Here is a 244,735-nt window from a genome sequence, read left to right as displayed (position 1 = left end):
TGTATGTATTCTTCTTGAATAAGTTAACCATTAAAGGACATGGCACTGCTATTCCAGGAAGAACAAACGCTCCCAGGATGTTTCAGGTCTTACATCGGAACTCACTGCTGATAATGTTGAATTTTCCAAATTATTGTAAATATTCCAATTTTTTGTGGTGTTGGGGATGGAACCCAGGGTCATTTTACCTCTGAGCTACATCCCCAGTCCTATTTTTTATTCTTTATTTTGAAACAGGGTTTCACTGAGTTGCAAAGGAGCTCACTAAGTAGCTGAGGCTGTCTGTGAACCCAGATCCTCCTATCTCAGCCTCTCAAATGCTGGGATTACAAACCACCATGCCTGGCAATATTTCAGTTATTTATTGAGTCTATTTCCCTCCTCCTCCTCCTCCTCTTCCTCCTCCTCTTCGTCCTCCTTCTGGTATCGGAGATAGAACCTAGGGGAATTCTACCTCTGAGCCACATACCCCAGCCCTATTTTCTTTTTATTTTGAAACAGGATCTCACTAAGTTGCAGAGGGCCTCAGTAAGTTGCTCAGGCTGCATGAACTTGTGGTCCTCCTATCTCAGCCTCCCAAGTACTGAGCTCACAAGTGTGAGCTACCATGCCTGGCTATTGAGACTATTTATAAAGTCCCCCAATAACAACAAAAACATAAAAACAATACCTTTTCTGCCCTTAAAAAATAAAGCCTTAAGTATCAGTTACTGTTTTCGAGCTGGGCGTGGTAACACATGCTTATAATCCTAGTATGTGGGAGACTGAGACAGGATCAAGGTTCATGGGCAGCCTCAGCTACTTAATGAGGCCCTTTGGAACTCAGTGGGACCGTTTCAAAATAAAGAATAAAAAATTAGGGCTGTAGCTCTATAAAAATAGGGGGTGTAGCTTGGAGGTAGAATGCCCCTGGGTTCCATTCCCAGTACTACAAAAAAATTATTGCTTTCTAAGATATGTATTTTAAAAAACCATACACACACACACACACACATGCACATACCTCATTTTCTTCGGTCATCATTCATGGACATGTAGGTTGAATTTTGTATCTTAATTATTGTGAAACCATAATAAATATGGAAATGTAGATAATCTCTTCACATACGGATTTCATGTCTTTTGCATATATAACCAGAAGTGGAATTTCTGGGTCACATGGTAGTTCTATTTTTAATTTTTTAGAGGAACCTGTATATTGTTTCCCATATTAGCTGTACCAATTTATTTATTTTTTTTTAATTTTATTTTATTGGTGCACTGTATTCATACATCATAGTGGGATACAAACTTTTGTAGACATACATGCACACATCGCCCAGTCAGCCCCCACCCATCCCCACCCCATTCTCTCCCCATCCCTCCTTCCCATGCTTGGCTTAGTGGTTGACATCTAGTATTATAGCAATTTATCCAGAATTAAAAATGATAATCTCACATAACAGTTTCATTTGTCTGATACCAAGCGTTTGATGATTTAAAGATAGCATTTCAATATTTCTTTTTGCTTTCTTTCTTACTAGAGCATATTTTTTTCTGTTTTTTTTTAGGTGAAACTATCATATATTTATATATTTATTTTTCAGAAAAAAATCTATCCTAATATGGAATATGAATTCTAGATACCCAAAACGATCTTGAAAAAGAACAAAGCTAGCAGATATATATTTTCTGATTTCAAACCATATACAGCTACAATAATTGAAACAGCGTAGTACTATTCTAAAGGCAGATATATAGACCATTGGAGTTAAATACAAGCCTAGAGCTAAATTCTTCCCTATATTGTCAAGTTATTTTTGACAAGGTTTCCACGAACATTTGGTGGTGGAAATAATAATCTTTTAACTAAATATTGTTGAAAAATAATAATTACATGGAAAAGAATAAAATTGGACCTTTACCTAATCCCATATACAAGTATTAACTCAAAATAGATAAAAGACCTAAATATAAATCTTAAGACTATAAACTTTTGGGAGAAAATCTGGGTCATAAAACCTCACAACATTGAAATTGGCAGTGATTTCTTGGATATGATTTCAATGGCACAGGCAACAGAAGAATATACAAACTCCCTAAAAAATAAAAGAAAATATTGTATATCCAAAGACAATGTAAACAGAGTTAAAAGTTACTAATAGAATTGGATAAAATATTTCCAAATGCTATATCTGAAGGTATATTAATATTCCAACTAGAAATCCTAAAAATTAACAACAATAAAGGCAAACAATACAACTTAGAGATAGGTAAAAGACTAACATAAATAATGAATCTCCACAGATAACCAATCTTAGTTGTCTGTTGGATGGAAACTCTTGTTTCTCTGGTTCTGGTGAGTGTTACCTATTTCTTCTTTGTAGTTAATCTCTTTGAGTATTTTCTCTAGCGCTGGTTTTGAAGACATAAATTCCTTCAGTTTCTGTTTGTCATGGAAGCTTCTTATTTCTCCATCTAATTTGATAGAAAGTTTTGCTGGATAGGAAATTTTTGGCTGGAAGTTGTTTTCTTTCAGAGTTTGGAATATGTTACTCCAAGCCCTTCTGGCTCTCATGACTTGGTTTGGGAAGTCTGGAGTGATTCTAATTGGTTTGCCTCTGAATGTCAGTTGGCCCTTTGTTTTTGTTGCCTTTAAGATTCTCTGCTTGGCTTCCACATTGGTCATTTTGACAATTATATGGCGTGGGGATCCTCTTCTCCGATCCTGTCTAAAGGGAGTTCTATAAGTTTCCTGGATCTGTGTATCAACCTCTTGCTCTATATTTGGAAAATTTTCTGCTATTACTTCCTTGAAGAGATTGTTGATCCCTTTGGTATCACTTTCTTTTCCCTCCTCTATTCCAATTATTCTTAGGTTAGCTCTCTTAAGATGGGCCCATATTTCTTCAATGTCAGATTCCTGCTGTTGGATATTTTTTTCTAGATTAGAAACTATGCATTCATTTTTGGATTGCTCATCTTCTAAGAGCGAGATTCTGTTCCCCATGTGGTCTAATCGGTTGTTTGTGCTTTGAATTGAGGCCTTTACTTCATTAATTGCATCCTTTATCTCTTTTTGGCTCTCTCTGAGTTCTTTTCGAAGCACCTCTATTATTTCTACAGTTATTTTCCTGATTTGATCTTCTAGAAATCTCTGATTTTCTGTTTTATCAGGTTCTGATGTTGTGGGGTTGTGCACATTCATTACTCCAGTGTTATTCCTCTTTCCCATGATTTCGGAGGTTTGTGCCTTCTCTGGGTTCTTCCCTTGGGTCACTATGGCTTCACTTAAGGTGCTCTGGATCTCGAGTCTGTATTATCTCAGACCCCACTGCAACCACTAACCAATCCTTTACTGGGTTGTATCACAGAGTCTCCGACCCAGAGAGTCGATAGAGGCTGCTTTAGACTGTGGGGGGTGCCAGGTTGCACGTTCTCCTATGGTGTGATATCTCTGCCACCACCACTCCCTCACTGGGTCAAGTCCCAGGAGGCCCAATACTGCGATTTCTCCTCTGTGGCCCGCAATTTGACTCACTGTTCTTGAGTACGCAGATGTAGCTGTACTGGACTCGGTGAATTCACTGCTGCTGCCACCGCCGGTGGCAATATGGCGCCTCTGCCACGCCCTCGGCCATGAGGCTGGCGTATTTTTTCTTCTCTGGTTTTGATTTCCACTCTGAATCCCTGCAGCGTGTGCTGAGCTCAGCCACTGGGAGCTTTAAATGCTGTCTGCGCCGAAAGATCCCGCCTGGCTGTTCCGCAGCGGCTCTCCTGGCTTGCTGTAGCCGTCCGTTGAGTTCGCCGCTGCCGCCGGCAGTATGACGCTGCTGCCGCGTCCTCGGGCGCGTGTGTCTCCTCTGTGGCCCTGAGCTCTGTTCTCAGTCCGCTTTCTCTCTGGAGCCTGGTGGTTTTTTTTGTTTTTCTGGTGATGCTGTTTTCTGGCTATGAAAGGCGCTCTTTTTGTGGTAATGGAGATTGGTTGTTAGCGGGACTCTTAAGCCCCGCTTTTCTCGGTCGCCATCTTCCCGGAAGTCCAGCTGTACCAATTTATATTCCTACCAGTAGTATATAAGAATTCCTTCTCTAAATATTCCTTCCAGAACTTATTGTCTTTTATATAATAGCCACCCTAACATTTGAAGTGTTCTCTCTTAGTGGTTTTGATTTACATTTCCGTGGTGATTAATGATGTTAATCACATTTTCATATACTTACTGGCCATTGAGACCCTTTTTCAAAATAAAAGAATAAAATAGGGCTAGGGGGTGTAGCTTGGAGGTAAAATGCCCCTGGGTTCCATCCCCAGTACTGCAAAAAAAAAAAAAAAAAAATTTCAAAAGGTTGTCTAGAAAATGTTATTTTATATATCCATTCCACAGATATTTGTAGGATGTCTTCGTGTGTGTGTGTGTGTGTGTGTGTGTGTGTGTGTGTGTGTGTGTGTTACTGGAGATTGAACGATTGAACCCAGGCGCATTCTACCTCTGAGCTACAACCCCAGCCTGATATTTTTTATTTTTTTTAATTTTTTTGTGATAATGGGGACAGAACCCAGGGGCACTATAGCTCTGAGCTACACCCCCAACCCTATTTTTTAGTCCTTATTTTTGAAACAGGGTCTCACTGAGTTGAGAAGTGCCTTGCTAAGTAGCTCAGGTTGTCTGTGACCCACAGTCCTCCAGTCTCTGCCTTTCAAATGCTGGGATTACAAGTGTGCGCCACCACGCCTGGCATGATTTTTTATTCTTTATTTTGAAACAGGGTTTTACTAAGGTGCAGAGGGCCTCACTAAGTAGCCAAGGCTGTCTGTGAATCCAGATCCTCCTGTCAGAGCTTCCCAAGTACCGGGAAGCATGCACCACCATGCCCGGCTTGTGACAGGATCAAGGTTCACGGACAGCCTCAGCTACTTAATGAGGCCCTTTGGAACTCAGTGGGACCCTGTTTCAAAATAAAGAATAAAAAAATAAGGCTGTAGCTCTATAAAAATAGGGGGTGTAGCTTGGAGGTAGAATGCCCCTGGGTTCCATTCCCAGTACTACAAAAAAATTATTGCTTTCTAAGATATATATTAAAACACACACACACACACACACACACACACACACACACACACACATGCACATAACTCATTAGCTTTTTCATTTGGGTAACTGGACCAGGTTGGTCAGCTTGCCTCCATTTGGCTACAGAGTGAGTTCAGGTCTCTGTGGCCTCTCTTCTACAGCCCAAATTAAGATGAGCCAGAAGAGAGCCTAAGCAATGACAGAGAGGGAAATTATTTTGAATCTAAGGATCAGTTTTCAGAGTGTTTCTGGCATCCAGGGTAGGGATCATCTTTTGAACTGTCCAAAAGCCCAGTCCATGACCACTGATCATAGCTTCACTGCAGTGCAGTTAGAAAACTGGCATCATCGACGTAGGCAGTATGAAGCTTCAAAGGAGGTAAGAAATTTGGATAAATGGCTGAATTTTTGCTGGTGCATATGAGCTGGGCTTGGTGTTGCAGATTTCCTTCTGGAATTGATAAAAATATGGATTCACCTGGAATTTTGATCCATCAAAAGATGAAGTAGTTTCATCTTAGGACAAAACCATGACTGCTTCTCTAGTTCCTTTCCTAGCAAATGAACCTCTACCTCCCAGTTATGCAAAGCAGGATTCTAGCTGCCACTTTTCACTCTCTTTGCCCAGTATCCTGATCCCCAATCAATACCAAGTCCTCCTTTCTATTTAGTATTCATTTCCCCTATGCTCTCTGCCATGACCTTAGTTTAGGCCACCATCCTATCCCATCTAAATGACTGTCAGAGCCAGGCATGGTGGCTCATGCTTGTAATACCCGCGCTTGGGAGGCTGAGACAGAAGGATCACACAGGTGCAAAGCCAGCCTCAGCTACTGAGTGAGGCTCTCAGCAACTTAGTGAGACCCTGTTTCCAAATAAAATATAAAATAGGTCTGGGAGCATAGCCCGGAGGTAGAAAGCCTCTGGGTCCCACCCCCAGTACCACCAAAAAAAAAAAAAAAAAAAAAAAACCTGTCAGAGCCTGCCTGCCCTCTTCCTCCTCCTCCTCCTCCTCCTCCCTCCTCCTTTTCCTTTTTTCCTTTTCTTCCTCCTCCTCTTCCTTCTCCTCCTCTGAACTACACTCCAGCCTTATTTTATTTTTTATTTTAAAAGAGGGTCTTGCTGCCGGGGTGGTGGCGCATGCTTGTAATCCCCGCGCGTGGGAGGCAGAGACAGGAGGATCGCGCAGGTTCGAAGCCAGCCGCGCCCACTGGTTTAGGAGACCCTGTTTCCAAATATAAAATGTAAAAATAGGTCTGGGAGTGTAGCCCGGAGGTAGAAGGGCTTCCAGGTACCCCAGTACTACCAAAAAAAAAAAAAAAAAAAGAGGGTCTTGCTAAGTTGCTGAGGCTGTCCTCAAACCTATGATCCTTCTGTCTCAGCCTCCCAAGTACTAGGATTACAGGCATGTGCACCATGCCTGGCCAGGATTTCTTTTCTAGTCTATTCTGATCTCAAGTCTTGCAATCCATCATCTGTTCTTTACACCATAGCCAGAGAGAGGGGAAAAGAAATATTTTGAAATAATGTAGCTGTTTCTCAGACTCAGAAATGTTTTTATTCAGAACACAGATAGTTCTGTTTGTTTTGTGATGGTATAAGTACTGGGAGGTAGGATCTTTATCACAGAGTGAGAGAGTGAGGTGTCTTGTTTTGTTTTTCAACTGGAGATCACACACATGAATTCTACTGAATCAACTGAACAGTTATTTGTTCAATTTGCTGATACATAAACCAACAATTCTTTCTTTCTTTTCCTTTAGTGCTGGGGATTGAACCCATAGGCATTCTATATCTGAACTGTACTCCTGGTCTTTTTTTCTCTCTTCTTTTATGTTTAGTTTTGAAACAGGGACTTTCAAGGTTTCTGAGCATCTTGCTATGTTGCTGAGGCTGGCCTTGAACCTACCATCCTCTTGTCTCAGCCTCCCATGTACTGGGATTACATGCTTATGCCACCACACCTGGCTGCTAGCAATTCTCTAAGATCATAAACTCTAGCCTTCTCAGCCTAAGTCAGAGCTTTGCAAAAGCATATTTTCAGAAGGTTCACTAAAAGAGAAATTTTAGTGTTTAGCTGTTTGGGGTTATGGATCCAGCTTTCTATTTTAATAGAAACGTGTGCTGAGGAAGGCAATCTAAGTCTTAGGTGAGAACAACAAAGAATACTCTAGTCAGAGAAGTTCTCCTGAATTCTGAAAAGAGGTTATCTCCCTCTTTCTCTCTTTCTTCCTCTTCCTCCTCCTCTTCCTCCTTCACCCTGGGGATTGAACCCAGAGACATTCTACCTCTAAAGTACAAACCCAGCTGGGCGTGGTGGTGCACATTTGTAATCCCAGTGCGTGGGAGGCTGAGATGGGAGGATCGCACAAGTTCGAAGCCAGCCTCAGCTACTGAGTGAGGCCCTCAGCAACTTAGTGAGACTCTGTTTCCAAATAAAGCATAAAATAAAGCTGGGTGTATAGCCTGGAGGTAGAAAAGCCCCTGGGTTTCACCCCCAGTACCAAAAAAATTAAAAAAAAAATAAAGTACAAACCCAGCCCTATTTTATTTTTTATTTGGAAACAGGGTCTTGCTAAGCTGAGGTTACCTCCAACCTGTGATCTTCCTGTTTCAGCCTCCCAAGTACTGGGATTGCAGGTATGCACCATGGTGACTAGTGAGGTTGAGATTACCTTCTCTAGTTTATTCTGATGGTGAGGGGAGAAGGCAGCCAGACAATTACTGACTATTCATTATGTCAAGTGGTACACACTTGATCTCATTAGCTCTGTCACATAGTTACTACCAGGAGCAAATGTTTCAAAGAAGGGTACTTAGATAACTTACTGAAGATTCTAAGTATGGTGAGTGGGGAGTCAGGAACAGAACCCAGGACATGAGAGTTTGCATTAAGTTTGACTTCTCATTGCTTTCACATGGATAGTGCTTTCAATACTAAAAAGAAAAAAGAAAAACAAAAAACAAAAAAAACCTTATCAGATGGGATTTCCTATTTTTAAGTTTCAAAGAGTTTAAAACTTGCCCTATCAGTAAGTGGCAAATGGAGATTGAAAGTCATACTTGGCTGCTTCCTGAGCAAACAGGTTTCCACAATGCCGCTCAAGAGAGAATCTGTTTATTGTCTCACGGATGGAGCTAACTGTTATTCAGTGACTGAATAACTGGTAATAATCATAAAAACACAGTGTCAGAACTCCTCAATGTAACCTATGTGCTTACTAAATATTGTTAAAATGAGGTCCTGGCCAATACAACATCAGGCAAGTCAGTATAAATTGGTCAAAAGTGTGCAGGTAACTTCAAAACTTGATTGGACAGTTTACACCCTACCAGATTCCCATCCAGTTATCAGCAGAATGAAGGGTTCCACTTTTGCCCTATTTCTGTTCTTTACCTTATTTGCCATCTCAGAGACGAGGAACACTGAGACTGTGAAGCTCTGCGGGCTGGACTATGTAAGAACAGTCATTTGCATCTGTGCCACCTCCAGGTGGAGGAGGGTCCTGGAAGGGGTGCCACAAGTCCAGCAAGGTAACTCCCTTGTACCCCTAGTTGGCCAGTCTCCCTCTCTCCCTCTCTCCCTCTTTTCCTCCTCCCTCCTCCCTTCTCCCTCCTCCCTCCCTCACTCTCCTGCCTGTCTGTCTGCCTGCTAGGGATTAAACCCAGGAGCATTCTATCTCTGAGCTACACCTCCATCTCTATTTTATTTTTGATTTGGAAACAAGGTCTAAGTTGCTGAGGCTGGCCTTGAACCTACAATTCTCCTTTCTCAGTGTCCCAAGTACTGAGATTACATTTGTGCACCACTACACCTTGGCTTCCCTGAAATTTTTTGCATGGTGTGTGTGTGTGTGTGTGTGTGTGTGTGTGTGTGTGGTAGTGGGGATTGAACCCAGGAGCATTATACCTTTGAGCATATCCCCAGCCCTTTTTATTTTTTTTATTTTGAAACAGAGTTTTGCTAGGTTTCTGAAAGGCTTACTACATCACGAAGGCTGTCCTTGAATCTGTGATCCTCCTGTCTCAGCCTCTCAAGTATACAGCACCGTGCCCAGTTGCTGTGTGTGTGTGTGTGTGTGTGTGTGTGTGTGTTACTGGGGATTAAACCAGAGTCTGACATCTCTACCACTGATTTGTGTCCCTGGACCCTCTTTTATTTTTTAAATTAGTTTTTAAAACTCATTTTTCTTACCAGGCATGGTGATACACATTTTTTTTTTTTTTTTTTTTTTTTTTTTTTTTTTTTTTTTTTTGGTACTGGGGTTCCTGGAAGCGCTTCTACCTCCGGGCTTCACTCCCAGACCTATTTTTTTTACATTTTTATTTGGAAACAGGGTCTCTTAAGACAGCAAGGCTAGCTCTGAACCAGCACGATCCTCCTCTCTCTGCCTCCCAAGTGCGGGGATTACAAGATCCACCACGCCCAGCGTTATGGTGATACACATCTTAATCCCAGTACTTGGGAGGCTTAGACAGGAGGAGTGTAGCGACTTAGTGAGATCCTATTTCCTTTCCTTATTTTCTTTCTTTCTTTTTTTTTTTTTTTGCGGGTCTGGGGATGAAACCCAGGGGCATTCAACCTCTGAGTTACACCTCCCCTCTTTTTTTGTGTGTGTGGTGGTACTGGAAATGGAACCCTTCTACCTCCAGGCTACACTCCCAGACCTATTTTATATTTTATTTAGAAATAGGGTCTCTTAAGCCAGTGAGATCCTCCTGTCTCCGCCTCCCAAGCACGGGGATTAGAGTGTGTACCACTATGTCCAGCCCCTGCCCTATTTTTTATTCTTTATTTTGAAACAGAGTCTCACTAAGTTGCAGAGGGCCTCACTAAGTAGCTGAGGCTGTCCGCAAACTGGGATCCTCCAGTCTCAGCCTCCCAAATGACGCATGGATTGCAAGCATGTGTCACCATGCCTGGCTTGTGAGATCCTATTTCTATAGAAAAATAATAAAATAGGGCTGGTGGTATAGCACAGTGGTAGATTGCCCCTGGGTTCATTTCCATTGCCACAAAAACAAACAAGCAAACAAAACACTCCTTTCTTAGTAGTTTTCAAGAATACAAATTTTGCTATTGACCATTGTTACCATGTTGTTCAATGGATCTCTGAATCCATTCCTCCTACTTAACCAAAATATTGTACCTTTGAAGCATTATTTCCCCAACCCCCCATCCCACTACCCCGGCCGCAGGTGATCTCATTCTCCACTCTATTTCTGCAGGTTCAACTTTTTCACATTCCATATAAAAGTGAAATCGTACAGTATTTGTCTTTCTGTGCATGGCATAAGATTTCATTTTAAAAATTGGACGTATCTGCTGTTTTATCATGAAAACATTTTTAAAAACTGACCACTAATAAATGCTTCAACTACGTATATGATTGTAAAGGTTTAAATTTGGCTTTATATGGCCTTGGTAAGCAGAATGACCCAGAGTTTATACTTTGGTGGACCAGTATCTTGAAATATCATTAATTTGCCAGGTAATTTATCTTAACATTAAGGTTCATATTACTATATGTTAATGGAAATAAAAAGTGTTTTTAATTTTAAGAGAGTAAGCATAGTTTACCAGAATTGCACTGATCTCTGGAATAGTAAATCAAAATGCACTAGAAAAAATATATTTGGTACTGGGGATTGAACTCAGGGGCTTTCTACCTTTGAGAAAAATCTCCAATCCTACTTTATTTTGAAACAGAATCTCAACCTCATTAACTTGCTGAGGTTCTTGCTAAATTGCCGAGACTGACCTCAAACCTGGGATTTTTCTGTCTCAACTTTCCAAGTATTGGGATCATAGGTATGCATCACCAAAAACATTTTTTTTTGAAATACCTCTAAAATATACGGGGCAGTGGAATGGAGGTCAATATGAATCTGTTTGGCATCACTAAAATCATATTATTATTTATTAAAATTTTCACAGGCTTTCTGAGTGTTTTCATACATTGTTTATTTGATCAATGACTGGTTTATCAACCATTGTTCAACTAATTTTTCTCGATCATGCTAGTGTGCTAAAGCACCCACGAGTGAGTTCTGAAGTAATAAAAAGCATCTTAAGTGTGGACTTTGGGAACAACAACCTGATAAAAAAAAGTGTGATTTACATTTTTTTTTTCAGATTTAGAGGTTTAGGTCTCCTTTTCCTTTCTTACTGATCAGCTGTGCAGAGCACACACAGGGCTTATCTTTGCTTACTGCATGTAACAAATACATTTGGGAAGCTGCTAGCCATGGAGCAGAGGTAGCCAATAGCAAACTTTTTATTATATGTTATTGGTATTAGGGATTGAGCCCAGGGGCATTCTACCTCTGACCTCCACCCTCAGCCCTTTTTATTTTGAAACAAGGTCTCACTAAGTTGCTGAGTCTGGCCTTGAACCTGTGATTCTCCTGTCTCAGCTTCCTGGTACTGAGTACAGGCATGCACCACCATATCGGGCTGGTTAGCAATTGAGCTTTGATTTGTCTCTTGAGTAGCCAAGTGATACTCAGTATGTCACTCTTCCTCTTTGTAGTCAAGTTTCCTCTAAAATGCCATTTCTCTCTAAAACCAGACCAGCATTTAAAAAAATTCCGTATAAGATTCAATTTCATTTCACAATCTAGTTCATTTTCCTGAGTGGCACTAGGCTGCTCCCTTCATTGCCTGGGTTCTCTAAGGCAGCCTGATCTTCTCTTTTCTGCAGCCAAGAGAGGAAACTACATCCAGCTCCCAAATGGACATGAGGCTCTGGAGGAAAACACGGCACAGCATCTTCCCAAGGTGGATTCTTCAGAGGATGGACAGGCATTCTCAGAAGAAGGGCTTTTGGAATCAAAGAAGCATTCTCTGATGTCAAGACAAGATTTGAAAACTCTGTGCTGCACTGATGGCTGTTCCATGACAGATCTGAGCGCGCTGTGTTAATACCCAGTGGGGGCAGAGCTTTAGCGTGTGTGGAAGCCCAGCGTTCTACTGCTTGGCATGGTGCTTGTATTTTATCACTGAAATGATGGCTTGGGGGTAGGTAGTCCTTTTTAATATAAAATGAATCAATGAATGCTTAAAAACAGTGAAATCTATCTTCTTTTGCTGAGGTGAATGTACTTTTCATATTCTAAATAATGCTTTGATATTTCAAATGCTGTACAAAAATTGCAATAAAGCAGCATTAAACCAAGTGCATTGTGAGTCTTTTTATTTCTTTTTCTTTTTCTTTTTGTGGTCCTGGGTATTGGATCTAGGAGTGTTCTACCTCTGAACTACATGCCCAGCCCTATTTTTTGTTTTTAATTTTGAAACAGGATCTTCCTAATGTACTATGCGCTGGCTTTGAACCTGAGCTCCTCCAGTCTTAGCCTCCCAAGTACTGGGATTACAGGTGTGAGACACTGTGCCCAGATGACTTTTTTTATCTTTTTAAAAAAATGCAAATAAGTTTTCAACAGTGAAGAGAAAATATGGATGGTAGGAAAACATGTGTGAGCAAGAGAGAGAGAAGGAGAGAGAGGAGAGAGAGAAGGAGAGAGAGGAGAGAGGCTAGCAAAAATAAAAAGTGTTTGGACATGGTAGTGCTGTGGGGAGCCATTGAGGATTTCCCTTAGATTGGTGTTTCTGGCTCAGCTGACTGTCCTTCACCCAGAGTCAACAAGGTTTGGGGAGAAGATCAGATGGTGATGGCACGAGGGTATTGATTAACCTATCTGTAATATAAGTGCTTTGGATTTGGCCTCTATTGTATTCTGGTGGTGGTAGCACGAGGATATTGATTGACCCGTGACTGTATAAATACCTCTGGAAAAACAAACCCAGCGCAATAGAGAAGACTGACCCAGGTATAGTCGTCGACCAGTAGGAAATATTGACCCAAGAACAGGGGTCGGCCAGTAGAGATAGTAGGCTTGTGGCACCCCCCCACCACGTTAAAATAAATCTTCTAAGAATCAAATTCTTAGAAATAAATTATTCATCCTCACGCCTCTCTTCAGAACCTGTACTTTTGCCGGCTGACTCCGGGAGGTGGTGGCCCGTACGGGGAAATTCTGAAACTGCTGATCCCATGAAGGACACCAATGAATAGAAAAAGAGCATGCTCAAAGATTTGTAATGATGGTGAAATGTGGGAAGTGTAATATATAATAGGTCATTAAACAAGGAGCTTTGTGCAAAAGAAACTAAGAAAATGAAGAAAGAAAACTAAGATAGAAAATGAAGGCGCCTAATGTGTAAATAGTAATATACAATAGGTCAGAAGATTAGTTCCTAACGTGTAAATAGTAATATACAATGGGTCAGAAGATTAGTTTTGTTTTTTGTACATAGGTTAAAAGATATGCTTTGTGTTAAGCTTCCTAAGGAAGAAACTGCTGCTCAGTACCATAGAGATGAGTTGTTTTCTTTAATATCACTGCTTCAAGCAGCTATAAATCAGGCTGCAAAAAACGGAGAAGATACTAGGGGATTCGGAGTTTTCCCGGATGCTGAAGACCCTGATGGTTAAGGAAGTGTTATAAGATTTCTTAAATGCCGACAAAACTGGGTCAAGGAGGTGTTTTTAGAGGACACAGGCCCTTTCCCTACAAACAAAAGAATTAAAAACTTGTGCTCAATATGGGCCATCATCACCTTTTACTCAAGCCATGTTAGAATCTCTCTCTATGGAGGCTTTGTGTCCTGATTGGAGACAGATAGCCTGAGCTTGTTTATCATGGGGTTATTTTTTTTTTTTATTATGGAAGTCTGAATTTGCAGAATAATGCCAATCCACAGCAAATTTTTTAACATATCTCAGGGAATACCCATAAACTTTGATACATTAGCAGGAGAAGGACAACTTAGGGAGACTGCTCAGCAATTAAAATTTAGTCTAGCTTCTTACGCTCAGTCCAATGCTGCTGCACGTCGAGCATGGAACAAGTTGCCTTCTTCAGGAAAACAAACTGAAGATCTTTCAAAAATAAAACAAGGACCAGATGAGCCATATCAGGAGTTTGTAGCCAGGTTATTACAAACTGCTAGTCGATTGATAGGTGACAGTGAAGCAGGGCTGTTGCTCGTAAAGCAATTAGCCTTTGAGAATCCTAATACTGTTTGTCAAGCTGCCTCTTACGCCCTTTAGAGAGGAGACCTGTCTGATTATATTCGGCTATGTTCGATATAGGACCTGCATATACACAGGGATTAGCTATGGCTGCAGCATTACAAGGGAAATCTGTACAAGAAACCTTTTTCCAACAACATAAAAAAATCGGGACCGAAGAATAATATGGTTAAAAGCTATGGGTGTGGACAAAATAATCATTTGGTTAAGAACTGCTCACAGAGGCAGAGTGCTAGTAATAGACGAGAGCCAGGCTTATGCCCTCGATGTAGAAGAGGGAAGCATTGGGCTAAGGAATGTAAATCAAGGACTGATGTGCAAGGGAATCAGTTCCTGTCAGGAAACAGGAGGAGGGGCCCGTCTCAGGCCCCGCAGCAACAATGGTATGGGGCACTTCAGACAGCTGTATCACAACAGGACAACTCTCAACAAAACAAACCATTCAGGACTTATTCAGAGCAACCCCAGGCAGCACAGGATTGGACCTCTGTGCCTCCACCTATACAGTATTAACTCCCGAAATGGGAATGCAGGCCCTTCCTACTGGTGTTTATGGTCCGTTACCTAAAGGGACAGTAGGCTTGTTGTTAGGATGGAGTAGTGTCACCATGAAGGGAATGATAGTAGCCCCTGGCGTAGTTGATTCTGACTATGAAGGAGAAATAAAAATTATGATACATTCTCCTCAAGGGATAGCTGTTATTAATGCAGGTCAACGACTGGCACAATTAGTATTGCTACCTCAGGTACAAACTAATAATAGTGCTGTCCAGAGACCTAAATGAGGTAAAAGGAGATTTGGTTCATCAGATGCTTTTTGGGTCCAAGCGATTGGAACTCAAAGACCAGAATTAAAATTGTTTATTAATGGGAAAGAATTTTCAGGGTTATTAGACATGGGAGCAATGTTTCTGTCATAACAGCTGATCTATGGCCTAACAAATGGCCTATGCATTCTTCTCTCACTCACCTTAAAGGCATAGGACAGACACAAAACCCCGAACAAAGCAGTGATTGGCTTACTTGGAGAGATGAGGAAGGCCATAACGGAGTTTTTCAGCCCTATATTGTTCCAGGACTTCCTGTCAACTTATGGGGCCGAGATGTTATACAAAACATGGGTGTATATCTTTATAGCCCCAGCCCTATAGTGACACAGCAAATGTTAGATCAAGGACTTTTACCGAAGGAAGGTCTAGGGATAAATAATCAGGGTATTATAGATCCTTTAAAGCTTCATTTACAACCCCCTCGAGCAGGTCTTGGGTATTTTTAGAAGGGGCTGTTGATCAGCCTGTACTCCATGCCCACCCTATTACTTGGAAAAACGAGGAACCAGTTTGGATTGATCAGGAGCAGCTTGACTACGGCCATATAGAAAATTCTAACTCCCCTTGGAATTCACCCATATTTGTCATTAAGAAAAAATCTGGATGAAGATAATGCACAGTGGATACCTGAATGACTCGTGTGACATATGGATCAAGCAAAGATAGAAGACTCGGATTAATGCTGAGGACTGAAACATGGGCTCACGTTCCAGATCATCCCATACTTGATTCACCTCTTTGGGAGCAACGGGAGATCACTGTCTCCAGTAACAACTCACGATTTCTGGGACTTCTTGCTTTGAATTTTACACCCATTGTAGAAACTTTTGGTTATACTGGACAAAGAACTGGTAAAAATATCAAGATTATTTTGGATGGAGAATTGATAGTACAAAGACTGATAGTAACTGTATTTTGGACAAAGAATTGGTACTTTTGGTTATTTTGGACAAAGAACTGGTACACTCTTATGTTTTTCTAGGGATGTCAAGAAGATGGGATGTCTGCAGTTGACACCCTTGGTATTACAAGTACTAACTGTTATTGAAGGTTTGGTCTTGTGGGGCCCTGGTTACCCAAGGAAAGGACATAAAAATGTTAGCCCACTAATAACTTGTTTACTCTGTAAAACTGATTCAACATGTAAAAATCATTGTGTTAATTGGAGAAAATGTCTTACTGAAATACCTATGTTACATGATACTCCCAATACCTTGTTTATTTAGAGATTGGGGACAAAGTGTGGTCTCAGGACAAAGTGAGAACTTTTTTTCAGCAGAAGTGCACAATTTACCTTTGAAGGGTACCCCCATTTAAGAGGCTGGTAGTCAATGACAGGTAAGATTTCCTTGGGACAAGGAAACCTAAGACAGGATATACAGCTTAGCTCTGTATTATCCAAAGATGGGTAATCCTTGATACCTGAAGGAAACAACCTAAGACAGGCACAGTCTTCTTTGAATATAGTAAAAAAGGGGGAATTGTGGTGAGCCATTGAGGCTTTTCCCTTGATTGGTGTTTCTGGCTCAGCTGACTGTCCTTCACCCAGAGTCAACAAGGTTTGGGGAGAAGATCAGATGTTTTGGCACGAGGGTATTGATCTGTAATATATGTGCTTTGGATTTGGTCTCTATTGTATTCTGGTGGTGGTAGCACGAGGGTATTGATTGACCTGTGACTGTATAAATACCTCTGGAAAAACAAACCCAGCATTGGCGCAATAGAGAAGACTGACCCAGGCATAGTCGTTGACCAGTAGGAAATATTGACCCAATAACAGGGGTCAGCCAGTAAGGATAGTAGGCTGGCGCCCACCCCCCAACATTAAAATAAATTAAATCTTCTGAGAATCAAATTCTTAGAGATAAATTCCTCATCCCTACGCCTCTCTTCAGAACCCATACTTTTGCCAGCTGGCTCCGGCAGGTGGTGTCCCGTACAGGGATGGCTCCGGCATAGTGCATGCCTGTAATCCTAGTAGTTGGGAGGCTGAAACTGGAGAATTACAGTTTGTTCAAGACCAGCCTAAGCAATTTAACGAGACCCTGTTTCAAAATAACAAATAAAAAGGGGCTGGGAGGGGTGTAGTTCAGGTGGAACGCTACTGTGTTCAATCCCTAAAGGTGTTCCTTGCATGCGTGCGCTCACACACACAGATACACACACACGCATGCACATATGAAACAAGAATATTACAAAAAAATGCTTTTATTTCTTACTCTGATGCCAGCTCCTCCGTGGGTTGTGACAATAGTCAGAATCAGTTCAGCTGAAGTGCTACTCTTACTACCACTATAGTCTGTCTTTGAACACCATCTATTATGCACTGAATACTTGTGTCAATGGGTTGTGCATGGCATCTAAGCATTTCTTCAAACATTGAGAGGAAGTACTTTGAAATCATCATGTAGATGATGAAACCAAGGGACAGTAGAACTAAGAAAACCTGTCCCAAGTCACACAGCCAAGTGGATGTTGTTTTTCAACTTGAGCCATTCAGTTTGATTCAAGGCAAACTGTATTGGTAGTCAAAGTATTTACTACCAGGCATTCATATTTAATAAAAAGCCAGTTTCACAAAGAATGTACTTGATGAAGCTGTAGAAATTAGTTCCATACATCTCAGTGCTTGAGTGCATTCTGGGTGATGTAATAGGAAGAGAGCATGGGGCGCTCTTGGCACGTACTCACTGATGTCTGTCTCAACAAAGAGTTTGGGTGTCTGAGTTGTGAACTTAAAACTAGCTGCTTTGTCCAAGAAGTGACTTATTTTTTTTAAAGGAAGACCAAAAAGGCAGTGTATTTAGATTTGGGTATTTCAAATAAATGAGACAAAATTTGAATATAAATTAAATGAGCCTGTAACTTCAAGGAATACAACTGACAATATTTTTTGCTGATATGATTCAAATTTTCAAAGCAAATTTAAAATCCTTTTATGCACCACCATGAGCATCAGTGCTGATGTCAATAAGGTTTGCTTTCTTATATTGTGCAATAAGATGTGTCAGCCTTTGAAAGATCTGCATAAGTCAGTAAACCAATATTTTACAAATATTAAAAATGACAAAAAGATCCATTTATAATACAAAACATTTTGATTTCACAGTACAAAAATTCATTGATATGGTTTCAGATTCTATATTGCAACTAACTTTTAATAAACTACATGTCAACTCTTGGTATTAGTATTAAAAAAAAGAATACCAAGATTATCTGGAAAGATTGCTAGAATAATCTTCCCTTTTCCAACCTGATGGCTATCTGAGGTGGGATTTCCTTACTGTACACCACCAACACAACGGAGACACAGTGCACACAGACACCAATTGAAGCTGAGTTGCTCTTAAGTCAACAGAGACTTCCAACAATAGAGAAGTGTAGTTTTTATACAGGAAAACTATGATCCAGTCTCAACATAAATTTTTTTAAGGAAGAAATAAAGGTAGCTCAGTGGTAGAGCACTTGCCTCGGATATTCAATCCCCAACACTGGAAAAACCAAACCAAACCCTGCAGCCACTTTTTAGAAATATACAAAACCAAAGAGCTAAACTTTTCTCTATTTGGTAGAGAACATACCTTTATTAAAATTTTCTTGCACATTGGACCTGGTGGCTCATGCCTATAATCCCAGTACTTGGGAGACTGAGACAGGAGGATAATAATTTTGAGGACAACCTCAGCAAGTGGTAAGACTCTTATCAATTTAGCAAGACATTGTTTCCAAATAAGAAACAAAATTAGGCTGGGGGTGTAGCTCGAGGTAGAATACCTCTGGGTTTAATCCCCAGTACCCGCACCCCCAACAAAATTTCTTGTAAGTTCTGACAGAAAAAAAAAATCATGTTTATACTGGATTTATGTAGTATAGGTGAAACTATAGCCCGATAGTTTTCTTTCTGTTCTCACAGAGACTTATAACTCTCCACCAAAATGTCTTTTCCACTAAGGCACGTAGCTAAACTCCATTTCTCAGCAAACTTTGGTTCTGTGTGGCCATGTGACTGGGTTCCAGCCAATTAAATGTGAGTAGGTGTAGTAGGTGCCACTTCTGAGACTTGGCCACAAAAACTCCCACCTTTCCCCTCACCTTGGCAAGCAATAATCCTTGAATTGCTTAACATTTGAGTCTATGTCTCTATAGGTGTTAACCTACTCTAATACAATATCTACTTAAGTCTATCGTTCTATCTTACACAAAAAGCGATCATACACAAATCCTGTACCTCATTGTTTTAGTCAGTATTCCTTGAAGATATGCCAAAAAAAATCTCAGTATATGTATTTTGCATTTAAGCACATATCAAGAAATAATAATCTGAAAAGCTTGATTAATTCACATTCCCATTAGAAATTTGAGACTGCCTTTTCTCTCATCCTCACCTGTCCATGTTGTCCCACTTGCAAGATTTGCAGTTTTTGTAGATGAAATATTGAATGTGTTTTGCTGGCTTCACTTTGACTATTTATAGATATTGTACACTTGTATTACTTTTTTTTTTTGGTACTAGAAATGGGATCCAGGAGCTTTCTACCTCTGAGCTACACCTCCAGACCCATTTTTTTATTCTTTATTTTGAAACTGGTTCTCACTGATTTGGAAAGGACCTAAGTGGCTGAGGCTGTCCACGAACTGTGATCCTCCAGTCTCAGCCTCCCAAATGCTGGCGCCACCATGCCCAGCTCCTCTTCTGTAAACTAGTCTGTTTTATGCTTTGCTCATCTTCTATTTATTTGTAAGTTTTCAGAGCTCTTTCCTATTAAGTTATTAACTTTTTCTTACTAGTCTATGAGTAAAATACCATCCCTTTAACCTTTTATATGTCTTGACTTGATTTAGAATGTCTTTTGACCTACAGTATTTGTCTTTTCTTTTATGGTTTCTGGATTTCCCAGTTTGGTTAGGAAGATGTTCTGTACTAGCAGGTTGTGCAAGAATTCTCCTTTTACTCTAGTAAATTTGTTTATATTTTTCATTTAAACCTAATTAATTTATTTGTATAGTATGAGGTAATTTATAATTTTTATTTTCTTCTAGGTGATCAGCAAATTTAGCCTGTATTATTAAATGAACTATTATTTTCTCCTGGAAATTTCATTTTATGTTATTTCTATTATATTTGGAACTATTATAGGCACTTTATTTGGCTTGTGGGTCTATTTATCCTAGGTTAGTCTCATATTATTTTGATGGTAGTAGCCTTATGGTAAACTTTAATATTGAGAAAAGTTACCCATCACTATTACTTCTTTGGTAGTGTTTATTATTATTATTATGATACCAAATTCTTCCATATGAATTTTATAATTATATTATCCTTTATATTTTTATTTGAAAGGCATTGCATTTTTACAAATATAGGAAACATTCACAGTCTATAATATTTATAATTCATACTCAAATAGGTTACTATATTAACTAATTTGATAATTTATATAAAGTTTGTACCTTTTAAAATAAATTTATGCCTAGGTGTTTTGCTTCTGTGAATGAGAAATTTCATCTAAAGAGTTGTATTCTACTACATATTGTTTAAGGACTTACTTTGTTAGAAATGACTTCTAAATTTAATTTCTTTCTATTTTTTTGCAGGTCTGGGGATGGAACCCAGCGGCATTCGATCTCTGAGCTATACCCCCTGCCCTATTTTTTATTTTTTAATTTGAAACAGGGTCTTATTAAGTTGCGGAGGGCTTCACTAAGTAGCTGAGGCTGTTTGCAAACTGCAATCCTCCGGTTTCAGCCTCCCGAAGGCTGGGATTACAAGCATACGCCACCATGCCCGGCTAAATTAATTTTATCATATAATGTTTACCCCTTTTGTGTTTGAAATTTGTCTACTCAGAATAAATCTATTTGATCATGGCCCAATGTTCTTTAACTACTCAGAAGAAAGTAATTAGTATTTTTGTTGGAATTTTGTAACCATGTCTGTAAGTAAAACTGATCCCTGTATGTTTTAGAAATAACGAATATTCTAGTTTCATAAAGTGAAGGTATTTATTCTTTAAAAATTTGGAGTCGGGCGTGGTGGCGCACGCCTGTAATCCCAGCATTCGGGAGGCTAAGACCTGGAGTATCGCGGTTCACGGATAGCCTCAGCTACTTAGTGAGGTCCTCTGCAAGTCAGTGAGACCCGGTTTCAAAATAAAGAATAAAAAATAGGGCAGGGGATGTAGCTTGGAGGTCAAATGCCCCTGGGTTCCATCCCCAGACCCAAAAAAAAAAAAAAAATTGGAAGGAAATGTGTGCATGTATGTTTGTATCGTTTAGAATCTCACTGAAATGTATAATTACAGTGCACCATTAAGAGTATAAAAATATTTTTAGCCTGATGACTTTTAAAATATTCACTAAAATATACAGTCCAGTGGATAACTTCTAAAAGCAAATTTTTACTTATTTATACACAAATGAATTGCTAGAATATACTTGTTATTTTAACATATCACTGCATTTTATTTGCTAACATTTCTCTTGGGATTTTTGCAAACATTTCTATAGAAAATGTTTATAATTTTATTTCCTTGTAATATCCTTATATGATTTTAATATTAGGCTTAATCTAGCCCCACAAAATGAGTTGGAAGAGTTTCTTCTTTCATCTGAGTGTTTAAGATTGGTATTACTTCAAGTGAGTGGGATCTTACACGACTTTTACTTGTGCTTGTAAAACAGAATGCAAGCAAGCACATTAGTTATGTTAAACATATTTTTGGCGATTCTTTCAAAATATAGTAAGAGAAAATATATTTATATTTGTAGGTTAACCAACAACAGTTTATTTTTCCTCAGTTTAAAAATGAAACAGGCCTCTAAATATAATATCTCATCTGAATTTAAAATTTCTCAGCACCCCCTAAGTGAATCAGACTGACTATCTATCTTTCTGGTAGTTAGATGATCCACCCTCCTAGTTGCCCGTGGGAAGCATTATCTCTCCTTTTTGATCACAAACATAAATGGATGCCTGGTGCTCCCCATACTTGCTGTACTGGTTCCTTGCCTTGTCTAGGTAAGAAAAAGGCCTGGTGGGTGGGTGGATGGGAGGAGAACCACAAATTTCAAGTTATATCTTGCATTAAAAAAAAGAAGTGTGCTCTAGTTAAATTGGCGAAGAAGCAACTGAAAAGAGATTACAGGGCATGCTAATCATATACTTTACATATTCGAGTCTTAATAAAATTTCTAGTTTGTGTCCATGCATATGAAGGAGAGATCATGTGAATTCAAATGAGCATGGGGAAGAAACAGGTAGCAGTGAGTAGAATCACTGTAAGGAACCAAGAAGGAGGTGCAGTGGTGGCCAAGACCTCCGAATGGAAAAGGTATAAAATCAAGTAGATATCAGCAAAAAGAGGCTAAATTTGGGGATGAATAAGACTATAATAAACGTGGACATGAAGAGAAATTATGTGTAATGGAAAGAAGGGAGTAGAAGATGATTAAAGGTTTGGAAAGGAAAAAAAAAAACAAACAAAAACCCCACTAAGTAACCTAGGGTATAGCATTATGCTGGTAAACAGAAATTGCAAAAAATATCTGCTGAATTCTTTAAGAAAAGATTCTGTGGAAAGAAATCAGAGGTCAAGAGGGAGCTTCTACTGTGGGTCAGATACTTAATGTACACTTTACTTTCAGTCTTTATGACATGAACAGAGTCGTGACCATAATTATAATTTTACCTTTGATAAAACAGGTTCAAGGAACTAGCCACCTTCTCGAAGTCACACAGCTAGTAACCGCTGGCAGCAAAAGTTGGTGTTTGTCTTCAACCTATGCTTTAAAAGAAAAAAGTCCCACGTCCTATATGACGCTATTACCAAAAAAAAAAAAAAAAAAAGCCAGGTGTGGTGCATGCTTGTAACCCCCGCGCTTGGGAAGCAGAGATAGGAGGATCACGCAGGTTCGAAGCCAGCCTCTCTGGCTTAAGAGACCCTGTTTCCAAATAAAAAAGTATAAAATAGTAGGTCTGGGAGTATAGCGCCTGGAGGTAGAAGGGTTTCCAGGAACCCCAGAACCACCAAAAAAAAAAAAAAAAAAAAAAAAAGAGCCGGGGTGGGGGCTGTAGCTGGAAAAGTGCTCTGCACATTTTAATGTTTGTGAGAACAACACATAAGTGGGATGAGAAGCTGGGCGTGGTGGCGCAGTGGCGCAGGCTTGTAATCCCAGCATTCGGGAGGTTGAGATCTGAGGATCGTGGTTCGTAGACAGCCTCAGCTACTTAGTGAGGCCCTCCGCAACTTAGTGAACCGTATTTCAAAAATAAAGAATAAAAAATAGGGCAGAGGGTGAAGCTCAGAGGTCGAATGCCCCTGGGTTCCATCCCCAAACTCCCCCCACCAAAAAAAAAGTGGGATGAGAATCAGATTAGATTGCAGAAGGTGAAAGTCAAGAAGAAATAAACCAGCAGAGATGGTGGATGCAGGCCACTCCTTTATAAAAATGATGGTGATAATAGGTGTAAAAAATGAACAAAAACTATATAACATTGCATTTTCTTAATGCATTTTGGGGGCAAGGTCTAGAAAGATGGGTTAAATGATGGTTCAATAAGCCAAGTGTTCATTCTCTATGATGGTTAGATTTAAAGACTAATTTTTCTACTGTTCTTTTTAAAATCATGCCCATGTATTATATAATTCTCAAGAGTTTAAAACAATGCAGGAATAGAATTAAGGCTTTATTTCAGAACACATAAATCTGTTAGGCTTTATTGTAAGAACTTTCCATTACATGTTTTCTTTAAAGTCATTCTGCTACCAGGGTGTGGTGGTGTATAAGCTATAATCTTAGTACTGGGAAGGTTGAGACTGGAGGATCACAGATTTGGGGTCATCTTCAGCAACTTCGGGAGGTCCTCGATAACTTAGTGAGACCCTGTTTCAGAGCAAAAAATAGAAAAAAAATAGGTCTGGGGGTAGAGATCAGAGGTAGAATGTTCTTGGGGTCAATCCCAGTACCACAATAAATGACAACACTGATACTTCCATTCAAATGCTAACATATTTTTTAAAAACAAAATACTATTTCTTATGATGTCTCATGATGTCTGACACAAAAAGGTTCATATAGGAAAAAATTTATTTAAAAAATTTAATGCTAAAACAAAAGAAGGCACCATTTAATTTTCATTTGGGGGAATTTTTTTTTTCTATTGGTTTTGGGAAAGTGTTTCTAGCTGATATTCTCAGAGCTAACTGAATTTTCAGTAATTTGCTATTAGTACTGACTATACTTCCTGGAGAGTCGGCTGATGAATATTTTATAAAGCAGGCAGACGATGTTAGGTCTCAATTTGGATAGCTGCCAAGTCTAAATCTCTTACCTTGATATTGTGGGTAGCTTAGCTCCAGTCTCACTTTTTCAGCTGCCTGAATGGTCTCTCCGCTCACACCCTATTATTAACTCAAGTATAAACTTGAGTTATTTAAAATAAATAGGTAAACTTGAGTAAAGCATAAACAACTCAAACTCTGCCTGCGGACATCCTTATTTTTGCTAACAGGGCCACTCTTCTGGTCACCCACATCTTAAATTTCAATCACAGGAGCTTCTATTAATTGAGGGCTCCCTATCAGGGATTATGCTGAGAGTTTAGCAAACATGTATTTAATCCTCTCAAGTCCTGTGCAGTGGGCATCAGCATGATCCTTCCTTTACCACTGGGAACTTGCGGCTTAGGGAGATTAATAATTTATTTAAGACCATTTAACTAGTGCCGGTGACAGCAGGATTCAGTTCTAAGTCTGCAAACAACCAGAGCTTGAAACTTCAGGCCGCCTTGCTGTATTGCTTGTTTCCCTCCGGACTCCTCCTTTCTGTATCATGTCCCATCCCACTGCTGCCATCTTCCCACTTTCAGTGCCGTGGCCCAGCTCAGCCTCTCAGTGCCTCTCACTTTCCTAAGTTGTCTTTCTGCTCATCGTCCTCTTACAGTCACTTTACATACTCTGTTCACCTAGTGTAAAACCTTTGATTCCCTATGGTCTTGAGTATAGTTTTCTCACCCAGATGTTAACGCGTACCCTTCCAGTCTTTCTTCTAGCCAATTTATCTTCCTGAGCACTGTTTTTTTTTTTCTCCACTGTAGATTTCCCTATACCTCGGTCTATTGAAATTTTATGTGTCTATTGAAATTTTACGTGTCTATTGAAGTTTTATGTGTCTCCTATATAGTCTAGATTAAGTTATTTCCCTTCACAAAGCCTTTTTCATAATTTTCTTATTCTAGACTTTTCATTTTTTCCCCTCCCTCTCTTTCCCTCCTTCCTTCCTTTGTTATTATTTTGGAACTGGGATTGGATGCAGGGCATTCTACCTCCAAGCTACAACCCCAGACCATTAAAAAAATTTTTTTTTTGAAACAGGGTCTTTCTAGGTTGTTGAATCTCTTTAAGTTGTTGCAGCTGGTCTGGAACCAGTAATCTTCTTGTCTCAGCCTCCCACGTTCTGAGATCACAGGCGTGTACCACCATGCCTGGCCTGTTCTATCTAGGCTTTTCCTATTCTGGCCTCAACTGTGGTCAGGTGCATACTTCTATTGCATTGCCTATGGGATCCTAGCTCCTCAAGGGCTGTATTTTCTGCAGAGCTTGGTGATAGTATCACGGAGCCATGTTAAGATTCTTGCTTTAAAATAAAGATGAATTAGCTTTTGGGTGTTAGGTGTTTCCAGAATATGCGTCCATGTGCTCAATGTTTTCAACCTTGTAAGGAAAACAAAATGAATATCCAAAAATTAGCTAGAGAGCAATGATGAGCTCAACTCTGAGAGTGATCAGAGAAGCAGTAGGGAAGCAGAAGATGCGATGGGGTGTGCTAAGGTGGGGAAGAGCATAGGCGAATGCTCGGAGGGAGAGGAGGGCTGGTCTGGGGAGAAAGATGGAATGTTAGGAGACTTACAGAAGGGACATGCTGGAGATGTTCAGGGTATTTCAAAGTAAAACAGCTCCCTTCTAATTTACATTGTGATCTCTTTAAAATGTTCTTTTTCCAAGGCTTTGTGTGATAGCTAACACTCTCCTAAATTCGTTGCAACAAGGCTAATTTTTACTGTGTATTCCTATACTGCTATATAATTGCTAGAATTCATTTGAGTTAAAGCACATGGCAATATGTTGACAAACTGCTTTTTCTTTTTTTAAACTGCCATCATGTTTTAGAGTTTTGATTCCCAACACAACCTAGGATAGATGGTAAGAAATTATTTCATAGATTAGAACTTAGAACTCCTTTAAAAAGGGCATTTTTACAATAGAGTTTCTACATACTAAACAAATTTCTTCATTCTGACTCATTCAAGCAAATTGCTATATGATTGTCTTTGCTATTGTTTCAAGAAGGAGATGGTTACAAATATGTAATGATCATATGAAGCTTATTTACTTACTACATTTGTAATCTAATCCAGATTTCAAATGGGCCTATGAAGACTGTCAAATACTGGTTGTGATGAATTATGATGCAATCATATTCCACTAAAGAACCAGCAGAAAAAAAACTCAGTTGACTGACTCACTTTGAAAAGCCACTTTATAAGCCAGAAAAAGGAGGAGGAAAGAGACTTAGAAAGTATGCATTTTTTTTTTTTTACTGCATCTTAGGGGAAAGTAAAATTACAAAGCACTGACTGGTTTTTCCATTTGTTATTTTTTTTTGATATGAGTTCCATATTACATTTTTCTTGAAGACTATAACATTGCTAATTTTCTCCATATGTGAACAATTTGTCTTTGACCTTTAACAAATGTCCTCTAGGCAGTCGACTTACCATCTGAGAATGATGCCACAGCAACGTTTTACACACACACACACACACACACACACACACACACACACACACACACAGGTTTGAAAGCTCCATAAAAATAAATGGTCCATGGTACAAGATACATTAACCAGCAGAATAATAAGCTCTTTCAGCCCTTTAAATTTTAATGTCCATCCATTGTAAACTGCACTAGGTCACTTTAGTATTAAATTCATAGGAACAAAATAGTAAGTACACGTTTTATTTGTAAAGCTGCCAGCTATATATTTTGAATAACATTTCATTAGCCTAGAAAAACCTATTCAATGGCATGCCAGGCAGAGCATCTTTAAAAGTGGTGTCTCTTTCCAATAGCTGATTTTACATGTTACAGATACATTTACTATTAAGCATTATGTATATTTAATCTTTAATGTCCTAGAGAGCCTTTGTTCACTATATAGTTTCCATTATTAAAGAGCCAATGTTCAGTTCTCCCCAGTTTTGTACGGTACAGGCAACCCACAAGAGCTTCGAGTTTTAGTGTGTGGCCCCGTGGGACCACGATAATTGTTATGAAATCATTAATTCTACCTTGGCAGTTTCAACTGTCAGATACGTGTAACAATAATTGCAGTTAATGAATGCTGCTCAATTTATTAAGTACAAAATGAAAACCAGTATTATGTGCAGCACTGAGGCATATTAACATTTATCATTTATGCCTAACCATGTTGAATATTATACTATCATTTATTGGTCAGGGTATATTGCTATATATTTCTAGAACTTCTCTTTATCAAAAAGCATTGCAAAATATTCTAACTCTATAACTAAAAGAGTAATTAAAGAATCAGTACCAAAGATGATATTTCATAAGAACCCATGTTTATGAAAAGCAATCTCATAGAACCAAGACTTAGATTTTTTTTTGTCTACCCTCCACTCCCTCAATTCTTACAAAAATGTGAAAAAGTCCAAAAGCTTCCAGTTGTTTCAAATGTTAGTCTTGCTTCTTCCTTAAAGTTTTTGGCAGTCAAATTTTGGTGTGCATAGATATAGCCTCGTTCATGATTTAAAAAAGGAAGAATTACATTTTTCATTTTCAGTCACTCAAGGTAAACTGCATAGACATTTGCAAGAGCAAAGAGAGAAGAATTTCTAAAAGCATATGATGAGGCAGAATCAGTTTTAGGATCCCAGAGGCATCTGCTTCCAATTAGTATGCTCTGACCATTTAATTGTCCAATGTGAACAATCACAACTAGTTTATACCGTGGAATCATCAATTCCTTGACCTGGGCTTTAATAACCTAGAAATTAAAAAAAAGTCCTCAATTAGCTACAACTGACATTAAAAAATATTAGTCTTTATCACAAATATAGTAGATTTCAGAAAATAGCATGATGTATTGTAAACACTATTGTAATTATTGCAGCACAGAACTATGATTTCCTTCAAGTTCTGACCTCATGAGATAGGATATTTGGGGGACTAAATAAAAACAGCAGTAATAATTCTACCTGTTCTAAGGCAGGTGGAAGAACTATAATCTGGAGCACAGAGTTTAATAGATTAAGGTATTCTTTAAAAATCTACGATGGCTTCTCTTCAAAGAATGTTGGCAGCCAAACATGATGGCTCACGCTTGTATTTCCAGTATTTTGGGAGGCTGACACAAGAGGATCACAGGTTCAAGACCAGCCTCAGCAATGTAGTGAGATTTTCAGCAACCTAGTGAGACCTTCTTTTATAACATAACATAACCTAAACATAATATAACGTAACATTAGGGCTGATGGTGTCGCTTGGAAGTAGAACATCCCTGGGTTCAATCCCCAGTATTAATAATAATAATAATAATAATAATAATAATGATGAATGTTGGCATTAGAGGTCTACTGTCTGGTTTATGTCTAATAATCTGGAGTCTTCTGTAATATGATCAGACATGAATGTTTACTGAAAGGTTTATTATCAAAACAAAAATAGAGGAAATAACAATGATAAAACTGGAAATGTATTTAATGATCAAAATGTCTGCAATTTTGGCATGCAAAGTTGCTATGGTAAATAGAAAATGATCACTAATATATCACATCTTTTACCATAAAACTTTTATAAGTGGGACAGTTTTACATATTTTTGTCACAAAATACTTGTAAATGATGCTTATAATGATTAAGACAAATATTTGTTTTTTGCACACATACATACATGGCATATAACCTAACAAATATTTTCATAAACTACAAATGTGCCGTTTAACTATTACTAAAAATGAGTTCCTTTAATAAAAAAAGTATAAAGTAGGTTGTGCTTTCATCAAATATTGTAGTGATAGCTAACACTGGAAAAAATCACACCCATACCTCAGAAATTGTTTTAGTCATTTGTCTGCAGAGATCCAGGTCATATTTTTCTTCTTGTAGATAGTTTGTTAACACATCTTTTAAGATATGATTAACAGTGATCACAGGAAAATGTTTGGTAGGACCTGAAAGTACACATGATATATTTTTTGTAAGTAAATTAAAATCAACATCTTTCTAATTGGCTCCTGCTCTTACAGCTCCCCCACAATTTATTTACCACAATGAAAACAGAGCAGTTGCTTGACATTCCAGATCTTGCAGTGACATGCCCCTTAACAAGGTATGGGGCGAGGCTCCTACCCAACCTATGGTCTCCTCTCCTGTCACTGTGCTGCTTCCATCTCCTGGACCCCTCAGGTGTCTGTTATTGCTCTTTCAAGTGGCACACTATCCCCCATGTACTCATCTGAGATACATCCACTCATATTTCAAGTCCAGCTCAAATGTCTTCGTCTCCTCCAGTATAAACTAGCACTCTGTCCTCTCTACTCCCATGCACTTGGCCCCACTACTATTTTACCTCCTTTTTCACTTATAATAACTAAGGCAGCCTTATGTGTCTCTCCAGTGCCATGACAAGCAAGATTGAATTTTACCCTCCTTAGAGTTTAATTCAATGCTAACTGCTTAAGGAAGGCTTTGTGCGTGGTTGCTGAATTTAACATTAAATGTTTTATAGATAATACTCATTGCACAAATAATGGCTACTTTTTACTACTTGCCAGGCACTGTGAGTGCTTTGCATTGAATTCAATAGATATCTGAGGTGAAACTTACTGTCATCTCCATTTTACAGATGGAAACTGAAGTTTAAATGCATTGAAGAATCAGCCCAGAACCCACAGTAGCAGAGCTGAGATGGACCCCCAGGCTTATCAGGCCCTGGAGTTTATATTATCGAAGACATTTGGTCCACTCAGATGAAAATGGTCCATCCTGCATCCCTAAAATATTATTGGTCTGCCTGCTTATGTCCTTGTATGACATGCAATTGGTATTTATAGGTTCAATCATTGTTGAATCAATAAAGATGAAGGAAGAGATGGAGAATTATCCCAGTTCTCTTTTAACAGTTACCAGTATCTATAAATAAGTGCTTATTTTTAATGACTGGATAGGGCAGGGTCAAAAGAAACACATGGCACACTAAAGTTAGGAAAATTCCAGAAAGATTTAATCAAGGGTCTGAATGGGATGGAGGAAATCCCAAGGGTAGAGCAGTCTCCCTCAGCCCATGGAAGTGAAGATGTTACCCTCACCATAACTCAGGCTCTAGGAATCCAGGAAAGGAGGACTTACTAAATCCCAAGAGAAAGTAGCTGGGCGTGGTGGTGCACGCTTGTAATCCCCGTGCTTGGGAGGTGGAGACAGGAGGATTGTGCTGGTTCGAAGCCAGCCTCAGCTGGTTTAAGAGACCCTGTTTCCAAATAGAACATAAAATAGGTCTGGGAGTGTAGCCCAGAGGTAGAAGGCCCCTGGGTTCCATCCCCAGTAACACACACACACACACACACACACACACACACACACACACACACACAGTAAATCCCAAGAGAGTCCTGTGGAGAGGGGTCCCTGTAGAGCAGCTCAGGTCCCTGGGCTAAGGTCTGTAACCAGTCTGAGAAGAACCCCTGGGCAGTGAGGCAGGAGGTAAGTAGCAGGCTGCGTGCTCCTCTCCTTCTTCCAGCCTTCCTGCTGAAGTTTCTTTGGCTGAAGGTTATTGCTGTGACTGTAGTACAGTTAGATCAGCCTCCTGAGGCTCAATAAGTATCTTTTACTTTGATGAGAATATGGAAATTGTTCCATTCAATTGAAATTGGGGTGGGGAGTGAGTCTAAGCCTGTAAAGAAGACTTGTGATAACTAACCACAGTATTTATTTAGCAGAAATTGATTTTCTATGTAATAGAGGCAAACTTATCAACCGTTGGTCCTGCCCATTCTTGCTCCTTGGGATCAGAGATAGAGCCACAGATGCAAGTACCCCTGCAAGCAAACTCCTGGGTACTTATTGATCACTGTGTCACCTCCCTGTAGATCCTTTAGAAGATTTCCACTTGCATACTCTTGTGAAATGAAGTCAAATTTGAAGGGGATTTTTCTCCTTTCTGTCGAAGAATACCACTACCCTGAACTAAAGGAAATAGGTGACATTCTTTAAATCAATACCTTTTCTTTTTTCTCTACTCCTTCTTACCAGGTACTCATATCACACATACCTTACCTGGTCATCACCACTCACATGGAACTTAGTTCTGCCTGGTATTATAATCCATTTGTATGAATCATTCCCTGTAGAACATTGCAAATTCCTTTAGCAGATATTTTGTCTCCCTAGACCTTGCTTCCATTTGGAAACAGTGTCTCTCTTCGGGAACCAGTTACCTGGTTCTCTTCCTCTACTCACATGGCTCTTTAGGACCTACCACTAGCTACCTTCTGTGAACCCAAGTCCGGTGCATGACTGATTCATTCACAGGTGACACTGTCCCTAGCCACGCCAGCTAGACACCTTTTTTGGGGAACTTTGACTTTAAACATGAACTAAGGGGGAAAAGTCAGCCTCTTTCTTGTAGTAGAAGTTAGGATCTGTGACCCTGAGCCACTGCAGGTGGCCATATTTTTTCCTGGTGGGAAGGAAGTGTGGCCACAGTGAGAGAAGACAGCCACACACAGCTTAGTGCTGCAAAGATAATGCTGCTAGCACCTGAGTCCCGGCTTCCAGGACTTTCCACTTTCTAGCTCTATCAGTGTTCTTTCCACACTTCGGATAGATTTAAAAAAAAATCTTATCAACCTCATACTATTTCGAAATACAGTAATACAAAATATTTTTTCTCATTTATGGCCTTCCTTTATATCCAGAACCATCTGTTGCCTTGCCCAGGTTGGGATGTTGAGGTTCAAAGATAAAGAATCCATGTTCTGCTTTTGGCCTCCAATATCAGTTCCCAGAGCTACCTTCAGAGTCAACTAATATGAATAGAAAATTTTTTTTCTTTTAGATCTATTTTTCTTATGGGGAAAATGTTTTAGAAATAAAAAAAGCAAAGACCTAAAGAATCAGGAAAAAATAATTTAAAAAATATATACTTAAGCTGTGTGTGGAGGCTCACGCTTGTAATTCTAGTACTTGGGAGGCTGAGACAGGAGAATCGAAGGTTTGAGACAAGCCTCAGCACTTAGTGAGACTCTCAACAACCTAGAGAGACTCTGTTTCAAAATAATAATTAAAAAGGGCTGGGGGTATAGCTTGGAGATAGAGTGTCCCTGGGTTCAATCTCTAGTCACACACACACACACACACACACACACACACACACACACACACTACCTTTCACATGCAAAATAAACCTAGAAACAAGCAGAAGTGGAAATAGTTTTGATTGCTTATTAATCGGATGGCTAGATAGATACTTTAAAAAGTAGATTGTCAAGCATAAGATGTTAATCATAAAGGAACAATTCACACAGACTTTTATAAGAAAATACAGAAACATTTTATCTATTTTAAACTATTTCTAAAATTACTTTTTAAGCTGGGTGTGGTGGCTCATGCTTGTAATCCCAGTACTTGGTAGTGAGATAGGAGGATTGCAGGTTTACAGCCAGCCTCAGCTACTTAGTGAGACCTAAGGAAACTTAGTGAGACCCTGTTTCAAATAAAGGATAAAAAATAGGGATGGGGTTGTAGGTTGTAGGTAGATGCCCCTGTGTTCAATACCCAGTACTGCAAAGAAAAATTATGTTTTTTGTTCAATACTCAGTACTGCTAAGAAAAATTATGTTTTTTGTCCAATATCCAGTTGTTCTAAAGTTGATAAGACTAACTGGTTTATTTGAGGAAACATGTTGTGAAGATATAGCCTTATAAAGAAGACATACAGGGATTCATATTTCAGTTGCTTTTTTATGTTAAAATTTGATTCAAAGCCTTTCAGCACCCATGGGACCCCAGTGTTTGAGACCTTTTGGCCACATGTGGGAGAACGCCCAACTAACCCTTAGCTTGCCTGACTAAAAAGTCCAGAACAGCCAGCTGGATTCAGGATTCAAACTCTGGCATCAAAGCTCAGTTTTTATCTTAGTTTTAGGTCTCATATGGGGGGAAGATGAGGAAAGCTGTCACAGGCCTTACATTACTTTGGATTCTGTGGCCATATCTGTTTCTCCAACAAGCCAAACAACATTTTCTGAATTTAATCTCAGAGGTTCTGACTGGATTGCCAGAGTTGGATTAACCTGCCGAGATCAGTCCCTACTCCGTCTACGAAGCCAACTTCAGCGGAATTGTATGGACCTAGGGCGGTGATGATGGTGTTGGTGGAACCTTTCTAAGGAACTTGAGTAAGGTTACAGAAAGACTATAAAAGGATACTGATGACAGAAATATTAGCTGTTCACCACCAACACTGCAAATTCTAGTAGATTAATTATGGAGTCTTATAATCCATGCAGTATTGGGGATTCCTGTAGAAAATTGGCTACAATTTCAGTATGATAGGCTGATGGCTTCTAATTTTTGGGAGGTTAACTGGCCACAGATGGAATAACCCTGTCCCAAAGGGTCTTCTTTTGCCCCTTGGTAAGTCTCTGTGGAATTTCTATGAGCAGTAATTATATATAAATTTAGATAATAGTGGGCAGGTATGCATTTAAAGAAAACAAGCAGGTCTTTGAAGAAACATGAATGGAGAAAGATATTCGCTGTGGGCTCCACCTGGGAGTACAGGGGCAGGTGCAAAGATCTTTGTTTTCAAAGACCCAAAACCTCAGTGGTAATAGATAAACTTCTCTGTCAACAGGGGACCATGAATCAGTTGCCTCTGCCTTGAGGGTTTTTTCCTTTTACTTATCAAAAACACTGGTGGATCTTGTTGGATGAAACATCAATACATATCTCTTTCACTCAATTCATATGTATAAATTAGGTTATGTATTTATATGTTTAATAGTACTGAAGACTGAACCCAGGGGCGATACACCTCTTAGCTACACACCTAGACTTCTTAATTTTTGAAACATGGTCTTGCTACGTTTGTGAGTTTCACTAAGTTTCTGAGGCTGTCTTGGAATTGCGATCCTCCAGTCGTAGTCGTCTAAGTACTGGGATTGCAACTGTGTACATCAAGCCCAGCTTTGAAATTTAGATATAATAACTCTACCAAGAAATACCAAAAGACCTCCTTAATCTAATATATATTGCACACATCTGTGCCTCCAATTGAATTGCTTAGTATGCAGGAAACATTGGAAAAAAGTATGCAATGGATGTTGCTTCCACTCTGCAGAGGAAAAAACTAAAACAGCCTCATATCACTTGATTAATTAAGGTCCCTTATGCTAGGATTGAATACAATGACAGGTTATTAGATATCATTTTAAGTAAACACCAGTCGCCAAATTATAAGTTTAACATAGGGGTTAGTGATTAAGTTACACACCCAACTGATAAGTGTTTTCCATCTGTACCATAAGGCGAGAGACCTCATCACGCTGGGTTGGCTCATCCATGTAAGACACAGTACTCATAGAGCTAAAAGCAAGGGAGAAAACACATTTTAATTGTTATAGCAATCAGAGCAAAGCACAGTATTTCTTTACGCTAATATATTTACAAAGATTAAATTTTTTCACTAAGAAAATCTGAAGTAATCCAGTGACATATTTTGAATCTAAAATGCTTTAGAGATGGAGCTCTTGAGATGCAGAGAAGTTGCTTAGAGCAGGTGTCTCTATGTACTGGTTGAAGCCTTGTGCGGAGCCCAGGTCATCCGATTATCTGCAAAGCTTTCCTGGGTAGCAAGGTGCATGTTTCAAAAGCCATTGCCAATTGTGTCTCTAGCACAGAGGAAAAAAATGTTCCTCAAAGAAGACAAAGCCCACAAATGGGACTGTGATATCAAAGGAAGCTTAAAATGTTGGGAAACAAATCTATGTATACATGGGGTATTATAAAAAGCTTACTATTATATGTTCCCACCAAATCCCTTTAGTATAACAAAGAAAAATGAGAAACTCATCTACAGGGTGAAGAAACCACAATTCATCTAAACCATCCTAAGTCAGTAAGCATCAATCACCCTTTTCAACATTGAGAACTTGGGCTTGGTTACCAAGGCAATCTGAGCTTATCCAGGTGCTAAGCAGGGTACCCAAGAAAAGAAGAGCCCCTTAATGTCCCTCCAGCACTACTTAATTCAACTTAGTTCAGATGAAATTCAACCATGCAACTAATGAGTCTCAGAACTCTTGCCCCCAATTTTCTCCACCTGTGAAAATGGAAGTTAAGACAGATGTCATTTCAAAGGAGATGACATAATTGTGTGTGTGTGTGTTTTCAGAGTGACCGCTTTTTAAAGTAGGCTATGTTTTTGCTTTAACTAAATGAGAAAGAGATATTTGTTCCTAATCTTTTGGCATTTTTCTCTACTAGCTTAAATATACTTAGTTCTTTTAGCTCTTTGAAATTAAAGAACTTTTTGCAAATTGATGTTTTAAAAAAGCCCAGATAGTCTATTATTTAAAAACTCTAATAGAATACAACTTACAGGATAAATTAAGGTTTACCCACCTGCCCAAGAAAGCAATGCAGGAAATTCTGGCTGCTTTTTTCAAGATGGATTTCTCATTAGTGATTTAGTCTGCTTTTTGAAAAACACCTGCTTCTCTGTTTTCTGCTGCCCTTTGAAGTAGCAAGCAACCTGTTTGGTTATAGTGACTGCAGGTGTTGTGGGCAGTATCAAAGACAATAACTTCTGCTTAAAAAACCCAATATTGCATAACCCCATGATTCTGAGATAAGCCAGTGTGCCCCAGTATTGTATGTGCTACTTTTAGCTTTGCAAAACATCTCTCTATAATCATCTCATTTTTCCTTTGAGCAAAGAAGTTATTATTCTGGCCCATTTCAGAGACAAAGAAAATGAGGCAAAGGACTTTAACATCAGATGTGTTGGAAGGGGAGACTCAGACTTCAAATATTCCATTTACCTTCCAGAGATAGACTCACGTATAGTTCTGACAAAATGAAAATAGGGCAATGGCTGTCTGCAATAATTACTGTAGTTAAAACCTATGTGCATGAACATACAGAAGATATTGATAAAAATATTCTTCCCTTTTATTAAACATAGCACTAAAATTCACAGAAAGAGAAACTGAGTTGTCATAAAACTCAAGTAAATTAGGGTTAAAAGTCTAAGAAAAAGCAAATGGAAACTTTTGTAAACACTCCTCACTATTGCTTTGCTCAGTGCTTCTGAAAATTGTTAATGTGTACTTCATAATGTTATTGTGTGAACTGATGTCAGAGAGGTGGCTTAAAAGCTCCATTGAGCCAGGCGTGCGAGGTGGAGACGGGAGGATTGCGCATGTTCGAAGCCAGTCTCGCTTTCTTAAGAGACCCTGTTTCCAAATAAAAAAAATATAAAAATAGGTCTGGGAGCGTAGCCTGAAGGTAGAAGGGCTTCCAGGAACCCCCAGTACCACCAAAAAAAAAAAAAAAAAAAGCTCCATTGAGATCGGTGTGCAGATAAAAAATTTTATGTACTGAATGTTTTTCAAATATTGAAGATGATTTTCATAGTAGTTAAGTAATGTGTGATCGTCATAAAAATTCAAAACACACAAAAAAGAGTAAAAAAAAGTAGTATTACAAAAAATGATTAATCCCAGTGGTTATGGGCCACTATTAACCTTAAAAATTCTTACTTATACAATTTTGCATATGAGATTGTAGCTTAGATGTTGTTGTTTTACTAGAAACTATATTCTGAATAACTTGTCAATAAAGAGTAGTCTACATAGCAGGGCATAGTGGTGCACACCTGTAACCCCAGCATTTCAGAAGCTGAGACAGGAGGATTGAAGGTTGGAAGCCAGCCTCAGTAACTTAGTGCACAGGCACACACACGCGTACACACACACACACACAGTAGTTTACATAGCTGGGCTAGGTATACAAACCTGTAGTCCCAGCAACTCAACAGGTTGAGACAGCAGGATCACAGGTTTGAGGTGAGGCCAGCCTGGACAACCTGGTGAGACTCTGCTTCAAAATAAAAAAACAAAAAAGGACTGAGGACTGTAGCTCAGTGGTAGAGCACCCCTGGGTTTAAGTCCTAGTACTCTACATTAATATTTTAAATATCAAGACAATGATTAATGTATGAACATTCTGCATTTTACTTAACTACTTTTTTTTGCTAGGCCATTTAGATTATTATTCCACTATTATAAATAAAATTATAATAAACCCAGTGGCAGGGACTACCATTTGCTTTCCAGTGCTCTTCTCTCCTTTCTCAGTAACAAAGCCCTCAACTCATGGGACTCCTGTTTAGATTGAAGGTGAATTGAGTCTCTCTGAGTTACTGTAGTTGGGTAGTTTGTGAACCAATGAGACATAAACTGTTCATTGGAAATTTTGAGAAAACTCTCTAAAGAAATAGAACAAAACAAATGAAGAAGCTCCTTTAACCAATAAAAACTTCTTTTATGTAATTCTTGTTTTGTTTAGACCTCTGAGTCTTGTCTTTTCTCTTTCTTCTTTTCTTTCTTTTTTTTTTTTTTTGTGGTACTGGGGATGGAACCCAGGGGCCTTCTACTCCAGGCTATACCTCCAGACCTATTTTAAAAAATATTTTATTTGGAAACAGGGTCTTACTAATTTGCAGAAGGCCTCAGTGAGTTTCTGAGGTTGGCTTCGAACTTGTGATACTCCTGTCTCAGCCTCCCAAGGACTGAGATTAAAGCATGCACCACCATGCCCAGCTTGGGCCTCTGGTTGTTTTCTAAAAAAAAAAAAACACAAAACAACAAACAAACAAACAAACAAACAAAAAACTCATAAAAAGCATTATCTAATGCTTAATTAGAATTTATTTATTTCATTTATCGAAAATGGAACATATTCTAATAGAGGCAGTTTGCCATTTGAAAATGGAATGCTACAAGCAATAGAATATGAAACTGAAAGTTTTATGGAGATGAGGCTTTGAGGAGTGAGGTTGCAGATATTTTGCTCAGAACCTGGCGACCCTTATGCAGAAGAAAAATATTTGGCCTTATCTATTGCTTTCTGTACCTTGGAAGGTTGGCCATGTGTCAAAATGTAAAAATAGGTCTGGGAGTATAGCCCGGAGGTAGGGCTTCCAGGAGCCCCAGTACCACCAAAAAAAAAAAAAAAAAAAAAAGTACCATCTATCTCATTCTGCACTTATTTCTTTGTGGTGAAAGCACTCAATTTATTTTCCTCTAGCTTTTTAAAAAAATACATTATTTATCTAGTTGTTTGTAAACTACAATAAGAGGTAATATATGGATGCATAATTGGACTTGGAAGCATTGAAGCAACAGAGTCAATGCCTCAGAAATAACAGCTCTTTCTTGAAGTACCTTATCTCTCTACTGCTATCTTTGAAGGGTGCCTTTTTTGGGCTGGGTGGCTGGTGTGTGTGTGCGGGTGGGGGTTGTGTGGTGGTGGTGGTGGTGGTGGAGGTATTACTAAGGTCATGTGCTGCCCCCCTGTGGAGAGATTTCAAAGTGCACAGAGAAAAAGGTTTCAGATTAGAAATTTGTACATTTAAAAAAAAAAAAAAATCTTTCTAAAGGTGGTTTATTGCCCAGGAAGTATCGGGCAAAGTGGAAAGTACTAGTAAGACAAGGAGAAAATCCCCTGTACTTGGGAAACATGATGCAGAATATAAGGTAAACTATGAATAGAAATTCTCACTTGGGGTTTCCATCTAAGAACTACTCTGACTCTTTTTTTCATGTTAAAAAAATTAATGAAGACTCTCTCCCTCTTGAGATGCTCTGTTATTCTTTGAATATGCATTGCCTACTTCACTAAATCAACCTCGGTTTTTTGTCTTTGAAAAAAATTAATGAAGCTATGATTTTTTTCTATGGAATTTTAAAAAATATGCTAAAGAGTAAAAACATACCAACTTATTTAACCAGTAAATTGGAATAATTGTCTGGCAAGGTACTTTAATTTTGTGTCCGTTTATTTCAGAGTAAGTTGCTAGATTTTAATATAGTTTTGAAGTATTTTGCTCTAAATATTGACCCCCATCTTACTAGTAAAAGGAAATGATAAGTTAAAATAACTTTCAAAAGTGAAAGAAATGTTCTGGCATGGAGGCACATGCCTGAAATCATAGTACTTGGGAGGCTTAGACAGGAGGATTTCAGGCTGAAGGCCAGCCTCAGCAACTTAGTGAGAACATGTTTCAGAAAAAAAAATAAAATAGGGCTGACGTGTAGCTCCAAGCTAGAATGCTCCTGGGCTCACTTCCAAGTGATAGAAAAAAAGAAGAAAAAAGAGGTTAAAAGCTGACAAGTGCTATGGTCTTGTAGGGTATATTTTTGAATAGTAGAAGTGATTCTGAAAGACACAGAATAAACCACACATCATGTGGAAAGCCCAGCTCTGGCGTGACTGGAGGTGATCCAGGAATGGTGAATGACAGGATATAATAATGAGTGCAGGTGAAAGATCAGAACTAGCATCTGAAGTGTGCTGAGCCAAAGCTCGTCCAGAGAAGGTGAGGTGATGGCCCAGGTGTGGGGAGCCATTAAGGCTTTCCCCTAGATTAATGTTTCTGACTCAGCTGACTGTCCTTCACCCAGAGTCAACAAGGTTTGGGGTTATGGAAAGTTCAAAAAGTTCTGGGAGAAGATCAGTTGGTGATGGCACGAGGGTACTGATTGATCTATCTGTAATGTATGTGCTTTGGATTGGTCTGTATTGTATTCCGGTGGTGATGGCAAGAGAATGTTGATTAACCTGTGGCTGTGAATAAATACCTCTGGAAAAACAAACCCGGCGTTGGCGCAATAAAGATGAGATTGACCCAGAAGTAGGCGTCAGCCAGGAGCGTCGGTGCAATAGAGAATACTGACCCAGGCATAGTTGTCGACAAGTAGGAAATATTGACCCAGGACCAGGGGCTGGCCAGTAGAGATAGTAGGTTGGTGGCTCCCCCACGTTAGAATTAAAAATTCTTCATCCTCACGCCTCTCTTCAGAACCCGTACTTTTGCTGGCTGGCTCCGGCACCCAGGGCAGATAAGAAAGCTGCGCAGCTCAAACCTGGGAAGAGTGCCTAGGTTCAAAGGCACTCTGTCCTCAGCAATTTTGGGGGAGTGGTGCTGGGAGTGTGGGTGTCATGGTTACCTCTACATCAAGTGGGGATATGGCCTATCATAATAGATTTTCAACACAAATGAAACTGTTCTTTTTTTTTTTTTTGCGGGTCTGGGGATAGAACCCAGGGGCATTCAACCTCAGAGCTACACCCCTGCCCTATTTTTTATATTCTTTATTTTGAAACAGGGTCTCACTAAGTTGTGGAGGCCCTCACTAAGTAGCTGAGACTGTCCGCGAACCGTGATCCTCAGGTCTCAGCCTCCCAAATGCTGGGATTATATGCGTGCACCACCACGCCCAGCTGTCCTTCTTTTTAAATAAATTCATGATGGAATATTTCAGCAAGAAGGCAAAAGTGTATCTTTTATTACCCCTTTGAACATGCACTTTTTTGTTTACTTTATATACATCTTTTGCCCTAGATGAAAGCTTGTAGTCACCCTGGACTTAAGGCCCACACAGACCAAGGAATCTCACTTTTTGTGAGCAAAAGAACTGGCTTGTTCAGTAATTAATATAATGCAAAACTTACTCATTCAGTGATCAGAAGTATTTATTGAGGGACCATGAGGTACCAGGCAACGGACTAGGACTTTGAGATTACTGTCTCTACTCTCATGGAGCTTATATTTTGGTGAGGAAAGAAAGATGGTAAACAACAAAATACTAAACAAGTAATATTGTACAAAGAGATAACTACTGTGGAGAAAAGGAAAAGTAGAACAAGTTAAGGGAGTTTGTAAGTGAGGGAGGGGGAGGGTTCTGGTGCAATTTTAAGTACACTGGTCCAGATAAGCCTCTGTGGGCAAAGAATTGAAAGAGGTGAGGAAATGAGCCATGGGGAAGGACAAGCACACCCCAGACAGAGGACAGCGCTTGCAGAGACATGGAGACAGGAGGCCTCCTGGGGTGTCGGAGGCCAGGAGAGCTACAGATGAGTTACAGAGGTATCAGGCAGCCAGGTCACGGTGGGTTTTCTGTGCCATGGTGAAAACAGACTTTTACTCTAAGAAAGTAGAGTCAAGAGAATGCTACAGATACCTATATGTCCTAGATACTGCTAGATTTCTTTGCTGAATAGTTACCTCATTTTTATTCTCACTTGCCTTGCAAATATTTGGTACGACTCTCTTCTTATGGCTTGCTACTTGGATGGGTGCAAAATGGTGTCTTGTTCTAATTTACACTCTTCTGTTTCAAGTATGCTTGAGCAGCTCTTCACATTTTGATTAGTCCTTCGGGCTTTGTTTCTGAAAACTGCTATCTCTTGTGACTGTATTTACAATTGGTTAATTGAGGGGCTAAATGGGCGATGTGTACATGTATGTCCATACAGATTTCTTTTACCCCATTATGATGTATGAATACAATGTACCAATAAAAAATTTTAAAAAATTGGTTAATTGGTTTCCCTCTTTAATGTTAACATGCAAGATTTAAAAGATATGCATGTATGTAGGCATGTATATTACCTAATAATGGCACCTACTGCATCCTTGATAAACCTAAATGCTAAGTTTTATTATAGTTATATTTACCAGACTTTTTCTTTTGCTTTATGGTTTGGTTTTTCATGTTGGGATTTTGTTTAAGACAGCTTTCCTCATTCCTAGAATGCAAACATTCTCTCACGCCTCCCTCCAATGCCTCCCTTCGTCTCCCATCCTGCAGGATTTCATCTAACAATACAAATGACATATGGTAAGAGGCCAGCTTCATTCTCCTCTGTATAGTGAGCTAGTTTTCCCCAGTACAGTCCATGAAAAGATCTGTCATTTCTCCATTTATAAAAACAAATAAGGAAGAATATAAATATCTTCTCTAACCCACAGTTTCTATAGGAAGTACATTTATATTGTGTATGAAGTAAATGGTTTAAAAACCTGTAAAAAACAATGCTAGCTATTACTGTGGTTTGATTTGGAGGCATGACCCCCGCATTTTGCCCAGGCTTCTCTCTGCCGGGGAAGCTGCATCTCCAGATGGTCTCATTGGGGCTTTTGTTTAATATAAAACAAAATAAAACATGTCCCTTCACTCTGATCTTCTAACCTTTAGCCTTGACCTTCAGGCATCAAAAAGAGGGAACAGGCCTGCCAATATTTTTAATCACCCGAAGACAGCTTTCTGTAGTACAGTTGGACTCATAGAACAAATCCATCACATTTAAAATTATTTGTTCACTGTTTTTCCCACCAGATTGTACACTCTATCAGAGCAGGAATTGTTTCTGCAGAGTTCTTATGAAGTAATGAACACAAATCATTTTTACTGTTAAGACAGCCTACTGTGAAAAGTTACCAGGTAATTCTCAGTGTACTAGAAAAGAGTTTCTCTTGGATAGAACTCTGCAGTTATTCACCTGCACGCTTAACATGTGGCACAATAATCAGTACATAGAAACTCACGAAGTCCTGAGTAAAAGTGAAAACACACACATAGTGCGGCCAAGCTAGTGTTTTTACACACTATCAGAACGTTCAAGAGGAGACTGGTGGGTTCTGTACAGAAAGGTTGCATGGTATCACTGTAACCTTCGTTCCATGCAAATGACAGACTCTGGTCTCCAACTTTTGCCCTAATCAACTAGTGAAACTATTAGCGTCAGAGATAATAGGCCTGGGTATCTTGTCACATTATCCCAGGAAAGTAACATGACCTCAGAGTTTCTGTTTCCACTTGGAGAACATGAGAGAGACACATCTGTCCAAACACTGTTCAGTCAGCTAAGGCTGAGCCTCCAGCAAGAAAGACATTACTATAAACATTTGTTCTGTCCCAGGGATGGAAAACAGCAGATTCTGGCAAATCAGTAGAGCAATTTCATTAATGCAAATGACACTCAGATTGTCACATTTTCAGGGAGTGAAAATACTCGACTAATAAAGTTTTGCTACTTGCTAATTTCGTAGCTCTGCAGCCTCAAACTTTCTAAGCTTCTGCCTCTTTTGTAAAATGGGAGTGTTCATAGCACCTATCCTTATAGATTAGGAGTTGGCAAACATTTCTCTAAGAAGCCAGATACTGGGTACTGTTGGTTCTTTAGGCCTTGTGGGGTTTATTGAAACTTCCCCATGCAGCGTGAAAGCACCTGGAGACAGAGCCTAAGGAAGCAGGCAGAGCCGTGTCCTGGTACATTTTATTTATGGACACTGAAAGTCAAGTGTATTATATTGTCATACAACACAAAATGTGATTCTCCTTTCAACTTGTTTTTCAAATATATAAAGACTATATCTAGCTGGGACAGCGTACCAGAACAGGTGGCAGACTGCGCTTGGCCCTAGGCCATAGTTTACCAGCCCGTTACAGATCTTCTGTGAGGCACACAGGAGATCCACAGTAAGGGCTCAACACATGTCAGCTGCTGCCATTATAAATGACTTATCTATGAGTGAAAAGCAAATAGAATTCAGATTAATGGAGGAAAGCCAGGCATAGTGGCGCACACCTGTAATCCCAGTACTGGGGAGAGTGAAACTGGAGGAGCATAGGTTTGAGGCCAGCCTCAGCAAATAGCAAGATTTAACAAGTTGGCTAGGGTCAACTAGCCAACTAGTGATACCCTATTTCAAAACAAAATAAACAACAACAAAAAATAAAAGGGCTGAGGGTGTAGCTTGGAGGTATAATGCCCTTGGGTTCAGTCCCCAGTAACACACACACCCCACAAGCAATATACTTTAGAATATACTTTATACTATTGATATTTATCCATTTAAATACTTTTCAAATAAAAGGAGTATGCTTTTCCATACCCATTATATACTACAACAATTTCAGATAATGCCTGCATTTGATGGCCACCAAACTTTCAGAATTTTTCTACAGGTTGAAAACTATCCTGAAGGAGAATCGCCTGCACCAGGCGGCGTGAAGCAGTGGAGGGAGTGCTGGGCGGCTACCTCCTGAGCTGTCTCTGCCTTGGAAGGGGACCCGGAAGCTCTTCATTTGTGTTTAAAAGCGTAAATGGGAGCGCTGTTCTGAATGTTTTGTTCAATCACCACTGAAATGGAGTGGCTAGTGAAAAATCTAATGTGTTGAGAAAAATGATTTTTGTATGTTATTTAAAATCTTTTATTTATACAAGATCAATAATAGGTTAAAAGTGATTAATTTTTCAAGTTTCACCAAGCCCCTGACTGTATAAACTTTTGATTTGTTTTGAAAATGAAGAGGTAGATAAAGTCAATGAAGTGTGTGTAAACAGATGTCAGGTTTGTCTTTGAATGAGGACTTTTTGGGGTGTTTTTGTTTTAGTTAGGAAGATGTTGTTTGTGTCAGGTTATTGTTTGAATAGTTTCTTGGAAAAGGTAAGTTGAATTTTTTTTGTGTGTGCGTGGGTCTGGGGATGGAACCCAGGGACATTCACCTCCGAGCTACACCCCCACCCCTATTTTTTATTATTTATTTTGAAACAGGGTCTCACTGAGTTGCAGAGGGCCTCACTAAGTAGCTGAGGCTGTCTACGAACTGCGATCCTCCAGTCTCAGCCTCCTGAATGCTGGGATTACAAGTATGCGCCACCATGCCCAGCTCTTAAAATGATTTTAAAGGGATCTTGTATACTTAAATATTAGAGATAGCAGCCAGAATGGCTTAGGGTCAAAGCAAAAGAGAGAGTCAGAATAAAAAGTCAGAGTTAATTATTCTTGACCTTCTCCTCCTCCTCCTCCTCCTTCGTCTCCACCTCTGCCTCCTCCTCTCCTCCCACCCCCACTCCTCCTTTTCTTGTGGTACTGGGGATTGAACCCAGGGACATTCTACCTCCGAGCTACACCCCTAGCCCTATTTTATTTTATTTTTTATTTGAAAATAGAGCCTCACTAAATTGCAGAGGCTGGCCTCAAACCTGTGATCCTCTAGTCTCAGCCCCCTCTTTACTGAGATTACTAGTCTGTGCCACCACGCCCAGCTCTTGACCTTTACTTAAGACATATGCTGGGATTGCTACTCCTTTATATCCATTTTTCTATCTGTGAAAAAGGGAGATTGCACTCAAAATACACAAACTTCCAGGTCTGGAAAGTGAAGTTTTAAGTGCATTAATAGACTTTGAGAATAGAAAGGTTCTGGTTTCAGAATTCTAATGATCCCAATTTTTCTGGTGTCCGTTTGACAAAGCATGATACTCCTGCTTCCCACCATGGAGATTAATATACCATATCCTTTAACCTTGTGGAGACTATTAAGAAGGAAACTTTATTATATGAGTTAATTGGCTGCTACTAAATCAGATAATTTGTTTTCTGACTAATAACTATGAAAAAAGTATTAAAAAGGGATTCATCTCTTTAGAAGAACAAATGCAATATATAGCAAGGGGAAAAAAGTTCTTACTCTTTGATGGACTAATTATACTGCAAAGAAATAACCAAGCAGAGAGTTATTATAAAGTGAAGAAGCTGGGTTCACTTTATAATAACTTCACACATGCTTGTAATCACAGCATTTGGGAGGCTGAGACAGGAGGATCCAGGTTTGTGGCCAGCCTCAGCAACTGTTTCAAAATAATAAAAAATAAGATTGGGGGTGTAGCTCGAAGGTAGAATGCCCCTGGTTTCCATCCCCAACACTTAAAAAAAAATGAAGAAAGAATGCTTGATAGTTCAAGGAGAGTAAACTAGTCCAGAATTATAAATTAATAAATATTATACAGCTATTAGGATATGAAGACTGAAAATATAGTACAAAACTTGTATTAATGTTAGCACACTACATATATATATTATAAAAATGTACAATCTATGTAATTATGTAACATCAAGAGGAAGAATTCAAAGGACCTTTAAGAGTAGATGATTACATGTGGCATTTATCTTGAGTACAAGTTTTTTTTTTCTCCCTGGGAAATCTTTAAAACAATAAAAATCCCACTAGGATTAACGTATCACTTAAGCTTTCTCCTTTTTCTCAGTATAGCCTCCAAGAGCAACTGACCTTGGAACTTGCCAGTTTTCTCTTCTCTTCTATCCATCCCCAAGGAAATGTTTCTCCAGATAATAAACCTGTTTGTCCGATAGGTAAATTTAAGTCATTAGACAACAATTACTCACTCCTTAGAGCGCCTCTGCATTTCCTTCCTTCGGGACTCGAGACCACTGGGGGACAGCGTGCTCCCTCTTGTCTTCAGTGAATGAGCGGCTCTGCCTTTAGCCATGTCCGTCATCATAACTATGGGAGAGTTTTGTAGAGTAAAACAAACAAAAAACCTGAAAATCTTTTAGTTTAATGGAGACACCCAACATACAGTGCACAGATACTATCTTTACCCTTGTGGGATGGGGAAGTAGGGTTTCCCCTTGAGCTATACCTAGAATATGTTATTATTCTGTTCAGTCGAATCAGAACTATAACTGAAAGCTTTTTATGTATGCAACAGTATAATTCACACAAGCAGATATTAAACTGTACCAAACCGAGTAACTGTTGGTTCAAAAGGGAGAGAGCGACTAAACAAAGACAAGACACATGCGGCCCCAAACCAGAAACCAGGACTTTTATTGCCTTCCCATATTTAATCGTGTGTGTGATACTGGGTACTGAATGGGGGGGCTACCTCTGAGCTACACCCTCAGCCCTTTTTATTTTTTATTTTGCTTTGAAATGGGGTCTCTATAAGTCATTAAGAGTCTTGATAAGTTGCTGAAACTATCCTCGAAGCTCTGATCCTCCTGTATTAGCCTCCCAAGTTCTGGGATTATAGGTTTGCATTATCAAGCCCAGCTTGCTGTTACTTTAAAAATTAACTATTTTCTTCTAAGTTTTCTCCCATCCCCAAGCAACAGTGATTTACTTTGTAAAGGGCAGTCAGAACTTAACTCTTAATGGAGTAACTTTTTATAATTGGTGCATTGAGGTCATACATCTCAATGGGATAAAAGATGGTGGAGACATACATGCGCACCTCACCATTGGGTGCGCTTTTTAGCTCTTACCCGGTCCCCACCCCATTCCCTCCTCACCCCTCCTTCCCATGCTTGGCTCAGTGATTGACTTTGATATGTTTAAGTATATCATGTGCTTTAGAGAATTTATTGGGAAACCTAATTCCTTTTCACAAATGCTTGTTAAAAAGCTAGAAGCACCTCTGAATGTTTCATTTTGAAGCTCATTATAATGGAGAATTACAATGCCCCACTAAAGTTATATATACCTATATAATTTTATATGTATATAAATATTTTATAAAATTTATATGTATGAAACATGTATATATTTTTTTTTCTACAAAAGCTGGAAGCAATGAGCTTCCCAGTGCTTGGACTATCTCTCTAACACCCTCACCACCTATTAATACATTTAGGTATTCAACTACATTATCCCATCACCTGTACATGAGAGCCCTCACAAGGAGACTCTGTGCTAGACATTAAAAGAGAACTAAAATCCGGAGAGCCTGCCTTCAAGGAGTTAGAGGGCGGGTGTGAAGAGTTGAGGAGAGCACACCCCAAAATCCTGTGTCTCCAGTGTCAGGCCCTAGGCAGGCGAAGCGCAGGGAAGGGGCGGCCCTGCTCTGGGGAGGGAGCCGTGGTGTGTGGTTGTGTGTGTGTACTTGTGCAAGCGTGTGCCTCGGCATGCCCCTGGGTGTGTGCCTGCGAGATGTCCCGTGTGGGAACGAGGTCGAATGGGTCTATTGAACACAGCCTGATGATGCGAGTCATTGGGGTTCTGCTCCACAGTCCCCAGTCAGACCTCCGGGTCCCCGCGATTCCCGAGCTGCCCTGGGGTTCCCAACCTAGGAAGGCGGTCACTGGGACCTGGAGGCCCCCAGGGTGCGGAGGCTGCAGGCAGACTGCCTGGGATGCGCGCTGCTCGGCTCCAAAAGGGGGCCTCCGCCAGCTCCTCGAAAAGCAGCGCAGGGGGCTGGGGCCTGAGACCCCGACTCACTCCCAGTCCCCAAATCTGGGGCCACCTTTTCGTATTTGTAAGTGGGGGGAGAGATCTGGGTCAAGAAGGGCCATTTCTCAACACAGGATGACCCGCTTCTCCACCCGGTTTCCTCCCCGGTGGACAATACGCACAGTCAGGGGAGCGAACTTACCTATCTGTAGCCTGGAAGGAATGGCGAGGGCAGTTTCGCTGGGGGCCACCTGGATCTCCTGCGCCTTCACCGCAGACACAGAGTGGCCTGGCTCGCTGTCCCGCCTCCCTCTGCCTTCCGCGCACTCCCAGGACTCCGAGGCTGTCTCCAGGGCGACCTCCTCAAACATCACCCTCTGCCCTCCAGGCACAATCAGTCGCTCTGTGGCCATTGGAGCCCCTCAGAGGGTGTAAGGGATCCCAGACCTACTGCTCCCAGGGGGCCTTCCTGCTCTCTTTCCAGCTTCAGGGATAGGAGTGGGAAATGCTGCGGTTTCCAAACCGTCCAGGCCATCTTTTAAGACACGCATGGTTGACTACAGGCAGAACTGAGAGTTTACCTTTGCCAGAAACTGTTAGTTTGGTTTTTTTTTTTTTTCCAGTTGTCTCAAAAGCTCTGTCCAGAAAGGACTGTTCTAATTTCAAAGATTTAGGAAACTGAGATTCTTTGATGTCAAATAGCATGCCTAGGGCCCAGGAACACAAGGTCTTAACCTCTGTTCACTGCAAACAGGGCTGGGCTCCTTCACTTTTAAAAATAAGTCTGTCTGTCTGTCTGTCTGTCTGTCTGTCTCTCTCTCTCTCTCCCCCTCTCCCTCTCCCTCTCCCTCCCCCTCCCCCCTCATCTGCTAGGGGTGGGCATGGCTGCCATTGCTAACAGGTCCTTTCTAAGCTTTAGTAACCATCTCTTCCCTAAGCCCATTGGCCCTCTCGAAGCAGCAAGCAAGCAAACAAACTCTGTAGGCCTGCAGTAGAGGGTAGTTTGTGGCGGAAGAGCACCTAGTCTACTACACATTTTTTTTTTTTTTTTGCTTTAATTGGTGCATTATGGTCTGTCATAATGTAAATCATGTTGGCAATGGCATACGTGCACACAGTACTTGATGTCCCCCCACTGCCTCCCCATCTTCCTCCCTCCCAATACCAAGTGCCCAGATTGACAATGGTATATTCACATGTATACATATACTTGATGGAAGTATTTTCATTAATGAACTTCAGTCTTTCTCCACCCCTGCCCTCCCTCCCTGGCTCCACTAAGGTTCTCCTCCATTTGAAATCCCTCTGATATCCCATGTACTCCCTAGCTTATGCATATTAGAGAAAACATATGCCCCTTCTCTTTCTGTGCTCTACTAATCTCACTTAACATAATGTTTTCCAAGTCCTTCCATCTTCTTGCAAATGAAAAATAACAAATAATCAGAACAAATAATCCAATCAAAAATAAACCCCAAAACAAATAACCCAATCAAGAAATGGGCAACTGAATTGAATAGACACTTCTCAAAAGAAGAGATACAAATGGCCAATAGATGCACGAAAACATGTTCAATATCATTAACAATCAGGGAGATGCAAATCAAGACTACACTGAGATTCCATCTAACTCCAATCAGAATGTCAAGCATAAAGAAGCCAAATAACAGTAAATGTTGGTGAGGATGTGAGGAAATAGAAACTCTTTTACACTGTTGGTGGGGTTGCAAACTAGTCCATCTGCTATTGAGATCAGTGTGGAGATTCCTTAGAAAACTGGGAATGAATCCACTATATGGTCTGGCTATATCACTCCTGGATATCTTACCCATGTTCATAGCCACATAATTCACAATAGCCAAACTGTGGAACCAACCTAGGTGTCCATCAACGGATGAATGGATTGTAAAATTATGGGAAATACACACAATGGAATTCTACTTAGCAATAAGTAAGAATAAAATTACGTGCAGACTTTTTTTTTGGGGGGGGGGTGATACTGGAGATGGAACCCAGGGGCATTCTACCTCTGAGCTATACCCTCAGCTCTATTTTTTAGTCTTTATTTTTAAACATAGTCTCACTGAGTTGCAAAGGGCCTCACTAAGTAGCTGAGGCTGTCCGCAAACCGGGATCCTCCTGTCTCAGCCTCCCAAGTACTGGGATTACAAGCATGTGCCACCACACCCGACACGTGCAGACTTTTGATGAGCGTCCACTGCCTTAGTGTTAGCTGATCATAGTAATTTTCATTGAGATCAAGTAGAGAACAGAGTTAAGATTGTTTTGGAAGAAAATCATGGAAGTTTTCTGGGTCATCCCAAACCCTATTTACAGAAAGATAACACCAGGAAAGGTCTGTTTATTGAAAAACCACCCTGAACTAGCCAGGAACTGACATGTGACTGATTAGTAGTATCTCAGTTGATCTGGGCATCATATTATTCTATTTTTAAGATAGGAAATGGAGAATTATTGAGTGACATGTTTCACCATACAGTTAAATTATGGCTAGCTGGGCATGGTGGCACATGCTTGTAATCCCAGTGCTTGGAGGCTGAGACAGGAGGATTGCAGGTTGGAGGACAGCCTCAGCAACATAGTGAGACTCTTAGCACCTGGTAAGACCCTGTTTCCAAACAAAACAGAAGAAACAGGGCTGGGAGTGTAGTTCAGAGGTAGGATGGTCCTGGGTTCAATCATTAGCAACACACACACACACACACACACACACACACACACACACACACACACGGAACTGGGATTTGTCTAACTCTATGGCCCCGACTTTTGCTAAGCCTTCCTTCAGTCTACCATCCCCAACCCAAACATGCAATGAAGTTTCCCCAGAAATTCAAGTAAAGTGTTTAAGAGGCTGGCAATGAAAGAGGTTCACAACTCAATTTATTGTCATATTTTCACGAAAAAAATCACATTTCGAGAACAACTTACACGTAGGATTAAACTTCATTCTGAAATGGGAACCTTATTTGCAGTAATGTGTCATGATAAATAATTGCATATTCAAGATTTTTTGAAATGGGTGATTGAAGAAATCATGAAGAAAAAAATTTGTAAAAATCACTATTTACAAAAAAAGTGATATCCACACTTTTCCTAAAATATAAGGCAAGTAACGCTAAGATGGTCTCACTATTATCTTCATCAAGTCAATGCTCCACATTTGTATCCCATTTCTTTAGCAGAGAGTTTTGCCCAGCTCTGCAAGGGAATGGCCTCTGCAGCTTTGTTGGTTTCCTTTGAGCGCCACAGAGCCCTGGCGAGCTTATACCAGGATCGAGTACTCCAGAGTTGGGCAGGTGGTGAGAAAGGTGAGGCATCAATATTTTGGCCAAATTCAAAATGTGTCTTGTGTATTTTAATCCACAACTCCTTTCAAGTATATTTTATACTCAAGATATTTTTTGTGAAATTTTATACCCAGTACAAGGTTATTGAGAAATTCAGTGTCCTGCTGCTACCTAGATCATAAAGAACTCTAAGGAAAATCTACCATCAAATCAAAGCACAGACTGTCAACATTATTCATAATCGACTGAATTGCATTACCTTTAGACTGCAACAAAATTTCTTTGAAATTTCCTGCCTAGTTTCAAATTGTACAAGTTAAAAAAAGGAACGCCTTACATTGTGCCACTCGGTAGGAATATAAATTAAAAATTAAGCACTGCATTCATGCAGATATTTTTCTATACAAAATATCTATTTTTTATTTGTTTTTGGAAAAACAAATAAAAATCTTTCTTAACTGAACAAAAACAGTGTTCAGAGAACCAGCTCTGTAAATTGCTTTTGGTCTGCAATGAAGCTCTGCTCATAGGTCAGATCAACACATTGTTATACTAACTCTTGGCTTTTCTAGAAAAATTATTTAGCAGCAATTTCTCATTTCCTTTAGAGAAAGAGGGTGAAGGAATGAAATGAAAGGAGGAAGACAAAAAGCATGACTGAGAATCAGTAGTCAGTCTTTTATATCTCTCCTCTGGGTTCATTTAGCAAAGCAAGAACTAAATACTGATCTGCAAAACCAGCACTCTAAGCATCGTCATACTAGCAACTCATTCAGAAAAGAAAACAAATTAGCTTTGGATCTTGGGACAGTAATCCCTGTGACAATCATTTGGTGCATTATTTATAACACTGTAAGGTGATAATGTATGAGTAACATTACACATTTTTTTTGCGAGAAAATGTTAGTAAAGTATATGAAACTTAATAAGGAGCAATGAACATTTTCATGATATACTCATTCAGTGGACCATTTTGGAATTTATAGATGGCTTATGGTCTATCAGCTGATTCACAAACTGAAGTTTAAAAATGGAGCTTTAGAGATAAAGTGAATCAGCTTTACTTTTTTGTATTTGATGACATACAATGTACTAAGATTTTTTGAAGGAATCTTGTTGATTTTATTTATATACATATCTATGTGTATATACATATACATATAGATACATTCTAGAAAAATAAGCAAAGCAAAAAAGAACTGGGAAATTCTCATTATAAGAATGTAAGGTCCAACAAAATCTATGCTAAACATTGTACTGCTTTTAAAATGCTTTTCATATAATTTCCAACAACCCATATAAAAATCCCATCAATCTTGATCTAGTATAATTCAGTTCTTTTGTGTGTGTGTGTGTGTGTGTGTGTGTGGCATTGGGGATTGAATCCAGAGGCATTTTACCTCTGACAGAGTCTCACTAAGTTGTTGAGGCTGGCTTCAAACCTATGGTCCTCCTTTTTTAGCTGCCCAAGTACTAGGATTACAAGTGTGCACCACCATGCCTGGCCTGGCCTGGTATGATTCAGTTTTATAAAGCTGTTTGGTAAAACATTACTGAGGGTTATTCATTAGCATTAATTCCATACCACCAAGAATTTGGAAGATATTCAACAGGGGGGGCCTAGGTGCCACTTATAGGTGTAGTTTTTGAAGATAATGCTTAAAAAGTCAAAAAAGTTTCATTGTTTTGTTTTGAATACTTTAGATAATTAATTCACTAGAGTTCCTAGTGAAAACACCTAATAATTCGAAATGGCAGGAATTACCTTACAGTTAAAAAAAAATTGAAAGCATGTTTTCAAAGCATTCCTGGTTATATTAGTTGCTGCTATGGAAAGATATATAAGTTAGTATTAAAAAGAAACTTTCCCAGAGCCTTTTCAAGATATGTTTAGTAATAAAAAGTTTTCTCCTCATCCAGTTCTTTCTGGAATTCATGAAAACACTAACATTTATTGTCAACGTTTACAGAATGAACATTTTCCAAGCAAGAAAACCTGAATACAAACTGGAATATTGATAGAGTTTAAATATACTTCAAATATACTTCATGTCTCTTCTCTAAAGCATAGAGACATTCAAAACTATATTTGCATTTCATCAAAACATTTTATTACAAGAAAGATGTAAGATCTTTCCTTCTAAAGATGTATTTAGGACAGGCAATGCACTCTAGGGACAGAAAGAGGAAACCAGAAGTATTATAATAGTCTAAAATCAGCCTATGGAAAATGACTGAATGTCAAAGCAATGGCCCAAGATGCAGGGGCTTTTTCATTTGCTTTTAATATTTAGAGACTTAAGCAATATACTTATATTTCATTTCCCCTCATTTTCCATGGACAAAAAGAATGTAAAAATAGCCATGTTGAATTAATGGGCGAGAGAGTGGCATTTAGATACCTATTTGCCAAATAAAATGAAATGAAAGGAGCAGGGAAAATGCAATGAAGAAGAAGAAAAGAAGGAGGAGGAAGAGGAGGAGGAGGAGGAGAAGAAAAGAAGATGGTCAGGGTGGAGGAAGAGGAGGAGGAGGAGGAGGAGAAGAAAAGAAGATGGTCGGGGTGGAGGAGGAGGAGGAGGAGGAGGAAGAAGAGGAGGAGGAAGAGGAGGAGGAGGAGGAGGAGGAGGAGGAGGAGAGAGAGAGACTGAAATTGAGATTGAACAGTCAAGGGTGAGTGGTGGGATAGGTTAGCTGAAATCTCTTTCATTTGGGTTTATTTGTTCTTATTGACAATTTTATTTAACTCATTGTTTTGACTTGTTTATTTAATGGAAACATATTTATACTAACTTCTAAAGAGATATTCAGCGTAAACCCCCATCTTGATATTATTAAAAATTCTTGTTTCATTTTTGTCATAAGTTGATCAGAAAAATCACATTGCAAAACGAGTACATCCAGACAGAAGGGGGTATTGTTCAAAGGCACACTTTTTTTTGGGGGAAGAGAAAACCCAACAACCATAGATACTCTCATCTCCTTAGTAGATATCTGCACATGTTGCCGCACCACTCAACTTTAATACACAACTTGTGATTCGTTTTAAAAACTGCCTGTGAAGTCAAAAGCCTACAAAATAAATAAATCCAGCCCACAACTTGGAGTCTGGGTGTCCCTTACAAGGGAGGAGACATTTATTAGAACTTTGTCTTGGGAATGAGTGATGCTTACATTTTTTCTACGACCTCAAGCCTTATAGGACACTAAAGACAGAGACAGACTTATTAAAACAAGACAATACATTTCAGGCTGCCTTTGAGGCTGTGATAGCATAATGGGAAAACCCTAAAAAATATAGGGATTTTCCTAGAAAAAAATTTAAAAACTATTTTCTTCCCTATGCTTAGAGAAAGTAGACTGAATCAAAAACAAATTCAATAGAAAAATGGTATTCAGTTTAGAATTTAATGCTTAAAATCTGGTATAATGTCAGAATTGAAAAGGACTTTAGAGATGTGTAAAGGTAATGATTCTCAAACTGGGTGCTTATCAAAATATATATTCCAAAGTCCCATTCCTAGAAATTTATCAACTCAATAAAAATATACTGATGCCTGGTAGATTCCAGGATCTGGGGTTATAGTGAAGACAGTCTAAATCATTGTCCTCTTATGAAAATATGTAAGTGGTCTACATATCTACTTTGAGAAACCCTGATTCTTTCAGCAATTTTGTTGTTGGAATTATCCTTATTTCAATGCCAGCTCCTCATAGTGCCTCTTCGGTTGGCACTAAAATGGAGTGGATATAGTGAAATAGAAGAGTTTTCCTCTCTACAATGGAAAAAGCAGAATGGCTCAAGGAGAGCCACCTTTGCAGTTAAGGTAACTGAAAACTCTAGCTATGGTGTCATTTTGAGCAAATCAATTAATCCAATCTTCAGAGTCATCATTGGCAAGACACAAATTGAAAAAAAATGCTTAGAAATTTTGGATTTTTATAAGGATTAAATGAGGTAATATATATGGATATTGGTACATAAACACTCAAGTATATATCCATTTTTACTGTGAATCAGCAGATCACTGTCATTGTGCAGGTTTCCTTATAAACCCTTAAAAGGTGGTTGACTTGAATAAAGTAGAATTGTAGAATTTAGGAGTAGAAAGATGCTTTATACTTCATTTATGTATTGTGAGGGTGTTTAAATCAAACTGCTAAAGAAATGCCTTCATTGTTTTGAGATGTTTTGCCTAATAGAATTCCATGTACAATTCATTTTATTTGTGTGCGTGTGCTACTGGAGATTGAAGCCAGGGGCATTCTACCTCTGAGGTATACTCCCAGCCCCATTTTTTATTCTTTATATTGAACCAGGGTCTCAGTAAGTTGCAGAGGGCCTCACTAAGTAGCTGAGGCTGGCCTGGAACCTGGATTCTCCTGTCTCAGCCTCCCAAGTACTGGGATTACAAGCTTGTGCCACCATGCCTGGCTTCCATGTACAGTTTTATTAGAAAAAAGTTCTACTAAGAAAAGCTTGAAATCCACCAGCAGTTCTAACCCCTCAGTCTAAAGATGAGAAACTCGAAAGGGAAGTGACTTATCCAGGGTCACACAGCAGGAGTTAGTGAGAGAGCTGATGTATTATCTTCTTTGAAAAGAAACTTTTAAAATGGAAATGTGTATAATTATGGCTCAAACACTTTGAAGGTTGAAATTGGGTTAAAATATAAAAACAACAACAACAACAACAAAAAGAGCATCTATCTTTTTGATTTCTGAGAGATTCCTCAGAATTCAAGACCATCTGAACTGTGGGCATTCTTTCTTTACAGGTAAAATATATTCCCAAATCCTACAGAGTCAATTTTCATTTTGGCTCTAGATGTAGAGAACAGAGCTTTATCAATTTACAATTTAACTCTTAGTAATTATACATTTCAACTATGATAAAGTTCAAACTAATAATAAGAATTAATTTTGAAGAATTTCATGAAAATATGGGATTTATTTGAAGTCAACAGTATACTTTCCATGTTGCCAAAATAAAGCAGTATCATTTATACTTTCCATCTTGCCAGAGCAGAACCTTTATAGATCCTAATGTTCAGGAAATAGCGTTCTGGCTAACTAAAACTTTTTCTTTTAACCCCTTGTACTGAAGATGATCACAATATGAACTATCTTGCTTTGCTCTGACATAGGAACTGATATGAATCTGACATAATATGTCTTGATAACAGAGACTTCTGCATTGTCTAGGATCACTTTTCAGAACATGAATTTTTATTCTACAGTACTGTGGATACAGGTTCAACAGGAGATTATAACCTACAATATTAAAAAACAAAACACCAAACTCTAAATCCCTGATACGAGCTTATCGTGTACTTATTTGATCTACTTTCTGAGAGTGGAAGAAATATATTCTCTATTGAGGTTCTGGTTACTCAAGGTTTAATAATTTTGAAATCACTGACTCCCATTAAGTTTTATAAAGACTAATTTAGGGGTCATAGGATTTCTCCACAGTTTCGGATTTAGTTCATGGAAACATTTGAATAATGTTAGAGACTATTGAAATCTATGTTTTTAATTACATTTTTACAATATTAACAAAATTATTCTTTGGGAAAAAAACCTTGTGTTTAATTACTAATTCATTCTAAATCTATATAAAATGAAATATAAAGATAAAGACATGAGAACTTGTGATATTTATACATTTTTAATATACTTTGCGTTAATATTCAATGTTTTTTCATGAACTGATTATTTAAAATCACATTTTTATACTCATATGATGGGTAATTTTCAAATTTCTGCTGCTTGCTGTCTATTGGGTTTAGTGTTCTAAATTTCCCTATGTTTCATGGGATTTAGTAGTTTGCATTTTTTACTTTGGTTTCAATACCAGATTGAATATCTTTACTAAAACAATAGTATTAATTAGCTTGTCAAAGAAAAAAAAAACTTTAACATCACAGTGATTTGGGAAATTGAGAGTTTGTTCAAATAGTAAGAATTCTTCCATGTGAACACAGATCATTTTGAACATTCTCTTGGAAGCAAGCATTGATTGACAAGTACAAATGTTAATTAAAAAAGTTCCACTATAAATAACTGCCAGTGACAAGCTCATTTTAAAAGTAAGATTTAAAAATTTTAATTTCATTCTAGAATTTAAAGGGGCTGAAGATTCTTTGTCAAATTGGAGTGAATATAAAATGAAATTTAGCAACTAATGATAACTATTAAAACTTAATTTTAGTTATTTAACCTAGTAGAGAAGTTGGTTTCTGTTTAAGTTCTATGACTTAAAGGAAGACCAGTGTTTGCACATCTTAAGGGGAAAGTTTTACAGCAGGGACTGCTGAGGACACTCTCTCCGAATCCTCAGTCGGGGAACCCAGACCTGGGAATTACAGTTCTTATTATATCTTGTAACAGTGAGATAACTTGGGGGCCTCTGCTCTTGATTCTCCAAGAATGGCGATGATTATCAGTTTTACACATATTAGTCATCCTAAAGGAAATTTATTGCATAATGATGTGAACAGAATTTCATTTGTAAGGCTTAGTTGTTCCTTCCCAAACAATATAAATGATGGCAATTAAAATTCTCCTGCTGGATCTAAACAGTGAACTAAATTTTTTGTTTCAAGACATTTTATTCTCAATGTTTTGATTCCTAGAGCTAAAGAGGAAGACACCAAGTATCATTCCCCCGTGCTGCTTGAGAGAGATCATCTGCTCAGAGTAATTGTGAAAAAGCTTGTTAACCAACTATGGAAAGTCTTGAAATCTTGAAATCACAATTTTGGTTTTTAGTCTGACTGGTTTTCAGCAATCTCCACATTTGCTAAACTGCAGAGAAAGAGGGGGGAAGTAGTTAAGATTTCAACATCTTCTTTACTCTTGATTATAATTTAATATGCTTAAACTTTAAATATGAATTGCTTTCCCTTTTTACACAAGTTATAAAAATAAGAGGCCCTGTTTACACAGTTTGCATTTTTATGAAATTTGCAGTTTGAAAAAAAAGCTTTTTAAAAAGTGGTAATTAATGCTTTTTCTTTGAATATGCTGTAACCCTAGAATTTTTTTCTGAAATAGTTTCTGAATTTAACCCATTAAACATCTGAAGTTAGAATTTTTATTTAGCACTAGAATAAACCATACTAAGGATTGAAGAAAAGTAAGTTCATTTTTTTTTCTTCTGGTTCCATTGAAGCTTCTTTAAATGTGGCACCCCCTTTATGACAGCTATCAATATTATATTTAAAATTTATATATTGACAAAATGCAATCTACCTCTGTAAGCATTGTGCCATTCAACAGTACTACTATTAAATTTACATACCACAGTTTAAATTACATCCGTTTCAAGAATGGTAAAATGCTAAAACTCAAGTGTCTAACTGCCTTACTGGAATGAGAGTACAATTTACAAATACAATAATTACATTTTAAAACCATTAACAATATTACACCTAGAAGTAAATACTGTAGGACTGGTCATCATGGTCCTGTGTGAGGGACATCGCTGTGGAAAGCCACGGACTTCCCAGCCGATATATCCCAAGTGCAGATACTGGGACCAGAATGAAAACCTGTTTCTCATACAATAGTTCTCCACTATATGAATTCTCCAAATGCTTGCATAAGATTTTTATTAGTTATCCGCCAGGTATTTTCCTGTAAAACAAAACAACATATTAATGGGTTATCTGCTATTTTGATGTAATTACTTTCTATTTTTGGATAGAACTAAGGGACATTCTACTACTGAGCTCCACCTGCAGCCCTCTTTTTTATTTTATTTTTTATTTTTAGCATCTCACTAAGTTGCTTAAGTTATTGATGCGACTTGACCTTGCAATCCTCTGGTCCCAGCCTCCCAGGTACTGGGGTTTCAGGTGTGTGTCACTCTGCCTGGATAAGAGTAACATTTCTATTCCTTCTGCCCTTCCCTTGGAGCCAATGGCCACATACTAAAACAAAACATGTCAAGGTTCCTAAGCTTTCAATTCCACATCACCTAATTGGCTTTTCACACTTCCAAAGATCAACAATGTTCAAAGGTTTGGGTTTTGCTAAGAATATGTTCGGGAACTTTTTTTCCTGCATGTGAGAATCCAACTTTAATTAGGGTGCTCATATAATTTATTTCCAACTTGGGTCATTTTTGAGAATGAAAGAGATAACATTTAACAACAATGTCAACATAACGGTACAGCAGGCAGGAAAGACAAGACATAGAGCCTAGGAGTAAAGCTGAGTGTTAGAGTGCTTTTTTTAAGCATGTACAAGGCCCTGGTTTCGATTCCTAACACTGAAGAAGAAGAAAAAAAGAAAAAAAGACAAGATTTAGCCTAGCAAATTACCGACAAGTATATTGGGGAACTCTTCACCTCTAAATTTCACTTGTGCCAAATAAAACCTGTCTCTTGGCCATGTTCAGTTCATGGGTAAATAGTTGTGATTTGTAGCCTAGATTCTTTAACATTGTTATTAAAGTGAAAAAAAAAATGGATCCTCCTAGGCCTCAGTTCTGTTGGAGAAAAAAGGGTTTTCAAAGAATCTAATACTCTCATGTCTTAGGAATGTAATACATTTTTTTGTTTCTTTTTTCTATTTTTATTTTTATTTTTTGGTGGTACTGGGGTTCCTGGAAGCCCTTCTAGCTCTGGGATACACTCCCACGGGCTCCACTCCCAGACCTATTTTTTAACTTTTTTTTTTTTTTTTTATGTGGAAACAGGGTCTCTTAAGCCAGTGAGGCTGGCTCCGAACCAGCGTGATCCTCCTGTCTCCACCTCCCAAGTGTGGGGATTACAAAGCGTGCGCCACCACACCCGGCCTTCTTTTTTCTATTTAAAAAAGTGTCTGCCGGGTGTGGTGGTCCACGTTTGTAATCCCAGCATTTGGGATTACAGGAGGATCCGGGATTGCAGACAGCCTCAGCTACTACTTAGTGAGGCCCTTTGCAACTCAGTGAGACTCTGTTTCAAAATAATGAAATAAAAATAGGGCTGGGTGTGTAGCTCTGAAGTAGAATGCCCCTGGGTTCCATCCCCAATACTGAAAAAAAAAGTCTAGGTGAGGGGAAATTCAAAAGTATGCAGCATTTATCCTCTTCACCAACTTAATGAAAGGAGGATTTACTCCACTGGCCTCCATGTACACATCTGTATTATGGGAACAGGCTGATCAGTCCGACATTAGAAACAGAGCCGGGATAAGTAGCCAGAGTCATCCTGATAGCCAGGATGTAGCCAGAGCCTTCCTGATCGCCAGGCCTTTGTAGTTCATCTAACAGTTGGTTTGCTTTTGAATTGGGATGGGGTTGGGAGTGAGGAAGAAGGAGAGGAAAGTGACAAGAAAATCAGAACCTATTCTTTCTTCAGAGAGAGTAGCTAAAACCTTATTTTTGCAAGTAGAACTCATGATGGCCACGTGATTACCTGCAGCAAACCTTTTCTTGATGAGTGAAAATCGGTACCCTGCTCCAACGAGTTCAATGTCACAGCCTGAAAGAGTGCTTCCTTCACTTGTGAACTGCACCACCAGCGGGGAGGGCTTGCTCGGGCCTTCAGATAACTGAAATCTTGCCAACAAGGAACCCACCCCTAAGGGAAAAAAAAAAGTATTGCAAGATAACAGTCAACACAACATTTTGAATATAATTTTGGAAGTTGTATTAGGAAGTTAACCTACAAAACTGGACTTACTAGGAAACTGCATATGCTTCAGTGACAAACTTAAAATGAATACAATATACCACTGAATATTATAAAGGATTTGACCTCAAGTTGTGGAAGTGTATTCAGCAAAACAGTGCTTCAAAATGTGAGGGCATGATGCATGGTAAGCCACCCATTTTCCAAACTCTGATTAATATCAAAGGAAAATAAAAATATCTACTCCGGGAGGGTGGGATCTAGTAGAGGACAGGGACCTGCCTCCGTAAGAGTCGCTGTCTGCTGACGGGAAGGTCTGCGAGGTGGAGTCTTGGTGGGGAAGGGGAAGAAGAGGTTCACTGAAGAATTATTTGTTCTTATTGACTGAAATAGGTAGATGCAAAAATGACATTAAATATTCCACTTATTTTTAATGTTTCATGTATTTCGGTTCAGAGTTGGCCAATATCTACAAGTGATGTGATTTTAGCTGTACATACTAAATAGAGTGAGCTCGTGATTTTATTACCTCCATTTTCTGACTTCTGAGAGATATCAGGAATCTTCCACAATATTCTTTGTTGTTCAGAATTCCTAAAAAGAAAAAAAAAGAGGCTTTTCCATATGCAAGGGTTTTTGTTTAATGGATATCATTTTTTTCAGATAGTATTAATTTTTAAAAATAAATGTTGAAAAAGTTTAGCTACAATTTAAAAACCGTATTTGATTTTACTTCTATTTAAATTTATTTTAATTAATAAAATTACATTTACTATATTTTTGTACCCACACACATCTGATTTCTCTCTTTTCCAGATTCTAACTTGCCATCACACTGTGAGGTAAACATTTTAGAGGACAACACAAAGTTCAGAGAAAAGTTTGTGAACACATGTACTGTAAGAATAAATGAAAACGATTAATTCAGGGATGTAAATGGGAGCTGTCACCTGGCTGACTTCCATTTTTTAAAACCGGTTGTACTTTTTTGCTTCTGGCAGTCATATGGAAAACTGGAGAGTTCTTTTTAGAACCGATCCGTTATCACAGATGTTTGTGGCATTCAGTATATATTCAGTGTGTAGTCCCACACCTTCACACCTTCACTGCTGTGCTTTTTTATAGTTTAGAGGATAGAAAATGGGACACTACATTTTCCAGACTCCCCTGGAGTTGGGGTCTTAGATGGAAATCAGGTCCCACCAATCACAGGCCGGGTGTGAGATGTGGACCGAGGGAAGGAGGCCGAGGCTCTTCTCCAGCTGTCGTCCATCCTTCTCTTCTGGCCAGCGATCTCAGGGAGAGGTGGGATCTCTCGATGCAGGGGTGCAGTGTAATTTCCAGTTCTGTGCAGGGGGAGCTGTTAAGGCGCCATCAGTGCTCTCTGATCCTTGGACCAGTGACAGTCATGGGTTTTTGAAACTGGTGATTGCACGGGAAACTTTCCACTTTCTCTCCTTCCCAGGCTGGGGTAGAAGCAGGGCGTCCCCTGATGGGCTAGTTCTTTGGTGTTCTGGGAAGCTATCTTGGAGGTCCAGCCTAAAGCCTTTTCTTCTAGCATTTCTACCATTGTGTAAGGATTGAAATCCCAGTGTTATATCATTTTCTACTTAAAATAGTCACATCATCTTTTGCTTAAAATAGCTACAGTGGTTTTCAGTTTCCAGCTCTGTACTCTCTCCTCCAAGCCTGCTGTGACCTGTCACAGGAAACACAAATGCTACAAAGTCTGTGGCCTCTTCCCCAGGAGCCCTGTGGTGAGGAGGGAGGGGAGGAAGGGTTTCTTACCAGACTGCAGGTGGGAGCACGGCCTGGAGCTTGGTGACTCCTCCGTCTATGGGCACTAGGAACTGCACATTGTTGAGGGCCACCGCGGTGGCCATGGCGTCCGTGTTGTATTTGTAGTCTATGCGCAGGTCAGTGCTCGTGGGCTCACACCGCCAGTTCACTGCCAGGTTCAAAGGTGTGGACTGAATGCCCTGGGCAGACACCTTGCCAAAGACAGGAAAGAGAATGTTTTAAGACTCGACCCACCGTTAACCTGAGACAAAACCAGGAGCTGTGATCACCTCTCCAGAGAATGGTTTCAGATACCAAAATGTCAACCTGATGGTGCTGCTCACAAATGAGCACTCAGTGAACAGCACCATAAAAGGTGCTGAGTGAGAGGGAGCTGAGTGCTTCAGGTAGAGTGTTACAGATTAAAAAGCATGATGTCAACTACTAAAATTCCTGTAGCATAATATTCTCTAGTTCTATTTTCTTGCAAATGACAAATTTTTATTGTTATCACCAAGCAGAATTCAATTGTGTGCATATCCCATAATTTTATAATTTATTCACCTAAATCACACATACACATACACATGTGCACACACACACACACACACGAAAGGTCAGATGCTTTCCCTCATATAGGAAAGCTAAGAGGAAATTGAGATACAAGGAACTCTAAACAAAGGAAGAGAAACCCTCCTGGAGAGGTGGAGAGGGGCTAGGGATGGGATGTGGGTGTGGGGGAGATTAGATAAAGGAAACCCTTAAATGGTCACCATGTTTATGCACAAAATTATCAGTGCCAATCTCGGTGTTGTGCATTGCAGGAGGAGGAAGAGGGAGCGGGGGAGGGGCGGGGGAGGGCTCACTGAGCGCTGGGTGCACATATGTCTCTATCACTCTGAACTTCATCATGATGTGTGATTACAATGCACCAATTAAAAAAATTTCTATAGAACTTTTGAGTTGTGTTTTCTGCCAGTTAGGGGGTAGGGTAGCACAGTGACTCAGAGCTCAGGTCACAAAGCTAGGCAGCTCTGGGTGTGAGCTCTGATTCTTACTAGCTGAGTGATCTTGCACAAGTCACTAAACCTTAAAGAGCCTCTGTTGTTTCCTCATCTGCCAAATGGAAATGATAACTGCAATATTTACTCTTAGGGTTGTCTAGAAGACTGAAGGAATTGAATCAGCATAGAGTCTAGCACATGGCAAAGTGGTCACTGTTAATAAGTGTTACCTATTTATATTCTCACCACATTTAATTTGCACAATGAACCACTGAGGTAGACAAGGTAGGCTATCATTACCTCCTTGTGATTGCCAAAGTAAGAACTTAACCCAAGTCCTCTAACTGAAAGCACTACACTGCAGTTTGAACCAACCATGCATTAGACCAAGCAGAATCCAAGTTTGAAGAATTGACGGAATTTTGTCTTATCTAAAGACAATAATATAATTTTGAATTCTGGGTCCACAATGAAAAAAATCAGTGTTATAATTTTTGATTGTTCATGGTGATGGTGAGTATATGTTAGGAGATTGCCCTCTGGTGATTTCTTCTACACTGCAGGGACCATGTGGGTGGTGTTCTGCCATGGATTTTTATCCATGGAGTAGGAGCGCTGGTGTTTTTTACAGAATACACACAACTCTTTAGGAAATGCCTGCACTGAGGGTGGCCCTCACAAGGCAAAAGTGGCTGTTGCAGAAACAAAATGGGTTCTTAAACTGTTTTTATTAGTGCGTTTTAATCATACCAAATAATGGGTTTCATTGTGGCATATTTGTGCATGCAAATAATATACTTTGACCGTATCCACCTCCCATTATTCTACACTACCCTCACCCATCTCCTTTTATAAGATGACAGATTGATGACAATTTTAGCCAGCTATCCATTATAATAGTTTCAAACCTTACTGTTAGTAATGGAATCTTTTCTAAAATGAATTTTATTAAAAATCTATTCTCTAAAGTAGATCAAAAACATAAACAGAGCCGCCTCTTCCTCCTCCATCCACTTTCTGCCCACTGTTCTTCATAATTCTTTTCAACTCCATGACAGTTTCTCTACCTGGGAGGTGCTTGCTGCATATGTGAAAGTGTGTTTTTGATTGTCCCAGTTTCTAGGAGATACTATTGGTGACCGGAAACTCAGCATGCCACAATTTGAGGGCAACCCCATAAATGTTAGCTGCACCCCCACCCCCAGTTCCTTGCACTGTTGAAAAACAATAAAAACTGAGGTTCTGGAAGATGAAATGCCCAAGGCCAGAGGTATTCAGAAGTCTATTTAATTCCAGAATCCAATCTCTTGCCTACACTTTGTACTTTACACAAAGCCCTTATTGAAATGTGAATTCTTTCAGTTCACTTAATAACAAATATGGAGACTAAAAATATTCTATAGGAATTATTTTTGTTTTTGTGGTAATGAGGATTGAACCCAGGAACATTATATCTCAGAGCTACAGCCCCAGCCCCCTTTTTTTTAAACTTTGAAATGGGATCTTGCTAGGTTGCTGAGAGTCTTGTTATATTGCTGAGGCTGTCCTTGAATCTGTGATCCTCCACCATGCCTGGCCTCCCACAGAATTTAAGTGTTAAATTTTTTTTTATCTGAAATGAAACTGTAGATGAAGTGTTTGTTAGTAGATTCATAAAGGGAAATAACTACAAGTTTATTTTTGTACTTGGGCATGAGAATATGTGATCTTCCACCAAGCCTGGCATCCCACAGAATTTAAGTGTTTTAAATTTTTTTTATCTGAAATGAAATCGTGGATGAAGTGTTTGTTAGTAGATTCATAAAGGGAAATAACTACAAGTTTATTTTTACACTTGAGCATGAGAATCACATATATCTTCGCCAAAGATAGTATCTCATTTAGGGGAAATTTCACATCTGTAATTTCCATTTCTTACCCCTTTTCACAAGCTTGTTGCAGCACAAGCATATATTTTCAACATAATGTCCAAAGCTTAGACGATACTATTCTCATAGGAAAAGCATTACATTTGTTTGTATTTATGCAAAATGTACAATGGTTTCTTTGCAACACTTTAGTTTTTCAAATTATAAGGTACATGAGGATCACCTGAAGCCTTATCCAAAGTATAGATACTTGAGTTGTATCCTGAGACAGCTCAGGTGTCAGGGGGTATCATAACCACATCTAAGATACATTATCTATCTCTAATTTCCATGTACATTTTTCCTTTCATCATTAGTTCTCTGGTGATTGAACGATGCAGTCAGTGTTGAAGATGTACTGATTTTCATTAAAATACAATTTTTTTCATCTGAAGAAAAAGAATTTTTATATATTTAATACAAATTTTAATTATTAAAAACATTATTGGAGGGGCTGGTACGGTGGTAGAGTGCTTGCTTATTATGCTCAAGTTTCTGGGTCAGATCCCATCCCTGAGCGGAAAATCTAGGAGACTGAGGGGCTGGGGAACCAAGTGGATACCACAGAATATCCATTATGTTAGAATATAGTTTGAATGCAGTGTTGCTTGAGATAGATTATTTACTAGATCAGTAATAATTTTAGTTAAGGGCAATCCTATGCACAAAAAGAAAGTTCTCATATACAATACTGTGTTGTATCAAATATTCTTTTGCTATTGAATTATTAAAGTAAATTTTATTAGTGCTGTTTCATAGACTGTGGCACTAACAAAAACTTGGATTGTTTACATTTAGTCATTTAAAGTAAGAAGTTTTAGAATAGTAATGCTCTTAAGATTACAGTGATCTAATTTATCAATATTTTCAATCTCAACTGGTATGATTTTTTGCAACTTCATGTTTATGGCATATTTTTGTAATCTTTAAATAAAATATTTTGCTTGTAAGTTTAAACTCAGGATATATAAGAATATTCTTGTCACTAGTCACCAATATTGGAGGATTCCATTTCTTACAATTATAGCTTTTTATGATATTCAAAGAAATATCACTTTACTGAATTTTTAAAAATATTAGATATTTTAGAATATAAATTTGTAATATAAATGAGACATTCTGACCTTATAAATAGGCTTACCTGATATTTGAGCATGTCGACATTGTAATATGTAGCCTGGGGTTTTTGTTCAGACACTTTCTTTAGATGAGTCATCAAATTTGGCATGTTTACCCAGAATTCCTTGGTATTGGCATCATTTTGTGTATTATCACTATTTAATTGAGGAAAAAAATATTAAGTAGAAGCTTCTGACAAATATCATCCACACGAGATGCGTATTAGCAAATTGTCATCTGGTTTCTATATTAGTCTTTGATGACTGGTAGAGATTATATTATTTGCAGTAGTGCAGTTTTTTTTTTTAGTACAAATACAGTTCTGAGTGATATAATCTAAACAGATTAATACCAATAGGGAGGAGCTACTGTATTGCTATAAATTGCAGGGTCTATCCAGTAACTTTAACTAATCATGATGATAACTGGTCACCTTAAAGATTGGATTATTTATTAACTCAAACTTAATAACTCTTTCCCGTTCTGTCTAAATTAGTTCATGCTATTAGGGGCCTGAGTAGACTGAATTGACTCAACCATTAGTTTTTGGAGATTATCCAGTTTAAGATTTGGTCAAGTGCAAATATGGTCTTTACTACCAATGGAAGAGAATTGGGTGAGTTTAAATGATAGTTGTCATGGTAGTTACAGTAAAGAAGCTGAGAGTTGTTTGGAGGACATTAGGGGTTTGGCATCCCTGGGAGAATCCGTAGCTTTGCTCAGAGGCCTGGCCTAAGACCACTCACCCGATCTATCTTGAAGATGCTTTCCCAGTAAGAAGGAATGAGCAAAGGTGTACAAAGCCTTTGTTCACTTCCCACGTACTGAGGAATCTGAGGCCAAATGAGTCAGTCCCTTGACACACAACTCATCTACTGGCACTTCACTTTCAGAATATTCTCTATAACTCAATAATTGTTGCTATAATTTCTTAAGCACCCATTATGCGCTAGGCACTCCTCTAGATCCATTTAAGACTATTTTCACTGACTCTATCTTGCAAAGGAAGAATTATTATCCTCATCTTTAAAGATGAGTAAACTTAGGAAAAAAAGAGAAAATTAGTGGTTAAAAAGAAAGAAGGGTGATAATGTGAAAAAGTGATGAAGGGAGGTAGAGAGTGAGTTGCCGTGAGTCAGCCCCAGAAGGTAAACAAACCAAGAAAGTGAGTTACAAAAACCACTGGACTGTAGGATGTATAGTGGCATCTAGGAGGGGAAAGGCCAAGTCTCAGTGTGACCCAGTGGTTCTGCCATTTGAAGCCATGTGGGACAAAGGAAAGCTCTTTGACTCTGGGAACAGATAAGGAGGATGGGCGAGAGTCCTGGCCCTTGAAACTGTGCCCTGGCCAAGCTGGTGAGGGATGCTCATCAGGCAGTCCATGCTTCTTTGACTATAAGGCATCTTAGTCACTCCAAGCTTTCGGAGCCACCTGTGTACAAAAGGAGGCAGGAAAGAAGAACAATAGAGGGCCAGTGGGACTAAGTCATCTGCTTAAGGTCACACAGCTAATAAGGAGCAAGATCTGAATTCTAACCCTGGTCAGTCTCGCAGGTCAGAATTTCCCACTGGACCATAACAGAGGTTTGGAATGAATATCTAGCAACATGCCATGCATTTATAGTAAGTAGATCTGAAAGAATTGGGAAGATATTAATTATATATTTTTTGAAGAAATGCTTTTGCTCAGTTTAACGACAAAATAAGCTAAGTCATATGTCTATGACAATTTCTCAGAGGACCCGCTTTAATAAATATTCCAGAAAACTTTGCCCATCAAATGCCCACACAGAGACAGAATTCTTCAATGCTCAACAAGTTCCAGGAGTTTTTCAGTCTTATCTTTGGGCTGACGATTTTTCTTGAATATCCCAAGAGGAAAAGAGAAGTAAACTTCAATTTGGTCCCTGTCATTCTAAACCTAAATGTCTCCAGGGGCCATGTTGCAAACTTGAATGAAATCTTAAAAGAAAGAGAAATGAGAGAATTGGCAGAGTGGAAGAAGACAGATGTCAAGAGACTTTTACTGCAATGTGGAAAAACATGAATCACCACTGTCTCAAAAACTAGGGGTGGTATTGGTGGTGAAGGAGCAAGGCATAACAAAACCAACCACTGCCACTGTTTGCAAGGTAACCCATGCCCTGTCACGATAGTCAAGTATTAATGGGGATTCTTAAAAGATTATTGTTTAGCAAATAATAATATAAGGATCTCTATAATGTTTTGTCTAGCAAAAACATTTTGAGTGACATGTAATTCAATTCCTAAGATTGATGTATTAATATAACTATACAACTTTTGCACACATGACCAAGAGCTTGGCAATATAACTGCCTAAAAATACAATGAAAGCTCCAACTATCATATCAAGCACGTTTACCAACTGATTATGGTATGCAACTCCTAATTTTATATGGAGAAACCTAAAAAAATCAATTGGCTCAACATGCATATAAAAACATAGAGGGAGCTCGGTGTGGTGGTGCATGCCTATAATCATAGTACTTCAGATGCGGAGACAGTAGGATCACAGGTTCAAGGCAAGTTTCAGCAATTTAGTGAGATTCTCAGCAGTTTAGCAAGATCTTGTTTCAAAATAAAAAATAAAATAGGGCTGGGATTTAGCTCGGAAGCAGAATGCTTCTGGGTTCAATCTGCAGTCTCAAAAAATAAAACAAAAATAAAATCCACAAAGGGTAACTGAAGATTTGCTGATTTCCAATCTTGGTCATTGTGATTTCTTTTACACTTTTATTTATTTTATTTTTTCTGTAGTACTGAGAATTGAACCCAGGGGCATTCTACCTCTGGGGCATTCTACACAGCCAGGCCTATTTTTTATTCTTGTTTTGAAACACGTTCTCATTAAGTTGCAAACGGCCTAAGTAGCTGAGGTAGGCTTCGAACCTGAGATCCTCCTGTTTCAGCCTCCCAAGTCTTGGGATTACAAGCATGCATCACTACCACCACGCCCAGCCTCTTTTGCGCTTTTTCTTATCTGCTTGGTCAATAAGTTTATTGTCTTTAAAAAGAAAATCTTCATAGAAAATTTTTGTTTGGTTTACTCTAAAAAATATGGAACACTTCACAAATTTGTGTGTCATCCAAGCACAGGGGCTATGCTAATCTTTTCTGTATCATTCCAGTTTTAGTAAAATGTGCTGCCAAAGTGAGCACTCTTAACACTTTTAAACCTAGAGCCAAGTTTGCCAATAATGCCCTTGCTAGTCATCACCCAAAAAACCTGTGACTGTGACTGCTTTATTACCACTAGAATTAAAAGTCTCATTCAGTCAAAAACTGAATATATTGGTCCCCAAATTCCAGATACCAACATCTGTGAGCTATTTCTATGAAAACATCTGATTTGACTAAATTCTTTTTTAAAAAATTGTGCTAAGGATTGAAGCCGTGGGGGGGGGGGTCTACCTTTGAGCTACACCTATTTTATTTTTATTTGGAAACAGGGCCCCGATTGGTTCCTGAGGATCTCACTAAGTTGTCGAACCTGCGATTCTCCTGTCTCAGCCTCCCAAGTACCGAGATTACAGACACGCACCACTGGGCCCGGCTGACTAAATTCTTTAAATTATGGCTGAGTTTTTCACTTATGTAATCAACATTACTCAGGCTCTTATTAGATGCCAGGCACAGGGGAAGGTACTGAGGAGACAGTGGTGAAGGGCGGTGTTCCATTCTCTTCTGGACTGTACTGTGTTGGGGGAGATGAGTGAATGAGGAAGCACAAGTAGGTTTGGAATTATTAATGGTAGTGAGAGCAACATGAGAAGGGAAGGAAGTACCTTCAGACACAATACTGATGGTATACCAAACTAATGTCATTTAGTTTGGACTCTGGGCGGTGGAGGAGAGAGTTAGAGGATGATCGGGGAAGGCCGAGTGGTTCTGAGACCAGTAGGAGTCAGGCAAAGAAGGGAAGACTAGTTTTCCAGGCAGAGGAACAAGCACAGGAAAGCCACATGTGGGGAAGGAGTCAGCCCGTGTGTGATTGGCAGGTCTGGTTGGGCGAGAGGACCTGGGAGGCAGGACTGTGAGCAGTGAGGATGGAGAGGCAGCAAGGGTGGACGATGGGAGACTCAGAGGCAAGGGCGATGTGGTTAGATTCTGGAACAGGTGCAACTTGACGCCATCGAAGGGCTATAAGCAAAGATGTCCTGGGTGATCTCATAAACCATCATTTGGCTTTTATTTTCACTTATTTAGGTCCTGGGAATTGAACCCAGAGGAATTCTACCTCTGAGCTATACCCTCAGCACTTTTATTATTATTACTATTGATGTTATTATTATTATTATTATTATAATTATTATTATTATTATTATAAATAGGACCTTGCTAAGTTGCAAAGGCTGGCATCTAACCTGTGATCCTCCTGTCTCAGCCTCCCAAATATGAGGATTAAATGTATTGTAGTAGAACAGGATTGGATTCAGGAAGGGAAGCAATTGCTGTGGTCCAGGGAAAGGACAGTGATTACTTGCTTAGGGAAGTTGCAGTTAAAAAAAAAAAGTAGCCACTTCAGAGGGAGGTATTTTGATGGAACATCAGGATTTAGTGATGGAGAGGAAGCTGTCAAGAATGATTCCTTTTCTCTTATACATTGCAAATAAGTAACTTGATACAGCTGATCATTTTGATAGCATGTATATTTATGTGTTTGTGTGGCTATACATGTGTATATGCATAATAAAGGCATTTCAGATTTAACAGAAAATGGAAATATATTAATTAGTTAACTTATTTATTCCGTGGCACTGCGGACTGAACCCAAGGGCATTCTAACTCCAAGCTACAGCTACAGCCCTTTTATTTTTTTTGTTTGTTTTGAAACAGGGTCTTGGCAAGTTGCTGAGTCTGGCACCAAACCTGTCTTCCTCCTGTCTCAGCTTTTCAAGTACTGGTATTACAGTCATTTGCCACTATGCTCTGCTAGAAAATTTTATATAAACAATTTTGTGTACAGTTATTTGATGGCACATATGTAAAGTTACATCAAAACACTTTCCATTATAATGAAACTATGTTTCACACAAAAAATTTTTTAAGTTCATGTGAAGGGTGGCTCACTGTTCAAATATTATTTAATTTGAAAATATGTTAGTATAATAAAATAATTTTCCTATTACTGGGTTTATTGACCATTATCCTCATCCATTGTCTACTGATAATAAGTAAAGCAGACAATGAATAAATTGTAAGACAGATTTTATTACTCCAAGTGTCTCTTTAACCACTTTAGAGAGTTGACCATTAAAATATTCAGCTGAATATTCAGCTGCATACGCGGGGAGTGAGCCACAGCAAACTTGAATGGCTCGTCTGAATCTATAAGCAGATCTGAATAGTGCTAACCTAGCTAAAGTGCTCTTCTCTTGCTACACCACACACATCTCTAAAAAATTATGCAAAATCATATTTACCAGCAGAGAAGTTGGGGATTTGGCAGGACGTGTTCTAACCTGCTGAAATTTATCACCCGAAAAGTCAGAGCAGCTGGTGATGGGTTGTTGGCAAAGTGTCTGGTGATGCCAGCAGGAAAGGACAACACCATTTCTCCGGTAATCTTCACGATACATCTGGATATCAAAACACACGAGAGGAAAGAGAGGAAACCCGGGTCAACGTGCTGTGAACCAAAACAGCTGCGCAGAAGCAAAGATTTGTGTAGCAACGCAAAACAGCAAAGGAGGTGAAAGGCATGCTTTTCTAATTCCACTCCCAACTACTAAGCCATTTCTATCGTATGTGATCCTTGATGCTCAAAACTCATTTTAACCAGTGGAGGTTTTGTTGAATATGTTTGGAACTGTGAGAAGAAAAGTGTAGTCTATAGGTGGGCCTCACAAATAGAATAATCTTTTCTTGAGATGCTCTTGCACTCTGAATTTTTGTCACCATAGTTGAAGATAAGGAATTGCATAATACTATCACACTTACTGGGATTTTAGTTCTTTGAGTGATAGGGTTAATGCCTTGAGTAGAGTCCTTTATGTACTCATGAAGTAAAGTCCTTGCTTCCTACTTAATTTGTTCTTTATTCGATTCACTTACCTATTTGGTCACGATTTTAAAATCAGCCATTGAAATTAACACAATAAAATGATAACTTGGAAGGAGGAATAATTCTTTGTTTAAAAGGCTTTGTGGAGATACAATTAACATAAAACAAACTATGCTTACAGTGTGAAATCCCGTGTATTTGTACAATGTGAAATCATTACATGATGAAAATGACCATTTCTATCATCTCTAAAACTTACTCCTGCCTCTTTGTATTCCCTTTATGTAGTCTCTCTCTCAAATTTCCACTCCCCCGCTAGACAATTGCCAATATCTTTTCTGTCGCCCTACATTAGTTTGCACTTTCTAGGGTTTTATATAACAGAATTATACAACATGAGCCTTTAGAGGGAACCACGATTCTTTTCCTCAGAATAATTATTTTGAGATTTGTCCATGTAGAGGTGCTCATCAGTTGCGGTGTGTTGTATGGCTGTACCACAACTTTAAAATATTTATTCACCTTCAAGTACATCTGGGTTCTTTCCGGTTTTTATCTATTGCAAAGGTGTGAAGAATCTGTGCATACAGGTCTTTGCATGGAAGTATGTTTTCTTTTCTTTTTTGGTAATACTAGGAGTGGAACCTAGGGGCGTCTTCCTCCAAGCTATACCCCCAGACCTCTTATTCTTTTATCTGGAAACAGGGTTTTAGTTGCAGATGGCCTCACTAAGTTGCTGAGGCTGGCCACAAACTTGCCATCCTCCTGTCTCAGCCTCTCAAGTACTGGGATTAGAACCATGTGCCATTAAGCCAGGCTGTATGTTCTCTTTTCTCTTTTTAAGTATATGAGTGGAATCACTGGGCTGCCTGGTAGCTGTCCCTCTCACTTTTAAAGAAATTGCCCAACTGTTTCCCAAAGTGGACAATACAGCTGAATGTGAAAGTTTCTTCACATCATCACACAATACTTGGTAGAATTTGTCGTTTTGGTTTTAGCCATTCTAATTGGTGAGTAATGTTAAACTTCATAACTTTGTTAACGATCTTAAGCATTTTTTTAGGGGCTTGTCATCAGTTACCTACTATAGATTTATTTTTTTATTTTTTATTTTTATTTATTTATTTTTTGGTGGTACTGGGGGTGGAACCCAGAGGCTTTCTACCTCTGGGCTATACTCCCAGACCCATTTTATATTTTATTTGGAAACAGGGTCTCACTAAATTGCTGAGAGCCTCACTCAGTAGCTGAGGCTGGCTTCGAACCTGCGCGATCCTCCTGTCTCAGCCTCCCAAGTGCTGGGATTACATGCGTGCACCACCACGCCCAGCCCTACTATAGATTTAAATTTTTTTTTGGTGTGTGTATGAATATCCAATATCCAATTGTATCAGCATCATTTATTGAGAAAACACTATCATTTCTCCACTGTACTACCTTGGCAGTTTTGTTGAAATTCATTTGCCTTCATATGTGCGGGTCTATTGCTGAATTACTGTTCTGTTCCATTAATCTACTTTTTCTACCTTTAAAACAACACCATCTTGACTACTGTAGCTTTTTAACAATTCTGAAATGAAGTAATATGAGGCATCCAACTTTGTTATCTTTCCATGTTGTTTTGGCTGTTGGAAGTTCTTTGCATTTATAAACTAAATTTAGAACCACTGTGTTAATTTCAACATAAATTCATGTAATTGCCTCTCAGTTCCAATTCACCCTTTACTGTCTACCCCGAGAAGATTAATAACGGCCCTTTTCTCTCTATTTTGCCAGTAAGCACCGCATTAGGTTTTGTCAGTAGAGGGCGCTGGACAGACAACGCAAGAAGAAGAAATTTTCCCTTTGGGTTTGAATGAGGTTCCTGCAATGTGCACAGCTTTTCTAGAGCCACGATCCTGCAGTGCCTGTGGCATCCCCAGAGGGTGGGTTTTGCATCCATGTGGCTTTGCCAGTGCCCAATAACAGGAAGCTTCCCATCACCTGGCTCCTGTACTCCAAGTGGATGGGCTGCCCCAGTGCCCCAATCTTGTAAAGCAGGTGGGATTTCGGGCTCCAGGCTCCTGCTACGTGTGCACCGTCTTCTGGGCTGGCTTCTGCAGTGGCACCTCTCTCAGCCAGATTTGTAGTGGAGTGCCTCAGTGAGACACTCCCCCCAAAACTGCGAGGAGTCTGCAGGGTCTGCCTGTGCCACGCTCAGACACTTGAAAATGGAAGGCGGAGCAGTTGCCTGGAACACCTCCCCCACCTCTCAGGCAGTACTGTCCTTCACCTGGGGACCAGGGTCTTGCAAATCATTGTTTCATTTCGCCTGTTTTTTTTTTTTAATTTATTTTTTTGATGGGAGGGTAAATTGGTTTTGCTACTCCACCTTGGACAGAAGTGGACATCTCAAAAGACTGAAAATAGTAAATACAGCCAGTTCTCGGCATCTGCGGATTCAAAATATAACTACAGATGGAAAATATTCAGAAAAAATATGTCCGTGCTGAATTTGTACAGATTTCTTTTTCTTGTCATTTTTCTCTAAGCGATGGACTATAACAACTATTTACACAGCATGTACATTAGGTGTTCTATGTAATCTAGAGATGACTTACAGCATATGGGAGGATGTATGTATGTTATGGGCAAATATGTCATTTTATACAAATGTCTTGAACATCTGCAGATTTTGGTATCCATGGGAGGTCCTCAACCCTATCCCCCATACTGAGAGATGACTGTGTTTAAAATGAGTGAGCTTGCTGGGCGTGGTGGTGCACAGTTGTAATCCCTGCTTTGGAGGCAGAGACAGGAGGATCGCGCAGGGCAGGTTCGAAGCCAGCCTTGCTGGCTTAAGAGACTCTGTTTCCAAATAAAAAGTACAAAATAGGTCTGGGAGTGTAGCCCGGAGGTATAAGGGCTTCCAGGAACCCCAGTACCACCACCCAAAAAAAATACACACACACACACACACACACACACACACACACACACACACACACTATATATATATATATATATATATATATTAAAAATAAAATGAGTGAGCTTCTCTGAGACTTCCCATACATGTGGATAACTGGCTCATGTACCACTTCAGCTACACACTCAGGAATTTAATTTCTAGAGAAATCAAGGTTAATAAAAAATTTGCTCACATTTGAGCACAGGTGATTCAATTTTTCCCCAAAGTTACTTAGAGTACTAAATAACTTGGCGATTGATGGGACACACGTAGCTCAGGTGAGGTGGTTGCTGGTACATATTCAAAAAAGCCTTTGGGAAGAACTGCTATAACTTTAGATGCATACGGTTTGGGATTTAGTAGGGAGAAGGCAAACTTCCTAAAATTGCCATGAATTTCTCCCTTGCTTGGATGTTATCCATAATTTTGTGCTGTTCTGAATGAGAATTTCTTGGTTTCTAGAAGTCTGTGTTTCCATCTCTCTTAGAGAATATTGCTATTTCCCAATATGGGTGTGGATTGCTGTCTGCCTCCTCTACTTTTTAGATCCATTAACCTTCTTTGATTGCTGGTGCTTAATTGGTGCTGAGCCTAGGCTCACTCAAGCTGAGTCTGCTTGATGTTTTTCAGTATATGAACATGCAGAATATTGTTTGGCAGTTCTGGAAGATAACAACAATTAGTCGGAGCACCTGCTAACTTAGAAATCAGCACCTAACATCACTCAGTATATTGTTGTTAATGGTGACCCAAGTGTTTTGAAGTGGTAGAGGGTCTTCTCAGTTTCCTTTTCAGGTTGGTCAAAGGAGATCTAAGAGCTGATGTGACAGGTAATAAAGGTACTCGTTTGAAGGCAAGCCAGAGAAGGGAGGATGTGATATTTATTGAATTAATAAACATCATTCCCTCCATTACTATACAAATTATTATTATTTTGAGCAGAAGGCAGTTAAAACAGAGCAAATCAGCTTCTTCCCTCAAAAGGCTTATAGTATTGGGTAACAGAGATAGTCCATATATTCCAGCATAAGAAATACTGATGCCCCTTAATCCTATTTCTGCATCCCCAATCTCAGAATCAGACCTTTGCTGGCTCATCATTCACCCAGTATCTAAGAGGATCTGAAAATTTTTATATAAAAATTTAATATTTGCTGGGTGTGGTAGCATACTACACCTGTGATCCCAGTAGTTGGGAGGCTGACACAGGAGGATCACAAGTTTGAAGCTAGCCTCAATACTATTTTTTTTTTGTGTGTGCGTTTTTGGGATGAAACCAGGGGCATATACCTCTTGCCCTATTTTTTCTTATTTTGAAACTGGGTCTCAGTAAGTTGTAGAGGGCCTCACTAAGTAGCTGAGGCTGTCCGTGAACCGTGATCGTCTGTCCTCCCAAAATGCTTGGGTTACAAGCATGTGCCACCACGCCTGGCTAGCTTCAACAATTTAGTGAAACTGTTTCCAAATAAAAAATAAAATAGGGCTTGGGGTTATAGCTTAGATGTAGAAGTCCCCTGAGTTCAACCCCTAGCATCACAGATACACAAAATATTAAAGTTTTATATTTTTCATATTCACTAAAAGAAAGTCACTTTTGACTTTGATTATTATTCCTATCGGTAGGCAGTATGGCGATACTTCGTATGAGTTTGAATTATGGAACTTAATGGAAATATAAATAAATTCTTGCCTTATGAATAAAATCTGAAGTCAGGTGAATCCTCACAAATGAAAACATCTATCAATAATGGCTGCCCGACACACGCTTCTGGCTCCCTGCCTGTTGGTCCTGCCCTCAACAAAATCAAGAATGGCAAGCTTTCAAAATCCAGTTGCAAGTGATGGATACCTTGATTTCTTTCTATTGCCACAGGTGAACCACGTTCACAAGTGGGGATGCAGAAATGCGGGCCAGTTTTGGTGGGAGAATGCGAAATTAGAATTATGTGAGGCCACCAGAAATTCTTCTCTTCCGTAAAATATAACTTTCATGTACTGTGTTGAATAAGCCCGCAGATCTCTTTCTAAGAGCACAGCCGCACACGTGCAGCTTGCCTTTTTTTTTTTTAAATCTATAATCCCCTTTCTTTTAATTTATTTTGTGGTACTGGGGATAGAAGCCAGGGGTATTTATTCTACCTCTGAACTACACCCTCAGCCCTATTTTATTTTTATTTGGAAATAGGGTCTTGCTTAGTTGTCCAGAGCCTTGCCCAGTTGCTCAGGCTGGCTTTGAACCTTCAATCCTCCTGACTTAGTCTTCCAAGTACTATGATTACAGGCATGTGTCACCATGCCCGGCCTTATAATCAATCCCCTTTCACTGATTTCTGTAATAAGAAAAATCCATTTCACATTAAAGAACTCAAACTAAGAAAGCCCTCTCTGAAGCCTTCCTTACTACCTTCTGCATTGAGCCCTCCTTCATTTTCCTTTCTCTAGCATCCCTTGAATACATGTGCAGGCCACTTTTAAGAAACTCTTGTATTTTCCTGCACTTCTTATCTCTTATTGTGAAGGCAACGATTGTGTCTTAGGTTCTGGGAAGGCAAAGGTATACAATGTAGAATATATAATGAGGTAGGAGTGAAATAAAATTTTATAAAAATAAATTCATACATCAAATAATTATACATTTGGTACCTGTATACAATATACCAGGCCCCATGTAATACACTAGAATTGGTAGCAACAAATAGAACAGAGCACTGTGAAGGCTTCCAGCTGAAACAGGAGACAGATGCAGAATAAATAATTAAAATTTGATGATAAGAGAAGGGTAGGATAGAGTTGAAAAAATTTTTCTAAGGGATTAGAGAATTAATCTTTGGTCCTTATCTTTTAGCACCAAATCTGTTCAAACAGGAGCTAGAAAGGGAAGATGTATTTCCCCAGCCGGTAGTCAAAGATCAAAAAATTCCCTGCCTGTGAAATATTGAGAAAGTCAGAGTACCTGTTTCAGGTGCTATCAATATTCAGGGAATGAATGTAACTATATTTTAATGGATTATATATCATATCATTGCATATAATAATTAAAGCAGTAGATTTCTGTTTCTAGTGCATGGTCTGAAATAAATGACTTTGATACAGGATGGTGGTTGACTTTATTTCTACCTGAATATAGAATTCGAGGTATTTCCTTGAAAGTAAATAACAAAGGAAGAATGAATAAGATGATTCACTGACTGGATATGGAATTAAATGTAGAAAGATGTCACTTCATGATCTGTTCATAAATTTCAGATCTCAAGAGATACATGGAATTTCCCATCAACCAGCATATAGGATGTACTGCAATGATTTGTGGCAATATCATTGAAAACAGATTGAATACATATTCACAAGTTAAAGGTTATGTTAATTTTTGAAAGATGTAGGAAGAGCATTAGTATTAATTGAGTTGAGCCAGGCATGGTGGCACATGCTTGCAGTCCTAGTATTCTCATTTATTCTCATTCTCTCTCTCTCTCTCTCTCTCTCTCTCTCTCTCTCTCTCTCTCTCTCTCTCTCTCTCTCTCTCTCTCACCACTGTACCCCAAAACCCTCAAGTGCTACATTATTGGAATGCTCAGGTGATGAACAATTGGCTCACAAATGCAGGACTCCCCACATGCTTGTCATAGTGTGCTGGGGAAACTGAACTAGGATGCAAAACCTGGCTAGTATTGTAACAGGCCCATAGGACTACTTCTTGGGATTAAAAAATATATATATTATTAAGGGGTTCTTGTCTCTGATCGCAGCATATCTATACCAATTCCATGATGGATTTGTATTATACTTGCGCACAGTCTTATTTCCATTCCGGTTGTCTTCATAACCTAACTACTTTCTGTCTAGCACAATGGCAGACACACAGCAGCCATTCTGTAAGTGTTAGGTGAGAAATTCAGCTAAACTTGTTTAGTAAATATATAGGTACTCCATGCCAGCCCTTTTAGGTGGTAAGGGTTCAGTGTTGGATAAAAGAGGCAAAATCCAGCTCTTTTGGAACTTAGATTCCAGTGGAGGAAGATATTTAACAGGCCATAGGAAAAGACATGCACAGAGTTAGGAGAATTGTGCTATGACAAAGAGAAAGTGGGGTGCAGAGGAAGACAGTATTGGGTCAGGAGGGAGTGTTGTTATCTTATATGGGGTGGACTGAAGTTCTTTTTGATAAATTTGCTGAAGATTCATAAAGAAAGTGAGAACACCAATCACTCAGACATGTAGGAGAAAACTTCACTAAAGCAGAAAGACCCCAAGGTGCTGATGGCTTTGGGGTGATGAGAAGCAGCCACGAGGCCTGTGTGGCTTCTGTGGAGTGATAAGGAGGAAAGGGAAGGACAAAAGGTCAGAGATGAGGAAGGGAGCAGAGAAGGAAGATCACAGCCAGCAGGGTCTATAAGGACAGAGCACTCTAGAGATTTACAAACCATTAGGAAGCATTGTGCATTCACTTTGAGCAGGATAGGAGGGGTTTGAGCAGAGCAATGACATGAAATAAATTTAGAAAGCCAAAAGTGTATGTGGAGAGACCAGTTAGAGTTCTCTGAATGAATTAGTGAATGACTGAAAGCCAGTTAGGAAGCAGACAGAAAAGAATTCATTCTTGTATGATTCCCAGCTGTTTTTACTCCAGTGTATATGTTTTCTCCATACTTTCATTTCTCTCTGTCTTTTTTTTTTGTGGGTACAGAAATTGAATCCAAGGGCGTTCTACCTCTGACCTACCCCATATCCCTTTTTTCGTTTTGTTTTGAAACAGTGTCTTGCTAGGTTGCTGAGAGGCTTGCTAAGCTGCAGAGGCTGGTCTCTAACCGGCAATCTTTCTCAGCCTCCCAAGTACTGTGATTACAGGCACGTACCACCATGCCTTGGCCCATTTCTCATTTTTTAAATGTGTGTTTTTGTCTTTAATTTTTTCAGTTTGGGCCAACCTGAATTTTTAAGGTATAGGTTGGTCAGTGATAAATGATTTTTAGAAATGGTATGATAGAATTGTTTCATTTTTCTGTACAAACAATATTTTATGGAACCAGCATATATATATATATGTATATATATACATACATATATATACATATATATATAATCATACAAGATGGTATGTGTATATGTATGTGTGTGCATGTGAATAAATGGTGTTTACATGTCCTATATGAGGTAGATTTTAATTTCTATTGATACTGTTGAAGTGGCAAATGGCCTTCATGCTCTGAAGATGAAGGAAGAACAGGAGAGAGATCAGAGTCAACAGAGTTTGTTTCTCTGTAATATTCTGTGCTATTAAGGTCTGGATATGATATGTCCCCCAAAGGTCATGAGTTGAAGGCTCAGTCCCCCATGTGGCAAAAGTCCAGAGGTGGGGCTTTTGGGAAGCGGTTGGACCCTGAAGGCTCTGACCTCATTGGTGGGTGAAACCACTTAATGGATTCACAATCTGAATGGACTACTGGAAGGAGGTGGAAACTGTAGGCAGGTGGGGCATGGTTGGAGGCAATAGGTCACTCAGAGTGTGTCCCTGGAGACTGTATCTTGTACCTTGCCCCTTCCTCTCTCTCTGCTTCTAGTTGCCATGAGCTGATCATTAGGGCCTTCCACAGTATGGGGCCAGCTGTCCATGGACTGAAACTGTGAGCCAGGATGTCTTCTACCTCCAAGTCATCAGTGTCAGGTATTCTGGTCACAGTGATGAAGAGCTGACTAATATACATGGGCCCAGAATAAAACCTAGATGTTGTTGAAAGAGACATGACATTTGGGGAGACTGATAGTTCCCAGTGTCTGGGCATGACACTTAAAGGTGAGATTATTAATTATATATTAGTTTTTCCACTATAATATTGTTAGGGTTAGACTTAAAAAAAAAACAACAGTGTTTCTGGACTGTAAAGAGGATTCACACTTAGTCATAGAAATTACCACTTGAAATATATGTGGTGATCCAACTTCTAATTATAGTCAATTATCACTGTTTTAAAAATTGTATAATGTAGTCTCTATGCACATTTAATTTTTTTATTTTATCCTTTTTGTCATTGATAGTAAAGTATTCCCAGGCCTGGTCTTTATATGTAGAAAAACCAAGAGCAATCTTTCCATTCCCATGCCTCCCCTTTGTCACTCAAATTCAGATATGGAATTATACTAATGACACATTTAAAAGTAAGTTTGACTTAGGTATTTAGTTTTCAGTCACTCTTAATGCTATTTTGGGGTCATGAATCATTTTTTATAAGTGATGAGTGCTACAGTCTCTTGAAATAAAAATGCGGAGATAAGATATACAATATAATTTCTGAAAATACATAAACTTTTTGAATTCTATTCATTGAACTCCTTATTAATAGGTAAAATGTTTATTCATATCACACATGCATTCAGGCCAAGTCTGTTGTCAATATGTAGTAATATAAATCAAACCAGGCTTATATAAATAAAGGGTTGTATATTTTTTCCTAGAATTCTTACTTTACTGTGATTTAATTTTTTATTTTCTTTTCATTTTGGACAGGTCTTTCTTCCTAGCAAGGTGCTAGTCTAGGTGTTTGAGGAAAGGTTTTTTTCCCTTCCATGTTATCATTCTAATCCATTGTTTCAAGTTATATGTGGATGGGATGATTCTTGTCTAAGAAAGACTAAAATGATAAAAGACACAATCTAGATATTACTTTTGTGAGACAATAAATTTTCTCATTGTGGATAGAATTTGATATGGATTTTTGTTACTTACAATCAAAACTGAATCAGAAATTTCTAGACAGTAAGATATTATAATATTAGATCTCTTGCTACCTTTTAAAAAAGCAATGACTTAATATTGCTAATTAAAATTTATCCTCTAGTCTAGGTATGCTACCTATTATTAACTAAATTATTTTTGGTTTTAAGATAAGGAAGGAAAAGTTACATTTAGGGTGTCCCCCATTAGATAGGCTAGAGCTCAGAGAATGAGTGGACCGCGTGCTAGGCTTACTTGCTTGGATCTGCTCCTTTGAAGTAGGCATTGACTGTTTCCGTGAATGCTGCTGCAACAGGGAGGGTGTCCTGGGCTCCCATGGTTAGGGGGCTGGGTCCCCTGGAAGAACCTGCATGAAATGAAAAGCTTTCATTTATTATGGGCATGAGACATCGAGCATATGTGGAACAAAAAGCCCATTAAAAGACTAAGGGATAAGATCTATTACTAACAAAAAAATGTTCTACTAACCAAAACTATGTATGTATATTCAACACAGAGCTCAAGTATTTGAAAGGAAATATTTGGCTGGTTTACAGACAAACATACTTGAAATTAATTCAATTATGTATTTCACTACAGAAAAGAAAATCCAAGCAGAAAAACAAAGTCACAGGGGTTTTCAAATGTTTTGCAAGAAGAATGAGGCAGTATTTGCATGACAGTTTGTGCAGCAGGTGGTAAGTAAATAAAATTATGACTTTCCTATTTGAGCATTCAACCCAATAAACTGCTCATACTCAAAGCCTTTTGCATTTCTTTATTTGGAAGAGACAGCCAAGCAGTATCATGCCACTCAATATCCTTTCCTGGATCAGTATCATTTTAAAAAGTACAATTACTCATATCAAGTAAGCTCAAATTTACATGTTTAAAAACATATACAACCAAAATGCATATATTGACTTAGCAAAAGCACATAAATATATCCATTCACACTATTAAAAAATCAGCAACTCTCATGTTTATTGAACACCTACTGAATATCAGGCATGGCACTGGGCACCACATATGAATTATTTCCTTCAATCTCCACCTTCACCCTGCGGGATAGGCATGGTAACTCCCATTTTATGGAAGAGAGAACTGAGGTTCAGAAGGTAAGTAACTTGCCCAAGATACTATCCTAAGTTCAGTAGTAAGACAAAATTTCAAACCTAAATTTGCCTTCCTGGGATGCTAATGTTTCCAGCATAATGCCACAGTTTGTCTATATAAAACACCACTGCGTCATTTTTGCTATGACACGTAGTTTCCCAAAGGATCAAATCTCTAGATTTGGTGCTAAACAGTAATGTAAAATGTATTTATGTCACAAGCTCACTACTTCCCTTTCCTAACAAATAGAAAAGCTGGCCACTCCCCACATAGACTATATACTCTGATGTTATGACTGTTTTCTTTTGCCTTCAGTAATTTCTGTCTTCTTTTCCAGCTATAAAAAAACTACCCCTTGTATGCTTCCTTCTTCAATAAAGCTTTTCCTTAAGCATTCTAGTTTATACGTATCCCTTACTTTTCTGTCCTCTCTTGGCTCTCAATGCATTAGACTTGCTAATTCATCATCTATTTAACAAACATTTAATATCTACTATGTATCAGGCACTATTGTAGGTTCTAAGAATTCCAAGATATATTAAACATGGTCTTTGTCTTCAAGGAATTAGTTAGATGTGCCGTCCTCCTCCTCCTCCTCCTCCTCCTCCTCCTCCTCCTCCTCCTCCTCCTCCTCCTCCTCCTCCTCAGCAGCTGCAAACTCGTTGCCATCATCATTAGCAACAACCTTCACTACCAGCATTACCCCCACCACAGTTATTTGTTGCCTTTACTCTGTGTTTTCTGAAGGAAGTAAGCATTATCTTCCGTTGGAAGCTGCTATAGTTTAGATCTTCAGTCTTCTCCAAAGGCCCATGTGTTCAGGGTTTGGTCTCCAGCCTGTGACACTATTAGGAGGTAGTAGAGCCTTTAGGATGTGAGGGTCTAGTGGAAGAAAGTAAGTCATTGGGGCCATGCCCTTGAAAAGGATGTTGGGATATCAGCTCTTCTCTTTGTTTCCTGCCACTATGAAGTGAACAAACCTTTTCCTCCACTTGCTCCCTCCATGATGTACTTTGCTGTCACAGGCCAAAAGCAATAGCTACAAATATGAGCCAAAATAAACCTTTCCTTTTTAAAGATTTTTTTAATAATCTAAGGTATTTTGGCACAGTGATGGAAAACAGACTAATACAGAAACCCAGGCTCAAAGAGTTTGTACAATTGGCTCAGTCTTGCACAGCTGGCATACAAAAAATTTAAAATTCCACTGAGAAGATGGTGTTGCAGCTGGTACTTGAAGATGAATAAGATTTCATGATGAGAAGGATTAAAGCCCAGCTTGCATGTATATGTGGAGTTGATAGACACATGTACTGATGAGAAATCTCAGGAAGCCTGTTGTTGGGTAGGTGAGTATGATGGATACCAAAACATGAGACATGGAAGAAGATGAGGCTTGGGTGGTTAGGAATTAGGTCATGAAGAGTTTTGTATAACTATTTTGGGGAATTTATCTTTATTTCATAAGAAATTTATAGATATTAAAATCATAGTTCCTTTTTAAAATTTTTATAAAAATTAATGAATACTTCTCTGAATAAACTGCATGCATGTCCAATATTTATATAATTTTAAGTACAATTATAAATTTCTTGAATTCCTTGGGAATCCTGAAACTGAGATTAGAATGCCTCCTATAGAAAATAAGAGGCTGCTGAAGTAGCTGGGCGTGGTGGCGCACACTTGTAATCCCAGCATTTGAGAGGCTGAGAACGGAGGTTTGTGGTTTGTGGACCGCCTCAGCTACTTAGTGAGATCCTGTTTCAAAATAAAGAATAAAAAATAGGGCACAGGATCTAGCTTGGAGGTCAAATGCCCCTGGGTTCCATCCCTAGACCCACAAATAAAAGAAAATAAGAGGCTGCTGAAGAATTTGAAATACGTGAGGGGGCAGTTCTCAGTAAGCTTTAATATAGATCACATCAGCGATAGTGTGGTGAATAATTCAGTGAGGGAGACAATAATGTAGATGAAGAGATTTCTTAGGAAGAAAAAGATAAAATGGGTGAGAAAGATGTTTGTAGAAAAAAAATGCCATGGGGATTTTATTTTTCAAGTCTACAAAGTATTTAATAGTCTTTCCAATATTTTTGTGAATAAAATAGTGAAAGTAATATGAATAATAGTCAGGAAACTGACAATTAGATGGATCATAATATTCAATGAACATGAATCAGTGGTTCTATGTTTACTGAGGAGCTCTGTGGTGAATTATCTGAGATTGGTCCTCAGTCTGGGCTCTTTAATGCCTTAGATAAGACTAAAAAATATGCTCAGAAGTATAACAATGTAGTGGCTTAGAGTGTGGGATTTGTCATCAGACATCTGTGATTGATTCTCTTACCCTTGTTATATAAATAATCTTTTGTGGAAATGATGTAATTATGTTCGCTTTGTAGGCCTGTTCTAGGACTAATATAAGGCAAATCATTTAGTGCAGCATTTGGTTCTCAGTAAGCACTCTATGAAGACTATTTTTATGATGATTATCATAATCTAAAATAATATAGTAGTTATCTTAAATAGTGACAGACTCATCAAGACTGCTCAAAATTTTCTCAAAATTTTTAGGGACAGTTATCTGGTATTGATACAAAAATGAGCAAAATAAATGTTAAATTCATATATATCAAGATTAAAAATTAGGTAATAGTGTTTTGAGGAAAACTGACTTGGTGGAAGAATATGTAGGGGAAAACATCTGGAGGTTTTAGTTGATCAGCTTTCTATTTTTGGGCTCCAAACACCTATGCTACTTGGGCTGTATCAATAGATAAGCAATAAGTTACTAGAAAGGGATGATTTTTCTGCTCTTTGTTTTGTTGAAAAACTCACTAGCTGGATGTTGGAAAACTTTATCTACCACATAAAGACCAAACTCTTGAATGGAATGATGTGCAAGGCTATCAGTTAGACATCTGAGATCTACCTTTCAAGACCTTTGTCCTCCCAGAGTCCTATAACCTGGTTATGCCTTCCTCTAGGTCTGTGGTCCTCACTGTGGACTTAATTACAATGCCAGAAAAGCAGAAACACACAGAATAATAAACACAAAGAACCTTTTACCTTAAAAGAGCCACAGTTTATAACTCTAATTTCTTCATATTGCAATAGTAAGCCATTTATATTTTACCTTTTCCTACTTATTACATAGTTTTCCTCACTGCTATCTGGTCTCTATTAATCATTTCCCACAACTGTTTATTACTCTGCAAATATTTTCCAAATCTTGGGCCATTTTTAGGTAGTAATCTAAATGTATCTTTGTGCGAATAAATCTTTTTTCCTTTTTAATTATTTCCTTGGTAATTTCTTTATTCTAACGAAGTGGAGTGACCAATCAGCAGACCGTTTTCAGAATGCTAGGGTATTTTACATGATTATACTTAATGAAAATGCTATTAGTAATAAATGAATGCTTATATTTCCCCATAGAATCTCAGGATCTTTGTTTAATAGGATAATTAGAAAACTGGGCTAAAACTGGGAAAATGTCCAAGATGGTGAGAAATCCAAGCCTATGGCCCAAGAGGACCAAATGAGGGTCCTGGAGAATGTTTTCTCATATCTGAAATAATATTACCAGGCAGTGACTCAGGAGACCAGAGGCCAGTGCCATGCACCTGCAAGTTAATAGCCTTGTGACCTGAGGGAAGTCAATTAACCTTAGGTTCTCTCAACCGTGAAATGAAGGCAAAAGATTGCAGACTTTCTGATCTAAAATCCTCTGATTTTAAGTTGTTTATAGGCACTTAACATTTTTATAGTAAAGACGGCTTTCTCACAAAGAAATAAACTTCCTGAAAAGAGTGTCCCTTCACTGGAGGTTTGAGGGGATCTGTCCTATGTACTTAGTTTCTACCACATACAAGATAGTGGTGGGGACACACATACATAGACTTTTAGGAATAAGACACAAATGAAAAACTTCATGGAGATAAGTCCCTTTCACAGATATTATAAGGATTAAATATAATATAGGATGTCCTTGTTATCTGAGAGTAGCCAATACCAGAGAAGCCACTTACAATTAATGTATTTAAAATGGGTACCAAGTCAGGCATGGTGGTGCACGCTTGTAATCCCAGCAGTTGGGAGGCTGAGACAGGAGGATCTGGGTTCGCAGATAGCCTCAGCTACTTAGTGAGGCCCTCTGCAACTCAGTGAGACTCTGTTTCAAAAAATAAAGAATTAAAAATGGGGCTGTGTATGTAGCTCAGAGGTCGACTGCCCCTGGGTTCCAGCCCCAGTACAAAAAAAGAAATTAAGAAAAATAAAATGGGTACTAAAATTTTATGGTATATACAGATGGAAAGGTTGTTTGGATTCTTGTCATAATCCAAACTTGTTGGAAGATTTTTATTAACAAAATCAAGATTAAAATGCTAACCAATGAGTCCATAGAATGAACAAAGATGATTTTTGCTTCTATTTAAAGAAAGGGCATAGGTTTCTAATAAAATTGTATTATTGTTCTCCACACCATTCGAGTTGAGGTTTGGCTTTGATTCATGATCATAAATAAAGACATCATTACTGAATTATTAGTTTTATAAATTCTCTTACGAGTCTCAATTTCTTAATTTTCTTTTAAGGTAGCTATGATATAAAAAATAAGCAGAAATAGTTAAATTTCTGTCAAACTCTCAATGGACAATGACTTTGGGTGTGATTAAAGCAGATTTACATAGTCACTTTTACTGACTTCATAGAACCCTGCATCCATCCTAAGATTAGCAATTTTGCTTAGTAATACATATGCACCACACTTTCATAATATAGCTATTGTTTGTAAGATCTGACTTTTATGGAAAAACTACTGGCTCTGCATTTGAAGTAGTGGACAGAAATACACAGCAGTGTTAATTTGTGAAAATGGATACTGGAATGAAGACAAATGTTAGAAGCAAATATTTTCATGGCATCATGGTCTTTGCTTGCCTTTAGTAACCTTAGGGTCACCAATTCTAAACCCTTGGGTAAGGAGAGTTACCAGTGTGTGTAAACTTCTGTAGTTGGCACACAGTACTCAATACTTTGTTTGCCATTACCTCTAGCAGTGAGGAAGAAGAATTCACCAGAAGTCATGACATGAGATGCATTGTTTCAGGCCACCCTCACTGCCATGTGGATTTACCATATGAGAGAAGTACAAAGAGAAGCTTAGAGGTTCTTCCTAGGTCAGTAAAAAGAGCTTAAACTGAAAAAGTGAGTACATTCATGCAACCTTATGAGGCGAAGTGATGATTAATAATGCAACTTAAGCCAGGCGTGGTGGCGCACACTTGTAATCCCAGCATTCGGGAGGCTGAGACCAGAGGATCGCGGTTCTTGGGTAGCCTCAGCTACTTAGTGAGGCCCTGCGCAACTTAGTGAGACCCTGTTTCAAATAAAGAATAAAAAATAGGGCTGGGGGTGTAGCTCAGAGGTTGAATGTCCCTGGGTTCCATCCTCCAGACCTGCAAAAAAAAGAAAAAAAGAAAAAAGAAAAAAAGAAAAGAGTAAAGCAACATAAAGGAAATCATAGCAGTTTCATTAAAAAAAAAATAGGATGGATTTGGGAGAAAAGAAGTCAAAGAAAATTTTTTTGGTGTGTGTGGTATTGGGGATAAAACCCAGGGGGAATACTATCTTTAAGCTATACCTCCAGCCCTTTTTATTTTTTATTTGGAAACAAGGTCTTGCTAAATTGCTGAGATCCTCACGAAGTTGTTGAGGCTGGTTTTGAACCTGAGATCCACTGGTCTCAGCCTCCAAGTACTGGGACTATAGGCCATGTGCCATGATGCTTGGATAAAGAAAATTTATTACATATAAATTTTAATTTTCCTTACATCTTGGAATTTTGTGATTGTAATTGGTTTAAATTGTAGAAAACATGTCTCATATACATGTAAGTGTATGTGTGTGTTGCATATAAAAATCTATACATATAATATATTCTTGGGAGATTTACTAGTCTATTATTTATTGTTATTGCTATTATTTATTATTATTGCTATTATTTAACCTAATAATAAGGCTGTGATGGGAGATAAAGTGAGAATAGACTCTCTAAAATTCAGGGACTACACTAAATGTTTCATATGCATTACCTTATTAAAGCCTCATGCTTTTACATGTAGGAAATTAAAGCTAAGCAAAATCAAAAGATTTGCTCTAGTTAACTTTTTTTTTTTTTTTACAGTAAGTAGCTGCGCTGAGACTAAAGGCCAGATGTAACTTCAATTGTATTCTTGAACTGGGCCCTGTATTGTGAAGGTTGGCACTCAAGTGCTAGTGAGCTTTGCTGAACGCACTAGCTGTAGAACCTCTGCATGACGGCATGCGTTCTCAATGGGGGCGGTGTCACCACAAAGGAGGTGAAAATTACTTCTCAAAGGAAGGTGAAAGCAATCTTACTTTTGAACTATACAAAGCACACAGAGATACATCCAGTACATAATGGGACATACAGTACATTTGTGGTACTAAAATTCTACTGGGGAATGATTAGAAGTAAACAAAGTTCTATAAAAGGCTCCCTGGGTAAAGGAAGTAGGATTCAACACACACACACACACACACACACACACACACCAAAATGAATCGATTTGAGAAGCACTCATCCATAGGCTTAAAAGGGCCAAGGATGGGAATGTTTTTGTAAAATTTCATAACTTACTTAGAGAAAAACTGAGTCTTTTTTTAAGGACAATAATTTTTCCCTTTCTTCAGATTTAGCACTGAATGAATGACATTGATATTGCCATGGTTATCTGTGGTCTAGTCAAGATCCTTAGGGGGAAAATCTAGTAAAGACTTTACAAAGGAATGAAGCACAGGAAAGGGAGGCTCGAGGGCCTGGTCAAGCCAGGAGAGGTGTTTTCCCATGGGCAATGGAGTAAGTTTCTTAACTTCATTGGGAAGGAGTAGAGCCAGGGGATTGAGGAGTGAGAAACCAGAGAGAGCGTGGGCCGGGCTTCATGCACATGGGAACAAGGTCAGAATACAGGTAGGGAGACAACGACACAGGTCCAGGAGCTCTGAGGGAAAAAAACAAGGATCCAGTTAAAGATAGGGAATATTAGAGGTTTTAGAAAAAGGAGGGCGTGGTGGCGCACGCTTGTAATCCCGGCATTTGGGAGGCTGAAACAGGAGGATCATGGTTTGCAGACAGCCTCAGCTACTTAGTGAGGCCCTTTGCAACTCAGTGAGACCCTGTTTCAAAATAAAGAATAAAAAATAGGGCTGGGGCTGTAGCTTAGAGGTAGACTGCCCCTGGGTTCCATCCCCAGTGTATATATATATATATATATATATATATATATATATATATATATATATAAAGATAAAGAAAAAGAAAAAGGAAAGAAAAGAAGAAAGAAAAGAAGGAAGGAAATATCCAAGAATGTTAAACAGGTAGAGCATTTCTCTGTAAAATGTCTGGTAGGCGTTTTCAGAGAAGTGGTGGCTTCTTGAAGGCTCTATCTTGGACTGACACCCTAGCTCATTATCAGTCTGTTAAAGTCTTTCTTAAATAGAATTGAGAAACATTAGGACATACAAAAAGAACATTCACTGAAGGACACTAAATGGCTAAAAAGTATTAAAATGTCTTCAGCTTCACTTATAATAAAAAAATAAAGCAGGAAGAAACAATTTTTAGGTCAGAAAGGATCTGAAAAATGAATAATGTGCACTTCTGAGAATGTATTGAAATAGGCACTTCTGTAGTATGCTGGTGAAAGTAAAATTTTGCATAATTTTTCTAAAAATCTATTTGGCAATGTGTATCATAAAATTTTAGAAGTTTTATAGTTTTAAACCATAAATTAAAATTTCAAAATCTATTCTAGGAAAATATCTTAAGGTCAAAGAATCAAGTGCAAAGATATGCATTGCATATGGAAAAACTTGAAACAATTTAAATATCTAATAATGGAGGTGGGTAAAACAAATCATGACTAGTGACTTTATGGGGTATGATGTAGAAATTAAAAATTTTTTAGTATGTCTGTGTTACATATTACATATTGCTTTTTTCCCTAAAGGCCAGTAGGGTATGGTAGCCTCAGTACTTGGGCAGCTGGACAGGAGGATTGCAGGTTCAAGACCAGCATGCAGTAACTTATTGAGATCTGCTTCAAATAAAATAAAAAGGGTTGGGGGTGTTGTTCAGTAGTAGAATGTCCCTGGGTGGTTCAAGCCCTAGAACTAACACACATACACACACATATACAAAAGGCAATACTAATAGAACTGTGCTGATGAAGACATAAAAAAACTTGTTATTCATAATGTCATGATGGACATTTTAGAGGGATATTTGCCAGTGTATAGTAATATAAATGTGCATATCCTTTCACACAGCAATCTCAGTTTTAGTGATCTATCTTTAGGGTGCATTCAGATGAGTACATAAAGCCACAGGTTAAAGGCTTCCCGTTATGCCACTTCACATGTTAGAAAAGAAAGGTACAAAACCTAAATATCCATTAAGAAAAGATAGGTATATTTATATAACATAATGCTATGGACTGATTAAAGTGATTACATGCATTAAGGAGTTGGAGAAAGACGAAGGAGACAATGTTCAAACCTGTCAGTTTAGATTATTCCATGGTTTCTCCCAATAGAGGAAAGAGATTGAAAAAAAAAGACAACCAAGAGAGTCAAGAAGGTAGACATCTGGAATTACTATACAATATGTGATGGCCAATGTCATTTTAAACTAAATTTCAAGAAGAAAGTGTGGTATCTAATTTGCGCAGGTTTGCAAATGCAGTGTGAAATAAGCCCAGGGAGGACGGATGTATTTGCAAGTGGTTTTCCAAAGGGTCCTTTTTATTTAATTAATTAATTAATTTATTTATTTTTGGTGGCACTGGGGTTCCTGGAAGCCCTTCTACCTCCGGGCTACACTCCCAGACCTATTTTTACATTTTTTTTAAAACTTGGAAACAGGGTCTCCTAAGCCAGCACGCGCAGCTGGCTTCGAACCTGCGCCATCCTCCTGTCTCTGCCTCCCAAGCGCGGGGATTACAAGCGTGCGCCACCACGCCCGGCATAAGGGTCCTTTTTAATATAAAACAAATATTCAGACTCTAAGCTTTGACTCCAACTATGCCATCAAGTGGAACATGGAGACCTTTACCAGTATTCAGTGCCACTTCTCGGTTTTTTATTCTGCAATTGCTTGAAATGGGCACAGTGAGCTCGGAAAGCAAACCTGAGACCTTCGTGTGGGATGGAGCTGCGTTTGTGTCTTGGATAGAATCACTGCTGCAGAGAATTGCACTGTCTCCCGAAGATAACATGCTTGTAGGTTTTGCCTCTTTATTTTGCATTTACCTTTTAAGTTGCACCTGTTTATCTACCATTCTTTATAAAATCCTGTTATTTCAGGTTGCTTTTTCTATAAATTATAATATCAATTGTGAGAATAATTAGATTTGTATATATATGTACACTCGCTTATACACATTCACTCTATGGTGTAAATTTAAATGCCTACTGTGGACTGAAGGTCACCGATCTGGTTATAGATTTTATTTCCATTAATATCTATATTTCCTTTATTATAAAACATATGCTTGAAAGCATTTTAACATTTTTAATTGGGCTGCATCTTGCTGTATACAATGTCAAAAGAAACCTGGCAGCTGCTAACAGTGGATGTGCTTATAACCCGCAGTGGCTATTTATAGACTATAGCTTGTGGCTATAGTCCCACACACATAAGCAGAGACCATGCTGTTATGGTCTCTGCACTATAGCCACAAGTAGAAGCTACTAGCTTATTTCATGTTCTCCTCAGTGAGTTTGAGCTACTTCATTCATGTGAACTCTTACATTTGGAGAAAAGAAGAAAAGATTCTACTCTGATTCAGTAAGAAAATGAAGAGTTACTTGTCCATAGGATATTAACTCCCATACACCTGGCTGTGTAACTATGGGTAGGAGAAACTGCCATGTTTGTTGGCATCTGAACTGCAGAATTTTGCAAGATGGGACAAGCAGGTTATGACTGACTTACGTATGATGGCAGAATACTCAGGTGCTAAAACTGTCAGAAACTTCTAGTCGACTTTCAGAAAAACGGTTTACTTAGCAGAAATTTATAAATAAAGTCTGGAAATGAATGCAGACACACATTCTGGAATTTTTGCTGTGTTGCAAAAATAAACTATCAATCAAAAGAGAATAAAGAGGTCAAGTTTATAAACATGTGGTATAGAAGCCGGGTGTGGTGGCACATGCTTGTAATCCCAGTACTTGGGCGGCTGAAACAGGAGGATCGCACAGGTTCAAAGCCAGCCTCAGCTACTTAGTGAGGCTCTCAGCAACTTAGTGAGATCCTGTTTCAAAATAAAATATAAAATAGGTCAGGGGTATAGCCCAAAGGTAGAGGCCCCTGGGTTCTATCCCCAGGACCACAATAAAATAAAATAAAATAAAATAATAAAATAAAATAAAATAAACATGTGGTATTAAAATGTCAAGCCACTTAGCTACTGCTTAGTGAGGACCTTTGCAACTCAGTGAGACCCTGTTTCAAAATAAAGAATTAAAAATAGGGCTGAGAGTGTAGCTCAGAGGTAGCATGCCCCTGGGTTCCATCCCCAGTACCACAAAAAAAAAAAGGAAAGGAAAAAAAAAGTCAAGCCACTGAGATATGATATATAACTGTTAATAGCTAGATGTGATTCATAGATTCTGAGTATGAAATGGGTTTAGATTCTATTTTTGGTAATTATATGGAAGATAGTGGTTTATACTTTGTCATTGGTTAGAAAAAGAATGCTTTTCTGTACTTAACAAAGTTTACTTTGAACCTGAAAAAGTTTTAAGCCATTGGATCATCCATTTCCTCGGATGGATTATTGGGAGTAAGTAAGTATAGCACATCGTGTGTGTGTGTGTGTGTGTGTGTGTGTGTGTGTGTGTACAGAGAGGCTTTTCAAGAATTTTCACCCAAAGATTAAGAATGTTATTTATACTAATCTCTAGATAGTGTGATTTTGGGGTGATATTTACTTTTTATTTATACTCTTCATATTTGAAAAATTTAAAGTAATGGGCTTAAATCAATATCATAATTAGAATAAAGCAAACTATGAGGTATTTTCAAATACCTTATGATGGTAAAAAAGATACTATCGTATATTAAAAGAAAAGGATGCATCATTATATAATGTTTGATAACATAAACTACACACACACACACACACACACACACATACACACACACACAAACACACACAGCCATTCACATGAAAAACCTTAGAATTAAAATATACCAAAATGAGCCGGGCATGGTGGCACACACTTGTAATCACAGCATTCGAGAGGCTGAGACCTGAGGATCGTGGTTCACGGACAGCCTCAGCTACTTAGTGAGGCCCTTTGCAAATTAGTGAGACCCTGTTTACAAATAAAGAATAAAAAATAGGGCAGAGAGTATAGCTTGGAGGTCAAATGCCCGAGTTCCATCCCCAGACCCGCAAATAAAATAAAACAAAATAAAATACTAAAATGATAATGGTGCTTATCTATGTTTATTAGCTTATAGATTATTCAATTTGTGCTTTTCTGTTTTCTAACTTTTGAAAAATAATATACATGCATTATTTTAGTATCATGTTAAAATATTTATATCAGACAGAATTATTTTGTAATTTTAAATAACATCAAGGTTTTTATATTTCTCCTTAATTTCTTGAATGGTGCCTTCTATTTAAAAATGGATCCTGGCTGGGCGTGGTGGCACATGCTTGTAATCCCAGCACTTAGGAGGCTGAGACAGGAGGATCGCACAGGTTCGAAGCCAGCCTCAGCTACTTAGTGAGGCTCTCAGCAACTTAGTGAGACCGTTTCCAAATAAAAATATAAAATAGGTCTGGGAGTATAGCCTGGAGGTAGAAAGCCCCTGGGTTCCACCCCTAGTACCACACACACAAAAAATAAATAAAATAAAAATGGATGCTGGTAATTTTGAAAATTACTGAAAGTTGTTCTTCTAAAGGGGCAAATATCTATATATGAAGAAACAGGAAGAATGCTGCCTGCCATGGTGGGCATGCCAAAAGCCTGCTATGTGAGCTGATAGTTTCATGGTGAGTGGGATGTGGGTCCAATCTGAAAAGGGCAAAATCTAAGGAAAGGAGTAACTAATATTAAATGTCTCATTCTTCCTCTTCCTGCACCCACTATTCACAATGATGATTGTAACTCTATTTGAACATTTTGAAAGATTAGCATTGCCCCTGCTCCCTTGCGACCAGCTCCCAGGATAGCCTTTGTGTTTGCTTGGAGGCATGTTTTGAGTCCCTGTGTCAGCTAAGGGAGGCCATGTTATCATTACACTGTATAGAAATTCTGAATGGCACATCCTACCTGTGTAGCTGTGTGCCAGCAGGAAAAGAAGCCTCAAGACCATATTTTCTTGATTTTTGGTGACTAAGTCCAGCAGGGCCCACAGAAAAGAGGAGCAAGTCTCTGAAATCTCCTGTCAGCTGACAGTCTGTGCTCTGGCAGAAAGGATGGTCTCACATGGCGCAAAAGAGCTGGAGACACAAGAGTCAAGGTCCTACTAGCAATGATTTATCTTCATGCCTCATTTTAGTGACCTTAAATCAATCTTTGATTTAACAAATGAAGAGGTTTATGTAAAATTCCTAGCACAGGCCCTAGCTCATATTAGGTATTTACTAATGTTAATAATTATTTTAGAAAATGATTATATTTTTGTGGTATATTATAATTTGAAAAGGCCATTAATATGCAACTATCCAAGATCTGTTTGGGTTTATATGTGATGTCAACCAAATATATCTATTCCAGACTCTGTTTTATATGGGCTTAGCAACAAGAGATTCTCCTGAGTCTTGATATCATCTTGGAATCACAAGAATATCTTCTTGGTTCATTTATATCAGCTATCTTTCTTGGGATAGCCAGAAGTTCATAAAAAGCATGTGGTGTGTGTGTGTGTGTGTGTGTGTGTGTGTGTGTGTGTGTATGTGTGTGTGTGTGTATTGCTGGGGAGCCAACCCAGAGCCTCATGCATACTAAGCACATAGGCTCTACTACTGAGCGATACCTCAGCCTATAACAAGAGAATTTTGCAATGGAGTATGCAGTCTAAGTCTGTGGATAGCTCTTCTAAAAAGACTCATAATAAAAACAAAAGTTACCGAGCTCATCAGCCAGCTACTATATAACAAAGGCTCGGAATCATCCAAAGGTGTAGTTACCTTTGGGATTCTCAGCTTTTCCATTCTTTTCTTGGAAAGTTTGAAATTACTTGTCAAATCTGCCGAAATGCCATGCTTTACAATCCCTTTAATGAAAGAAATGGTAACAGATTTTCTTGTATGTCTCCCACCAGCATTTACCCAGAACCCTGAGGAGTGTCCCACCAGGCCGATCATTAGTCTCAACAAGTCAGCTTGAATAAAGGGCTCTCGTGGCGGTGAGACGTGCAGCAGGGAGGTGGTGCTGTGCTCCCAAATCATTCTCACTTCATAAGCAGCAAAGAAAAGATTGCTTGTTGTTAACAAGGAGGGAGGCCACGTAGCTATTCACAGAAGACCGTGTTGTCGACTGTTCTATGTGGAAGAAAACTAGAATACTACAATTCAAACTTCTCCAAAGCAGGCGAGAATTACACTGGACACAGCTATCTTATAAGCAAGGCATGTGTGAAATTGGATCATAGGCGTAAAAGCTAAGATTGGTTGAGTGCTTTTATGTACTGAACTCGGGGCTTGACTTTAATCTTAACCCTATAAAACAGATGCCATTGTTATTCCAATTCCAGAGGAAGAAAGTAAAATGTAGAGTCCCGAAGTAACTTGCCTAAAGTTAAGCACAGTGCTGAGGCTCAGATCCAGAAGGCGCACACACACACACACACACACACACACACACACACACACACACACACCTCTTTCTGATATAAATATATGCTCCACATATTTTTCATTTTATTCACATATACGTGTGTGTGTGTGTGTGTGTGTGTGTGTGTGTGTGTGTATGTATAGAGAGTAAATCAATATTAACTAATTGGGGACTCTAGCTCTAATATCTAAGACAAAACTCCATATGCCTTTAGGGTCACATTTACATGTCATGTAAGATTTTATATTAGTATTCTAACCCAGCAACATTTCACATGGTTTCAAAGAAGACTTTACCTAAACTTAAATGTCACTCTAATTTCTCTCATCACTCTAACTTCTAGGCCAGTTTAGGACTCCTTCTTGTATGCCACCAAAGCACACTATCTTTTTTTTTTTTTTGGTACTGAGAGTTAGACCCAGGGACATTCTACCTCCAAGCTACATCCCCCATCCCTTTAAAAACTTTTTTTTTTTTTTGGGTGGTACTGGGGGTGGAACCCAGAGGCTTTCTACCTCCGGGTATACTCCCAGACCCATTTTATATTTTATTTGGAAAAAGGGTCTCACTAAGTTGCTGAGAGCCTCACTAAGTAGCTGAGGCTGGCTTCGAACCTGTGCAATCCTCCTGTCTCAGCCTCCCAGGCGCAGGGATTACAAGCGTGTGCCACCACGCCTGGCTCTAAAAACATTTTTTAACCCAGGTGTGGTGGTGCATGCTTGTAATCCGGTACTTTGGAGGCGGAAACAGGAGGATTACAGGTTTGAGGCCAGCCTCGGCTATTTAGTGAGTCTCTCTGCAATTTAGTGAGACCCCGTTTCAAAATAAAGAATAAAAAATAGGGTTTGGGGTGTAGCTTGGAGGTAGATGCTCCTGGATTCAATCCCCAGTACCAAAACAAATATTTTTTTAACAGGCTCTTGCTAAGTTGCTGAGACTGGCCTTGAACCTGTGATTTTCCTGTTTTGACCTCCCAAGTGCTATAATTGAATACCTTCACACCTTGCACCCTATCTCCTTAATTATAATATATATATATATATATATATATATATATATATATATATTTATGTATACAATATTGTAACTGTTTGCTTAATGTCAGATTTCTATGCCCCTAAAGGCAGGAACATGTCTTTGTTTTTGTACACTGCTATACCCTAATACCTTTCATAGTACTATGCACATAGCAAACAATAACCACTCATTGACTGAATAAATGCAGTCATAAATGATCAGTCCTGGTAGCAATATTTTCAAGGCCTCATTCGACATATTTGCTCATTGTTTTCCCTACCAGATATCCATGTATTGCTGAGTTAGTATGGGCAATCTTAGCATTTTGCTGTGCATCCATCATAATTGATTTTGCACACATACATATAAAAAAATAAAGACGATTTGCCTCCTTCTAAAGAATATTAGCAATATAATCATGTCTAGGCATACGTATACTGTACCTACAGTGAGTATTTTAAGTGAAGCTTTATAGTAATCATAATGAGACAATTAATATCTTATTTTGAATTTGACTTATATCTAAGATTACTGTGGGGATAGGCAGTAAATTTAAAGAATTTCTCAAGTGCTCCTACTATGTGGAAAAAGGAAAATAAAATATTTTATAAAATAAATTTCTAATCATAAGCAAAGGAATGCCAAATTTGTTATCCAATTTTGTTTTTTTGGTGGTACTGGGGTTCCTGGAAACCCTTCTACCTCTGGGCTACACTCCCAGACCTATTTTATATTTTATTTGAAAACAAAGTCTCTTAAGCCAGCGAGGCTGGCTTCGAACCTGTGCGATCCTCCTGTCTCTGCCTCCCAAGCGCGGGGATTACAAGCGTGCACCACCACACCCGGCTTACCAATTATTTTTAAAGCTTATATATGAGTTAATTTTTATTTGTTGTGTTTTAAAAAATAAAACTTTCTTCAGCCTCATACTCGGTTTTATGTGTTCATATCTGAGTGTTAGGAAGAAGAAAAAGAAGAAAGAAAAAAAGAATACAAAATAGTTGAGAAAGGTATCAACCCAAGAAAGGACAAAAGACTTTGATGACCAGCAGGCAGGAAAAAGAAGCAGAGCATTATCTCTATGTTAACCAGTTTTGCAATAATAGCTTTGGAGCAGCTGGTATTTTCTTCTAGCCATGACATCTGCAATTTTCCTACTAAGGTAGGAGATACTCAGAGTGCCACTGGGTTAGCCCATCCGTTAGGCATTATATCAGACATGAACAACTAAGACACAACAGGTTATAAAGGCATCTAGGACATTAATATATGCCAAAAACATAACCATTGATTATCACATTCAAAATAATCCCTAATATTTGTGTGGCTATTTAAAGAAAAAAAAAAACAAGTTCTAAGTTGCAATGTGTTCTTTTTTCTTTTTCTAAAACAGTTTCTGAGCCAGGCGTGGTGGGGCATGCTTGTAATCCCCGCGCTTGGGAGGCAGAGACAGGAGGATCGCGCAGGTTCGAAGCCAGCTGCGAGAGACCCTGTTTTCAAATAAAAAGTGTAAAATAGGTCTGGGAGTGTAGCCTGAAGGTAGAAGGGTTTCCAGGAACCCTAGTACCACCAAAAATAAATAAATAAATAAATAAATAAATAAATACATAAAATAAAACAGTTGCTAAATACATGCATGCCCCAATGTTAAACTCTATGGAACATCTATGGATTCAGGTGTGTGTGTGTGTGTGTGTGTGTGTGTGTGTGTATGATTGAACCCAGGAGCATTCTACTTCTGAGCCACATCTCTAACCCTATTTCATTTATTTTGAAACAGGTTCTCACTAAGTTACAGAGGGTCTTGCTAAGTTGCTGAGGATGGCCATAAACCTTACCACAAACCTCCTCCTCTCTCAGCCTCCCAAGTACTGGGATTACAAGCGTGTGCTACCATGACTGGCTTGGATCCAGCCCTTAACTCCAAGTGGATGACTCCAAATTTCCACAGTCCGTTTACTCTTGGACTCATACTATGTGATCGGTGTGCAGGAACCTCAAACCTGAGAGGTCTCCAGTGCAAATCCTTCTTCCTGACCAAATTGTCGACTCCTGGAAATTTATTTCTCCTGATTCACAATAGCACCTTTCACCCTCTATTTCAGGATGGAAGCTTCAGAGTCAGCCTCTCTTCTACCCACATTCTGTTAGATGTTCCTCCTGACAATGGTATTTGGCCATTCCCTTTATACTTCTCCTGGACTGCTTCAGTAAGTCCTCAAATTTCTTCTGCAGGGAGCCATTAAGGCTTTCCCCTAAAAGAATATTTCTGACTCAGCTGACTGTCCTTTGCCCAGAGTCAACAAGGTTCGGGGTTATGGAAAGTTCAGAGTAAAAGGTTTGAGAAAAGATCAGGTGGTGATGGTCAAAGTAAAAGTTCTGAGAGAAGATCAGGTGGTGATGGCACAAGGGTACTGATTAACCTATCTGTAAGATATGTGCTTTGGATTGGTCTTTATTGTATTCTGGTGGTGGTAGCACGAGGATATTGATTGGCCCGTAACTGTATAAATACCTCTAGAAAAACAAACCTCGTGCCGTCGCAATAGGGAAGACTGACCCGGGAGTAGTCATCGACCAGTAGAGATATTGACCCAGAAGCAGGGGTGGGCCAGTAAAGAGAGTAGGCTGGCGGCGCCCCCCCACCCCATGTTAGAATTAAAAAATTCTAAGAATCAAGTTCTAGGAGTTGAATTCTTCTTCCTCACGCCTCTCTTCAGAACTCGTGCTTTTGCTGACTGTCTCCGGCTTTCTTCCTCCCTCTAATCTTAGAAATCAAAGATGGTCATAGCACTTTCTATCTCAAAATTCTCAAAATTCAGCGTTGTGTGGGAATTTCTACTCAAATCCCTTCTCTTAGAATTTGAAGTCCTTTAGATATGAGCTCTACTTACCTTTTGAGGTCTTTAAACATTTGTTGCCTTGTCAGCTTTATTATCCCTGAGTACAACCTAGACATCCTTTCCCCTAGAGGCTGAATCTAAGCCTTCATTCAAGCTGTTTCTTTAAACAGAGGCACTTTCAGCTTTCCTTTAATGTCTCTGTCCTTTAATGTCAGACAGTTCATATCCCTCTTTTTCCAGGAAGCTAGCCAGAGACTCTTCTCCATTAAAAACCTTTTATCCTTCTCTACAATATTCTTGAAATTCTACCATGGCATTTGCTACAGAACGTTTGTCATAGGAAGTGCTAAATGCTGTTATTTCCTATAAATTCCTAGAATGCAGAAGCCACTTTTACCTCCACTTGTAGCTAAGAAGAACTCATGGCATAGTTCTGAGCCACCGAATGAAAGAATAAGAAAATCTAATCTTCAACTTTACTGCTCTTTTCCTGTTCTAGAGAAGTATTTAACTTCAGTTTTCAAACTCCTCTACACATAGCAACCCTGTCTTTTGGAGCTGAAATATTTTCCTCCCCCCCCCCCCCCGGTACTGAGGATGGAACCTCCAGGGGTATTCTATCTCCTCCACTTTTACTTTGTATTTTGAAACAGGGCCTCACTAAGTAGCTGAGGCTGGCTGCAAACCCCAGTTCTCCTGTTTCAGCCTCCCGAATGCTGGGACAAGTGTGTGCCTCCAGACCTTGGAGCTGAAATCTTTGTGCTGTTCTTGTTTTCCCCATTTGGTAACCCAGGCAGATGAGAAATTCTGTTCTATAATCTACTTCCGCAGGTGTGACACATCCGAGGTTCATTTCTTAGTGGTATTGAAGAATCTTAAAGCAAAAGCTGTTTCAAATAGTGAAAAAGGCCGGGCGTGGTGGCGCACGCTTGTAATCCCCGCGCTTAGGCAGAGACAGGAGGATCGCGCAGGTTCGAAGCCAGCCGTGCGCTGGCTTAGGAGACCGTTTCCAAATAAAAAATGTAAAAATAGGTCTGGGAGTGTAGCCCAGACGTAGAAGGGCTTCCAGGAACCCCAGTACCACCAAAACAAAACAAAAACAACAAAAAAAAACTAATGATTCTCCCACTGTAGCATTTGCTAAACAAGGCAATGAAAAAGTCCTTTATCTTTAACATCACCATTTCAAGCAGCTATAAATAGGCTGCAGAGAACAGAAGATACTAGGATTCAGTTTTTCTGGTTACTGAAGATTCTAATGGTCAAGGAGGTGTTAAGAGGATATAGGCCCTTTCCTTCCAAGTGATTAAAAGAATTAAAAACAGCTTGTGCTCAATATGGGCCAACAGCACCTTTTATTCAAGCCATGTTAGAATCTCTCTGTGGAAGCTTTGTCCTTCTGATTGGAAACAGCCTGAGCTTGTTTATCAGGGGTGATTTTTTTTTTATTGTGGAAGTCTGAATTCGTAGAACAATGCCAATCCACAGCAGATTTAAACATAGCTCAGGGAATACCCATAAACTTTGATGTTAGCAGGAGAAGAAAAATATAGGGAGACTGCTCAAATTAAAATTTAGTCTAGTTTCTTATGCTCAGACCAATGATGCTGCACGTCAAGAAAGGAACAAGTTGTTTACTCTAGGAAAACAAACTGAAGATCTTTCAAAAATAAGACAAGGACCAGATGAGCCATATCAGGAGTTTGTAGCCAGGTTATTACAAACTGCTAGTCAATTGATAAGCGACAGTGAAGCAGGGCTGTTGCTCGTAAAGTAATTAGCCTTTGAGAATGCTAATAGTGTTAAACTGCCTTACGCCCTTTTAGAAAGAAGAGACTTGCCTGATTACATTCAGTGATGTTCCAATATAGGACCTGCATATACACAGGGATTAGCTATGGCTGCAGCATTATAATGGAAAACTGTACAAGAAATCCACTTCCAACCACAAAAAATCGGGACCTGATAGTACAAAGACTGATAGTAACTGTATTTTGGACAAAGAACTGGTACACTCTTACGTTTTCCTAGGGATGTCAAGATGGGATGTCTGCAGTTGACACCCGTGGTTTTAGACAAGTAGTAACTGCTATTGAAGGCTTGGTCTTGTGGGGCCCTGGTTACCCAGGGAAAGGAGATAAAAATGTTAGCCCACTAATAATTTGTTTACTCAAAACTGATTCAACATGTAAAAATCAGTGTTAACTGGAGAAAATGTCTTACTGAAATACCTTTTACATGATACTCCCAATACCTTGTTAGAGACTCGGGACAAAGTGTGATGTCAGGACAAGTGAGAACATTTTTTCAGCAGAAGTGCACAATTTGCCTTTGAAAGGCACCCCCATTTAAGAGGCTGGTAGCCAATGTCGGGTAAGATTTCCTTGGGACAAGGAAACCTAAGACAGGATATACAGCTTAGCTCTGTATTATCCAAAGACGGGTAATCCTTGATACCTGAAGGAAACAACCTAAGGCAGGCACAGTCTTCTTTGAATATAAGTAGAAAGGGGGAATTGTCAAGAGCCATTAAGGCTTTCTTCTAGATGTTTCTGACTCGGCTGACTGTCCTTCACACAGAGTCAACAAGGCTTGGGGTCATGGAAAGTTTAGAATAAAGGGTCCGAGAGGATCAGATGGTGATGGCACAAGGGTACTAACTGACCTATCTGTAATGTTTTGTATTGGTCTTTATTGTATTTTGGTGTTGGTAGCACGAGGATGTTGACTGACCTGTGACTGTATAAATACCTCTGGAAAAACAAACCCAGCGTCAGCGCAATAGAGAAGACTGACAGAGGAGTAGTCATCGACCAGTAGGAAATATTGACCCAGGCTCAGGGATTGGCCAGTAGAAATAGTAGGCTGGCGCCCCCCACCATTAGAGTTAAAAAAAATAATTCTGAGAATCAAATTCTTAAAATCTTCATCCTCGCACCTCTCTTCAGAACTCGTACTTCTGCTGGCTGGCTCCAGCAAATTAGTATCGTTGTGGTGTGAATAACTTGACCTGTACACATCTTAAAGGATTTTCACTGTCAGTGTAGAGAAAGTTTTCTGTGATTGTAACTAATAACTAAGTACCCTGCTTGAAGCTTACAAATAACTTGCTTAAGGAGGTCAGATGTTTAAAATGCTCTTCAGAGAGACAACATAATTTCAGAGAAAACAATGCAGCTCATATTAAGGCTCTTCCAGAAACTTATCTTTCCACTCAGGTCTAATCTGAATAGAGAAAAGAACTTGGTGTGGGCCTGGCGGAGTGAGAATGGAAAGGACATGAGAACAGGTGTCCCAGCAGAGTCAAAGGCAAGTGGCAGGAAGTGAGAGCTGGAAGGCTAGGAGACGAGGGAACGCCACTGCTATTGCAAAGGCTGAATGAGATCATGGAGGCACAGTTGCTCAGGGAGAGCAGAGTGCTCACCAGCCAGGGGCCTGAGTTTACGCCTCACTCTGCCTCTGCCTGGCTGTGTGACCCTGTGACGGTTACTTTGGTTACCAGAATCTGTTTTCATCAATGAGCTGAGCTGATGAAGTGAGATCACAGATGTGAAGTACTCAGATGTTAGTGACCATTACTTATTGTGATTTCTCCAGGTCTCTTAAGATGCCCCGTTCTTTATTGTTTGCATACTACATCTCATTTATCTTCATTTACTGTGTCATAGATTTCTCCTGTTCACTATTGGAGAGTGCTCAGGACAGGGCTGGTGTACAAGAAATACTCAGTAACTACCTGGTGAATGAAAGATGCACTGCTTAATATAGTCCCTGGTATAAAAGGGTGACACATTGCTCACCATGAAACAGCAGAAGTGACATTGCCAATGGGAACCACTTCCAAGATGTGGCTAGAGGTGTAGGACACCCAGTGAATATTGGTTGGAGGTAAAGAAGTCGAGGCCTCGGAGCCCATGGACTGGATAGGGCATCCACACAGAACCTGTGTTGTGGATAATACTCGGCAGGGAGGCAGCGCAGAAGAGAGGAAGCTGCCAGCCTATAGTTAAATGTGGAGGAATGTGCCAAGGTCTAACAGTCACATACTCTATTTGTCATGGAAATATCTTTTCCTCCCACTTAGAATACTTGATAGCTTCAATAAGATATACCCTTGTGTGTTTAAAATGCCATTGCCATTTGTACCAAGGTCTTCTGAGATAGTTTTCATTTCATTGCCTAGCCTGGCCTCTAGTCTGCAATCCTTCTGCCTCAGCCTCTGGAATTGCTGGGTTTATGGGTATACACCACAGTGTCTGGTACTATAACCCATTAAGTTTGGAAGCTTAAAGTATCATGTTAGATGGAAATAAACTCACAAGCCAATGTTCACTAGTGGATTGGTTGGTTGGTGGCTCATATATTGAATGACTATAATGTCTAAATCACGGTAGGAACAAAAAGAACAAGGCAGGCTAAAGATATTTTTGTGTGCTTGTATGTGCGCTACTGGGAATTCAGGGGTCATTCTACCTCCAAGCTACACTCCCAGTCATATATTTATTTGAAAACGGTCTCAAGCCGGGCGTGGTGGTGCACAGGTGTAATCCCAGCATTCGGGAGGCTGAGACCGGAGGACCGCGATTTATGGACAGCCTCAGCTTAGTGAGGCCCTCGGCAACTTAGTGGGACCCTGTTTCAAAATAAAAAATAGGAAAATAGGGTAGGGGGCGTAGCTCGGAAGTTGAATGCCTCTGGGTTCCATCCTCAGACCCGCAAAAACAAAACAAAACACACAAAGATTCCACTAAGTTTTAGCTGAGCGGCTTGCTAAGTTGAACCTGAGATTCTCCTGCCTCAGCCATCATGCCTGACCCACGCTAAAATTTTGAACACTATAAGAATGCATTTAGAAATTAATAGTAATTGAAAAGTTATTTAGAATAAGTGAATATTTTCATCTTTTACATTCCCTGAATGAAGCACTAGAAATAATGATCAATGCTACTAATAACAAATGTGGGTAAAAACCACAGCGTCCCAGGAAAAGTCAGAAATGCTACTTAATAAAACATGTGGAATGAGTTGTTGGAGGTAGAGATGGGGCATCATTCTCAAGTATTTTTAAAGGTGGCCATCTTATGCCATTTTTCATTACTGTATAAAATTAAAACAAATTCCAGCTTGCACTGGCTAAAATATCAGACTATATAAATGATGAAAACAAACCTCCATTCTTAAAGCAGACGTTCTTGCTCGGGGCAATGTGTCATGTTTAGTTATTCCTAAAGCTTTTCTTGGTGTAAGGTTTAACATCTATCTTGGGCATTTCTCAGTGAGGTAAACAGAGATGCACACATTGATGCTATGGTGTTCATGTGGCCCCAGGAAGCCTCACCCATACTTTTTCCAAACTATATTCAGATGCCAATAACATAGTGCTAGATGTTCCAATTAATTTCCTTTGAAATTCTTTCTTGCATGACTTCTCTTGGCCCATATTGAGATGCTGAAGGAACTGGACTTTGCTTATGAGAACAGCGACACTAGGATTTTAGATCTCCACAGATATACTGACAGACATTACACACTTAAATGATGTAATGTTGTTCGGCATAGCTCTGGGATGCTTATAGTTGACTGATAAATGTCTCTATTGGTATCTTCAAAAAAGGTCCGTCAGCCGAGCGTGGTGGCACACCCTTGCAAACCAGCATTCGGGAGGCTGAGATCTGGAGGATCACGTTTTGCGGACAGCCTCAGCTATTTAGTGAGGCCCTCTGAAACTCAGTGAGGCCTGGTTTCAAAATAAAGAATAAAAAATAGGGCAGGGGGTGTAGCTCGGTGGTCAAATGCCCCTGGGTTCCAACCCCAGACCTGCAAATAAAAGTCTCTGTCCAAAAAGAGACATAAGAAAACTGAAGCAAAACAGAAAACATGCTCTAAGGCCAAAATAAACAAAAACCACAGAAAGAAAATCACCAAACCCAAGTGATCAGAGTTGCTTTGTAGGAGCCCAGAGTTACTTGAAGGTTGTCTTAGTGTAATACTTAATTGCCTCATTAAAACAGGATAAATGGGCTGGGCGTGGTGGCGCACGCTTGTAATCCCGGTGCTTGGGAGGCAGAGACAGGAGGATCGCGCAGGTTCGAAGCCAGCCGCAGCTGCGCACTGGCTTAGGAGATCCTGTTTCCAAATAAAAAGTATAAAAAGTAGGTCTGGGAGTGTAGTCCGGAGGTAGAAGGGCTTCCAGGAACCCCAGTACCACCAAAAAAAAAATAATAATAATAAATAAATAAAATAAATAAATGCCATGACCATACTGAACCAGAGAAAGGTCTTTTGCAGTTTTAGGTGCTTGGAGTATTTCAGGATTACCAGTTTATCCAGTTGTAGCTTCTTCCTTGAGATGTGCTGATTCATAAAAAGATGGCCAGGCATATTTTAATTTCTATCTGACTCAAAGGAAAAGTTCAGCAGGCCACAAGTTTGTGGACTCTGCATTTTGTTTATTATAAAATTAATGGCTTAAGGCAATAAAGCCCTTGATTTCATGTGGAAAATATGCATCCTTCCACGAAGACTCCATAGTCATCTGTCCTATCTAAACCAAGAAAAGGCTTCAAGGTATTTAGAAATTGAAATCAACCCATCTTTCAAGCAGCTATCCATACTCTGAGCTAAGGGCTTTCATATCCAGGGTCATTTTGCAAACAAAATTCACTGGAGAGAAACAGCCACAAGCATACAACTACATATCAGCTATTCTAGTTAAATCATACATCCAAGTTAGGAAAGTTATTGTTACTGTCATTCCACACAAGTTTAATTAAAGATTCATTTCTAAAGTAGAATACTTCTGGGCCAACTTTTAACCCTAGGATAAACTTAAACATTTAAAATCTTAGAAAACTAGGGGCTTCTGCAGTAAATTTACATGTAAGATGGTCCTCTAATTAGCTAAATTATTTTCCCCCACAACTAGTTTAAGGGGGCCATTTTGTCAAATAGCTGGTCAGTTAAGATGATTTAGAACTTAAATGTGAAACAGAAGAATGATCCTTAATGCAGCATATAGGAAATAACCAAACACTGAGCTCAGTAAGTTCACATTATGTTTATGCATATTTTCATTAATTTTCTGTAATGGTAAGTTCAATGATAGTTGCCCATTTTACTGAAGTCGTTCCATTGCAATTTCAGGAAATAAAGATCAAACCTATTGAAATACTCTTCCAAGTTTTTCTGATCTCTTGTTCAGTATACCTAGTCATAATATATTTACATACATATTTACAATTCTCAGTAATGGATGCTGTAACTGGAATGTTAATTATTGAATACAAGTTAAACAATACCAACCAAAATATCCTTATGTTTGTTGCATTGCATTTGCAAAAAAAAAAAAAAAAAAGTTAGGAAAGAGCCCTGGTTGACAGAGTTAAGTTCCTTGGCTGAGAAAAGTGCTGTTTCAGTTTTTAGCTGCAAATTCGCTTTAATTTGTTCATCATGAAAAATTGAAGATCACATACAAACCAAATTCATGTAATAGTCTCTTTAGTAGTCTATATTTTCTAAGTAGCCATAGCATTTTTTTTTTTTTTTTTATGTAGAAAGCAAGGCCAGAACAATTGGAGAGAACAGATTTTGAAATGCCGATGGGGGAGAAAGGACGAGGAGAGTATAAATTAGAATCTGGTATGCTATGTACTACTTACCTTCAAAAGTCAAATAAAACTTTCCTCTGTCAAACCAAACGAGGGAAGGCTGTTCATTCTCTGTATGGCCAGGAGTTGAAGCGGGATGGGGAAGGTTAAGGAGAGGGAGAGAGAAGGACACAATATGAGTTACAGAGCAGGTCATTAATCTCACTATGGGGAAGGGCGGAGGCACAGCATGCCATTAGCGTGCGGGCCGGGTGGGGGGAGGATGGGGAGGCTGGCAATCTGTTTTTTTTTTTATTTTTATTTTTAGTTGAGGAGACAGGAAGCAAAGCAAAGCTATGGAGGCCTAAGGGATGGTAAGGTTGTTGGTAGCTCGAGACCTGGTGCTTGTATGCATGGAGCAGAAGTCTTCCTGGCCATGCAGGGCTGTCAGCATATTTTAACTGCACTAATTTGGGCAAACTGTCATTGCTCTATCTGTCTTGTCTTTAATGTCATTCCCTTCTGCATTTCCAAAAAGATAAACTCGGAGTTATGAGTTGTATGAAACACAAGCTTGGCTTTCCAAAGACAACAGCAGTGCGTATCAACTTAAAGTTCATGGGAGATGTCACAGATCTTCCATCCCCTCTGCTGGAATGACCTTGGGCATCCAGATACAAACCACCTTTTGCCTCTGTACCCAAAAGACACAAGATTATGAAATGTTGCTCTGTTGTGTTGTAAATTAAAAGCGGTTCTTGGCTGTGTAATTCTGGGCAGTTAAATTATTCCTTCCTTTGAAAAGTCACAAAGCAATGGCATCTCACCTTTTTTGAACCTTTTCACTGAGAAACTGTCATGCAACCTGCTGCTTTTAAATACGTCCACTTAAATACGTTTTGGTGGCATGAGTTCCAAGATGAACAGTAAACGTACAGGGTGCATCTGAGAGGCACTGGACACTCATGAGGTGAGGAGCATGTCCATGGAGTTTCTAGCATTCGGATGGATAATGGCTTGGATTTTTAAAATCTAAGCATCTAGAGGTCACTCAGCTAGCACCATACCTGCAGGCGTGTCACAGCGCCTTTCAAACGAGGGCAGTTTGTCATAAAAAACATCATCTTCTGACACTACGAACCAAAGAAACATAAACGAATGGAAAACAAAAACACGAATACAAGTCCCAAATGAAGTCAAACAGCACACTTAAACTGATTGAAACTCAGGAATGATTTTCATGGAAAAAGGAAACAACTTAAGACACTGGGGTTGTGATTAAGCTCCAGAAAGTGATGTGCGTATTTGAGTCTATGAAGAGAAATTAAAAATTTAAAAAATGTCAGGTTTTAATTTCTGACTTTGGCAGAAGTCAATGCAAGGGAAGAAGTCATGCCCCACCTTCTCAGAGTTGTGAAAGGCACCATCATTTATAATTGACGTAGGCAAGCGTATTTCACTTCAATGCAATTCTCAAGTGGCCAGACATATGTCCATCAACAGGAGCCTCCTGACAGAGCCCTGACATGCTCACTCTTCTCAGAAAGAAACTAGTTTTTAGCATGACCATAAAAAGCAACAGTTTAAATCCAAGGTCTCTGCACGAACTATCCCATTTCAGCCTCATCAGAATCCAAATTCAATTTGCCTTGCACCTGCTTTTGATAGTTAAGGACTGTTAATTTTGAATTCCATCTTTGGCTATGGTACCCAGCTGTGGCTAAATGTCTTTGTAAATTGGTAACAACATTCAGAATGGATGCTCTGGGCCTCAACTGTTTCATACCCTTACAGTCTCTCCTCACCATCTAACAAATGCAGGTAATGGGCTTCTTACCATATGTGCAAGGCTTATCCTTTATTTTTTGTGCAGAATAATTAGCATTCATACAGGTCTTTTTTTTTTTTTTAGAAAGCTTATGATTTAGACTTGGTACCCACCTTGGAGGGGGGTATTTTAGACTTTTAAGTGATATGTTTTCATTACCAAATAAAATTTCTTTGGCTCAAAGTTCTGGACCAAGATAAGCATCAAAATCCATCTGATGCTTCCTTTGGTGCCCAGGGTTGGTTACTTTTCACTCATTACAGATTTCTGGGATATTAGAGATGCAAATGCAATTTAAAATATGTAATATATGATTAACAGTAATATTAACAGGATCTATCTTGTGGCTTTTTTTTTTTTTTTGCAGTGGTATCCTAGGGTAGATTTTGCAAATTAAAAAACTCCCCAAACACCTACAGAAATAAGAAACAATAAAAATGGGATATTTACTATTAGAGATAACTCTCCATTTTCTCTATGGTTCTTTCATTCTGTCTAGGTATTTGTTTCTTAGAATAACTTTAAACACCCTATCCTCTGAAAAATCATAGTACAGGTCCTATAATCTTTCTAGTACAAATAATTTACTGTATTCCATTGATTCTAAGAGCATTTTTCACATTCTGCTTAAAAGTGGAATGTGTTTTATAATATGGTAAGAAAGCACCTTAGCTGACAGCTTTCTTTTCTTTCAAGGTCACATAAAATGGTGCATTTTAAAATTGAGAATGTCTTAAATGCGTTAACATACAGCTGTGTAGAAGTCCTTTATAATTTGAATTTCTGTGACAACACACAGAAAGTTCTATTTTTTCATGTTATCAGATTTACTACTTTAAAACCACAGCTCTTATGAAAACATTTCATACTCAAAGCTGTGGTAATGGCTTAATGTCTCTGTAAACTGGTCACAGCATCCAGAAAGGAGGCCCGTTAGATGTATTCTATTATATAAATTGTGTAGAAAGTTTAGACTTGGCTCTGGTTCTTGAACAACTCTAAGCTTGGCTCACTGGAGGGAAATGTTGAGCCACCAATGTCAGGAAATTTGCAGCTGAAATGTTCACCTCCCCCAACTCCCAGCCATGTGACTATACTAAGTCGACATTCCAGGTCAGCCAGGGCTAGGCCCCTTGGTGCTGAACAGCCAAAGCACATCCTGCCCAGAAAGAGAAACAGCGACACACAAGAAGCTGCTGGTCAGTAGTCTAATGTATTTACTTCAGAGAAGTGGCTGTCAGGTGACCCGCAGCAGGAAGAAATAAAGAACAGGAGGGTGAGGAATTCAGTGGGCAGATGAAACCAAATAAAAATAACAACCCCCAACAGATGAAATCAGTGTGCTCTTCAGCCCTGAAGAAACGTGACCATTCTCTTATGTGACAATTTGTTTTAACCCCTCTGTGGTTCATCTTGAAAGAATTCATACTAGATATGTTAAGAACCAAAGTTGCTGTCCAGGACTGGAGATTTCTGCAGGGGAGGAGTATTGAAACACATTATCCAAAACAGGAACACAGTTCAAATTCCCCGGGTGGAGGTTTCTCTATGATTCACAGTTAGCTGAAAGAACATGGTAGGTGGTTCATCTGAGGCCACTGGGGGGCTGCTTTCGAGTGACAGTTTGCTTTTACTTTCCTCTAACCAACAAGGCAAGTCACGTGGAGCGGGTTGAACAAATGATCTTCAGAAACAAAACAGTATGGCAGGAGCTGGCGTGGGGGTGGGGTGGCTGCAGCAGTCAGGAGAGCAGAGATAGTTAAAAAACAAAACCAATGAGAAAATAGGAATTGAAAGGCAGGAAGCACCAAATTGCCCTAATTCATACAGACGAGGAACAGATGTGGCTATATACATAAAGGGAAATGTCTTTTAACCAATCTCATGAAATTGAATAACTGGCTACATTCTCACCAAGTTTAAAGGTTTTTTTTGGGGGATTGTCTGATTTAAAATATTTGCATGTGATAGTTAAAATTCCTTTAGAGGGCCTTCAGGGGCATACCTTAACCTATTTCTCTGGGAAAATAGGTCTTAAAAGCCCCAGGCTTTGATCAAGCTACGCCTTACATGGGCAAATCTGCAGTGTGCCTGTCCTTCAGCAGCAGGAGGGATTTATTTAGCTTTGGTTAGTGATACTCCTGAGCCGTGCGGGATGGGCCAGCTGATTTATATATGGAAGAACTTAAGTTCAGAGAGCAAAGGAGGACACAAAGAAGGGAGGCTGACCATGGGAAAAGAGGAAAGGGAGCGCCCCGGTCAGGGCACCATGCAATACAGGAGAGAGGCAGCAGGAGCTTTGGGAAGGTGGGAAGAGAGACCAGCCTTGGGAAGAGGGAAGATGCTAGAGGAAGCATTTCCACCCTGGGAACCATCGGCTGAGCAGCCATTCTCAAGTTTTTTTCATCATCGGGTAAGGAAAGAGACAAAGGCGTTCACTGAAAATGCCAGTAATGACTTATTTTTCTGGGAAAAAATGACCACACTGAAAAGCACTAGGAGAAAAATGTCAAATTTTGAGTCTCCCGATGCCAATGTTTCTACCATTTGTCAACCTCAGGACAAACAAAAATGACAAATGAAAGCTTCGAGAAAACAAAGTTCTCAACTTTGATTTCTAACATGGCACAGTTAGAATGGAAACATTTTCCCCCTCAAAGGAGATGATTTTTATTAGAAGAAATATCTAAGTTACAGGGCCTTCCCTGTTGGTTTCTCTTTACTTTTTGTGAATAGCTCTGTCTGGAGGAGCATAAGCCAGTCCCTGGAAAACACAGGTGTTGGCGGGTGTTTGTATTCATTTGTGGAGGTAAAATGCTTTACCTCCTTTGTTGAGAAAGTGCTTGTAAAAGGAGTCAGGTGATAGTAGCAAGACATACAGCAAAACAACTTGACCAGAAACATGGGGCTACGGGGGGAAATTCAGATCATAAAATTTAGCCAGTCAAAACCCACAAACAGATGAAAAGAGGATATAATTTTCTTTTTACCAACTGTGGGTGTGGTGGCTGCGCTCAGGGAATTGGTTGACGATATTGAAGAAGTGCTTTCAGCCCGGGCTAAGGGTGCTATCGGAGGAGGGCTAGAAGAATGTATGGGTGGGCTAAAGGGTCTGGACTGTAGGGAGAAGAAAAGAGATGAAAAAGTTAGTCACACAGCTTGTACTTTGTTTTCATATTTGTAATGTCTCCCAGCCCCTGATACAACTTAGGTTCCTAAAGGCATGCAAAGGGCCTCATTTTTACATAGAAGTGGATTCTAGCTATGGAGTGGAGTTGGAGGGACCGTATCAACCATAGCACACTGAACTCAATGGTCACCTTCGAGTTAAAGAAGCTGGGGTTTGGGATGAGGTTTCAAAAGTCCACAGGGACTGAGCACGAAATACTGTTTAAGAGCCCATACCCATCTGAAGATGTTTAAATCAAAATACTGGACTGCGCTAGCCAAGTATTATGGATATCATCGGTCTGTGACTTCCGTGTACAGACGCCAACAGAATTGACCTCTGCCACATTCTCTTGTTTGTACAGAATGCTTTCCACCTGTCAGCCTTAAACTATGATGTGAGAAATTTCTGCAACAAGTTCACTGGGCCACCACTTCCAATTATCTACCCATATTCTAGGGTCAGAAACCAGTCCTTGTATTGCTTGGAGTTGTCCACATATCAGATAAAATATTGCAAAGGGAAACACCTTTCTAAAGGGTTTAGCACGGCTGAAAGTTTGTTTGCATCCCATCCCCATAGAGGGGGCAAGGGCCCAAACATCCTGTTCCTATCATGTTAGACCTTGGTTTGAATGATGGTGGAGGTCTGAGGAGGGTTGACATGTATGCCCATACTGCAGTGATTGTCTTTCAGATGCCACTCAGAAGGGTCATTTGTACAAGAGTTCTAATGCTTACACCCGAAGAAGCTGAGATGTCCTGTATTAAAAGCATTTTGAGGTCATTTGCTGTTCTCACCATCATTCCTAAGCAAACCTGGGCAGAGGCAACATACCACATCTCCAACTCCAGGCTTTCCTGGGGGCAGCTTTGGCCGAGATGGAGGCCGGGGAGGAGGTGGAGGTGGAGTGGTACTGCTGCAGGGAACCAAGGGCGTGGCAGGTCGAGCAGGAGATGATGCACCTAGAAAACAGGCCAGTGTTAGAGCTGGAATCACAGGTGACAGAGCGCTGTCATCACAGTACAGGGCCAGTCTTGAGCACGTTGTTTCTAGCAGTTACTAAACACTGCAACACGCATTTTTTTTAACAGAAAAAAATTATTCAGTTGAATTATGGTTGATGGCAGAAGCTGAAGCTTATTACCTTCTTTTGTCATGTGACACCCAGGGAAAGGTAAATCCTCTCATTCCTCTGATAAGGTGATTTCTTATGACTCTTGGCTTGGTGGTACATACTCACATATACACTAAATTTATGGTAAGATTCTCTCCATTTTTGATTACTAACTTTATTTTTCAAGATAAAAAAGTTTAGAGCTTGAAGATTTTTTTTACACACTAGATTTTTCTATTTTTAATCAGGATGAGAGAATTATGCTTTTGACTCTAAGTTAAAATACAAGACCTATATCAGGACAAAGGACAAAATTTAAAAAGTAAATTAAATGTTGCATGGGTACTTTGTGCTTTGAACCTTAACAGAAACATACCAAATTTAGAGGTTTTATTTTGTGAAGGGGCCTGCTTGATAATCCATGTAGAATTTGCCTGTAATGATTTTTGAGCAATCCTGTTGGATTTACTTTTCTGGCTGTCCATGACAAGCGTATGGAACACAAGATGACACACGGAAGCTGGCATGCACACCAATCAGCACACCAGTGGGGTCTCACGCTCAGGGTCTGTCTTCAGTCATAAGTCTGGGATGCACGGGGAAGCTACTTGGCTAAAAACTTTAGGAAAGTTAAATCAAAATTCAAGCAGTTCTTGTGCAAAAGCTTTGTTCCTCTGGTTAAAAACACAGGCTAACAAATTATCCTAAGAAAATTAGAAGAAATCCTACCTCAAGACAATATCCACCCTTTTCTCCCTGTATCTTCCACTCCACTTGCTGTCTTCCTCCCAAACACCATGACACTGTGGTCGCTGCAGTCCTAGACTATTGCCTTTCTCTACATGTTTGGATTCTCAAAGACCTTTGAAGTTGAGCAACAATTTCCCCTCATCTCAGAGTCAGTCCTAATCTTAGGAAAGTCCCTGGGGTCAACCTTGCTTCTCTTGTTCAGACAATACGGAGTGTGTTTCTCTGCACTGTTTATTCTGAGCATAATTGCATTAATGTAACACCCTACTGATTATTACTGCCACTTCCTCTGTTCTTACTTGTCTTCCCTATAACCACCTACTGTATTCTTTCTTTTACCATACTCTAGCTTTTTATTTTGTTGGGCCAGGATCTATGCTGGGTGCTTTAGGTGAAGTTCCTGATCCCCAGAGTAAGTGTTGAGGGTAGGTATTAGTATCTTAATGGAAACTGAAGCTCAGGAAGAGTAATTTGTCCAAGATCATAGTACTCAAATGGTGTTAACTTCAAAGCCCAAGCTTTTAAGTCTCCTGTCACGTTGACAGATCATGGAGTCTCACATTGTGTATAAAATCTGTTTTCACATGGTCATCTTGCACACATCTTTCTCACTAAAGGGCTTTGGATAACGTTCTTTGTTAAAAAGTGGGGTATAGCTGGGCATGGTGGCATATGCCTGCAATCCCAGTACTTGGGAGGCTGATACAGGAGAATTGTAGGTTTGAAGCCAGTCTCAGTAACTTAGAGAAGCCCTCAGCAACTTACTGAGATCCTATTTCAAAATAAAAGTAAAAAGATCTGGGGGTATAGATTAAAAGTAGAATGCCTGTGGGTTTAATCTCCAGTACCAAAATAGTATGTTTTGATGTCCCACTACAAAGTTTTGAGTATTGTTAGTTGATTTACACCTAGGATGTTTTCAGAAGATTGAAGTAACAGCATAGGGATGAAAAACAAGCCTTCATGAGGTCTTGTCAGGAAGCTTCATGGGACTTTCTTTGGTGGTGGGAGAGGGTGTTCTATTCAGTTTTGCCAAAACCTTGCAATTGGGTTGGCACCAAAGAAGTATCCATAGGTCTACTTTTAAGAACTAGTCTTGTAAATGAATCTTAGGAAAAGGTCAGCTGTTTATCCTTTACCTACAGGATTCAGAAGAGACAATCACCCCTTTCAGTAATGCTAGGAAATTTTGAAGGCCTGTCATCAAGGTAGTGTGAAATATTGGAAAGTGCTGGATGGAAAGTCTAGTGGTCTGTTTTTTTAGGTGTAGGATCTGCACCGGTCTGAGCCTGAACTTCCTCATTAAAAAAAAAAAATTGTTATATCATACAGTCAAAACTGAAATTCTTATAAATGTGTTTGCTCAGCTATAACATGCTACACAAATAGAAGGCAATTCATATTGATTAATGAAGAATTGTCTCTTAGCTAGGTGTGGTGGCATAGGCCTGTAATTTCAGTACTTGGGAGGCTGAGACAGGAGGACCACAGGTTCCAGGACGGCCTCAGCAGTGGAGTGAGACTCTCAGAAACCTACATAGATTGTTTTTTTTTTTAAAAAAAAAAGGCTGGGGGTGTAGGTTGGAGTTAGAATGGGGCAACAATTAAAATTGTAGGATAACATTCCTACAACCCTTTTCTCACTCTTTGGTTTTAAATTATACTTTTCATTTCCCCCTCAAATAATTATTTCCAAGAACACTGTAAAATAAGTTGGCCAATACTCCTGATGAAGGTTTAACTTAAAAGCCCACACAACCACTGATTTTGTGAACCAAGAAAGCTGGCAACCATTGACATAGTTCCTCTGGTAACCTGTGCAAACCTCACATCTACAGCTGTCTTATGTGTCTGTGTGGTGGGGGGAAGTGGAGGCAGCTTGGGGTGGGTGAGTGGCAGAGCCACAAAATCCAACAGCTGCTGTGGGGCCAGATCCTGGCTCTGCTATTCACGAGCTTTGTGATGGTGGCCACGTCACCTCTGAGCTTCCGTTTCCTTATTAGCAAACTGAGGCTAATACACCAATGTTATTGGAGGAATCAAGTGAATCAAAACACATGCACTTTGAAATATGCAAAAGACCACCTTTTCCAAACTGTTTCTTAAAATACGATTATACCATATCCTTGACAAAAGTATTGTGTATGGAAATAATAAACTATGATCTTTTTTGGTAACAAGAACATTAAACTCTAAAAGAGTACTCCTCATTAAATCTTTCTATGATGTAAACGTTCATACCAGCACTGTCTAGTAAGATGGCCACTAGCCACATGTGGCTGTTGAGCACCTGAACCATGGTTCTGTGTCTAAAGTACTGACTCTTTGCATTCCTTTTAGCTTATTACAATTACAATTAAAATTGACTCCTGTATTGGACATTATTGCTCAAAGACTTGCCCTTAGGAAATATTTTTTCAACCTTAGGTAACTCAAACTGTGTGTGTGTGAATAAGATGGACATCTTTTAAAATTAGTCTCCTGAGTTGGAAAATGTTGCTCTGAACAGTCTCATTTGACTAACTGATCTCTATCCTAGTACCCCAATCTACTGAAGGCCAGCAAAACTTTCCTCCTGTCCCCTGGTATATAAATCCACATGGGAGAAGAAATAGTCTCTGCCAAGAACCAGCCTCTGCATTGCGATGAAGCGGTGTTCTGGCCAAACTAGATATTCATAACTTTCTGCCATAAGGAAATTAAAGTTCTTGGAGCAAATTCATTTCTAACAGCTTTTCAACAGCAGGTAACTTTTCTGCTTCTCAAGGCTTTCCCAAGGTGCTGTCTATTCCTGGTCAGGGACAGCCACCTGCACTGTGAGCATAAGGATATCCACTTACATACAGTTTGAGCAACACAGGAAAATTTAGTCTCATCAGTCTAAATGCTATAAAAAGAAGGTAATGAGAAGCATTGTTTATCTTTGAAATATGAGGCTTTATTCTGTTGTAACTCAAAAGTTACGTGTGTGTAGGGGGTCTTGGGATTGAAACCATGGCTGTTCTGAGTGACATCTCCAGCCACATTTATTTTGAAACAGGGTCTCAGTAAGTTGTGGAGGGCCTAAGTTGCTGAGACTGGCTACGAACTTGCAATCCTCCTATCTTGGTCTCCTAAGTCCTGGTATTACAAGTATGCATCTCTATGCCTGGCTCAGAATTTACATTTCTGACAGTTTGCATATCAATAAAAGATTAGGCAGCAAATAAACTGGGACTTAAGGAGATAATCATGCAAAGTTTTATTTATGGGCTTTGCTGGACAAGTTCAATCTTCCTCTTAGAAATCCAATTCTTTAATGCCAGCAAAGTATAGCTTTTTTCATTTGAACTAAATCAATAGTCTTTACTGATAATGATGTAAGATAATTTCAAATAAGGGCATAAGAGCTAACCATTAAATAACAACCAAACTCTCAAAGATCCCAGAAAGAAAACAAAAGCTGCTCGCTTCTTTAGCTGAGTGTTCAATTCAAGAACACAGTGATCTCCCAGAGCTTTGTGAAAGGTGATGGAGCCAAAGTTGAGAAAGTTGCCCTGTCCTCATCCCAACTAAAGATGTGTGGGCATCATGGCCCACCACTGGAGAGGAGTAGGCATTCCCAAAACATCCTTTCAGGATACCGGGAAGCTGGCCTAGGAAAGTCCTGTAGAAAACAACAGAGGCACAACCTTCACTTAAGTGTGCATCTAATTTCTTTGGGTTTGTCCTCTGAAGGCTGAACACAGCAACCTTTTGTTTTATAGATAACTACTGAAATTTGTATCTCAGAAAAGAATTATTAAAAAAAAAAACAGAAGCACAGAGGTAGTTGTCTAGAACTAGAAGAGCACAGTACCCTTTGAAAACAGATTTTAATGATCTTGTGAATACACTGAGCAATATAGGTGGGTGTTGGTGGTCAAATAAGATTGGGGTATTTTGTGACTCAACTTTTACAAAAGTGCTGGGAAGGTGTAGCAGTAAGAGCCAGATTCAGGATCAGACAGGCATCTAGCTGTGTAAACCTGGGTCACTAGGATGCAATAATGTATTTTAAAGCACGTGGCATGGTGCTTAGCAGGACATGAAACTTAATTCTTATTGCAGACAAAATAAAGGGATCTGGAAGCTCTGACAACAAAACTTGCTCATTTTATTTAATGCTATATTTGTCAAACTTATTTGAGTATTGAGTATCTTTCCTTTTGGAGGGGACAACACCCAGGGGACACACTTGATGATATAAAGCATCAGTTTTTAGTATGGTTTAGGTGGATCCCCTTGGGTGCACTTGCTTTAGAAACCAGAGGCATTTGTAAATGCAGAGCAAGCATGGAAGACATTCCAGGAAAAGAGGGAGAGAGAAAGCAGAGACAAGTGAACCCTAGGCTAGAGACAAGCGCCTTCCCTTCCTGTTTCTCCCTAGCTCTAAATATTCCATACACAGTTGCCTCACTTATGAAACCTTCTAGAAGGTGCCTAAACTGAATCTACCCCCATACATAGGGGAGGCACTGAGGGTCTCCCTACATAAAACTGAGCAGCAGTGAAATGAATGATAGGAAAAAGACACATGTAAAATCTTGATTTCTTCATTATGCATGGCTAGGGCTCCCATCCTTACATAGTTAAGGAAACACAAAACGCAGCTTTGAATAAGGAAAACAAAAGAAGGATCAAAGTCAATGTGAGAATTTGCATCCAGGGTCTCAAAGTACATATCTGACAGATGTTCCCATATTTGTCGCCCTCTTTAGAGTCACCCTGTGGCCTATGAGGATGTCCGAGGGTGAGATCAGAACAGGTTTGTCTCTGGTGGTAGATCAATTAGGTCGTGTGTGTGTGTGTGTGTGTGTGTGTGTGTGTGTGTGTGTGTTCTCTAAAAATTTCTTTCAAATCTTACATATCTTTTCTAAAGAAATTAGAGTTAAGATAGTTCTCTCACCTAGTAAAAAGAGGAAAAAACAAAATTCTCCTTTCCCCACATTGACCTACAAAACTTAGGGCCCCTTTTGAGGTATCTGACAAGAAAATCAGACTTCTGACCTATAAACCACTCTGTGATAGCTGTCTTTTTAGGACCTTCCTGAATTTCAAACAATGATACCACAGTTTCATTTTAAAAACTCTGCCTCCTGACTGCAGGGTGGAGGGCTGGGAGTGCCAGGCAGAACACATCCACAGACTTCACTATGACTGCGAGCATTTGATGGACGCGAGGACATGCCATGGGGCCACAGGACGCCCAGACCAAGGGAGGAATGGCTGAAGCTCTAAAGCCAACTGCCAGGCAGAAGGAGGGTGTCGCTCACACTGAAGCAGCCACGGCCATTCCCCGGCACAACGAAGCACACTCAGACAGGAAGACGTACCACTGGCGGTCCCCGTACCACTGCCTGAGCCAGGTCCGGGGGATGAAACCACAGTCCTGTAGGTGGGTGGTGGTGGGGGAGGTGGAGTTGCTCTCTGTCCCAACCCAAAATCTTTAGGAGATGAGATTGTTTCTAAGTAATCATCTTTAATGAAGGTCTGCTCGGCAACTTTCTTCTGGACTTCTTCTAAATTGAGCGGAGATGGTACATTGCGCTGAGGCCCGGGAGGACCTGTGGGGCCTGGGGGGCCGGAAGGGCCTGGAGTTGGGGAGTCGGCTGGGTTGTCTGATGCCGCCGGTGGGGATGCCACCTTTTCTCTTGGAGTTAACTCTGGAGTAACATGTTCCGGGGATGTATCAGAAAAATGGACCCACTTTTCTTCAGTGTTAACGGCCACGGACTTGGGGGACAGCACTGGGCCAAAAATGCTGTCCAAGTCATTGATGGATGGTAGTTTTTCAATTTTGGCCTCTGTGGCTGACTGGTCACTTCCTGTGGTCAAAGTAGTTGATTTTAAGCTTTAATTGGCTTTGATAGTATTCCTATGGGGGTATAGGGGTGAGGCAAAGCCTGGTAAGCACATTGCCTCTTGAGGTGCCTCAGTGGGCTCATTTCAGTGTGAAAATATCTTGAGTGGATGAGGAAGGGAGGGCAACAGAGCCCCCCACTTCCATAATGTGAGCACTGTCACTTTATGCTATTCGCTCTCTTGCAGTGACTACCATTGGCCACTTGACTACTACTTAAAGCATGAGGCATGACATTGCTCTGAGGCTGCTCACAATAAACCATGGTCATAGTTTTGAGATGGTGTTGGGCTTACCAAGAAGTATGGGCTCTGGAAGTGCAAATTCCAAGAGGGGTTTCATATCTGAAAACATGGCCTACTGAAATACACACAACACAACTGACAAAGGATTGAGCACTAGAATTTACCCTCATAAAGCTGGTATACTCTACAGTGTTAAATAGAAATGTTTGGAAAAACATATGATAAAATGTGAGCTTAAAGGGCATCATATTTAGCTATAGATCCTCTACGTTAAATACAACAGAAACAGTACAAAAATCATTTAAAGAGATATCCCTACACAAATGTTTACAAACACACACATACCCCACACACAACACATACATAGGTTACTGAGAAGTCATTTGCTAATTAGAACTATTACATATATTACTAAACAAATCATAAAAGCATTATTGTGATTCATCTTATTGAGTCTAACCTGTTAACATCAGATAGAACTATGATATATCTCTACCTGAAGTCACAATACACAAGTCTTTTTTGTTTAAACTTTAGCACCAGCTATGTTTTTAATTCATATAAATAATAGAAAAAATAAAAATGGTCTTCTACAGATTGGCATGGAATACTTGATAACAACAATCTAAGGCTATTCAAATGATAAATCATTAAATAATTGGAAGCCATGACCAGAAGCTACTTTACTTTTAAATAACTCTCGGATTATATGAACTGGCTTGGTATTTTCATATTTATAGTTCGAAAAGAATTAAGCCTTGGGGCTACAGATAAATGAAGTAGCATTTTGCATGGTACATGATATTTACAATTTCATTGCTGGTAGGTTTATTTATATCTAATATAACTTATGGAAATACAGAGGTCCAAATAGCTTGAACTTGCAAACATCTGTACTTATGAGACTCTGGATGATTCTCTTGGGTTTGAGTCAACATAAATTTCATAAATGACTGTGTCTTGCTTTCTCCTTTGTTGATAAATACCCTGCTCTGTACCTATCAAACGCACCAGGCTGCATCAATAACTAAGGATGAAACAGCTACAGAATTCCAAAGACGATGAAGAACCACATTCTAGGGCCCAGATAAATAAAATAACCATTTCTATTACTTTTGACTTGCTAGTCCAATAAGATCTGGCAGATTAAAAATGATATAATACATAGTATTGATTCTAATAGAAGGCAAAGATGTGCCTTAGAAATTATCTAAAAGGATGCAGAAATTCCTTGCCATCTTATTTTTGTTATCTCTTTGCCACAAGGTAGTAAATGAATGGCTACTGGGGAAAAATTCCCACCAACAGTAGACTGCTCATTCTGAGAACCATTTCGTGTCTTTTATAGAGTAGGCAGTTTTAGATTTAGCAAAAGTTTCATTGGTTCTCGAAAAAGAATCCAAATTATGCCTTGAGACTATTAATTTTTCAATCATTAAAATGAGATCCAATGAAGTGAGCAGTCAGATAACTTTTCATATTGAGATTTTTTTCTTTTATATTATAAGTAAATGTGGTACTTATCTATATGAAAAATTAAAGTTGTTTTTGGTGAAACCTAGAAGTGGCACTTTAAAATACGGTTGCACAATAAATTGTAATAGAAGTAAAATGAAATGCCAACATTGTACCATTTTACTGTAGACTACAATTCCCAAAACATCAGGGCATGTTGAAGTCCAGGGCCATGTTTCTGCCAATCATCTCAGATGAGAAAAAAGAAAAACACCCTAAAGTTTACCTGGTCCAACTGTTAAGGGGGAGCCTGTTCGAGGTGGGGTGGCTGGTACATTTTTTGGAGGCAGTGGTGGAGGGGCTGCAGAGAGAACAGAAGCCAAGCATTATTGATCATGTTCTTCCTAAACTACAGACAGTAGATAAGCAGGATTAGAGCTTTCACTTCTATATTTTATATTGGAAAGAGAATAGCCACTAATAGTTTAAAAATTTTAAAAGTTTGAAATCAAGAAACCAAAGCAAGACCCATTCAGATGTCTCTATGAGACAAGAGTTTGTCAAAGGAATGTCAGACAATAACAGTAACATCAATGTTTTATTAATTTAAATATCATTTAGCAAACCTCAAGCCATAATCAAGACTCACCTCCCACTAGGAATTAGGGACATTGGGTTATATGAAAATCCTCAGTACTCAGGGAATTTATGACTGATAATAAATATGTTAACAGTTAAAGTAGAAAAGGTATCAGGTCTAGTTGGGGCTTATGTGAGGGTTTTTTAAATCCAGTCTGGATTTTATTGTCTAGAATGAAACTAGGAAGGTTTCTAAAAGTTATATATCTTAATTTAGTATATATCTGAAGGTAGGAAGCAAAGTGATGTGGATCAAAGAAGAAAGAATAGATTCCACTGGTAAAATTTACAGACAAAAGAAAAATCCTGAGATAGAAAAAGCACATTATGGCTGGGACTAGGAGAGTCACTCTTCTGAACTGGGCTTGACACTTTGTGGACAAGGTTAGGTTAATTACTGTTTCAACAAGTACATTTTTTTTTCTGTAAATGTATGTTTTCTTTCTGGTCATATCTAATAGGTTCAAATTTGGCAATTTTATAAACCTTCCCAAGGCTCAGGTGTGAAGCTGAATGTGGTCCCATATTTCATATCCTAACATGACTGTCTCCAACTGTACTCATTCAGAAGAGCCTCCTTCATTTCTCCTATTTCCTCAATCCCCATCCCACACATATTTTATGTATTTGTTTTTAAATAGCACCTTGTCTTTTTGTACAATAACCATGACTAACAGCCATTCTCCAAAAGCCTAAGAGCGTGTGGTTCTTAAACTGAGTTATGAGCTGCTGAAGACGAGGTCTCAAGTGTATCATATTTTTTCACAGAAGGTAAGAGCCAATCAGAATCTCTGCTCCTTAGTAACAATCTCTATCAAAAGTTAATCAAGAACTGGGCATGGTAGTGCATGCTTGTAATCCCAGTACTTGGGAGGCTGAGACAGAAGGATCTGGGTTCGTGGGCCAGCCTTAGCTCTTAGGCCCTCCACAACTTAGACTCTGTTTCAAAATAAAAAAATAGGGTTGGGATATAACTTGGACATAGAATGCCCCTGGGTTCCATACCCAGTACTGCAAAAAAAAAAGTAAGATTATAATCAACAAAGCATATAAAGCAAGAAAACTACAGTGTGGCTGAATATAAGAAACTCAACAACCTAAAACAGTCAACCTATGCCGCTACAAAACTAGCAGAATTTTGCAGAACAAAATGAGCAGTTACACAATACCCATCAATTAGACAACAGCTTCTGCTGTGCTAAGCACAACCACAGCACATAAAACTCACAATTCTGTAATATTGATCGTACTCTTTCAACCAATACCTCATCTACACAACCATTTACTCTTGATGTTTAGGAAGGGATTTCTAGGAATCATTCATATTACTCAGGTCTGTAAAGAAAGCTTTTCAAGGAAGTTGTTAGGGCTCTTTCACTGGATTTGTTTCTCAATAAACTTGGAGAAACATCTGAAACCAGGCTATTATGTTTCAAGTCCTTTCAGATACATCTTTCAAAGTTCAGAAGTTTAAAAGAGTTTATGATGCTCTTTTTCCTATCCTGTTCTTGAGAGAAATATTCTTGGAAAGGCTGGATCATGTGGTTTTATAGCAATAACATCTCCAACAAATAACCTCTGGCCTTTGAATATGAATCCTCTTGGCTTATCCCTCTGATCATTTTTAGGCACCAAAGAGCAAAGCCCTGGGCACGTTGAACTGGAAAAGTATTAGTTGGTCTGTATGTGAGCCTCAGAGTAAAATTACCCTCATCCCCCCAAAACCTTTTTCTCAAGAGCCAGTCCTCTTAGTTTATGCATGCTTGCCGTGTGCAAATCTACTGAAGAGAATTTACTAAGTCCATCAAATAGATGCGCTTTGACCAAGTGAGCAAACACAGTTCAAATTGTCCAACCCACCACAGGTGAAGGGTTAAAAATATCTTCAGGAGCTGGGCGTGGTTGTGCATGCTTGTAATCCCAGTACTTGGGAGGCTGAGACAGGAGGATAGAATGTTCATGACCAGCCTCAGCTACTTAGTGAAGCCTAAGCCTACACAACTTTGTGAGACCCTGTTTGAAAATAAGAAATTGGATGCTCTGTAATACGCGGAAGCTAGGGAGAAAACGGGTCATAGGAGGAACTCGAAGGAGATACTATAGATGAGCAAATAAGGCCACCTAACTGAGGAGATGAGGGAGGGAAAAGGGAAATTCTCTAATCATGATGTATTTTAACATATCAATGTCAGTTATTAAGCCAAACATGAGAAGGAGGGAGGGGAAGGAAATGGGGCAAGAATTGGGTAAGGCCTAATTGGGTTATGTGTACATGTATGTCTCCACCATTTTGTACCCATTAAGATGTGTGACTATGATGTACCAATAAAAAATTTAAAGGATAAAAATAGGGCTGGGGGTGTAGCTCAGAGCTAGAATGCCCATGGGTTCAATCCCCAGTACCACAAAAGAAAAAACAAGATCTTCCTTTTCTAGCTGCCTGAGTATGCTGGAATAGCAAGCTGATGGCTGTTTTGACATAGATTTACCATACAGCCTTCCTGACCTGTGCTGCCTTGGTCGTTCTGTATGCAGACCTAGCAGAGCCCATGTATTGATAGCCCAGTGCTTAGAACACAGTCGGTTCTTCATCTCACTTGCTTCTCAATGTCTTACTTGCTTCTCACGCTTACATTTGAAATTAAGGAATAAGTGAATGAAGATGTGGGATGTCAGAGTTTTGATTCAGTTAATTTTGTTTCATTTTATTATTCCTGCTTAGATAAGCTGCCTAGGACTTTTTAATTCTAAAGCTGGTTAGAAGCCAGGCATATGGTATACACTTGCAATCCCAATACTTGGCAAACTGAGATAAGAAGATCATAGGGGTGAGGTCAGCCTCAGCAACTTTAAGAGACCCTCAGAAACTAATCCAAGCAATGTTTTGAAATAAAAAAAATATATAAAATAGGGCTGGGGGTGTAACTTTGGAGGTAGAATACCTCTGGGTTAAATCTCCAGGACCAAAATAAAACAGTTTGAATAACAATGTCTTTTCTTAATATTGTATATTTCAAACATTGCTTATGTACTTTCTAGGAGTTACCTAATTTCACGATGCAGACAGTAAAATGAGTCATCTTTTTCCAGACAGAGTAGACACATAACTTACTTCCAGTGGGAAAAGGCCTTGTCAACTTTGGCGACTCCGTGCTTGGATTCATTGGCTGGCCTGAACCCCAAATCTCAGGCTGATCTAAAGGAGCTGGAAACAAAAAGAATTTTTCAGGGTAAGTTAAGAGCCCCCCCGCCCCCGATTTTAGAACTTAAAATTTTAATTTATAGTTGAGTTTTACAAAATTATCTCCACCTTGCCTTATACTGGAGAATGAATTTAGCAATGTGCTGCTCCTCATTCTTTTCCAGAAGAGACCAGAAATAGAAGTGTGGTGTGTGGGGGTAGGAGGGGTGTCTGTGTGTGTACATATAGCTAAATAAGAACTTCCAAAATAGAACCTGCATTTTTCTTTCTGATCGGTCACTTCAGGACATTCAGACTATCGACACACACACTGGCTCTGCTTCTCATGACCTTTTGAAAATCCAGGCATTATTTCCATAGACATCAGTTTTCATGTAAGTAGGTATATTTACATCATTGTGGATAGCCTTCAAAACTGAATGCCTGTTTTCTGTGTAGTGGTTTCTATCTTTAAACTGTCTTCTAGGGTTTTTTAATAAACCCTTTACAGCATCATAAAGACAAATATTAAGCCAGGCGTGATGGCTTATGCTTATAATCCCAGTACTTGGAAGCTGAGATAGGAGGATCACAGGTTCGAAGCCAGTCTCAGCAGCTTAGTGAGGCTCTCTCCCAGCAACTAGGGGTTCTTAGTTATAGACATCTAAGTCCCTGAAGGAATATTTAGGGATGTTCTTTGTTTTCCTAATAATCATTGAAAATACTCTGTGGCTGACTCTTATTTCCTAGATCTAGTCTCTTTCTCTATAGTTAGAGTTTCAGTTGACCACATGGCACTAAATTTCTTTGGTAGTGATGTGGTTCTCTTTTGGATGACAATTAGCAGTGAATTCTGTTCTCCCCCCACCCCTTTGTTCTGATCGGGAGAAGAGAACTGCAGAAGCTTTCTTGGACTCAGAAATAAAGGTAACTTAAGAATGTCAGAATGACCCTATCCATCCTGGATTGCTCACTTCTGGACTGCTCATGCGAAGAAAATAGAATTCTATCTTGTTTAATTTATTGTATTAAGTCTGTCACTGTGGCTGAGACTACTTAGTATGTTTTTTAGTCTTATTCTTTATACTTAAGGACATTTCACCATGGGTCCATTGAGTCCTATACTATTATTTTGTATATACCATAATTTTAAAGTCAAACAATTTTTATAAAGACATTGTATATTATCAAACACACCTGCTGGAGATACAGCATTTGATATAAGCACATTTCAAGAAGAGATTAGATCCCTTGTACACAGGAGTTTTTATCCCAGCAAGGTGTATATAATTTTTAGCTATCCAGGAAAAGCATGATTAACTTTCAAACTTCAGGAATCAATATTTAACTGGGAAAACCAATAATAATGGCAGAAATGAAGGTATAACACCTCCATTGGGGTGGAAAGAGGGTAAGTGAGAGGCCAGGTCACAAGTGAGAATGGCTGTGGTGAATGAGAAGGCCTGGCTTCATTCACACAACAGCTGTTTGGTCACAGAGCATTACTCCTGGATATGAATTCGGGTAGATTTGCATTAATTTCTACTGACCTCTTTTCAGGAGTGAACTTGTTAGCTATCTCTGGATGTAAAATTTCAAATCCTAAAATAAGAGGTTTGCAAACTAAACTGTCTTTGCCAGCATACCTAGATTGAAACTTTTCTGATGATACCTTAAAAATATGCTTCAAGACACATTTTCTCTAATATGTTAAACTTTAATGATTAACCCCCCCCCAAATGTATAGACACATAGTGTTTTTCCTACCTTCCGTCTTCTGTTCATCAAAAGCTGATTCTAATGGTGGGCCAAAGAGGGGAGCAAGGGCCGAAGTGTCATCCGGAGGCTTTTTGCTACACCACATTGAGGCAAAATATGGAGAGAGGGCCCAAAAATTAATGCTCAAAACAATGCATAAGCTTTCAACAATTTTCTTAGTAAAACATGTATATATATATATTGCTATATATACATGCATATATATAGTATATGTATAGTATATACATATATAACATGAATATATAGTATATGTATAATATATACATATATATAATAGTGTGTATACTTGTATTTAGGCACCCATGTATGTCTATAAAAAGCTTCTGTACAGCTAGACAGTTTATCTAAGATATCATCTGTATTATGGGATGAGAGTATCATAGGAGACAAGATCCCTAGTTCTCCATGGAGGAACAGGGCACTGATCAAACAGAAATAAGTTGAAGCAGAAAAAGTTTTTGAAAGCATCATGACTTTCTATACCTAGGAGAAATATTAGTGATCAGAGTTTATTGTAAAGTACCCTTTTGCCTTGAGATCTCAAAAAACCATTTGTACTTGTCTTCACAATGTTTCTGTGTTGTAGTTAATGTAGCTTGTGACTAGTGCAAGTCGAGCCTAGGGATATCACATGACAAGCCACTCAGGAAGTTTGTGTTTTAATAAGAAACTGGGTTGCCTAGCTTCTAATTTCATCCTTTCCCCTCCTACCCAACAGGCTCATAATATCCTTGTAATACTCCAACACAGTATTTCTCAGAAAGACAGATATCAGGGGAATAGAACAATAAGTTAAACTCTCATCCTTTCTCCTAAAATCTGTATAGCCTTCTCCAGACCTGATTCACCTCACAGATCTTGAGGGTGCTTTGTGTGTGATGAGAGGGATGAAGAGGAAAGAAGGGAGGCTGGAGAAGGAGGGAAAAGACTTAAAAGGATTCAGATATTAAAGAGAAATAGCAGTCCTTTGGGAAAACAATGCCCATTTATACAATCCTTCACCCAAAGAATACACTGAAAAATAACAATGCTTTGCTCAAAACAAATTTTTTTTTGGTGTGTGGCAGATGGAATATATCACTAAATTATATCCAACTGAACAGGCTTTCTTCATAAGGCAATATAATTACACTTAATAGCATCATTCCAGACACAAAGATTTCTCTATATATGGACCTTAGTTTGTTCATTAATGAGGGGACCACACATTCTGACAGGCAGTTACTTCAGATAACTGTAGAATGTCTCTAAAGGTCCCCCTTGGACTGCACTTATGAGAAATGGTAACACACTTGGACCATACTAGGGAAACATGAACTTATACATATACGGAAGTCCTTTGTTAATAGGATCTGAGAGTATGGCCTGAAGGATAGTTACTTCATTGGTTAAAGTTCATGATGTCTCATGAAACACAGCTTGCACCTTTCATGCTCACCTTATAAGTTCCGGGGTTGGTGTGGAACGCCGTGGTCTCGCCACTTCTTCACCTGATGCACAGGACAAAAGACCTTTTCAGGCACATTCTTACCATTTCCTTCTAATATGTTTTAGGAACTATGTTGGGAAACACTTAGAGATTGAAGTCCTATCAATAAACCGCTCAGTATGAAAGCTTTGCAAGTGAAGCCCTCTCCCCTGGCTCTGCAGAAGCCATGGAGCTGGCACGTGTAGTGGCATTTTCTCTGGCATTTGTAAAACTTCACTAGCCAAGGAGCTACCATAAACAAGCCATCAAATAGAAGATGTGCACACCAGAGCTCAGAGCGAAGCAAACCAGTCTTCCAGTGTCTGCTGCCTTCATCAGTTCTGCTTCCCAATTACCATATGAGAACAACAAGCCAGCCATATGTACATAGTACACAGATCCAGCATTTTCTATCTGTTCTTTTCTTGAAATGCCAAGAAAATGTTATATATTTAAGTATGAAGCATGAATTTAGAATTCCTTAGGATGTGTTACATGCAGCAGAGGAAAATCATACCCTATGTGTATGATAACATGTATTATACCACTTTGGTTGGCTATAATTTTCATATCAATACAAGTAGGTAAGTTGCATTGACCTTGTTCCTTCTGCCCTCCTCCTCTCTCCACTCCCACCAACAAATGCACACTTGATTAAGTTCATTTTTAAACTTAAATTGTACAAGAGTTGACAAATACAGAAAGCAAATAGCAAAATTCTGTCACAGACATTCGTTTTCAGAATTTAAATATTAATCATTTCAGAACCCCAGAGTCACTTTATCATAATGAGAATTCTTTGCTGTAAAAGTTAAAAACAAAAATAAGAGAAAATCGTAAGCCTTCAAAATCAAGCCCAAGGGAGTATAATTCAAATGTATATAGGCTCCAAGAGCCAAGGAACTATTCCTTTTTTAAAATTGTACTCTATTTCTGGTAGCTAAGATATACTTACTGGATAAGTTCCTTTTAATTGCACCCTAGAATTAGAAATAGACACTATAAGGCTTAAGACCACATTTATGTTATGTACAATATGTATTATTTCTGTCATTGCAGTTAAACTGAACTCAAAAGAAATGTAGAAAGGGAAAATGAAAATTTCTCAGAACTGCATTCAAGTTGGAACTTACAGACACACACAAATCAATTTTTCATCTTACTTGGATTGTAGAGCAGAAGAGAAGGCAAATCACAAATGTCTTCCAAATGAGAAAAAAATCCCTTACCTGAGTAGATTTGGAAAATTAAAAAGTATCAAATGGTCCATTAAAAACAAAAACCCTCTTGAACTTTAGTAGATAAGAAAGTAAATCCAAGTTTAACATATGTTAGATGTTTGAAAATTTTAGACTGTATTTAGAAGTACAGGCTGCTCTTAGGTGGTATCCCCAAGTTGTTAGTAGAAACAGTCACCAGTTACTCATTTGATAATTTTTTTTTTAAAAAGTGGAAAATGTTTAAGGGAAGGGAAACTTGGGGGCATATGCCACTGAATGGCCCATTTTAATCAGGGATCTCAGGCATTCTGTTCTGCCCACCTGTCCTCTTTAATTTCTTCCGCTTGCCTTCTACCAGACCCACCAATCCAACAATTAGGAGTTATTTCTTTAGCTTGGGGCATTGTAATACTATTAGAATAAAAATAGCCCTGGCAGAAGTAATAGGAGCAGGTTCTCTCTAGCTTTTATAATGCATTGGCATGAAATTATGCAGATAATGCAAGAATTGAGTAGGTAAAAAGTTTTGACTTAAAACTAGAAGCAGTGAAAGGTTATTAGCATGAGATGCTAGCAGAAAACTGGACCAGGAGGGTTGTACCATGGGGTAGGACATGGCTTGACTAACCTGCCTTAGAAAAATGGCAAGGGCACAGTTGAGGGCAGGGAAAGTAGAAATAGAAGTGTTCCAAGGGGGTAAGACCATGAGCAAACTTGGTGATCTGATACCAAATACACACTTCCCTTGCTTTCCAACTATGGTGAAAGCTTAACCTGGCAGACAAAAATAGGTTTTCTTCTTTCAGATTATAGCATTAATAATATAGGACAAGATCTAGTTATCTCTAATTTGAGAAGCCCCTTTTCCTGTTTCCTAGGAATATATCAATTTTCTGTCCCAGTATGATAGAGGAGCAGTTTCAATAAGAAGAGATCCATTACATATTTTCTGGTGGGAGGCTCTGTCCTTATATTTTTGATTTGTTTTGCCTAATGTAATCTGTCTCTCCCTACTATGTATGACAGAATTATTGCATTATTAATAAAACTCTTTTAATATGGTCATTTAAATCTGCTAAGGTCATTAGGGGAGTTTGGATACAGGTTTGTTTTGGAATAAGGCTCTGTAGACAGAAATAATGAGTACAAATTGTTTAAATGAAGTTAAAATGTTCTTATGGGTAACAGGCCCTCTTATAGTGAGAATTATATTGGTAAGGTCTAAAGAGATACAAGATTTTAGTTTCAAATAGTCAATCACAAGATCAATAAGCTGGCATGGGGCAAGAGGCCCCACCTGGTACTGTAAGATGGAAATCCAATGGTAAGAGATCACAAGGGCTGAAATGAAAACCTTTTGGTCTCTCTATCCTACTCCTTCTATTAAAAATGCAATATCCAAGAAACCAAGCAAGGTAGAAAGCCTCTTGTACTCATCAGCTCCCAATGTGGCAATTCATTTCACAGACATTCATTATTCAAAGGTACTGAAGAAGTCTCTGTAATATTAATCCTTCTCATAAATGATCATGAGTTAAGGGTAAGCTAGGCACTGAAGAAATCTACAAGAATATTTGCCATGGAGTAATTAGAAATAATAAACTAAAATCAAACTAGAAGGGAACAGATACTCAAATGTCTAGCAGCAAGGCAGCAGCTGTATCCCATCATCAGCTGGATCAGGCACACAGACCTTGGATACCCTGATGTTGCAGCCTGACAAATCTAGAATAAGGCTAAGGTGAGGTGGGCCACACAAACCACACTCCGGAAAGAAGTCCACTGAATTAAAAACCTTCTCCCTGCCCAGTGATTGTATTTTCTTCCTTTCAGCAATTGTGGCTGTTTGTGTATTGTGAATCAATATTCATTTTGAGTTGATGAAATTCACTCTTCTAGAATCTTGAGATATCGCTTCACATTTGGTTGGATTATCACACCTGAGTAGCAGCCGCGCAGGCACCATCTTTGAATGAATCTCAGCTCTAGTTTGAACAGAGAACCACCGGGTTTGTCTCAGACAGTACTTGACTAATTGGGTTGACACAGTCCGAGGGATGTTTCAGGGGGCATTGCTTTCAAACTCATTTTCTTAAAAGACTGGTTAGTAAGATGAGGGGGGTCATTTCAAACACAGCAAAGACTTTGTTTCTCTAAATTATTTTTTACATGAGGACAATGACAGATTTCACTTTGAACAATGAATATTATCTTTTTTTTTTTGCAGTAATGGGGATTGAACCTAGGAACATTCTAGGTTTGAGCTATACTCCTAGCCCTATATTATATTTTTCGTTTTGAAACAGGGTCTAAGTTGCGGAGAGACTCACTAAGTAGCTGAGGCTGGCTGAGAACCTGCAATCCTCTTGTCTCGGCCTCCTAAGTACTGGGATTATAAGCGTGAGCCACCACACTCAACCAATGTGACTACTATCACTATATATTGCCAAAGTTCTCTTCAAATGACAAACTTTAAAATCATGTGATAATTTAGGAGTATTGACTTGACATTAAGTGTCTTATCCCCAATATGGAAATTATATGTATAGGTGTATACTGATCAATGTAAGTAATAACCAAGTACATAGTTTGAATTTAGGCTTAAAAACAAAGTTGCTTAAAAGTTAATTCCTTACTTCATAGTTTCATTATTTTTGTCACTTTGTTATCAGCTTCTATGGTACTTTATGGCCAATATAGTCCTTGGTCACATGCACACACACACACCACATGCATATAAAAATCTTCAAATTTAGCGCCAAGAGTTAAGATTCCCATGTACTAACTTAATGTTATAGAAAAGTGCTGATTCTAAACTATGCCCTTGGCACTTAGAGAGCCAGAGGATTCCAACCAATAAGCCTAACTCATCTGCCTCATTCATAGTGGTTTTCATTCATTTAATGGGAAACCAGCCTGGCTACCTGAACTTGGCAGCAATTTTCTCTATACATGTTTAAGGTAAAATGTTGAGAGTTCTTACCGGGCTGCGCCTCTGTGATCAGCAAAAAGGGAGAGAGAACAGACACCTAGTCAGAGAATGATGGATCAGTCAACAGGTGTGGGTCATCAAAGGCTTCAGCCACCATATACTCCAAATAATCAGGCCAAAGGATGACAGGCAGGCATCGTTTGTGTTTAGGGCTTAAGTAAGTTGTAGAAGGCTCCTGAGAATCTTGGACTACTGTGTAACAGTTTTGATAATGCAGATGTCTAAGTTTTAGTTATGTGTACTTAAGAACAAGGCAGAAATGTGAAATCTTTACTGATGGTTTTAAATGACCTGTTTTAAGAAATTTTACTTCTAGGTTATTTTGGGAGGGAGGATTTAGAAAACAGTGCAGGGAAAACTGTTTCCCATGCAAGTATCATGCAGCTAGGACTGGATTCAGGCAGGATGCAGAAATCCCTCTGGCTTTTCTCTCTAGAGTGTTTTAGAATGTGTTCTTTGGAGGACTTCTTGTTTTTGGTAAATATCTGTCCTTGGCCTGGCAATTTGGGCATCCTACACTAATGGTAGGCATGTGGTGGGGAATATGAGAAACCTCTGACAAACACAGGAGGGAATAATTAGAACTGCCCAGCAACAGTGGAACTTGGGTGGACCAGATGATGCCTGGAGAACACAAACAAGCAGGCACGTGATTTCTCTCACTCCTTCAACATTGATTATGGCTGTTGTCAATGTACCCAACCATCTCTAACTGTTGTCCCTCTTGGGATTTTCCTGACATAGGAGTACTAGGATGTGGGAAGGGAGAAAAGTGTGCAGTTTCCCCTTCAGGATGTAGGCTAATCCAGGACTGACCAGAGGTCCTTTCCCTCAACAGAGGCCAGGAGCATAAACACACAAAGAGTAGGAGGTTGATCAAATGAAAAGATGGGTTCCTCTCTAGAACATAGGTTAGAAACCAAAACTTGTAGCCTTCTACACCTGGGAGGCCTCCACAGGTATCCAACTGCCTTCTTGATGTAGAGAGGAAAGGGAGGTTCTGAGACAAACAGCCAGTGAATCAGCAGAACCAGAGGGCTCTTCTACATTCTTCTGTTCCTTTTATGATACCAAGTGTGATACGATTGGAAGACTTCTAAGGCAGGAAGCCATTGTAACTCACGTCCAGAAACAGTCATTTCTCTGACCCATTTTAGTAGCTAGGACTTTAGGCATACTTAATTTCGTCAATTTTAGGTATTATAATAGTTGAGACCTTACTATTTGCCTTATCTTCTAGGTACTGCTTATATTGATCTACCTTTTTTTTTATAAATCTGTCTGTGCATGGATTAAATTTAAATTAGGAAAAAAGGATACATATCAATTATGTATTCATGGGCTTTAATTCTCTTACAGACTAACTTATATTTCAAGTAAAATTCACTTCATATAAAGATTGTCTTTAGATGATTCTTTAGCGACCAAAGCTCTTGTCGAAAGAAAATGTGGCAATTTCATAACACTTTCAAAATATAGCAAATAGGGGACTAAAAGTGACACAATTCCCACAATATATAAGATCATGAGAAGTAAAAATCAAATGCAGATTATAACCATAGAATGTAAACCTTAAATATAAGAAACTATCAATTAAAGACAATACAAAATGTTTTTCAAAATAGTTTTGAATATATTAATGTACTCAAATTGTTAAATCTTTCCCATGAGTTAAAAACCTGTATTTTTTTTTTTTTCAGTACTGGGGATTGAACCCAGGGCACCTCTGAGCTACACCCTCAGCCCTATTTTTGTTATTTTGAAACATGGCCTCACTAAGTTGTAAAGGGTCTCACTAAGTAGCTGAGGCTGGCTGTGAACCTGTGAGCCTCCTGTCTCAGCCTCCCAAGTCCTGGGATTATAAGCATGTGCCACCACACCCGGCAAAAAAACCTTGTATTTTAAACCAACAGTTCAAGTTCACATTTTTTTCTAGTGAAAGATCACCTTCAAGATAAAATTTGGGAGATTCCATTTGCAAAATTCTTTTACTACGGACTAGCTGCTCTGAGTCATGTGGTCACAGCTGATTAACAAAAATCCAAAAGACACCGCTGCAAGCTGTGCAAAGAGCAGACGCAAGGCCTCAAGTTCAGCCAAGAGATACCTGAATTCTTTAAAAGAAAATGACTTCCAGAAGTCAAAAGGAAGGGCCTCATATGCATTATCACCATTAAAATGCTTTGCCAGACAAAAAGCTCAGCAAAATTATCACCCAGGAGGGAAGGATCTGTCTGCTAATTTTATTTTATCTTCTCTCATTTCCAACTTCAAAGCATTTAGAATTCTGTTTTTTTGTTCTAACATACAGAATTTGCATTAAAGGTAGAAGAAAACAAATTCATTATTTAACAAATTCATTATTTGGTCTTGATGTATTCTAAAAGCTGAGATATCTACATGGAGATTTGCAAACTCAAATGCGTGCAGGGAGAGGATGTCCTGTGGCCTCAGCGCAGGTGCATCACGATGCTCTGGTGAGCTGGCCACTGCTCAGTACACCCTGCATCTGTTCGGAAATGGGGCTTAGTGTAGTTAGTTCTTTGTTTTCTTTTGTTTTATACTGGAGATTGAATCCAGGGCCACATGGTTGCTAGGCAAGCACTCCATCACTGAGCTGTATCCTCAGATCTTTTTTATTTTTTATTTTGGTCTTGCTAAGTTATCCAGGCTGGCCTTGAACTTGTGATCCTCTTGCCTCAGCCTCTCAAGTCACAGGCATGTGCTCTTGCTCCCAGCTGCTCTTAGATTTTTTCTTCTTTGTGGTATTGGGGAATGAACCCAGGGTCATTAGATCTCCAAGATATACTCTGGCCCTTTTACTTTTTTTCCTTTAACTTTGAAATGGTCTCACCAAGTTACTGAGTCTTACAAAATTGCTGAGACAGGCCTCGAACCTGCTATCCTCCTAAACACTTGGATTATAAGCATGCATCGCCACACCTGCTTTGCTCCTAGATTTTTAGAAAAGATGAGCATCCAGAATATCACTTTTTAAATTTGAAATGCTCTACTTTTTAAATGTGGACTAAAATTTTGTTTAACTGCATAACAAATATAACACCTATTCAAGTGAATCCGCAGGGGACCAATTGGTCTCTGATTGCAGGCATTTGTATCACACATAAGTTCTCATATCTGCTCTTGTTATTTAGTCTAGACATCTGATTACTCAAGCAGAGAAATTGCAGTTGGTCTGTGTTTTGTACAAATTTTCTACATAATTAAACATTAGTTCAGTTCTCTGGGTTTTCTGATGCATTATTTGGGTTTTCTGATATTCTGGAGAAGGTTCTGGAATTCATTTTATCATTCCCTCTACTTTTATTTTGGTGTCCAAAAGAACTCTTACTTTATATTTTTAGTATTTCCAAAGTGGGTAAACACAGCTAATTTATGATTTCACTGCCAGAATGAAGATCTTTGGTTAGAACGTGTTGATTTAGAAATTTATATATTTTTCAGTATGACTATACCTTCCTAAAAGAAAATACTGTGGACTATGCCCTTGTAGTTTCCAATGTGTCCTTGCATCGCACCATAATCTTGTAACTTTTGGCACAACAGGACTAAGTTTAGCTAACTAGGGTATCTTAGCCTTTTCCTCCAACCCTGCCTTTTATTTGCAATGCTAGAGATCAAACCCAGGGCCTCACACACACTAGGCAAGTGCTTTACCACTGAGATACATTCCCAGCTCTTAGCCATCTATACCTGGGAGGCTTCCATGGTATCTAGTCCAGAGTCCAGCTGCCTATGATAACTCAGTCTTAGCCAATAGGGTGTTATGAAATCTTTATAAAAAGTAAACATAATCTGTCTCGCTTCTTGTTAACATCATTAAGTAACTGGCATCAGTATCTGGGTTTAAACTTGAAAAAAACTTTATTTGCTCAATTTAGTGCTGTGGAAACAGAAAAATGGGTGACAAACTACAAAGTACCAAACAAGCATTTTTATATAATCTAGCCATAGACAAAATAGTGATTAGTGTTACAAAACTTTCTAGAAAAGAACAAGAATTTGATCATGAAGCTTATGATCCCAGACAACATTACTATTTATTTTTAAATACGTTAGGATGAGAACAAACTATATGGCAAGCATCTACTTGTCCAGCGATGGTAGGTGTTTGTCTATATTTAAACGTGTTCCTGTGTATTACAAATCCAATTACAGAGAATACCTATTATACCCATCCAGACATACTTAAATGATCTTCTGAAACTCCATTTCGGAAAGGAAACAAAGAACCTGCTACTAACCAACATATCATTCAGAGGCAACCATCCCAGGCACTAATGAGATGGGCCTTTCTAAAGGAAAAAAATGCCAGGCTGGGATAGAGGGAAGATTTGTTCTTGAAGACAAGACACACAATTGACACAATCGATACTTGTGAATGCTGCTGTAAGGACAACAGGAGTAAAAACAGTGAGGAATGGAGAATTCTGAATGTACTAAGGGCCAATTTCAGTGTGTGAAGTGGCCAAATTTGTTTAATAAGTAGAACTAGGTAGAACTATTCATTTTCAAGAATACATGAAACTGCCAGCAGATGAGAAGCGAAGGTCACTAAAGAGAACCAACAATGTTGTACTGTCACACCATGTGTGTTGAACAGTTGATTCTTGTTTACAAGCAGCTGCTCATTCTAGTAATAAAACCATAATCATAACAGGTGCTTATTTTCATATTGGAAGCCAAAAAACCTGGGCTTATGTTTTGATAAAGTCGAATATTTGATCCCAATTTTTATTCTGTGTCTCCCATTCCCCTTCCCTCTGACCACATGGATTTTAAGTGCAGCATCTCACATGTGGTGCAGAGACCTCTGGGATTGAGTCAATGGGCAGGATAAGAGGTGAGAGCGCTTGTTACAGCGTCCACTTAGAGTCGGGCAGAACCAAACGACCAGCCAGTTCTTGGTGTTCATGGACACAAACATTTTCATATCTTATGGTAGTGGCTGCCTGCATCAGCTATGGATCAGCATTTTGGGAACATGATCCCAATAAACCAGGCAAATAAAAAGAATATTATTCATTCTCTTTCATTCTCTCTCCTCTCCTGTGTTGTGATAAAATAAAACAGTATAAACACCTAATATCAGATTTATATTGTTACTAAAAACCAGCCACTGGTACTAAATATTAACATCCAGAGGAAGATTTACATTTTATAAAGATCCTCTTGTCCAGTTTCTGGCAATTCCAGGAGGAGATATTTTGATTTACCAAGAAAAAACTAACAGAAAACCTTCTAGAAACCCCCTAAAAGCCCCTTCCCAGGCCAGTTCCATAATCATTTAGGATGTTGCCATGTTGTACATTAAACAAAAAATTAACATTTGATCTGTATGTGTAGCCAAATTCAAGTGGGAGCTACAATAAATAGAACTTAGAACCTAAAATATTGGAGCCTATCTCTCTGAGGCAGAGGTGAATCTTTACAAAATTGCCCTGTGGCCCTTAATAACAGGGTTGCAAAATCACTTAGCAACCGACTTCCTTTTTTCCCCATGCGGCATAATTAGACCTGGTTCTGATTCACAAGGTTTGTTTTCCAAATTCAAAACCTTGTTGAGGTATTAAACACAGTCAGTCATTAGATATGCAGATGGTGAAAATGAACAGAACAAGTAGTTTGGCCAAAACACAGAAAAAAACTTGTGATTTCTTACCGGACTTTTCCTCTAAAAGCGAAAGCATGGGGGAGAAAAATCAAGAGAAAATGAGAGATGTGACATGCATCTTCCCGAAGAAACGCTCAAGGCTCAGAATGACCTCCCTAACGGCAGCTCCCAAAGGCACCGCTTCTGTAAATGCTTCCTATGCACGCCTGATAGGGTCGTTTCTAGGCTGCTGTTTTTAGTTCAAGCTTCAGAGGGCACAGTACAGCCTCCACTGGGGCGCATGCTAAGCTTTCTTTGAAATGGTTGTCTTTTATGAGACAGGCTTCTGCCTTGAAAAGAGATGTAGGCTGTGTGATACTAAAAGTTGGAAAATGCCCTTAACACATGGCAGTCAGGCGTGGTCATGAAACTACAACAGGAGATTCTCCCAGAAACCCCAGTCTCACTAGGCAACCTGGTACTTAGCATCTTTTCCTAAGACACCTTGGCTAGGGCCATCCGTTCTCCTTTGAGCCCATCCTCATTTCCCCACTCTCCACGGACAGTTATACATTCTGATCCTGGGAGGTCTTTCCTGGCCCTTCAGAACGCTCTCACTTGGCGACTGCCTTTGCCAGGCCGTTATCAGCTCTTGGTGGTGACATGAGTGCTCTAAGCCTCCTATGTACACTTCTCGCCCATGATGCTCCTGCTTTCAGTTTTACCTCCTAATCCATCCTTCTCACTATCCCCAGAACCATTTTCCAACAACAGTGAGGTGGATATATTACTCTATTCTTCATAAACGTCTTTACTATCCAGAGAATAGAACAGACTCCATACTGTGGCACCAAATGCCTTCCTGGTCCATTCCAGCTGATCTTCATGCCGTTGTCTTCCACTATTGTCTTCCTACAACGACTGCGCTTAGCTGCAGACTCTCCACACCTCCCTGGTCTGCCCTGCACCCACAGGCTCCCCAGCCCTTTGTCCACACTGCTTCTGCCTTTCATAGCTTGTCTCTCTCCCCCCACCCCCATCAAAATTACTCTCATTCTTCAATGCCAGTGACATTTCTTTCATGAGACCTTTTCCAAGCTTCCCTGTCAGAATAAATTGTAACCTTCTCTCATTTGATTGTGGCACATCTTTTTATTAGGAATAATAAGTAAATATTGGAAGTCTTTGTTTGCTTGGCATTATTAGCTTCAGCAAAAACAAAGGAGCTCATTGCTAAGATATTTTTGCAGTTCTTTGTTGTTTATGTCTGTACTTGATTATTAATTCATGGTAAGGGTTATAAACGAACTCTGTATCCCCAAACAGTACTAGGTACATAGTAGGCACTCAAAATGTGTTGATGAATTCTCTTTGGGGGACCGTTAAAACATTATACAGATGTCTGAAGTAGGGTGTCTTTTGAAATAGGACAAGATGAATTGCTCTATGGAACAAGGCTGAATCGTAAACGGCCTAAGGCATGAGGCCCCATTCGTAATGGTTCTTTTATCAGCTCCTATAAATATTTCACTTAGCTCCTACTTAATTGTTAATTTCTCTGCCCATTAGTGACCTCAGGTGCCAATGCATGTTACAAAGGCCCCAAGGAAGCGACACAGCATTACACAGACGTTAGTCTGAAAGTATGTGATCAGATCTCCAGGGTGGAATTTTCTCCTGTCACAAACACGCTTCAGAATAGCTGAGGGCTGAGAGAGGCCCAGATCCCTGGCGCCACCTTCAGATGTGGACACTTGGTGAGACGCAGGGAGAAATTAAAGTTAGTAACAAGGTTTGGGCTCTCCATCTCCAGACACAGGTTATTTGGGGGTTAAAATCAAATAGCCTTACATTGGTTGTCACAGTGGAAGGAGAAGCTTGAGCTTTTATGTCCTCAAATTAGCTCAACTTCTAATATTCTGGATGCTTTGGGCAAGCCACAGTAGGCCTCATTTCTGTAATTTATAAAACAGGGATAATTGCTACCTGGTAGGACTACTGTGAGAACTTAAAGACAAGGATGATATTGACAGCTAACATTCAATGAGAACTCACTATTGCTTTACCTTACCTGGTTGGTGCCATTATTCTCTCTAATTTACCCATGAGGAGGAGGCTCAGTGGAATTCCAAATTCACATGGTTACAAAGCACAGCTAGAGCTAGATCCCAGATTTCCTTCCTCCATAGAGCCTGGACCAGGGTAGATCCAAGTTCCCTCCACAGATTGAACCCACTTTCAAAGGTCTGTTAGCTTTATAGTCCAGAAACAACGGAGTTAAATTCACAGATCCTAGAGACCCAGTAAGAGGCTGGGTTCTGGGCAGGGGTCGCGCGCGGCGCACAAAAGCCGGGCCCGGGTCGCGGGACCCTGGGCCCCGGGCCGAACTGCGCTTAGCACGCCAGACCCCTGGAGAAACCAGGCCCAGTAAGACGCTGGGTTCTGGGCGGGGGTCGCGGGCTGGGCACGCTGGATGGGGCCCGGGTCGTGGGACTCTGGGCCCCAGGCAGAACTGCGAGTAGCACGCCAGACCCCTGGAGAAACCAGACCCAGTAAGACTCTGGGTTCTGGGCAGGGGTCGCGCGCAGCGCACAAAAGCCGGGGCCCGGGTCGAACTGCGCGTAGCACGCCAGATCCCTGGAGAAACCAGGCCCAGTAAGACGCTGGGTTCTGGGCGGGGGTCGCGGGCGGGGCATGCTGATGGGGCCGGGTCGCGGGACTCTGGGCCCCGGGGCCGAACTGCGAGTAGCGCGCCAGACCCCTGGAGAAACCGGGCCCAGAACAGAAAAAGATAAAGAAATATCGGAGAGGTGGTAAGAAAGCCATTATGGATGCCAGGACACTGGAGATGCAGACAAAACTTATCTAAATGCACTGGAACTTATGGAAAAATTCGCCGTGAAAGAGGACTGTTATTTCCCTATATTATTAAGAATCTCAGACATCACATATAAGGAGAGAGTTTAGCGGAGACCAAGGAGAAATGCGGTGTTAAGAGTTCTCCGCGATGGTGGTGGAGACTTGTATTCAGGAGAAGCAGAAACCGGATCTTACCAACTTTATTTTTTTGGAGAAATTACACCAAATGTCGAATGCTACCATCACGCATGCTTAGGAACACTGGACATCATTCAGAGTGGAAAAAGAGCCTGGGAAGGATTTGAAATGGTGGAGGCAGTGGCAATGCCAGTGGCCAATATTCAGGGGAGGCAGAGATCTGATACATTACAACTGGAACCTTTGAAATAATAACCACAGAGGCAGTGATCGGAACCTGCTGAGGGGTTAGGCGGGCGCCGGGGCCAGTGGCCGATATCGGAGCTTGCTGTGAGGCAAGGCCACTACTGAGGCCTCCGTGGCCGGGATTGGAACCTGCAGAGGGGTTAGACCGATGCTGGGGCCAGCGAGGCCGGCATTGGAGCCTGCCATGATGCAAGGCTTGTGCTAGGGCCTCCGAGGTCGGGTCCGGAACTTGCTGAGGGGTTAGGCCGGTGCTGGGGTCAGCGAGGCCAGCATCGGAGCCTGCCGTGAGGCAAGGCCAGTGTTGGGGCCCCCGAAGACGGGACCGGAGCCTGCTGAGGGGTTAGGCCGGTGCTGGGGCCAGCAAGGCTGGCATCAGAGCCTGCCATGAGGCAAGGCTGGTACTTGGGCCTCCGAGGCCAGGATAAGAGCCTGCCGAGGGGTTAGGCCGGTGCTGGGGCCGGTGAGGCTGGAATCGGAGCCTGCCTTGAGTCATGACCAGTGCTGGGGCCTCCGAGGCCGGGATCGAGCCTGCCGAGGGCTTAGGCCGGTGCTGGGGCCAGTGAGGCCAGCATCGGAGCCTGCCTTGAGGCAAGGCCGGTACTGGGGCCTCCGAGGCCAGGATAAGAGCCTGTCGAGGGGTTAGGCCAGTGCTGGGGCCAGCGAGGCCGGCATCGGAGCCTGCCGTGAGGCATGACCAGTGCTGGGGCCTCCGAGGCCGGGATCGGAGACTGCCGAGGGGTTAGGCTGGTGCTGGGGCCAGTGAGGCCGACATCGGAGCCTGCCTTGAGTCATGACCAGTGCTGGGGCCTCCGAGGCTGGGATCGAGCCTGCCGAGGGCTTAGGCCGGTGCTGGGGCCAGTGAGGCCAGCATCGGAGCCTGCCTTGAGGCAAGGCCGGTACTGGGGCCTCTGAGGCCGGGATCGAGCCTGCCAAGGGCTTAGGCCGGTGCTGGGGCCAGTGAGGCCGGCATCGGAGCCTGCCTTGAGGCAAGGCCGGTACTGGGGCCTCTGAGACCGGGATTGGAGCCTGCCGAAGGGTTAGGCCGCTGCTGGGGCCAGTGAGGCCGGCATCGGAGCCTGCCGTGAGGCAGGGCCGGTACTGGGGCCTCTGAGGCCAGGATAAGAGCCTGCCGAGGGGGTAGGCCGGTGCTGGGGCCAGTGAGGCCGGCATCGGAGCCTGCCTTGAGGCAAGGCCAGTACTGGGGCCTCGAGGCCAGGATAAGAGCCTGCTGAGGGGTTAGGCCGGTGCTGGGGCCAGCGAGGCCGGCATCGGAGCCTGCCTTGAGGCAAGGCCGGTACTGGGGCCTCCGAGGCCAGGATAAGAGCCTGCCGAGGGGTTAGGCCGGTGGTGGGGCCAGTGAGGCTGGCATCGGAACCTGCCGTGAGGCAAGGCCGGTACTGGGGCCTCCGGGGCCAGGATAAGAGCCTGCTGAGGGGTTAGGGCGGTGCTGGGGCCAACGAGGCCAGCAGCGGAGCCTGCCGTGAGGCATGACCAGTGCTGGGGCCTCCGAGGCCGGAATCGGAGCCTGCCGAGGGGTTAGGCCGGTGCTGGGGCCAGCGAGGCCGGCATCGGAGCTTGCCGTGAGGCAAGGCCGGTACTGGGGCCTCTGAGGCCAGGATAAGAGCCTGTCAAGGGGTTAGGCCGGTGCTGGGGCCAGTGAGGCCGGCATCGGAGCCTGCCGTGAGGCATTACCAGTGTTGGGTCCTCCGAGGCCATGATCGGAGCCTGCCGAGGGCTTAGGCTGGTGCTGGGGCCAGTGAGGCCGGCATCAGAGACTGCCTTGAGGCAAGGCCGGTACTGGGGCCTCCAAATCCGTGATCGGAGCCTGCCAAGGGGTTAGGCCGGTGCTGGGGCCAGCGAGGCCGGCATCGGAGCCTGCCTTGAGGCATGACCAGTGCTGGGGCCTCCGAGGCCGGGATCGGAGCCTGCCGAAGGGTTAGGCTGGTGTTGGGGCCAACGAGGCCGGCATTGGAGCCTGCCATGAGGCTAGGCCGGTGCTGGGGCCTCCGAGGCCGGGACTGGAATCCTGCCAAGGGGTTAGACCGGTGTAGGGGCCAATGGCCAGCATCGGAGCCTGGCGTGAGGCAAGTTCACTCCTGCGGCCTCCAAGGTCGGGACCAAAGCCAGCTTAGGGGTTAGACCGGTTCAGGGGCCAGCGAGACCAGAACTGGGGCCTCCCATGAGGCAAGGCCGCTGCTTGAGCCAGCGAGGTCTGGATCAGTCCACTGAGTAGCCAGGCCACTACTGGGACCATCAAGATTGGGATTGGTACTTGCAACGCAGCATGCACAGAGAAATATCGCAGAAAATATAAATCAGACGCTTCTCTTAATCAGCAATAACTAGGAGGAAAAGGGCAACAGGAAGAGGTTGAGCTATAGAAAGGGCCCTATAGAGAAGCAACTAATGTGACCAATCAGAGGGTATGTAATACTGGAGGACGGAGCCTCTTTAAAACGCAGGAGGTACATAAACAAATGTATCAAAGTAAATCACCAAAGAAGTGTGGGATGGAGGGAATGGGATGGGGGCTGGAGGAGGGCTAATTGGATGATGTGTGCTTGTATATCCTCTCAAGTCTTGTACTCCAATGTGATTGATATATGACTACAATGCACCAATTTAAAAAATAAATTAATTAAAAAAAATTCACAGATCCTAGAAAATAATCTTCAGTCCTTCCAGTGGAAAGGATTAAATAGATTACTCTCTTTGGCCTGGTGTGGTGGTGCACGCTTATAATCCCAGCATTTGGGAGGCTGAGATAGGAGGATCCCTGGTTCCCAGACAGCCTCGGCTAGTGAGCCTCTATGCAACTCAGTGAGATCCCATTTCAAAATAAAGAATAAAAAATAGCTTGGAGGTAGAATGCCCCTGGGTTCCATCCCCAGTACTGCAAAAATAAATCAATAAATTGATCACACCCATCTATAGTAGCAGATTTCAAAAAACAATCTTCTCAAGAAGGTAAGCTTGTGTTTCTAGGCATGCTTTCAGTCCTTGGGATTAAACTACTATTAACATGTAAGTTCCGCAGTCTTTAGAATTAAATGTCTCATTTAATCAAGACTTAAAGAATAAACATGAGCACACAAATGATCAGAGTTACCCAGCCCTTCTCCCTTAGCTTTCCACCCCAAGATACATAAAGTCTTAAACAATCTTCACTGTTTTTTGTTTTTTTCTTTATTAGCAGCTACCAACACTTAGGTGATGGCCTCTTAATTTAAGGGCTTCTTCAGAATCTTAAGAAACAAAAACAAAGCACGACAATTCTTTTTAGGAAAAAACACAAATATTTCTTGATTTAAAATAAGCTAATTTGAGAAAAAACATGTATATGATATTTCTTTCTTAGCCTGATTTATTTTGTTCAAAATTTTGGTCTTCAGTTCCACTAATTTTCCTGCAGATGACATAACTTTGTTCTTTACGGCTGAATAAAACTCATTGTGCATGAAGACCACATTTTCTTCACCCACTGTCTATTGGTGGACACCTAGGTTGATTTCATAACTTGGCTATTGTGCTGCAAAACACCAGAGTATGCATATATCTTTAAAGTATGCTGCCTTTAATTCCTCTGGAGAGATACCAAGGATTGGTATAGCAGGATCACATGGCGGTTCTATTTTTAGCTCCTTGAACCCCCATACTGATGTTCAGAACAGCTATACGAATTTACATTCCCACCAAGAGTATATCTGAGTTCCTTTTTCCACACATCCTCACCAGCCCCGAAGGGATGCGTGAGAGTAGAAGGAAAGGGAGACTATTAAGGTAGAGAAAAGGGGGCGGGAGGGAGGCTGGGAGAATGGGGGGAGTGAAATGATTAAAGAAAGTCACATTTTTATGTATATTTAAATATGCCACAAGGAAACCCATCTAATATGCACCCATAAATATTAAAAAATTAAAGACAAAACTCAGTTAAGTTTCAATTATGGAAAAAATAAGAGGATTGAGAAAGATGTGTACCTTTGAGCTCACTTGCAAATAAAGAGAGCAAATTTAGTAATGAAGGAAAGAACCAACCTATATTAACACAAAGCTAATTCTTCTGCAGACATTCCATGGTTTATTAAAATATTGGGAAGAGAATAATTTAAAAAAGAAAGCTCCCGCCCATTTTCCCATCTATCCTCTATAAAGCCTGAAAAAAAAAAAAAACCAAAAAAACCTTTTCTCTCGGGTGCTGTTTCTAGCTGATTTTGGTCAGGATGCTTGCAACTAGAGGGGGATTCTCAAAGTACCCCTGGGATCTTGTTGCAATGTCTGCTGGGGGTCTGGAGGATGGAGTGGCAGATTATATGCCCCACCTCTGACATTCAACCCAGATCATGTTTGTCCTATAATGCTTTCTTGATGAGTAGAGCCCACAGTGTGTCCTGCCTTTTAGCTCCCTGCACTGTTTCTGCCAGGAGAGGATGCTGGCCTGTAGGAGCTTGGAGCTCTCCTCCCCCATTGATGACTCCTTGTTTTTACTGAACTCAACAGGGTGCTGAACCTTCTGCCAAAGCAAGGACAAAAAAGGGGGTGGTGTTACCAAGCAGCAGCAAATTCATAGATTTTGCTCTCTGGCAGGCTAATTTGGGGGAGGGAGGGTGGGTGGGCCACCTGGAATAGACAAACAGCACCAGACTGTCTCCAGTTCAAAACTATCTCCCCCTCCTCGTATATTTTTTTTAATAACTCCCATTATGGATGGCAAATCTCCAGGAACAAGATTAAACTAATTGCTCCTTCATAACTCAAAAATCAAGTTCCTCAATTCCTTGTATCATTGAATTTCACAGGGGAAGAGGAGGAGGCACCACCTTCCATGCTGGGCTAGGGCGCCTCCTACTCACTTGTCTTTTCTTTACCAGCCCTCTTCTTGACTTTGCACGAGTCCTCCCTCGGTATTTTTTTTTCTTCTGCCTCCCACGGGTCTCTCAGCTGAAGGGAAGAAACGTGCAGCTGAAAGGGAACTAGGAGTTCATGGAGCCTCCCCTAGTGACAGGGCAACAGAGCCGGCACACGTCACATCTCCTACTGTCATGCTGATCAACCCTAAGAAGGTTGCTACCCTTGTTCCCATTCTACAGACTTAGATCTGAGTAAAGGATCTTGCCCAAGACACATGGATAATATAGGGACTCGAAAGCCTGTGTGCTTCTGACTTGCCCTTGAGCTTCAAAGGAAACGCTTTCTGGTTGTCTATCAGACAGAGCTTTCCATGGAGAATGGCAGCCCAGCATACACAGCAGAGGGTTAAAGCTGAGCGTTCTTAAAAATAACTGAATCATAGGCCCTAACTTTGCAGATGGGAAAAAAAAAATATTGTTTTGCCGAGGTAGAGAGACAGATTTGGGAGTTGGAGTTCTGGCCCTCGAGCGTGCAGCAGCTGCTTGAACTTTCTGGGTTGGTTACTCTGTAAAATGGGTTTCATCATACCTCTGCCTGATTAATAGGGCTGCTGGTCATTTCTTCCTTTTGATCATGCCTGGACTTATAAAACAGAAGGTATTATTACAATGTACCATTGACTTAAGAAGTGCCTGTTGATTGCTTTAGGGAACTGAAATATGAGTCATATAAAAATGAAGTGTCATTCTTTAACATTGGAAACAAAGGTGCATGAAGTTTGAATATAAAATGAGAGAATTTTAGCCAGGCGTGGTGGCGCATGCTTGTAATCCCCGTGCTTGGGAGGCAGAGACAGGAGGATCGTGCCCATTCAAAGCCAGCCGTGCTGGCTTAAGATACCCTGTTTCCAAATAAAAATATAAAAATAGGTCTGGGAGTGTAGCCTGGAGGTAGAAGGGCTTCCAGGAACCCCAGTACCACCAAAAAAAAAAAAAAAAAACCAAAAACAAAAAATGAATTTTAACAAATTAAGAATTACATGACATAGCGGCACTTAAGCTGGACATGGCAGCCTGTAGGCTCAGCCCTGCTCTCGTCACTAGCGATGACCCATGACATGCCATAGACAGGAGCATTGAGCTATAAAGCCAAGGAGCTGGGCTTTGGAGCTGGGTCTGTGGACCTTTGGGCATCCATCATTAGCATTCATGGGGCTTGTGACTCCTCATGCAAAATGTTTTGGATGAGCTAATGAGCTTTTTCTAAAAAGAGAGCCAATCACATTCACTCAAAGGAAACGGACCAAATAGTGTTGCATGCATATATGCAAATATGAATGTATCACTGAGTCTCATGATGATCAATTGCAATGCACCAATTAAAAAGTAGTATGAAGTAAGTAGTGGTCAACAATTCTGAATTAGAAACCATACTTTGAGTTTAAATCTCAGCAAGTTTACTTCCTAGCCATGACACTTCAAGTGAGTCACTTAATCCCTCAATCCTTCAATTTCCTCAACTGCAAAGTGGGCATAATAACATTACCTATTGTGAAGCATCTGACACAGTCAGCACGCAAGTTTTCCTAGCTGCCACCTCCAACGCCATCACCACAGCAAGTTCTCACAGTGGTCCCTACCTTGATGGAGGATTTAGAGCCGTCTCCAGGAGACACTGCATTGTTCTGTAATGACTAATGACTATCACTTACTAAGGGCTTCCTTTGGGTCTTATTTACATAAATTTCCTTGAAAGTACTAGGCACTTTATATCTTTAATCCTCATAAGGATTCTATAAAGTGGGTAGTTTTATTGACCTCATTTTACTCTTGATTAAGCTGTGACTAGGACTTAACTTGTCCAAGGTCATGTGGGTAATGAGTGCTGAGTCAGCATGCAGACTCAGTTCTCATGTACTCCAGAGCAAAATTTCTGAATCAATATAGAACTAAACACTGACAGGTAAACTACAACTTCTCGAGGTAAGCCTGCAGTGATTTTTGGTTCCTGAAGAACAAAGGTAAAGAATGGGTAGCAGTATGTGAGAAAAGAAAATGGTTGCAACAGGAATGAAGCCCTAGCATTGGTCTTCTTACATCCATGAAATTTCATATACAGTGACCATGGCACACGGCTATGATGTGTCAGACAGTGTTCCATGCGGGTTCCAGGAGTAATGGAGGGTCCACAGCTGAAACCCTGGGAGGGGCGAAGAGGCCAAGAGGCCAGAGGGGAACCTGACTACAGCAGACCAGATCATCAATCAAAAAACTGAAGTGAAGTCAGGAAGGGGTCTGGCCACAAGGGGAATTTCAGCTTCTATGTGCTGCCAGCAACTTTGGGTATATGTTGATTTTTTTTTTTTTTTTTTGTGGTGGTACTGGGGTTCCTGGAAGCCCTTCTACCTCCGGGCTACACTCCCAGACCTATTTTATATTTCTGAAAAAGGGTCTCTTACGCCAGCGCGGCTGGCTTCGAACCTGCGCGATCCTCCTGTCTCCGCCTCCCAAGCGCGGGGATTACAAGCGTGCGCCACCACGCCCGGCCTATATGTTGATTTTTGATAATTCTTTAGGCAAGGTGTTGGCAAGAAGGTGAGACAGACTGTTTAGTATCTCTGACATTAGCTCTCAGTGGGTGTTGCATGGAAGGTGGTCAACAATTTTTTTTTTTTTTGTGGTACTGGGGTTCCTGGAGGCCCTTCTACCTCCGGGCTACACTCCCAGACCTATTTTATATTTTTGAAACAGGGTCTCTTATGCCAGCGCGGCTGGCGTGATCCTCCTGTCTCCGCCTCCCAAGCGCGGGGATTACAAGCGTGCGCCACCACGCCCGGCAGAAGGTGGTCAACAAATATTTGGTGAAATGACTTGAAGGGGGACTAAGAAAGTGCATTCTTCATGAAACGACTTTAGTGGGTCATGCATAATATAGGTGTTTTTTGCAAATGTCAGCCTTTAATACAATCTCCTGATGAAACACCACGTATATTCAGGTGATATTGATGTTACTCAAAACAATGTGGAAATGCTTCTGGGACTACTCTTAAAACCAGTTCATAGGAATCACAAACTAAGTTATTAACATTTTTCCCAGTTTTATGCTTAGGATAATTACTGATCTTGGATCTAAATGACTTTTGACTATTTTGGGTCACCTGATGCATTATTGTTGGTGTTAGAGCCCTTAGGGGCTCTGTAGACAATTCTAACAATGAGATATTCACTGAATATACTACCTAATGTGAGTGTGTGTGTGTGAGATACATTTTATATATATATATATATATATATATATATATATATATATATATATATATTCATTTAACCCTCAAAGTAATCCTATGAAGTAGGTATGAGAGTTACCTCATTTATGGGTAAGAAACCATGGTACAGATTTTATAATATGCCCACTGTCACCAGCCAAGAGGTAAAGCTCACTTGTTTGTGACATCTCTGGGATGAGACTATTTCTATTTTTCTTGAATTACCTTAAAAATTCAATTTGATTTTATGTTGAATTCTGATTTTGCTGTCTTTTTTTGTGAAAGCATATTTCCATAGAGTTCAATCTTGCACCCATTATTTTATTGCCCCTTTCAGAAAACAATTTACTCTTTAAGAACAAAGCTGCTATTATGCTAAGTGAGATAAGCCAGTTTCAGCAAGTGAAGGGTCATGCATTTTCTCTCATATGTGGAAGCTAGAAAAAAACTAGGAAACAAAGACAGCAAATAAATGAAGCGAGATACCAGAAGAACAGTGGAAGTCGACTTGGGGAGGGAGGTGGATGGGAGGGAGAAGACTTCATGAAGGAATCAGTTCAAATAATCCCATGTACATTCATGAACTTGCCAATAATAACAATATTATGGTTGGGGAGGAGGAGGAAGAGCAGTGGTATGTGGAACAAAATGCTCTGGTGCTAAATGCTTGTTTCTATCACACTAAACCTTTATATGATGTAGGGTTACAAAGCACCAATCAAAGTATATTAAAAAAACAGCTAGTTATTGGATGATAGATGCTTGCATCAAACCTGAATGTAGAGTATAAAAGGGAGCAAAAAGCATCATCTCACATCTTTGCTTTTACCTGCTCCACTCAGGGCATTAGTCCTCACATCGTACCAGCAGAAAGAGAAAGACTTCGCAATAACCATCATAGTAGGTGCTTGTTATTACTATTTTAGAGCTAGAGAAGCCAGGACTCAAATGGGTATGAATACCTTGCCTAAACAGCACAACTAGCAAAATGTTGAATCCAGGTTTTTTTTTTTTTCTTGTCCTTTCCCACTATATTACAGTTTCTTCAGGGGTAAATACACTTTTTGTGTTCAAAGAAAAATCCATCACAAATAACCAGAATGGAGAAAATTGATTTAAAGTGGTTTCTCTAAAAGATGGATCAGATTTAGTTAAGAATGAAAGTCCAAGGTGGGCAAGAGATCCCCAAGCTCTTCTATCTGGATTCAAGTCTGGAGGTATAGGTGCCCTATATTCTAGTACATAAAGACATATAGCATGCTCTTAGGGTGGGAAACTGGACATGAGGAAGGAAAGCATGACTTTCAGAAATGGAGAAAATGATTTTCTAGGATATAGATCAGTAATAAATACAAACAATGGCAGGATCCCAATTATGTATCAGCGAGTGTTACCAGGATCTTCTATGTACTTCTATGAGTCATTGGTTTACTATCAGAGCGCCTAATGTGTGTTAAGCACAGCACTAAGCATGGGGGATGATCAAACAAGATTTTACTCTGCTACAGACCTATGATCATCAGCACAAAAATTCTCCCAGGACCATTATCACCCTTGCTTTACAGGCGAAGAAATAAAGGTTCCAGGACAGTCAAGGGGCCTGTCCAAGGTGACAGTCAGAATGCTGATAGGCCTGTCTGCCTCCAGGTGCTCTTTCTGTCACCATGCTGTTTCCTAGTAACCCAAACTGGAAAAAATCTTTTAGGCAGATGATCAGAAAACACTCGAAATGGAGCTGGTCACCCTAGGTGCCAGCATGAACAAAGGATCAGGGCAAAGTAAACCCATACCTCTCTTAAGTAGGGCTTTTGGTCTGGTAGATCCGGGCAATGTTGAAGACCCTCATGTCTCTCAAATTCAGCATTGAATTTAAGAATGTTTTTACCAGTGGTTTGTGTAGGGTAGAAATAGGCAGCCAGGATGGGAGCACAGTTAGGTGAATTGCTGTGGTGAACAAAGAAAGCTCAAGTGTGCAGGCAAAACCAGATTGTGATAACACATCTCAGTGCTCTCTCCTTGGCCTGGTCCCATTCACCCATTGTTCATTCACTCACTCACAAGCATTTATTGAATGCAATGGTAACAAGACCCTATGTCAGGTACAGGGATTTGTAATGGATACTAAATGTGTCTTGCAGATTCCTCTCAGAAGGTGTTTTGCACCAGCTGCTAGGAATGCAATGGCAGACAGCTCCAAATGTCAACACATCAGTTGCAGAGAGCCACCTTGTTCACAAAACGGTGTCCCTCCTAGGGTGGCCCATATAGGTGTACTGTCTGATACAGCAGTATAAAGTTTTTCATCTTAGCCAAACTGAAGGATTGCTCTAGCCCAATCTAGTTCTCTGGATCAGCTCAAGCTGTTACTGGACATGTAAAACAGGTGGTAAGCCCAAGGTCACTCCTTCATGAACATCCTGCACACTGAAATTTGAGTTGGAGTCAGTCTGCTCAATGGAAAAACAGCTGGAAAAGGAGGGGCCTGCTCCTTTGTTCATGCCTTAAAAACACAACCACAGGCAAAGACAAAATTACACACTTAGTGTATCAGATGGAAGACATTTATTCAACAATGAAATAGTCTGCCTCTAAAAATAGTGAATTTGTAAGATAGAGGTGCTGTTATTGTTAGATGGGCATATATCAATGAAGCTGAAATTTGTTTTGGTTCTGCTCTTTTATCTTGTCATTGGCTAACATGCAGCACAGCATCACTACTATTTAGAAATTAGTGATTAAAAATTCTGTGGGTTTTTTGGTGGTACTGGGGATGGAGCTCTTCTACCTCCAGGCTACACTCCTAAACCTATTTTATATTCTTATTTGGAAACAGGGTCTCTTAAGCCAGGGAGGCTGGCTTTGAACCTGCACGATCCTCCCAAGCACAGGGATTACAAACGTGGGCCACCATGCCCGGCATGATTACAAATTTTTGAAAAGGAACATCTGGATTGGTGGAATAATTTTGAAGATGAATCAGAAACTCACTTCCTAATGAACTCCTCTAAATAATCTGACTATTTAAGACAGTGGCAGAAACTGCTGATGTCCTCTGAGAGCCAGCTGATTGTCTTTTTGTAACAGAACTGGAAGTTTAGCTGCTAAAGATCATTCAGCATAAGATTACATTTCCCAGACTCCCCTGCAGGTATTGTGTTTAAAGGAGTGAATCATCAGAGGGGATTTGATCAGCAGTGATGTATGCAATTTCTAAGTTAAACTCTTAAAATCACTTGCTTTTTATTTTCTCTTTCCTCCCTCTGAAGGCTTAATAAACTTGGAGTGCTTGCTTTTGGTAAGGCAGAGACATTGTAGGGAAGAAGCAATGTTGCAGAAAGTTTTTGGATTATTGAGTGACCCCTGGAATAGGACTCTGTCACCGTCTAGACTGCCTACCAGCTTTAAGTTTTATGTGGGAGAGAAACTGACCATTTTGATTAATCATTATTACTTTGATCTCTGTTAAGGTAGCTCAGTTCAACCAACATTCTACCTTATACAGATGCCAAATTAACAACTAAAATCTAGATGATGTTCATTGTTTGCCTGTGAGCATGTCAGTGTATTATCTATCAGGAAACTACAACAATATAAGAATAGGAGTCAACATCCTTTAACTGGGAGCTAACTTCTGCATTGTTCATTCTCTGGCTTATTTTAGTCTACATTCCATCTTTTATTTCTATATAAAAATCAAGGGGCAAGGGCCAAGGTGAGATCTGTACTGAAATTATATTTATTGGGTTTAACTACAGTAGGATTTTTGCTGAAAAACTTCAATTTTCTATGTTACTGAAGCTCTATCTTAGGGATAGGTAATTTTCATATAGGTTGATATACTATATACACATAATATATAGATTCATTCATTCATTTTCTGAGTAATTTTATCTACTACATACAAGGAAACTAAGTAAAATAAAACCAACTCATGGTAAAAGATCAAATGAGTTGCAACTCATTTGATTATACATATTCACAGATGAGTAAAAACCAAAAAAAAGAAGCCCAACTTAATCTTAAAAAATTTCAAATACACACACATAAAAAAGAAAAAAGCCACTCTGCAATTTCCTCACTTGTAAGTTAGGGATAATGTACCTCATAAGAGTAAAGATGAAATGCAGTGTAAGATAATAAAAATAAAAAATGTGTGCCTTAAAAACATAAATCAGAAGTTGAACACAAGTCGTTGTTACAAACCATTTGGAATTATTTCTACTTTTATAAGTGATAGATGCTTTGTAACATGAGAGCCATACCCTCCATAAAATATTCTGACATAGCAATAATGGATATAAGGATCTATTTATTAAGTATCTGAAGAAAATATAGATGGATGACTGATTGGGAATACTGAAAGTGCTACAAACCATTTACCATTTTTTTAATCATGGCATCAACTGAATTTCAGAAGGTGAGTTCTTATCAGGTTCTGGAGGTACAGTACAATACCTCATATATGGAATATTTGTACATGTAAGTTGTCTATAAGAGGGCAAGGATTCCACAGCTAGAAATATGTTCTCAGTCACAACCTTTTGCACATCCAGAAACATGCTCACCTGTTCCTAAATTAGTAATAATAGCTCAGTCTCTCCCACTAAATATCAACATTTATAAATATTTGGAAATCATAGTAATAGAAGAAACAATTTTTCTTATTAGGAACAAACTGGGTGTATGGGGTATGGAGGGAAACCCTGGTTTGGGGTGTTGCTGGCACATAGAAACAGCGTAATCCTGGGGTTACTTTCTCTGCGTGTCTTCATCAGTTCCTACTCGGCTTGCCCTTTTTCACTGAAGTCTCAACCAGATCATGCCCATGTATTACCTTAAAAATAGATTTGAGAAGAGCTCAAAATAAGCAACTAGTTTTCTTACTGTACTCTTAATAACGTATCAGGTGGGAGGAGCATCTGCCAGATGGCCTAGGCACATGTACTTTCTTATATGGGGGATCTCTTCTTTCCTCATTCAGCTAGCTTTCAGAAAACATCTATGTTTTGGGGGCTGTTCTCATAAATTCACGCACACATGCACATGTTAATTTAATCTTGTGAACGTGGCCCTTTCACTTACTCCAAGAAGCTTCCAGATGCCCACTAAATTTGTCACACCCTATGAAGTGGGTATGAATGAGTGTCTGGCACTGAAGTAGATTTTTACAATTAAAAGGATTAAATGATTGAAAGATGATTTGAAAGGCATCAGCTGAAATGTGTATATTTAAAATGCTCCCGTGACTAGAAATCACAAGTCAATGTATGAGTTTAAAATCTGCATCTTCCATTACAGAAAAGAAAGAAAACTAACATCTTATGCTTCTCAGGATGATATATTAAGGTAGCAGGTGAGCATATGATTAAACATTACCTGAAATATCATTTGCTATGCTTGGTTACTACTTGTAATCATTTTAATTATCACCAACAGTAGTGGAAAGGTCATTGTTAGCTCTAAAGAACGCATCCTAATCCACTTTCTTCATTCCAGGTAGGCAAGCTTATCCTCACAGGATGAATGATTATAAATCCTTTAGATAGACTCAGATATTTCTAGAAGCCCTTAAAAATGACTCGGCATTTATCAATTCCTCTGCTGGGGGTGCGGGGAGAATGCTGCATTTCCCTAAAGAAGATGCCCAGAACATATTAGCTGCTAATTTGAAAGCCTTCATCTGCTCTTCATAGCTATTTTTAGAAAACAATAGTGGCATTTATCAAACACCACAGAGAGAATACTGTAAATGTTGGAACTCAAAACCCAGCAATCAAAGACATCTAGTAGGAATTGGTGAAAGAAAGCAGATTGTGGAAACATACTGATTTAAACAATATAAGTAGGGCAATACGTGTATTCGAGGTACCTTAAAATGAAGAGTACTTAAGTCAATTTGATAATAAAATATAAGAATATGAGCTTTAATATCTATCTAGGCTGTGATTTTTGTTTCTTTTTGGAGCATAATAAGGGAAGAATTTTTAAAAATCAGTTTTATTAATGTTTTCCATATATTTTTGTGAGGGAAAAAACCTAAGATGTGTTTTAAAAAATCACTTGGTAAATCTGCTTCAGAAATAAGTCTAGAAATCTGTGTTGCTTTTTTTTCCTTTCTATTTATGATGCTTACAAGAAAAGAGAATGTGATTCTATACTTTTTTCTTATTTTGAAAACTGTAAGAACTTCAGTATAAAATGAGTAAAACCCTCTTGGCCTGGATGAGCCATAAAGGCTTATAAAGGTCATAACATGATGCCTGCAAACAGCCTTCCCTGCAGGGAGTTCTGTTGGGCTTGGCGCATAGGGGTAGGGACACAGCTCTCCCTCCAACCCCAAGCTTGAGAGAGAAGCACTCACCACCGGCGATGGGGAAAGAGCAATGTTGCCTATTGACGCCTTCAGTTCATCCACTGTGGCTGCATTCTTAAGGATGTCTTTAGATTGCAATGGCTTAATCTTGATGTTAAATTTCTTGTGTGATTCTTCTTCCTCTTCCGATTCACTCGAAGAATAAAAGTGCTTTCCTTTGGTAGGTAGAACACAGTTAAAGATACTTAGCTCTTTCTTCTACTGGGAGGTATTGAGTATAAAACATGTGATTACACATTGACACAGCAAAAGTACCATCAGATGGCAAAAAACCAAAGTAAGAAAAGAGTAAATAAACCAAAAGTAAAAATACCAAAGTAAAAATAAAAGATCTGAGCAACAGGGGGATGGCAAACTCCAGGCCAGCCTTAGCAATTTAGTGAGACTGTTTCCAAGTTAAAAGAAAAAAAAAAAAAGGATATAGAATACATCTGGCTTCAATTCCCAGAACCAATAAGTAAAATAATAAAATAAAATAGATGTCTTCACCTTTGCTTAGAACATGATCAAGGATGGTGTATTTCAAGGAGTATTGATTACCATCCTACATTTTTGCTGTGTTGGGACACATGTCACACCTGGCATACACACAAGTATAGGGAGCTTGCTAGCTTGCTCATCCTCAAAGAGGAAGGCTACTTTATGGATGATCTGTGAAGAGTCTTAAGAGTTTCAGAGTGTGACATACTTTTCCCAGAGATGAATTGGAGGGAAAGGACAGTAACAGGTATTTTCCAGTCACTGTAAACGACGTTGCCAGATCAGGTTTTAACTGATAGCCAGGACCCACCATTGGCACAATTGTTTCTCAGCACATCTTTTTCTTCTCTCTCTCACTTTCTATAAATCAAAACAAAATGCCTGCTTGTTAGCCATCAGGCTACTCTCTGTGCTATTCATTTCTTATAGGAGGAATAGTAGCTTAGTTTATTTCATCACCTTTGTAAAGTCTGAACTTAGCTTACTGTTTTCTGAGAGCAAAAAATTAAATATAAATTAAAAAAAGGATATAGCCGGGTTCCTCTGGTCGGATGCTATAGCCTTCTTCATCCAGTTCAGGTGAGTTCTATAAAACACAAGTGTATATTAGGCAATTATTATTCTAAAATGATGAAAGAGATAGCTGTTGTTCTACAGTCCTATGTAACGATATAGATGAGTCCTCTATTTTAGGTGACTAAGGTTTTTAAATTTGGAAGGGAATGCTTAGCAGTATGTTTTTTTACTCCAGATATTTGAAGAGTCCTCCTACTGGGAAAATAAAGGAGAAATCACCTATCAATAAAAGAAAGCATTCAAAGATAATTTATCAGGCATTTCCTATAAGCCAGGGGCTGTTGTAAGTAACATGGGGAAATCAAAACAGAAATTATTTGTCCTCAGGGAAATGGAGATGTGTTTTGGTTGGTGAAAATTGAAAAGAACACACAAAACTCTAATGTTAGGAGTTAAAAGGAATAAGAAAGAATCCAGGAGGTGTGTCTGAGTTTTTGGGCATGGTTAGAAAAGGGCAGAGTAGGAGTCCCTCCTTGGAGGTGGGGAAGAGCCAGCCCTGAGATGCCAGGATGGGCTGGGCTCCTTATGACTCAGAAGGGGAAGGAAGAGGCAGCAAAGGCAACAGGCCTGGAAAAGATGCTGCTGAGTGGACTCTGGGCAATAAGGCCATGGGAGTTTGAGCTTGAAAGAGATGATCCCTGTAGCTTCTCAGATGGGGAGACACATGCTCAAGGAATTCCTGAAGGGAGCAGAAGATGTCAGAGAAAGGATAACTAACACATGTGCTTCAATTTAGGCAAGATGTGCTGAGAATGTGGCTCAAGTTTTGGTGGTGGGATTGGACATATCTAGAGCACTGATTATTAGTTCTTGGTAATCCAGCACATGACAAAAAGGAGAGGCAAGTTTCTAAAGAACCCAAGTTTCCTACCCTCCAGGCTCAGAGTGCTGGTATGCCAGCTGAACTACTGCTCATAGCAGGTAACAAATACTTCTAGGGAAAAGGCAGGAAAGATAAGGGACAGTTTGCGATGCTGGAATCAATATTTCAGATGTGAGTTCCTATCGTACGGTAAGGATTGTGACTCACGCTTTATCCCATTGAATGACATCATATGCAAGAAAGAATTATCCCAATAACCAAGGAGGAAACTAAGTAAAATCAGGTGCCATTTCCCAGGAACACACCAGCAAAAATGGGTGTGTTCTTTGGCTTTGACTTCAGGTGTTTGAGACGATACCTGTGCCTGAGAGGGAGGCAGATGAAGAGTGCGGGGCTGCCCTGTAGAAGCTGAGGTTACAGGCCTGGCAGTGAGATAGGACAGAGTTGGGAGAGACAGTTTGGGAGGTGCTGAAACAATTAAAATGTCATGACCATGGAGAGAGAACAGGACCATATTTCCATGAAAAAATTCACCATTTAAAAAAAATGTATCTTTGTCATTTTTAAGGTATACTACATAATGTTTTCATACACATACACAGAATAAATACTATACATAAACTTTTATTTCCATCACTTTCAATTTTTACCCCTTTGTATGTGTGTGGGGGAGGTAACAGAATCCACAATTACTCTTACAATACAATGTTATTAACTGTAGTCCACATGGTGTATATTAGAGCTCAAGACTTTATTCTGCCTCACTGAAAATTTGTACTATCCTTCTTTGTTTCTATTTATTTGGCTTTTAAAGCCTTTGTATATAAGAGAAATCATATTGAATTTTTCCAAGTTTAAAAATCCTCCATATTTTGAGCATTTATTGTGGTCTCCTTGCTGTTGTTCTATTTTTTTAATGCAAAACTATTGAGGTCATTTCCCTGCTAACAACCTGTCTCTGGTTTCTTGCTGTACTTAAAATAAAAACCCAGCATCTTTGTGTAGCTAACAAGGTCCTGTATCATTTGGCTTCCGCTCTTCTCTTTAAAGTCAAAGGTGTGATTCTTTTCCTCGAATTCCCTCTAGCCAAAAGTTCTTTCCATTTAAAAATTTTAGGATTTGAATGCCACAGCACTTTCTTATTTTAGAGTCCTCGGGAATATAATTTCCTCTGCCTGTAATTCTCCCTTCGAATTTACCACTATTTAACCTCTATTTTAGGCCTTGGCTTAAAACTCTTATCCTTTCTGAAGTTTTCCTTAACAAAATTAGGAGCATATACCTTATTAAGAATAAAATTCTTAGCTAGGCATGGTGATGCATATCTGTCATCCTAGTACATGGGAGGCTAAGACATGAAGATTACAGGTTCAAGTCATCCTCAGCAACTTATCAAGGCCCTCAGCAACCTAGAGAGACCCTGTTTCAAAATAAAATAGGGCTAGCTGGGCGTGGTGGCACATGCTTATAATTCCCGTGCTTGGGAGGTTGAGACAGGAGGATCACACAAGTTCAAAGCTAGTCTCAGCTACTTAGTGAGGCTCTCAGCAACTTAGTGAGCCCTGTTTCCAATAAAATATAAAATAGGTCTGGAAGTATAGCCTGGAGTTAGAAAGCCTCTGGGCTCTATCCCCAGTACCACCAAAAAAAACAAAAACAAAAAAACCCACCAAAAATAAAATAGGGATAGGGTGGGGAAACTCAGAGGCAGAATGCCCCTGGGTTCAATCTCTTAACACCACAAATAAATAAATAAAGTACAAACAACAAAAGAGCTGTGGGTGTAGCTCATAAGTAGAATGCCTCTAGGTTTAATCCTCAATACCAAATAAATACATAAATAAATATAACTTTTATTATTATTTGGGGAAGTTGGTGTTTAATGCATAATTACAATGGCAAGTTCTATGTTATCCCATCAGTTTTTAGGTCTAAACAGATTTGGAGGATGTTATACTTCAAGTATTTACATGCTAAACAGAGATGGCACTAGAGTTTAGAGTTTGTGTGCTAGTTGGGAGGTACAATGTAATATTTGAGTAAATTGATGTTTTAATCATTTTTCCCATTTACTTAGTTTGACATTCTTATATTAAACAATCCTAAAAACAGTAACATTTTTCTAGGTAAATGATTTTTAAAGAAGGACTCATTCTTAATATCTAGTAGTTTCCCTTGTAACATTATTTGTGCATTATTTGGTCTGGATTTGGAATGTCCCACTGTACCTCACTGAAACAAGGCAGCCATGCTGAAGGCAGAACTTGGTTGGCCCCCCAGGACTGTGATCTGTGATCTCGGGGATGATATGTGGCCTCTTTTCCCTTGCTTCCAGCCTACCTGATGTGAGTGCAGAGTCCTTGAGTTCTCTTTCTCTCTGCCTCCTGCCACTGTGGCCTGGGGTCTGCTGATGTAACCCAGCCTGACATGGACTGAATCTCTGAAATCTCCAAAACTGGGAGCAAATAAGTCTTCCTAAATCTCAGCTGCGGTGGTCAGGTGTTTTGGATTACAGCAGTGAGAATGCTGACAGAAATAGAGGCTATTAGACATTCTGGGGAATTGAAATACTCAGAATGTCAAAATAATCTCAATCTTGGGAAATATAAGAAAAGACAGCTAGTATGCTGGCAGAGTGACATGTTTAGACTGCAAAAGTGGCAAGCATGAAGAGTTTTACCTTTTGAGCCTCAGTTTTATCCAAAGGGCAGATAATATAGTTGCCTTTTATAGTGATGAGAATTTAATAACTTACATAACTGACAGTGAGTATTCAATAATTAGTATAATTATAAATACAAAAGTCTTACAAACAAATATGCAAAGTCTTTAACATAAATATAACTCTTATGGAATGGAAGATTGGGCCCGGACAATCATCTAAAGGATAAAAGTAAAACAATTTTGTGGGGATTGTTAATTTGGGTACTTAAATGCAATAGAAATGATCTTGGATATGAAAATTATTTACATGTTCTGTATAAGTAGAAATCTTGAGAGTGATCCTGGCTAGATCCAACTGGTTATACTGCTGTGGTTAAAGTATATGATGATAATGTTAATTGGTTTGTTTTTGGGGGGAGAAAATCTGGGGAAAGCTTATGTCTCAGGATTTACCCTCACTCCCTAAGAGGCAACAAGTGACTGTCACTTAAATAATTTGTTCCATGAGACCGCAGTAATTGTTATGAAACCCAGGTTCAGTGGCTAATTGCTTTACCACAATTCTCAAATCTGCTTAAAAATAGAACCAGGGCTGAAATACCTGAAGTTAATATTAGAAAAGGCATTTTCCCCTAATACATGCTATGGGCTAGGTGGATTCTTGAATGTTTGGAATATAATTAACTCACTGACTCCTTGCCATTATGACATAGAGTAATTATGTACTGAACTCATTTTGCTTGTCAGCAAATAACTATTCTGTGTCCACATACAGCTGATATGTGGAGGTGCCAGGCTTGACAGGCTCCAGAGCTCTTAACCTCCCTATTGTCCTAAATGTGCCAGGAATCTAATGACATGGGGAGTCTTTTCATTTATTACTATGTCCTATTATAAATATTGGAGTACCTCAGCTAATTTTAAGTTGAAAAACACTTAATAAATAAAGCAAAACATTTTGATACTCACATATCTTTCCCAATCAATTTCTGCATAAAATCCATTTGGTGCCCCATTGCTTTTTTTCTGCAATAAATTTGAAAATAAATTCAGAAGGGAACATTTAAATGAAAACAAACATACAATGATACAAAAACCACTTAACTCTTATTGGTATTTAGCAAGACCTATCAAAATCCAGCTCTGGAAAGACAAATTAGAGCGGCATATTATGGAACCACATTGGTATAACTGAATGGTAAATTTAGGTACCATGACACTGCATAAAAGATCCTACACACTTATTTCACAAAAGATTTTAGGATACCTAGGCACAGGGTATTAACTAGTTCCAATTTCATTCAGTTATGGAAGCTCTAGCAGCCCCTACATTATAATTTACTCCTCTGTACCTTCAGCAGATAGAACCAAATGCTTACATATTTTAAGTGAAAACATTTTGACTTCCATGCTGCTCTCAGATACAATTAGTTCCAACATTTCCACAGAGTATTCACCCCAGTCATTAAATAATCTTTTAGCATTTCCAACACTGCCTCAATTTTTATCTAACTACCTCTTTGATAAAATAAAAAGGAAGTCATCTCCAAATTAGTTGAGCTCCAAGTTATTAAAATGATATTGATATTCTTTAAAAATGGTTTTTCTTATCAAATTGTTACAATAGAATTTGAGGATTAATGGTAGATTTCCCTTATCCATGCATTCTATGACTCCATGAGCACGTATCATTGCCAAGTGTACTGATCATCGGCATTACTCTGTCTCTTAATTATATCATTTTGACCCAAGGACAATCGTGACATGGGACCACAAGCATTTTAGCAAGAATGTGGCATTACCCAAAAGGGAATTGCTAACATTTTCTACTTTTCTGAGCAAAGGACAAAAACATGAATCAGGTTGGTAATGGAGGATCTACCCAAGAGCATTCTTGTATTTAGCACACAGAGCAATGGTAGGTCACTGAGCAGTAGCAGACCTCAGAATGACACATATCAAATGGCGATGCATGAGGCTCGAAGATGGGATCTCTGACTCTGCAATCACAAAGCCCACTTGAACTACAGTGCAAGTGGCTAATGCTCAAATGGACAAGGAGATGGGGAGGTAAGCTTTCCTCTATGCACAGAGGGTCACTAGACAACCCAGAAAAACCACTGTCATTGACTAACACTTATTTAGTGCTGACTGGGCAGTCTAAGACTAGCAGGGTATAAATGTAAACAGGGCATGAGGATAATGTGTGGATGCCTCTCTCTTCCTATATACTACATTTTGCAGCAGGATTTACAAATAATAAACTGTCAAGCCTCCACAGACCAGTATCCTGGAACACAGGGCCTAGGTCTGTCTACCTCTTTGTCCTGCTCCTGACAAAGATGAATTATTCTCAGACTACATTATTTCAGTCTACCTATAGAATTGCCTTCATTGAATTGATGTTTTAATGATATTCTACTTTGGCTAAGGTCTCTTTAAAAATCTACCACATTAACTCTACACCTACATACTTTATGAAGATAATGGTGAGTATCACACCTTATCCACTTAATTGTGTCACTTAGTAATAAAAATTATTCTCTCCCTGGGAAATAAGCATAGCTCCTGTCTTCTTTTTGTCATGTTTCTCTTTAAACTCTTACTTTACCAATCTGTTTATACAGGCTTTCATTGCAAAATGTTACAACTCCTTTTTAGAAAGCATATATAATAACCAGTCAATACAAATTTATAAGCTGGGTGTGGTGGCGCATGCCTGTAATCTCAGTACTTGGGAAACAGATAGGAAAATTTCAGGTTGGAGGCAAGCCTCAGAAATTTAGTGACACCCTCAACAATTTAGAAAGACCCTGTTCAAAAAATAAAAATTTAATTTAGAGTTATAGAGTATCAAATAAATTAAGCTGATTCCAGAGGAATAAACTCATGATTTTTGTGACCAGTATCATACTGCCTTTAATATATCTCTCAGTTTTAAACAATTCCTAATAAAAAAGATTGCTATCTAAAAATCAAAAAGTAAATAATTGAATTAAATTTCAAAGGTGCATAGTTTTCTTTCATGATAGCATCAGCTCCATAATTAAAGCCTTTCAAAACCAAAATTATATGTTCAATTAAACAAGTTGTGTGTGTGTGTGTCTTATAACATACATCCAACAGTGTCTATAAAGAAATCCCTGAATTCCTAGATTTAGGCTGAATGAAAATTTCCAAGTTTCCTCAGAGGCCAATGGAAGATTGAGATAAAGGAAAACAAAACCTATAAAATTTTTATTTTAAAACACATTTTAAAAACAAATACTAAACACAAACAATAAGTCATAACAATACATTCTTTTTGGCTCACACACACACAGGCACACGCACATATATACTTGGTTTTATTAGCGGAATTGGCAGTTTGGCCTCATGTCAGTGTACTACAAATATATTTTAGGGTCCACAAGTGAAAATTACAAAGTTAAAAATAGATCAGAGGTTGGTTGGAATTTTTCTGGTTAGACTCCAAGGGGGGTGGGAGAAAATTCTTGTTTAAACATTGAGCAAGATGCAGCTCACAAAGCTGATATTAGTGAAGGTAATGAATCTATTAATTTTCAAATAAAAAACTTTGAAGAAGCAGGAAAGAGCACGGTAGGTAGAACACATCATATAACAGCGAGGCCTAATCCTGAAAGCAGTATCAGTTACTCACCGGCATTTAAGCAGTGGCTTTTTTTTTTTCTCTTGAAGATGGAGTAATATATTCTTTTACTTTTTCTAAAATTCTACACCTAATAATACATTTTTATAACTTGAATATATGACTGCTATTTAAAGATAATTGAGGCTTACGGCGATGTTAATCATTTTTAATAGGTATCTTATTTTGATCTGGTTTATTCTCAGATAATAATGATGAGCAAAATCAGTAAATAGAACATTCATCAAGTTCTCAATTTCCACGGTTCTCAATTTCCTTTTTTTCTGAGGTCAGCTCATGGCTACATTGATTCTTGGATAAGAAGTATTGAAGATACATGAGATACTACCTAAATATACTATTTTCTACATCAAAGTAGACTTGAATCACTTTGTAAATTATCCTCTAAGACAGCACTGTCCAACAGAACTCTCTGTGACGATGAAAATGTCCTACCTATATGCTGTCCAGTGTGCTAGTCACTAGACATGTGTAGCTCTGGAGTACTTAAAATATGGCAAGTGTGATTGAAGGGCTGGCTTTTAAATAGCCACATGTGGCTATCAAATGAGATAAGATAGTTATTGCATGATCTGGTCTAGGATCAGCATCCCTGATTCTATTCTTGGGCCAAGAATGCCGGTTCCTACAGGGCAAGATCCTGACAAATTCCTGATTTGAGATAGTGCTTATCCTAACAAATGATTCTACTTGATTTGCAAGATGATGTTTCTATTATAGACAAAGCCTTCTTTATAGATAGATTCTTTTTTTTTTTTAAGGGGGGGTGGTACTGGGGATGGAACCCAGGGGGCTTCTACCTCCGGGCTACACTCCCAAACCTATTTTATATTTTATTTGGAAACAGGGTTTCTTAAACTAGCCAAGGCTAGCTTCGAACCTGTGCGATCCTCCTGTCTCTGCCTCCCAAGTGCAGGGATTACAAGCGTGCGCTACCACGCCCAGCTAGATACAGATTCTTTTAAAAATTTGGTTACCTGTCCTTTCTCTAAGACAACCCCCACAAATCTTTTATGCTTGATCATTCTTTAAAAGAATATTCATATGTTGACAGATAAAATCTATATAGATTATTTAAAAATTGCCCCCAGGTATTCAAGATGTAATCTGAAAATATCAGAGTCTTATGTGGAGTAAATAAAAGCTACTGTATTTTCCAGATTTCAGGTTGGGATTTTACTCACTGCTTCTATAACCCCTTGGAAATTTTAAACTAAAATCTGTTTCCTTACCGAAACTTTTTTTCCTCCTTCACGCGCACACTCTGCTTTGCTATTGTAGGGTGGTTCATGTGGGCTGGGCTGCTGGAATTGATTGTTTTCATGTAGAAAAAGTTGTTAAAGGATCTGTTTGTTCTTCAAGACACATATAAAGAATCACATGGCGTCAACAAACATACCATAGGAGAAACCATTTCTAGGCCAAATCGTACGGCCTACCAATCTTGGCAGGGTTCCTTAAGCAAGGTGTGGACTTTGGGGCCCATAATGAGGCTCTATTCAGCAGGCCAACTTGGCTAGGCCAGGAAAGGAGGAGGAAGATGTGTCCCAGGCATAGGGACCAATAGATCTATTCTCCATTCGGCTTTTGTTTACAAGTAGAAAACAGACATCAAGACACACAAGAAAGAGACTGAATCAAAACAGCTGTATTTTTAACCTCAGTATGAAAAGTTTAGCTCTACCATGTTTTGCCCAGATCGAAGCCTTCCTGAGAGTCACCAATACATACAGCACACACAGCTGATGGTTCCTAATCTCTGCTCTTTCCTCCATGTCTGCTCAAGATGAACAGAAAAGATCTCCTAATAGCAAGAGTTGTGACCTTCGTTCCTTTGCTTATTTGTGGAGAGAAATTGCAACTGCTGGAAAAAGTTAGTCTACCCATGTGCAAATTAGAGTTTGCCTCTGGGTTGGAACGCTTTGTCACAGGCAGCTGCCTGAAGTCTTGACACTGACAGACAGCTCTGCCAGCGATGGATATGTTCAGTCGGTGATAGCAGCAAGGCCATCTTCATACCCACAGCCTTGTCATGAAGCCTCTGTACAGTTGGGGCATTGTCATCAGTGATGGGATTCAGCAGATTTTGAGAAACTGAAATTAGGTGAGCATCCTACATTAAAGCTTTTGTGTAGACCTTGGTATACCAAGTAGTTTGTAAAGTGCTAGCTGGGTATACCACTGCCTGTAGTATATGGGAGTCCATTAGTAGAACTATTAACTCCAACCTCAAACATTCAAAAGGCAATAATTTGGAAGCTGTCTCAGCCAGGCAGAAGTTGACCCAAGTTCATAGATACAAATTCTTAAAGCATTCAACCTAAGTTTGAAAGAAAATCAGGTTGAGATTCCCAAGGACTAAATCCAAGCAGAAACTAGACAGCCAGGGCTGATTTTCAAAATTTGGTGGCCAAATTTTGAGAAAGACTTGAGCATTTTTCAAATGGTAAAACCAGCTTCTGGCTAATAATTTCCAATTACCTATGAAAGCTGTGTACCCTGTTTCTGAGAAAATGCACCTCTTTTGAATGTAGTCTTTTTCAGCATAGGTCTGTGTTATGTTCTGAGAAGTTGTAAATAATTCCTCTTTCTTACCTAGTAAGAGGAACCGCTAACCTGTGATATTTATGGAATTTTAATTGAGTAATAAAGAGGGCACAATTGCTAATAACTTTATAGGAGTTGGAATGGTGTAGGTGCTAATAAATAACTTTATAGGAGTTGGAATGGTGTAGGTGAGGTGGGCTCAGGCAACCGGGCATGGAGCACCAACCTGGGAGGATTAGTCCCCAGGATGATGGCTGAGTTCGTTAATCCCACTCGTGTTCCTGGTCTCCTGCTCTGAGCCAAATGCTGCACCCAGCACCATGCTGCATATTTTCCCAGAGATCTAAACTGCTGCTCCTCAAAGGAACAGAATAGTAAGGTAGTGAAGGGACCTCAGAGACAATGAGCAGGGTTTTGGAGAAAGGAAAATAAAAAATATATATAACAAAAGAAAGGACAAGACTGAGAACAGAGTGAGAAGAGCAAGAAAGAGCATCAAGCCTGGGAGTGAAAGCAGAGTAGCTACAGAGCCTTGCAGAGGTGGGAATGGAGGGGACAGGAGGACCCAGGGAGGGGACCAAGCCAGAAGCAAAGAGAAGACACAGATGCAGAGAGTACCTGAGACAGAGTTAAGGAGAGGGCTCTGAGCCAGAAGCAAGAGGTGAGAAGAAGCTGGGTCTTCTGGGTCTTTTTTTTCCCCTGCTGAATAGAGCCTTGATTATAGTGCTACCCAATGTCTGATCAATTTCAATCTATTTTCTTAACATTTCATAGCGAGATCCACATGAACGCAAAAGGCACCCAAAAGAACCTTAGTCAAGTGCAAGGGAAAAATTCCTGCTATGGCTGCAATCAGCACCCCATTTTAGGTATACTAAAGGGTGATTTAAAAATATATATACATATATGTTTTAGCCACCAGGTTTATTTTAGTTCTCACTTCAGCCCAGTTGAGCCTAATGTGAGTCCATTTTTTTTCCCAGTAACAGCTGTTCTTTTGAACCTTTTGAATAGGCATCTGATTTAGATTTGAAGAAAGTCATTTTCAGAAGCTGGGCAGAATCCCATAAGCACAACTCTGATAAACCCAAGCCTGTGCCCCGCAGACTTCCTTAAAAAGCAAGAAATCTGGTGGCCAGCAAGGAGTCAGAGTTACTGTTAAATCTAAACCTAGTGAACACATTTGCCTCCTTCAGGCTGTAAATTCAGGCATAAGTGGTTTTAAGACCATTCTCTATTTTTGAATTTAATATAGAAAATGTATCATCAGCCCAGAGAAACTCCAGGGGAAAGCTTCTTTCAGTCTTATTGGATCCCAGCTCCGTTATGACTCCGTGACCTTTGATGAAGGAAAACATTCTCACATAATGAGTTTTTACATCATTAAATGAGAAATGAAATAACAATCGATGGTAGCAGCCCCTGCATGAACTGTCTGGCTCTTGACCCACCATCTCCATGACTAGTTGGCTTGCCTGCTCCAGGACAGAGTTTTAAGTGAATACAATAAATAAGTCTAACTTGACCAAGACTACATTTATGTCCCATGCAATTACTAGTGAAAATTACAACAGTGAGAGGTCTGAAAAGTCATCCAAGCTATTTTCCCTTTTAGGAAAAAAAAAACAAAACAAAACTGGGCTTTAAGAAATTTAAACATAGCATATATTAAAGTGCAAACCCGCTGAAAATGGTCGTTTAAATACTTACAATTCCATCTCGATCCGGCGAACCTCTATAACAAAAAGAAATGGACAGGTATTATGAACATGAAGCAGTCTTGCTTCAGAGTACAGTGCCACAGTAAGAATCATTAACCAACACCTTCATCTTCCTCTATGTTCATACCCCAGCATACCTCCATAAGCAAAGAGAAATCAAAACAAATTGGTGGAATGATATTTGAGTATGGGGCATGTGTCTGTTCATGTGTGTAGAGATTCTCATCAAAACTTGAAGTCCATAGGGCACCAGTTGGTGGTACAGTGCCTTAGCCTACTCTTGAGAGGAGGTTTTATTAGTTTGGCCCAGTCTAGCTGCCTTAGTTTAAAACTACAACAAGGCAAGTAAACCTACTTGTTCTTTCATCTTTCCCTCTGTGAGTAGTCCTGAATTGCCTCTTATAAGGTCAAACTTCTATAGTATTTTTCAAATTAGTTTGAGAATTTGTACCTTCTGCTATATTTGTTTTTATATCTCCTTTGATTACAGGGTAACCAGCAATGGAGGGCAATAGGTCCTCTGACAAAGTCAGGCAGCCCTTCTGTGGCACCCTTGCACTATGGTGTGCAGGGCCAAAGGATTTGCAGTGAGATGCAGCTCAAGCCTTAGATGTCACCATTTCTTAGTTCTGTAACCTTGAACATGTGTTTTAACTTCTCTAAGCTAGGTTAAGTAGAATAGCATATAACACACTTAAAGTAGTTATAGTTATGAGCATACACCAAGTATGCAAAAATAAAATGATTATTTTTTAGTCTGTGATGTCTGTTATACTAAGATATGAAATGTCCCCTAAAGAGCTCATTTATTAATGTTTGGAGCTGATGTAATTGAGTCATGAAGGTTGTAATTCCAGCAGTGGTTAAGTCCATTGTAATAGACTAATTTGGGGTGTGGGCCAATACTATTTCCTAGCAGAATCTCAAACCCTGCTAAATGAGCTGGGTGAGAAGTGAGTAAATCAACTTTTGGGTAGGACATGTTCAGACATGTTCAGGTACCGATCCTGTGGGAATGTCTTTGGGGACAGTAATATAAGTGGCAAAGAAAAGGCTCTAGATATTAACCTGGTTGCGGTGTTGCTCATTGTTGGTCCAGGCACAAGGGTCTATCAATAGGGAATCTTAAATGGGGTCTACTTCATCTCATAACTATTGCAGCTAGGGGGATGGTATTTCAATCAGAAAATTGTATCTAGCAGCATTGTAGTCCTTTTTCAGTCCTTTGTCTTATCAATTGGTGGAAATAGGGCTGGCATTTTTTCTCATGGAGGCAGTAAACACGATGGCTAAGTATACTGTAGAACCATTAGAACGTGCCAGACGTAAAACCAGGGTAGATTTTACAGCTGTAGAAGCTTAGGCAAGTTAATGCATCCTTTTGTGTCTTGTTTTCCCTATCTAAAATAGCCATGGCAATAGCATGTAACGTACAGGGCTATCAGAGGAGCCAATGAGTTAGAGTGAAGAGCCGAGACAGTGCCTAGAACACAGTGAATACTTAGTAAATGTTATCTTGGGTAACTAAACTGACCTAGGGTGAAGAGTGGAGAGATTTTAGTAGCCTTAGACACTTGAATGAGTATTCCACATTCATTTCCTAACCACCTTCTATGAAATTTCTATTTTAATGTAATATCTTTCTTTTTTAATGACAGACCCATTATATTTATTGACTTCTATTTTAAAACTAATCATCTGCTTGGCTTTAGAATTTTCAGTTACTTTTTGTAACTCTTGTTGTCTCTTTAACCCTCCTATTATCTGGGTTATAATCTTGCCCAACCATGCCTTTTTTTTTTTTTCTGGGTGATAAACACATTTCCAAGTCTTATTTTCTACATGGCCTTCAGCAAGTTACTTAACCCCTTTTGGCACATCTCTAGAACTGAGATATTACTATTGATCTTATTGAATTATGTGAGAATTAAAAAGGCCATCAGTGTAGCAAAAATATCCTTGCCCAGGGCCGGCCACTTAGCACAGGCTATCTCCCTTCCTCTCTCAGCCACTGTAATGATGATCAAATCAGGAAGCTCTGGTCCTTGCTCCACTCTCCATCTACCGAGGTTCAATCAGTTGAAATTGGTGCTGGCGGCTACGCTCACAGGTTGCTTAGCAACCCTGAGAGTTTTACTGGCCCTGAAAACAGTTTGCATCAACAAGGGCTCGGTGATTGCAGACCAACATAAGCATGAACGAAAGCTCTTCAAGGGACAAAAAATGGCTAGAGCATTTTATCAACCCCTTTGCATTGATGATTTCTCTTCCAAGAATATGTGATCCAATTAGAGAACCGGGGCTCATGACAAAGGCTTATACAAAACAGCTTGTCCTTTGACCAATCACTGATGGGTGAACCAGTTTACAAGCAATTTGCTAGCACATAAGTCATTTGGACACTCACATGATAAGGACTTGAGAGATTCTTGGGATTCTACAGGCAAATGTCTCATTAGAGGTTCACAGAGATAGTGGGCATCTATCCAAAGCCAAGAGAAGTAACTTATTTCATAGCTTTGAAAATGGTGACTGGAGAACAGTGCTTTGGCCACATATAAAAGTAGCTCATTCTGCCCTGAGGAAGCTGTTTAACCTCTTTTTTTTCCTTTCAAAAGTCTTATTTTTTAAATTTATTTTTTGCAGTACTGGGTATGAAACCCAGGGCCATTCTACCTTTGAGTTACAGCCCCAGCCCTATTTATTATTTTGAAAGAGGTTCTCGCTGAGTTGCAAAGGGCCTCACTAAATAGCTGAAGCTGTCTGTGAACCTTGATCCGCCTGTCTCAGCCTCCCGAATGCTGGGATTACAAGCGTGGACCACCACGCCCAGCTCAAGATAGTCTTTTCTCTTTAACTTCTATCACACATAAGAATTCTCTAGTGCAGTTACAGATGCTGTCTTCTTAGCAAAATGGACTTGGCTTCTGCTAGGTGCTCTGCTGAGATACATGCAGTAGCATCCCACATAAGGAGTGGCACATCATAGGTACCAACAGATGTTGCTGACAGGCTACTCGAATGTCTGGCTTTTTTGCAGAAACTAGATTTCATCTGGTGCAAAATTTGATTTTTACATGTGAGAACACAAGGCCCAACAAATAAGTGTCATTTCCAAGGTCGGGGGGAGGGAGGGGAAGTGGTTATTATTAGAGCTGGGGCCAGTGCCCAGGTGTTCCAACACCAGAAAAGGGACCATCACTTTTTCTGTATAGTTAGTGTTTAAACAATGAGAAACTGAGAATATAAATGATATCCTAAAAGAAATATATTTTTTTGGTACTGGGGATGGAACACAGGGACATTCTACCTCCGAGTGACACCCCCAGCCCTATTTTTTATTTATTTTTTGAAAGAGGGCCTCACTGAGTAGCTGAGGCTGGATTCAAACCTGCACAATCCTCCTGTCTCAGCCTCCCAAATGCTGAGATTACAAGCGTGCACCAACATGCCTGGCTAAAAGAAATATTTCTAACTTAATCATTAAAAAAAAATCTTTAGTCATTTCTATAAAACTTTTACCAAAAGAAAAAAAATAAGAACAAGAGACTTAACATTTGGCATCTAGACAAAAGTCTCAATATCGTCCTCTCTGATCCTTCATATTCTCTGATTTAAAAGCTTTTCAGTGTTTTCGGGTGACTCATTTACTAGGGAGAAAGCCCTGACCTTAAGTACCATTTTAGTACTTACGGCCCTTCCTATATGACTCTCATTGTTTTACCTGAGGCCAAAGGTGGACATCTACCTTTCCCTGAATGCCTACTGGACTTCCCCACCTCTCTGCCTTTGCTTTTGTGGCTCCCTTTGCATGATATTCATGTCTTCAGTGAAGGCAAACTCAGAGCTCCTCCTGCCCTGAGGTGCCACAGGTCATCTGTCCAAATGGGAGCTTTCTCACCCTCAAATTCCCATGAAATTTCACTTTATTGTCCATGAGGAACTTACTGCTACTAACCTGTATCAGCAATAATAATAGTAGCAACTGCCATTTACTGAGGATTTACTAAATACTAAGTACCACAGTAGGCATTTTGAATTTCTCATTTCAGTGAGTTGTATGAAAGACATTTCAATTTGTAGAGTAAACATGTTATCCATAAAATGCAAGCTCATGGAGGACAAAGTCACAGGAAACGCTGAGCATCCTATGATAAAATTTCTCTGTGATTAAAATGCACAGAATAAATGGCTGAAGATAAGAATAAATGTGTCTGATTTCATTCTCACCGGCACCCACACAACTTTGGTTTTCTCACTTTCTAACTTTCTTTGGGGGGATTTCAGCCAACTGTGTGGGGGTGGATTTATTGATGTGCAGCAGGTGAGCCAGGTCTGCACATGCACCTGGTCACGGCCCGCTGCAGCTCAGTGGTGTGATCCTTAGGCTGCTCTTCGGCTGAGCTCTCAAGTTGCTGGCAGTTGACTTGATGTACTGGGGACCCTGCCTGAGTCAAAAAGGCACCTGAGATTTTGTGTCTGAACCAAATACTTTTAAAAAAGAATTCAAGACGTTCAAGTCAGTAGAAGTATAATCAAACTGTTATGCTGTGGACATTTACAAAGGTCTATCAGTGTCGATGGGCAATTAGATCTTTTGGATCTGATCATTTAAACACATAAAAGCATTTCCATAGTTGTTTCTGGCATTGATTTCTTGTTTGCAGTCAAATATCATTTCTGTGAATTTTGTTGGCTTATTTACAATTCTGCTTGTATATTAGAGCTGTAGGGTGTTGCCTAATCTGAACAAGTGTTTTGTTTCTTATATTCAGATATTAAGAGCAACCCCAGAAGTGGAAAATAAATGCTTTTCAACCTTTCCTCCCTAGAAAAAAATATCAGTCATACTTTTTGCCTCCCGGGGCATTGGGGGAAGTGTGGACATCAGGTAGTAATCAGTTTTCTACCAGTTCTGTGGTAGAAAAACTGAACGTGTTGAAAAACTGAACATATGAAAAAAGCACCACCTTTGTAGCACAAATCTAAGAATTATTCATGCTGAGCAATGAGTTCTCAGAAGTAGGGAGAACAAAGATAAGTACATCTTATTAAAGGAAGCTGCAGGAATCTTTAAGTGACAGTGACATTGATAACTGCATTTTATAGCTTGTTTGGAGGCAAACTCTTAAAGTACATACGTAGAATCAGTGTCCTTTTCTTTCTTCCGTATTCCAAAGGCTTTCCTTGTACGTTTTTTCAATCCTGTGGGAAAACAGTCAAGGGTCAAGAGAAGTCTTTCAGCAGCATAGCAAACATACTTTGAAAGTTGATGCACAGCTGTTAAAGTTTCACATCCAAAAGCAAGGAAGTTTTTTCATTGTATGCCTATGCAAATTATTACACTTTTCAACAGATGTTTCTCAAGAACTTGGCCTGTAGGTTCTTAGCCCTACAAGTAACATAAGCATATACGGGTATGGAGAAGATTGCAAGCTTTTCTTAGACGACTGTTATTCATCATCCAGGTTGAGGCTCTGCCAAGAAACTGAATCACAAATTTAGAATAGCCATTTCCAGGTTGGGCATATTCTTGAGACTGGGGTAATACTGAGAAACTGATCATGTGAATTACACCAAGAGAGCTACGCTGACCTGACCCATCTTTATGTCCTATGTTCCCATCCCTGTCTTCTTTAGATTTGTAGCTCATGGCTGGACTGGATTATTAACCAGTTTCTGAACATACCCCAACACTGGTATGCCAGTATCTCTTCCTTGCGTGGTCCTTACCTCTGGTGGAAATGTTTGCTTGTTTTGTCAACATTGAGAATTTCAACTCATACTTTTAAGCCCTGGTTACATGCCACATTCTCAGTGAAGGCTTCTCAATCCTAGTGGTATAAGGCACTGACTATTCTAGTCTCCTCCTCACCAGAGTGTTGCTCTTGTGTGCGTTAAATGTCAAATGGTACCTACATCAGTTATCAGTTTCCATGATAGATTGTGAACCTTTCTAGGACAGTGGCCAACACGTTCCTATTTGCATGTCCCCTGCTTTTGATACAGGTACCAGATAATATTTGTTGATTGAAAATAGTTCCGTGGTAGAGGCCATGCCTAATATGTGTGAGATGCTTGCTTAAATTCTTAGCCTCTCTCTCTCTCTCTCTCTCTCTCTCTCTCTCTCTCTCTCAACAGTAAGGTAAGAAGACCCCTTTTTTTAATCCTGAAAAATCCAAACCCAATCTTAGAACTTCATTCTTAGCCAGCCTGGACTTCCCATCTCCTACAACCGCAGACACTGTGTGGCTTGAGTTACTCATGTTAGTGTTTTTTAGGTTACTGTTATGGAATGTCCCCCCAGAAAAGCTCATGTGTTAGCAATGCAGCAACATTCAGATGTGATACAATAGAATCCGGGTTCTAACCTCATCAGCGGATAAATCCATTGATGGGTTAATAATTTAGATTTACTGGTCTACTGGTGGTAAAGTAGAAAGCAGGATGTGGCAGGAGAAGTAGTTCACTGGGGGCGTGGCCTTGGGGACTGCATCTAATCCTGCCTCCCCCAGTCCTTTTCTGCTTCCAGGCTGCCAGGAGCAGGTTTCCTCTGCCACATGCTGCTACCATAATATTTATTTCGTGCGACCAGACAACCATGGACCGAACTGTGAAAACCATGAGCCAAACAAACCTTTTCTCCTCTATGTTGTTCTTGTCAGGTATCTTGGTTATAGTGATAGGGAAGCTGACTAATACATATACTAAATGGCTATGTATTCCAAACAGACTGTTACTGGTTGATGTGAAAAGTTGTCTTAAGAAATTGGAGCTAGAAAGCCCAGTGCTATTCCAGGATTTGTTTGGCACTATCAGGGGGAACAAAGGGATAAACACCGACAGACCAGCGATGTGATGACACCATCTTCCAAAACATGTGAGTCAGCCCAAACCGCTTAGATGATCTGAGTCATTCATTATCTGCCTCTTAGGATACTACTCAAATATAATCTTCAAAATGTCTCTGTGCAGCCTAATTTTGCATTTTAATAGTCATACCATTTGAGACATTTAGGTTTTTAAAATGTCAGTGTTTGATTAAAAAGAACTCCCACATAAAACTATTCTATTACTCTTCACATGATGAGTTTATAGGAAAACTTACTGACATTTAAAACTCTCTGTCCGTAATATTTAGGAACACCTTCTACCCTTTCATTTTTAAATTTGTTTGTGAAAATCTTTTATCCTTCTCACCTCTAATGGTCTAGTTGCCATATAAGGACAAATATCTTAGTTATATAAGCATCATATTCTTCATACAGTTTTCCTGGGATTTCAGTTCTCCTAAATGATTTTTCTGTGCTTCCAATTTAGCTTTGGGTTCACAATAAATGCTATGTTCATGAATCACTACTGGTGATTTTAGAGCCACAAAACTTCATGCTATTATCTTTTCAAGTTTTTTATTTCCTGTAATTTGACCTATAAGAGACACCCTGCTCTATCAAATAGATCAGAAAATGCACACAAATACCAGTAATTCTTATATTAAATTAGTAACAGAACAGCAATAGTAGTTTTCCATAAACCCGGTCCTGTTTTTGGCTACCATATTTGGACAACAGCCAATTTGAAGTAGGTCATAAACATCACAAGTTGTCCATTTTCCAGCAAAAAGTGCACTGGGTCATAAGTCAAGAGATATAAAGATTCCCAGCATCATTTCTAATCACATAGCTGAATTAATTTACATTTTGTGTTTCAATTTCTGTCTATAACAAAGCAACTAATAAGAGATGAACAATTTGTTTATTCATAAAATGCTACACTAAGCTACAGGTTAAGTTTCACTGAAAGACATGTTTCCAATACATGGAAAAGCATTTACATATGAAATATAGAAAAAACACCAAAGATGTGAAATTCCAGTAAAAATTAAGTTGTTGAATAAAAACAAGCATTGAAAACATGATCTCCCATGAAAAGTGCAAAGATTTGAGAAATTGGAGAAAGTATGAAGAAAAGTCTAAAAGATTTCAGTAAACAAAGTCATACAAGTCTGTTATTCATGTCTTAATAGATCTTTTAGATCATACAAAAAGAAACATCCACACGGTGTTAAACATAAATGAAAAGTTATTTGAGAGTCTATCAAGAAAAGGATTAGAAAGCTTTTGCGTGGTAATGGGGATTGAACCCAGGGCATTCTACCTTGGATCTATAACCTCAGCCCTATTTTATTCCTTATTCTGAAACAGGGTCTCACACACTAGGTTGCAGAGAGCCTCACAAATTGCCAAGGCTGGACACGAACTTTTGATCCTCCTTTCTCAGGCTCCCAAGTACTAAGATTACAAAAGCTTGTACCACCATGCCTAGCTAGAAAGTGTATTTCAATTGACAGTTTTTGTTATGCTATAAAATAATAAACAGATGTGGAAACCAATGGTAAATCAGCACAGTAGGGCACAGGAAGAAGTTTCTTCATTGAAACACTTCCACCACCATTACTGAGGGCCTGCCTATGGTCCGGTGCTACTTGCACATGTTATCTCCTTTAGGGCTCTTGCGAACCTGTAAGAAAGTAGGCGGGGTTTCCTATTCAGTAATGAGCCCGAGTGTTTGACTAAGTTGTTTTTCATCATCATTGGTATCTCTAGTGAGAAAGGCATTTCCTAAATCTGAGATTCTGCAAGGTTCTGTCCTTGGTTCTTCTATATTCTTCCCTGGGGGCAGTTTTGTTATTAGCATTGTTTCATTCTCTCCATATACATGCAGAGAAATCCTGAATCGATAGGTGAGGGCTGGCATTATTTCACAAGTTTCTCATTATATAATACTTACATTCCCAGGCTTTTACAGAGATATTTTGGATTTCTTTTAAGGCTATTAGGTTCTATTTATATACGTTAACCAGACTGTGAAGGTATTTTTACTCATTTAGTTTAATATTATTTTGTAAATAAAATTCTCCTTGAAGTAGTTCTGTCAATGAACGAAATGTGGTATAGCCATACAACAGAATATTTAGCCATAAAAGGAATAAAGTATTGCTACATGCTACAGCAAAATGAACCTTAAGTTGGACATGATGGTACATGACTGTAATCCTAGTACTTGGGGTGCTGAGACATGAGGATCACAGGTTTGAGGCCAGCCTCCATAAACTTAATGAGATCCTGATTCAAAATAAGAAATAGAATTGGGATGGGAATATAGTTTAGAAGTAGAATGTTTCTGAGTTAAATACCCAGTACTAAACGAAACAAAACAAAACCAAATAAAAACCTGAAACAAACAACAACAAAAACTTAAAAACATTATGCTAAGTGAAAAGAGCCAGGTTTACAAAGCCACATATTATGTGATTTTGTTTACAGGAAATATTTGGAGAAGAAAAATTCAATGATACAGTAAATCAGACATTGGTAGGGCTAGGTAGTGGAGAATTGAGGGTTGACTGCTTATTAGGTCTAGGGCTATTTGTGATAAAAAAAAATTCTGGACCTAAATAATACTGATGCTTCTATGACACTGAACACATACTAAATGCCACTGAATTTTACACTCTAAAATGGGCAAAATGGAAAAGTGCATATTACATGTGTTTTGTCACAACAACAAAATTAAAATAGCTTGAGCCAGACTATTCTAAGTGGATAAAATGATGGGAGGGAGTGGGAAAGAAACAAGGCAGATTGGTTTAAAAGATTGTGATCCAAGTTTCTGGTTTTGTTTTGTTTTGCTGATGTTGCCAAATACTTAGGAAAGAAATCAGGATCTAGACAGCCATAAGTCTGTGTTTATAGTGACCTCCACAAATGAGAACATCATATTTCCATGAGAATTTACAAAAGAACATTCAGCTTTTCCCTTTTGGGTACCAGATGTTTATAAAAAGCTTTTCATATAAAACACATATTTTTAAGGATGCTGCTTGTTCCTTTGATCTTTACCATCAGATCACACTGTCACAATAATTTCTACTCAATGGCAAACTCCATGAAGTCAGCAGCTCCATCCACATGGGATGGTGTGTATAGAACATTCTTAAAATCATTGGCTCAATTATATTAAAAGAGAAGCATTTTCCCCCTCAATTGTCTTCTCAAACTGCAACCAGGCCCTTCAAGCTTATGAAATCAATTCTGATAGGGTGAAAATTCCACTTATAAGATAAAATGGAAGAGAAAAGAGTAAGCATGCATTATCTACAAATACTGTTTCGTAAAAGTCTCTGCACTTCATTGTATATTGGTATTTGCAACCTTGGTGGTAATGTAAAATACATTTCTATAGGTTATAGGTAAAAAGATTTTTAAAACTTAAAAAAAATTGAGAACTGGGCGTGGTGGCACACACTTGTAATCCCCGTGCTTGGGAGGCAGAGATAGGAGGACTGAGCTGGTTCAAAGCCAGCCTCGCTGGTTTAAGAGACCCTGTTTCCAAATTTAAAAAAATATAAAAATAGGTCTGGGAGTGTAACCCAGAGGTAGAAGGGTTTCTAGGAACCCCAGTCCCACAAAAAATTTGAATTTTGATTGTTTACTGGTGTGTTTTCTAAAACTTCCATAAACTAGTATAATTATAACATACTATTAAAAGTATATTAAAATAATAAACATAAAACAAAAATTAAAAAACCCAACAACACAAAATACTCTAGAACTTCCTGGTTTTAAGAGTATATTAACCTGTGGGTTAAGAACAATTGAGCAGAAGAAAAACATCACTTCTACTCATTTTCTTTTCTCCTGAGTACACTGAGTGGTGATTCATTAAGTAAATACTAAAATCTGAAGTTGAGTGAACTTAAAGTACTACACTGAGAATTGTTTAGAGGAAACTTTCAAAAGAGAAAATTTGGACTTTATTCTACATACTAATTTTAGGTAAAACATCAATCTGGTATTCATAAGAATCTTGGAAATTTTTGCTTGTGTGTGTATGTGTTTCACTTACATCTGAAATGTTTTTCTCCCTAATATGAAGGATGGTAATGTAGATGGATAGGTTGAGCCCTCCCGTGGCTGAGCCCTAAACAGAAGATAATGAGGTAGTAGCGACCAGCAGCCACAGGGAAGATGCTGCTGGCCTAACCAGAGATGCTCTCCTGACACCTACAAGTAAAAGGAAAGGGTCCTGCAAATAAGCCCTCCTTTCTCTCCTTGGTCTGAACTCCCGATATTCTATTGCTAACTGGTAAGACAAGGAGAAGCCATTATGTAGCATCTGCACCTCCCTTTGCATCTTGATGGAAATTGGTTTATCGCCTGAGCTATCTTAAAGAAGTTGGTCTAGAAAGAGGTGTGGGGGCAGGTTCCACTGAAAGGAGAAGAGCCTAGAGAAAGCCAGGTTCTAGGCCTGGAGTGGGTGGAGTTAGGCATGAGGGAGTGTAGGCTTTAGTGTGATGATAAATCCAACTAGAAAAAGCACTGCATTGGGGGATAATATTCCTGGAGCACTTACTCCTTCTTTTGACAAAACTTGAGAAAAAGCAAGCCAAGGGTGGTGGTGCATGCTTGCAATCCCAGCATTTGGGAGGCGGAAATAGGAGGATCTCGGTTTGCAAACAGCCGCAACTACTTAGTGAAGCCCTTTGCAACTCAGTGAAACCCTGTTTCAAGATAAAGAATAAAAAATAGACCTGGGGGTATAGCTCCCAGGTAGAATCTTCCTGGGTTCCATCCCCAGTACTGAAAAAAAAAAAAAAAAAGACTTGAAAAAGCAAGGGCTAGGAACAAAGCCAGCTCCTCAAAAGGACTCAGTACTCTGGAAGGGGAAGAAGATCTTTGGGAAGAGCAGGCCAGGTGGATGTGGCAGCTATTTAGGGTCAGTGCAAGAAAACAGTTAATAAAGGAATCCAATCCATTCCCTTGTATGTCTTCCCCAGAAGCATGCAAATCCTCCTTCCAAAACGAGCAGTACAGCCAGAGGGGAGCAGAATGCATGGCCTTCTTTGAAATTCGAAGATCTGGGTTTAAATCCCAATTTGTCTATGTGTGGGCTGCCCTCTGCAGCAACACTGATGGAGAATCCAAAAAGTACTGTGCTACTTTCCGTCGAGGATCCATCTCCTTGCTGGACTTGAGGCTCAGAGGGACAACCTGTTGTGTTCTTTCTCTGTAATCATTAAGAGTGAGGAGAAGGTAGCTGGTGCTTATTGAGTGTGTCAGACACTGCGTCCGGCATCCAGCACTATGCACAATAATCCTTTCAACAACTGCAGAAAGTAGTGCTAACCTCCTAATTTATGGATTATGAAACAGACTCTAAGTTCCTCTTCCAAAGTTACTAAAGAAACAAAAAAGACCAAGATTTTGAGCCAATGTCTGTTTGGCTCTAAAGCCAAGCAACTCCTATGGAGGGTCACGGTGATTGCCGCAGTGCCAAGAGAACTGCCTAGCACACAGTGGCCAGGCACATAGTCAGTGCTCTGTTTGTCTAGCAATTTTTTAGAAAGCTGCTGATTATTTATATAATATTTCAAAAGAACGAATGCCTTGTCCTGATCTTTGCAATTTGCGCTCCATTTCATGTTCAAATTTTTTTTTTTATATTCATTTGTGTATCTGGAAGTATTAGGGAAGGAAAAGGAACCCAAATCTAAATGGACAGGTCAGCAAGCAGCGACTCAGGGAAAGGGGTGAGCTCCAACCTCATGACATTATTACATGATGTCATGATGTTTTACCTAATGTGCAGAATGTGTATATGGTACTTTGAAAAGCTCAACTCACCCAAAACACATCCTAAAACCAAGCAGGGATAATTGAATGAGTATTACAATGTTCCTGGGGATTTGCCAGGAACTTTTTTTCCTTTATCCTGGCCCAACACAATGTTGTGAGGTGGGAGCTACTATCATAATGATTATTATACCCTGGGGAGTAAGAAATATTGGTGCTAGGTCACATAGTAAGTGGCAGGCCACATTCGAAACACCCTCTGCCTGACGCCAGAGTCCAGGCTTCTCATGACTTTGCAATATCTTTTTGTTAATGGTTACAATTCATTTTGCCTTATTACTAGAAACAAAACCACCTTCCCTCCCAAAAGTTATTTTTTAAAAAAAACTGAGTAGACATCTTTTCAGACCACTTAAGGCTGCACATTTAGTCCTAACAAAAAGACTACATTTTGCATGTTAATCTTTTGTATGCCTCCCAACGAACATAAGGTCACCTAATGTTTGCTAAATGGATTATTTCTGTAATAAATGTAAAGTTTCAGCTTGAGTCTTCATCAACTTAGAGAGTTTATTAAAGGTGAGCCACGTGTAATGGAATTACTTATTTTCTACATGAATCCAGGCCAAACATTTGTTCTTAGTAATAAAAAACAGGCTGAGCTAATTGCCCTGGGCATAGTGCCGTATATTGACAGCAATGCCAGGCTGGCAATATCTATTCATGATGATCATCACCATCTTTCTGTCAGGAAAGATTAAGGGGCATTGAAAATCAGCTTTTCCTCTAAGTTTTAAATATGGGTTCTGTAATTTAATTCATAAGAGACTTTAGATCAGTTAGGAAGGAGGCCAGACCTTACCATGGTATTTCATGATACTTAGGCAATTCCAGTGCCTACACTATTAACCAGAATACATGAGATGCTTAACAAACGTGATTGCCAAAAAGCATGAAAGATCGAGATCAATGTCTTAGCAGTACCCAGTTTATGTAGTTATTCTACAAACGTTTACTGGCTGCTCTGTATACTTACAACTCTAACCAAAATGAATTGTTCCAAGCTGGTGGATATGTGTACTCTGGTCTGGATGTTTCACCTTAATGCTTAGGTGACTCAGGAAATCCAGGTGATGTTTGTACTTAGTAAGAACAGAGCCTTTTTATAAGATGCACCCCATTATTCTGAGCTGAGCCTATTAGGGGAAATCTTAATGGCACTCCAAAGGTGCTGGTTTACAAAGGAGTCTGATATGGATGGCACCTTGCAGCTCAAATTTGATATATTGGAACTGATTTTGAGATGCTAAAATACAGATTTCAAAAATAAGAACTTCAAGGGGATAAAATGGCCTTTTTAAAAAAATGTTTGACTTTTTGGTAACATAAAAGAAAATGTTAGAGGCTAGTCATAGAATACATTTAATACAAAAGGACCAGATATTCACTGCCAATATTCATGTAATGATGGAGTTAGTGGCATCATTAAGAATTTTAAGCAGGCAAACAACTTCTATCAAGATGTAGGTACAGTAGCAGATCCACGGGAAGTATATTTAGCTATGAAGGGAGTGTGAGCTTTGAGCTTTGAGACTTAGGTTCAAATTTCATGTTCACTACCTCCTGAGGCAACCTGCTTAACCACTCCTGAGTTTCAGTTTTCTCATCTAAAAATCATGAAAGTTTTTTTTAAAGTTTTAAATGAGTGTCTGAACCCTGTATAACACCTGAAATATATCAGGCACCACTTTATTCATGTTTCTTTTGCTTTTCTTGGAGTGGTGATAGTTATAAAACAGGTAGAAATAAAAAATTTTAACTTGTTACATAAGAGTAACTAACTACCCAGTTTCAGCACTTATGGCATCTCTATAGGCCTATTACTTTAGAAATAAAAATATAACATCAGAATTTGGAAAGTATCAGATTTTTAGTACCTCCAGCTTTCCTTAGTTATAGAAATAACCAAACAAAACTGTTTCAGGAAATGCAATGAATATTTTTCATAAAAGATAAAGGGACATTAAAAGACTCTTAGGAAGGAATATAACCTTCTGAAGCAGTAGGAAAATCTAGCATTGGTGAAGTCTGCTATATTGTGCAAGTCTGATATAAACTTTAATCATTGGATCTTTCTTGTATGGTCTGAAGGTAAGTTATTGCTACTCTACCTGAGATGGAGGTATAGTATAGAGAATTTGGGGGTTTCTGCTTTTGGCCTAGTGGGAAGAAACATAGGCTATCCCACTTTAGATACTTGTTAAATTAATATGATTTATTTCATTAGAACCTTGAGCTATAGTTTCCCCCTTCTTCTCTTTTCTTCATTCTCTCCACATTCATTGATTCTCATTGTCCCTCTTTATCTCCAGTTCCTTCTCAGACTGATATGGACATGTAGTCAGCACTAAATTAATGGTCCTGCTCAGACAGACCCCATTTTTCAGGTATAGATAGAAAAATTGAAATTGTAATTTATTAAACTTCATATTTCTTAAAAAGCTTTATTTTCAACAACAAATCCAAAAGAAATAAAAGCAGATAATAACAAATATTTTTCATATGACCTTGCCTTTATATATTTCATCAAGGAAGGAAGGAGAGGAAGGAAGAAGGAAAGAGCAAGTTCTTTGGTGGTAAAATCTACAGAGTGTTATTATATGAACTCTTCAGAGGTCAAAAGAGAAAGTGAAAAAGCTGGAGGTAACCTCCATGTATTTTAGTTTAATTCTAACCTACTACAGGATAGAAGCAGAGAGCTGTGCAAGGGAAAAGGAAATTTACAAGCCATAATCTTGTTCAACACACTTTAGAAAATTAACCAAGCATAGTTAGTAAAGATCCATGAAGTCCACTTCCAAAAAGAATGAGAATGGCCTAACAGGTTGAAGACATAGAAATATGGAGTTATTTTTTCAGAAAATCAGCTATCAGACAAATATACATAGAAATTAAGTTCATTTAAGAGGTCTTAATTCTGTGGGTTTATCCCACTTGCAAAATTTATAATAACAATCATTTATTGCCATCCATCCATCCATTGTCCTATGGATATAATTCTCAATAGGCAATATAGTCACTGTCATAAAATTTTTGCTGCTGTAATAACATAAATCTATCAAGTTTCAATGAAAACTTGCTCTCCTTTGGTCTTTTCTCAAGTCAGTTCTCTTGGAAAATGAATCTTTCATGTGGGCATGATTATCTAATAAGTGCTCATTCCCAACATCTTAGGAGAGATGGTTGTATTATTATTATTATTATTATTATTATTATTATTGACTTAAAAGTCTTATGTTTTAAACATTAAAGTTTATGCTCGTTATACAAATGAGTCTCTAATTCCAGGTCCTAATATTTACTTGGCAAGCTCAGAATGGCAATGTTTCCATCACTGGTCAGTACTCTCTTCACCAGACCCCTGGGACTGGGTGGAGATATAACTCCAGAATTTTGCTCAATGTTTAGAGTCGTGCAAGTTTTGAATTGGGGATCACTATTGGATCACTCTTCATCCTCTCATTTGACAGTTGATAGAAAAGGGACCCGTTGAGCACCTAGAATGTGCCAGAGACTCTTCTAGGCTACTTTTATTGGTGCATTGTAGTCTCACATCACAGTATAGTTTGGAAAGACAGTGGCATATATGCACACAGCACCTGGTGAGCTCCCCCGACTCCCTCCCTACTCGTTCCCCTTCCCCATACATGATATTGATAGCTCTATTCATTTTTAATGTATTTTTATTGGCACATTGTAATTATATCTCATAGTGAGGGTCAAATATACATGCTCATAGCACTTGATGTGAATCCTTCTGGATCCAACCCTGCTCCCTATCCCCTGTACATGTTGTCATTGACAGCGCTGTCTTCATATATTATATGAACATGGAATTATTTGAATTGTTTTATCAAGCATAACATTCTTTAGTTCCATCCATTTTCCTGCAAATGACATAATTTTGCTATTCTTTGCATCTGATTAAAATATCACATTTTCTTTATCCAGCTACATCACTTCTTATCCTTCCAAAAATTAAAGTTGGAATACTATGATACATGTACATCCATGTTTATAGCAGCACACAAGTCACAACAGGCAGATTATGATCAATCTACGTGTTGGTCAATAAATGAATGGCTAAAGCTAAAGACTTTGGATATTAAATGGAATGGATTGTTATTGAAAGCACTGAGGTGGGAGAGTAACATCATCTAAATCCCCTGCTAGTATTAACCTTATCCCCTTCACCCCTCATCAATGTCTATTACTAAATACCAAAGGCAAAAATTGGTATCATTTATTTATATAATTATTATTACCATTTTAATTGAAGGTTAAAAAATAGCAAACTGTAATTGTATATATCAGATAAAAGTATCCAACCCAGTTCCAATCTATTTTCCTTCATAAACCTATAAACTATTTGAGTGTTTTTCCAATTCCTTCTGATGTGTAGCATTACAAAACTATCAAGATGATCATAAGTGTTCACATGGGACATATGTAATTGAAAGCCATCCTCATCCCCTTCCTCTGAAGCAGCTCCTTTGCCAGTGTTCCCTCTACAAACAAAATCTATAAAGTGGATCTCATCTCATAGGTTGGCAGTGAAAACCAAATTAGTCCTACGTGCAGCAAATTTAGAGACATAAATGGCTCATCGCAATCAATAGTTTCTATATATAGAGTCTGAATAGAAAAGAAATCTTATGATAACTCATTAAGTTGTTGGAATTAAGAAAATACACATCTATACTCGCTTTATTCCCCCCCCCTAAAAGTGATAGTTGAAGAAGACTTTAAAATTTTGTGTCTTTCTTTTTTCCCCTCCTGAAATCACAACATAAGCCAGAAGTTCTTATTCTTGGAAAAAGACTTTTAATCAACTTCCAAGAAAGGATTATAAAAAGGAAATAACATGGTACAACGTACAGGTAGTCGAATTACAGAACATAAGGATAGAGAAAGATGTCTGGCTTCGTAATAGATGAGCAAAACCCAAGTCTGGGGAGATTACAGCCTCAGGCTCACAACAAGGCAGAAAATTATGCAGAATATTGAACTCAAACAAGCACCCCTTACATTGATCCAGTCCATTACTTTCTTGTACCATCAAATATGAGCAAATGTGTTTGTTTTTATGTGATAAACAAGTACACATAATCATATGGAAAATGTATCTACATCAAGGAGGATAGAAAATAAAAAGGACATATCGGTCTTCTGTAGTACTCTAGCATGCTGACTAGTTTTGTTTTTTGATTCCATTTTTTATTTCTTGGCTAAATATCATTACTTTCTAAATGTCTACAACTGTGTGGCAAACCCATTTTTGGCCAAAAGACATTACCCTGACAATCGAAATCACATTTCCAGTGACGTTAATACATTTTGAGTTGAAATTTGGCTCAGCATTTTGATTAAATTTTCTGTTAAGCATTCTAAATAGACTTTTAAATTTAAGAGACTATAATCTCAAAGACAGAAGTAAAGTCAAAGGTCACTAAAATAATGATAAAAACATAACAAAAAGAATAAAATGTCATTAGAAATGAGATCTGCAGAGACGCCAAGATCCAAACTCCGAATCTGACTTGAACTAATTATGTTATTCTTCCAAAAACATCTTTTGTTCTTCCTGTAACAGCCACATTTACGAGAGAAACTGTAAGCTTAATATAAAAGTTTGTTAGCATCCAGCCAGGCTGCCCCAGATATTTCTCCTCTGCAACTCTTAAAACCTAAAGCTTTAGTTTTCTCCTCCTCCTGCTACCCCTCCTCGACCTCCTCCTCCTCTTCTTTTTCCTCTTATTTTTTCAGTGCCAGTGGTTGAACCCAAGACCTCATACATGCTAGAAAAATGTTCTACCCTTGAGCTACAACCCTAGTGCTCTAGTCTTTTTCCTGACTATATAGCCTTCTAAATAGGGGCCACATGTTGTTTTGGTTATACCAAAACCACTATACACCATAGTGATCTCATAGGATCATACAAGAGATGAAAATTTTCTGTCGCTTAGTGAAATCACAACTGTCCTAACATCCTAGCAAACTCATTGCTGCCATGTTTGTGGTGACACTGGTTTAAAGAAGCCTACGTTGCTGGCAGTTGTGTAAGTGTATAGCACATACAGTTATGTGCATAGCACTTAACAGTGCTAATAAGACTGTTATTGGTTTATATATTTACTATACTTCTTATAGTTATTTCAGAGTGTACTCCTATTTATAAAGAAAGAACTTCTATAAACAGTGTATTGTGTGACACCAACAGCGTCTTCTACATATTGTGGTTATCATGTTTCTTGATTTCATACAGATACCATGTTGGCTGGTTGACTTGTATCATCTAAGTCTGAATTCAATATATCTCTGTTCTATCAAAGATTAAATGACTTCCTGCTTTAACTTGTTTTCCTTAGTAGTTAAATTAGAAGAGACTTTCTCTATTGGTAATTATTTTCCCCCAGTACAAGTATTTCCTATATTAATTCTCCCTCCCTACCCCACCAGCCTCCCTAGACCACATCCCTCTCTCTGCTGAAGTTTCTCTTCCAATCTCTACAGTTCCTTTAGTATCCCAATTACTCCCTAGCTTCTGCATGCAAGAGAAAACATATGACCTTTAACTTTCTGTGACTGGCTAATCTCACTTAACATAATGTTCTCCAGGTCCATCTATTTTCCTGCAAATGCCATAATTTTTTATTGCTGGGTATCTAATATCTACCATCCTTAAAAACGTAAGATTTTTCATATTTCTTTTTAAATTTTAAATTCTTCCCTCCAAAATATATAAAACCTGTTATCTTCCAGAAAAAAGAGATGATTATGTAATAACAAAATTGCCTAATAAAATTTTTCCCATGACATACCCTTATACTTTGGCGTGCTGTGCTCACTTTTGCCATTTGGTGTAAGTGGAGCTCACTTGGGCAATTCAGAATTGAATCTTCTGCAAAGTAACCAGGACACAGAACAACTTGCTGACAGTGGCACTCGATGACCTGGTCTACTGGATTTCTCCAGTTATGTCTGTTACTATAATTCTGTAAATATTCCACACTGCAAACAAATGGAAATTCTCTTCATCTCTCAATTCATCTGTACCTTTGTGCTATGTGTATTTGCTTTTGTTTGGACAAATCTTTTTGGATGACCTTCTTTCCAGTCAATGACAAGGAAAACCTGCACATTCTCTAGCCAACCCAGAAACATCCCACCACACCCTCAGGAACGTGATCTCCAGAAAAAAACCTTTTTCCCCTTGGAGTTTTCCAGTGTCACTTAAGACTTCATTATGGAACTCATCTAGTGTCGCCTCACATTTCACTTCACATGGTCTTTGTTCTCTTAGACTTTAAGCTGCTTGAAGACAGGATCCATTAATTCATCTTGTGCTTATGGGTGAATCTAATTCACGGTCCTGCACATGACAGATTCGGCATTCATTGAACTGAGAAGAGGGTTCCCAGCCACCAAAGAGTGTACGGTCAAAAATGAGACTCCATTCCTGCAGGTATATGTGACTATATCAGGAACTTGTATGTCACTGGACAATAAGCTCTACTAAATATTTACTTGCTAATCTTTACTTATAAAAGAATATGCATTATAAATAGATCAAACACCCTAAAAATACAGCAAATAAAATGAAGTAGCAGGGAAGAAAAAATAAGGTTTGCCCTGTCCATATATAACAGGGACATCCTACTGCTCAGCTGCACCCCCAGATTTTTTTTATTTTTATTTTTTTCTTTGAAACAGGGTTGCACTAGGTTTCTCTGAGCCTTGCTAAGTTACTGAGGCTGGTCTTGAACTCTGTCTCCCAAGTACTGAGATGACTGTGTTACCTTGACTGGCTCCCTCTTATTTTAAGAACAGAGATAATCTGCCCTTGTTAGGATCCTTTTCCAGACTAGAAGAACAGTACCAAATTAGAAATTAGGTCAAAAAGGCAAAGTTAAACATCAGTAGAAATAGAAGCTGTCAGAGAGAAAATGACAAGTACATACTCAAACTCAGGGAGCTTTCATCTTCAGGCTACCAGTTGAAAGTATAACAAGTGTCTCATAGTTCTGTGCCTTACAGCACAGGGCATCCATTGATATGCTAAATAATGACAAGTACAAAAAACATTTTAAAAATTAACTTCAATAGCCATAAAATGTTACTTTTCATTATCAAAATAGGTTAAATTATGTTTGGTGACCTTTACTTAATAAATATAAGTATGTATATAAGTATACATATATGTATATATGTATATACATTAAAATATAGTTATATACGTATATATGCATATACATTTACATATACAGTTGTTCCTTGGTATCATTGAGGGACTGGTTTCAGAACTCCTCTGTTTGCCAAAATTTATGGATGTTCAATTCCTTTATATAAAATGGTGTAGTATTCTCATATAACATATCCTTCCATATATTTTAAATCATCATCTCTAGGTTACTTACAATACCTAATGCAAAGTAAATTCTATGTAAATAGTTGTCATACCAGATTATTTTCATTATATTATTTTTGTGATTTAATTGTTATTAATATTTTTCATCTTTGGTCAGATGAACACACAAAGATATAGAATCCCTTAATAGGAAGGGCCAAATGTCTATGTATTGCATTTTAGAAACATTATTTACAATGTGGTTTTATTTATTTATTTGGTGGTACTGGGGATGAAACCCTTCTACCTCTGGGCTACACTCCCAGACATATTTTATATTTTATTTGGAAACAGGGTCTATTAAGCCAGCGAGGCTGGCTTAGAACCTGAGCGATCCTCCTGTCTCTGCCTCCCAAGCATGGGGATTACAAGCGTGTGCCACCACGCCCGGCTATAATGTGGTTTTTAAAAAAATATCCCTCACCTTCCTAGAAAATTTTATGGTGAAATAAAAATAGCTAGCCTCAAGCCAGCATGTATTGGATGCCACTGTATACTTTGCATGCATTATCGCATTAAAGCTCACCACACCGGCTACACGGTGTGGTGGGTGTAATCATCTCTACTTCCTTGGTTAGGAAGACCTCTAAGAGAGGTTCTACATTTTGCCAACATAGCACTGACACCAAGTGATAGTCCAGGGGTCACATTTGGGCATGTGGAAACCCAAGGCCTGTGCTCTTGACCATTTGCACTCTGTCTGATGGGTGGCTAGGAAGAGAGCACGGGGTTCTTACCGCATCCCGACCTCTCACTTGCTGACCTTCCTGAGCTTCCTCATGAGCCCCCTCTAGTCTCCCTAATTTCTCTCAGTACCTCTAAGGAGATGTGGACAGATCCTCTGCCTGGTCTGCTCTCTCCGGTCAGCTCTATTTTCTTGCCAGCATTACTAAAGAGAAGTTTAAATTAAGGCCAAAAAAGGCAACAAGAACTGTCAGTGGTTGGAATGTTTGAACCAAATGGTCCCATCTCTACCAAGTGCTGCCTCACCTCAAAAGAAAATGAAGAGATCAGAAAGGCATTTTTCTGCTTGTGGAGGAACTGCTTTAGGTCTTTTGGGACTTCCCTAATTAAAGATTTAGCCACAGCATCAGAGGGTCAGGAGAAAAGAATGTCTGTTTCTATCTCTGAATTGTCTATTTTTATTTTAGAGATCAAGGTGGTGACTTCAGATTCTTCATTTCAAATACTTGAGGCCATCAACTCCCAGCAAAATCCACCTCCTCACTGTGGTTTGCCCCGTATCGTCAGCTAAGGCCCGATCGTGGGGTGGGTCATGTGTCAAATAGTCAGCTGGCTGTTTCACATCTGCTTGAAGGCACTCTGGTATTTAGCAGGTTTCATTTATAAGTAAAATACATGGGCTAATGGATGCTGGATGGTTAAACTCCAAGCCCTGTTCCCTTGTCCCCAAGGAACTTGTTATTTAAGAAAACAAGTGAGTATTTGTTTTTGAAATATGAGATAATGATAAGGAACATGTTTCTGGCTTGAAGAATATTATAAACTCAGGCATGTTTTACCAACTTTTAGGAAGGAACTTGGAATGTCTATGTGAATTGTGTTAAGAAACAAATGTAGTAAAAGTTCTATTTTGACATAGTACAGTACACAGAAATAATGCATGGCTACAGTCCTGTCTTTTTTTAAATCAGGGTATGTTTTGAGACCTCAGGAAAAACACACTCATGAAAACTGTCTCCCAAAGTTTTAACAAATAAGGTTTTATACTATGTAGCAATGGCTCTTAACATCTTTTTGGTCACAGACTCTGAGAATCTAATAAAATCTTTGAATCCTCTTTTTTAAATATTGACGAGCACATATATCTACCAACCTGTGAGCACTATCCTAGGGAGTGTATAGGCTACCTGAATGTATCCACAAAGGGCACAGTAAGTCCCTTTACTCTGTAGGAGTATAATTTGGGGCATTAATATATAAGAAGAGTATAAAATATCTTGGCAGAGACAACCTAGCCATGCCAAACATCGTGGTGAATCTTCATCAGATATTAAACGAATTACTTAACAGGTTGGAAGAAATCAGAGCTCAGGTCAGGCTTAGACTACAGTGTCTGTCCCTGGGCCAGTGGTGATGGATGCTCTAAATTACAGCCCATCAGCCAAGCTCTCTGTCATGTCTCTCTCATGGAGCTTTCCTATTTTTCCTCTGGCTGGTCTAGTCATCCATCTGTTTCTATTAAAAAGAAACATGGTGATTTTTCTAGATCCGCAGCTTTCAAATCTGAGTAGAAGAGAAAAAAATCAAACCCAAGCCTAGTTATTTCAGAAACAAAAGTAAAGCGGTTGGCCATTAGCAATGACGATGACAGAAAAAACACAGTTCCTACTATGTGCCAATTGCAACACTAGACCCTCTTCCATCCTTGTCCACTTATATCTTCAAATCAGTCCTGCTGGATGGGTACTGCTATGGTTAGGGTGTGGAATTCTAACGACATGGTCCTGAGGCAGTGAGGTTCAGAGGTGGGGCATGGCTGGAGGTGGGTCATTGGAGCTGTGGCCTTGGAAACTATGTATGTCCCTGGTCCCTTCTCCCTCTCTCTGCTTTCTGGCCACCATGAGGTGAGCATGGCTTTCTTCCCACCATCATGCCCCGAAGCACTGTCACCAGGGTTTCTGCCATCCAGCCATAGGCTGTGGCCCCCGAAACCTTTGAAATCCTAAGTTTCAACAAACCTTTCCTTCTCTGAGTTGTTAGTCACATAATTTGGTCACAGTGAAGAGAAAGGTGACTAAAACAGGTATCATCCATCTACTTTTGACATATGGGCAGGCAGAGGCTCTGAGACAATGTGTGACTCATGTAAAAAGCTGTAGTTAATAAATGGCACTAAGATGGAATATGTGTCTGATTCTAGGCCTAGTAATTTTTCCTGCTTACTATATAATGATTTTAAAAGTACTTATTTTGGTGCTGGAAATTGAATCCAGGGGCATTCTATCTCTGAGCCACACTCCCATCCCTTATTTTGAAACAGGGTCTTGCTAAGTTGCTGAGGGTCTCGAACCTATAATCTTCCTGTCTGAGACTTCCAAGTACTGGGATTATAGGCCTGCACCACCTTACCTAGCTAAAAGTAGTTATTTTTTAAAATCTAAGCTCTAATTCCTTGCTTCCTGTGTCTTGTATTTATGTCTGAGGGTTCTCAAAGCCTTCCCAGAAGAAAAGATTTGCACTGGGGGAGGAAAAAGGTAACCTGCACCTTCTAGAATATGCAGGTAATCCCAACAGTTCACATAGTCTAGGATGAGCCACAAATTCAGACTCATGTTGCCCTTCATCTAAGTAAACCACAGAGACAATCAGCAGTGTCAGGTAGTAATGATGAAACTTCACATCCTCTTTCTACTCACCCTCAGTCACCAAATAAGCCTTCACCTGTATTTCCTTCTGGAGGCGAAGTAATAAACTTTACGAACTGTTCTGACAAGATTATCAGCTTGTTTCAGGATATTACGGGGCCACGAGTCATTGTGCGGTGGTAAGTGCTTGGGGATACAGCAGACAACACAGTAGTCTACTGACATCTAGACTGATTGCTTCTCCATCACATCCCTTTAGACACAGCCTGGTATGATTGTGATCAGTCTCCTTAAATTCAAGTATCCAGGTAGAAAGCAAGCCACATTACAAATCTTTACAGAGGTGCCTTGGAAGCATCACATTTCTTTGACAGCTCCCCATTTGTACATCTACTATTTCTCTTCCTGTTGGGGAAGGTAACTGAAGTGAGATAAGCAGCAAGTCTGGGAGTCTTGTGTTTAGAGAACCCTGCCCCTGGGCTGGAGCTGGGATGCTACTGTTATAGAGCATTGCCTGTCAAATGAGACAGACAGCCTTTCAAGCCTATGCAGATGGTATCTTCCTGAGTCATGTAGAGAAGAATGAACTAGACAAGGTGCAAAGAACACAAAAGACAATTTTCTCTTTGTTATGAAACCTAATAAGGAGGAGTTTATAACACGAAGCAAGGCAGAAAAATTTGGTAAGGACTTGGACTTCATTCTATAGGTTATTGGGAAGGTAATATAGGTAATTCGTGAAGCATATACATGGTTAGATTTGTACCTAGAGAGAAAAGTGGGGACAAGAACAAAGATTAAATTCAAGGAGGCCAGTTTTGAGACCATTACAAAACCATCTACCCAAGAGATATCATGGGAATCTTAAAGTAGGGCAGTGCTATAAAAATGGAGAGAAAAGAGTAAATTAAATGATCATTTAGCATGTGAAGTAGGAAACATATAGTGAATGATGGGATACTAGATTGAGGGATTAGAGGGAACTCAAAATGACTCAGTCAGAAGTAAGGGACTACACCTGCTTCCAATTGCACAAACCACCAGCTCACCCTGCCGCTGACGTGTGAGGCAGTGCCCGGCTTTCCATAGTGGCAGCAGTTTATGAACTGGATGTTAATCACATTGTATGTTTTATCCTCCCAACTGTCCTATGAGAGAAACATTGTTCTGTCCATTTTCTGGATGAGGATAAGAACTCAGGGAAGGCTACATGGCCCTTCGGGGCCACATAACAAAGCAGTGGTGGGAGGGAAGGCTCAGACTCAGACTTACACAGCTAACTCTAGAAAATGATTGTCTTTGAAGTTAAACCACTTGAAGTAGTCCATTTTGACTATTTTGGTGGTTTCATATGCTTTGACCTCACACTCTGCCATGCTGTTCCTCAATGAGGAGTCTTGTCTGAGACATCCATCATGGAAATGTAGGCTGCTTCTTCACTCATTATTTCAGAACATTTCTGCATCTAAATGGTGGTTTCTTGAGTCAGAGGTTCTGCTGCATTATGAGATAAAACTCAGAATCCTAGGAGCAAATCCAAGAGCCCAGTAACTCAGATCAGTAGAAGTGTCCTCCTTTCCCCAGAACATTACCTTCTTAAACATTTTATCATATTTAATTCACCTCAGAGATTTTTTCCAGAGACAGATACTGCCTATTTTTACCAGGGTACAGTGAAGGTCAAATAAGATAATACGTATGCTGGGCGTGGTGGTGCATGCTTGTAATCCCAGCATTTGGGAGGCTGAGACTGGAGGATCGCGGTTCATAGACAGCCTCAGCTACTTAGTGAGGCCCTCTTCAACTTAGACCCTGTTTCAAAATAAAGAATAAAATAAATAGGGCAGGGGGTGTAGCTTGGAGGTTGAATGCCCCTGGGTTCCATCCCCAGACCCGCAAAAACAAAAAAAAAAGACGTGAGAAGAGAAATCATAAGTGTTGCCCACTACATATTGCTGTGTTGTTATTCTCATCAGTGATAAGATGGAAGGGAGGAACACAGGAAACTGTAGTCAATGTTCTTTAGATTCCTTTGGATGCTTTGTCTATTCACCACATCAGCACATTCCAAAGTTCATCTGAGGCTGACACAGTAGTTGGGTGTTGATTAAGTCTAGCTATGAAAAATAATAAAATGCTCCACAGCAACTTTTATTAAAACATTGAGGGAAAGTTGAAAAACAATTGCTTAGACCTACACCTGCCAAGGTTCATAGTCTTAGCCATAGTATTATTTTCTTTTTTCTATTAATTTTTTTGCATTCTAGACTTTTCCTTAAATATTGTACCTAAAAAAGATTGGGATTTTCTACCCTGAAAATCTATATCAAGTGTTAATGAAGGGTCTTAGTGTTTATCATGGCTTGAGTACAATGTGATCTGAGCGACTAGTTCTTATTTTATATATGAATTTACACTTAGATGGTCTAGTAAAAATGATACAAGTGAATACTATAATTCTAGTCCTTTAATTTCAGTTTTAAAAATCTCATAATATTTATACCATTGAGAATTATTTGCTTATTTTTAAATGGAAATTTAACTTTTGTGCATCATGAACCATAGATAGTGTCCAAATTTACTTTCATGGAAAGAATGGAATTCTATTTGCAACTCCCACATAGGATGTGATTTCATATAGAAATCTTATTATATATTATTACACAAAAATATTTTCCAGATAAACACCACAAAAGAACTAAGGATTTTTTTCCATGCACAGTCTGAAAAACCTATGATATCCACTCTATAAAATCCAGTCACTTGCATGGCCTACAAGATCATTCATCATCATACCCTGATCCATGACTGGCTGCCATTCCTCTGAGTCAATCCATAGTCCAGGAATATTTAAATATCAGCTTCCTCCCTCATAACATGCAATTTCAGCCCATTTTTTTTTTAGCATATACTTCTTTCAGTGTTTAATTCCCTTTCTCAACATATGTACCCAGCAACATCCCTACTTGAAATTCAGAATAAAATGTAATCCTCACCTCTTCTTAAAGTTTGCCTTGGGAGCATCATCTAGGTAGAGCTGGTTACGCTCTCCTCCCTGAAGCCATCAGAACTCACAAATGCCTGAACTGCAACCACTACATGACTTCCACTTATAGGCAGAGCCTCTGTGCTTACTCCCCTTTGAACCTCCAGTTTCTAGCAGAAAGATTGGCAAATCATCTACAGTCAATAAATATTTGAGCAACTCAAAGTGATTCAAGTCAAAGATTCAATCCTAGGGATTCATTTGTGTCTAGAAGTGAGTCATAACAACACAGTTTTGTAATAAAACAGTTTTGTAATAAATTTGTAATAAATAAATGTAATAAATTTTATAATAAATTGAAATGAGCCTAAAGGCACAAAGACTGCTTATCGTGCTGTTCATAAGTCTGCATGTTAAGTGCTACCAAACAAAAGCAAGGAAAAACACCTCACTGAACCTGGGGAAGGCTGGGTTTTAAAATACCGCTAGGACAGGCTGACACATTGAATTTTGTAAAGGTTTTATCAGCATTCATTGGACTTTGGGTTCTAATGTCACCTGTCCCTCTAGGTTAAAAAGATGGTATCAGGGATTATTTCTGTGGGAGCCAAAGGGAAAATCCACATTCTCTTCAGTGTTAAATTGGAGCTCACCAGGTTGAAAATGGATCCCAAGTATCCAATTCCCTGAAAGGCAGGCTCAGCCATTTAGCCACAGGAAACCTGAGTCGAGGTTCTCTGTAGGACTCAGGGTCGCCTTGGTTACAGGAGCCAAAAGTTGTTTTAATATTGTTTTAGCATTTATTCAGACTGAACACCAACTGTAAGAGCACGTGCATTTTCCTCTCATACTTAGAATCAAGAGGGGCAGCTACTAAGTAAGCACAAGTATTTCTATGGTAAAATAAGATGTAAAGCCGGCCGTGGTGGCGCACGCTTGTAATCCCCGCGCTTGGGAGGCAGAGACAGGAGGATCGCGCAGGTTTGAAGCCAGCCGTGTGCGCTGGTTTATGAGACCCTGTTTCCAAATAAAAAAGTATAAAAAAAAAATAGGTCTGGAAGTGTAGCCCGGAGGTAGAAGGGCTTCCAGGAACCCCAGTACCACCAAAAAAAAAAAAAAAAAAAAAAAAAAAGTAAAGAATGGAAGTCCATCTTTTCATATTGTAAATGCAGACTTGGAAGGAAGAAGACAAATGAGGATTTGGAGATTAAGTGTGGCTTCACCAAAGGAGTCCTGGGAGGAGAATCAGGATACCAGGATTAGTTCTGCCTCTGATTCGTTGGGAAAGTTTAGGCAACTCACAGCCCCTTCAGCCTCAGTCACTTACCAGTGGTGTAAACTTAGACAGGTCCCTAAAACTCTGCTAAATCTTGGTGTGTGTGTGTGTGTGTGTGTAAAATTAAGCTGATAATACCTATCTTATGAGCTTTCATAAGGAATAAAAGAGCTAATATGGATGAAATATATTCCTCAGCACCCTAGCACAGAGGTTTCCAAATTTACGTGAGGTCAAAATATTTTCACAAAATAGAAATACCAATTAGTATTATAACTATCAGTATTGTGGTGATAATGATGATTATTAATATCAGCAGGTTCAATCCCCAGGGGCATTCTACCTCCGAGCTACACCCGCAGCCCTAATTTTTATTCTTTTTTTTTTTTTTTTTACACTTTATTTGGAAACAGGGTCTCACTAAGTTGCTGAGAGCCTCACTAAGTAGCTGAGGCTGGCTTTGAACCTGTGCGATCCTCCTGTCTCAGCCTCCCAAGCGCTGGGATTACAAGTGAGCACCACCACGCCGGGCTATTCTTTATTTTGAAACAAGGTCTCACTAAGTTGCAGAGGACCTCGCTAAGTAGCTGAGGCTGGCCTCCCAAGTACTGGGATTACAAGCGTGTGACACCATACCCAGTGCTATCAGCATTATTAATATTAAATTAATTATTAGCATTAGAACTCTTAGTTCCTTCATTAAGTATAAAAGTTCCAAGTATTTTGATAAGCATTTAGTTCCTTAACAACTTAGTCATAGTGTGGGGGAACAAAACTGATATACATAAACTAAAAGAAAAAGAAAAATAACAATTTCATTGCATTTTTAAGTATCCATCATTACTTGCTAATGGCATGTGTGTGCTTCTTGAGCCTGTCCAGAGTACCACCACCTTCATTCCTTCTTCTACACTGTTTTTTGTTGTTGTTGTGGTGGTGGTGGTTCTTTTTTGCAGGTCTGGGGATGGAACCCAGGGGCATTATACCTCTGAGCTACACCCCCTGCCCTATTTTTCTTTTTTTTGAAACTAAGGGTCTTACTAAGTTGCAGAGGGTCTCACTAAGTAGCTGAGGCTGTCCGCAAACTGCGATCCTCATGGCTCAGTCTCCCGAATGCTGGGATTACAAAGCCACCATGCCTGGCTCACACTGGTTGTTTGTTTGTTTGTTTGTTTGTTTTTTTTTTTTTGCATTACTGGGGGTTCCTGGAAGCCCTTCTACCTCTGGGCTACACTCCCTGACCTATTTTATATTTTTTATTTGGAAAAAGGGTCTCTTAAGCCAGCGAGGCTGGCTCTGAACCAGTGCGATCCTCCTGTCTCTGCCTCCCAAGCGTGGGGATTACAAGCGTGCGCCACCACGCCCGGCTCCTCACATTGTTTTTTATGGTCGGTCGTCACAGTGACAATTTAAAACCCAGCTTTGCAAAACTCTGGGAAATACACACAATGGAATTCTACTCAGCCATAAAGAACAACAAAATACCATTTGCAAGAAGATGGAAAGTCCTGGAGAGCATTATGTTAAGTGAGATCAGCCAAGCACAGAAGAAGGGACATATGTTCCCTCTAATATGCCCAAACTAGGGAACGTAGAGGATACCAGTGGTACTCCAGGTAATGGAGGGGAAATACCAGCAAAGCTTGAATGGATAGATAGGGGAGGAGGAAGGCTGAACTTGGTTAATGAGGGTCTACATCCGAATCTGTGTAAAATTATGAATATGGCATGGTTACCCTGGACAATAATTGGTGAGAGAAGGGAAGGGAAAACAGGGGCGGGGGGGGGTGGGCACCAAGTATAGTTTAAATGTATACCATTTATGTTAAAAAAAAAGTTAAAAGTAGCTTAAAATAAAACCCAGCTTTGTAAAGATATGAAAATCACTCAAAGGAGCGTGAAGTACCTTAAGCTCATTCGGGTGAACTTGGAACACAGTTTGGAAACCATGGCCCTAGATCACAGCACATATTCAGGGAAGGAGGAGAACTAGACCCCTTACCTCTCACAGGTATGTCATTCTATGATTTGTTAGTTTTAATTGCTTTTCTTATACAAGTCTGAATGTTCATGTAAAGAACATCAATTAAAATCATCCATTTTTCTTTCTTCTAGATTAAAATTTACTTTATTGAGAGTCGCTGATGTTGACATCCAGATAATGACAAGATTTGACACTTAAGACTGTCCGTGTATATTGATTATTGCAGAGAGACAAATAGCTTTAAAAATATTCCCTTGCCTGAGAGCACTTACTTTCCTCCAGGCTGGCCAGTTGTGTGCTTTTTCTGCTTGATCTATAAAGAAATTTAAAATCTGTTCACAGTTTACCAACCACATATGGCACTGCTTTCTTTTTTTTTAAGAAAATGTTAAATGCAAAAGCACTCACATTACAGAATATTTATTTATAAAAGATAAAAGCATTTCAGAAAGCATGTGATTCATGCTCACATGAGGTAAAGCTGGGGGAGGAAATGAAATGTGAATGCATAAAATTCTTTTTATTTGGCATGAACAGGGGATAGAGTACACTACAAAATTACACACTCTGTGAAGGAGAATTAGAACATAAATGCACACTCCGGGCCTCCAGCTTGTGTCAATGGCAACTTATTGTCAATGGATACCTGCAGTGTCTGTTAAGGATTCTGGGAAACACCCAGGCTCCTCAGAAAATCAAGTACCATGGTCGACAAATGACCAGGGTACCAGCCATAGACTGAGGATGCAATGATTGGCAGCACTAGCCTCACCTTTGCATCTCTGGATGAACCATACAGAATTCCAGGATATTCTCCTATTTATAGTTTTTATGGTGAAAAAAAAACAGATCCTACTTTTTACTGTTTCATATTAAAATACATAATAAAATAAAAACTATAAACTAATATTCATTCAAGTTTTAAATAAGATCGGCAGGCTGATAAAATGTTGGTTAAGCAGTTTTGTGCTATGATGTAGATACCTCAGGCCCATAAGGGAACAGATATATATTTGGGTGCAGTCTCCAAAATAGATATATTGGGAAATTTTAAGAACATAGTCATTTAAATTGAAAAACACCTGAGCAGTGTTTTCTCCCACAATTCTGAAGAAATGATCCTCTTTATTCAATACTTAATTGCTGTAAGATAGAGCTGCAATTCTCAAATTGCTCAGTGTAGATCATTCTAAAATTTTTTGAGATGATTGGAGATTCATGTGCAGTTGTAAGAAATACTACAGACCCCATATACCCTTCATGAGTTTCCATTCTAAAGGTATAATATCTTGCACAACTATAGTACAGTATCACAACCAGAAATTGACATCAGTAAAATCCACCAATCTATTTGGATGTAATGATTCACAGGCAGGAGTGTGTTTGCCTTTTACAATGCAGCTTTATAACATACGTAGATTCCTGTGAATACCAATGCAGGTGCACTATGGGATGGTTCCGTGGTAAAGATCTCTTGTGCCACTCTTAATAGCCACAGCCGCCTCCCCTCCTTTCTCCTTTCCCAACCCCTGGGAGCCACTAATCTCTATCCGTCCCTGTATTTTTGTTGTTTCAAGAATATTATATAAATGGAACCATGCAGTGCATAACCTTCTGAGACTGGCCTTTTCCACACAGCTTGATTCCCTCGAGGCCCACCCGGCAGGCTGTGTATCTCAGCCGCTCACTCTTTTTATCACGGAGTACTAATCCATGCCAGGGGTTCCAAATGATGGCTTGTTTAACACATCCCTCTTATAGTCAATCATATGGAGAAGTTAGAGAAGCCGGTGAAAAGTACTGCCAGAAGCACGAAATCCTTTAGTCACAAAACCCAACAGTGGAACTGAGGAGATCCCACAGTGTGTCACTTTCATCTTCATCTCCTTGTGTTTTGTGAGGTTGTGGAAAGTTGGTAAGTTGTCCTAAAATATCTTAGCATGGTACATTGAAGCAGCGGACAGTGGTGAGAAGCTCAGTGAAGATTCTCACTGGAGCCCATTCCCGAAATGGTGCATATATTTAATTTCCAGGAAAAATTGTGAGCCATTGGCAGAGGCCCTGTGAGGGCAATGGTGATGAGGATTCAGAGGGCAATTCCCCATTGCAGCAGGAAAAGTATTAGAGTCTAGTGGATTCTGCCGGGCGTGGTGGCGCACACTTGTAATCTCCGTGCTTGGGAGGCGGAAACAGGATCGCGCAGGTTCGAAGCCAGCCGCGCTGGCGTAAGAGACCCTGTTTCAAAAATATAAAATAGGTCTGGGAGTGTAGCCCGGAGGTAGAAGAGCTTCCAGGAACCCCAGTACCCCCAAAATAATCTAGTGGATTCCTGCTGTCTACCTCAAGCACCGGGAGAAACATCACTGCATCTGTTCTAGATGTTTGTCACCAGTGTTGACAGGGCTGCAGAAAGGCCACATCAACTGAAAGGTCAATGACTGGCGCGAAGTGTATAAAAACAATGTTTAGAAAAACAAACCTGATCAGTGCATCGTTAGCAAGAAGCTAAATCATTCAGGCAAGAAGCTCCTCATGAACTCAGATGCCATTGGCAGATTCTTCATCATTGAAACCTCCTGAATCCTTTTTATTTCTAATTTATACACATCAATAAAATATTGCATCCTGAGAGAGGAAGCACTGAATGAAGGAACTAACAGTTTTCCTTTCCTCAGATACTCAAGCCTTAGTGAGTGACAAGCAGGGAGTTAATGCCTTTTTTTTTTTTTTTTTTTTTTTTTTTTGCAGTACGGGGGATGGAACCCAGGGACATTCTACCTCTGAGCGACATCCCCAGCCCTATTTTTATTTATTTTGAAACAGGGTCTCACTGAGTTACAAAGGGCCTCGCTAAGAAGTAGCTGAGGCTATTTGCAAACCACAATCCTCCAGTCTCAGCCTCCCAAATGCTGGGATTACAAGCGTGTGCCACCATGCCCGGCTTAATGCATTTAGTGTACATTCTTTCATCATTTATTTAATCATTCTCACACAACTTTGTGAGGTTGCTTCCTATTATTGATCCCATTTATAGATGAGGACAGAGGCTTAGAGACATTCAGGAACCTACCCAAACTAGGAAAAAGCCTACAGCATATGATCTGCAGCACAATGGTCCTATAGCCCATTATTTCTTGGTTCGGACATCATCAAATGTCTGAGGTTCCAAGGTTAAAAACTAGATCAGGGAAGTGTAGACTCGGGTGAGTTTTCTGAAGCCCCTTTGATGAGTCATGAATCAGTCCTCCTAAGCTGTGCCTTCCTAGTCATATTTACAAACCAGGACACAGGTCTAATCACAAATCACACAACTGCTGAGAAAGAAGCTGATTTTTATTTTAGCACCTACATAATGAGAAACAGTGTTCATGATAATAACAGGTCTGGTAAATTGGAACATGTTTTCCAAGGAGGCCTGTGAAGGACTTGAAAAAAATAGTTTTGAGGACTAAGCATTGGGAGCTTTAGATTGAAGGAAAAAATAGCCCTCTGCATAGCTTTTTATTTCCATTAGATCACCCTATAAATAATCTTTGTTCTCACATTTAGGTTTGGTAGGTATAAAAATATTTTAAAATTTATTCTAACATTGCACTTTATAACTTCAAGTTGTGAAGAAAGAAAATCATGCCCTTATTGGGCAGCAATGGATATAATTCTTTTCCTTCTCTTAATCCATTTACTTCTCCTAATTTGCTCATAATGATATTCATTAAGAATCTTTATGGGCTTATCAAAATATTTATTCTATTTTTTATTTTTTATTTTTTTGTGGTACTGGGAATGGAATGCAGGGGCATTCCTACCTCCAAGCTATGTGGTCTATCTCTATTTTTTAGTCTCTCTCTCTTTCTCTCTCTCTCTCTCTCCCTCTCTCCCTCTCTCCTACTGGGGGTGGAACCCAGGGGCTTTTCTACCTCCGGGTTACACTCCCAGACCTATTTTATACTTTATTTGGAAACAGGGTCTCACTAAGTTGCTGAGAGCCTCACTAAGTAGCTGAGGCTGGCTTTGAACCTGTGCGATCCTCCTGTCTCAGCCTCCCAAATGCTGGCATTACAAGTGTGTGCCACCACGCCCGGCTTAGTCTTTTTTTTTGAAGGAGGGTCTCACAGAGTTGCAAAGGACCTCACTAAGTAGCTGAAGCTGTCCACAAACTGCAATCCTCCTGTCTCAGCCTCCCAAATGCTGGGATTATAAGCGTGCACCACCATGCCTGACTGTTCTATTCTTTAATGAAATAGTATTATTAGATAAATATTCTTTAAAATGTGTTGATAGCTCTTAACCTTAAATATAAGAGGAAACCAAAACACCTAAGAGATTTTTTTTTAAAAAAGAAAGCTTGTCAAGTTGTAAAGCAAATGGGGACCAGAAATGGGTCTCAGTTGGGTCTGTTTTTGACTTATCAAGTGAAATTCATTATATCTCTCATAGTGTTTCATTTTCCTAAACAACTAGAAGTAGCCCTTACAAATACCCTATGTGTGTAATCAGTGAGATGTAGTAGTAAATACGATGAGCTAGTTGACACCATCAACACATGTGAAGAGTGAGCAGGATTGTGGAGCAACAGGAACTCTCATGTGCAGGTGGAGGAAATGTAAAATGGTGCAGGCACTTTGGAAGACTGCCAGTTTCTTACAAAGCTCAACACACTCTTATCATACTATACGACAATCAGTGCTCCTTGGTATTTATTCACATGAGTTGATAACTATGTCCATATACAGCCTGCACATGGCTGTTTACAGCAGCTTTATTTATAATTGCCCAAACTTGGAAGCAACAACAATGTCCTTCAGTAGGTGATTGAATAAACAAATCATGGGACTTTCAGACAATGGAATATTTTCCAGTGCTAAAAAGAAATGAGCTATCAAGCCATGAAGAAACATGAAACAAGTGCATGTTACTAAGTGAAAGAACTCAATCCCCAAAGCTGCATACTTCATGATTATAGTAGTACGACATTTTAGGAAAGGAACAACAATAAAGACAATATGAAGATGAATGGTTGCCGGGGGTGAAGGAGTAAAAAAGCACGAACAGGCAGAACACAATTTTTTAGGGTAGTAAAACTATTCTGTATTTTCTCTATAATAGGGGATAAATGTCACTTATACATTTGTCAAAAACTATAGAATGACACCAAGGTGAGCCTAATAGACTATAGACTATAGGCTGTAAAACTGGACACTGGGGGTAATGATGTGTCAGTGTATGTTCATCAATAGTAATGAATGTACCATTCTGGTTCAGGATTTCGATAATGGGAAAGTTTACATGTATCGGGTGAGGCAGGGGGTATATGGGAAACCTCTCTCCTTTCTGTCCAATTTTATTATGAACTAAAAACTGCTCTAAAGAATTCTATCACTGAGGAAAAACACAAACAGAACTAGCAAAAGAAGGGACTTTATTAAAATGGGGATCAGGGAAAACTCATGCCCATTATGAACCTAAGAATCATATTCTTAGCCTGAATGAAGTATAAGTACCTGAGAAACTTTTATTAACAATTGGATAAAGATGAAGGGTCAGGGACTGGGACTTCTCCCTCTTGAAATAGTGCTTGACATTAGAGAAAATAATTCAACCATAAGGTCAAATTTTACTATGGGTACATGATATAAAAATACCTCCATTGCTCCTTAAAACATATAGCAAATTTTACATCTACTACTAATACAGAAGCAGTGGTTAAAAAAAATGGAGTTTTTGCTGGGACAGCTTAAATAGAAAGATAAGTGGATCACTGTCATCAGGGTTCCAGGAATAGAATGTCACCCATTTTAAGAAATTCTGGTATATAGAACACTACACTAAGTCAATAGTTCAGATGAAAATTATTCCCTAGTATGTTCTCAAATTCTATGTGTATTTACTAGAGAATCCAGCTAATCCAACAAACAGATATGGGCAGATCCCAATTATTCCTAAAAATATGCAGGAGCCTATTTCTTTCTTTAAACATGGGATTATGAAGTAGGTATTTTACTGGGGGCATCGAAAGTTAGAAAAAAGTTTAAAGGATGACATTTTTCCAAAATAAGTATGGATTTTTTTCAAATTTTGCCACACTTGCTTATCTTTATTTGACTGGGTAGCATTTTTATTTTGAATCAGATATGGCAGTGGTAGGAAGATACCAACATCTTTGCAGTGCTTGGGCTCCCTTAAGATCTTAATCTAACCTGTCCCCCGGGAATTTCAGATCCTGAGGAGGCAACAGGTATGCTCAAGAAAGAATACACAGCAGCCTATCCTCATGTGGTGCTATATGCCACTGTCTATAAATGCAATGGAAATTTTACACAACCTTAGACAATAGCTTTATAAAAGAGGCAAGACTCAATCAGTCCCAAAAGTATTGAGTTGAATCTTGATACTCAGTAGGAGTTATGGACATTTTATAGCCAATGAGGATTTAAGAAGACATTTCCATGACATCTGAAGAGGATTCATTAAAAGAGTCTACTTACAGATAATGATGTCAAATATCCCTATTTGTTGAGCCTCGGGCTGTGGTGGCAAGACAGAAAGGACAGCATCAGGACGGTGTTTGCCATGGGCTTTCAGGTTTCACCACAGGCATCCATTGGAAAACCAGATGTTAAGGAGATATAAAGTCCCATCAGAAAAACAAGAGCCGCTGGGGAAATCAATCTTTATAAAACTTATGTCCCCAAAGGGCCAATAGTCGAGTTTACTTTAAGGACTTTTGCCCTTCTAGTCCAATGTTTAGGAAATTGTTTGTTTGGTTTTTTTTGAAATAGAAATTGGAGTTAAGAACAGGAAATTTTTGTGCCCAAATGATTAAGAAAACAAAGCCTAAAATAGGCAGGTCTTAGCCTCTTCAGCAAACATTAAATTAATTCATTCTGTTTCTTTTCATGGGAAAGCTCTGAACCCTTTGCATTCTCTTTACCCAAAACCTTGTTTTTTGTTTTTGTTTTTTTAAGTTACCGTGTAGGTATAAGAAATCTTAGTGAAGAAAATTAGTGATGACATATGTAGCTGCTAAATAGAACATAATATATAATTTAATATTAAAGCAGCAGGCCTGTGTATTCCGCTGGAGAAAAATTGAGAAAAAATACAAAGGTAAGATTTTCTTGTGTGTGGTACTGAGGATTAAACCCAGAGGCATTCTACCTGAGAGCTACACCCAGCCCTATTTCTTATTCTTAATTTGGAAACAGGGCCTCACTAAGTTGCTAAGTAGCTGAGGCTGGCCAAAAACCTGCAATCCTCCTACCTCAGTGTCCCAAGTACTGGGATTACAAGCGTGCGCCACCACACCTAGCTAAGAATTCTTTTGATTCTTGTATTTGGCCCTTCCTTCCTTCTTCCCTCCCTCCCTCCCTTCCAAAGTTACATTTCTCTCAAATTTTACCCTTAAATTTCTGCAACCAAGGAGGCAGCATGTTCTCCTTACTTAAAAACTTAAGACTGATAGCCAGGCGTGGTGGCGCACGCTTGTAATCCCTGCGCTTGTTGAGGTGGAGACAAGAGGATCTCACAGGTTCAAAGCCAGCTGCGCTGGCTTAAGAGACCCTGTTTCCAAATAAAAATATAAAAAGTAGGTCTGGGAGTGTAGCCCGGAGGTAGAAGGGCTTCCAGGAACCCCAGTACCACCAAAACAAAAACAAAAAACAAAAAACAAACCCCCAAAAAACAGCAAAAAACCCCCCAAAACTTAAGACTGATAATAAAGTTGTGGTTCCACCTAAGAAAATACTCAACTAAGAATCTGTTGCTAATAGTTTTCAAAGAATCAGACATAAACTAAATGTGAAATCAAAAGAACAATAAATTGAAGAAAAATGGCATGTTGTGAAGATTAATGGTGCTGTTAATTGCACTTGGCTCTTTCTAGATCACAAACCTAGCATAACATGGAAAATACAGAAAGACTAATGAGAGTGAGTAAAAAATTAACTCTGTTCAGCTAACTCTTATTTCTTTATTGTAAAATCAAATTGCCATATATTATTAGACTAATACATCTCTTCCTTTCAGAATCTGGACTCAAATATTAACAAGTCTTGTATATTAACAAATTTGTCTTTCATAGAATGTTGAAACACCATTGTTCCACTTGTCTTCAACAGTTCATTGAAGTAGGAGATGTTCTGATGTGTTCACACTGTACACGTAGAGATGCTGAAGGAGAATGAGGGCAAATACCTTGCTGGAGATTTTACAGTGAGTCAGGGGCAACTTGGAGTATTAACCATCAGTACTTGCACATTATTTTACAACTCTGCTCTAATGCTTAAAAAAGTAAATGTGCAGTAATTCCGTTTTTTTTTTTTTTTTTTAGTGGTAGTAATAGCTGATCATTTAGCAACATTCCTCATCCAAGAATAAAACACAGCCCTTTGGGCAGTTTAATAATTAAAATTAATACAAAGAGGATCTAAATAACTAATAGGCAACGAGAATGATAATACATCAATGAAGACTTTAATGGATTTTATTTTGGGGCTCAAGGCTAGTAGTATATAGTTCATATAAAATCACAAAAAGTTATTGTCTTTATTAATAAAAAAGATAAAAATTATAAAACATACATAATAGGACATGAAAGAAAAAGATAAGTAAAGTAGATGCTTTTATTAGGTGAAGACTTAGTGATAATAGCTAGAGCAACCACTAGATAGTTGTACAAAAAGATACACTAAGGAATAGAATTTTTTAAAATGTTCATGTAATAACTCTTAGGGGGACAGAAAAAACAGAAATAAAAAACAGAAGACAACTAAAAATGGCATGCATAAGCTCTAACACATCAATAATTACATTAAATATAAATGGCCTAAGTATATCAACTAAAAGGTAGAAGTTGGTCAAGTAGATTAAAAATGTGACCATTTATATACAATATGTGTCTAAGCAACTCACTTCAAGTATAATGACATAGGTCAAAAGTATGATGATGGAAAGAGATATATTATGCAAACATTAGTCAAAGGAAAGCATGAGTGATTATATAACAGAGTAGCCATCAGAACACAAATTGATTAGGTATAGAACAAAACTATACATTGGTAAAAGGGACATTAGCAATCTTAACTGTATATACAAGACAGCAAAGCTACAAAATATGAGAAGCAAAAATTGATAGAACTGAAAGGAAAAAATGACAAACTCCTAATTATATTTGAAAGCATTAATGCCCCTTTCTCAACAATTGATAGGACAATCAAAAAATCTGCAAGATCTTTTAGCAGAGTCCTTGGAGACAATATTAAACCTGGAATTTCTCTGACATACCTTCTTGGGTAGGCATGATATTTGGTATTTACCGGATACTTAGAGAAAACTCCAAAGCTCTTTTTGATTTTTCTTTAAATATCCCTGCCTATAGGGGGAGTGTTTCAGGAGTCAACTGCTTTCTCGAGGTCATTTTAAAGCTGCACTTCCAAGTAAACTTATATAACCTAAAAACATTCTACATACAGGAAATGTTCGTCAGAACATGATATCAAGTCTCAGCTTGGGCTCTATGTGGGAAAGCCTAAAAGATGTTATAGTGAAGGCAAATATAAAGATGGTGGATCAAAGTCTCAGGGATGCAATGTTCTGCCCAAAATAAACTAGACTGCCATCGTCAGTCAAAGGCAATGAAACAAAACAATAATAGCAAACAAGACCATGGACAAGAATGCAAGACACAGTATGGGAAAGGATGTGCGTGAAGTAATTGATAAAGAAAGGCCTCTGGGCAAGATATAAACTCATCTATGGCCAGCAGTAAAGGCAAAGAGCAGGAATTAGAGCTCAGAGGGCACAAAAGATTATGAGGAGGGAAGAAAACACAGGTGTGATTGGAACATGGTGCAGGAAGGCTTGCAGGCACGGATGTTGCCCAAACTCACTGCAAAGGTAAAGGTCAAAAATTTATAATGCTTGTTCTTCTTACTTTGGGAGGCTGAGGGATAACCTTGGCTATCAGTCTGTACTGATTGAGACCTTCAAGAAACACATGAAGAAAGGCAAACTCAGGGCAGCACAGTGTTGGTGTCAGGAAAGCATTAGAGATCAAGGAAGGACACTCCATACAGTCAGCTACCATACTTGCTCAAAAATATTTATCAGCACAGAAATTTGGCTGCAGGAAAGCAGCTTCTGCCCAGTTCATTTACTACCAATTCTCAGTGCTGTTTTCTGCTAAATATGTTTATTATCATACTTTGTTAAAGGTTACTATCACATTTCAGATATTCCCAAGTATATACCCATATGAAAATCCTTGAAATAATAGCCAGGGAGAAAGTTCAAACAGTAATGCATCGACTCCAGTGATCTGGCTCATGGGAAAAACCTTGTTGAACACCTAAAGTAGTTTAAATGTGCTTGTTTTTCTTCAGTGTTTTTTAGCTTCCTGGAAATGGAGGAATTTTAATAGGGGCTACAGAAGAGATATTTGCACTCTTAGGATGGATGACTTCTCAACTTAAATATTCAGAGATTTTTTTTCTCTTTCAGGAACTTAAATTGATTTGTATAGGCACCGGGCAACCCAAATACCATCTGCGAGGCATTTGTTAGCTCAAAGGGCTATGCCTGATGCTAAGTTGTACACAGCTCAACTCACTTTTTCTTTTTTGCATCTCTACTAAGTTCTAGCTATTGGAGATTTTTGAAATACAATTCATAAATTCAAGAACTTTGGAGTTTAATTTGAAACAGTAGTTTCATTTAATCTGACAGGTCTCCATTACCATATGAAAGAAAGAGAAAAAAAACCACAACAATAAAACAAGACTCCAAACTTTCTACTCACTCATTTATCTCAAATAAATTTCTTGGATCACTTGGTCTCCTCACCATACATCTTAAGGTCCTTTAGGCATATCAGTCTCATCTTATTCTTGATAAATAATTTTATGCTTTTATTGGAACATTGTAATTATACATCATAGTGAAGTTCTAAGTGATACAGGCAGACATTCACACACTTGTGCTGTATTTCTGTCCACGTCCCACCTTGCTCCAACCATACTTACCAGTGAGACTGGTAGTGAGACTTTTACATATGATCATAGCATCATTTGAACTGTTTCCTTAAAGACTTCTTTTTTTCCCTCTGCACCTTCTTCCTCCATTCCCCTTTCACTTTCCACTATTATACTGGTCTTTCAATTCATTTATGTGAAGTCCCTTTTGTTTCCTGTTTTCTCTCCAGTTTACACATAGGAGAGAAAATATGTCTCTTGACTTTCTGTAACTGGCTGATCTCACTTAGCATAACATTCTCTTGTTTCATCCATTTTCCTACAAATGACATATTTTTGTTCTTTATGGCTGAAAAAATTCATTGTGTGTATATATCCCATTTTTCTTTGTCCATTCATCTGTTGATGGCCCTTTATATTAGTTTCACAATTTGGCTATTGTAAATTGTGCTGCTAGAAACATGGCTATGCATGTATCATTATGGTATTCTGACTTTAATTCTTTTGGAAAGATATCAAGAAATGGTGTAACTGGGTTATATGGTGACTCCATTCCTAGTCTTTTGAAGAACCTCCATATTGATCTCCACAGTGGTTGTACGAATTTGCAATCCCACCAATAGATATAAGCGTATTATCTCCCCACATCTTTGCCAGCATTTAATATTACTTGTACTCATAATTTATATTTTTGGACAAATATGAATTTAATTGGGTTTCATTTAAAGCAAAATATATCTGTAGATTATATTTTTTCTCATATAGTACAACTGGTTGGCATTCTGTTAGTTAGCAAAGATCTAAGAATTTCAGAATGGGATTTTGTGGCTAATGTATATTAACCTGTTCTTTCATTATTCAAAGTGGATCAACTTTTCAGTTTAATTCAGGCACTGATGACTAACTTCTTCCTACATCTTTGACTGGAAGGATTTAATTGCTTTTCCACAGACATAAGTTGGCAAAACCCTTTGGACAAAAAACAAACAAACAAACAAAAAACATCTTCAGCCTGTGAAGTATGTTTTGTCCTCACTTAATAAAAAAAGGTGGTGCTCAGTGCTTTTCCTGAGATCATCCAGAGAGAACAATGACTCTCCATTCATATTTGTAGCCTGAGACCTGACCTGCGTTCACACAGAATCTCCCTAGAAGGGATGTTGAACAGAGCAGTCCTTCTATCTTCATTCACCAGTTCATCTGGCCACTTTCCCAAGAAAGAACTCAGCGAAGTCACTCATTTTCAAAGGCAACATTACACAATAAGCAATGTTTTATATTACCCGCCACTAGTCTAGTCTACTTATTCTCATTCAGAATTTATGAATCCTCTTAAAATTATGATGACCTTTCCCTGGATTTCCAGATAATGCACAACCTAATTTACCAGCTCTAAGAGCTAGCGGAATGGAAAGAGCATTGAATACACTCTGCGATACCTGAATTCTGACTCTGATGCCACCACGAACCAGGCAGTTGCTTCTCATTCTCTTTCCTATGAAGTGAGAAATTTAGAATTTATCATCTTTCCCAGTGCCAAAGTAATTGGCTACCAAACTTTGTTTCTTCTAAGATACCTCTGGTGGGGGCCATGCTGCTACATTTCAGGCATATGCTGTTCACCTGGTCCTGATTCACCTGCTACAAGCTCCCACATATAGAACAAGAAAGGCTATCTCCTGTGAGCGCCTGAGTACAGTCAGAAGTTGTGCAGTCGACTGACACTTTATGAAGCAAATTCTAATTAGTGTCTTGTATCTTTTTTTTAATTTGGTGAAGAAAAACTTGATAAAATTCTCCAGTACTTTTTTTTTTTTGGTCTGACACTAGCATTTGAATCCAGGGGCATTCTACCTCTGAACTACATTACTATATATTTTGATTTTTTAATTTTAAAATAGGGTCTAAGTTGCTGAGGCTGGCATTGAACCTGCAACCCTCCTGTCTCAGCCCCTAGTACTGAGATTAATGGCATAAGACCATGTCTGGTATCTCTGGCACTTTTTGATGGTGAAGTAGTAAATAAGTTAATAGCAACCTTGCATTTGATGCCAGGCATTATGAAGACAATGAGTCTTCAGTCTTCAGATAAGAACACAAAATAAAACACCATTAATTTGGAGTTTTCTAATGAAAAATGAACTAGATTCTAATGAACTTGTCTTGAACTGAGTTGAGAATGTTCCAGGCAAAATATTTTAAACCTACAAGAATGTATGGATCTCAGTACATGAATTACTTTTATCAAAATGGAGGTTGATCATAAATAGTTTTTATTACTTTTGAGTCAAGACTGGCAGAACCTATTAGGAAATATCTTGTTGACAGTTGTCCTGTACAGTAAAAAATAATAAAAACTATATTTTTCAATATGTTAATAATAGCTAAGATTGAGCTCTTACTATTTATAATTTTTTCATGTTAATGAAAAAGATTTAAAGTCAAGAATATTATTTATATGCCAGAAAAAAGAGGTAAAGAACTTGCCTAGTAACTATTCAAGCTGGAATTTAAAAATATGCACTCTGGGTGCTGAGTGTCTACTCTTCAATTATCATACTATGCTGCCTTAATTGAATGAATTGGTAATTTAAGGAGACAGAGCTTCATTGATATAAAATAGGCTTAATTCTACCTCACTGTGTTTCAGTACAATGAGAATGTCTTTGGTCTGACAGCTAATAAAACGACTAATTTTATTAAGAAAAAAATTATATAATAAAAGTTTGAGTGTCTTCCAAACATTTTCTTAAGCGTTTGGTGTATATGATGGCTTCTTTACAGAGCAGAGCAAACAGATCCTAATTAATGACAATATAACTACATTTTGACATAAAGCTTGGAGACAGATGATTATTACAACAGCTCATTTTTTATAGATGCATGTTTGCTGTTGTGACTTTATGCTGTTTGTATGAGCATATATACTACTAATGAAACTAGCAGTCAAGTATTTCAGTATCTCATAGTGCTTCATATAGAGTACTATGTGGCCATTTATATCCAAATATTGATTGAGAACCCATTATGTGTGAGGCACTGAAGATAAAAATGGTTAAGAAGTGATTACTGTCTAATTAAGAAAAAATAAATATATAAAGAATAATTACAGTAAATCACAAGATTAGATTTTTTAATTCAGTCAGTCATTACATAGGGCATTATTGTAAGCATTAAAGGCATAGTAAAATTCTTTCTATATGTAAGAAGATAGATATGAACAAATAAATTTATATGTTGTGTCAGGTAGCAAAAAGTACTGTGGACAGGAAAAAGCAGATCCAGGTGGATTGGTGCTTCAAAGTAGTGATTGCTACGTTGTGCTTATGCTTGCAAAAGATCTCTTGATGATATTTGAGCAGAAAACCTAAAAAAGTAAGATGCTATATACAACATGGTATCAATGGAAGAGGGCTTCATGCAAATGTGCTTTATAAAAGAGGAGTGTGCTTTATTAAAGCAAGAATCTTCTTATAGTTGGAGAAAGGCTTAAGAAGTTAGAGAGACAGTGGGGCTTTAGCTGGGCGTGGTGGTGCACGCTTGTAATCCCTGCGCTTGGGAGGCTGAGACAGGAGGATCGCACAGGTTCGAAGCCAGCCTCAGCTACTTAGTGAGGCTCTCAGCAATTTAGTGAGACCCTGTTTCCAAATAAAATATAAAAAAAAGGTTTGGGAGTATAGCCTGGAGGTAGAAAGCCCCTGGGTTCTACCCCCAGTACCACCAAAAAAAAAAAAAAAAGATTACATATTGACCTTTAGGGGATTGTTAGAAGTCTGAGTCTTTTACTTCCTCTGAGCTGCATCAGCAGTTTAATTTAATTTAATTTTTATTTTATTTTGTGGTGCTGGGGATCTAACTCAGAGGCATTCTACCTCCAAGCTAACCCCCAGCCCTATTTTATTTTTATTTTGAAACAGGTCTCACTAAGTTGCAGAGGGCCTTGCTACGTTGTGAGGCTGGCTTCAAAGATGTGATCCTGCTGTCTCAGCCTCCCAAGTACTGTGATTACAGGCATACACCACCATGCCCATCTGGGTCTTTTTCTAAGTGAGATGTAAACCCATCAAGAGTTGTGACATGGTTTGCCCTATATTTTAAAAGGTTCACCCTGCCTATTACAGAGATAATCCATACAAATGGGGCTAAGATGGTATCATGGTTTGGATTCAGAAAGTCCTCCTAGATCTCATGGAGATGAGGCAGCCATGTTGGAGGCAGGACTTAGTTGCTGAGGAAGGGTCCCTGGGGGTGTGGTATTGGGGATTATATGTGGTTCTTCCTCCCCTTTCTCCTCTCTCTTGCTTCAGGCCACTGTAACTGAAAGCAGAGCACTTGAAATTCTTTCTCTCTCTCTCTCCTTCCCTCCCTCCCTCGCTCCCTCTCTCTCTCCCATCTCTCTCCTATCTCTATCTGCATCATTCCCTGAGATCCACAGACTTCACCCGGCCTAATATGGACTGCACCCCTGCAGTGTCCAGAATTTTACTGTAAGTAAATAAATCTCCTTTCTTTTAAGTTGTGGTCAGGTGGTTTGTATTACAGCAGTGGAAATATTAACTGAAACAGATGGGAACAAAAAAGATAATTAGGAAGCTATTAAAATAAACTAGCTGAGAGTAGATTGTAGCTTTAAAAGGGTAAGAACATTGGAGGGAGATGGTGAAGAGTGACTATTTGGGGATATATTCTGACACTAGAGATAATGGGATAGTCGGTTGATTGGCTGTGTTATAGGAAAAATGGAGAGAAGTCTGGGATGACTAGTACATTTTTGGCTATACCAACTGGACAATCAGCATTTACTAAGATGGAGAAGAAAAGAAAATGGTCAGTTGTATTTGGGAGGAGTATTGCCAAAAAAGGCCTTGTAGGAGTAAATAACACTTGAACAACGTCTTGAGTAGGTAGTATAAAGTTAGGGAAGGTCTCCCAGGGAGCATGAACAAGGATGGCTATTTCCATCACAGTGGGTACCAAGAACCAGGCCAAGGACAGAGAGAAAAGAATGTTGTGAGAACTACAGTAGTCTGTTAGAACTAGACTGGAAGACTGGGAGGTCAACTGGGCTATAGTAACGAATTCTGTCCTTTGCTATAATCCTATTTCTTTTTCTACCTGGGAAAATGTCTATGTGGATCACCTTATAAAACCTTACAAAAACTTCTCATTTCCACCATCTCATCCCTGTCATCTCTTACCTTAATGGTCTCCTTATAGACATGTACATAAAGGTCTGGGTTAGTGAAAAATGGGTGAGACCCAGCACATGTAACTATGTCCATGAACATGTTGGGTACAGATATGGTGAAAGCACAGGACAGTTAACTTCTCTTCACCTTAGCTTCTTAAAAAAATAAAAATAAGCAACAACAACACTTAGCTAATCCTGTAAGTAAATATATATACAATTTTAAGAATAACCAAATAAACAGAAGTGAAAACACAATCCCTGGCATATTATAGAGAAAGAGAAAAAAGTCCTTCTTGTTTGCATTTATTAGTTTTTCATCCAGATAATCTGGACAACAACTGGTCACAGATGTGTCTCGCCATTGTCAGTTTCATTTTCTTTGTAGATACAGCTTCCAGTTCTCTCTGATTGCTGTTTTACAAAGATTGTCATTTCACTGTCAACAAACACCTTGGACCACTGAGTCAGTCTGTACAGTTAAGGGCATACAGCCTGCTGTGTTTGTCGCTGGGTTCAGTTGGGACTTTGAGTTTCTGAGGGAGTCAGCTCATGTCTTTGCATCAGTACTCATTTAAGAAAAAATAGAATAATCCAATTGTATTGCCTGCAGAGGGGTGGGGTTTGTGAGAGTACTTTATGAAATGATTCAAAAATGGCAAAGTAATTTAAATATGTAAGGTATCTTATTAAGCTTGTGAGTTATTTATCCTCATGACTGATCTTCCTTAGCGGGTCCTAATGAGAAGAACCTAATCTTTGTATCTCAGTGGTTCCTACATCCATTGCTCATTAGCTTTATTTAAGAAGCCTTTCATCTAAATTCCTTTTCGTTTCCCATTTTCTGTCTAGTTTCCACCTCTGAGAGAAAACATATGATGTTTGACTTTCTGAGACTGGCTGACCTCACTTAGCATAAAATTCTGTAGTTCCATCTATCTTCCCGCAAATGATACAGTTTTATTCTTGATGGCTGAGTAAGACCCATTGTGTGCACACAACACATTCTCTATCTGTTTGTTGATAGACACCTGGGGTGGTTCCATACTTTGACTATTGTGAATCAGGCTGCTATAAACATGCACGTATCACTATAGTATTCTTTCTTTTGGAAAGAGTGGTATAGCTGGATCAAATAGTGGTTCTATTCCTAGTGTTTTGAGGAACTTCCATAGTGATCTCCACAGTGGTTATAATAATTTATAATCCTGCCAACTCTAGAAGCATTCCTTTTCTTCCACATCCTCATTCCCTTATTATTGTTTATATCCTTCATGATTGCCATTCTAACTGGGGTTAAATGGAATCTCGATGTAGTTTTGATTTGCATTTCACTGATTGCTAAGGATGTTGAACATTTTTTCATTTATTTGTTTGCCAGTGGTATTTTCTTTGAGAAGTTTTTATTCAGTTCAATTGTTAGTAGATTAGTGGAAAGGGACTGAGAGAGGGAGGTGAGGAGAAGAAAAAAGGCTTAAAGAAGGAAACAGAATAATGTTACGATCATATGAGAAGGTATGAGTACCAGTCTCACATGTATGGGTAAGGAAGAAGGAAGGAGTGGGGTGGGATGTGGAGGAAACACACTGAGAGATGTAGTGTACATATATGAATGTAACATTGTTATGTGCACCAATAAAATTCTAAAACTGGAAAGCTTTTTAAAGAACCACATTCTTAGTGCCTAAGCCATCCCAAATATCCTGACTCAGAATCTCCAGGGATGCGCTCAAGAATAGGAGCTCCCATGTGACTCGGGCAATTTTCTAGGTTGGGACCCATTGTTATAAAGTAATTCATATTCCTACTTCTCAATAAAGGCCAGGACCAGTAAGACAATAGTAATTTATATCTGATAACAGAGGTAGCACCCATAGATAATAGTAATTTATATCTGATAGTGGAGAAAGAGTAACATAGAAATGCTGCTGCGGGAGGTAACATTTTGAGAAATGCAGACTGATTTATAGATGACAACATGGCATTTTGGTTAGAATAGTCTTAATAGAGGGATGATTCACAGAAACCAACTTTGAAGCTAAAAACTGATCATCCCCCAGTCTTGAAGGTGACTCTTGAAGAGAAAGTGCAAAAGAAGTAAATGGAGGAAAATTTAAAAATGTAACCTAGGAATGAACCTGCTGTCATTGTATCTTCCCTATTCCTTCTTTTCTCTCTTGTCAGGCAACACACACACACACACACACACACACACACACACACACACACACACACCTACATTAGAATCTCTTTTCCACATAATAATCTAATGATTATTAATCATTAGAGTACCTGCTATGTTCAAAGCCTCATTTGACATAGAAAAACAAGTCTATGGACTCTTGCTTAGGGAACAGAAGTAGGATAAGTACACTAGTCACTGTAATTCAAATGAATGAAGATAACACCCTTCAGTTAAAATAGCTCCATGACCTCTCTCCTGTATGCATTCCATTTATAAGTGACCAGCTCCCTATGTGGTCAAAATCAGAAGCCAGTATAACTAATTAAAAGGATAGAAGTAATTAGTTATTTTAAGCATCAAGGTTAGATTGGATTAAAATCAGAGAGTGGTTATCAAGCCAAGAAACAAATAGATTAGAAGAAATTGTTCAGGGTCAGTCTATGTATAACAACCTTTTTTTCCTTTTTCCTTTGAATATTGAGTATTGAACCCAGGGGCTAACATTATTAAGGGATACTTTTGCAAAAGGAGGCTTATCTACTTCACTGAAGTAGTCAAAGAGACAAAGACACCTGTCTCTGTATGCTATTATCTGAGAGGGGAGGGGCATTCAGGAGACATTAAGAGAGGCTTTGAGAGGTCCCAAGAAATGAACACTGAACAGCAAAACTTCTAATGAGCAGATAGGAGGAGGATGATCTCAGTAGCAACTTGAGCTTATTCTGGGAAAAGAACCCATAACAGGCAGTCAAGACACTACAGCATGTCCCAACCCACTGGCAGTTTCTCTTCTCAATCAATAACAAACCAGAGCAGCACCAGCTCTGATTTCTGCAGCTGCACTCAGGCAGGAGACAGCGGACACTGCAGCCCTGAGCAGGCAACAGCTCTGCCAGGAAGAGGTGGGAGGGAAAACAAGGCAGTAATTCTCCATGGCTAGCTCGCAACCTCTGAAGGATGGTTCCTAGATCCAAAACCTCAGATGGTAAATGGTTAATCTGAAGGAATATTCCTTGCAGAACAGTTTGGCATATGGCTACTAATCATTCTTATATACTAGGGGAAGAGAGAAAGAAAAGGAAAGCAAAGAAAAGAAGAAGAAAAAATAAAACTGCAAATAGTTTCAGGGAACAGGTAGATGTTTTTAGAGCAACAATGGGATGATAGATTGTTTCAGGAGGCCTCAGAATATGTACCCTAGTTTGGCATAGTATTAGAAATGGCTATCAATTCCTTGGATGCCTGCCACGTACCTTGGGTTGACTACCTTTTAAGTCCTTATCATGACCCTATAATATTATTTCAGTTGAATAGATGCAGATACTGCGGCTTGCAAAGTACATGTTTTAATCAGTTTCATAAGGATTTTGAGTGGTTGAGCCAGACTTTGACTCCAGGTTGCTGACTACAGAAGCCTGAGCTCCTAATCCTGCATCGTAACGATATTAATTACTTGGGTGCAGTAATGGGAAGCTTCCTGGTTACAATGATTTCAGTTCACCCAACCGAAAAAGGTTTTTCCATTCTTCCTCAGCTTCAGTGATTTCAAAATAATACTAATATCCAAAATGATATTAATATCTCCTTTTCAAGAAGAAAAATGTTAATATTGACATGGTAGCTCTTTCCTATTGACATTCTTATCTTTATGACTCCCAAAGGATCACTCTGAGTCCCTTCCTTGTACTGTTATTGTTACTTATTTTCTGATCTCTTGATGCAATATGAAAATAAGTATTGGCAACCTTGAATCTCCGAAACTTTACTCCCAGCTCCAGGGTCCACATATTCCTGGGAAGAAAGGTCCTAGCAAACTAAACAAGCTCCATGTATCTTCTGACATAATGATAAAACATCTGCTAAATTCTGGATCTATTGATGCATGAGCCAGAGAATAAAGGCAAACCTTACCTCTGTCTTTCCAATATACCCAAATTACAGGTGGTTTCTATTTAAGCTTTAAACATATACATTTTTATTTACTTTGAAGTTTGTCAGATTCTAACCATAGATAAAAATATAGCCCTTCATATAATATTACCATGAAGTACATATTTATCAGGAATTCATAATTTAGTGTAGACAGAGTTAGAAATGAAGACACATTGGAGATCAGATTGGTCAACTCTTTCATTTTTCTATGATGAAAACTAAGCCCCAATGATGGGCTTGTGTGACTTGCATGAAGACACAGTTTGAGCCAGGAGGAATATCAATATATGTGGGTTTGATAGGAGATAATTTACCAAATGTAAATTTGTAGAGCCAAGTGGTGTCACATGCCTATAATCCCGGTACTTGGGAAGCTGAGACAGGAGGATCACAGGTTTGAGGCCAGACTCGGCAATTTAGTAATCCCTTAGTAACCTAGAAATAACATGTTTAAAATTAAAAAGGCTGGGGTTCAAGCTCAGAGGTAGAATACCCCTGAGTTGGATTTCCAGTACCAAAATGAATTAATTGATTAATTAAATTTGTGCTGAGGATTCCCTAATATGTGATGTTAGGGAGAAATGGGTCATAGGAGGAACTCTTGAAAGAGGAAATCCTATAGAGGAGCAAACAAGACAACCTAAAGGAGGAGAAGGGAGGGGGGAAGAGGAAAATCTCTAAAGCACACAATGTACTTAAACATATCGAAGTCAATCACTAAGCCAAGCAAGGGAAGGAGGGACGGGGAGGGAATGGGGTGGGAATTGGGTAGGGGTTAAATCAGCGATGAGTACATGTCTGTACACACAAGTTTTTTACCCCAATATGTGGTATGAATATAATGCACCAATAAAAAAATTTAAAAGAAAAAAAATTATGCCGAGGATACTTAGATCCAATTTTAAAGTCTTAATTGTTAATTTTAAGTGACTTATTTTTTAAACAGCAAGTAGAGGGAAATTAGGTGCTTTGACAAGTAAATATAAGGCCAAGTTGGATGTGGGAGTACATTTACAAGTAAATGCCAAATTCAATTTAAATCTGATCATGACACCAAGTAAATACGAGTGAAAAAGTTGGCCAAACTAAACAGGGTTTTGAAAATGCACATTATGGACTTTAGGACCATAAGCTAGTTTTTCATGACTAGCAGTCCCATGAGAAATCCAAACCTGACCCCTATATAAACCTTCCATCCCCCCCTGGGACATTTTCTAAATTCCCAGAAGACCCTCAGTCTAAACTCCATGAATCATGTTTCAGCCCATCCTTTTAGGAAAGAGGCCAATGCATACCTTATGTGATCAGGGCTGTGTAATGGTGGGCTCTCCAAGGGTTGCATGTGAGGCCGCTGTATCAGTTCTTCTTACAAGAGACATCTTTAAAAGCTCTAGAGCTCTTTCAAAGCACATGCTTGCCCACATTTTGACAAAGTATAAGGTCAAATCTATTTTGGAATGAAGAGCCATTTAAAAATCAACCAGTTCCATGATTTCATGAAAAAAAAATAAAACTTTCATTCCCTCAAACTAGAAAAATATAATTTCTAAATAAATTTCTTGAATGAGGACACTGGCAGCCAAACATACATACATACATACATACATACACACACACACACACACACACACACCCTTGCATATACACATGATCATGTCTTAAGTTTGATATTTTCAAACTATAAACAAAAAGTAGTTTGCAGACAGTCATATGAAAACCACGGATGTTAGCAACAAGGAACCAGCAAATGTCCTAACAAGGGGAAGTATCAAGAATAGATTTGCTAAACAAAGATGTGTCTGTCTGATAGCAAAGACAGCGGGTTAAGGAGACTGAAGGAGCAGGTTGAGGACTCCTATGTGGGAACCACACTTTGCTTCCCCTTAAAGGATGAAAAATCCAGTTTTTCTCATAGATGTATATGATGTGTACCTAATTAAAACTGAGATTGCATACACAAAGAATTATGTAAGACAATGCAGAAAACATAATAAACAATTGGAGATAAGTTGGGGAGGCAGGGAGGATGAGAGGACTGGGAGGGTGGGAACACTAGGGAGGCACCATGACCGGGACTGGCTGCCCAGTCGCAAGGCATGTCCCTTCTTTTTGGGCACACAACTAAGTTCCATTTCCAAGAGTCTCTTGCAGGTAGGTGTGCCATGCAACACAGTGGAACTTGAATCGGAAGGACATGGTGTACTCTTAAGCTGAGAGGATAGGGAAATGGATAGACCTCTTTCTACTTTCTTTCCCTATCTGTAAACTAAATGCAGAGGTTGTAAGGCCACGCTGAATGTAGAGGGCGCTGAAATCTTAGAGGTGTCAGAAGGACTTAGGATTCTGAATGACTACCTGCCCTGGACTAGCTAAATGAGAAACAAAACCATACTGGTAATGAGAAGTCACTGTAAAGTTTATTATGTTTGCTTGTTGCATCCGTGAGCAGTATTCTAAAAAGAATGTACTCGATTCTCTTGCCTAAGCTTAAAAATAAATGAGCTTTCTTGAGATATAATTCACACATATCATTAGTGGATAATTCAGTGGTTTCTAGTATATTTATGGAGTTTATGACCATCACCACTTTCTAATTCTGGAACATTTTAATCACTCCACAAAGGAATCCATTAACAGTCTCTCCCTTTTTCACCTCAACTCTTCTGGTCCTAAGAAACCACTAATAAACTTTGTCTTTATGGAGTCATCTATTCTTGAAGTTTCCTATAAATGGAATAATGTAGTATACATGCTGCTGTGACCAGACCCTTTCACTTGGCACTGTATTTAAGGTTGACCCATGTTGTAGCATGTATCAGTCATGTGTTTCTTTTCATTGCTGAATAATATTTCATTGCATGGATATACCACATTATACTTGTCCATGAATTAGTTGATGACCCACGTTCAAGATTTGATTATCTTTGGTGCAGTCTCCTTGAAGTATCCTGGGGCCACACTAAAACAGAGACTTATTTAAATGGAGGAATCACATTAAAGGTCTTGTGGGTTACAACTACCCCAGTTTATGATTAACTCAAAGGTGATCAAAAAACTTGAAACTAATGTCAGATTGATAATATACAAGGTTTTTATTATTTAAAAAAGGAAAGTGTATGGTTTCAAACCTTTTAATTCATGAGTTAAGGAACAACAAAACAAAACAATGCCTCGCAGCCAAACAGTCTGGGAGCAGTCTCCAAGAGGATATATTTCAAGGAGGAGCCTGAGGAATTAAATGTAATGTCAACACAAAGCAATTAAATAGAAATTAGGTATTGCTGGGTCAGGAAAAAAGTTCATTAAAGGAATCAAGTCTCCATGTTTTTCTAAAGATAAATCCCAGCTATTCTAAGAATCATTAAATCTTAATGACAGAGTCAATTTGTTGGTGGTGTTTATAAATGACATATTAGCATGTTTCTGTAGCTAGGGAATTTAGCACTATGATTGCTTTTCTGTTATAGAGAAGTCAATTCTCTGAGAAGATTTACAAGCTGGGAGGAAAAAACTGCAAGAGAGAAAATTGTTGTTCCTGTATTTGCTCCCTGGATTTTCAAGATGAAAAAAAAAAAAAAAAAAAAAAAACCCTGCAAGATAGAAAAATGCTGTTCCTATATTTGATCTCTTTAGGATATGGGAGACCTAAGAAAGAATTTACTAAGAAAGAAAATTCATTTGGCAGACAATTATCATGAACTCTGTGTTTGTAGGCTAGGAATATAAGGATCTAGCGACATTGACATAATTACATGAGAATACAATAACTCCTGTAAGAATCATGGGTAAAGTGTAAATTTAGAGAAAATGACTTAATCTTATGGAGTTCACTCTCCAATGGGAAACATTTTGTGCCATAACTTCAGGGATGAATGCATTTGCTATATAAAAAGGAGAGCAGAGAAATTCTGGATAATGGAGATTGGATGCGTAATAATTTGGAGTCTTCTAAGGGCCTTGGTGGGTTTAGGAAAAGTGTTAAGAAAGGCAGAATCATGGGGAAATGTAGAAGTAGGTTGAAAACTAGCTTGGAGTCGGGTTATAAAGCAACTTGTATCACAAGTTCATGAATTTAGATTTTGTTCTGTAGCCAGGAAAGAATTTGCAAATTAAAAAAAATAGATGCATGATTTTACCACTTTCAAATTTTGCCATGAAGAAAATATATACACAAAAGAAAATAACATAATGTTATTATACATATCAACTATGAATACATATGTATATATGTATGTATATACACACACACACACACACACACACACACACACACACACACACATATATCAACCATTCAAGATTTTGCCACTTTTATTTATTTAAGTGAAGTTTTCTTTTTTTCTTTTTGTGGTACTGGGGATGGAATCCAGGGATATTGTACCTCCGAGCAACACCCCCAGGCCTATTTTTTCTTCTTTATTTTGAAACAGGGTCTCATTGAGTTGCAAAAGGCCTCATTATGCTGAAGCTGTCCTTGAACCATGATCCTCCTATCTTGTTGGGATTACAAGCTTGCGCCACCACGCCTGGCTTAAGTGAATGGTTTTAAAGCAAACCACTCATCCTTATTTCATTTCTGCATCTCTCCATATGTGTACGTTCTTGTCTAACCACAGTCCACTTTTATATCGAGGTTAAAACTATTTTATTGGCATCAATTAACCAGGTCCACATTTAAATGTCTTCAATTATCTTATAAACATCTATTTTATAGCATGTTTGCTCAGCTTAGGACCCCATTTAGTTTCCCATGTTGCACTAGGTTGCAATGATTGGTAAGAATTTAATTTACAGTAACTCCTCTTCACCTCACCCTCATTTATCTTTACACCATTGACTCACTGACTGATAAAACATGGCATAGCATCATGCACCTATCCCATACTGTATTTGACTGCTTGCTTGCTTCCTGGTTGGCATCATCAACTTTTTCTTCTATTTTTCTTGATTCCTATGATGGATAGTTTACGAGGCCTATTTAGATTTAGCTCTGATTCTTTTTTTCAGGTAAAAATACTTCACAGATGGGATTGTATACTTTATACTGCATTCCACTGAGAGACAGTTAACAAATATGGTTGGCCACTCACCATGGTGCCAAGAGTAATCATTAAATTTGCTTTGAAGAAGACAGCTTTACTGGTCCTGTGTGGACGATGGACTATGGCAAAGCTGTGTAGCAGGGATATCAGGGATTATGGAGTTATATTATAGGAGAGATAAATCAGAAGTAATTAAAGGCAGATATTAGAGAAAAAATGTCAGATTAAAAATAATTCCAGAGTAGAATTATTGGAAGATGTAAAATTTATTAAAGATTTGATGAAAGATTGGGGTGAGGGTGAGTAAGGGCCAAGGACAAAAGAATATAAGCCCCATGCCAGTAGAGAACTATGAATGTTTTATTCAATAATGAGCCGTTTATGTTTAGCACAGAGCTTAGCACAGTAAGTACTCAATAAATTTTAATAAAAATATCAGTGGTTCAATGGGTTGGCAGGTGGATAGCACTGAAACTTTCAAAATAGAGAACTAGCTGGGTGTTAATATGATTACCAGGGATCAAATAGTTGGGGAGACAAAATAGAACTTCTTTTAATTTGGTTTGGATTTAGGTTGTCTACTAACCATTTGTACCTCAGGAAAATTCTTAACATTGTAATGGGTTTTCTTAACTGTACAGCCTAAGGATGTATAGAAAAAGATAAATCTAAATTTATTTCTTGGAATGAATACTTGGATTATAAGAATATAAGAATCAACATTGCAATTTCTTTTGGCCTCAAACCATACAGGAGAAGTTTCAGAAAGTTCTTAGGATGATGATGGTGGGAGTATTTATGCATGGTCACCAGCGGCATTTCATATAGTGAAGTCAAGAGCATTAAGATAATAATAGATCAAGAAAACTACAGCTGGTTCTTAAAATCAATGCTGGTTCTTTGAAAAGATCAATAAAAGATAAGTCTCCAGCCATGATAATAAAAAAGAGCCATAATATAAATTACTAATATAATAAATAAAAGACTATATGTCTCATGAACATAAAAAGATAATAAAGAGTATGACAACTCTATACTTAAAAGTTTATAACCAAAATGGAAGGAATAATTCTTTCAAAGGCTTAACCTGCCAAAACTTATATAAGAAGCACAATCTGAATAGGCTTATATATCTTAATTAAGTTGAATCAATGATTAGTAATTTCCAAAACAGGAAGCACAAGGGCTAGATGGATTTACCAGTGAATTATACAAAATATTTAAGAAATAATTATGTTAATTCTATATAATATCTTCCAGAAAATAAAGGCAAAGGAAATACATCATAACTAATATATGAAGCCAGAATTATCATAATAACCACCTCACTATAAAAAACAAACATTATAAAAAACTACAGATCAATATCTCTCATCAACATAAAGACAAAAATCCCCAGTAACATATTAACAGATCAAATCAGTGTATAAAAAGAATTATACACTATTAACAAGTGGGATTTATTCTAAGTATAGAAGGTTGGTTCTATATTTGAACATAAACTAATTTGATCAATTCCATCAGCAGGCTAAAGGAAAATAATATGATCATGTTAATAGATGTAGAAAAAGCATCTGACAAAATCCAGAACTCATTCATTATAAAAATTTTAATGAAATAGGAATAGAGCAAAGCTTTCTCAATTTGATGAAGAATAACTACAAAAATCCTATAGCCGACTTCCGGGAAGATGGCGACCGAGAAAAGCGGGGCTTAAGAGCCCTGCTAACAACCAATCTCCAGTACCACAAAATCAGCGCCTTTTATAGCCAGAAAACACCATCACCAGAGAAACAAAAAAATCACCAGGCTCCAGAGAGAAAGCGGTCTGAGAACAGAGCTCAGAGCCACAGAGGAGATACACCGGCCTCACGCCCGAGGACGCGGCAGCAGCGCCATACTGCCGGCGGCAGCGGCGAATTCACCGGACGGCTACAGCAAGCCGAGGTGAGCCGCTGCGGAACAGCCAGGCGGGATTTTTCAGCGCAGGGAACATCTAAAGCTCCCAGTGGCTGAGCTCAGCACACGCTGCAAGGACTCAGAGTGGAATTCAAAACCAAGAAGAAATAAGCCAGCCTCACGGCCGAGGGCGTAATAGCGGCGCCATATTGCCACCAGCGGCAGCAGCAGCGAATTCAACGAGTCCAGTACAGTTACATCTGCGAACTCAAGAACAGTGAGTCAAATTGCGGGCCCCAGAGGAGAAATCCCAGTACTGTACTCCCTGGGACTTGACCCAGTGGGGGAGTGGCAGTGGCAGAGATATCAGACCATAGGAGAACGTGCAACCTGGCACCCCCCACAGTCTAAAGCAGCCTCTATCAACTCTCTGGGTCTGAGACTCTGTGATACAACCCAGTAAAGGAGTAGTGGGGTCTGAGATACTACAGACTCGAGATCCAGAGCACCTTAAGTGAAGTCATAGTGACCCAAGGGAAGAACCCGGAGAAGGCACAAACTTCCGAAATCATGGGAAAGAGGAATAACACTAGAGCAATGAATGCCCACAACATCAGAACCCAATAAAACAGAAAATCAGAGATTTCTAGAAGATCAAATCAGGAAAATAACTGTAGAAATAATAGAGGTGCTTCGAAAAGAACTCAGAGAGAGCCAAAAAGAGATAAAGGATGCAATTAATGAAGTAAAGGCCTCAATTCAAAGCACAAACAACCGATTAGACCACATGGAGAACAGAATCTCACTCTTAGAAGATGATCATTCCAAAAATGAACGCATAGTTTCTAATCTAGATAAAAATATTCAACAGCAGGAATCTGACATTGAAGAAATATGGGCCCATTTTAAGAGAGCTAACCTAAGAATAATTGGAATAGAGGAGGGAAAAGAAGGTGAAACGAAAGGGATCAACAATCTCTTCAAGGAAGTAATAGCAGAAAATTTTCCAAACATAGAGCAAGAAGTTGATACACAGGTCCAGGAAACTTATAGAACTCCCTTTAGACAGGATCGGAGAAGAGGATCCCCATGCCACATAATTGTCAAAATGACCAATGTGGAAGCCAAGCAGAGAATCTTAAAGGCAACAAAAACAAAGGGCCAAGTGAAGTTCAGAGGCAAACCAATTAGAATCACCCCAGACTTCCCAAACCAAGTCATGAGAGCCAGAAGGGCTTGGAGTAACATATTCCAAACTCTGAAAGAAAACAACTTCCAGCCAAAAATTTCCTACCCAGCAAAACTTTCTATCAAATTAGATGGAAAAATAAGAAGCTTCCATGACAAACAGAAACTAAAGGAATTTATGTCTTCAAAACCAGCGCTAGAGAAAATACTCAAAGAGATTAACTACAAAGAAGAAATAGGTAACACACACTAGAACCAGAGAAACATGATTTTCCATCCAACAGACAACTAAGATTGGTTATCTGTGGAGATTCATTATTTATGTTAGTCTTTTACCTATCTCTAAATGGTATTGTTTGCCTTTATTGTTGTTAATTTTTAGAATGTCTAGTTGGAATATTAATATGCCTTCAGATATAGCATTTGGAAATATTTTATCCCATTCTATTAGTAACTTTTAACTCTGTTTACATTGTCTTTGGATATACAATATATATATATATATATATTTTTTTAGGGAGTTTGTATACTCTTCTGTTGCCTGTGCCATTGAAATCATATCCAAGAAATCACTGCCAATTTCAATGTTATGAGGTTTTATGACCCAGATTTTCTTCTAAAAGTTTATAGTCTTAAGATTTATATTTAGGTCTTTTATCTATTTTGAGTTAATACTTGTATATGGGATTAGGTAAGGGTCCAATTTTATTCTTTTCCATGTAATTATTATTTTTCAACAATATTTAGTTAAAAGATTATTATTTCCACCACCAAATGTTCATGGAAACCTTGTCAAAAATAACTTGATAATATAGGGAAGAATTTAGCTCTAGGCTTGTATTTAACTCCAATGGTTTATATATCTGCCTTTAGAACAGTACTACACTGTTTCAATTATTGTAGCTTTATATGGTTTGAAATCAGAAAATATATATCTTCTAGCTTTGTTCTTTTTCAAGATCGTTTTGGGTATCTAGAATCCATATTCCATATTAGGATAGATTTTTTTCTGAAAAATAAATATATAAATATATGATAGTTTCACCTAAAAAAATAGAAAAAAATTCTCTGGTAAGAAAGAAAGCAAAAAGAAATATTGAAATGTTATCTTTAAGTCATCAAAAGCTTGGTATCAGACAAGTGAAACTGTTATGTGAGATTATCATTTTTAATTTTGGATAAATTATTATAATACTAGATGTCAACCACTAAGCCAAGCATGGGAAGGAGGAATGGGGAGGGAATGGGGTGGGGATCGGGTGGGGGCTGACTGGGTGATGTGTGCATGTATGTCTACAAAAGTTTGTATCCCACTATGATGTATGAATACAGTGCACCAATAAAAAAATAAAAAAATAAAAATTACAGGTTGAAAATGCTAATTTAAGGATATATTTTGCTTTCAAAATTTGTTATTTCTTCAAGCATCATTAATAAGAATATATATGAGCCAGGCGTGATAGGGCACACCTGTAATTCCAGTACTTGGAGGCTTAAACAGAAGGATCACAGGTTCAAGGACAGCCTCAGCAATTTAACCAGACTCTCAGCAACCTAGCAAGACTGTTTTAAAGCAAAAAATAAAAAAGCTCGAAGGTATAGCTTGGAAGTAGAATGCTCTGGGGTTTAAACCCCAGTGCCAAAGAAGAAAAAGAATATATTTGAAAATTTGTATGAAATACAAATAAAAATTACATGTATTTTATTTTATTTGTATTAAAACTTCCACATATTTTATTGCAAAAAAAATCCTATAGCCAACATTCTATTATTTATCACCATTATGCTTAGTACTAATAAGTTCAAAGATTTTCCACTAAGATAAGGAACAAGGCAAAGATGCCTTTTTTTTTTTTTGCCTTTGAACATTGCCCTGGAGATCCTTGTTAATGCAATAAGACAAGAAAATGAAATAAAAGGCATAAAAGTTGAGAAGAAATAAAACCATCTATGTCTTTAGTGACTTCATTCTCAAGCTTATTATTTGGAGACTGTAGCTTCAGGATTATATCTTTCCAGATTAACTTAAATTCAGGAAAACACAGAGAGGACCTCATTCCAGTAACTCCCATACATTACCAAAATTCATTCTTATTTGAACAATTTGGGTAACACATGCTTTCTTGATCCAGTAGTGCAGTTCTGTTATTATAAACATCATGGCTTACTATTCTTATTAGCCAGGTCTGTGCTACATGCTGTGTGCCAGATAGGGAAGCAACTAGGCCCCCCGAAAAATGTTGGAGGCCATTACTAGAAAAAAGTAAGTGCATCCCAGGAAGACACAAACAACAAAACATTCTCTATTTTGTACTGTGCTTTCATAACTATATCTTGTCGTTATCATCCCAACATCACAGTTGAAAATCCACCAAGTGGAGTGGTTAGGACTAAAACTTAAATCAATTCAGTTTTAAGTGGTATTATTTCATGGGAGCAGATTGTGCTATGTACTAGTATAAATGTTCATCACTCCAAAATTAGTAAAAGAACTTTTCCTTCAGAAGAAGTACATTTTTCTATTGAATAAAGTAGGAGATTTTGGAGGCAAATAAAAGAACTATTTTTCCAAACTATCAGTTGCTATTCCAAGTGTCTCTGAAATCAAAATGACGAATAGAATGGGAAGCAGCTCCTAAGAACGTTGATGGCCCCATGAGACAACAGTATCTCACTATTCACATGGATCTTGAAAATGCCTCATGATTCAAATAGGACGTTATCTGGCAGAAGGTGCTGAGGTGTGTTGCTTACGACTAGAGAAATCACCTGGTAGCCTTCTAAAAATAAGATCAATACACTTTCTGGTTCTCCCAATATATTCTGGCAAATTTCTCCCCATAAAAGGAAGAGATTAAAATGAATCTTTCTTTCAGTGTAATGACTGGTCTGAGTTGACCCTAACTGAAGCCATGTATCTAAAATAAATTACTTGAAATAAAATTTGCCTTAATTAAAATCAGCTGGCAGGTAGGAACAAAATGACTACTTACAATTCAGAACAGACTAGTCCATTTTAGTATCTCCTACTCTTTGTTTCCTCCTAGAAGTACAAATAGCAGAACTAGTTTTTTGTTGTATTTTTTTTTTTTTTTACAAACAAGACTTTAAATTCTACAAGGGCAAAGCCTATTCTTCCATTCTTACTGAGCTCACCACCTGGTATCTGCACAGAGCCTAGCACAAGCGATATAAACAGAAGTGTGTTGGATAAATGAGTAAAAAAATGATTTATTCAACTTTCTTAGAGGAGCAAGAGTCTTTCAGATTTTGGGTTTCTATGTAATCTCCAATTATTTCAGAACACTTCCACTCTTCAGAGCTGTCTTGTACTTTATGCCCATATCCCTCTTCCTTGGAATTCATTTACTACTTAAGCACTTTTTTGAGGGCTGTAAGGTTATATTTTATTATTTATGGAAAATGAGAGAATTTAAAACTCTGTGTTATTTTCCATCAAGGCTTAAATCTGCAACCATATAATGTGGGTCTGAGAGAAATCACACATGGTTCTCAAGAAGGAAACGTATGATATTACCAATAAGAATCTTTTCCTTATTTACTAGTTAGTAAAGTGATTAATGAAATCTTTATTATGATGTTTTGAAGATTGAAGATCATTTTGGGGTGATATCTAATATATTGTAAGACAGCTGGGTGTGGTGGTGGCAGCATTTGGGAGGCTAAGACTGGAGGATCGCGGTTCGCAGACAGCCTCAGCTACTTAGGCCATCTGCAACTTAGTGAGACCCTGTTTCAAAATATAGAATAAAAAAATAGGGCAGGGTGTATAGCTCGGAGGTTGAATGCCCCTGGATTCCATCCCAAGACCTCCAAAACAAAACAAGAAAACAAAAAATACTCTAAGGCATACTTTTAAAGAAAAATACCCTAAAAAAGAGTATACACATAGAATATCTCAGGAATCTTGCCTCATCATTTTTTATGTATGGATCTTATTGTCCTCAACTGCAAGTTTTGTGCCATCAGAAATCTTGGCTTATCCTTTGTATACCCTCTATAACTTAACACAGCCCTCAGATACTTAAATTTGAATTTTTGTTTGTTTTTGATGGATAGTATTTGGAGAGACATAAGCAAAAGTAATAGAGTAAGATGTTCAAAACCTAAGTAAAAACAAGTCCACAGAAAGTAAGAGTTCATGTAAATGGAAAAAATAGATAAATTGCTTCAGAGTTAATTAGCCCTTTATACCTGGGCAATAAATTTGATTCTAAGAAGAGAAACACCCAAATTACATGTCAGATAACAATGTGTTGGCAGAAAGTTTTTTCCATGAATTAAATTAAAGCAGAAATCATCAGGAGTCATTGTAGTATAGAATCGGCAATAGTCTGGTGGTCCTTACTTTCTGCCTCTTTTAAAATTATATGACTTTGAGCAAGGCACTTAAAGCCTCCAGCCTCCATTTCTTCATTGGAAAATGAGGACTTTGCTCTGTGTAAGCACCACAGGGTCACCAATGAGAAGTGTTATTATTATGCTACTGGCATAATAACAATAATAGCTAGTACTCTGGCACGATTACTAGGCCCAGGCACTGGGCTGAGGGCTGTCTGCACAATACCTCATTTCCTTCTTGTGGTGTAGGAAACTGAAGCTTGGCCAGATCAAGTGATCGGGCCTACTGTCCTACAGGAAGTGTCTTTGTGACTCCTGGCTAGTGAACATTCCATCAATGTCACTTCTCTTACTCTTTGAGAAGCCTGATGAACATCTCACACCAGGAGTCAGCCAGATGGACAGCCCCAAGCTCTCTGGCCTTAGTTAACACTTTTTACTGTTGATGTAGAAATGTCTCAGACCTCAGACCTGGACCATGATCTACCCAATGATCTCCTCAGACCATCTATGTTTTCCTGGTAGGCATATGTAGCCTGATTTCTGACTTGTATTATTTACTCAGGATTTCAGAGCATCTGTGGGCTGTATTGAGACCAATATAAAGAGGAAATGGTAGATGACATAGAAATATCAAGAATTACAGATTTTCTGTGGATTGTTTTTTACTCATGTTTTAAGCATCTTACTGTATTACTCTTGGGCATGTCTTTCCCAAACCATGTTTTAATCAACAGCAGACTATATATACAATGGCGGTTCTGTAAGATTGTAATGAAGCTGAAGAATTGCTATTGCCTAGTGACCTCAGAACCATTTTAATAGGATAGCACAGTCTACAACTAGTGCTTGTGGTGATGCTGGAGTAAACAAAGCAGCTGCAATGCCTGTCATATAAGAGAAAGGCACACAGAATTATATGAAGTACGTAATACTTGAAAGTGATAATAAGTGCCTATGTTGTTGTCTTGTGTTTACTAATACTATACTTTTAGCTATTATTTTGGAGTCTACTACTTTATAAAAAAAAACACTTGTTTATTATCAATGTGCTGTGTTGCTCAGACATCTTGTGTTTACCAAGTCTCTTGAGAGCATCATTTCCTCCCGTCTTTGATTTAATATTGTGACCCTTGTGATGTTTGTTTGTTGTGTTCCTGGGAGAATTAGGTTATAACCATAAGTATACATCATATAGGCTAGGTACTACAGTATCGAGGATTTTGTAGTTCCGCACAACAATGAAATCACCTGACTGCATTTCTTAAAATGTACTACCTCACCAAACAGTGTGTGACTGTACACTAATTTTGGGGGTGCCCGTATCACATGTTTGTATGTGATTGTTAGATCAATCAGGTCAAACCATAGCTTCCTTTGACTCAGCCTGAGTTTCCCCTGATTCCTGGACATAGTACACATTGCATGTCCACCCTTACCCCTTCCCTCTGCCTGCAAAGAGATCTTAGTTTCCGGTGTGACAGAAGTCACAAGAGCATTTTACCACTTTGGTGAGTTACAGAAAGATCAATGGACTGAGGCTGCAGAGATCTGTCAAGTTCAGACATGCCATTCATTGATCATAGGACCAGAGAAAGTCACTTTAAAACTTGAGTGAAGGAATGAATCAGTGACACAATTTCAGTCCTTTTGGAGTGGCTTTTATAGAGACTGGTCTCAGGGACTGCTATGCCAGGGAAAGAGGAGGAGATGTTCTCAACCTCTATCTTCTACCTGAGTAGCTCTAATTTCCTTTTTGTTTATTGGTGTTGACTAATTTGGTTAAAGGTCTTCTGACCCATTAAGCTAGATGACTGCTAATGGTCCAGGTTTAACAATCTTGAATGCACTTTCCTGGCTGCTCTGGGTGCCTTAAATAAGACCTTTGGGTTACACTGTGCCACTCACAGTAAGGGACAGCAACTTTACTAACTGAGAACTTAAAGAAATGGGACTGAGGCCCGGCATGGTGGTGTACACTTGTAATCCCAACATTTAGGAGACTGAGACAGGAGGATTGCAATTCGTGGACAGCCTCAACTAGTACTAAGTGAGGCCCTTTGCTACTTGGTGAGACCCTGTTTCAAAATAAAGAATAAAAAATAGGACTAGGGGTATAGCTCAGAGGAAGAATGCCCCTGGGTTCCATCCAAGTACCCCCCCAAAAATAAATAAATAAATAAATAAATAAATAAATAAATAGAGAAATAGAGAAAGAAAGAAATAGGACTGAGGGTATAGCTCAGAGGTAGAACACCCCTGGGTTCAATCCCTAGTAACACACACACACACACACACACACACACACACACACACACACAAAGAGACATTCTTCTCTTTGCCAGCTTTTGCAAAGAAATCAAGTATTTCTAATGATACTCCTCTGAAACTAGCCACAGGAAAGCTTTGGTTAGAAGTGAGACCAGATGAATGGAAAATTATTTCCTTTTTCCAGCAAACTATTTGGGGTGGGGGGTGTGAGACACAAACCAGTTCTCCCCTTTAGCACCGTGGGGAGGAAGTAAACAAGACATTCCATTCGATGTGATTCAGAATTTTCCAGCTGCTAAGCCAATCAGCCCGCTGGAGAGCTCTAAATCACTAATACTTTCCCAAATGTCCTCAAAGCACAGAATCATCTTTTGTGAAGAGGGGGGCGTGTGCCGAAAGAGCCAGGTTTGCATTCAGGAGATCTGGTTGTGGGCTTTCATCATCCTCTCCTTGATCACCATTACCAGGGCTGTTAAAGGAAGGCTCTGGACTAGATAAAGTGGCTTAAAGTGCCTTCTTGCCACAGCATGATGTTTTCTTCCAAACAGGCCAGGAGTCAGCCAGATGGACAGCCCCAAGCTCTCTGACCTTAGTTAACACTTTTTACTGTTGATGTAGAAATGTCTCAGTCCTCAGCCCTGGACCATGATATACCCAGTGATCTCCTCAGACCATCTATGTTTTCCTGGTAGGCATGTCTGGTTCAGATTGTCTATTTATCTTAAAATCTTGATGTTGTATTTTTCCACTTGCAGCTAATTTTTTTCTTTCCATTTTATGCTGAAGTCTCAATATAATGCCTACTGCCTTCCTTTTCTTTTTTTTACTTTCTCCAAAATTCCAAATATAAAAAAAATAGTGGGTAATAAAATTTAGCAGCAACAAATAGGAAATAACAAAGGAATAGTTGTATTATGGTAAGGCAGGTAACACTAAACTGATGTGGGAATATTTCTATTCTTAAAAGTTGTAAGACAAGATTATCATGGAGAACTTGCCACTGGCTAGCGTTCATTCCCTCTCAGTAACTCACCCTGATGCAAATCCTGGCTTACTTCCCCTCTCCCCAAGCCCCCTTCTAGGCAGCTCTTGGACACTTAAAGCTTCTTCCACCTTCATTTTCTAGAGCAATTCAGCTTTCTTTCTCCTGATTTTTCTGGGCTATACCCCAAGGAATGTTTTCCACATCTAGAAAGGCCAACCCAAAAGTAGTTTTGCTAAAAGTAAAGGAATAAACAAACCAAGAAACCAAATGTCAAGTTTGGATTCTAAGAATATTCTGCTGCTGCAGTAAAATATTGCCCCCCCACCTCCTGAAAATGCACAGGAATCTCCCTGCTTTCCTCCTTGTGAAGGGCATTGCTTCAGCCTCAGCCTCTCACTGCAGCCTTTATCCCAGCTGTTATTGCTCATGTACTCTCTCTGCTCCATCTGCCAGGGCTCCTCCCTCCCCTTGTTTCCAACCCTGAAACATTTCTGCCCAATACAAGATATTTTTCCCCTTTAAAGAGAGAACATCCATCTCCATGCAACCCTTGTCTAGTGAAGATGTTCTTATTTTGAAATTTCCCCTAAAACCTACTGCATTTGGAAAAGTGCAATGAAGAATTCAAGCTGGCCACTGAGCAAGGTCCAGATAGAAGTTGTCACTCTCCAAAATACCCTCAGGCAGGGATCTACTTGCCCTCTCTATGTGTACTGCAGCACTACTGAGAGCTTAGTACATAGGAGGTGCTCACTAATACACATCAGTGTAAAAAGGCCAGACTTCTGTCTAAAAGAAACTCTTCCACTTACTCGGACTCATAGAAGAAACCTCAGGGAACTGAGACGGCCAAAGCCACTCCCATTTGTAGCTACTACACTGGTGTGGATCAAGATTGTATCAGGGATAAAGAGCCAAGAGAAATATAGATGAAAATTAGAAGCAAAATGTGAGCCTAGTGTATTTATTTATTATTTTTTGGTGGTATTGGGGTTCCTGGAAACCCTGCTACCTCTGGGCTACACTCCCAGACCTATATTATACTTTTTATTTGGAAATGGGGTCTCTTAAACCAGCGCGGCTGGCTTCGAACCTGCGCAATTCCCCTGTCTCCGCCTCCCAAGCGCGGGGATTACAAGTGTGCGCCACCACGCCCGGCTCTGAGCCTGGTGTGTTTTAACTGAAATTCTTTATAGACTTTATTGCAGCTTTACTATAAAAGCTGATTGTAGAAATGAGTACTAATAAAACAGTTATCTGTTTCATACATTGGGCTCCCTACACCGTCTCTCTGGAGTAAAAGCACTCTGCCATTTAAGGCTGTAATAATGTCAACCTAGAAGGCTGGCGTGGTTTTACTTGAGGGGCCAGAGGATCTGGCTTGGGAGAAGAGAGGCTCTCCTCTCTTGCACTGTGAATGCAGAACTTCATTTTGCATTGCTACCACAGGCGCTGCTTTTTAGCAAGCTTCTATAAAGCTGGTACGACTCATAATAAGGCAATTAATTCCTAAATTTAGTACCATTAAATAGGAAAGTGATTTCTAGACTCTAAATTCTAGTGAATAGTTACTTATTAGTAGTACCCTTTTAAATATCTTTCTCCATTTTCTCCTGCTGTATTTCTAAAACTTTTGATACTTTTGTTAGAGCATTGCAATTATGTGTCATGGCAAGATTCAAAGTGATACATTCACACAAGCACATATCGCTTGGTGTGTTTCCCTCTGCACCCACCCGGCCACCTCCCTCCTCATACAGGTTAATGAGATTGGTGTGATACCTTCATATATGGATAAAAATTATTTGAACCATTCCTTCCTTAGGTCTCCTTTCCCACTCCCCACCTTCCTCGTCCAGTCCCTTCCACTAACCTGATCGCTCTCCTTTGTTTCCTCTTTTCTTTCTAGCTTCCACATATGAGAGGAAACATAAGATCTTTAAATTCCTGAAACTGGCTGATTCCATCAGTAGCTTTATATTCTCTACCTCCAATCATTTTCCTGCAAATTACATAATTTTGTTCTTTATGGCCGATGAAAATTCCATCATGAGTATATGCTACATTTTCTTTACCCTCCATTCATCTGTTGATGGACACCAGGTTGATTCCATGATTTGCCTGTTGTGAATTATGTTGCTCTAAACATGGACACACACATACTGCTATAGAATTTTGACTCATTCTTTTGGAAAAGTATGGAGGAGGGTCTGTCTGTGCCATGTCGTGGTTGCATTCCTAGTCTTTTGAAGAACCTCCAGACTGATTTCTATGAGCTTATTAGGAATGCAGAATCATGAGCCTCACTCCAACCTGATGCATCAGAATACACATCATAACAAGATTTGTAGGCGCCTCCCGTGCACCTTCAAGAAGAAAGAGCACTGCCCTAGGACATGAGCCCTGAAAGGGAAAGGGGACAAAGAACACAGCAATGTGGGTCCTCAGGGATATTTGGGGGAATCTTTCCAGCTTGATCCTCTTCCTTCTCTTTTCCCTTGTTTCTAGTTGGAAGGAAGAGCTTACAAGTCATTTATAAATGTCAGCCCCCCATCATTTCCCTCTGAGACTTTTACTCTGAAACCCAAAACAAACAAACAAAAAGTTCCTGCATCATAAAAATCTAAGATTATTAATCTGGAACCCAAGGCACAAAGGTTCCTCTGTCTGACGAAAAGGATGCCACTGAGATTTTATTAAACAAAGGGAAACATATACCCACAAATCCAGTCATTATTTTTGAGTTCAATTTGGGGTGAAAAAAGCCAAACTGGAGGGAAAGGCTAATCCCCAGCTGCCAGTCAGCACTGTGCATATTAGGCTTCCAAGCAGAACTGGCTACAGCATTTGTGGGATTGGGTACAAAATGGAAATACTGGACCCCTTGCTCAAAAATTATTAAACCAATTGCTCCTCTGAGCAAGGGTCCTAATACTACTGTACAAGCTTCAAGCTCATGAAGGCAGTTTAGCTCTTAGGCTAAAATAGGAGGAAGAGAGATGGATGCAGATATCTCCCATTTAGAAAACTTTTTGCAATCAAGAGAAATTGTCATTGAAGAAACAGGTCCATGATTGGTTCATTATAGATAAAACTCTAAAATGAAACTATTCATACCAAATACCACTTCTTCATTTCTTCATTCATATTTACCATATGCCAGGTACATTGGTAGTTTCTTGGATGATAGCTAATTTTTTTAAGGAATGTGGAAGAAACTACACCAAGAGCTGTGTACATGTATGTTTGTAACACATTGAACCTCACTATGATGTATAATTGCAATAAGCAATAAAAGTACATGTAAAAAAGGGTATCACACTTCCCTATCTTTTTGGAGTGGACAAACTAATATCCAAATAGGAATACAATTGTTAAAATGGGGGAACCCAAGAAATATTAAGTATTTATAACTGAATCACAAATCCACAAAATATAAATTTAAATTTCCTCTCCCAAGAAAAGTTAATTTGAATGTGGTGTAGTTCATAAGCAAGCCAAAAAGTAGGTTATCCTAGGATACCACAAGCTGAGTTTCTAGTTTGCGTATCATTTTGCCCATATGAAAATTTCATCTGCCATATGTCCATCTATTTTTCTCCTGTATAAAGTCTGACCCTCTACTCTTCTTTCTCACCCACTACTCTCAAAATTTCTCTCTCTCAATTCCATTCCAGAGGTGGGCAGACCAAATGAAGTGACCCATTTTCTTGATGTGTTTGGAGAGTAATTAGCAAGTTCTGAGAAACCCAAATAAGTGTAGGAGAGAATGGAGAAATCTGTATTTAATATCAGGCCCAAATTAAAAAGATTAAAAGATGCAGCTTATTTTAGACCTTGCAATGTCCAGCAATAGGAAACGGTTTTCACATCTTTGGGCATCAAATCTAATTAACGTTTTATAGAAGCCACTGAGGTAGCTTGTGTTCGGGTAGTGCAGTTGGATTGATTAGCAAAGTCTGTCCTGCAATATGAACTGGGAAAATTTCAAAAGCTTCATGATACAACTATTTGTAAAAAAAAAAATACAAAATGATGCCACTGCTTCAAAAGTGGTATTTATCCTTGACATTAAGAAGAGAATCCCTATATTATAATCACTACTCTAAAGAATAACGAGCATGTTGAGATGCAAGTGCTGACCCCTCAACGAGGTATAGTCTCTAACTGATCCCACCTAAACCCCTGAAACCCTAAAGGGGTGATTTATGCTACCACCTCAGTAAACCTACAAATCACTCCTTTTTGTGAACCTAATGTGCAGTACCTGAATACTTGAAATATGGATGTTAATCTAATAAATATCAAGATACTAGTATGATTGTTGCTCGTCAAATACGAATTCAGATCACATAATTTAACCAGGATGACATTCTCTCAAATAGCTGGTATAAATACGATCAAGATCCAAGTTTTTTTTTTTTTCTAGTATAAGGCATCTTGTTTTCTAGAACATTTTACCCGTGATGAATGCATTCACGCTTTATAAAACACTTTCTGATCTGCACACTCATTTGAATGGGGTCCAGTTGGCATCAGAAGTAGGGCATCTTGCACAAATCATCCCGTGACTTGACTTGCGGGTGGGGGGCGGGGCTTGCTTTTGAAGGGTACTAGTGACACACATCTAAGGCCATGCTTTGCAAGAAGCCGGGCACGCATCCTGCCTTCCTCCATCTCCATTGCAAGCCTGGAAGCAAGCCTGACTATGCTTTTGTGAGTTTGAACCCACATCAGGTTGAGCCAACTCAATCAGTGGAGAAACACAAATAGCCACTTCATTTTTATTCAGCTGATCAGAGGCTAGCAGTGAAGAGCTTCCTAGGACGCCACGGCAGAGAAGCTCCAGTAAGTAGGACTTCCTTAAAGAAAACGCATACTGTTGTAGCCTTGTAGCATATCAGAGGACTGGAAAATTATTCCAAAGAAAAAAGAGAATCTCCATCGAAGGTATAGTTGTGACTAGATAGTGGCAAAATACAAGAGCAGATTTGTAAATAGGGAGCACATTGACTTAGAGACTATGAATAAACAGGAGCTGAATCTCAAGGGCTATACATTCAAAATAAGGTGATATTGTGATCTATTGACTGTAGAGGCTGCTATTTGTTTTTCAGTCTTGGGGTTCATCTGGTAATTTCCTATATTTTTCAATGGTATGAGAGAGAGGTAGTCTGTTATAGTACTGAAGACTGCATGCTCTATGGCCAGAATGCAGTGTTTGAATCCTGGTTTAGTCATGTTTTAGTTGTTCTTATCTTGAAGAAGTTACTTAACCCCTCAGTTCTCAGTTTTCACATCAATAATATGGGGATAATATAACACTTACCTCATAACATTATAATGATTTAATAAGTATTGATAAGGCACTCAAAACAGGTCCTGATGCATGAAAGATGCTTCTTCGTTTTCCAGTCTATTAAGAAAAATGGCCAGGGCCAGGATCTTCCCATTTACAACCTTCTTTTGGTGCCATTGATTTTTACTCTTCCTTAAGTGGATAACAGCAAAACAGTTCTCTGAAACTCCAAGACCATAGAGCTGCTAAATTGGTTTCATTGGGATTTAGAGACTCCTGACGTGAATGCAGACTGAAGGAGTCAGGGTAACCTTTGTGGAAAAGAGTCATTCATTAATTCAACAAGTATTTACTAAGCACTTCTTGTGAGCCTGGCATGGTGCTAGTACTTGGAATGCATCTCTCTTGAGGAACAAGAGGAACCAGGCTCTTCTCTGTAGTTGGGTGTGGCCTGGAAGAATTTGGAAGAACTGCATGAAGAGAGATGCAGAAAAGTGTTGGCAAAAGTTCAGCTATAAGATAACAATGGTAGCCATGGAAGACCACGAAGTATATTTTGGATGGCTTCTGTTTATGGAAGCCCAGAGAATTTGATACTGCTACTGATAAAAAAGAAATAACTGAGATTTCAGACAACAGCAAGAGATGAGCAAGTATGTATATTGGAAGACTGAAAGAAACACACACACACACACACACACCCCACTGGGAGAGGAATTGGGTAGAGCCTGGGATATGGACAATTGGAAATCTATGTCAGGATTCCAGGAACAGAATAAGGTCTAGACTTACAGTGGTGGTAACAGAAAGGAAACAGAAAGAGAGAGAGGCTGATGATACTTGAAGAGAGAACTAATATTACTCTGTAACTGAATTTACCAGATAAATAGGAAGAAGAAAAAGTCTTGACTCCACTTACAAGCTAAGGAGGAAGAAGAAATGTGACTTCTCTTAACCAGTTGAGATAATTAATGCATTAACTTGGCTCAAAACAGAGAGTCTCTAAGATTACTCAATTTGAAGATAATCAATTTTATAGACTGATTTTTATAGATGGAGTTTATTTACTCAAGTGAACACACTGAAGATTAGTAGCAAAGCTGTAAAGATAGTTCTAATCTTATGACTACTACCACACAAGGGAAAGGTTGCAGGATCAGAGAAAACCATGGAAAAACTCAGAGTGGAATTCGCTGCATGAACCACGGGGCCTTATTCTGAGTCTTGGAGAAAGTATCTAATCTTACAAGATTGTGAATAGCAAAGCAAGAGCCATTGAACTAGTAGACTTATGGTTGTTGGGTTTTCTCTCTTCTCCTCTTGACCCCAACCTCATTTAGACTCCATGGTGCATATTTTTTCTTTCTCTGAAATTGCATTAACTTGTGGGTCAAGACAGCACACATTAAGCAACCACCAGAGGAGAATTCTTGGAGAAGCACTGGCTTGCTTAGAGGATTTGCTCAGTGATGATAGAACATGGTATATTTGCTTGCCACAGGAAGCAGGATAATGTAAGCTATTACATGATTCAGTGGCACAGTTGCAGACAGTGGCAACAATAAGTAAACGAGGCCTGTCTGTTCACATTCAAGTGGACTGACTCCTGGAAATGGTGCTTCTAAACACATGTGCCAACCCGGAGTGCCAGAATGGCCAAGCTGGAAGGAAACCCCAGAACCACTGTGGCAAACAGTATTGTTTTATGCATGAAGAAACGGAGGCCAAGGATCGTAGTGCAGGAAGAGGAATGTACAGCAAAGTGAAGGTAGCAGGAACCGGAGGTGGGCAAGAGCACAGGTACCAGAAGTAGGTAAATATTAGCTCACTTCTCTCAGCCTCAGGTTTGATGGCTTTATTTTATTTTTTGTATTTATTTATTTTTATTGTGTGTGTTACTGGGGATTGAACCCATAGACATTTTACCTCTGAGTTACAGTCAGTTTTGTTTACTTTTTTTTGAAACATGGTCTCACTAGGTTCCTGAGAGTCACCCTAAGTTACTGAGACTGGCCACAAACCTGCGATCCTCCTGTCTTAGCCTCACAACTACTGGGATTACAAGTGTGCACCCACCACCACAGTCTACTGACTATTTTTTAATGAAAAAAACAATAGCATTCCTAACAGGAAGTTGAGAGTATCCAACTGAATGTTTCAAGGAAAGCTCTGTTCTGAGGGTCATTTTGGATTGTCTATCCTTCC

General features: G+C 39.1%; 3 protein-coding genes across 3 annotated transcripts; 1 reads left to right on the top strand and 2 right to left on the bottom strand.

The window, feature by feature from the left end:
* Positions 1 to 8,410: 8,410 nt before the first annotated feature.
* On the top strand, positions 8,411 to 11,976 carry INSL5 (insulin like 5; the record flags this gene model as incomplete). Its single annotated transcript, XM_080691855.1, has 2 exons — positions 8,411 to 8,585; positions 11,756 to 11,976. 2 exons carry the CDS (start codon positions 8,411 to 8,413, stop codon positions 11,974 to 11,976), a joined length of 396 nt encoding a protein of 131 aa, XP_080547981.1.
* A 15,867-nt stretch (positions 11,977 to 27,843) lies between these two features.
* On the bottom strand, positions 27,844 to 46,438 carry DYNLT5 (dynein light chain Tctex-type family member 5; the record flags this gene model as incomplete). The annotated part of the gene is made up of 4 exons (XM_080692852.1): positions 27,844 to 28,047; positions 29,108 to 29,232; positions 34,554 to 34,645; positions 46,323 to 46,438. 4 exons carry the CDS (start codon positions 46,436 to 46,438, stop codon positions 27,844 to 27,846), a joined length of 537 nt encoding a protein of 178 aa, XP_080548978.1.
* Positions 46,439 to 48,594: 2,156 nt separating this feature from the next.
* Positions 48,595 to 195,191, bottom strand: SGIP1 (SH3GL interacting endocytic adaptor 1; the record flags this gene model as incomplete). The annotated part of the gene is made up of 28 exons (XM_080691438.1): positions 48,595 to 48,815; positions 60,830 to 60,994; positions 61,575 to 61,639; positions 62,834 to 63,036; positions 66,877 to 67,009; positions 72,299 to 72,454; positions 82,794 to 82,905; positions 109,060 to 109,119; positions 110,055 to 110,120; positions 113,806 to 113,932; positions 114,822 to 114,949; positions 121,206 to 121,697; positions 123,719 to 123,793; positions 127,184 to 127,276; positions 129,020 to 129,105; positions 130,470 to 130,521; positions 131,455 to 131,479; positions 134,703 to 134,714; positions 140,395 to 140,406; positions 158,043 to 158,218; positions 159,066 to 159,120; positions 163,567 to 163,623; positions 167,500 to 167,571; positions 169,433 to 169,516; positions 170,525 to 170,549; positions 175,677 to 175,740; positions 190,108 to 190,241; positions 195,043 to 195,191. The coding sequence occupies 28 exons, from the start codon at positions 195,189 to 195,191 to the stop codon at positions 48,595 to 48,597; spliced, it is 3,099 nt and encodes a 1,032-aa protein (XP_080547564.1).
* Between the last annotated feature and the right edge of the window lie 49,544 nt (positions 195,192 to 244,735).

Source organism: Muscardinus avellanarius, assembly GCF_963383645.1.
Source record: "Muscardinus avellanarius genome assembly, chromosome: 3".
NCBI lineage: Eukaryota > Metazoa > Chordata > Mammalia > Rodentia > Gliridae > Muscardinus > Muscardinus avellanarius.
Note: the sequence above shows the minus strand (reverse complement) of the source record. Positions and strands in the feature narration are given on the sequence as shown.